The sequence below is a fragment of the Sarcophilus harrisii genome, chromosome 1 (assembly GCF_902635505.1).
Source record: "Sarcophilus harrisii chromosome 1, mSarHar1.11, whole genome shotgun sequence".
Lineage (NCBI taxonomy): Eukaryota > Metazoa > Chordata > Mammalia > Dasyuromorphia > Dasyuridae > Sarcophilus > Sarcophilus harrisii.
In genome coordinates this window covers 606,161,259-606,448,534 of record NC_045426.1, presented here as the reverse complement: position 1 = coordinate 606,448,534, position 287,276 = coordinate 606,161,259, and the positions used below count along the sequence as shown (strand labels likewise).

General features: G+C 35.8%; 2 protein-coding genes across 2 annotated transcripts; one reads left to right on the top strand and one right to left on the bottom strand.

The window, feature by feature from the left end:
• Nucleotides 1-71,571: 71,571 nt before the first annotated feature.
• DEPTOR (DEP domain containing MTOR interacting protein) lies at nucleotides 71,572-240,757 on the bottom strand. The gene is made up of 9 exons (XM_003760351.4): nucleotides 240,476-240,757; nucleotides 171,254-171,432; nucleotides 170,068-170,191; nucleotides 151,162-151,340; nucleotides 121,283-121,468; nucleotides 119,822-119,956; nucleotides 109,682-109,752; nucleotides 106,362-106,466; nucleotides 71,572-72,028 (listed from the first exon to the last, which is right to left on the bottom strand). The coding sequence occupies exons 1-9, from the start codon at nucleotides 240,634-240,636 to the stop codon at nucleotides 71,900-71,902; spliced, it is 1,269 nt and encodes a 422-aa protein (XP_003760399.1). The 5' UTR covers nucleotides 240,637-240,757; the 3' UTR covers nucleotides 71,572-71,899.
• A 21,028-nt stretch (nucleotides 240,758-261,785) lies between these two features.
• DSCC1 (DNA replication and sister chromatid cohesion 1) lies at nucleotides 261,786-283,384 on the top strand. Its single transcript, XM_012541792.3, has 9 exons — nucleotides 261,786-262,056; nucleotides 265,157-265,325; nucleotides 269,909-270,043; nucleotides 270,529-270,619; nucleotides 274,881-275,019; nucleotides 275,475-275,527; nucleotides 275,730-275,884; nucleotides 281,323-281,471; nucleotides 282,225-283,384. The coding sequence occupies exons 1-9, from the start codon at nucleotides 261,878-261,880 to the stop codon at nucleotides 282,331-282,333; spliced, it is 1,179 nt and encodes a 392-aa protein (XP_012397246.1). The 5' UTR covers nucleotides 261,786-261,877; the 3' UTR covers nucleotides 282,334-283,384.
• The last annotated feature ends 3,892 nt before the right edge of the window (nucleotides 283,385-287,276 follow it).

Genomic DNA, 287,276 nt, shown 5'->3' with positions numbered 1-287,276 from the left:
GGTACATTATCATACAATATTACTATTGCACAATGTTCTCCTAGGTCTGTTCATTTCACTGTGCATTAGCTCATGTAAGGTTTTCCATGTTTTTTTCTGAGAGCATTCCTACTTTTTTCTTAAGTACTATAGTATTCCATCACAATCATATACAACAGCTATTTCAGGCATTCTCCAATTGATGGATATCTCCTCAATTCCCAATTCCTTGCCACCATGAAAAGACCTACTATAACTATTCTTGCATACATAACTCCTTTCCCTTTTTGCTTTCTATACCTTTTGGATACAGACTTAATAGTGATATTGCTTGGTGAAAGGGTATGGATGTTTTTTACCCCTTTGGGCATAATTTCCAATTACTCTCAGGAATGATTAAATTAGTGTACAACTTTACCAATAGTATATTATTGTTTTAATTTTCCCACATCCCCTCCAACATTTGTTACTTTCTTTTTCTACCATATCCACCAATCTGGCAGGTGTGAGGGAGTAGATCAGAGTTGTTTTAATTTGCATTTCTCTCATCAATAGTGATTTAGAGCATTTTGTTTCATATGATTCTAAAAACTTTGATTACTTTGTCTAAAAACTGCCTATTCCTATCCTTTGAGCATTTACCAATTGAGAAATACTTCTTATTTCTATCAATTTCATTCTATTATCTCTGAGAAAAGAAGTCTTTATCAGAAAAACTAACAAACTTTTTTTTCACATGAATGATGATTAACTATGTTTTTTTATTTCCTTCTATTATGTTTTCTCTTGTTTATCCTACTCTCTCTCTCTCTCTTTTTACCCTGTCCATTCCCAAAAGTGTTTTGCTTCTATCTGACCTAGTGTGCTCAGTTTAAGGCCATCACCAGAATTGTCATTGGAGGTATGAATTACACACACACACACACACACATACAACTACCGACTTATATAGCCTCTTCTTGTGTGGTTACTATGGATGCTATCCTCCATCACTCTCCATTCCTACCCCCACTGATGGGAGTCTTCTTCTGGGAGAATATGCTCAATTCTTCTTATGAGGGAATGTTCTATTGCAAATCTTCCTCTGCCATATCATTAAATGTCTTTGTTTTGAAAAAAGAAACACACACACACAAAATAAAAAAAACTAATAAAACAAACACACACACATGCAAAATTGTGGAATCACAGAGACTTTCACCTCTCTGACTGTTTGTGGAATTATGATCCGGATCCTAGAAAACTGAGGGAACTTCGGCTAGGAATGCCAGGCCCAGCTGTGCTGCAGAGATACTGCCTTTGGTGAGAAGGAACTACCTCTATGTGAGTGGGGGTGGGTGGGTCAGGGGGAGTACACTGTTGGTTTGGGCACTTGCTAGAGGGTGGAATTTTTGGTTTGGGATTCCTGATCAGAGGAGACAGATGAAGTGAAGCCAGAGGTACCATCCCCCCCACCCCAGGATTAGAGGTGCTTACACTAATACCTCTTATTTAAAAAAAAAAAAAAAAAAAAAAAAGAACCTGTAAAGAAGAAAGAACCATAGAAACATACTATGGGTACAGCAGAGAAGACTGGGATTTGTTTTCAGAGGAGGACACTGAAGTAAAAAAAAAAAAAAGCTTCTACTCCAAAAAGTAATGTGAAATGGTTCCCTGCCCTGAGAGAATTTATAGACAAAATCAGGAAAGAACTTAAAAATCAAATGAGAGACATTGAGGTAAAATGAAAAAACAAACAAACAAACATAAAAAAACCATAAAAAACCCATCCAAGAAAAACAAGATTATGAAAAACAAGTAAACCAACTAGAAAATTCAAAATAAATTTGTTGTTATATATTTTGAATCCTTTCTGATATTCTGCTGGGCACATGACAATGTTTTGTTTCATTTTGTTTTCTATTTCTTTTCTGATTTTTTTTCTTATTCTGTTTTTTAAATAAAATAAAATTCTAAAAATGGAGGTTATGGGAGCAGCTAGATGGCACAGTGGATAGAGCACCAACCCTGAAGTCTGGAAGACCAGAGTTCAAATCTGATCTCAGAAAATACTTCCTAGCTATGTGACCTTGGGCAAGTCACTTAACCCCAACTGCCTCAAAAAAAAAAAAAAAAAAAGACGTTATATATGATGATAGCTCTAACGTCCCTCTAAATCTTTAATGCTATGACCTATCACAGTATCTCTCACTTTTTGATTCCATAATGTACTAAAGTAAAATTTCTGTGGAATCCAAGATATACTCTCCCCTCTTGCCAAATCTTTTTTTTCATTTGCATTCTTCCACAGCTGCAAAATATAACATGCTTTGTCATGGTAGCATTTTCTTGCTCATTTACACACACACACACACACACACACACACACACACATATTTTGGTGTTTTCATAGTTCTTAGTTGTTTCTGTACCACATTACTTCATTTGTTTCCCTGTTGAGTTTTAGAAAGATGTGTCTCCAAGATGAATTCTAAAGGAGTTGAAAGTTCCAAATTTCTTCATTTGGAGTTGCTGGATTTCCAGTGATGAGATAATGGAAAAAAAAATTAGGAAGAAAATCCATCTAAGGGATAAAACTTCAAAATGATAAAATCATTTCTTGGACAAGGCTTGACTTTTAACAGGATTATCTAATTTGGTTCCCTTCCCTCCAGGCAAGACCTCATTCCAAATCAACAGAACTATCTTGTTTTTGGAAAGCACCAAGGAATGAAAGTCATGACTTCCCATTATTACTCCATTTCAGTGTTTCACAGCTTCTAAAATCAGTTATTTCATCTCTCTCATTCAAACCCTTCTGTAGAAAAAAAAAATCACATTATTATTTAGTGTAAAGGAGGAAATTTTTGTGTTACTTTTAAATCGCCATTAATGAAATATGATAGCACTTAAATGACACTCAAAGAATTTGATACAATGCTTTTTGTTTACATTCAAAAAATTTACTTTCAGGGTATTTTTAAAATTTAAAATTTATCTTTATAAATCACCTATTAAAAAATGTTGAAATATTTCTTTGATGCCACATAGTGGGAAAAACACATTGAACCTGGATTCAAAGGACTGGCTTCAAAGTCATTTTGAGCAAGTAATTTTATCTTATCCAGTGTGCATTTTCTCATTATGCAGAAAGAAATAACAAATCACTCTAGTATCTTTCAAGAAAGCCCCAAATGGGGTCACAAAGAATCAGACATGATAGAAATGACTGAGCAACAATAACAACATTTCCTCATATAAGAAATGGGGATAACAATACCTGTAGAACCTACCTCATAGAATTATTAGGAGAATCAAATGTGAAACAATATGTAAAGTACTTTATAAATCTTTAGCCATTGTATATTCAATATTCAACCACCTGGTGGTGCCATTGCTATTAACTTGATCCTATTTACCCATAAGAACGAAGTATGGGAAATCCCACCAAATAGAACTATGGGAAAATATCAAGTTTTCTATGGTTCCATAAAAATGGTGATCTCTATCCCCTATCTCTTTCTATATGGGAACTCTTGTATTTGTGTAAGGAGTATAATCAATTTGGATTTATCCTATCAGAATAGCTCTCAGATTCCATTCCATTTAAGACAAAGAAGAAGACAAGCTGGGAGAGATTGGGCCTGGGTTCGAGACTCCGAGCTGCTGGTTGTGTGGCTGCTGGTCGAGCTAGCTTCTTGACTCAGCTGCACACATTGCTATCGCCGATTCTCTTCCACCTCCGATCCTGCTTCACTGAGAATAAAGACTGACGATTTTCCCCTAACCTGAATTCCTGTCTCGTGCTGATCTTAAAATACACGATCTTAACATTTGGCGCCCAACGGTGGGAACCAAGGACTGAAGAAGTCTCCGGTGACCAGGAACTTGGGTGAGTATTGTTAATAGACAAATAAGGAACTTATTTTCTTAAAAACTAAACCAGTAATCTTTTTTTTTTTGGCTAAAATGGGACAAATGCTAGCTAAAGACTCTCCATCCCCGCCCCCAACCCCACCCAAGAGTGGTGCTATGGAAAGCATGATTAAGCTGACAGAAATACATGGGTTACTTATAACTTGGGAACAGATAGCGAGATTTGTGGGTATATTAAACTGCATCTCCCCTTGGATCGTAGAGGAGGAGCAGATCTCTCGAGATAACTGGTCCCGGGTTGGACAAGAGATGTTCATACATTTCAGAGAATATGGTCCTCATTCAATTTCCATGGAGGCATTTTATTTATACAATGTATTTCAGTTAGCACTAAGAATCCCTAGAAGAAAGAAAAAACCCTTGGCTCCTTCCACTCCTCCTCAAATTAGCCATGATATTAAGGAGGAAGACAATGAAGAGATTAATGACCATATCCCCACAGGGCATGGAGACTTAAGTGAGCAAGGGTGTGGTGACCTTTCCCCTCAGGAGGCGGCTTCAGCCCCACCCCAGGAGCAAGTGATTGACTCTCCTCCACCAACTCCACCCTCGGGGATGGAGGGAGGAGGGGCAGTGGGGGGGGCAGTGAGGGGACCAACCTTGAGCAGGCTTCAAGAGGGCTTAATGAAGGCCAAAGAAAAGGGTGTGGACATCCGGGAGCTTCAACCACTTATGTTTCCTGTAATTTCCCAGTCTAATGCCTCAGGTCAACAAAGTCGAAGATATGCTCCTTTTAACGTAGAAATCATTAAAGATCTTAAAAAGGCCTGCACTAATTATGGGGCTACATCAGCTTATGTTAAGATGCTGTTACAGAATTTGGCTTTAAGTCTTGACTCTGATGACTGGAAATCTATAGCAAGGGTATGCCTAGAACCTGGACAAAATTACATGTGGCTTTCTGAATATAGTGAGCTCTGTAGGATACAAGCCCAACAAAATAGTCAAATGCTGTTCATGCTATGATCACCTATGACCTACTACAAGGTATAGGTCCATATGCAGACGCACAGCACAGGTTAATTATTCAGTAGCAGCATATGAGCAAATTGCTGCTAATGCTATCAAAGCGTGGATTCGATTCACAATAAAAATGATAAAGGTGAGGCCTTCACAAAAATAATGCAAGGGCCAGATGAGCCCTTTGCTGACTTTGTGGGACGTTTGCAGACTGCTATCACAAGAACTAATGGGGAAAATCCAACAACAGATGTTTTAATAAGGCAACTTGCTAAGGAAAATGCTAATGAGGTGTGCAGAAGGATTATACTAGGACTGCCCAAGGATGCTCCTTTAGAGGAATTCATAAGACGCTGTGCCACAGTGGGTACAAATGCCTTTTATAGCCAGACTATGATGCAGACTTCCCAAGATCCCAACATGGGTAGACAGGGTCCCTTCCAGCAAGGGACTTCTAGAGAGACACGTCAATGCTTTCAGTGTGGTAAAGTAGGGCATCTGAAAGCTCAATGTTGGTATAGAGGCAGAGTGAGAAAGCAGGGTGGGAGAACAAGACCCAGTATCCCATGTCCAAAATGCAACAGAGGCTTCCATTGGGCCTCAGAATGTAGACAGGTTCAGGGAACGGATGAGGGCCCAGCCCCAGGGCCCCAGGCAAAAAACACTTGGGGCATGATGGCAGCCAATGGTGCACCCAGAGAGTGCCTAGACGGCCAATACCCCAATATGACCAATCAGCCAGGAAGCCATATGATGGCAGAAAGGGATTAACAAGGTTCATCTCCCTGAATCTCCTATACTTCAATACACCTTAATCATGAAAACATAACAAAAATGGGTTCAGTTCCAAATAACCAGAAAAAGAATGATAGTTGTATATAGTTTATGATGTCAACAAAGATTACATCAATTTATAATAGAACTGCCACAAAGCCATGCATATGCTTCTTGCTTAGATGTACACAATCCTTTAAATAGCCTATAGATATGCCCCAACCCAAAAGTTTAGGAAAGAAACAGTTCAGTTGCTTATCCTTCATTAGACATTGCCACAACTGCTATGGGAGCAAATACAACTGTTCAAGCAATAATAAACACTCCCCCATACTGTTCTACTCCCAGATTCAAGCAAAATCAGAATCAAGAATCAATTAGATGCTCTTTGTGGTGTAGGAAAATAATTTTTAGAATTGCCATCTAGGGGAGAGTGTGGGGGAAGGGAGGGAAAATTTGAACACAGGGTTTTGCAAGGGATAATATTGAAGAATTGTCCATGAATATGTTTTGAAAAATAAAAAGCTTTAAAAAAAATAAAGAAACTCAGAAAGAAAGAAAGGAAAGTTAGCTGAGTACTAGGTAAAGGAGACAGACTTCACTAGGTGAAGGAGACAAAAAAGACTTTTGGACTTTATCCCTGGCTATTCTCCTGGTGATTATTCTGCTGAAAACAAGGCTGGTCCGGAGACCTCTAGAAAGCTAACCAGAACATTACACAAATGCATACAAGGTGAAAGGAAGGAAGGTCTGGGCAGCCAGGCTCAGAGCTCTTGGCTAGTCACCTGACTCAGGTAGGGTTCCAGAAACTACTTTTTATTTCGTTTATTTTTCTCAATGGTATTTTATTTTCCCAAGTTCACATAAAGATAGTTTTCAACATTAATTTTTCTAAGATTTTGTGTTCCAAATGCTTTCTCTTTCTCTCCCTTACCTTCCCCCTCCCTAAGACAGCAACCAACCTGATCTAGGTTATACAGGTACAATACTTTTAAACATTTTTCCATATTTGTCATGTTATGCAAGACAAATCAGACCAAAAAGGGAAAGAGTACAAGAAAGCAAAAGCAAGCAAACAAACAAAAACATGAAAAAACTATGCTTTGGTCCACATTCAGTCTCCATAGTTCTCTCTCTGGATGAGGGTGGCATTTTCCATACCAAGTCTATTAGAATTGTCTTGGATCACTGCTTGCTTATAAGAGCCAAGTCCATCACAGTTGACCATCACATAATCTTGCTCATATTGTACACAGTGTTTTCCTGATTCTATCTCAGCATCAGTTCGTGTAAGTCTCTCCAGACTTTTCTGAAATCAACCCAGCAGATCTTCTATTTCCAAAGCAAAAATCTTTTTTTTTCTTTTTATTCTTTATAAATTCATTTTATCAAGCATGAACCCAAGATTTATTTAATTTTTTACAATTCTGATACTCAAAATGAAAAATTCAATTTGCAAGAATTTGTCTTTCCCCATCCACACCCTCAATGGAAAAAGAAAAGAAACTGTACCTAATCAATGTGGATAATCAAGGCTAAAGATGCCCCCATGAACTCTTTATGAAAGTGGGTATGTGTTCTTCCTGTTGCATTGTTAATCTATCACCACAATGTCAGGATATAGGTAATGTTGAGGTCAGGAACCGAATGTTGAGGTGTAGACCACATGTGTTGAGGTCTACATTTGGGATACCTAAATGAAATTAGGATTTAGTTAGGTCTAGTGGCAGGTTTGGGGTACAGGGAGTCAAACAGAGTTCCCCTGCAACCCCCTTAGATTCGGCACAAGGATACGGCGGTACATGAGGTCTAGAAGCGGCACGGATTCCCAATAAAAGCATTTATTAGCCCAGAGAGCTAGATTAATAAAAGAGGTTTATTATTGAGTTTAGAAGTAGGAGATAGGTGAAGGTAGAGATAAAGAGGGCACTGGACAGAGGGTCCAGTGGACAGAGGGTCCTCACATGGCGACGATGTTTGGAATCTCTGCAAAGAGGGGTTCCCAGTGTGGTCCTTTTAAGTCGGAGACTTAGCTCGAGGGGCTTTGGGGTGTAGCCCCAAAGTTGGCTCAGATCCGGGTGGGGCTGGGATAGGTCCGGACCTTCTATTGGAATTCAAAGGGACCAGGATTTGTGAGTCAAAGGGTAATTTACATTAGCTAGGGGAGTTGGGAATCAAAGATTGGAATCTTTCCCGCATCAGTAACAAGGTTTGTCATCAACGTTTTCTTCAGGGTGGCCTCTTGCTGTCCCTTCAAAGGGTGGCTGGGGACCTGTGACGCAGCACTATGATTTGGACTTTGGGGTAGATTGCAGATGTGTCCCTAGTCTCTCTAGCCATTCTGTGGGATACAGTGGTGGTAGGCTATCTGGGGGACTATATGGGTACTCCACGAGGTCTCTCTGGGGAAGTGGATAATGGAGCACCCTGACAGGTGAGGCTGGGATCTGGGGATAGGAATGATCTGGGGGGGGGACAGACTGGTTGTTTCCGGAGGGCTGCCCTCTGACTCTGACCCCAGCCTTTCTTTACCTGGGCTTCTAGCATCTGGTGCAAGGTTTGAGTGTATTTATATAAAGCATTCATGGCACTGGTCATGAGATCTAGCCTGGTATGCAATGTGTTGACTTTATGACGCAGCATGGCCAGCTCCGAAGATTCCTGGTGGGAGCTTGAAGCAGCACTAAGTCTGCCCTCTGGACATGGTCTCTTGGTGCTGGATGAGGTGTTTGGTGAATCCAGAGGAAGCTGCCTCTTGTGACTGGAGCTGTGTACTTCCTGGGAATCCTCCAGATGGATGATGTTCTCAGTGACGAGGCTGGGATGCAAATCACCTTCTTCCTCACTATAGCAGGCATCTTCCTCTTCTTCCCTTGTTTGATATCTGGAGCCACTGGGGCAACAAACTTCAGCCAGGGGTAATGGACTATCTGCCTCCACGTTGACCTTGAACTCCTGATCCCCAATGTCTTGCTCATTTTCCCTGGAGTTGCTCAGTGGGTCCTTGAAAAGGCTGGCTCCCAGCTCTACAGACACTTCCCAGGCAGGCTCACTGCATTGAGGGTGCAATTGAATTTTGCCAGTTACTGGGAACTTCTTTCCAGCTCTCCTGCTCTTGCTGGCCCACCTGGGAACATTGCACTGTCTGGGTCTCATGGCAGACAGGGAGATTTCTACAGGTAGCAGGATGTAATGGACTCTGGCTGTATCTCCAGGCTCTAAAACCTGTGCTTCTGGTGGGCCTATAGAACAGGACAAGAGAAGATAAGATTAGATGGGATTGGATTGAATGAAAAGGACTGTGGCCCTCTAGGGAGGATTACAAGTCTAAAGGATTTAGGCTGCTTCTTCCAGTATTTATAGTGGGAAGAAGGCCCTCCCCTTCCTTTGAGTTATCACCTAGCTCTAGGGAGGGAGTTCTCAGGTTCTGGAGATTTGAACTCCTGGAAGTGTGAACTCTTCTTTCAAGGTATAGGTCTGGTGTAGGAGGGAAGAAGAGTTGGTTGAAAGGTGGCTTGCTGACAACTCAAAACTAAGGAAACTAAGTCACAGGGAGATCCTACCTGCTGGAGGTGTGAACTCTGAATACTTCCAGTGACCTGCATTGTTGGGGGAAGGCATTTTGAAGGATTTAGAAGTCAATTTGTTCACTGATCTGGAAAAGGAGTTTGGAGTCCTGACTTCAGGGACCTACAGAAACTAAATCTACAAGTGTTGAACTGCATCATGTTTTGTTGTTAGCTCCAAATCTTGGCTGCATCGGTTTTGTTTGTACCAAGGCTTTTTATTTTAATAAAATCAAAATTATTTAATTTGCATTTTATAATGTTCTCTAGTTCTTTTTTGGCCATAAATTCCTTCTCTACAGCTCTGAGAGACAGACTATCCTTTGTTCTCTTGATTTGTTTATAGTATTACCCTTTACATCTAAATCATGAACCCATTTCTACCTTATCTGTAAACTTTCTGGAGGGCCTTGGGACCAGCCTTGGTCTCAGCAGAATAATCACCACGAAAATAGTCAGGAATAAAATCCAAAGTCTATATTGTCCCCTTTATAGTCTGTGTCTGTCATAGTCTGACCCAGTCTCCTCGGCCAGTCTGCCTGCAGTCTGACTTCCTGTCCCCAGTTCTTATATACCCTATTACAATTACATCATTACAGCATACTGAATATGTGTGAACTAGAGAACTCTTACATCACTATGCTAAGTACTAAGTATATGTAAATTAGATTACCATTATCTCATCAATTCCTCTGAGTTAACACCTTGTTTCAAGTATACTTCTTTCAAGTATACTTCTCCAGAGTTCTAGCTCTTTACACTTATCTAGGTAAATAGTGGTATTGATCAACACCTAGTTTCTTCCATACTATTTTGCATTTTTCCCAGCAATTTTTATCAAATAGTGAATTCTTATTCCAAAAACTGAGCATCTTTGGGTTTACCAAACACTAGATTACTATAATCACTGACTATTATGTCTTATGTACCTAACCTATTCCACTGATCCATCACTCTATTTCTTAGCCAGTACTAGAGGGTTTTTAATGACCATTGTGAATTCTTCACATGACTGAACCCCAACTTTTGGGGCCTACTATCATTTGGTATCAAACTCCATATCACAGATCATATTATTTACCAATCTCAGTGTCTATTTTATTTCGTCATTTTGTCTGTAATCTCTTCACTAAATAAATCTACCTTTTGTCAAAGAGAATGACCATTGTGAATGGTCATGACCAAACCCCAACTTTTGATGTCAACCATCATCTGGTGCCTACATTACCTACAGCATTTTGTACTCCAATACTCCAATAATACTCCAAGGTTGGGAGGACCTCCCCAATGCTGTCTCCACTAGAAGCTATACTACTTCATTTCCCCTCTCAAGCTGTTTGAACTCCCAAATTTATTTGGGACAAAGGGACAGAGATCTCATCTTCTGGAGGGTGAGAGCTGTCTCTGCCTGGGGGAATCTAAACTGAGTAGGGGAGGGACACAACTTGAAGATGGCAGCAGCGGCATCCAGAGGGGTGCCGAGTGTCCAAATCAGTTAGCCAATGGTACTGAGGTTGAGCAAATAGTTAGAAATTCTTAGCTTGTAATCTGGAGATACAAATCTACCAAGAGGAATATTAGTTCTCATAAGGTTATGAAGAAGCTTCAAAGAAGGTGGTGCAGAAGCATTATGAGTAAGTTCACCAGAACAATGTTGTAATGGTTATCTTACAATTATTTCTAGGGATGGCCCATAGTCATAGGTACAATGAGCCCTTGACCCACCTGCACAGCTAGAACAGGCTGTTGAGGTGAAATTGTGGCAGGTGTGGAGGGGTTGCACTTACTTACTCCAACAGTATTAGTGGTGCAAATCAATGTCCTAACATCTGGGATGTAAACATGGCCATTATGGGTCACAGTGATAGCTTCTATACCTGTGATATAGGTGTTGAGATATGTAGGTAAGAGAACTTTTCCAGCAAGGAAACAGGGAATAGTCAGGTTAAAGTTATTTCCCTGGAGAGGTAGTTAGTAGTTAGTACAAATGCGTTGGCATACAGAATGGAGATGGGGACATTTGGGAATGGGGCCTTTGCAAATAATACATCAGGTCAGATATATGGGCTGCCTTGAGGATGCTGATGGGACATCCAACAATCCTGAATGCCTTCATTGCTCACAGAGTTCCCTAGCCTGACTAAAGACTAAGGAGTTATCTCCCCCCTGGCAGGGGCCTACGGAGTGACACCAAAAGAGGGGAGAGAAAATACTAAGAGCAAAGCTCTCATCTTCTGAGTGTTGTTAAAGGAAAAAAGTGGAAAATAGCAAGGAAGAAAGAAAAGTAAAGTGAGGGAAAGAAGGACACAGACAATTTCACCCTTTTTTATTCAGTGTGATTTCAGTGTTTCCAGGAGCAGGAGTCCTGCAGAAGAGTAGTTTCAGGTCCTCTATGGGACTTTTACTTCTACAAACATGAGTCCAACTGGGGAAACCTTTGAGTTTGACTGAAGTTGGAGTAGTCAGAACGAACTTATATGGTCCTTCCTAATGGGAGATTCTCCACCCAATTTTCTTGACTCTCCAGACATAGTTTAGTAAGGATTCTCTTGAGAATGTGATTCATTTTTTCTACCTTTCCAAAAGACTGAGGCCTCCAGATAGAGTGGAACTGATACTTAATCTTTTTTTTTTATTATTTTTATTTATTTATTTTTAAATAATTATAACTTTTTATTGACAGAACCCATGCCTGGGTAATTTTTTACAACATTATCCCTTGCACTTACTTCTGTTTGGACTTTTCCCCTCCCTTCCTCCATCTCCTCCCCCAGATGGCAAGCAGTCCTATACATGTTAAATATGTCACAGCATATCCTAGGTACAATATATGTGTGCAGAACCGAACAGGTCTCTTGTTGCACAGGGAGAATTGGATTCAGAAGGTAAAAATAACCCTGGAAGAAAAATAAAAATGCAAATAGTTTACATTCATTTCCCAGTGTTCTTTCTTTGGGTGTAGCTGCTTCTGTCCATCATTGATCAATTGAGACTGAGTTAGACCTTCTTTGTCAAAGAAATCCACTTCCATCAGAATATATCCTCATTCAGCTGATACTTAATCTTAAATAGGTTTGATCTCCTTTAGCTTAAAAGCCTCTGAAAAGCCTCAGTCTTACAAGGGGAAGTTTTTACCCAATTAGTAAAAGTGTCAACAAAAACCAAAAGCAATTTGAAGCCCCTGAGAAGGAGCCTATGTGTAAAATCTACCTACCAGTTCTTCCTTAGATAGGTACTTCCTCCTCCAGATAGGCTCCAGTATGGAAGGTTTAACAGACCTTTCAGAATTCACTTGGGCACAAACTGGGCAGATCTGACAGATTTGTTTGTTTCTCCTAGCTTGTGACCAGTTAAAATAGATTTCACAAGGGACTGGAGAGCATTTTTTTTTCAAATGAGTAGTTTGGTTTAGGCCAAAGAGAAGTTTCAATTGGCTATTTTCTGGGATTAGAAGTTGGTCTGAAAGTGTTCGAAACCACCCAGAAGAGAAAAGAGTGCAACCCATTTCTCTAGCAAGGGCTTATTCCTGAGAGCTATATAAGTGAGTATAGGAGTTGGGGAGTTGGGGGATTAAAGTTGCCATGGTCAGTACATGACAAACATGAGTAGCTGAATCTATTAGCCTGTTTCCCTTGACCTGAAGTGAATCTCACTTCTGGTGTCCTTTCCCCAATTCTAAAACTCTGTGAGGGCAAAAATACTCTGAGCTTGGTGGAGGGCTAGAACCTCCAGTGTTTGGCCTATGATGAGCTTACAGGCTTCTTCACTTAGAAGGACTGTGGCTGCTAGCTCTAAGGCAGGAAGGTCACTCCAAAACACGAACTTGACACCTTTACTAATTGGGTAAGAACTTCCCCTTGTAAGACTGAAGAAGTTCAGAGGCTTTTAAGCTAAAGAAGATCAAACCTATTTAAGATTAAGTATCAACTGAATGAGGATATATTCTGATGGAAGTGGATTTCTTTGACAAAGAAGGTTTAACTCAGTCTCAATTGATCAATGATGGACAGAAGCAGCTACACCCAAAGAAAGAACACTGGGAAATGAATGTAAACTGTTTGCATTTTTATTTTTCTTCCAGGGTTATTTTTACCTTCTGAATCCAATTCTCCCTGTGCAACAAGAGACCTGTTCAGTTCTGCACATATATATTGTACCTAGGATATGCTGTGACATATTTAACATGTATAGGACTGCTTGCCATCTTGGGGAGGGGATGGAGGGAGGGAGGGAGGGGAAAAGTCCAAACAGAAGTAAGTGCAAGGGATAATGTTGTAAAAAATTACCCAGGCATGGGTTCTGTCAATAAAAAAGTTATAATTATTTAAAAATAAATAAATAAAATTTTAAAAAAAGATTAAGTATCAGTTCCACTCTATCTGGAGGCCTCAGTCTTTTAGAAAGGTAGAGAGCAAGGTTTAGAGTTTAGAGTTAGAAAGTTTAGAAAGGTAGTGAGCAAGAGGTCTGGGATAGGGTCCCAGAGACCCTGGTCAAATCAAGACCTATAGAATCTGGCCCCACCTTTCATCAATGTCCATATAAAAGGCAGAAGGACTAAGGCTGGGGCAAGAGATTAGTTTAGCTGTCAGGGTCTTAAAACTTTGACCTAATCAGGACCCTCATTCAAGGGGAATTGTGCCAGGGCCTTGAATGGAATCATAGAGGGGCTTGGCAATAATTAAAGTTAGGCATAAAATCCAGCCATGCTCAGGAAGGTACACAATGGCTCAGGGAGTGATTAACACATTAACAGGCTATGTGAGTCTTTAGATAAAAAAAAAAAAATTCATAGCAGGGGGGTAGAAGTCAAGGGTTTGTATGCCTGCAGCTAGAGAAGCCTCTCAGGTGGAGCTGCAGATCAAGATATCATTTATATACTGGATAGCCAGTTTCTGTCCAAATATGTGGAGGCTGTCATGGAAGCTCTGAGCTACCTTCATGTTATAGATACGACTATACATGTTAATTAGTGGGGGTTATGTTTCCCTAGATTTGCCCCTTCAAGGGAAAAAAGAAATTGTAAATCTTTATACAATGGTACACAAAAGAAAACATCTTTACCATTGTGTCCCCTAGGATGCTCATGCCTTCTATTGACCATTTGCTCTGATGATAGAAATTTTCTATAAGAGGGAAAAACAGAGATTTGATTATAATAGCATCAAAACAGATCCTTCAGGTTTCAGCTGGAAGAGCACATAAATGACAGCATAAAGTATCCTTAGTTCTGTTTAACAGCCATTCAACATCATTCACTAACAACTCCATCTTATAGTCAGGCTCAAGAATAATCAGGTGGAAAAAAAAGAAACAGAACTGGAAAACTGAATCAGAAGGATGATCCATCTTAAGCAGAGGCTAAGGTTGTCCTCCCAACTCTTGCCCAGATAAAATGTCCACCTGTGACAGTTCAGGAAGGCATTCCTCTGAGTAATATGTAACTTATGGCATTTCTCTCCAATGGTGGGTTACTGATTTAATGATCAGGCAATCAAATTCAAAACTCAAAAGAATATCAGTTACAGTCCCAAGAGATTTTATCTCTTGAGCAAATTCTACAAATCACAGCTTAGGGCTAGATACATTATTTTAAAAGTTTACCAGGACTTATACACATAGGAGATTTTTGTTTAAACTTATCCTGGTGCAAAGGATCAATTATTACACAAGCTTATAGATTCTTAGTAAACAGATTCCTTGACTGGGAATTACAAATTCTAAACAGGCTCCTTTCTCAGATCTGATGACCTTCCTTACCCTGATGGTTTCAAGAAAACTGGCAAGGTTAAAAATTAAGAGGAGTTGACAGAGACCCCAGGGAAGGGCTGAGCTTGCTGTTGCTCACCCCAACTATTCTTAGTGTTTTCATGGGATGTGCTGTTTGATACCTCCCTCCACTCTGTGAAGGGGGAAAAGGTGTTGCACACCTCATACTTGGAGATGAACTGATAAGGCTTTTAACCTCATCCCTCTTGTTCCACATGCAGTAATTACCAATTTTAGGTTTAACACAATGACAATAACTCCAAATAACTTAGTTTAAAACAATTTTAGAATTTCCCTAAGTAATAGCCAACTATTCTTAGCTGTAATTCCTGTTCTCTTATATGTTTCCCTTTTGCTTTAGGGAGAAAACAAGATAATTTTTAAAATTGATATAGAACAGATTTTTAAAATTGACTTAACTTTAGTTAATAAGATTCCCTAAATTCTTATTAAATATTCTAGACAAACTGAATTGCCATTTGGTTATTTTACAACTCACACAAATCATTTCTCTTTTGTGAGTCAGGAAAAGGGTTAAGGTGCCAGTTTTTATTGACAGAGTTCTCAGAAGTCTGACTCTAGATAACTTAAAAGCAGGCTGTTTGTTTCCAGAGACTGTAAAGTAGTGGCAAACTGATTTTCTATTTTCCTAAAGTTTCTAAACTCTTAAATTTTCAGGTAACACTATCAGTGCAGTAGATTACAATTTATATGTCCCTTTAGTGGGCTTTAATTAGATCTCCTTTAAAGATTGCTTTTATTATCATAGCTCAAATAACAAATTTCCAAATTACTTTACACACACATATAGAAATCATTTATCTGTTGGTCACATCTAAAAACCCATAAAGTTATCAAATATGAAGCAATTATATCCAATAAAACAATTAACATTCATATAGCATGTTTGTAATCATGTGATTTTCACAACAACAATCATTATTATGTCTCTTTACAAATCAGAAAACTAGGTAGAGATAAAATTATTTGCCATAAATTACATAGCTAATACATATCCACAACTGAAACAGAGAATGGTGGGCTTACCAAATGCAAAGGCTAATTGGCTTTCTCACCTCACACTGCCACAGTGAGTAGTGCCAGGAGTACCCAGATCCTTCCCAGGCAGTTGCTAGACAGAACTTTCTGAAGGCTGGGGTGAGTGGTGCCAGGATCTCCCTTTGGCAATAGTTTCAGGTGCCAAGGCTCAGGGAATACTGACCAGAGAGCCTGACCTCCACTCCATCCCCATTCCACAAAACTGGGTTGGGAGGTGTTTGGGCAAGGTTGTGTGGGATCCCCCCAGCTGTTTCCCCTATTTCTACAAGTGAGGCAGAATTTGAATATCCCTACAATACTTTAGCATTCTCTTTTCTTAATCTGATCTGAGATCAGAGGAGTTAGTAGAGGGACTTGGGCTATGCTGATCTTGTTAGCAATCCCCACACTGAGAACACTCAGGATCACTCTGGGGACTGGAGGGGAAAAGGTCCCTTAATACCTTCTGGGGTGCTTTCCCAAAGGAGCAGAAGGGAACTCCAGAAAAGATAGGAGTCAAGGAAGGGTTTACCTAGTTTGTTTGTTTTTTTTTTTCTTTTTCTTTTCTTTCAGAATGGGGTAAATTCCTGGAATTATCCCCAATGTTTCAGGAATTTTTTTTCTTATGATCTTAAAATGACTAATTGGCAAACTTATTAATCATTGCTCTCAAAACTTTGATAATCTGCTAAAATGTTTTTTTAATTTTAATTAACTTTTTTTTTTCTGTTATCCCCCAGCCTAGCCAGAGCTGAAATCCATAAGAAAAATTAGGCTTTTAGGAGTCAAGGATGTTAAGAAATCTTCCCAGGCAACAAAATCTAGATCACAGAACAAACATGGCACAGACATTCTGTACAGAGACACAGACACAGACAAAAATGACATGAAAGAAGACTGTCCTATTGTAATACCTGAGAAACTGAGCAAGACAGAGATTAAAGAACAATTTAATAGTTTATTAAATGGAGAGATTTTCTGGGACCAAATGATCCATGTTTGGTCCCAGGGCTGAACGAGACTATCGTCTCAAAGAGTCCAGCGCTGAGTATTGGGACAGCAAGCTTTTTATAGGATAACAAGAACAATGACATAATGGGGAAGGTACCTGGATGGGGATAACCTAATGGTGGGAGGTCCCTAGGATGACACAATAGAGGGAGGTTCCTGATATTCTAATGATGTCTAAAATGGATAGACCTTTATCCTGTCGAACATTAAGAAGGAATGATTATAGCCTAAAGATATAAAACCTTTATCTCATCAAACATTAAGAGGGAAAGGTTATAACCTGAGGCAGAGTAACTAAATAGGACAATGGGGAAACTAGATCAGGACATTACAAGGGAACTGTGGCACAACATTCCACACTCTCTCTCTTCTAACTATTCAAATCTTTGAACTCTCTAGAACTAGAGATCATTACTGATCACAAAATAGAAAATTTTGACTATACCAAACTGAAAAGTTTTTGTACAAACAAAACTAATGCAGACAAGATTAGAAGGGAAGCAATAAACTGGGAAAATATTTTCACAGTCAAAGGTTCTGATAAAGGCCTCATTTCCAAAATATATAGAGAATTTACTCTAATTTATAAAAAAAAAATCAAGCCATTCTCCAATTGATAAATGGTCAAAGGATATGAACAGACAATTCTCAGATGAAGAAATTGAAACTATTTCTAGCCACATGAAAAGATGCTCCAAGTCATTATTAATCAGAGAAATGCAAATTAAGACAACTCTGAGATACCACTACACACCTGTCAGACTGGTTAGAATGACAGGGAAAGATAATGCGGAATATTGGAAGGGACACTAATACATTGCTGGTGGAACTTTGAATACATCCAACCATTCTGGAGAGCAATTTGGAACTATGCTCAAAAAGTTATCAAACTGTGCATACCCTTTGATCCAGCAATGTTACTACTGGGCTTCTATCCCAAAGAGATCATAAAGAAGGGAAAGGGACATGTATGTGCACGAATGTTTGTGGCAGCCCTCTTTGTAGTGACCAGAAACTGGAAACTGAGTGGATGCCCATTAATTGGAGAGTGGCTGAATAAATTGTGATATATGAATATTATGGAATATTATTGTTCTGTAAGAAATGACCAACAGGATAATTTCAGAAAGGCCTGGAGAGACTTACATGAACTGATGCTGAGTGAAACAAGCAGGGCCAAGAGATCATTATATATTTCAACAACAATACTATATGATGACCAATTCTGATGGGGAAATAGTTATGCCATCTCCTGTCAGAAATCCCAGTCATGTGTCTGAGGTTAAATTTTTCCTATAAAATCTACTTATGGGCCATCCCATGGCTGCTGCCTTCTTTTGGGTCAGACCACCAAAGCAATGTGCCTTGTAGTGTCTTTCCCCTTTCCCTTCCCCCATATCTCTCCTAATTTTAGTATACTTCCCAACCCCATTTCTCCTTCTTATAGCTAACTAACTCTCTTAAGGTGTTAAGTTCCTATAAGGATTTATCCTGCCAGCTAAGGACATGCCCCAACATTATGGATGCTCCCTGGCATAAGGGACAGCCAGCAGAAATTCCTTATCTGGTTTCCTACATCTTCTGAGACAAGATTATCCCCAATCTTTAAGAAGATTGTTTGATTCCCTCCTCTCACCACCAAACCTCCAGTTAAATTCCTGTTAGCCTCTTACTGCCAGATTTCCTTGAACAACGGTTTTATGCCTTCTGGGACTTTTATTCATTATTGAAAGCCAGACTTTCTGCTAGTGTATTTTACCTGCCTATTAGGACTTCCATCTGTTACCTCAACCAGGCTTCCTGGATACCAACTGTCTGCCTGTCTCGACTTTTTTGAATTGTCTACTACTGATTGCATTTGGACAAAAACAAAACAAAAATGCCATATAATAAATAAAGCAAGGGATTTGAACTAAGCAAAGACCCTGTGTTTTGTTCCTGTCTCCAATATCTACTAATTAACTGGGCAACTATAGACAAGTTACTTAACATAAATTGAGCCTCAATTTCTTCATCTGTAAATGTGAATATTTCAAGAATCATTGTGATTCAGTGATGTGAAACTGATCATGGCTTCCTTATTAATTAGAAGAGTCTAAGGAGCTAAAAACTTTCTTGTGCTCACTTAGCTAGTATATGTCAAAAGAACCCAAGTCTCTAGGTCTTAAAATCCAGTAATCATTGGAGGGCTAATGGGAGACAGATTGTCCTGGCCTATCCTATCCAGGAAAAGTTATTAATCAAAATCTATTATGCAGTCAGATCACAAGTGAGAAGATGGGAAGAGAATAAACTGGAATGGAAGTTGATGTGATAAAAGTTCTTATCATTTGCAACAACATCTCATATTTCTGTAGTATTTTAGATCTACAAAATGCTTTTCTCATAGCAGCCCTGGGTGATAGGCAGAATAAATATTATTATTCCCATTTTGATGAAGAAATTTAAACTCAAAGAGATTAAATGGTTTACTAAGGTTACACAGCTAACAAATGTTCAGGGTAGGACTTAAAATACAAGTCTCCTAATTTTAAATCCAGCACTTTTCCAAATACACTACCCAGACAATACAATACAATACCTAGAGGTACCTGTTAGTGGGAAGGATGGAGAATTAGGATCATTCATTGAAATGTGAAATACAGAAGGAATTTAGAGCTCACAGGTAAATTCAGCAAAGTGTTGCTTTATTTTCCAGCCTTTCCCTATCTCACCCTCACTGATGGCACACCTTTCCAAACTCACTTTGATCTATACCTGCAAACTCATGATTTTCTCAACTAGTGCCATCATAGGGTATATACATGATAATGTATATTAAGTATCTCACAAACCTTAAAATGCCACATAAATTCAGCTACAATTACTGGTATTGTTACCATGCCCCTAATGGAGAGGGGAGGGGAAACTGATGTGATCAAGACTTAAACAAGAAGCTTGTATGGCTCAGAGTGGGGACAGCTGGGAAGTACAATGGATAAAACACCAACCCTGAAGTCGGGAGGAGTTGGGTTCAAATCTAACCTCAAACACGTTACTAGCTGTGTGATTCTGGTTATGTCCCTTAACACTGATTGCCTCAAAATTAAAATTTGAAAAGGCTAAAGGAGCTTGTATGGGTATTGATGTTTAAACATTTGAACTCAGTTGAAAACAAGGAGGTTTCCAGGCCAGGCTTTCATGTAACATCTTTAAATCTATATCCCTTCTAGTCAAGATAAATAGTATCCTTATATCCTCACTGAAAATTCCAATATTTTCTAGACAAGCACTTCTTAAATTTTTTTCTACTCTCCACCCCTTTTTGCTCAAGAAATTTATAAGCAATCCTGGATTTATAGGTATAAAAAATGATACACAAACCAAACATTTAATGTTAATATAATTTATTAAATAACTCATAAAGAAATTTACTTTAAAACAATTCTTCATTATACATATAATTTTACCATTTGTTAAATACAAAAGCAAATTTACATACTAAAAACATGGATGTGCTTGTTTATTTTTACATAAAGAATTAAATCTTGGCAGAATATTTAATACCTTTTATTGTTGCCAAGTTTTTCTGACCTTCACATTCAGTTATGCAATCCCATATAGGGTCTTGACCCACAGTTTAAGAAGCTTTGTCTTTCTTCAACAATGAGATGATTCAAACTAGTTCAAATTGTTCAGTGATGAAGAGAGCTATCTACACCCAGAGAGAGGACAGTGGGAACTGAGTGTGATTCACAACATAACATTTTCACTCTTTTTGTTGTTTGCTTGTATTTTATTTTGTTTCTCTCTCTCTCTTTTTTTACTGGTTTGATTTGATTTTTCTTGTGCAGCATGATAATTTTATAAATATGAATGCATATATTGGATTTAACATATATTTCTATCATGTTTAACATATATTGGACTACTTGCCATCAAGGGGAGGGTCTGGGGGAAGGAGAGGGGAATTTGGAACACAAGATTTTTCAAGGACTAATGTTGAAGAATTGTACATGCATATGTTTTGAAAAATAAAAAGCTTTAATAAAAAAAAGAAGAAGCTTTATCCTAGATCACATTCAAACAAGCGGCATTTATTACATATCATATTTGAGATGCTGTGCTAAAGCACTAGAGATATGCAATAAGGCAAAAAAATAAACACTCTTTCATGTTAAGGAACTCACAGTTTAGTGGGGAGGACAATATGCAAAAAAATTATGTACAAACAAAATAAACCAGTGATAGCACAGAGAAAAGGCACTGAAATTAAGATTAAACTACACATTCTTACACACCTTCAACCATGTGTGATCAAGGTTTGTGTTCTCTAACTTGAATTGAACACTGAGTTCTTATGACCAATGTGGAGCAGGAGCCAGTGAAATATGAGTGTCCTTACTTTCAAATAGGAAATTCTAGTGAAAAGGTGATTTTTGAAGACAAAATTATTTTTTTATTTTTATACTTTTTTCTCTGTGAAGGATAATGACCCTTGGACTGAGAAGGACAAAACAAACATGATTAATAGAGAGTTGAACACTGAGATAAATAAAATTCAAAGAGATCATATAGCTGTCTTCATTGAATTCAAATCAAGCCACCATGCCAAGATGAAAATACTTACAAGTATGATTGCTGATCTTCCATCAATGATCTTGGAGATATCAAAGGAAATGGGAAAGGGGACATAATATTTTCAAAAGAGTAAAATTATTTCAGTTTAAAAAAAAACCAGAGTGAAATCTTTAAGCCACTGACTAGTGAACTTAACTTGGATTCCTAGAAACAAAATTCTAAAGCCTATTATTAAAGCAATAGATTGTTGGTTTTATTTTTTCATTTGCAAGTAAAGATAGTTTTCAACATTTTTATAAGATTTTGAGTTCCAGATATTTTCTCTTTCCCTCCCTCTTATCACTTCTCCCCAAGATAGTAAGCAATTTGATACAGATTATACATATGCAACCATATAAACATAATTCCACATTAATAATATTGTGAAAGAAGAAATAGAAATAAAGGGAAAAGCCATCAAAAAAGTAAAATAGTATATTTTAATCTGCATTCATATTCTGTAGCTCTTTCTCTGGTTGTGGATACTGTTTTTCACCATGAATGTTTTGGAATTGTCTTACATCATTATATTACTGAGAAAAGCTAAGTTAATCATAGCTGATCTTTGTACTTTGTTGCTTTTACTGTATACAATGTTCTCCTGATTCTGCCCACTTCCTACTGCATCAATCCAAGCTCACAATTACCATTTTGCATTTCATAATGTTCTTATCTCTTGTTTTATCTCTTAAATTCTTCCCTTTGCCATAGATATGAGAAGCAAACTTTCCTTTCTCTCCTAATTTGCTTATGGTATCACCCTTTGTATCTAAATCATGTACCCATTTTGACATATCTTGATATACAATATGAAATATTGGTTTATGACTAGTTTTTGCCAATATATTTTCCTTTTTGACAAGATTACAAGACTAATATGTTTATCATCTGAAGCCAGTCTAGTTACAGTGCAACCAACTTTTAAGCCATAGCAATTTAAAGCACAGAAAAAAACCCCACTAAGACAAATGGTTATTGTGATCTACATTAATGAATGGAAAAAAATGAATCAGTAAAATTATGCAAACTTGTACTGAAAAAAAAAAAGAAATACTAACAATTTAGTATTTCTACTAGGAAACCTGGGGAATATTATAAACAAAATATAGTTAGGTTTTGCTACAGCATTACACAAAATCTATCCTGCTATCCTTGTGTTCAAGATGAACAGATGTGGACTAGAGATAATTTGGTCCAGTGAATTTAGAAGTGGTCAGATAATCAGATATAAAGAGTAGTCATTTGATCATATATTCAGTTGAGATTTATTGGAGTTTGTTCTTTAAAATTGATTGAAGCTTCAGAAAAACCAAAGACAATGCTAGTATTCAGGTTTTGAGGTGGGTATCCATCTATCTTAGTTATTTTGGGACATGCTTTTATTTTTTTAGTTTCTTTTTTTTTAAATAATAGCCTTTTATTTTAAGATACATGCAAAGATCATTTTCAGCATTCACCCTTACAAAACCTTGTATTCTAAATTTTTCTCTCTCCCTTCCCCCACCCTCTGCCTTAGACATCAAATAATCCAATATATGTTAAATGTACAATTCTTCTATTCACATTTCCATATTTATCATGCTGCACAAGAAAAATCAGATCAAAAAGGAAAAAAAATGAGAAAGAAAACAAAAAGCAAGCAAACAACAAAAAGGTGAAAATACTATGTTGTGATCCACACTCAATTTCCAAGTCCTCTTTTTGGGTACAGATGGTTTGCTCCATCACAAGTCTATTGGAACTGACCTGAATCTCCTAATTGTTGAAAAGATTCAAGTCCATCAGAGTTGATCATCACATAATCTTGTTGTTATTGTGTACAATATTTTCTTTGTTCTATTCACTTCACTTAGTATCAGTTCATGTAAATTTCTCCAGTTCTTTCTGAATTCATCCTGCTGATTGTTTCTTATAGAACAATAATATTCTATAGCATTCATATACCATCATTTATTCAACCATTCCCCAATTAATGAGCATCCACTCGGTTTCTAGTTCCTTGCCACGACAAAAAGGGCTGCATATGTTTTTGCATATGTTAGTCTTTTCCCCTTTTTAATGATCACTTTAGAATATAGGCCCAGTAGTAGCACTGCTGGATCAAAGTCTTAGCCAATCAGAGAAGTGTATAGTGGTACTTCAAAACTGTCCTAATTTGCATTTCTCTGATCAATAATGATTTAGAGCATTTTTTCATATGATTAGAAATGATTTCAATTTCTTCATCTGAAAATTGTTCATATCCTTTAATCATTTATCAATTAGAGAATGGCTTGTATTCTTATAAATTTGAGTCATTTCTCTATATATTTTAGAAATGAGACCTTTTATAGTGAGCTAATAATAAATAATATTATTATTATTTAATATTATTATATAGATAATATAATAAATAAAAAATAAATAAAATAATAATTTCCCCAATTTTCTGCTTGATTTCTAATCTTGTGTGCATTAGTTTTGTTTGTACAAACCCTTTTTAATTTAATATACTCAAAATTATCCATTTTGTATTTCATATTGTAGTTTAGTTCTTCTTTGACCACAAAATCCTTCCTTCACTATAGACCTGAGAGATAGACTATCCTTTTGTTCTTCTAATTTGTTTAGAGAATCATCCTTTATGTCTAAATGGTGAATCCATTTCTACCTTATCTTGGTATAATGTGTTTGGTATAGGTCAATGCCTAAGTTTCTGCCATACTATTTTCCACTTTTCCCAGTAATTTTTGTCAAGTAGTAAGTTCTTATCCCAGAAGCTGGGGTCTTTGGGTTTATCAAACACTAGATAACTATAATCATTGACTATTGTGAGTGACATCCTTTAATATGTATTAGGAATTGTAAGAGATGCTGGGATTACAAAAATCAAATCCCTAACAATTCTTGTTCTCAAAGTAATTACCTTGTAATGAAAGGACAGAACAATTATACATTGCCCTCCTTTTGTAAAGTAAATTTTTCTTAAAAAAAAACAAACAAACCTTAGGATCTTAAGAAAGGAAATTTGAACAAAGGAGTACAAAGAATGAAGGCTTTACCTAAACCATCATCACCAGAGTTGATTTTTATCTAACTATTGGGTTTAGATGACTGGAAGAGAGAGTGAGTGTAATGACTTTACCCAGCTCTGTTTCACTTAAATCTAATTCACATTCAAGTCAAGACATCATCCTTATAATGACATTGGTCCTCTTTTTCCAGAACAATAACAAAAGAAGATGAAAATGAGAAGGAAGGATGAGGCCAGAGTACTTTTGGAGGATGATTTGCATGAAGGTGAGACAGAATGAACAAATTGGGGAATAACTATCTAATTCTTTCTATTTTTCTTGTAAAAATAAAAGAAAAAGAGAACGACGAAACAAGAATAGAAATGTTAGTAGGAGATACTGTGGAAGGCCTAGAATATTTGGTAGAAAAGTTTGTATTTTATTCTAGAAATAGTAAGTCAGTTAGGATGAACTTGTCACATTTCAGATCCTGGTTTACAAAGGAACTTTGATCTTGATAAAACCAACAGGTAAATTGATGGTGATCCAAGGATCTCCTAGCATGTTCATTTTAGTCAGACAGTAGGGGGCTGTCTATAGTCAGGAATGATATGAAATGTTCTTGGCAAAACCTACTGGTCTGAATATCTGAAACCCCACTTTACCATGGTCTGAAAGAAAGTCCTGCTCCTGATGTTAAGGATTTTTGTCCCACTGGAACCATTCTAGCCCCAATCCCAACTCCACCTCCAAGAATTTTAGCCAATTTGGACTCATCTCCAAAATGTAAATAAGTCAAATGTTCATTTAACCAACTTCATTCAGCTCTTTTTTGGGCAACATTTCCTAAAGCCTTTCAAGTTTTCAGTTTCCAGAAAATTCCAGTTTTATGACAAAGATCAAGTGTATGCAAAAAGACGAAAAGAGAGGAAAAGAATGTCCTTTATAGGCCCTGTACTTATACTCCCTTGATTTAGAGATATGACACGTCTAATCACTAAAGACCACCAGGTTTCTTCAAGTGATCAGTGCAGAAGCAGAATGAAAATTTGTATTACCTAAGGACTCCCGCTTTGTTCCTAACTAACTTAATGGATTTCATTCAGCAACTCACAGCATTTTTCAGCCTCATTTTCTTCATCTATAAAATTAAAGGATTTAACTAGATAATCTCAAAAATCTCTTCCATATCTAATATCCTCAATTTTATTATTTCTGATATTCATGAAGTATAACCCTGGGTCACTAGATCTGAGAATGTCAGAGCCAAAGTGAATTCAAAGTTCTCTAGGGAAGTAAGTCCTTCTAAAATATTCCCAAATGCTTCTATTTGAAGACCTCTGGTGTCAAGGAACTCATTACCTTATGAGAAAAGCAGCCTAGCATAGAACATGAGTTACTTTGCTTGAATACAGGAAAACCTGAGTTCAAATCTTACATCTAACACATACTAGTTGTGTAAATCATGGGCAAGTCAATGTTTTTAAGATCTATAAAATGAGGAGAGTAATATGTATAATAGGTATATTATCTATTTCTCAGAGTTGTAGTAAGGTTTAAGTTAAATAACATGGGCTGAAAGGGGTTTTACAAATTTTGAAGTGTTTATTAAAGCCTGATAGATTTTACTTTCTTGTAGAAAATGAAGTTTTATTTTTCTAATAAAGGGTTTTCCTTTTCACTAGGGTGGAAGATCTATGTTTTCTTTCACAACATGACTTTTATGGAAATGTTTTTTGCATTAAAAAAAAAAAAAGAATATCAAGTTTGACTGCTTTCTCAGTGTTCTTTAAGGCTACAGGCTGACCCATAGAAGCCAGAGCATTACAATTGGTTTGTTGTTCAGGTATTTTTCAGTGTCCAAATCTTTGTGGCTCTATTGGGGTCTTCTTGGCAAAGATATTGAGGTAGTTTGCCATTTCCTTCTTCAATTCACTTTACAGATGAGGATACAGATGAGAGAAACAGGGAAGTGACATGCCCAGGATCACACAGTTAGTGTCTCAGGTCAAATTTGAACTCAGGAAGATGAGTCTTCCTAACTCTAAGCATGACACTCTATCCACTGTGACCCCTACTTGCCTAGTACAGTAAACATTTATTAAGCATCTATTATGTGGCAGACAAGCACAGCACCAAGCACCAAAAAAGAGACAAAATATAATGCTTACCTTCACAGAGTTTATAATCCAATGAGGAAGACAACATGCAAACAAATATATACTGTAAGAAACAAAATCGCTTACCAAGAACTCTACTGAATCACTGATGAATGCAGGAAAGATTTATTTAACATTCTTGCAAGAATGGATGTACCCAATTTTCTAGAGTGGGAACATACCTACAGAGGCCAGATTAAGCCTTAAAGGGTTTAATTAGCCCTATTTCTTCCTTCAGGATCCTGATTGGTCAGGATCCTCCCCTGGTCACCATTCTCCCTTAAAAGGTATATAATATACTTAATTTTAAGCAAAATGTGACTACAGCAGTTCTTCCTTTGGTTTTTGAGATCATGTTATTGGTCACATCTCCACTCTCCCAATCCTTCCTTGTTCAAAAGGCAAATCCCTCCTCTTTATCACATTCCCTGGAGTATTTATCCTTCCTCAAGGACACTTTGGAAGCAAAATGACCAAAACTGCAAAATCCCATTTCTTACATATACATATAGGAAAAATAGGAAATAATCAACAGAGAGAAGGTAGTAGAATTGAGATATTAAGATTAAGATATTGATTGAAATATTAAGAGTGCTTCCTATAAAAAAAAAATAGGATTTTAATTGGGACTTAAAGTGGTTAGAATTTGACTCAGTCTTTACTGACTCCAAGATCAGTATTCCATCTACTACATTGTTGAACTAAATATAAAATGGATAAAAATGACATCAAAGGATATTGCTTCAAAATGGTTAGATCAGATTCACAAATAAGTGTTGTCAAATCCTGCTTCTAACATTCTGATTGCCTGACTTTTAGCAGATCACTTAACTCCTCAATCTTTCTAGTTCTATAAATTAAAAAGATGCCCAGCAGCTTGGGTTCAACTCCGTTGAATAAGGACAAATCAATCACTGGAAATCTCATCATATGTTGCTAACTCAATCTTGGATATTCAGCATTTATCCAGTTCCATCAGTTTCCCCTCTTTTCTGACTGGAGGGCTGGAGGGTAGAGCACTAAACTCTTCCCAAACCCCTTCCTTTATAGAGGGCAAAATATTGGACTTTTAGCTCACTCTTCTCCACTTTCCATCTGCAGTTCTGCCTGGTTTCTATCTCATGGAGCAAGATAACTTTGAGTTGTCTCTTCCCATTATAAGTTTTTTGAGGGCTGTGAGGTGGTGCAACAGATAAGATGTGGAGTCAGGAAAATCTGAGTTCAAATTCCATTTCAGATACTTTCTAGCTGTCTGACTCTAGGCAAATCACTTAACCTCTGTTTTTCTCAGTTTCCTCATCTGTAAAATGAGGGTAATAATATCACAACTCTCAGGCTCATTGTAAGATGATTTTCAAGTGCTTAGCCCAATTCCTGATACATCCTAAGTTCTATATAAATGATCGCAATTATCACTATCATTATTATTATTTGTATCCCACTGTCTAGGGATAGCACAATATCTGGCACATAGTAGACCCTTGATAAATGTTTATTTAATTGAATAGAAGCAGTTCATTCCACTTTGGCATAGACATAATTCATAGAATCATAGATTTAGAGGTAGAAGAGAATAGCACCATTTAGTCTGAACTTTACATTTTATTGATAAGAAACCTGAGACACAGGAATTATGTACCTTGCCCAGCATCATGCAACATGTGTCTGAGGCAAGATTTAAACCTAATTTCTGATTCCTAACCAATAGCCCAACTAGTAAACCATGCATTTTTTATTTTAATACTAAAACCGACCTTTCTGAAAACTTCTATGCATTGTTTCTAATTGTCTTCCTGGACCAACAAAAACAACTTAATCCTTGTCTCATATCAACAGGTCTTCAGATACTTGTTCTCATAAATACTTACAATTTTTCTTCTTAAGGGTAGTCAGTTTTTTCAACTGGTTTTTCTATGGCATTGATTCAAGTGCTGCTAATCATCCTAGGGACCCTTCTGTGAACATATATCAATGTGTCAATGTCTTTCCTAAAATTTGCTGTCTAAAACTAAACAGTACTGCATCTGAGGTCAGAGCAGGAAGCAGATTACCAGATAGGAGCATCACCTCCTATGTCCTGGATGGCACTTTGGAATTCATGTTACTCTGTTGTCTTATATTGATACTAATGTCTACTGAAATCTCTCTGTGTTTTTGATGAGCTATTGTTTAATCACATTTGCCTAATACTTTACCAGTGTCAATGACTGGTGTAATATAGCATTACACTTAGTCCTATTAAATTTTATTTTATTAGATTTGTTCCTTAATTTCAGCTTGTTGAGATCACTTAGGGTTTCAATACTATCATTTGATGTATTAATCATCTCCCTCAACTTTACATTATTCTTCACAATTTGAAAAATGGACATTTGATTTCTCCATGATTGGTCTTTGCATTTACATTATTGTAGTCAGTTTATACTGTAAAGGGGAAAACAACATCCAAAAGGAAGGTGATGGTCAGCAAAGGGAAGCAAAATAGGGTAAAATCAGAGATTTCATATAGGAAAAATGATAGTTAATTTTATCATATTTTATCATATTAGAATTCAGTTCCCTTTTAACAATTTTTGCACAGTACTTTCCAGTCTGGAGAACATTCTCTTTTTCCAAAAACAATGAAACAAATGAATGGTTAAATAGTTCTTCTCTTTGTTGGTCATTTGTTATTATTCCATTCATTGTTTTTTCTCCTTTATTTCTTTTCTTTTCTTTTTTTATTAAAGCTTTTTTTTTTTTTTTTAACAAAATGTATGCATGGGTAATTTTTCTACACTGACCTTTGCAAAGTTTTCTGTTCCAAATTATCCCCTCCTTCCCCCCACCCCATTCCTTAGATGGCAAGTAATCCAATACATGTTAAATAAGTTAAAATATATGTTAAATCCAATATATGTAAACATATTTATACAGTTATCTTGCTGCACAAGAAAAATTGGATCAAGAAGGAAGGAAGTTCCAAGAAGGAAGTTTTTAAAAAACTGAGAAAGAAAACAAAATGCAAGTATACAATAACAGAAACAGTGAGGATGCTATGTTGTGTTCCACATTCAGTTCCCATGGTTTTCTCTCTGGGTGTAGATGGCTCTCTTCATCACCGAACAATTGGAACTGGTTTGAATCATCTCATTGTTGAAGAGAGCCACATTCATTAGGACTGATTGTCATATAGTCTTTTTGTTGCCATATTTTATTCATTGTGAGTAGTTATCCTGTTTCTCCCTCCAATCTTTATCCATGTCTTTCTTTAGTTAATGAATTTATTTTTTGATATTTTTCTGATATATAACACCCTTTAGAAGAAGAAATACTCTTCTGTTATCACACAATAGATAAAAGATATCTTCTACTAAGTCTCAGGTTCAAATATAACATCAAATTTACTCCCTTCTATTATGATCTCATTAGTTTTGTTTATTACTCATATTCTCTGAATTGTGAATAGACATCTGAAACCATGAGTATTAAGATCAAAGAATTACAAGTTCAATGCTTAAAGGAATCTTAGAGGTCATTTAGGTCAATACTTATTTTACAGATGAGAAAACTGAGGACCAGGAAAATAGGTCACTAATGTAAGTAACAATTATGAGATTTGAACCCAGTTCCTTGGACTCCAAATCCAGTCCTCTTTACAGTATACCACACTCACTACCCCATGAATACCACCCTTTTTTTTCGGATATCATCTCTTCTGAATTACTGGTCTTCACCATCGACAATCTTATGTAGGTTTTAAATAGAAATATTTGCTAAGCAAATATAATAAGGAAAATTGTCACAACATCTCTCCAAGAGTCTGGGCACACTTTTTTCATATGCACATGAAGTCCCTTGAGAGAATGGGATCTACCTTGAGAACTATTATTATTCCCATTTTACAGATTAAAAAAAAACGGAGGCAGACAGGGGTTATGTGATTTCACAGGTTCACATAGCCAGTAAGTATCTAAGATTAGATTTAAACTCATTTTCTAACTCGATCCAGCTTCATGATTCTCTCTATCCAGATTGTCACCTAATTGCCTTAAGTTTACAGGGAGGTTGGTGGTAAGTGGAGAACAGCCTATATCTAATAACAAAAGAGAACATGGTGGTTAATGTCAGCTAGGGAGGGAATAAATTATCAGAGTAGGGCATGTGGTAGGAAGAATCAGAAGCAATAAATTGGAGCTACAAAGAGGCTATTTTGACTTGATGTCAGGAAAAAAAAACCCTCTTCCTAACGCTTTTGTTGTTGTTGTTTTCAGTTGCTTTTATTCATGACAACTCTTTGTGACCCTATTTAGGGTTTTCTTGGCAAAGATAGTAGAGTGGTTTGCCATTCCCTTCTCCAGTTTATCCTACAGATGAGGAAACAGAGGCAAAAAAGAGTTAAGTGCCTTGCCTAGGGTTATACAGGTAGTGTCTTGAGACCAAATTTGAACTCAGAAAGATGTCTACTTGACTCCAAACCTGACATTCTATCTACTGTACCACCTAGCTTCCCTTCCTAACAGATCTTTCCAAAAGTAGAACAAATGGTCCAAGAACAGAACGGACTATCCCTCACAAGAGATCTTCAAAGATATGCTGGAAAGCCCTGATAGCTTGCATGATAGGTAGAGGAACAGGGCAGGGACTCCTTCTGGACTAGATAGAGGCTCAAACAACTCTAAAAGTCTGTGACTCTGTTTGATCTTTCCCTTCCCTGTGTTCTGTGGTATGCCAGGACATTCACAGATGTGTGTTGGTCAAAGTTTATGGTACCTAATATTTCAATGCCTACATACAGCCATAAGCCACTAAGGGGGGAGCAAGTAATGAGAGATCTAGGCTATCTGATTTTGAATAGCTGAGCTTGCTTGTGGTTTTCTGTCCCCATAGAAGTAGGCCTTGGGTGTGCTAATGGGAGCTCATATAACTCAAAATATCATAAACAACAGAGATCCAGACTTAAGCAGGTCATGAAAATACTGCTTCCCTTCAGCATGGTATGATTATACCACGCCTAAGATCACTTCGTTATCTTAAAAGGTCATTTTCTTGGGGAAGTTCTGAAATGAGCAGCTGTCCAAGGAGACCCAGAAAAATATTACCCATATGGATAAAAAAGTGTATTTGAATGAATGAAGTAGGGACTGAAGCAGAAGCTATGTGGGCATGGATTAAATGTTCTAAAAATACCTTGCTTAACTTAGCATGAGAGAGGTGCACCTCAAGAGTTTTGCCAAAATTGAATTGAATTTCAATCATTATAGAGCAGCTCAATTCTTCATAAAGAGTTGTCCATAATTTATGAGGAAATGTTTTACATGAATTGTACATATATAACCATGTCAAGTGGTTTATAATCTTAAGGAGGTGGAAAGTAGGAGAGGAAGGGGAAAAATTTGAAACTCAAAAGTATTTTTAAAAAGCCAATGTTAAAAATTGTCTTTATATATAATTGAAAAAAATTAATATTTACACCAACCAAATAAACCAAATAACCATATAACCAAATATGTCAATATTTGTCAACCAAATAAAAATATATATTGAAAACCTAGTGTGTGCCAGGCCCTGATCTAGGCACTATGGAGGATATAAGATAAAAAAAAAAAAATTCTGTACCTATCCTAATCTAGTCATATTGTATTCCCTATTCAATCTCCTGCTTTATCTGGCACCTCCATCATTAAGTAGAAAGTCTTCTTTTGCAGTTAAAGTTATTTCCAATCTGGCTTCTTCCTTTCTTTCCAGGATTATACTGTTTCTTTCAATTATAGTGACTTCCAGTTCTTTCTCAAACACAGTGAAACAGTGGACAGAATATTGAATTTGGAATCAATAAGACCTGAGTTAAAATCCTACCTTAGTAACCTAGCAGCTGTTTAACCTTGGATAAGTAATTTAATCTGAATGTCTCAGATGGCTCATCTTTTTTCCCCCATTCTAATTTTCAGGGAGTTTATTGCACACAATCAAGGTTTTGTCCCTCTTTTTCTTTTAACAAAAGAAAAGATTTATTATCAATTATCTTTATTTTTAATAGCTTTTTAGTTTTTCCAAATACATGCAAAGATAGTTTTCACCTTTGCAAAATCTTATGTTCCAATTTTTTTCCCCTCTCTTTACTCCCTCCCTCCAGATGCCACATCTTTAAAACTTTGGGTGATTAAGTCATTTTGACTATTATTAAAGCCAAATTAATTACAAAGGCCTATGAAGAAAGACCTATCTGTGTCCAGAGAAAGAACTGATAAATAAAAGTACATATAAAATAATTTTACACATATACATACATATTTGTATCTAATAGTAGCCATTTCTCTAGAGCAAAGGTGGGGAAGGGGAGTAGAGAGAAGAAAAAATAAATTTATATAACTTTGTATATATGGAGGGAATAGTAAGTAGTGCATGGAAGATTTGCAGTTTCATGTACAATCATCTTTATTAGATTTTTGGAAATAATTTTGTTGTATGAATTGAAAATAAAATAAATTACAAATAAAATAAAATAAGAGGGTTGGGCTTGATGGTTTCTAAGCCCCTTCCAGTTCTAAATATATGATTTCATAATCTTATAGTTCTTTACTGGTACTGTCTCTTATTCTTGAATGTTCTACCCTATTAAGTTGCATCTTGAAAAATGGGGAAGAATTAATAGTAAAAAGAAATAATAAGAATCTTTACAAGGGCAGGGAACAGTATGAAAAAAGGCATGAAAGCAGGAAAGCACAAGGTAGGTTTAATGGACCACAAGGAGACTATTTTAACTGGAGAGGAAGGTTCCTAGAGAAGAATATTGAAATAAAAGTTTTGATAGGGTAAGAGCTAAATCCTAATAGATTTAGATTCAAAAGGTATCTTAGATAATGTCTCATCCAACTTCCTCATTTTACATATGAGGAAACTGGGTCTTATAGAACTGAATTAACTTGCCCAAGGTCATACAGGTAGTAAGTGGCAAAGACAATATTTAGACTAAGGACTTCATGTTGTAGGCAATGGGAAGCCATTTGAGATTTTGAGGAGGTAAATAACATGGGGAAAAAAAACATCTAGTTACCACCAAACATATATTTTTAAGATCTCATAGACCTAAGGATGGATGGAATCTTGGAGGCCCCACATTTTATAATTGAGGAAACTGAGGCCCAGAAAGTTCTTGGCACAAAGTAGATGCTTAAACATTTTTTATTTGTCTTATGCTTAAAGAAAAAGCAAGTATGTGGCAGAGGTAGGATTTTAATTCAGGTTCCGGGCTTCCAAGTCCAGTGGCTTTTTTTTTTTTTATCCTGTACCACACTGTTTCTCATAAAGTTTGGACTTTGGTACATTATTTTCTTGAAACAAAGTTCACCTGGAACATCAAATAAAGCAAGGATAAATATAGATTTAGATTAAAAATGTTTTTCAGCACAGGCTGTAAAGGAATAGGGCATCTGTGTGAATGCTGGTTAGCTCATTTTTATATATTTTTATTTGAACTCAGGTTAGTCATGGAAAACAAATATCAGGAGGTTGGGATTCTGTAGGTCTGGTTTCCCTTCCCCACTTTATACTAAAAGGAATAACAAGATGTATCCAGGTATTAATGGCCATTCCCAATGGGTTTATTACTCAAGTTATAACAATAGGCTCAAAATCTTTTTTTTTTAATCCAAGATGCTAAAAAAGAGCACTTGATTCATCATAGCCCTCTGAGTTTTGGAAAGAATTATCATTCAAGTGGTAGTGACCAGGAAGAAAAGACCAGAATCTGAAGATCTGAATCCAAATGGCTGATGCACATTAACTAAGCTTGCTCTGAATCCTTAGATTTGCTAAAAATTGGGCAGATCTTGTAAATTTGAGAAGCAATGCTTATAATGGATCACATTCATTGTTCACTGTGGGGAATATGTACATGAAAAGGATCATGGATGCAGTTAACTTTCAGAGTATTAAGAAATATCCAATTAGACACGGATAAATTTCCTCTGGAAAACACAGTTTCTGATATTTATATTTGTACGTATATATATATATATATATATATATATATATACACACATATGTATGTGCATGCATATATATGTATGTATTATGTGTGTTTCTGTATGTATTTATATACTTAGATTATTTGAATTTAAATGCAAATGTTTTTAATTTTACTCCTTCCTTGTAAATAGATCAAAATTTACTTTGGCTCAGGTATGTGGAAGGGAAGTTGGGAGGCAACAGGTTCTCAGAATAAGGGCATTTAGATGGTGACAGAAGTCTCCCTATAAGGGCAAGAATATAGGAGAGGACTTTGAGACTGAAGATAATCAAGATGTTGACAAGCTGTATATACTAGACTTGAGGTGGCTTTGACTACAGGTTTGGGAAGGCCATTCCTTTAGTGGGATGCAAACTCCATGAGGGCAGGTATCATTCTGTTTTTTGCCTTTTCATGCTCAGCAACTAGTAATGTTCCTGATACAAACTAAATGCTTAACAAATGTTTGTGTAATTAAATTGAACAAAAAATGTATTAAGCTGGATTTGGAGTTAGAGGCCTTGGATTCAAATGCTGACTTACTACTTCTGGGTCCTTGAGCAGGACACTTAATTATTCTGGACCTCAGTTTTCTCATCTGTGTAATGGATATGTTGGACTAAACTGGGGTGTGCCAGAGGCAGCTCTAAGATTGTTGAATTTTCATTTATACCTCTAAATGCAGCAATTACTCCAAATAAGGACTTGATTTATTGGCGGGGGGGGGGGGGTGTTATTATATAGATTTAAAATTAAATGCAGATTAAATTTAAAAGACTGTATATACATTTTTTCAAATTTTCTAAATTTTCTTCTATCTTAAAAAGTATTAATTTTAGTGCCTACTATGCCTCGAACACAGTACTCCATTCCTCTAAAAGAAAAAAAATGAAATGATCTCTGTTTCTAAGAAATAAAAATAGATAAATCAACAAAAATGTAGTATATAAAAATAAATACAAAGTAACTGGGAGGGGGCATAGCTCTAACAGTCTGTTGGGAATCTGGAAAAACCTCCAGTATGAGTTGACCTTTGACTCTGAAATGAATTGGTCATCTCTGAGCACTAAAGGCTTTCTCACAGAAGCCCTAACATGTTAAAAATAAAGAAAACTTTCAAAACCAGACTGAGGATGTTCAGCAATAAGGAGGCAGAGCTACAAATAGCAACAGACTCAACAAAATGACCACAGATTGGTTGGGGTTAACTTGAGCTCAGATTACATATGTTCTCTGTGAAGAAAGTACTGCATGTCAGTCGTTTCTCCTTTCATACTATGCCCAGCCTCCATTGGTTCCATGTTCACACAACTAAAATCCTTGCTTTCTCCAAAAGTGATTGCTTTCTCCACTTCCCACTTCCTCCCACAGCAATGAGCTGAGGCACCAACTTGCATTGAGGAACTAGGAAAAGGAGATTTTCTTCATCTTTTCCGTGCTTTAAGAGGGATTTCAAAGAACTTGATTTTTTTAATGGTCAATAAAGACTGACTTTATATAAGCTTAAAGCACCATGATTGGCAAATCCAAACCTCAGGTTGTTTTCAGGAAGGAAAGGAAGGAGGAAGGAAAGGAGGAAGAGATGAAGGAAGGGAGGAAGGAAGAGAGGGAAAGAGGGAAAGAAGGAAGGGAGAGAGAAGAAATGGAATGGAATCCTCACACCATGAAGTCCTTTCCTTTCTGTAAAACCCAACTCGTGTTCCTTAGTTCATTAAGCCTGGTCTCTTCTCCCCCTCATTCTCTCTTTTTCCCCTTCAATTTCTCCCTCTCCTTTCCTGTGTTTCTCCTTCCCTCTCTCTCTCTTCTTTTCTCCCCTTCGCTCTTTCTTTCCTTCATTCTCCTAGTCCACAGATTAAAAAGAGTTATGTTTCCTGTAGAATTTTCTATGGTACTTTGACATCCCTTTCCAGTGACTTATCTTTCTTTCTTTTGCTATTTATGGATAACGCTCCTGTATTTTATCCATATCCACTCCTCTCTAACTCTCACTTAGCATGTTGAATTCCCTGGTTCACACCATTCTGTAGGTGTACAATCCTAAAACTATATCACTCAGGAGCTGGGAACAGTGTGTATGTCTTGTCTCTAGAGAACACAATTAGCTCAGAGGAAAAACATTTACTGAAAACTTCTCTTCCATAGATCTGGAGCCCACTCTTTTATGAATACAGCAACAGTGGAAAGGATAGACAGACATGGTAAGTTAAGATATTTTAAATTAAGAGACAAATAGGTAGAGAATGCATGAGGTCAAAGTATTTTGGAGGAGGGGCAAGTCATAGCTCCAATAAGACAAAGGCATTGATACCATTGTATTTCCTGCTATATTTGGTTTTGAAAAATCCACTGGATGCTGCCCCACTAGGTACTATTAGATACACTCCATTAGATACTTTTATTATCTGGCTATAGTCACCATAATCTCCAACTTCAGGCTCAGCTGATGGCCTGACTCAGGGTCCCACTATAAGCTTTTGAAAAAAAACTGCAGAGTACACTCTCATACCAGATGTAATCTCAGCCCCATTCAGGATCCTATTATTAGAAAGCAAATTCTCTATTCTTCTTATGATTCCTTTCCCTAGTTGGACTCCACTGTCCATCTTTTTCCTTTGCTTTTAAACTTTCATGAACTTGTCCCCTTGAATGGACAGATGGAAAACATATCAAACAACAATGACAAGGCCATCCTACTGTTTTTTTTCAATCACCAGCTTCTTTCTACCCTATGCACATGCAAATAAATGCTCAAAGTGTATAATCATTTATTATTGTGAACAGGCTTCCTAAAAGCTCAATAGAGCAAAGTATGGAAGGGACTTTCCCCCCCGACACAGTACATGTCACATTCTTTATACTAAATTTTAAACTAATTGGGATCATAGTCTATTTTTATCTTTGCTACCTTTCCCTACCCCACTGTGCTTAGGAACTTAGTAAACATTTGTTGAATTGTATTGGAATCCTATAATATGTTACAGAAACCCATTGTAATATCATATAGCTGATTTCCCATTTCTAAGGTTCCTAGAGAGCCAACTGCTCCCTGTGATGTTTTTTCCCTTAATAGCAGAAACAATTAACAGTTAGGCAGGGTACGCCTATATCATAGAACTCAATTATTACACAGTTCACTAGCTAGTTCATGACTCAAGAAACAGCCCAGACATATGGCTATTCCTCCCTTGCAACTCCTACTGCCAGACGCCATAGGGAGCAGCTGTATACAATCTTGGAACTGTTGGAGAATCTGTGGGTTAAGAGAGAGGCAGAGAGGAATCTGTGAAAAGGAGGAAAAACTTAGAGGAGTTCACCCCAAGGGCACACTCCCATGCAATACGGGTCTACCTACTAGTTAATCTCTTTGCACTAAAATATCTTCCAACACTGAGGTTTGTTTTTTTTTCTACTTCACTTTGTAGTATTGTCTGCAATCATAACAAAAAGAAACTGACAGCTATTTTTAAAATATCCAAATACTTCTGGGGAAATAAGGAGGCTATTGAATCTTTATATGTAAGTATTAATTGGAAGGATAGAGGAATAAACATTTTAAAGTGCCTAATATGTGCAAAGCACTTTACTAAGCATTTTATAAATATCTCATTTTATCATCACAACAATTCTGGGTGACAGATGCCATTACTATCCCCATTTGCAATTGAGGAAACTGAGACAGAGATAAACTGATTTGCCCACAATCATACAGGTACTTTCTGATTCTAAATTTGAACAAGTTTTCTTAACTCTAGCCCAAGGCGCTAGTATTGAGTCACTTCACAGCCTATTTGAATTAGTTCAACTAAGTTTCTTTTCTCCTAATAACCTGAGATTATATATCAGGGCCTGATGAAGTAGCAGAAGATTCATAAAGGGAGGTAGAAGTCTGCTAAAGAAAATCTTGCTTATTTTTAATCTTTTTTGTCTCTCTGTTCTTCTTGCTTTCTCCTGTGTTATATGTCTCACTGATTCCAGGACTCTGACACCAAGCTATTATTCTCAGTACCATAGTTCAGCTGCATTGGCTTTTGTGAGTAAAAATCTTCCCAAATACCCTTTACCAAACAGAGAATTTGACAGTTTCCTGAGGAATTTGAAAGATTAAGTGACTTGCACATAGTTGAACAATCAATATGTGTCAGAAGAAGACCATAGTCTCCCTGGCTCCAAGATTGGCAGTTCTAGTTATTGAACAACACTTTTGCTCTTCCAAAGACTTGTCTTATAGTCTTGTTTCTATATAAAAATACATTTGAAGCTTCAAGTATCTAATTGACAAATGAAGTTTTGAAACACAATCCATTTGAGAGTTTATGATTGCTTCTCTTATGCAAAGGACAAATCACGTCCTTTGAAACAGAAATTTGTAAATAGAAAATGGTTAATTTTCTTCCATCACCTGTTATTAAGATAATTTCCCAAATTAAAACTCATAAAACCCCAAATATAGACATTGATAAAGGAGCATGAATTTTTCCTCTTCTGTTGAAATTTTGTTGACATCACAAGATCATGGATTTGGAGTTGGAAAGGGTCCTGGGGCTTCTAATACTCATCCCTATTTCACAGATGAAGAAACTAAGCCCAGAAATTCCAAATGATTTGTCCAAGTTTATGCAGCAGAGGGTGACAGAATATAGTTCTTGATTCCAAATCCAACACTTTCCATGGAGACACATAGTCTCTTGTAATATTAAGCATGACAATAACAAGCACAGTATTTTGATTCAGTTGAGGAAGTATTGAACTAGGAATCAGAAAACCTGGGATTTTAGCCCCAGATCTGTGATATCAGGCAATTAACTTCTCTAAGCCTTATTTTCCTTATTTGGAAAATGGCAATAAAACCAACTGACATTGAAAAGGATTGTTGGGAGACCTCAAAGTGATAAAACAAGAAAGGACCACATAAATATTTTATTATCATTATTATTATGAGCATAGAACTCAGCAAAAAGCTAGCATTATAGAAGGTCTGTTTTAAAAGGCAGAGAGAAACTTGAAAAAAAAACTTTAATTTAAAAATGTAAAATCTTTCTTGATAGCTTGTTTTTATATAATTTTTATATAACTTTCAATTCCAAATAAACCTTGCCATCTCCTCCCCCAGTATCATCCCTTGTAACAAAGAAAAAAAAATAAGAGAGGAAAAACAAGTCAGCAAAACTAACCAAGACAGTATTTACAGTGATCTACCTACATGATTCCCAACCCGTGCAGAAGAAGGATAGAGGTATATTTTCATCCCTTCTTTGGGGATTAAGCTTAGGAAAGAAGGGAACAATAAGGAAGAATTTAAACAAGGAAAAAGTCTGTATCATTTAAGAAGTCAGGAGTAAATGTACCTCCCACTATCTCATAAGCACTAAAATTATTGCTTTAACTAAATTGATTTATTTCTCCCAAATTACAATCAACATTCATTCAACAAACATTTGTTAAGCAATTGTAAGTAAACTGCTATGATAGATGCTATGAAAGATATAAAGATGAATAAGGCATAGGGAGCTGTCTTCACGAAATTTACAATTTACTAGGAAGTTAAGGTATCCACACATGTAATTATGACACTAGAAATAAGTGCTACAGAGAAGGAACAAATAAAGGGCTATGACAGATCCAGGGTAGGGTTGGGAATCAAGGAAGGCTTCTAATAGGAAGTGGCATTGCTTATTAAACACATATCTTGGAGTCTGGGCACTTGATTTCATTGATAGGAAGGAAACATTTGATTAGGGAACTCCTACCAATGCTGATAGGGACTTTCTCTGTAATGCATATAATTAGAGAGTTGTTATGCATAAAGGGTTAAGTGATTTGCCTAGGATCATACAAACACTATAAGTCAAAGGTAAGACTTGAATCCAGATCTTCCTGGCTAAAAGATAATCTGTCTAGATGGCAAGGTAGCTTTTTTAATATTGGAGATAGGAATGTAAAAACGAGGACCTTAAGAAAGTAGAGAAATAAGGAGCAATTTTAGTTGGGCAACTAGGTGGCTGTTGGGTAAGGTGCTAGGCATGGAGTCAGGAAGGCTGACCTTCTTGAATTCAAATCTGGCCTCAGACACTTACTAGCTATGTGATCCTGGTGAAGTCACTTCACTGTGTGTGCCTCAATTTCCTTGTTTGTAAAATGAACTGGAGAAGCATTTCCTGGCAAACTGCTCCAGTATCTTTGCTAAGAAAACCCCAAATGGGGTCACAAAAAAGTGATCAGGATGGAACAATCATTTTAATGGAGAATACTAATTGGGATGAGAGGCAAAGGTTTGATGTGGAGGTGACAAGTAAATAAACCTTGAGGAGAGTTAGAAAAGTTGAAGAAAGGTTAAGATTGCAGCAGGCAGACATGGGGGAAAAGAAGTAGAAGAAATGCAAAGGGAGGAATTCCAGGTGAAGGAAATTGAAACGTGTAAGGGATAGTTGGATCCAGCAGGGGCTCGGAATACAGGAGGACAGTACTGGGAAATCAGACTGGGAAATTCGGCTGCAACCCTAAGCTGCTTTCTGTAGAATCCCTTCATTTATGCTGCTGATCTCTAAAGAAAAAAGGAGAAGAGCAAAATCTGACGCTTTCAGCCCTGACTTGGCTGCCTGAGTCGGGCTTCCAGCCACATTCCTGGCGCTCAGTCCGGTGGCGAGAAGGGTGATGGGAGTGCCAGGGACTCTTGAAGGAAGTGAGTATGGTTATTGCTGCAGCTCGACAGACCGACCACTCTGCGGTTGCAGAAACCTCTCTCACATAAACAGCGTGTTCCCCGTAATGAGGGGAGTCCGTTGAGAAACTCCTCCTCATTCCTTTGGGTCTCCACATCCTCCCCAGATGCTCTGCTGAGAGCATCCCCGGAGAGGCACCAAATGGGGCTGGGAAGGAACCTCTCTCAGATTTAACCACTGCAAGGATTCTTAGCAAAAAGCCGGCAGAGCCTGGCCACAGACAGACAAGAGAAGCCTTTGGTTCTTCGTTGTAAAGGGCTCCGAAGGGGTTTTTTTTTTGTTTGTTTTTTCCTTTTTCCAGGAGCCCATGTGTGTCATACATCATCAGTGTCCTACAGCGGTGAAATTAAAAGGAGCTGTTGTCTCTCTTCGTTTTTGAAGAGGACCAGTGAAGTATGCATGAATTGGGTTTAAAGACAGGCAGAACTGCACAGTCATCACCCTCACTCCCAGTCATTGAAATAAAAGTAAAGGCACTTGCCCAGAGACATACATTTAGTGTCTGAAGCAGGATTTGAACGCTGATCTTTCTGACTCCAGTTTAGGTACTCCACATAGGCATGAGTTCTAGCTGCCCAAATGCTACCGCCACAATACCTTGTATTACATCTATTACCTTTTCTCAGTCATCATTCTGTTTCAGGTCCTCATCACTGATAGTCCACCTATATCACTGATCTCCCTAGTTACAGATCTTTGTACTTCTCTAATAATTCTGATCATGTCACTCTCCTGCTCAAGTGACCCTTATTGCTTCTAGGAGAAAATAAATAGTCCTCATTTAAAGTCCTTCACGGTCTGACTTCAATATACCTTTCAGTCTTATTGTGTCTTATTCCCCTTCCAGAATTTTTCATACTAGTCAAACCTGGACACTCCCTATTCCTTGGAGACAAAATTCTACACCCCCCACCCCAATCTTCGTTCCTTTACAAAATATGTGCCCCATACTTAGAATTCTATTCCTCCTCACCTCTGCCTCATTAAAAAACAAACAAACAAACAAACAACAAAAAAAAAAAAACTTAAGAGCTAAGGGTGAGGAAATACAAAAATGAAACAGTCTTTGATCTCCAGAAGCAATTTTTCACAAAAGAGATAGCATGCATACACACACACACACACACACACACATGTAAATGTAAGGATGAAGGTCTGTATCCTCATGCCAATGAAAATAAACACAGAAATCGAGAGTGCTTGTTGAAACAATCAAGCAAGCAAATCAATAAACTAAGTGAAAAGAAGTCCTTAATCAATGAGACAAATGAAGTACTTGGGTCTTTGGGTTACAGAGATGATGTCACAGCAGGTAAGTGTTGCAGGGTATGGAGCATTAGGTCTGGGGTCAGATTAATTTTCTTGAGTTCAAATCTGGCCTCATACCCTTCCTAACTGTGACCCTGGGCAAGTCATTACTTAATCCTATTTGCCTCAGTTTTCTCTTTTGTAAAAAGAGCTGGAGAAGGAAATGGCAAACCACTCCAGTATTCCCCCCCCCCCCCCGACAATTGGGGTTAAGTGACTCGCCCAGGGTCACACAGCTAGCAAGTCTTAAGTGTCTGAGACCAGATTTGAACTCAAGTCCTGACTTCAGGGCTGGTGCTCTATCTACTGCTCCACCTAGCTGCTCCTACCACTCCAATATCTTTGCTAAGAAAATCCCAAGTTGGGTTCACAAAGAATGGGGTGTAACTCAACAACAACAAAGATGATATCACACAGGAAATATTTTATGATTGACTGAAAGAATCAGATACAGTTCTAGATCTAGAATATAGCAAGGGAATTTAGAAGCACACTGGATAGCAATGAAACAATTAAGCTTTGGGATCTTCCAGGCTCAGGAATGCTTTGAAAAAATAGACCATTTTGTCTGTAAGAATGGGCAGTAGGGAGAAGGGGAGGGATCCCAGAGGGAATTTCACACTTTTTAAAAAAGTATGTACAGTTTGCATATTCCTTTTTTTTTAATTAAAGCTTTTTATTTTCAAAATATATACCTGGATAATTTTCATCATTCACCCTAATGAAACCTTGTGTTCTAATTTTTCCCTCCCTACTCTCTATCCTCTCCCCTAGATGGCAAGTGATCCAATATATGTTAAACATGTGCAGTTCTTCTATACACATTTCCACAAATGAGAAAGAAAATAAAATGTAAGCAAACAATAACAAAAAGAGTGAAAATATTATGTTGTAGTCCACATTCAGTTCCCACTGTCTTCTCTGGGAAACACTCCTTTCTTATCACGATGTTGTTGAAAAGACTGAACCAGTAGTAGACAGGCATGGAGCATAGAGACACCCAGTAAGGACAAACATGCATAGACAGACAAGATGCTAGAAATCCAAACGTCAAGGCATGTGACTTTTTTTTTTTTTATTAAAGCTTTTTATTTACAAAACATATGCATGGACAACTTTCAACATTCACCCTTATAAAATCATGTGTTCCCAATTTTTTCCCCTCTCTTTCCCCGCCTCCTCCCCTAGATGGTAAGTAATCTAATATATGTTAAACATGTGCAATTCTTCTATATATATTTCCACAATTATCATGCTGCACAGGAAATATCAGATCAAAAAGGAAAAAAAAAAAGCAAGAAAGAAAACAACGACAAAAAAGTAAAAATACTATTTTATGTTGTGATCCACATTCAGTTCCCACAGTCCTCTCTCTGAAAGTAGATGGCTTTCTTTCTCATAAAATCATTGCCTGAATTATCTCATTATTGAGAAGAGCCTTGTCAGTCAGAATTGATCATCGTATAATATTGATATTGTCATGTACAATGATCTCCTGGTTCTGCTCATTTCACTTAGCATCAGTTCCTGTAAGTCTCTCCAGGCCTCTCTGAAATTATCCTGCTGATCATTTCTTATACAACAATAATATTCCATAACTTTCATATACCATTACTTATTCAGCCATTCTCCAATTGATGGGCATCCCCTCAGTTTCCCGTTTTCTTGCCACTACAAAAGGGCTGCCACAAACATTTTTGCCATGTGATTTTTTGCACAATAAAAGAAAACCAATTATGGATTTGAGAAAGGACTTCCAATACCCAGAAGTCCTGGGTTTTCTTTTAGTCACATGTATATACCTCAGTACATCTTACTACATTCAACTCCACATTTGCCTTGTGCATATGGGAGACTGTACCAGAGTTTTAAGGAGAAAATCTTTGAACCAACTGTTTCTACTCTACTACTTTAGTAAATGTCCTTTTATAAAGGCTAACAGACTACTGGATGATAATCAATGGAAAGCAAAATGGTGGTGACTCATGTGTGACAGCAGCCCCTCAGAATTATCACTGGAAGGGAGGAGAACCAGCTGCTTCCTGGGAACCTGATCTACCTATGCAGTAAGAGTAAATGATTTAGCCCAGAGGGGACTACAAAAATGCTAAAATAAATACAAGATAATTGTGGGGAAGAAAGAGAAAAAGACAATATGATGTAGTGGGTAGAGTTGGCTTCAGAACCAGTAAAACCTAGGTTCAGGTCCAGCCTTTGACACAGACAGGGGGTATAGCCAATGGCAAGTTTTTAAAATTCTTGGCCCTCCAAGTAACTCTTAAGACTAAAAGTTCCAGAAAAGGTTCAAATGTGCATTGGCAGAAATGGTTCATTCCATTTGAAGTTCCCTACACTAATGAAATCAGAGGCTTTGTTCCTATCCCAGTCCTTAAGGGGAAGGTATTAATAGCTTGGGGGAATTAAAAACCCTCAAGTACATGATGGCAATGAGCCAGGCTTTGAAGGAATCTAGGAATTCTAAGAGGCCTAGAAGAGCAGTTTTATTGTAAATATATAGGATAGCCAGGGCAAAGTCATTGAGCCATGAAGTGTTGCATTTGAGAAATAAGAAAGCCAATTTGACTGAACTGTGGAGTTTATAAAGGGGAATAATGTAAGTTTAAAAAATCTGAAAAGGTAGATTTAGGTAAGGCTAGAAAGTGCTTTAAATACTGAAGACAATTTTGCCTTTAATCCAAAATGGGACTTGTTTCTTCCCCTCTTCCTGATTCCCTTTTTCTCTTGAGGGTACCACAATTCTCCCAGTCTTTTAAGGATCATCCTGGTCTCCTCCTTGTCTCTCATCCTCCCCCATTCAATCTCTTGTCTGTCAATGGTACTTTCATAGCATATCTTGTATATATCCCCTTTCTCTTCTCTGACATTGCCATTACCCTAGTACAAGCCCTCATCACTTCATATAGACTATCTCAGTAGTCTACTATCTACCACCATAGCCTTTTGGTTGGTCTTCCTGCCCCAAGAATATCTCCATTCTGGCCCATTTTCCAATCAGCTGTCAGTGATTTTTCTAAACTGCAAGTTTGACTATATAATTTCCCTATTCAATCAATTCCACAACAATAGGGACTCCCTATTGCCTGAAGGGAAAACAAATTATATATATATATATATATATATATAATTTATATATATAATTCTCTGACATATATATTATATATATATAATATATATATATAATTCTCTGACTTTTAAAGCCTTTCATAACTTTACTCCTCCTTACACTTTCTTGTTTTACACTTTACATTCCAATATATACTGTGGATCCAGTGATAGCAGCCTCTTTGATGCTCCTCAAATTGGAGACTTCATCTCCCAACTCTGGGAATCTTCACTTGTCTTTTATTTTTTCCCCTTCTTCATCTCTGCGTCTTAGCTCCCTCTGGCTTCCTTCAGGTCCCAAGCCCAACAACTCCAAAAAACATACCAGGAGCAGGAGAGTTCTTTATACAATATTTGTAGATCTGACTAAATCCTTTGATAGCATCAGTTGCAAGTTGTTATGGGAAAATTATGTCAAAATTCAGTTGCCCAGAGAAGTTCATCAGTTTCATGCTAGCATGCTTACCTTGGTTCTGGGACAATCAACAATGCTTTCAAGCTTCTCAGTCACCAATGCAGGGAAACAATACCATGTGTTTGCTTCCATGCTTTTTAGCATTGTCAGCCATGTTGTCAAATGCCTTTAATAAGAATAAACATGGCACTACTGCAATGATACCAATATCCTACTTCTGAAAGAAGCTTTTCCTGGTCCTCCTTAGTTCTAGTGCCGTGTTTCTGTTGATTATCTCCAACTTATTTTATATAGAATTTATTTGTACATAGCTATTTGCATGTTGCTTCCCTAGAAGACTGTGAGCTTCTTGAGAGTTAGGACTGTTATTTACCTTTTTTTGTTTCTTCATTGCTTAACTCAACACATGGCAGATGCTTAATAAATGCTCGTTGATTTAACATGATCGTACATGTAGAACCTATATCAGATTGTTTGCTGTCTTGGAGAAGACGGAGGGAAGAGAGGTAGAGAGAAAAATTTGGAATGCAAAATCTTATGGAAATGAATGTTGGAAACTATCTTTGCATATGATTGGGATAAATACTATTAAGTGAAAAAATTAAAGAAATTTTTTAAATCCTTGTTGATTGACTGGGCCTAGAGACAACAAAGAGACACTGGAATTTATCAAGCAGCAGAATGACATAGTCAAATCAATGCTTTAGGCATATTGATTTGTTTATTGGGTAGAACAATTGGGTCAGACTCAAATAGAAATGGATCCCTCCAGGTTAAATATTGACTTGTTGTTATTCATTCATTTCAGTCACATCTAACTCATTTAGGGTTTTCTTGGCAAAATACTGGAAGTGGTTTGACATTTCCTTCTTCAAATCATTTTACAGATGAGGAAACTAAGGCAAGCAGGATTAAGTGACTCAGCCCAAGTTGACACAACTAGTATGTATCTGAGACAGATTTGAACTCAGAAAGGTGTTTTCTTTTCTTTTTTTTTTTTAATTTTAATAGCTTTTTATTTACAAGTTATATGCATGAGTAATTTTACAGCATTGACAATTGCCAACCTTTTGTTGCAATTTTTCCCCTCCTTTCCCTCACCCCCTCCCCTAGATGGCAGGATGACCAATACATGTTAAATATATTAAAGTATAAATTAAATACAAATAAGTATACATGTCCAAACCGTTATTTTGCTGAACAAAAAGAATCAGACTCTGAAATATTGTACAATTAGCTTGTGAAGGAAATCAAAAAATGCAGGCAGGCAAAAATATAGGGATTGGGAATTCAATGTAGAAAGGTGTTTTATTGATGCTGGGCTTGGGCACTCTATTAACTCTGCCACCTAGCTGCTCTTAAATATTGACTTAAAAAATCACAAATTAACATTATGTATGTTGTATATAGATACATACATATATCTATGTGTGGCTAGGTGGCTCAACAGATGAACTCCGGAAGCCCTGAGTTCAAATCCATCCTTTAGCAGGGAAAGTCTTGACCTCTCTTTGCTTTAATCCACAGGAGAAAGAAATAGCAAACCACTCCAGTGTCTTTGGCAACAAAACCCCATGGACAGTATTGTCCACAAAGAATCAGACAGGGCTGAATAACAATAAATATTTGAACTTGATATCTCTGGGTTAGTAGACTGGATTATCAACTTTACTGATACTTTTATCAACACAAAGATCTCAAATTTCATCACATTTGCTGATCACCAATTTAGTTTATAAATAAACCTAGGCAGAGAAAGAATGTGGTCTAAATTAGGGAGTGAAAACTTAGCAGTTTTGACTCTCTCAAAATCTACTCATTCCATGGGAGAGCTGTGTGCATTAATCATTGCAGTCATTTCTGCTTGTCAAGAACTCTGAAAAGGAGTCTTACTCTTGGGAAGCTTCAGTAGTTTTGTAATACTTTATGCCAGTCATTCAGCACCTGGGCATGAAGCAGTAAGTGGTTGATTGGGCAAAGGGAAGGGCAGGCTTTATGTCAACATGTGACTGGAAGCTTTGTAAGCCAGGGGATGACAAAGAATTTGATTAGTGATCACACACCTCCCAATTGAGCAGTAAATATTAAAACAAGAAGTAAATATTACAAGCTTATATGTCTACTGCATGTCTAGGCTTCATGTCTGACTTATAAATTTGGCAGCTGTGCAGTATTTTATTTTAAAATTTGGGGCTTAAGTTTATAAAGTGTACTTTAAATTTGGCAGAATATTTACATGTTATTTCTTCTGAAACAAAACCCCATAAAGTGGGTGCTACTATTATCATTTTACAAATGTGGAAATTGAGGCTAATTGCCCAAATTAAAATAGTTGAGGTGGGATTTGAAGACTGAATTTTTTTGGTTCAAATTTCAACACATTAACCTTAATGCTTTTCTACCTTTCAATTTTTTTTTCAGGGATGGTGAGGGGCTTTCTGGTAGTATTACTAATATTGTTCCCTGACTTTTCCCTTTTAGGATACATTCCTCATTTGGGACATTCCTTTTGCATTCATCTATAAAAGTCATATGACTTTTTAAGTTTTGTAATAGCAATGGGTTGGTGCTGACCCTCTCTTCACTTTCATACTTCCCATGATCCCAGGACTTCTATTTGTAAAATGTTCATTGAGGTTTAGGTTTAATCTCTGGTTAGGGAATAGTGAAACTAACAAACCCATAAGAAGGATCAGACCTTCCCAGCTTAACCTCAAGAATATCATGTTCAAATCAAATGCTCAGCCAGCAAAATAAAAGACCTTTCTTTGCATTTCCTTGAGAAGATTGTGGGCCAGCTAACAGCAAAATGTGTGGGCAGCTGGGTGGTACAGTGGATAAAGTGCTGGGCCTGGAATCAAGAAGACATCATCCAGAGTTCAAATTTGGCTTCAGACACCAGTTGTATGAGCCTAGTCACTTAATCCAGTTGCCTCAATTTCCCCATCTGTAAAATGAGCTGGAGAAGAAATGTCAACCCATTCTGGTATCTTTGCCAAGAAAATCCCAGATGGAGTTACAAAGAATTGGAACTTACTGATAACAATAACAAAGTATATGACGAATTTAGAAACTGGAAAAAAAAAAAAAAAAGACTAAATTGAAAACAGCCCGAGGTTAGAGACAGTTTCATTTTTGTTTCTCAAGCACTTCAACTTGCACATCCCAGTTACTCAATAAATGACTGTTAGAACTGAACTGAACTGAATTTAAAGTTGTATACTTCATTTAGTGTATTAAACACTAGAGACAAATCTGCCCCGCATGGGAGTACAGGTCTATCTCTGTCAATACTGGAAAATTTCTTGGAAGCGAAAAAAGCCTTGACTTTTTATTTTATTTTATTTTTAGTCAAGATAATTGACATTCCTAGTAGCAGCTCCCACTGCTCCTTGCTGGGAAGAGATCCCTACTGGGTGCCTTTATCTCATGTATATAATGTTGATACACAGCTATGGTCTCTCCTATATTCAGCTCAGTTGAAATTCTGGCTTAGGTACAGCTACTTTTCTTTTTCTGGGAGGAGAAAAAAAAAAGAAATGGAATTCATGCCCTAGAAGCAGCAGAAGTCTTGGCTCTGGTGCCAAGCAGGCCCTTGGCCTGCCATCTCTAGAGCAAGATCCCAGCTCCAGACTCTTGGATTCTGACTCAACTGGACGCTTCAGTTGGCTCCTTGCTTCACTAAATGCTATCATGTGCTTCTGCTTTGAGAAATCCATTGCCAAGGGCTGGGGGAGGAAAGAGAGAAGTCCCCTCCTCCCCATTGCTATGCTCTCCAAGAAGCCCAAGAACTGAAAAAAAGCAAACTTTCTTCAGAACTCACTTAGAATCGTACTGCCCTGCTTTTTGTCTCAGACACAATGGGAATAAGCCTCCTTAAAGTGTCCCATCTGTCACCTTCCTCTTGTGGCCAATGCCCCATAATTCCATCAGATTGATTTAAGGAACTATATTGTTGGGTTGTTTGAGGAAACTCCCAAATATCCTCTTTACACATATATTATGTCTAATTTCCTATATTCATATTCTTTACTCCACCCCTCTTCCTCCAATAGAATGTAAACTCCCTCGGGGACTGGACAATGTTGTGTTATTCTTTGCATCCCCAGCACCATACCCAATGCCTGACACATAATAGGCACTAAATAAATTCATATTGTTATTGCCAGAGTTGGTCTCTAAATCAGCAATTCTTTTTTTTTTCTTTATTAAAGCTTTTTATTTTTCAAAACATTGTCTGTGGAAAATTCTTCAACATTAACTCTTGCAAAACCCTGTGTTCCAATTTCCTCCTCCTTTCCCCCACTCCCTCCCCTGGATAGCAAGTAATCCAATATATATTGAACATGGTAGAAATATATGTTAAATCCAATATATGCATATATGTTTTTACAATTATCGTGCCCCACACACATACACAAAAATCAAATCAAACCATTAAAAAAAAAGAAAGAAGCAAAATAAAATGCAAGCAAACAACAACAAAAAGAGTGAGAATGCTATGTTGTGAACCAGATTCAGTTCCCACAGTCCTCTCTCTGGGTGTAAATGGCTTTCTTCATCACTAAACAATTGTAACTGATTTGAATCATCTCACTATTGAAGAGAGCCACGTCCATCAGAATTGATCATTGTATAATCTTGCTGTTGCCTGGTATAATGATCTCCTGGTCCTGCTCATTTCACTCAGCATCAGTTTGTGTAAGTCTCTCCAGGCCTCTCTGAAATCATCCTGCTGGTCATTTCTTATAGAATGATAGTATTGCATAACATTCATATACCACAATTTATTCAGCCATTCTCCAATTGATGGAGAATTTCAGTTTCTGGCCACTACAAAAAGGGCTACCAAAAACATTTTTGCACATACAGTTCCCTTTCCCTCCTTTAAGATCTCTTTGGGATGAAGTGCCCAGGCAAGAGAAAAACAGGGCAGCCAAAATAATGAAGTTTTAAGAGCGTTTATTGCTAGCTATCAACTGAACCCCAACCCCAACACTGGAGGGGTCAGTAATGAGGGCCTCAGGGCCATATATTTATAGGAATAAGAGACATCAAAATGTTTCTTGATACATTTGTCATAATAAAGGAATTTCTATTCTAAACAGGAGGCAAAAAAAAGTTATCACTCTAAGGGGGTCATTCTCAGGCAAATGCAAGCAGCATTTCTTTAAGCTTATCAGGTTGTCAAGGTCTCAGGACTCTCAGGACAGTACCTCTGGGTTGTTAAAAATGCCATCTGCATTGGGGAGTGAAGAACTAGTAATAAACTTCTAACTACAAAGATTCAAGATTATGTTTCTCATGGTCCCATTTGGGGGTGCTTTTCCACTTCAGGGATATCAATCAGCCCAGTAGAAAAACTGCTGGATCAAAGAGCATGCACAGTTTGATAACTTTTTGAGCATAGTTCCACATTGCTCTCCAGAATGGTTGGATCCGCTCACAGCTCCACCAACAATATATCAGTGTCTCAGTTTTCCTCCCTCCCCTCCAACATTCATCATTATTTTTTCCTGTCATCCTAGCCAATCTAAGAGTATGGAGTTGTATCTCAGAGTTGTCTTAAACTGATCAATAGTGTAAAACAGCAATTCTCAAAGTGAGATCCTAAGCCCCTTAAAGGTCCTTGAGACTTTCATCAGGGTTAAATTATTCCTATACTAATATTAAAATATTATTTGCCCATTAAAACATTCTCCCCTTTTCCAATTACATTTCTGTGTTAGGCTAGCTTTTCTTGACATATTTCAATCAGACAGTGAAACAATAAACATTTATTAAGCACCTACTATGTGACAGGAACCATTCTAAACACTAGGGATTCAAAGAAAGGAAAAAACAGTCTTTACTTTCAAGGAGCTCACAACTAACAGAGTGACAACATTCAACTAGCTACGTACAACAAGATATAGATAGAATAAACTTGGAATAATCCACAGAATCAAGGCACTAAAATAAAGTGAGATTTGGAAAGACTTCCTATAGAAGGTGGTGGTCTTTTTTCTTTGCTCTTGAAGGTCACCTTCTCTTTGAACTTCAATTTCTTCATCTATAAAATGGAGATAATAAAATATTCTGGATTTACTTCAGAAGGTTGTTGTGAAAAATGTATGTCAATGCACAGTATTTATTAAGTGCTTTTTATGGATCAAGTATTTAGTAGCTTGGGGATGCAAAGAAAAGAAATGAAACAATCTCCCACCTCAAGAAATTTAGATCATATCTGGGGGAGACAAGTATAAACATGAATGAGGATTACTTAATTTGAAAGGAATAAGGGCTGGATTTGTAATTTCATTGGCATAAGAAGCTACTGGATGTATGTGAGCACTTTCTCAGAAACTCAGAGTCTTAGCGAGTTGCTTAGGGCACTAAGAAGCAAAAAGACTTGTCCAGGACTTTATAAAATCTCAGAGTGGTATCTCACAAGTGCCCTAACATTTTGGGGATACCATCTATGTCAGGCTTTAATAGCTTAAAATAGCACTAAGATTTTTGGGATGCTCTATATTTATAATTATATGTTATATCTTCATCTTAAAACTGTCCTAAGGCTTTGGGGACATTATATTACACTTGAGGCTTTAACAACTTAAAATTGCCTTAAGACTTTTGGGACACCATGTACATGTTAGGCTTTCATAGCTTAAAGTGGCCCTAAGATTTTTGGAACTTTCAACATATATTAGCAGTGGGATTTGAACCCAGGTCGTCCTGGTTCTGAGACCAATTTTTAAAAATTCTACTCTGTGATGTGTGTTATAATATCTTTTCAGAGAAGGCTTTAATGCATTAATGAATAAAAGTCAGGAGATTCCCAACAAAAAAAGCACATTGTGTAAAGTGCCCATGAATAGGCTTCCTCCATTTAGCTCCTTTATTTTAAGCACTGAAAAGTCTTGGATTGTTACCAATACTTTCCTACCCTGAAAACAGTGCTTACGTCAATGGGCTTATCCAGGATTCCTGAGTGTACTCCAACTTCCAAGATAGTCATAGGTGAAGGATGTGGTCAAATTCTAAAATGAAAACATCAGCAGACTCTCCTTGGCTTTTGATTCAGGCTAGATAAACTCAAGGAAAAGAGGTGGGGGAAGCAATTTGAGCTATTGGTATCTCTCAGATTTTGCATGAGGACAGTAGAGTCCACCTGCTCCAGCAAATCATCTTCTGTTGGCCCAGTGTGCCGTGGATAATCTTTATTTTGGGTCACAGCTGAAGAGATCAAGTGGAAAGGGGTGGGGAATCAACCCCAGAATATCCGAGTTGGAAGGAATCTACCTCAACACTACTGAGTTGAAGATTGATCCGCAGAGAGAATCTCATATGCAATGTTGCTGATAAAAGGTCACTCAGTCTTTGTTTGAAGACTGTCAGTGAGGGATGACCTACTTCCTATACTCCTACAGGTATTACTTCTGGATAACTATTTCCAATCCAGTCAATATTTATTAAGCACCCACTTAGTCAGATACTAAGTGCTGGGAATGCAATTGATAAAAAGAAAGAACTTTCTACGCTCCTGGATCTTTCAACCTTATGGGATGAGGGGTGGGAAGAGGAGATGGAAAAGCAAAAGGTGGAGGGAGACCAAGGGATACCTGATGTGGGGCATCCTGTTGCTTGAGGTCAAAATCAGGCAGAGGAGCAGACCCACAATAGAGTGAGCTGAAAACTCTAGTTTCTGCCCTCTATAAAGGAAAACATTGGGAAGAGTTTGGTAGTTCTTTAGTCAGAGGGGAGAAGAGGCTGAATGAGGTGTTATCAATCAAGGCTTGAGGGATTAGACATTAGAGGATGAATTTAAACCTGGGAGTAGCAGCTATGCTAGTTTGTTTTTATCTCTAAATTAACCTCTTTATAATTCTCTCTGCTCCTCCCACTACCCCCAAGTTGTTCCTTGTTCTGAACTTTGGGGTCAAAGAAAACAAATTTAATTGTGTCCAGATATTTGATCTCACTGTAAAATGGTGATAATAACAGTGGTACACTGGTGATGTGTGTACCACACATACAAATGTGTGGTATGGAGAACTCCCAGTGAGGAAACTCCCTCTACCAGTATATATTGGCAACTGTTCAACTTAAACCATAAATAGTTGCCTGGAGTGCTGACAAGTTGTGGCATGAAGGGGTTGCATTAGAGATTGAACTTGAAGCTGGATTTTCCTGACTTCAAGGGCAGCTCCCTATCCATAATATTGTCCTTTTCTTCCACTTCATTATCGTTGCTGTTTGGTCATTTCCCTCATGGCCAATGCTTTGTGACAGCACTCAGGGTTTTCTTGGCAAAGATATGAGAGTGGTTTGCCATTTCTTTCTCCAACTCATTTTACAGTTGAGGAACTGAGGCAAAATACAGTTTTGACTTGCCCAGAGTTACATAGCTAGTAAGTGTCTGAGACTGGATTTGAACTCAGGAAGATGAGCTCTATCCACTGTGCCACATAGCTTCCACTTCAAGTCCATTCAAATAGTTCAAAATAGCAGTTCTGTTCCATGAGGCCTTTTCTTCTTCAAGCTAAACACCCCCTTTCCTTCAATAAATGATCTTATGGCATGAATAGGAGGTATTTTATCAGAGGGAATGGGGACCAAAAGATAGTCTTCATTTCTTCATTGCTTTGTCTAGTAATTGACATTAAAATATCTGAATAAACTGCTTTCTGTGGAGCTAGTCGAACTGATTTTGTTTCCTCTGAAAAGATAGATTTCCCTCCTTTTCATGGATGCTATGAACACAACTTCCCAGCCCCTCCCCTTGGTAGATCCCAGGTATATTGTGCAAATCCACTGGAGTTTATTCCAGCTTTTCTGTTCTGGAATCCCATCTTCAACATCATGTGTTCTATGGCAGCAATAACACAGAAATAAATCAGGCCCTGACTAGCTGAAGCATTGGGTAAGTCATTTAATAACTGAACAAATAAAAACCTACTTTAAGGTCTTACCAGGCATGAAAGTGAGTTGGGTCCTCCAGATCTCAAAGGCTATACTAGTCTCCACTTGTAATCCTAGCAAGTTCTATAACACTAGGAAGGTTTTGTGTATAGGTCCAGCAACAGACTGCTATCCAAAGGTTCTTCTATGAACAGGGAATCCTCACCAGGAGATTGGTTGATGGTAATTTTTTTTTTTCCTTTGGCTATGGTAACTTAACATGGTGCTTGCTATATCATAGTTTCTCAATAAATGCTTATTTGGAATATTATAGAAAAGATTCTTTCTTCAGCTTGAATTAGATGATCTTTGAGATTGCTTCCAAATCTGAGATTCTGAGCTCTTGGACTCAGAACTGAGCAAGAAAAAGAGATCAGTTTGAAAAGTATATGGAAATTACACAATACTTTTTTTTTTGATGTCAAGTAACTTGTTGCTACAGAAACCCATCTTTTTAATAACCCAGCATTCCTCCAGTCATCCTCAAATACTACAACTTCAGAAGAATCAAATTTGCAGATGACTCAAAGGAAAATATATCTCTTGGGTGTAAGTAGCTGTAATATGGAATGTCAACAATGTGAAAGTGGTACAAAAGACATAATTGATAAGATGGATGACTGGAAAGGCAGTCAGGCTGATTATGTAGCAAGAATGAAAGACAACTGCTCGATGTGGATCCACATCACAATTCAAAGCTGTTCCCTCCTTTCACTTACCCAGCTAGCTCCTAATTCAGGCCCTTATTACCTCTCACCTGAACTAGTGCAAAAGTCTCTCATTGGCTTCTCCTCAAGTCTCTCTCTATTCCAATCCATTGTCCATAAACCTGCTAAAGGGATATTCCTAAAACATGCAAATAACCATGTCGCCGCCTTGATCAAGAGACACCAGTGGCCCCCAGGCACCTCTATAATAATTCCTCTGCTGAACTTTTAAAGACACTCTCAACCTAGTTCAAATCTCCATTAAGATTTTTTTGCCCATTACGTATCTAGACTACTACTGGATATAGAGTTAAGAAGACCTGTATTTGAATCCAGCCTTTAACATTTACTAACTGAGGAACCCAAAGCAAATCAATTAGCCTCAGTTGTAAAATGGTGATAATAACAGCACCTCTTGTGAGACAAACATTTGCAGCAGCGCTTATCACAGCATCTAGCACATTTTGTTCAGTAGTTTTACTCACGTCCAACTCTTTGTCATCCCATTTGGGGTTTTTTTTGGCAAAGATGCTGGAGCAGTTTGCCATTTACTTCCCAAGTTCATTTTGCAAATGAGAAAACTGAGGCAAAGGGTTAACTGACAGTATCACATATTTAGTAAGGGTCTGAGGCCATATTTGAACTCAAGTCTCCCCAACTCCAGGCCCTGCATTTTCTCTACTGCATCTTGGCAGAAGACCCAGGTTTTGCCCCGGGAAGTATGTTTTTAAAAAAAAAAAAAAAAGGCAGCATCAAGATTTCTAAAAACAAAACAAATAGTGGGTGCTTAATAAATGCTTGCTCCCTTCCCTTCCCCCATTCCATTTTTGTAATCTCGTGTTCCAGCCAGAATGACCTTTTTCCCGTTCCCTACACTTGACATTTCATCCCTTGTCTCTTGTGTCCCTTCCTGGATCACCCTGTTCTCACTTTTGCCTCTTAGATTCCCTAGCATTATAAGCAACTCAGATTAAGTGCCAGCTCCTACACAAGACCTATCTTGACTCCTGCAGATGCTAGTGCCCATTTTCTACCCCAATTACTTTGCATTTGTTGTTTTTATTTCCTGTGGATATATTTTTGTTTATTTATCCATATACTGTTTCTTATTATAAAACATAAATTCTATGAGGGCAAGAACTGATTCATTTTTATCTGTCTCCTCAGTGCCTCGTGTGATGCCTGGAACATAGCTGGCACTTAATAAATCCTTGTTGGTGTATGAATGATCTTTGATCTCTGTTAAATTTCCTTAATGAAAACAACTCTAATTTCTTTTGGAAATCTTTTATTTTAAATATTAGTATTTAAACACTCCTGTCATTTAAAAACAAGTCACGTAGAAGTATTTTGACTTTGGTTATATTCTTTTAACAACTGAACCTCATTTGAAACACACTGCCAACTCACCATCAAACATTAAATATGATATGTTGTTTTAACTGCTATTCACAAAGAAGTAATTATGGCAGGTTATTAATGAGGAAATGATACAAGGGAGAGGGAAGAGGAAAGGGCAATGAGAAGCTTTAATGAATTATGCAAATTGAATTTTGAATTCTTTGCAACCACATTGATAATTTTTTGTGCTTGTCTTTCTGAACTTTCTGCCTTTCAGGAGATGTGGAGTTAAAACATTAGAATTATGAAAGATAGAGACTGGAAAATTTGTGCCAAGAGTCTCTGCATTAATCCTCCCCATGGCATTTTTAATAATGTCAACACATAGGGCATAGTTGGCAAGGCATATTTCATTTCCCCTGTGTTCTATAGAGGTTTTCCCCTCACTGTTCTTCGAGCGAGAACTTTGTTTCTCTCAGGCAGCCCATACTTTATCCTGTCAAAGCTTAAAATGATGATTTTTGCTTTGCTGAAGTTCAGCAGTGTAGTCAGGCCTTTAGAGGAAGTAATAGAAGACCCAGTCTTTGCCCCAGGGAGTATGTTTTTAGGAAAAAAAATAATAGTGCAGAATCAAATTCTACTGGTTGAATGAATACCTCCCTTTGATTATGGAATTTTAAACACTGCAATGTGGATAGATTCATCAAAGTGTCATATCAGCTAGCATGTAAAAAAGTCTAGAAATGAAAATATGGAAAATAACTTTTCTTCATGGAGTTTAGGATCTTTTATTGGTAGGGGAAGGATCTGGGCATAAAATATTGAGGTAGCTAGATGTTGCGGGAATCATTAAGACTTAAGTTCAAATTCCAGCCTCAGAGACTTACTTTCTGGGCAAGTCACTTAGCCTCTGTCTGCTTCAGTTTCCACATCTATAAAATGGGGATAATAATAGCACTTACCTCCCTGGAGTGTTGTGAGAAGTCAAAGGAGATAATATTTGTAAAGTATTTTGCAAATCATAAGGTTCTATATAAATGTTATATCACCATCATATTATTAGTTATCATCTTATGTACATAAATAAATGTAGCTTCTTTGAGTCTTTGTTTCCTCATTTGTAAAATGAAATGGTTGGTGATCTACAAAGTTATTTCCAAATCTAATATTCTTTGATTTCCTACCCTCTTCTTTTAATTTCTATTTCTGAGAATAAGCGGCATGTAGGCAAATGTCTTAGATATATTTACTTAGGGTTCAATCTTTAAGCAAGAAAAAAAAATACACACACACACACATATAATTGAAGGCTGGATGGTTCTTAAAATGAAGTAAAAAAGTAGAGGGATAATTTGGTGGTCTCCTGAAATGAAGGTAGTAGCCTATCTTCACCAAACTCTGTCATAAGAGTATAAATGATACTCAGTATACTCAATATAAATTAAGTATATTTATTTTTGTTTTTACCCCATTTTGAAGAAACCCAGGATGAAATGATGCCTAAAAGTATATTGAATTTTAATAAAGCACTTAACTTAGTGGTCTAGATTACTCCAACACTACTTACTATACCTTAGATCTCTGAATTCTGTTCTCTTTTTTTTTTTTTTATCATATTTAGTAGTGGACCTAAGGAACTCATAGTTTATGATCTAATTATTCATAGACTACTATGAACTGCAGTAAGAGAAGGTTTTTAGTTTCTTTGCCACCTGCTGGGGCAAAAATAACCACCTCTTTCTATACGGTATTGTTTCTTTACAGAGTTGCCTCATTTAGAAGCAAGTTTCAAAAAGGGAAGAAACAGCCTCTCTCCCCTATCTTAAAGTTAACCCATTCTCATAATTTGAAACCTAATAATAGCTTTCTTTTCCATTCTGCTTATGGTAGGTTTGTGATCAGCAAATAAAACAGTTGACTACATCTAATTTTGGAGGACATTCATTATGACGTGAGCTTTAATAATCAAGGTAAATTTCAAGCCTTTTAAGTATCAGAGTCTCCCTTAATAGATAAGAAAAATGATGGAATGACTAGACAAACAAATATAATAAATAATGGACAGCTGGTTTAGTCCAATGGATAGAACTCCAGATCTGGTTTAAGAAGCCTCATCTTCCTGAGTTAAAATCTGGTCTCATACACTTACTAGCTTAGTGACCTTAGTCACTTCATCCTGTTTGCCTCAGTTTCCTCATCTGTAAAATGACTTGGAGAAGGAATTGGCAAACCCTCCAGTATCTTTTCCCAAGAAAACCCCAAATGGGGTCACAGAGAGTCAGACATGACTGAAAGGAGTGAACAACAACAAAATATTCATAGCTGCATTCTTTGCAAGAGGGGAATAAGAGGGGTCAAAACAGAGATCTCTTTATTTTTAAAGGCTAGATTATGGACAGAAATGGGAAAATCATGCAATACAAAAAATGCAAAGAAAAAAGTAAGATCTCTTTCATCTACCATATTAAATATAGTGCTTCCAGCTTTGTGCCATCTGCAAATTTAATGAATATGTTACATGTCTTAAGCCAAATCACTGACAAAAATGTGGATGAACACAGGGCCAAGGACAAGTCCCTGGGGCCCTCCAGAATGTAAGAGCCCTGGCAAGTCTTGCCAATGTCTTCCTAGCTCACACCTTTATTTTGTTTGGTGTCTTCACTTCATACACAGCGGAGGGAACACAGCCTGTTCTTCAACTTTCTTGGTCACAGAAAGCCCGTTTGTAGCCACGGTACAGGGCGGAGGTTTTTCTTTCCACATTCCTCGTATCTGTCTCCAGAAACTCTGCAGAAGGCAACCACAAGCCTGTCTAAACAGCCATAACTGAATTAACATTTCTTCTGGGCACACAGGCTGCTTTATAAAGGAACGATCGTCTCTAAAAACAAATACCACGGGAAAACACCTCCTTTCTAAATCGCCGCCCAGTGTGGTATTGGCAGTGTTCTCTGTGGGCCAGGAGTGCACTAATTGCTGTTTGCAACTTTATTTGAAGAAACATATTGGAAAAACTGCTGGGAACCTGCTACGGAATTAAATAAAGTTCCACCAGCTAGGTGGTGGAGTGGCTAGATTGCTGGCCCCGAATTCAGACCCATCAGTCTGGGAAAGTCATTTCCTCTGTTTGCCTCAGTTTCCTCAAAGACCTCAAAGATCGTTATATCACCTATCTCCCGGGATTGTTACGAAGAGCAAATGAGAGTATAATTGTCAAGCGTTTAGCACAGAATCTAACCTCTTCTAGGGGTTCTCAAAATACGGCCCACGGCCAGATGCGGCAGTTCAGGATGTTTATCCCCCTCACCCAGGGCTAGGAAGTTTCTTTCTTTATTTAAAGGCCCCAAACCAAAGGTTTTGTTTTTACTATAGTCCGGCCCTCCAACAGTCTGAGGGACAGTGAACTGGCCCCTTATTTAAAAAGTTTGAGGACCCTTCTCATAGTCATCTGATGAAACGCTTACTCATTCCTTGTACAGAGAAGATAGCAACATAAAACGTTAGGGGCAGCGAGGTGACAGCATAGAGCACCGGTCTGGAGTTCAAATCCAGTTTCAGACATTTGACTTGGACTAGATGTGTAATCCTGGGCAGGTCACTAAAATCTGATTTATGCACATAGATATAGACAAACGCATGTATGTTTGTATGTTCTCATACACACATGCACATAGCTAAAGGTACACATGTATATGTATACAGGTACACACTGCATATCTATATCTACACATATACATACACGGATATCACTATACACATATCTATACATACATGTGCATGAATAATTTATATCTGCATGTGCACACGTGTCTATATCTACACATATGTGCATGTGGATAGCTATATGTGCACATGCATTGTATGTCTATATACATATGCACACATCGATATCTATGTACACATATTTCTATACATGCATGTGCATAAATGCATACACACATGTGCATGTCTATGTGTGCAGATGCAGTGTATATCTACATGTACATATACACAGTGTATATCTAGATCTGTATACATGTACACTGTGTGCATTCATATATCTACATGTAGATATCTATATTTACTGATATACATGTGTATCTATATTTATACATATACATACATGCATATCTATATATACACATGTATATCTATTTTTCATACAAATACACACATGTACAGTGTATGTCTAAATTAAAATGCAAATGTATATCTATGCATGCTGTGTTTATATGTGCACATGCACATGTGCATATATGTACACTTGTGTGTCTATGTCTACACACAGTGTATGTCTATACACACATATACAAATACACATAGTGTATATATCTATATGCACATGTGTGTATGTATACTTATACACAATGTATATTTCTGTATATACACATGTGAATACCTATATATATGCACATGTGTGTATATATTTACATATATATATACACATATAGAGAGCAAGTTCTAATCTATTCATTGGGAATTCTGCATACTAATTCACTAGTTTCCCTATAATCTTAAGTAACAACGGTCTGTGGAAAAGTCATGACAGGTAGAGAGGAACAAAGTTTGAGGTTCCCCTGACTGAAACATAAGTGATATAATCAAAAGACACAAGACAGAGATAGTAAGAAAGCATCCAGCTGCCTTTAATTAGTTCAAGTCACTGAATCTGGATAAGCTACTAATAGGCTACAAGAATTGGGGGGTATGATTGTGAAACCAGTGGGAGTGATCCTGGAAACAGTGTGGAGAGAGGAAGTCATGACATGGGGTTTGAGGAAAATAAGCATTATCACCATTTCCACCAAAGGGAACAAAATGAAACTTATAAATTTTGTTTGCTAGCAAAATTCTAGAATGTAATGGAGAAGAAGTGACCACAAAACCTCTCAAGTATATGCAGCTTTCTTTAAAAATAGGTCAGGTCAAATTAGCCCAATTTTCTCTTAACAGTTATTATGCTGGTAGATCTGGGAGATATTTTCATGTAGTATATTTGAATTTTAACAAGGCAGTCAGTCTCACATCCTAGCCTGATGGATAAAATAGAGAAGTTTAAGCTAAATGATAATAAATGGAATGGTTCAGAGGGGCAGCTGGTTGGCTTAGTAGGTAAGAGTGCTGGGTTTGAAATCAGAAATTCAAGTCTAGCCTTAGACCCCTTATTGTGTGAAACTGTGCAACTCATTCTCTGGAAGTAAATAGGTGGCTCTGCCAATAGAGTCCTGGGCTTGAGTTATTACTAGTTGTGTGCAAAGCATTTAACTTTTGTTTGCCTAGGAGGCAGCTAGCCGACTCATTGGAGAGTTAAGAAGACCTGAGTTCAAGTTTGTGCTAGATATGTGACTTACTGTGCACTCAGTGCAACCCCTGAAGCTGAGATGCAGCAAAATATGGATTGATTCTCTGCAGCTTGTGCTAATTTGGGCTTAGCAACTAACACCAAGAAAATACAGGTAGTCCATCAGCTGGCACCACATAGCATCTACCTGTGGAACCATTGGTTGCAATAAATGGGCAAGTTCTGACTGCTATGGATGAGTTCATTCACTTACCTTGGCAGTGTACTTTTTAGAGAGGTCCACCTTGATAATGAGGTTGACACATGCATTGCCAGATAACTCAGTATTTGGGTTCCAAGGGAAAGTGTGGGAAAGGTAAGATATTAGACTGCCTACCAAACTGAAGTTCAACAGAGCCATTGTGCTGACCTCATTGTTGTATATCTGTGAAACCTGGCCAATATACCAGCTCCATGCCAGGAAACTGAATCACTTCCATTTAAATTGTTTTAGGAAGATTCTGAAGATCTCCTGGAAGGACAAGATACCAGACGCTGAGACCCTTTCTCGAGTTAAACTGCCAAGCGTTCAAACTCTAGTGCATAGTCCTTTGGGCTGCCCATGTTCAAATGACAGATTTTTTCTTGCCTAAAAAACTATTTTATGAAGAAGTCACACAGGGCAAGCACTCACATGGTGATCAGGAAAAAAATGATACAAGAACACTTTCAAGATCTCTCAAAAGCTTTGGAATTAATTGCATGACATGGCATGATGTATCCTCATCAGAGGTGTTGTGCTCCATAAACAAAGCAGAATTGAATTAGCCCAGAAGAAATGTGATGACTTTTATAGCTTTCCATATAGTAAACTCTGAGTGATATATTTTAGGAAGGATACAGAGAAACTTAATTATTTCCAGAAGAGAATGACTAAGATGGTGGAGATTAAAGAACATATCATGAATGTGCTGAAGAATTAGGGATGTTTATTGTGGAGAAGAGAAGGTCTTGAGATAGAAGAAGGATGGCCATGACAAACATCTGTGAGTATTTGAAAGTATATGGAAGAGGGGCTGGATTTGTTCTCCTTGGACTACCAATTAGTCGCAAAGACAGATTTTGACTTGATATAAAGGAAAATCTCCCCAAGAATTAGAGCTGCTCAGAGGTGGAATGGTCTATATCAGGATGTAACAAATCCTGGATGTCTTAAATGTTTGGTGGTGGATCCTGATTGAATGTTTTAAAGTGGGCACAGTAGGGTATAATGATTAGGGTGTTGAACTTGGAGTCAGAAGCCATCCTTCCTCCTCTTGTTCCATATAATTCTTGCCTATATCTTTCATAATTACTCCAAGAAAGATCTATTCATCATGATGGATTTCTCTGGAAATTCAGGAAGCTTTAGATTCAAATACCACCTCAGCCACTCTAAATGTATGCCCCTTGATAAACCATTTACTCTTTGAATCTAAGATTCTTCCTCTGTAAAATGAGGGCATTGGGATTTGATGACTTCTATGGTCTCAGGGGTCCTCAAACTACAGCCCGCGGGCCAGATGAGGCAGCTGAGGACGATTATCCCTCCTCACCCAGGGCTATTAAGTTTCTTTATTTAAAGGCCCACAAAACAGAGTTTTTGTTTTTAACTATAGTCCGGCCCTTCAATAGTCTGAGGGACAGTGAATTGGCCCCCTATTTAAAAAGTTTGAGGACTCCTAAGATTTAAAATCTTTTGACTCTATCTCTGATCTGATGGTATGACAGCTAGATGACTACTTATTGGGGATGTGGTAGAGAGAGATTCCTATTGAATTAGCTAACTTATGGCATCCCTTGACTCTCTGAGAGCCTGTCATTGATCAGTTTTCCCCTGCTCCTATTTCTGTCAATATGAAGGAGCTTGTCCATCGTTAATGGTACAATTCTAATGCATTTATTTATCTAAAGAAGATCTATCTACTTTTAAGTTCATTCCCTCATTCATTCATTTTTATATCTATTGCAAGTTGTTCTACCATTTATTTATTTATTTATCCATTTGTTTCTTTTTAAACTTTTTTGTTTATATTATTTGCTGGTAAGATTTTCTTTCAAATTTCAGGTGTTGAAATACTTTATTAATAATTAGATTAGTTCCTGCATATTTGATTTTTAGTTAGTGCATTCCCTTTTTAAAAGTCCTTTCTGGCATTTTATTGTGGCATGAAGCTTATCCTGAGTTCTTGAAGATTGTTGCTAGAATACAAGTTCTCGTAGATCCTATTAAGTTGAAAAGGCTTCCAGGATGAGCTTCACAATGAGCTGTATGTGTGCCATAAAGGATCAGCCCAATTATATAGCTATATTCTTAGATTCATCACTATCTTTGGCCTTACAAAGATGAAAACAATGGTTGTATTATTTATATCATGGATTGTTGTGATGATAAAAATGAGATAATATGGGAAGGTATGCAAACCAAAAAGGACCGTATAAAATGTCTGCTATTTTTACTGCTTGTACTACTTTCCCAAGAGCCGCATAACAAGTTGGTGATATAACTGGGACTAGAATACTAATCTTTCGACTCCCATACCCAACATTCTTTTCACTCCATTACAATAATCTTTTGTGAGAACTCTGACATGTCACTTAGGCTATCTGACCCCCATTTCTTCTTCTGTTAAATGATATTTACCTCGTTCATCTTGTGGCACTATTATAAAGATAAAATGAGGTAATGTATCTGAAAATGCTTTGAAATTATTTTGGTTTTTGGATAATATTAAGATTACCCCCCAAAAAAGTATATTTGGATAGTGAAATCCCAAAACAGGATTATTACATCTGATTTTTGAAATGGATACATAAATGTAGAGAATTCACCCAAATGTTCATATGGACTATTTGTGCCCAATATGTGGCAAGGGATTCTAAGCTCATATTAGTCTGATCAGTCACATTCAGACACACTGTAACTTGATTCTAATACAGTGATGTCATTTTTGATCCTCTTCAAAAACAAAGGACAACAACTAATCAACCAACCAAACCATGAAACAATAGAACTAATATTCTGCCCTAGAAAGATATGCTGAGTGATTATGGATATTAAAAGAAACAGAGAAATTTTTCCATCATATTCTTCCATAGATCAATTATGAAAGATATGGTCAAGAATTGTCCGAGACAAAAAAAAGGATGTGTAAGTTACAATTTGCAAGAAAAGGATGGAGAACTGGGTATTCCCATTAATCCAGTGAAATATTATACCATATATGGAAAGACTAAACATGGTATTCAGTAATACTTGATACTTAAATACAGAAGCATCTTTTTAATGCATATTTTCCCAGCAAAATAATTTCATAAAGCAAACCTCATTGCACAGTTTTACAAACCAGACTTTTGGTGACATTCTTTGTTGGAGTATATATTAATTGATGTTTCAGAGTCCCTTGAGTTTTACCTGATATAATTAGTAGAAAATCAATTTCATACTTTTTAAAAGATAAAATAGTTAATATATTCTAAAATACCATGAAAGCTGAAACAAAAAATAATCTGTTTTGGAATTAAATTTTTTGTTACTTTGTGTATATTTTATTTTTCAAATCATAATTTTCAGTATTATGCAGCAAGTTTAAAAAAAAAAAACAAGGACCCAAATAAGCCTTAATGAATTTTGAAATCAACATTTTCTATTTTAAGTACATATATTAATACATTTGACAATACATATATATCAATACCTGATAATCATAGTCATTTTGGTGCTTTGTGGGTTTGTCTTTCAAGATATCTCAAGGAGGAAAAACATTTTGTTGCCCAAAGTCTGCTTTATAGCAGTTGCACCCGGGATGATAGCACCAGGATGACATTATGATCAATTCTGTTAAATTAGAACGTTCTGTGGTTACAAAAATCAGCACTGACTTGGGAGTGACAGTGCTTCAATGCTGACTGAGTTCACAGCATCAGCTAAAAATAGGTATTGGCAAAAGACTTTCCACACCAAAATTTGAAAGGGAAAATTATACAGGTAAGGAAAGGTAAAATTATACAGTTTGAACAACAACCAAAAAGAGATGTGGACATCAATTTCCTTTTGTGCCAACTTTGCAACACTGAGAAACTTGGATGTGAGTCCCAGATCAGATTTGTAGGACCTTGGACAAATTCCTACTCTTCTCAAGCCCTCAGTTCTCTGATCTATAAAATGACCAAGTTGGTTTAGATGGTCTCATTTTAGGATTAAGACTCTATGATTTTGAGATTCCATTTCTAAATTCATCCTTTCCAAATGTTTCCCTCCACTCATTGAATCTTCACCCCATACATTTACACCTGTTTTTCCTGGGATTAACACAAAAATGTCAAACAGTAGGATCTACACAAATCATTTATTCTTGCTGCTTTTCATTGTCTATAATAGAACTGAGTTCATAAACAAAGAGCTGAAATGTGCGTTGACAGCAGATATTATGCTAATGTAGATTTCAAAAAAATCATATTACTTCCAACTTCTATTTTCAAAAAGAAAAATATCGTTTAAGAAAGCAGAGAAAGCAATTGTAAAAATTCACAGAGAGTGCCAGGTATATATACATGTAATATTTTTGTAGAAGTATCACAGAATCATGAGAGGCAGCATAAAATAGTGAGGAGAGAACTGGCCTTGCCATTGGAAAGACCATGACTGAATTCTCACCTCTAACCTCTAACACATATTAACTGTATAACCCTGAGTAAATCACTTACTCTCACCATGTCCCAGGCAACTCTCTAAGACCTTGAGCAGAAAAGAAAACTCTGATTTGAATTAGGAGAAGGAATTCCTCATCTGGAGTTCCACACTGGAAATCCAGTAAAAAATTATATATCTCTATATATTTTTATATATACATATGTATATATATATATGTAACAGAATATTATAGCAGGAAGGAACTTCAGAGATCAAATAATCCCTTGATTTTATAGCTATGGACACTGAGATCCAGAGAGATCAAGTAATTTATTAAGATCACACAACTAGTTGACAGCACGGAAGATGCTGTGTCCATTACTCTATACTAGGTGTGAGATTTTAAAAAGGAATTTCAAGTTTAAAATTTGGAGAAATATCAAAGGGCACATAAAATGGCTAATTTTTCACATGATATGAAATAAGAGAAAGTCTGTTCAATGATGATCCTACTTCACTGCTAACAAACTACATGATATGCCTTTTTACTTATTTATATAATATTATTATGTTATTAATTTCATCATAATAATATTATGTGTATTCACTTAAGTAAAAAAGTATTAACCATACTTTCTATTTTTCACCACAAACATAAAGTAATTTGCTATGGTTGAAGCACCATATAGTAGAATGAGTACTGGACTGGTATTTAGAAGACCTGGATTTCCATCCTGATTCCTCCATTCCACACCAGTTTTATGATCTTGAGCAAGTTACATCACTCTCTATTCAGTTTCCTCCTTTGTAAAGGGAGGTGTTGGGACTGGGTGATTTCTAGATTTCCTTTCAACACTTCCCCAAAGTAATAATGCTCTATGATAATATGATTTATGGGCTTTAATTAGGCTTAAAGCTTCATTCATAATTAAAAATTACAGTCACAGCAGAGACTAATTGGCTAATTATAGTCATTAGCCTGGAAATTAAGTTTGAATGATTGTTTATGTATAAAACCTTTCTAAAATCAGATTTTCTCTCTCTCCCTCACTTTGATTTTGACTGTGAGGGTGTAGTGAAAAGATTCTAACAGGAGTCAGCAGAGAAGTGAATTTGAATCCTGCCTGTAACACCAACCATGTGACCAAAAGCAAGTCCTTGAATTCCATTAGTCAAATGGATATTATAACTGGACTGCTTAAAAGGCCAGGCTCTCTTGAGGTTCAAATGAGATGTTTATAAAGCACTTTCAGATACTTTAAACACAACATATCTGCTGTTGCTATTGCCATTACAATAAAGAGTGAAAGGAGAAAAACCTTCAGATGTCAGTGAATGTACAATGACCTTGGATTCCTGTGTCTTGTCCATTTCCTGGCAAACAGCTGCACTTGCTGACTTGAATGGAAAGGAGATAAAGTATACTCTGGCTGCCCCCAAGGAAAGTGCAGAACAGAGCTGTTCTTTACAAGAGAGTCATCACATAATTGCCTTTTCTAATCCAACTTTCTGACATTAATTATCAACTTTTTCAATTAATGAAGCAAATTAAAGCTTTCTGAATTGGTGTATTGACCCTTGTAATGGAAGGTCAGTATGGAGTCATGGCTAAAATATGCTCAAAGAGAATTTCATTGAGCCTTCTCAAGTTCTCAGAAATATCATTTTGTATTGAAATTCACTTGCCTGGCATGCCGGCAAAATACTTTACTCCCTGAGGGGAGGTAAATGTTTTACACAAGTATCATCAAAAGAAAAGATTGTATTTATACCTGAAGGTTGCCAAAACTTGTTTTTAACACCTATGCTACAAATTGGATAAGTTTAGACACCCATAGATTGAACAAATACATAAACTCTATATCTGAAACCCTTCATGACCGTGTTTCTAAAATTGTGGCACTGGATTCATTAATAGTACTGACTTCCAAGGGAAGATTAAGGGAGATACCACCCAGTGTCATGATATGGCAAAGAAAGCCCTGGATTAGCAGGCAGAAGATCCCAGTTCACATCTTTATCATGAATCCTGGCTCTGCTACTTACTGCAAGTGAATTAGGCTAAGTCATTTTCCTTCACTATACCTCAATTTCCTAACCAACAAAATGAAGAAATTGGACTTAGACCAACCCTACTTTCCATTTGGCTTTTATAAATATCTGTGTGTGTGTGTGTGTGTGTGTGTGTGTGTGTCTAGATGTCTTGTCTAGCTCATTCCTTAAGGAAAAAATTTGTTTCACTTTTATCTTATAATCTCAGCATGCACAGCAGTTTTTGGCACATAGCAGGTGGTTGAGAAATACTTGTTGACTAGGGTGATTGAGTAATTTCTAAAAGATCTCTACTGCCCATTCTAGTTCTAAATCTAACATCCTGTAAGTTCCATTCATGTATCAAGGAACTAGATAAAAAACAGCATTCTAGTTAATTATAATTCAATTCTTTGCTTAAAGTTTTTTCTTTTGATATCAGTTTTCACTTGCATAAAGGGAATTAAAGCATCTGGAGTTCAAATAGACATCACAGTAAGGCAAGGAGAGCAGGAGATGACCTAAAGATTGTAGAGATTAGGGCATCATAGCATGAAAAGAAGATGGAGAATATTTTTTGATTGGGATTCTTATGTTGAAAAATCCTTAAATCTGATAATAGAAAAGATTTGCCTCATTTTTTAAAAGATATTAAAAGAAATTTAAAGGGTAATTTTCCCTCAAGCATGGTAGAAGCTTAGCTTCAGAGCCAAAAATGCCTAGCTTCAAACCCTGACTTTTACATATTCTGGCTTTGTGACCTCAGAGAAGTCACTTAACTTTTTTATAATTCAAGCAACTCTATAAGATATAAGTTGCAGAAAAGGGGTTGATCACCAATGGCTGAGGGGTTCCCTATACTTCCTGTAACATCATAAGTCTAGATCCTATCTTTTCCCTTTAGGAGTTCAATTTAAAGGATGCTAAGAAAAATAACCCCCTAAAAATGCTATCTGGGAGTTCCAAAGAAACATCAGTGTTAAAGATTCTATTCTTGTTCAACATTCTTGATAAGCATTAGTCTACAAAGCACTGCATTTGCTTATATTCTACCAGTGAGGAGAGTTACAATACATTACTTACCAAGAAATGAAGGGTCAGCTATCCTAAGACTTTCTGAAATGGGGTTAATAAATGCACATCCAATACTACATGTACCAATCTAGTTACATTTAGAATTCCTTTACACAGAATTAAGATGTATCTAGCAAATCCTGGATATCCTAAACACAGGCCATTAATCATTTCCTTTGGGATTCATCTCCTTCCTGGAGATCCCAAGTAAACTCTTTCTCATGACAAAATAAGAAAATACACCATTCACACACAAGCTCAAAAGACACAACAAGCTCAGATTTCAGCGGAAGACAATCCTGAACAAACAAGCACAAAGACATAGAACATGTTACACAAGAAAGCTAATGCTAAGGGGGAAAACATGTCCCCAAATAGGAAGGTGACTGTTTTTCTCACATTGTAGGTCAAACTGTAGTTCATTGTTGTTTTTCTCACTGTAAAAAGATATTCTAATTAAATGGACCAGACATGTTAGAACATCAGCTGACCATTTACCAAGTATATACATTCAATTGTTTTCAGTCATGTCCAAATCTCTGTGATCCCATTTGGGGTTTTGTTGACAAAGATACTGGAGTATTTGCCCTTTCCTTCTCCAGCTCATTTTACATATGAGGAAACTGAGGCAAATAGGGTTAAGTGACTTGCCCAGGGTCACATAGCTAGTAAGTATCTGAAGGTAGGTTTAAACTCAGATCTTCCTGACTCCAGACTATACACTGTGCCTCCTAGCTGCCCCAGGTATGTACATACATACATACATATATACATACATAAATGACAATCTATATACATTCAATGGATTTAGGATTAATTCCAAAAAGTGACTGTAGTTTCTTATAGCCCACAATCACTTGGCCCCTGAAGGGTAATGTACCTTCTGAGAGTTGTAAAACATTTTAAGAAATGCTTTAAAAAAATTATAAAAGTTTATATTCCATATCATATTGGAAAGCATGGTATAAATAAAAAGTTTGTTGCCAATGGCAGAGGGGCCAAGTGGGGATTAGAGGTGAGGGGGAAAGGGATTCATACATGTCAATGCTTTTGCTCTATTTCTTTAAAAAGTTGGCACATAGTTTATTGAGGACCCTTCAGATATCACTTTGATATGAGGTTCATTAAATTTTATCAAAGTTAATGCACAGATTTATACTGATTTTACTAAGATTTTGAAATAAGAACCTATATAAGTACATTCTATGATTCATGGGATTTTTTGGCATCCTAAAGTTTGGAGAGAAAAGGACTTCAGTTTTTTTCTAAAAATGAAAAGAAATAAATGTAAAAGAATACAACTATGATCAACACTGAAAGAACATTGAGTAGGTGGCACTGTATAATGAGAAAAAGAATGGATTTCTTAAAGGGCACTTGCACATTTAAATCACATATGAAAGTAAATTAAAGGGGGGTAAGGGATATATCAATGGTCACTGCCATCCATTTAAATGAGGAAGGCAGCTTTTCTCTTGCATTGTTTTGTGTTACTCCTTGCAGGTAGTTAAGATTATATTTGTCTGATACAGTGATGAAAGGGGGAAGTCTCCTCCTTAGTATTCCAGCTCCTCCATGACTTCCATGACGATAGTCCTTGGGCCAGTCAGAATCAGATTGCTCACGGTCCTATAGTCAACGTGCAGAACGTTGAGACCATTCACAGAAACAACGAACTGACAAACCTGAGAAGACAAAGATAAAAAGTACTTGAGATCAAAGGTCTTCACAAAAATTTATTGAACTTTTAAAAGAAAAAAATACATTTTTCTCTTTATCTTTTTTTTATCACTGACTTTTTTTACACACACACACACACACACACACACACACACACACACACTTTTAATAAAATTCTTATGAGATCTTAGGATAAGATATGCAGATCTGGAAGGAGCTTGAGAAGCCATTCAGTACAACTCCTTTTTTTGATGGATATGGAAACTGAGGTTCAGGAGCCTTAAGTGATTTGTCCAAGGAAAGGACGATTTAGACCCAACCTTTCTGGCTCTAAAGCCAGTGCTCTTTCCATTGGACCAATTGTATGAAGTTGTAGCATAGTAGATATAATATGTAACACAAGATGTAAGCGGTAAGACTCAATGCCATCTTAGGCAAGTAAGACTGTGGGAAAATCATTTATCTGCTCTTAGCTTCATTTCTACATCTATAAAATGGGAATAATTATAGCAGCTACCTCACAGAGTTGTTTTGAAGTTCCAATGAGGTAGTATGTACAAAGTGAACTAGAAATCTTATTTTGTCACTTATTTCATTATTATATTACATATAAATATTATCAAATATATATGTATATATATAATGTCACATATTTATATATAATAAATGTAGCATATATAACGAGTATTTATACAAATATGATATAATATTATATTATCACTTGTTTTATTATTTGTTGATAATTCTTGTTTAATAATTAGTAATAAACAACAATCCATCAATTTTTGAGGAGTTCAATGGATAGGAATGGTTATCTAAGATTTTCTGATTTCTCACACTTAACTCCACACAAATGCTTCAAATTAATAAAGCTTATTCTTGCTTTCTCAATGGGTAGGGGAAGGGGCAGAAGAGGGAGGGAGAAGATTTGGAACTGAAAATAAATTGAAAAAACCTTTAAGTCAATAAAGGGTAGCTTCTTTAACTTTTATCAACAGGAGTTCATGCAAAACGACTAGAGTTTTAGTTGATCTATAAACTCAGTGAGTAAAGAAGAAGGATACTTTCAACTTGTCAGCATTAATGAAGTATATCATTCATTACAAGAATTTCTGCAGTGATAGTGTACCCTGCATTAACCAGACAACATCTGAAATCCTACTAACAGCACTGGGTACCACATTTTACAAGGGAAAAGCAGAGTGATGTATGTGTTTCCAGAGAACAATGACAAGGATAGTTAAAGGGATTTAAAACTATGACAAATGAGGCATAAGTGAAGAGATTGGGAGTATTTAGCCTCAGAAAAAATAAGATTTAGGAGGGGCATACTTCTGCTACCTTAAAATACTTGACAGGTTGATGGGGAAAAGATATTGGATAATTTGTGTGGTTTTAAAGAACAGAAGGGAGACCAATGAGAAGAGGTTAAATTGAAGCAGATTTCAGTTGCACATAAAAGGGGATTTTTAACAACTAGAACTGCCTGAAAATGAAAACAGATTGTTTGATAAGAGACTAAGTGACCTGTTACTAGACATGTCAGCAGAGGCTAGAGACTACTTTTCAGGACTAGCTCAGAAAGAATTCTGGAGAGGGTGGAACACAGATGACTTATAATGTCTCATTTATAATATAATGTGACTGCTTCACAGAATCAATCAAGGAGCATTTATTAAACCCCTGTCAAAAGTAAGAATCAAAGTTAACATTTATATAGCTATTTATGTTTGGCAAAATTCTTTACACTCATTTGATCATCACAACAATTTCGGGAGATAGGTGTTATCTCCATTTTACAGATGAGGTTCTTGCAGGGGAAAGAGTTTAAATAATTTGTCTAGGATTCCATAGCTATCTGAGTCAGGATTTGAACTTTTTTGACTCGAAGTACAATGTCTATCTACTACTCTATCTAGCTGCCTAGTACTAAGTACCAAATCCAAAAATTAAACAGTCTCCATTTATAAGAAACTTGCATAACGGGAAGATTACATAAATACTTTGTGTATACATATACCTATATTTATTTCAAAAACGCAAAATAAGTATGTAAAAATCAAAATCAGGAAAGGCCTTTTGTAGGTTGCAATATTTGAATAAATCTTTGAGGAAAACTAGAGATTCTAAGAAGAAAAAACAAGTAGAGGCAGCTAAATTTGAGTTCAAAACCAGCCTCTGACACTTGCTACCTATGTCACCCTGCACAAATCAGGTTACCTCTGTTTGCCTCAATTCCCTCATCTGTGAAATGGGCGTTATAATAGCACTTACCTCCTAATGGTTGTTTTGAGGATCAAATAAGATAACAATTATAAATTCCTGGCACATATTAAGTGCTATGTAAATGTTAGCTATTATCATTAAAGTATTTAAGGAACACATCCTAGGACTAGAAAAAAGCTTATTAAATAGCAAAAGGATGAAAGATGGGGTATCATGTATGCTGAATACATGAAAGGGAACAACATAACACAATTCTGGGAAGGTACATTGATGCAAGATCATCAGAGGCTTTAGCTGACAAACAAGATTTTAATTTGATTTTAAAAGCAATGGGGAGCCACTGACGTTTATTAAATTTCTGTGACAGTTGTTACTCAGTTATGTCTAACTCTTCATGATCCTATCCGAGGTTTTTTGGTGAAGACATTGCAGTGGTTTGCCATTTCTTTCTCTAGCTCATTTTATAGATAAGGAAACTGAGGCAAACGGGGTTAAGTGACTTGTTTATATAACTAGGAAGAATCTGAGCTCAGAAAATGAGTTTTCTTCACTCCAGGCTCAGCACTCTATCCACTCACCTATCTACTTGCCCCAAGCTCCTATAACCACTCAATATATTGGTATTAAAAGCTGAGTAAGTTTAAACAAGAAATGTCACTGGATAATGGCCATTCGGATTAATCTTCACGACTAAAGCACTAGGAGCAGCCACTGAAAAGAGTCTCTCTGCTGTTATTAGTGGCAGTAATCTGGTTTCTAAATTTCCGAAGTCAAAGGTAATTTGTTTCTTTTCTTTTCTTTGAGGATTCACACATTAGTTCCTGTTTGAGATCCCTTCAACTTCTCAAATCTACAGTTGTCATTAGCCAAAATTCTGCTAATTAGCAGACAGTATTTTACCACAATACTAGACTATCTTGTCTGCAAGTGATTTCTACCCTTATTACATGATAAAGGCAACCAAGTCAAAAAAAAAAAATTAATTTCCAGGAACTAGGATGCCCATTTAGCAACACACACACACACATATATACAAACAGACACACACACACACATACACACACCATACACACACACACACATCTGATATTTAATCACAGAATGTCAAACCTGGAGAGATCACCTAGTCTAATTTAATTCTGTTTTATAATAGGATAATTGACTTAGAGCTTGAAAAGGCCTAAAAGTCCAGCTCTCTCATTTTAAAACTGAAGAATATAAAGCAATTTGCCCAATGCAGGTATTAAGTAAGTCGACATTGACAAGATTCAATCCCTGATCTGACTATAAATCCAGCAATCTTTCCCTTCGATCATACTCTTCTCCACACTATCTCCTAGCTTAAATAAACAAGCCAGATAAGTCATAAGAACACCACAGTCCTGATAGTATGTGATGTTCAAAACTTATGACTTCACATGTGGATAAGCCCTCAATCAAAATTAGATGACCTCCTTTGTGATTTAAAATTTTTCATCATTTTAGAACTAAAAAAAAAAAAATGAAAGAGAAATTGTGTTTTAGAGAAAAGGAAAGAAGCTGGGGAAAGGGAAGAAAGGAAACAAGAAATTATTAAATAGCTATTATGTGCTAGGTTCTTTATAAATATTATCTCATATGATCCTTACAACTCTAGGATCCTTACAACACTACTTTTATTATCCCCACTTTCCAGTTGAAGAAACTGTGATTTACAGAAAGATTAAGTAATTAGACCAGAGTCACATAGTAAGTGTTTGAGGCAGGATTTGAACTCATCCTGATGTAGGGCCAGCACCTTTCCACTATGTAAAGTTGCTTTAGTACTGCACTGACAAAAGTCACACTGAATTCATGGTATTCTTAGATTGTGATTCCAGACAATTCTCTTAATATCTCCCCTCATTCTCCACCCTATTTCCCACTCCTCTGGCCCAAGCCCTAGATAATAATCTAAGGCTGCACATTGCAGGTGAAGTGCTGATCTGCATTGATAGAAAGAGTTTGGAGGAATTTCCAATACCAAGAAAATTATATATAAATCTGAATTGAAAAATCTAAGTTAACATATATCCCATATATTAACATATCATAATTTCTTTTGTTATTATTCAATTAAGGGACCTCTAAAAGTCACTTCTAACTTTTTACTATTACAAACAGATTAGCTGTGAATAATTTTATATAAATTGATAGTTTTTTCTCTTTTTATATTGCTTTTAGGTTTTTAGAGGTAATAGGTTTACATCCACTGATCTGCTTGATTTTAGCTCTAAGGAAACAAGATATCTTCTGGTGTCCCTCTCCTCCAGTTTTTCTACCTTCTTTTGTGTGTAATGTCTTCCTATTTAGATTATAAGTTCCTTGAGGGCAGGAGCCCTGAATAATTAAAATTGTATTCTCAACATTTAGCACAGTGTCTGGCACACAGTAGGAACTTAATAAATGTTTAATGGATTGGATTGGATAATGCTAAGACATATACTATATGTACATCAAACAACGCATTCATCAGAATTTTCATATTTATATTCTAAATAATTAGTATTATCAGTATTATGGTAATAAGAAATATGTCATTTACTTCTCTTGATTTAATTCTACCCACAGTCTGCTGATTTCTAAAATAGCAAAATGTTCTGCAAACAGAAACAGGCAGAATTAGTTAGAAACCATGGGTACTGCCAGGAAATCCATTTAATTATAGTGGACTTAAAGTTAATAGCCAACAGTACATTCTGTATTGCAAATCATGTATATATTATATATATAGACACAGGAAAAAGAACTGTGCCTCTGTTCTATAAAGGAGATATGAATCATAGAATCTAAGAATTGGAAGATATCTCAGAGGCTAATTTGTAAAGCCCAACTTGTAACTGAATGATAATTTTATAGATCAATCAACAAGTGGTTATGTTAGCTACCATTGAACAGCGTTGGGGATGGGGAAATAACTGAAAAACTGTTTTCATGTTAGGGAACTTATCCCCTCATATATACCTAAAATCTGTGTCTCTATATTTTCCACCTATGACAACTGGTTCTGCACTCTTGTGTCCAAGCACTCAGTCAAATTGTTCTATTTCATGACAGCCCTTCAAATACTTCACTATTGATAGCAATAATAATTATAACAATACCTATAATTTGCATAGCATTTTGTTTACTAAGTGCTTTATAAATATTATCTCATTGATCCCCATAATAACCCTAGAAAATAGGTGCTATTATTATCCCCATTTTACAGATGGCACATAATAAATGACTTGTTTAAGACCACATAGCCAATGAATGTCTGAGATTGGATTTGAACTTGGCTCTGACCTCAGATATGGTACTTTTACCCACTGTGCTACTTGGCTGTTAGTGTTAGCTTCTTAAAGTATTCAGGTGAGCCTGGAGTGGAACACCAGAGTTCAAATCCAGCCTCATACACTTTAGTTGTGTAATCCCATTTGCTTCAGTTTCCTCATTGGCAAAATGAGCTGGAGAAGGCAATGGCAAACTACTACAATATCTTTGCCAAGAAAACCCAATGGGGTCACAAAGAATCAGGTGTGACTGAAACAAATGAATAACCACAAAAAATAATGTAGTGTCTTTTTTATGAGAATTGTTGTCTAGCCCCAATTCCTCCATCTTGGATAAGATAAGACAATTTATTCTCAACAAATGTCATCTTATTAGATTCCAGTTTGTTAGAATCTTTTACATATTATCTCTAATTCAACATGTTATATATTTCTACAAATGTTGTGTTATCTGCAAGTTTGTAGGCATGCTACTAATTCTGCCATCTTAGTGACTGATAAATATGATAATTCATATTGAGAAAAGCGCAGATCCCTAGGATTCTCCATTAAAACATATCTCTCCAAGCTGATACTGCTCAGTAACTATTCTTTTGGTGTAGCTATTCATACCTTTCCAAAAGTACCTAATTAGCTTATATGTCTATGTATTCACAAGAATACTATGAGAGATTTTGCTTAAAATGCTGCTAAAATCTAAGCAAAATATAACTTTTTCATCCTCTCATTTGCCATTCTTATCTATAAAAGAATTAGACTAGTCTTCTAGGACCTAGTCTTGATAATGTCATGTTGGCTTTCAGTGAGAATTACTTCCTTTTCTTGTTAACAAACAATTATTTAATAATACATTCTAAAATTTTTCTAGAAATCAAAATCAGCATCACTAGCCTATATTTTTAGACTCTACCCTTATTTTTGAAGTTTGAAAAATAGTATATTTGTCCTTCTGTCCAGAAACTTTTAAAGATCCACTGATTTGAACTCATGAGCATAGATAGATACTATCTGACTACCTCTTTACTTATCTTGGGTTTGTATTTCCTGCAAATCATTTTTGTTTTCTCCTTCACAATCTGAAAATTATTTCTGCATTAGTACTTTCAGTATTCATTATCTTCCAAATATATCTCTTTAAATCTCTACCCCTGTGAGTAGTAAAGATAGGAGAGCATTCCTTTTCCCCATACATATTTAAAATTATTTTTAAAAGAATCCTATCTCTTATATCCAGTGACTTATCGTCTTTTTGTCATTTCTCATTTAAAAAGGACTATCAGTGTTTTGTTTTTAAATGTATTTCATTCTGAATGTTATTTCCATAACATAATAGAATAGGAAAAAAAGATGCTTGTATATGAAATTACAAATCTATTATGTATAACTTGTTATTCCTTTTAAATATACAATAAAGTTATCATGTAACTTTTTTCTCCCAAGACTCTGTATTCCTACTTTCTTCTCCCACTGTAATTATATTCATTCCAATAGCTTAGATAAATAGATAGATGAATAGACAGATAGACATGTAGGTAGATTCATTCAACATATATACATCATACATACATAGATAGGTGATAGATATATTTGTTCTGCATCCAATCTCTGCCCTTCACCTGTGCTAGCATCAATAAAACAGGATAGCAATTGCCAAATTGCCAATTGCAATTTCAAGTACCTGTAGAGATAATCTTAGAAATAATTATAGGGTTTACTATACTAGGCAATGAATTAAGTATTAGGAATATAAAAACAAGAATATTCTAGCTCTTAGGAAGCTTTAATTCTAAAAGGGGGAACTGGAAATGGGGTACAGGAAGAAAGAAGACTATTTATAATGAGAGAAATGATCATTAATAACCAATATTTTGGGAAGATCCAAAGTTCTCCCCCTTTTTCTAAAGCCCTCATTTTAAGGTTTAGCAGGATAGGAAGAAGAGGATAAGATTAACATTCTCCTCCAACTAGGTTTTACTACTCCATTCAACCTTATCAAGAATTTAATCTAAGGTAAAACTCTGGACCATTATGTTCTGCTCAAGTTTAGTAGGGGTTTAAAAATTCTTTGAGACTATCAATGTTTTACTCAGGCACACCTGTTACTGCTTAGCAACTAATCTTTTCCTGAGTAAATGTTGTTAATTTTCAAAAAGGACACTTGTGATACTCTTGCTGAGAAAAAGAATTCTTCTGGGAAAAGCAGGGGCAGCTGACTTCCACATATATGGGAAATAGAAAAAAAAATCCTAAGAACCAGCATTCTAAGTGTTAACAATATGAGTGCAACAAGGCAACAGGACCTCAGTATACGATCAAGTTGGGATAACACCATGGTTGGGCCCCAGTCTCCCATCTGATAGGAAGCCAGACTAACAGAAAATAATCTTTCTTCCAACCTCCTCCTGTATTAGTTCTGGCAGCTGTGATCGCCCTGCAGTATGACTGAGAGCCAGCAGGGATTGTGTAATTACACATTTGTTCTTGCATGGTAGGAGCCTAAGAAAAACCATCCAATTGTGTAACCCCAAAGGGGGGAAAAAAACTACACCTACTTTGCAAACATCTCACCACAATACCAATCAATAATAAGGAATTGTTTGTTCAAAAAGAGCTGTAGACTCATGTAGAATATTCTCCTACTTTTCACCCTCCTCTCCCCCTTTTTTTTAAATCTGGAAGAAGAAGGAGATAATATAGGAAAAGACAGCTTAGTATTCCCTATGATTAGCAGGAAGCAGTTATCTATCTTGCAGAGAGAATAATTGGTAAGTACGGAGGAGCTGGAAGAGGCCACTGGGGAGGAAGTATCAAAGGACTTTCCTACTGACATTGGGAGAATAACAGAGTTGCAAATTGGCAAATAACATTTAAGCAGTTGGAAGATATGAATGTGGCCTTATGATTTTTGCCAAAATAAGTAAGAGAATTCAAAACTCCTCTTTAAAGAAGAAAGAAAACTGGAGTTAAATGAAGCAATGTTTGAAAATACATATTTCGTGGAAAGGGGTATTACATGTATACCTATATGTTTGTATTTATTTAAACCTTGCTCTAAATTGAATATTATGATATTGCTAAATAGAAATTAAAGATTTAAAAGAGCATAAATATTGACTAAAGACATCTTTTTCAAAGTCACCTACATCATGTAGTTTCTCTTATTCTCTCTGTTATCCACGAGAAACACTAATCAGTTGTCCTATACAATCAGACTCTAAGGTACCATTTTAGTGATAACTGCTGTTCAACTTACAGAAATAATGTGTAGGAAGAAGCAATAGAGTTTCTATAAAGGTTGCATTTGAAAAGCTAATCCTATAAAGTGATGACAATCATAGATAAATATTCCTGCTTTGTATCTAGCAGGTAGCACCTAACATAATGTTTACCACCACTGATATATAAACCAATGAAAATTCAATGTTCAGGTTTTTAGACATGAAAATTTCATTACATCATTGAAAACAATGATATTCAGAGAAATGTAAGAAATAAAAAGGCAATAAGATTAAGTAATGTAATGTGCTTTGGCAGCAACAGATTATTACCCTTAACTTCTATTCAAATAACTGTGTTGTTTTTATAATTGCTCTGAATGTAAGAATGGGAATGAGGTGACAATTAAAGATGGGGTTAAAAGGTACCAAGTTTCTCACTGTTAGTAACTCCTTTATTTCTAAAAATGCAATATGATATACTATAATGAGGCAAGGCTTAATGAAGCCTGGAAAAGAGGATTACAGAATTCCTGTATGGTGGATAGGTAATATGGTGGATAGAAAGCCAGATGTAGAATCAGGAAAGGCTGAATTTGAATCCTGCCTAGGATACTTATTAGTTATGTGATTCTGAGCAAGTCACTTAACGTTTCTCTGTCTCAATTTCCTCCTCTCTAAAATAGGCATAACACTAGCACTCCTCACTAAGTTGTGAGAATCAAATGAGATAATAACAGCTAGGTCTCAATTCGTGTGAATAATGAATCTGATGAAGTAATGGAGTGAATTCAGATTTAAACTATCTAAAGTAATAATTATGTAAAATATGATAACAGATTCCAACTCAATGGAAAGCTACAATGTGAATTTGAATAATGTAACCACTTCACAGGATTCATTATCTACACTAATCAGGACCTCTTGTTATTATTCAGTATTTCAGTCAAGTCCAAACTCTTTGTAAAGATTCTGTAATGGTTTGCCATTTCCTTCTCTAGGACAGTAAGGCTAACAGAAGTTAAATAAATTGCCCATATTTATATAAGTTAGTAAGTGTCTGAGGCCACATTCAGCTGCTCTATCCACAAGCCCCCTATTTACCTCCAATCAGGACCCAGCTTTATGAATAAAGTGATTTATAAATCTTAAAGTGCCACAATGCAGGGGTCCTCAAACTTTTTAAATAGGGGGCCAGTTCACTGTCCCTCAGACTATTGGAGGGCGGAAAAAACAAAAACTTTGTTTTGTGGGCCTTTAAATAAAGAAACTTCATAGCCCTGGGTGAGGGGGATAGCTGTCCTCAGTTGCCACATCTGGCCCGCAGGCCGTAGTTTAAGGACCCCTGTAACTAAGCATTATTATTATGTGACTACAAAGTATATAATTATAATTTATGCACTACCTACTTTAGGCTGCCAGTCACCATGACCTTCACAATCAGCTACAGAGATTGCCCTAGTTATTCTCTATCTTTAACCAGCTTTCCCAATTCCATGTCATTATAAAAAGGTCTTTGCTTCCTAATAGAAATGGGGCTATAACTATGCGGTGTTCATGATATTAGAGTGTCAGGTTTAAATCTCATAAGGTTTGATTCTCTTTTCAACAAAAGAAGTCTCTGGATGGTTGCTTAACCTTGAGTATTCATAATAAGAGAGTACCAAAATGGTTGTTAATTTGAGAACCAGACTGTTTTCAGAAGGGTGTTTTTCTCCCCTTCACATTTTTTAAAAACCATATCTTCTGTCCCCAATGAAAAAAAGTCAGTGATGCAGTTATGTTGTATAGAGAGTTAGAGAGTTAACAAACATTAAGTTTGTACTGTGTGGCAGGTACTATACTAAGTATATACATACAATACAAGTACAAATACAAAAGAAAAAATATCAATCTTTGTCCTCAAGGAGCAAATATTCTAATGAGGGAAGAAGCTGGGCATGGAGCAATCTGGAAGAGGGATGAAGGATGGTGCATCTGGGACACTCCCCCAAACAAAAAGCCCAAGGAAGAACTCATCTATGGGAAGGAGAAGGGGACTGTAGGGTAATCCAGGGTGAGAAGGAAGAGTATGTAATGAGAATGGTGATTTCAGCAGAACTCTATAATGCAGATGCTATTGTTTTTATTTGCTATTCAATGATATCACCCCATGAGGTCTTGACTTAAGGAAGGCAGAGCTGTGCAAAGTCCTCAGCCTTACTCCCTACTCCAGTCTTGGGAGACCAGTGGCAAAACTACCAATGATATCCCTGGGTATAGGGGGTAATCTTGGCCTTTCTAAATTAAGCTCTTTCTGAGCTGTCAGTTTGAGGCAACATCGATTAATGTAGGTATAATGGCATTTTCCTAAAATTTGTCTTATCACCAACACTTATATGTTATATTTCATATAAAAAGTCCTATATCTCTTCCTAAGGCAAAAAAAATTACAGATTTTTCTTTCCTGACAGAGGAAATAGCACATTTATGAACAAGTCAATCAATAAATATTTATTAAACTTAGCACAGTGCCTGGCACATAGTAGGTGTTTAGTAAATATTAGTTAATTATGTACCAAAAACAGTGCAAACTTCTGAGGATACAAAAACAAAAGAAAAGTTTCTCTCCTCAAGGAATTTGCATTCTATGGGAAGAGATAATATATATACATAAAACAAAATAAATACAAGGTCATTTAACAAGAGAGTCTCTTGTTTGTTGGGTTTCTTGAGGAGGCAGAAGGGGAAGGGAATAAGTATTTTTAAAGTATGCTGAGAGGTATGCTATTTATAGTTGGGGAAACTGAGGCAGATAGAAGTTACTGACCCGAGGTCAAGCAGCTACTAAGTGTCTAAAGGCAGATAGAAAGTCCAGGTTTTTCTGATTCCAAATCCAGCATTCTACTCACTTTATTCAGAAAAGCCTCCTTTCAGGCTGGGAAGAAAGAATAAAGGATACAGCTAAATTCTAAGGTAGAAATAAGACTGTTGGGGGGCCACTAGGTAATATAGAGTGTCAGATCTGTAGTCAGGAAGATTCATCTTCTTCAGTTCAATCCAGTCTCAGACATTTACTAATGGTGTGATCCTGGGAAAGTCACTTAAAACTGTCTCAGTTTCTTCATCTGAAAAATGAGCTGGAAAAGGAAATGGCAAATTACTCCAATATTTTTGCCAAGAAAAACCCAAACAAGGTCACAAAGAGTTGCGTACAACTAAAAAAGTGACTAAAATAACAAACAAGATTGTTGAAGGAGTTGGTAATAGATGGCCTTAATCTGCTCATCATGGAGCCATGTTTAGCCACTAAGAATGAGAAAAGCAAGAAAGTGGAAAATTCAATGGGACCTGAGGGAGAAGAGAAAACATCTGGGATATCTCTTCTGGGCAGTCAACTAGAGAAGAAGAGCAACAAGAACAAGAACAAGAATAACGACAAGAACAACAAAATCCAACAAAAACTTCTAAGTAACCATGAGGTTACATAGTGCAAGTTATAGGATTACATACTGTCTGAATTGGGCAGCTGGGATATAGGCTCAGTGGATACAGTGTTGGGCCTGGAGTCAGGGAGACCAGAGTTCAAATCCAACTAGCTTTATCATCCTGGGCAAATCCCTTAATTTTTGCCTCAATTTCCTCATTTGTAAATTGAGAATGACAATCACTCCTACCCCCTGAGGTACTTATAAAGATAAAATAGGTAATTTGTTAAATGTTATACAAAATCTTTAGCTACTACATAAATGTTATTATAGCTAAAAAGATAGTTTCCTCCTACCCTCTAGGAAGACTTAAACTTTAAGGTGATGGGGAGCCACTGAAGGCTTTAAGCAGAAGTGTGACATGATGGAAGTGATGTTTTGGAACAATCAGAAAGAATTCACTGCTCCACAAAGGCTTCACTAAACCAGGCTGCTCTGGCACCAAACCCTTTCCCACAAAGATCTAATTCAAGCAGTGACCAACAAGGGTCTCTCTGTTTGTGCATCTGGACCAAACTTGAGTCTGGCTGCTTTGGTATTTATAATTGAGAGACTGGTGCATTAAGAACAATGATAATCCTCTGGCTGTGGTCAGGGACAAAAGAGGTCAGCTCATCCAGCCTCTCGATTTACAGATATGGAAACTGAGACCCAGCAGGGAGAAGTGACTGAGTGGGGATTTGAACCCTGATTGTTTTGATTTAACTAACTCAGCAAAAATTTATGAGGCCAGATACAGTCAGCCACTTGGTGCAGTCTAGTGCTAAACCTGGAGCTGGGAAGATCTGAATTCAAACCCAATAGCTTTGTGATACTGAGCAAGTTACTTAATTTTTGCCTCAGTTTCTCTGGTCAGGTGCTGTGCCAGGTGAAAAGAATAAAAAAATAAATAAAAAGTCGTTGGACCAAGTTACTAGTTTACCCCTAAATGGTATAGCCACTGTTGTGCTGATAAATGTTTAACAAATGGCTCTTGAAAGGATAACACTTTAAAATTTAATCTGCAGTATTAACATTTTCTCCTTCACTTTCTTGGGTCAGAATAATCAACAGAACAATAAATCAAACCCTTATTTATAGCATTTGCTGATTTCTAAGGTATAAATACTCACATTGACAATTTAATAATCTGCCAGCTGGCTCTAGCACACCCCTGGGTATGATAATTCTAAAAATGTACCCTAACCCCATTAATCCTGAAATTTATTCCTGTGGCATTTGATTACAATTATGTCTACACATTTCTTCTCTCTCTCTCTCTCTCTCTCTCTCTCTCTCTGTCTCTCTCTCTCTCTCTCTCACACACACACACACACACACACACGAATTCACAAGCTTCTTGTTTATCAGTTTATTATTAGGGTTTTACCATATCTTGTTTATAGCACTGTGTGGTTTTCATTCCTTAAAAAGCTATCATCTTTTTAGAATTTGTATATTTAATTCCCCCCCATATTTTAATTTAATATATGACGACTGGTGAGAAACTAAACAAGATAAAATACATACACAAAATTTTAAAATTTGTTTTAATTAACATAACCCAGAGAAAGCAGATGAGTGAAATGGAGGCAAACAATGCAGCCCCCTCTGACCAAAGAAAAGTCACTCAGGCAGAGAGTCTCTTACTTTCTCTAAAGCACAGCCCCCAGTGCAGGTACCAGGCAAGTGGCCTTCTCTGATGGCCCCCAGTTATGATTTCTCTGTCTCTCTGGAGATTACTTTGCTATCATTCTACTTACTTTTCATATACATTTGGTATATTTTAATTTCTCCCCTCTCCACCCTCCAGAACATAAATTCCTGGAGGGTGGAGACTTTATTTTCTTGTTAGCTTTAAAACCTTTCACAAAGTAGATACTTAATGCAGGTTAAATTGAACCAAATTGGGAGGAGCCCAATATTGGATCTGGATTAGGAAGTAAGCCAGATGCTTTACCTTCAGTTTAAGAGATTCCTAGAAGCTTGGCTCACTTTAGGAAGCATTATAGATACAAGTTTAGGCTCATCAGTTAGAACTGGGAGGTGTGACTTAATTAGAATCCACTGCAGTGGCAAATGAATGGAGCATTTGACCTCAAGTCAAAAAAACCTAAATTCAAATCCAGCCTCAGAAACTAGTTTACTAGGTGAGTGACTCTAGGCAGGTCATTTAACTGCCTCCTGCCTCAGTTAACTCATTTATAAATGAGGCTATTAACACCACCTACTCCTCAGGAATATTATAGCATCATATGAGAGAATACTTATCAAATATCCTGCAAACTTTAAAGAACTATAGAAACATATAACTATTATTAATTAAGAGGCCTTGCTGTTTCCCAGAGTGGCCTAGAAAAAGTTTCACACCCCTGAGGCTATCCCAGAATTGAACCAGCCTCCAGGGCTTTTGGGGTTACTGGATAGGATTTCACTTCAGCAAAATGTGGGCCTACCCCATGGCAAGAATTATGAGCTCATGCAAGATCTGTGGTTACTAGTAGTAAAGCAAGGCTACCTACAAATCTGAGGTTTCAGATGATGTTGTGGTAACATAAGTATTCTTTTTGAAAATGCATAACAACCCTCTAAGCAGCTGAATGTTCTTTTTTTTTTCAAAAAGTGGGAAAATCTGCAGCTGTGTGTTCAGCTCCATTAATCTCTCTACCAAATATGCAACTGCCTGGATAATGGGTGGTGTGGGAGTAGGCAAGAAGCCAGTTCTTGGACAAACACAGGATTATCTCTCTAGAGAACTGCAGCCTCTTTTCAATCTTTATACAATATTTGAGCATGCTGCATAGCTATATGATTTTTAAAACACATACACACACATATACACACACAGGGCAGTTATCAGCTGAGGAAAACCATTAGCACTTAAAAATGGATGTAAGATTTCTCTCTGCATGATTTTTAAAAACTGCTCTATAGGCGTGAAATCGTATGTCTATGAGTCATGAAACTATTATGGTCTGTAAAGAATATGAAGAAGTGGATGGTGGGTGTGAGTGATCAGGCTTCAACACATAACAATAACAAAGAATTACAAAAAAGAAGAGAGAAAAAAGTGTAACCAAAAAAAAAAAAAAAATGGAAATTACGCCAGTGTCACAGCAAAAGTGAGAAATAAATAATAGGCAACTTGTGTACTACACTGATACTCTCTTTCTATCAAGAGAAAATACAACAGGTCCCAAGTATTCTGGGGGGATCTACCAAACTTTAAGGAAAGACATAAGCAAGAGTTATATAGAATAGGTAAGTACCTTGCATTGCAATCTAGGTCACTAGGAGAGGATTTTTCCATATTAGTGGGACCACAGATCCACAAGTATAAATAATCAAAAGTGTCCAACTGTATCCCACGGAATTAAGAACACATTGGGTGGGCCTATCTGAAGTTCTCTGTCCAACTGGTTCCACTTCATTTTGTTTGGGGATATGAGATTAAGAAGCCTAATTTAGTACAAATTTCCTAAAATCCTAACCAAATTAAAATGTTTGGAAAATTTCAGAATTGATTTGTCCATTATGTTCAGGCTATAGGAGATACAATTCCTAGATTATTTCCAATAGATTGTAAGCTTCTTGAGGGCTGGGGCTATCTTTTGCCTCTTTTTGTATCCCTACTGCTTAGCACAATGCTTAGTACAAAAAAGGCATTTAAGAAATACTGATTGATTGATTAAGAATGGATTATCCAAACTAGAATGCTAGACCTGAAGTCAGATATCCTTGAATTCAAATGTGATCTCACATCCTTAGTACCTGTTGTGATCCTGGTCAAGCCATCACTTAACCTCTACTTGCCTCAGTTTCCTCAACTGTAAAATGAAAATAATAATAGCATCTACCTTTTAGGGTTGTTGTGAAGAGCAAATCAGATATTTGTAAAGCACTTTTTTTTTTTTTAGCCCAATGCCTGACATAATAGGAATTTAATAAATTCTTGTTTCCTTCCCTCTCCCTTTCTCCACAGTTCTCAGAGCTAGCCTGAGGTATGAAACAGGGTTTCCCCAAGATCATTGTGCATCAAAGCTGAACAGTTTTTCTGCCTTCAGATGTTTTTGATATATCTGGAATGGGCCCCACGGTGGACAGGACTGCTATATATAACATTATTATTGTAAAATCCAACTGACCAATCATTTTACTAGTGAAGCAAAAATGGTAGCAGTAAAAGGTAGGGGTAAAAAAAAAAGCAGGAAAGGTAAAAAAGGAAATATTGGGTTTTAGATCATACGTCTTTTGTATAGTCACAATCCAATTAACTGGTTATAGCAGAAGTGAAATTTGTTATCATGTGGGTCCCAAAAAGTATTTCTATCAGCTTCATTATTTAGGATTTAAGAAGGCCACAATACATCCCACAAACACACACACACATATATATGCACATTAAATCTATGGATATCTCCCTCTTGAGTATAAGGCTAAAGGGAAATAGAATTCTTTAAAAGAAGCCAGAATCCTTAGCTGACCACAAATTCCTTCCCTTCAACATAAATTTTAACCCATTTAGTTTTCTGGGCAGAAAAATATTTTACAATTAACTACTTCATACCCAAGGAACACACTATTATTTTTTTTTCTGGTTCTTGAGGAAATGCAAAATTAAAACATGAAAGAAAATGATTAAAAGAAGGATTAACAAAGATTGTTCATAGAAGCAATCTTTTAAAACCCTGCACCTCAGAGCAGTACTTTCATCCACATTAAATTTAATCTGCATATGATTAATTACATTATTAACTTGCATTCATATGCTGTCTTTGGTTTTTTTTTGGGGGGGGGAGCTGAAATTGCTTCCTATATATATTATTTTATTGCCAGGATGAGGTACATAATATTCTCATTTCAGTTTCCCAGATGAAATAATTCAAGGCAGGAGAAGTCAAATCCTTAGCTCCTGATCATCTAGGCAATGTAATGATAGCCTGCAGCTTTTTCTCTAGAAGACTGCTGAATTTTGCTTGTGTGTACTTGCTTATGACTATAAATCACTCTGTCCTCCTCTGGGCCCTAAATCCTTTGGCCAGGTGATTTGACACACTATACCTTTGGGGGCACACCTTATTTAGTGGAAATGTGCCCCCTATCATTGCTCTAAAGGAGCTGAGGAAACTCCATCATTGGGTCCTTTTGGGACTTCATAGAGCACTTGCCCATCATAATAGTGTCAACAAAAGTATCCCACTCATGAAGCCGCTCTCCTAGAAGCATCCCCGTGTCCCAAAGCTCTGGCAACAAGGCATCTATTTAGAGTGCCAACAGAAGAGTCCTACCTATTGTGATAAATGATTAATTGGATCACTATTTTATTTCAGTCAGTTTGATTTGATTCCACAGGGTTGGTGATTATAGGTTCTGCATAATAGGCCAAAAATTATGAACTGCAGATTGTAAGTTCACTTACTTCACTAGAGAAACTCCACCTTTGTTTCAAAGAGTAGAGAACAAATCCAGTATGATGAAGATGACTCAATTACATGAAAAGACCCCCAGCTATTTTTGTTACACCTCTATCCCTTGTCATTCTTTCAAATACACAGCCTGTTTAAGTCATCATTCTTTTCACCAACAGGGACAATCTTTTGCAAATGTTACAGGTCTGAGCCCTGGATTAAAGGCAATGAAATTTTTTTGCTAGGATTTGCTAAGATCCATGGACCACAGACCTGGTGAATATAGATGAATTATCCTTACCCCTCAAGAAGCTAGAGTCCTACCAGACTCATTTGAAACTAAGGGGTGAAATAACTACCTCCAAATAAATTTGTCCAATATATCTTGAGTTTCTTAAAGAGTAGAGTTCTACTCTGGGTACTGTTTTGTTTTGCAGATTTTTAAAAATAGTATTTTATTTTTCTAAATACATGCAAAGATAGTTTTCAACATTTATCTTTGCAAAATCTTGTGTTCCAAATGTTTCTCTCTCTCTCCCTCTCCACTTCCCCAAGATGTTTTTAAGGATTCAACATTCCTGTATGGTGATCCAGAAATAGCAGAACTAAAGGGTCTAAAGTCAGGAAGGAACCTTAGCTCCCAGAGGCTCTCTTGAGAGGCAATGATGTGATACCTGGAGCTAAGAGGGAAGCAAAAGAGGACAGAGGGAATAGGAATCAGTCATAGTCATGGGACCCAACAGGATGCTTAATTGGGAAACTGGCTAAAAAGTGCTATATTTGATTCCCAAGAAAGTTTTCAAGATGAGAATGTACAATCTCTCTAGCAGCAGTGCTTAACTACAAAAGCAAACTATAGCACATGTTTAAAAAATATTCTGGTAACTCTATTTCAACATACCTGGTTTCCCTTGTAATCCTATGTGTTTTATTTTATATATTTAAAACCATGATTTTGAGAAGAAATTCACAGGCTTCACCAGACAGCCAAAGGATCTATGACCCACAAAAATATTAAGGACCCCTGTTTCTCAGATATAAGAAGGCCTTGTTTGTACATGAGGGCACTGGCTGTCACTGTACCCAGTGAGTGAGAACATTTCTAACTTCCACAGCTGGCCTTGCAAGGCCATGACAAAGGAAGCCTTTCTATTGGCACCTGAAGTGTGTCTGTGTGGATCCACTTATGAAATTGGCACAGTACCTCCACTCTATTCTCTCCCAGGGAGGGGACCTCTGGCCCTATAAACTTTTGATGCTTCTGTAAATTTGTCTGCCAAATTCAGGTAGAATCTTTTCTAGGAAAAAAGGGTAACAGGAGGGGGATGCTTACAGGACATCTCCTTTTAAAACACATGCAATGATTACACATATATAATCTGTATCAAATTGCTTACTGTCTCAGGATGGGTGAAAGGGACAGAGGGGAGGAAGGAGGGAATTAGAACTCAAAATTTAAAAAAATGAATATTAAAAGTTGTTTTTACATGCAATTGGAAAAATATTAAAAATAATCATTTTAAAAAGAGAGAAAGACACAAGCAAGCATTTTTCTTTCAAGAACAAGGCACCCAAGTGTCATCTAAGGAACATGGCCCTCTAAAAGTAGCATTAGTTAAATTCTTCTGGACATTGCCTCAATCTCTTATTCAGACTTGAAAATATTTCCTTTTCAGTAAAAAGTCTCTACTGTATAGATCTGAAGGAAGCACTGGATGAAACCACAGCAGGGCACAAGAGCACAGCTGTTCTCCTGGCAGGCACTAACGCTCACCATGAAATGGGGCAGAGCCCTTAGACTGGAATCCCAGCCACTCTAAACACATAAGCACAGCAGTGTTTTATAGTGGCAGCTCCAATGAGGGCTGGTTCCTTTCACACAACATGACACAGCTGTAATGACTTAAAACAATCAAGAAAACAGGATGTGCAATACAGGCTAGAAAGACATTGGAGCCAAATAAGAACAAAACTTTTTATTAAGGATTGGGGGCTTTTTTGTTTGTTTGTTTTCATCCTTGATCATTTTATAACCAACTGAGCTCTGAGCTTTCCAAAGGTGCTTGGAACTAATAACTGAACAAGGGAAATACCTCAGTGCAAAAAGGGCAACATGACAACCATTTGACTTTTATGGATTACTTTACAATTTGCAAAAAACAAAAAACTTTTATATATATTATCTCAGGTGATATTTTCATCCCAGCTAAAGAGAAAAGTTTCAGAAGAGAATGACAAGTTTGGTTAAAACATAAGAGTTTCAGTTTCAATTGATCAAGGATGGGCAGAAGCAGCTACACCCAAAGAAAGAACACTGGGAAATGAATGTAAACTGTTTGCATTTTGGTTTTTCTACCCGGGTTATTTACCTTCTGAGTCTAATTCTTCCTGTGCAACAAGAGAACTGTTCGGTTCTACACACATATATTGTATCTAGGATACACTGTGACATATTTAACATGTATAGGACTGCTTGCCATCTGGGGAAGGAGGTGGAGGGAGGGAGGGGAAAAATTGGAACAGAAGTCAGTGCAAGGGATAATGTTGTAAAAAATTATCCAGGCATGGGCTCTGTCAATAAAAAGTTATAACTATTAAAAAAAAAAAAAAAAAGCATAAGAGTTTAAAGTTTTAGTACTAGAAAACAATACATAGCAAGAAAAAGATGGGATTTAAATCCAATCCATGACTGATTACAAGACCAGCATTCTATCTGCTATCCTCCTCCCTACTCCTAAAGTGGATGGATTAGATTTGGATTTGTTCCCAAAAGGAAAAAAAAAAAAAAACACACACACACACCACAAAACAAGACAAATTTCAGCTCAATAATAAGAAAAAATTTCCTGGTAATGAGGATTATCCAAAAGTGGAATGCGCTACTTTGAAAATTCAATGAGTTCCATCACCAAAGTATTTAGTTACAGATCGTATTAAACACTCTCCCAGGATGCTTTACTGATGTTTTGCTGTCAGATATGGGCTGCTCTGGATAACCTCAGGTCATGTTCCAACTTCATTTGTAAGACAGGATGGCCTATTTGCCTCTGACAATTACACAATTAGGTAGGTGGGGAGGATGTTTCATCTTACTTTTATAGATGAAGAAACAATCTAAGAGACAATATTGGTAAGTGATTTGTCTGAATTCAATACAATAAATGAAAAAGGTGAAACGAATTCAAATTTGAGAAACTGGGTTTTTCCACTACATCAGGTAGCAATAAGCAAATGATTCCCTATTTTATTTTGAAAAATGTGGGTGAGTAGTGAGGATTAAGGTTCAAATCAACTTTTAAGACACGAAAATCTATACAATCTTTTTTTGACTTTGACTAAGAATTTATATAGCATTATTATAACTTTATAAAAATCATATATTTAAATGAAACAAGTTATACATAATAGATTTGCAGTTTTATGTGCAATTGTCTTTTTTATTATACTATGTTATGGAAATACTTATTTTATTCCATAAATTAAAATAAAAATAAAATAAAACAATTTTTAAAAAACTAAATTAAATCTGATTTTATTTTCAGATCCACATTCTTAATACAGCTTTTTGGGTAAAAACTGGGGTGGCCTCCAGTACCCTATATCCTTCACTGTGCTATTTTTAAAAGGAGGACGCTGAGTCAAGAATTCTATTACAGTCTATTGAAACAGGATGCTGGATTTAGAGCTAGAAAGACCCGAGTTAAAATCCAGCTTCTGTCTATTAGCTGTGAGATCCTGAGCTAGTCATTTAATTTCTGCCTAAAGCAGTTTTCTCAACTGTAAAACAATGTATTATTGTGAGGATAAAGTGAATTGATAATTATAAAGCACTTTGCAAAGATTGAAGTACTATATAAGTGCTAGCTTTTTAGCTTATGATGTATTTGAAAGCTACAAATGATCAACTTTCTCCAAAGCTCCAACAGTCCTAAAGCTGGCTCTGAATGATAATATTACTCTAAAAGCTTAAAAGACATAGAAACAATAGGTGGAATTTAAAACAAACCACAGAATTTTTGATGAAAGTTATCTCTGACACCAATATATTTTTAGTCACAAGGGCACTAGGATGTAAAAGATTAAATGACCTGCCCACAGTTATTGGGATTTAAACTCATATTTTCTTAACTCCAGATCCACTATTCTCACCTCTGTGCCATCTAATTGTCTCTAGGAAAAATGGTACATAGTCAAAATGGAATCATAGAATCACAGGGAGAAGTATGTCTAAGGTTATCAAGTCTACTCCTTGCCCAAAATGTGGAATCCAAATGACTGTCCACTCTGCATTGAATTATTTCCAATGATAGGGAGCTCTCTCCTGAGATTTGAAGACATATTTGGAAGATGGAAGCAAAGACAGGTTACTAGGGATGAACATAAAATTGTAGCTCAGTGCTGTAACAACAGCATCTAAGAATGCTCTGGTCAGAAAGACCCAGGGTTTCTAGTCACTGGCAAAGTCAAAAAAAGGGCTTTTACTTGTCAGGAAGCAAAAGGAACATTAGAGGCAGGTAGGGTTTTTGCTTACATTTCATGGGATATGGATTACAAGCTAAGAGAAGAGTGAATTTTGCTTTCAGTTGTATCCAACTTTTTGTGACCTTATGTGGGATTTTCTTGGCAGAGATACTGGAAAGGTTTGCCATTTCCTTTTCTAGCTCATTTTACCAATGAGGAAACTGGGGCAAACAGGTACAAGTGACCTGCCCAAGGTCCCACACTCAATAAGTATGTGAGGCTGGATTTTTACTCAGGTAAATGAATCTTCCTGACTCCAGGGTCAGTACTCTATCTAAGTACCACTTAGCTGCCCTAAATTATAACCCAATGTACTAAAACATGCTGAGAAATTTAATTGCTGTTATTACTGATCTTTAATTTTGGATCACCTAAAAAGAAACACAGGATTCGAAGAGGTAAATGATCCAATTTAGAAAAAAAAAAATAGGAAGAACATGAAGTTTTCAATAAAAACGAACAAGCAAGTTTGATTTTAATTTCTAATAAAATTATAGAAGACATTAATGAACCAGCAGTCACTAGAAGCCAGCATGATGGGACGGAGCAATGGCAAGAGCCCTGGCTCTGAAATCAGAGGTCCTGGTTTCAATTTGCCTCTGACACAGACTGCCTATGTAATATTAGGCAGGTCTCTTGACTCATTGGGCTTCAGTTGTAAAATGAGTGGACTGGACTAACTGGTCTAAATAATCTCTGAGATCCCTTCCAGCACTAGATGTACAATCTTATTCTTGATCTAGAATGGAGTGGAATAGGCTAAATGCTAGTACCAGGTAGAATTGGAAATGGTTGAATGATCAGGCCCAAGATGGCTGATTGTTAAATTTTCAGTGGGAGCATTTATATATTGGAAATCAGCAAACAACATCCAGCAGGACTTCACTTATTATTTTTATTGACTGTTTAGACTTAATAAAGTGATGGGGAAATCATTAAGATGTAGATTAAATTTAAAAGTGTGACATCCCTCCAGCCAGGGTTTGGCAGGTTGTTAAAATTTTGCATCCTTGGATTTGTTCTTGTTCCAGGGCTTGTTAGCATTTATTACTGATGACTTGATTATATATTTATAACTTCTGCAAGGGATGTAAAGTTGAGCATATTTTGATAATAGCATGGATGACACAGTCAGGGTCTAGGAAGAACTTTATAGGTTAGAATGATGAACTGAGTCCAATGAAATGAAATTTAATCAGAAGACATTAATGGCTACATTTGGGCTCAAAAAGCCAATTTCTCAAGTATAGCATGTTGGAGGCATGGCTATTAAATGGTTCCCATATAAAGAATTTAGGGCTTTTTTATAGATTATATTAGAAGCTTTCCTCCGATGGCAATCTTGGTAATAGGATAATTAACAGCTGAAATTCTACCTTCTAACTAATGTGGAGCACTTGACTTCAGTGAGAAAAAACACTCTGGCCTCTAGGAGCCACATTTACTATATTTAGGAAGTAACTTTAGGAATAAGAAGAGTGTAGCAAGCTAAAGGTTTAAAGTTGACTCTCTTCTTGGAAAGAAGGAGGGAGGGAAGGGACCAGCACTGACCTTCTGATTTGCCACAATTTAAAAATATACAAGAACACAATATGGCTTTCAATTAGGGGTGTGATGGTAAATGTTTAACAACTGGCCTTCCAGAAAAAAAAAATATGCATGACATATTTTTAAGTTTAATTATTAACATTTTCTTCCTTACTTTTTTAAGTCTAGATAATCAGCAAAACAACAAAATACCTGATTTGGAGCATTTGTCATGTTCTCATTGAAAACTTAATAAGCTGCCATTACAAGTTGGTTAAGAGCTAGCTTGAAGATACCCCTACGCTCACCCTCATGAAGGAATTGCTGAGCAGGCCTAGATCCTAACATGGCTAAGCCCTGACTGACAGAAATAACAGTCAGTGCTTTATGACACAGGTTTTTACTTGATCTTGTGTTCTTTCTCCTTCGTTTTGCACTCAGGAGATTTGCTCTGGATAGTTCAGGTCACAATTTTCTCTTTCCAGATAAACAAGAGAATAGACCTTCCTTTGCCTCTCTTCTTCTGGAAGACATCATAGCTCTTCTTCTTGAAAAAGATGGTTCTTTCACTCTTTCTGGCAAAGATACAATTCTCTTTTTTCTGAGTGTCTGCCTGTCTTTTAGTCTGCTTCTCTCTCTCTTTCTCCATCTGTCTTTGTCTGCTTATCTGTCTCTCTCCTCCTCTGTCTGCCTGTCTCTTACTGTCTATCTCTGACTGTCTCTGTCTGTCTCTTTCTCTCTCTCTCTTTCTCTGCTAGACCTTGGGAAATCCATGTAGCTATATGTCAAGATATGTCTGACCAGACCTTAATAAGGTTTTAACTGTCATTTTCCTTTTAGATATACTGGTGCAGGTGCATCTCTAAATTTTAAGATTATTATTAAGAATTCTAGTTTCATTACTTGACTTTTTATGCACTTCATAGTTTTCCTGTACTGGGAATTGCTCTTGATATTCCCCATTACATTTCATCTCTTGAGTAAAACTGGATGTTCATTTAATGGAGTATAGGTTCATATATGTTCTGTTTTCCAAAAGCTAGGAAAATTTTGAGAGGATTGGCTCTCAGCAAATATGAAGTGTGTCAATCTCAGTGAGAATAAGCTTCATATGAGTCAGTAAGTGTTCATGTCAGCCAAAAAAAAAGCTAATGTGATCCTAGGTTGAATTAAAAAGGCCATAGTATCAGAATGATGTAGTTGCTAGTTCAACTTTACTTTGTCCTTGTTAGACCACAATTAGAGTGTTGTTCAATCTTTTAGTTACATTTGATTTTTCATGACTCTAGCTAGGGTTTTCTTGGCAAAGATACTGGAGTAGCTTGCCATTTCCTTCTCCAGCTTACTTTACAAATGAGGAACACAAGAGTTACACAGCTAGTAAGGATCTGAGGCTAGATTTGAACTTAGGAAGAGGAAATTTCCTGATTCCAAGTCCAGTGCTCTATCTGTTGGGTTATCTACCCAACATTTTGAGTACTGTGTTGAAATGTGAATGACACATTTTAAGGGCAGAGATAAATGGTGTCTGGAGGAGAACAATTAGGCTAGTAGGAAGATCAGGGATCATGTTAGATGTGGATAAGTTGAAATTGAGAAAGTTTAGCTTAGGAAAGAGAAAACCTAGGGAAATGTCTTTATGTATTTGAAAGGCTGATATGTGCAAGAAAGATAAACAGTGTTTGTTCTTCTTGGTCCAGAGGCCAAAAGTCTTGGTTGAATTACAGAGGCACATTCCAGCTTGATGGCTGGGAAAACTTTCTAATCATTCAGGCAGTCACAAAACAGAACAGGTTTCTTCAAGTTTTCCATTCCTGACATTTAAGCAGTGACTGGAGGCCCACTTGGCATTAAAAATGGAAGGGATATGAGTCAGGTAGATTAGATGAAGGAATTCCATGTTGTGCAAATGAATTCATCAAGGTTTTGAAGGTTTTAACTTTATACAGTTCCTAGTTTGTTTCTTACCATCTCCTCCCTTACCTTTGGATTTTAGAGAGAAAAATTTTAGAGAGAAAAGTTTTTAGGTAGTGTTCCTTTGGCCCTTTATAAGATACATATCATTTACCCTGACAGAGAACAACTAAATGAATGGGGACTTAAGTGCTTATTATGTGCTATGTTCTCGGGATACAGAATGGGAGGTGGTGTCAAATAAATTCACTTTCTTTTTAATCTGTTATTAGCATTGTCCTGACTGTCTCAAGCAACTAACAAATTATCCTTAAGAATTTAGGAAAGGTAGAACTAAGATGAAGAAGTAGCAGAAAGAAATAGTGAGCTCTAGCCCAAAACTCCTCCAAAAAGATCTAGAAAATACACTAAACTCCATCTTGATGAGGAAATCTAAGAAAAAAATCACAGTGAGCCTTTTGTCCAATCCAGGTAAGCATAGAGAGACAGACAAGGTGATGTAGGGACCCTAGAAAAAGGGCTGGTCAGAAACACAGTGCCAGAATATTCCAGATTCCAGAGACTATGCCTAAGGGAAACCTTAGGAATTATATTGGGGCATTGTGCAAGGTGCTGACAACAGGTGACATCTGGCAACTTTGTCACTCATTGATAGTAAGGATAATAGTGTTAATAATGAAAGTAGTTATCATTTATACAGTGGGGAAGCTAGGTGGCAAAGGGAATACTGGAGTCCAGAGTCCTGGCCCTGGAGTCAGGAAGAGATACTTTAAATTCTGACCTCTGATACTTACTAGCTGTGCGATCCTGGGCAAGTAACTTAACCTGTTTGCCTCAGTTTCCTCATCTGTTAAATGAGCTGAAGAAGGAAATGGCAAACCACTTCCACACTGTTGCCAAGAAAACCCCAAATGGGATTACAAAGAGTTATATATAACTGAAAAATAACAAATACAGTGCCTTCAGTGCCAGGCACTGTGCCAAGTACTCTATAGATATCTCATATGATCTTCACAACAAAACTGGAAAGGAGGCACAATTATCATTCCCTTTTTACAATTGGAGAAAATGAAGCAAACAGATCTTAAGTGGCTCACCCAAGGTTATGCAGCTAGTAAATATTTGGATTTGAAATCAAGGGTTCATAATTCCAAGCCCATCATCTACCTCCTTTCCCAACTTGCTGCCTTATTCAGAAGATGAAGTTAAGAAGCAAGAAATAACTGTGTGATTTTTATCTAGGAGCAGAATGGGGTCTTAGTATCATTTTCTATCCCAGAGTGAACACTGAAGAGGAATAACCAGGGCAGGAATCCCATATGAAAGGAAAGTTTAAGTTCCTCTACTCTGAAGTTAACAGCAGCCTTTCATTGTTCCAAAACCAAACCCAGAGTAGGAATTTGCAGAGCTTAAACCAGAAGAGTAATCAGATTTTGCCCAAGATCAAACCACTTTGGAAGTAACAAAATTTGTAAGTGTGCAACTTGAGTTGTTAGCCTAGAATAACATAATACTCACTACTCCTAAGAAAGCATCAGCCTGATCAAACTATATATTATGGAAGAATAAGAAAACAGGGGAAAAAAAAACAATGTTACTTCCCCAAAAGCCATTATGGTAACAGGGTTGTTCAAAACATAAACCCTGAAGAAAAAATGATTCTAAAACACCCACAAGCAAAATCTTAGAGAAAAATTTAACATGCACAAATTCAACTAGAATTCTTACAAGAAATGAAGTAAGAGTTTTGTTAAGAGTTAAATAAGTTTAATTAAAATTTAATAAATGAAATGAGAGCATTAGAGGAAAAAATTGGAAAACAAATGAGGGCTATAGAAGAAAGAATTGAAGACGACATTATGAACTTAGCACAAAGAGATATAAAACTTTGCCTGGAAAATCATCTTCCCTGAAAATTAGAAACAACTAAATAGAATCAATAACTTCATTGTTGTTATGCAATATTAGAAAACTAGGAGTATTTTTTTAAATTCAAAAGACTGAAAAAAGAAAGAAACTGTTAAGGTATCTTATAGCAAAAACGCCTATGAAACAGATTAAGAAAAATAAATTTAAGAATCATGAGATTCTCTGGACATCATAAACAACAAAGAATCCAAGCATTTTATTTCAGGAAATCTTAAGAGAAAATTGTCCAAAATGCTTAGAACCAGAAGACAAAGTAGAAATAAAGGACTCACTAGTTGCCTTCTGAAAGAACCCCCAAAATAAAAACTTCCTGGTACTATGAGCAATCAGAAAGAAAAAATTCAATATAAAGAAGTCATGATTAGAATTACATACTATTTAGCAGCCACCCCTATAAAGGAGTGGGAGAGTTAAATAGATATTTCAGAAAGCAAAGGATATAGCAAAGGATAAAGCAAAGAATAATTCACCTAGCTAAAACTGAGTATAGTTTCATAGGGGGAAAATAGGATTTTAACATACAGAGGACTCCTAAGCATTCCTAATGAAAAGACAAGTTACAGTATATAGTTGTGATGGAAGCGTATTGTAAATTATAAAGGGGTGGTTCAGAGAAATTTGAGACTTGTATGAACTGATGGAGAGTCTTGTAAAGACAAAACACTTTGAAAGGCTTAGGAATTCCGATCAATGTACTAACAGAATGAGATATATACAAATATATTGTATATGTATGTATATGTAATATAATACATACATACACATATATGCATATATATGTACTGTATATAAGTTTCTTTTAGACCTGGTCATTGCAGAAATTTGTTTTGCTTGATCATACATTTATACCAGGGGTTTTCTTTTCTTTCTTGGGGGAGATAAAAAGATTGGATTTTTTGTCAATTAAAAAAAAAATAAAATTCAACTTAAAAATTTTTATAATATCCTTATTTAAAGGTAGATTCAGGAATCTACATTTTACTTTGAGACAGAGTGTATGAGAACACTGGAAAAGCCATTCTTTACTGGGCAAAGTAATTTATAAAAGCTTCTCACACTAGATATAAAACATACATATACTCCCAAATTGTTACACACTTGATTTGGCTGCACTTGGTAAGAAAATTGCAATGAAGAAAACAAAGAAAAAACTCCAAAAATTATCATGCATTTTCCCCCAATCGATATGATTTTTAGAAAATATCATAATTATATTAGTGACTCTAATATTTCAAAAAAAATCAAGAATTTCTGTGGGTAAGTTTTACCAGCCTTACTTCTTGTTATGAAAAGAACAATAATGTAAAACATGGAGGTTTTTTGCAGTGAGAAATGAAGAGTCAAGATGTGAGATTTTATTTCTATTACTCTTTTTAAATGAGGTACAAATATGGTGTCAAGGAGGAAGCAGGAAAAAATTGGGAAGGAGCAGCTTGTTTCCTAACCTAATTAAAATATTTTCGGCAAAACATAAAATTGACATTTAAACAATTAAGAAAATGGAGAAAAGAAACCCAGTGGGCCAACATCCATCCATTCATTACAACAGGAAACAAGAGAGGGGCAGGAGTTTTGAAATACCTCTATGATTTTGTAGAACTGCTGGCACAGAATTACTCTGGAATAATTTAAATGTTGTTCTTTTTCAGAATTGTATTATTCTTCCTAAGAAAAATAAACCTTTCCGAGAACAGCACTGATGTCTTTTGTACTGAATTTATGACCAGGAGTCAAATTCCATGAATACACAAAAGCTAAATCGTGCCTCCTCAGCTTGCTCAGGCAAGTACAAGAATACAAAATGACTTTACATCTCTCACCTTGAAGCCCCAAGAGCAAATCCCTACCAGGTAGAACAGGGCCAAAAATCACAGTTGTCACTTTCTTTAATTGATCTTAAACAAGTAAGGTCCAGCAGAACATATGACCTTGACCTTATCAACCATGATGTATTTTAAATGAATACCCATTCAGAAGAAATATATCAGCCGGACACCAGCTAGGGTACTACCTGCTATAGTGTTATGTTTCCTCATTTAAAAAGAAGTTATATTAATTATTTTTATTTTTATCCTCCCCCTCTTTAAAAAATTTAGATAAGAGGAGTGTAATTGGAAGATGCATGGAGAATGGGGGGAAGGTTTGAAATGAGGCCAAAATGAGCATTCCAAAAATCTCAAGCTATTTGAAATATAAAACTGAATCAAGAGTTTTGGAACACCTTGTATAAGCAGGACAGTAGAGAAACAACTCTGGAGAGAAGAAAGGTGACAGAAAATTAAGTGGTAATAAGGAAGGACTAGATCATGAAAAGGTTTGAGTTGTATTTTGATTCAGAAGGCAAGAAGGAACTACTAAAGGTTATTGAGGGCTTTATTATTAACTATTTTGTTAGAGGAATTAGAAGACTGGAAGAAAGTTTTTCATGATAGACATGGAATTTCTGGCAGTAAGGATGAATTGGTAAGGGATCCTCTCCGGTACTGTCTCCAAAAGGAGCAGATAAAAATATCTACCGTTGCTGAGTTGCCCTCAATCTTATCTCACAGGTTACTGCTATTTAAGTAACTTGATTACACCTCCATCTTGTCTTAAGCCACCAATATAACCATTAGAATCAGTTAAATATTAAAGATTTGGGAGCAATGGGAAGACAGCTTAATGTGCTAGGAAATAGCCAATTCCAAGTTTAAATCTATGAGTAATTTGCATGGACTACATTAGTGATCAGACATAATGCTGCGGCTGTGATAGTTAATCATTGGAATATGGTACTGACTGACTTTAGAATCACAAAAAAACTGCTTTGAGACTGGGGCATCCAAGATTTTATTTTATTTTTAAAATTATGGCTTTTTATTATCAAACATATGCATGAGTAACTTTTTAACATTGACCCTTGCAAAAACTTCGGTTCCAACTATTCCCCTTCTTCCCTCCATCCCCTCCCCTAGATGGCAGATAGTCCATACATGTTAAATATGTTAAAGTATAAGTTAAATACAATATATGTATACATATTTATACAGTTATCTTGCTGAACAAGAAAAATCGGATTTAGAAAAAAGGTAAAAATAACTTGGGAAGAAAAACAAAAAGGCAAGCAAACAATAACAGAAAGAGTATAAATACTATGTTGTAGGCCACACTCATTTCCCAGTGTTCTTTCACTGGGTGTAGCTCATTGGAAAAGAGCAGCTTGTTTCCTAACCTTATTAAAATATTTTTGGCAAAACATAAAATTGACATTTAAACAATTAAGAAAATGGAGAAAAAAAACCCAGTGGGCCAACATCCATCCATTCATTACAATAGGAAACAAGAGAGGGGCTGGAATTTTGAAATATTAGAACTGCTGGCACAGAATTACTCTGGAATAATTTAATTGGACCTGATTTGGATCCTCTCATTGCTGAAGATAGCCACTTCTGTCAGAATTGGGTATCCAAGCTTTTTGAAGTTATCAAACTTTTATGCCCAAGAATGAAGGGAAGGCTAGGTTTCTATCTAGTGGATAAAGCACTGACTCTGGAGTCAGGAGGATCTGAATCCAAATTTGGCCTCATATATGTATTAGCTATGTGATCTTGAGCAAGTCACTTAATCCCATTTACCTCCCTTTCCTCATCTGCACAATGAGCTGGAGAAGGAAATGATAGACTTGAGTATCTTTGTCAAGAAAATCTCTGGTAGAGTCACAAAGAGTCAAACATGACTGAAATGACTGAGTAACAACATAACTTATGGAGCTCCAATGGTGTGTTTCTCCCAATGTTTATCACTCAATATCAATTGCTTGGTAAATTGTAATTAGGCTGTTAATTTTAAAGGTATTTACTAAGTTGACAATAGTAAAAACAATTTGTATGAAACTCAGTTCATTTTCTATAAATCCATAGAAAGCCCAGAAGAAAGTAGGCTCTAACTTAAAGAGCTCAATATAGATTACCAGCTCCAGGAAGTCCTTTTGATGAAGTTCTCAAGATGCTTCTCTGAGGGAAGGTACAACTTTTCTATAGGGCTTCCTGAAATTCCTTGAATGTACCTTCTCACAGTATCCAGTCTATTCTTAGTTCCAGATTCAGACACTAACACCAGCTGTCCCCATCCTAGGGATACTGCTAGGACATTTAAATTCACAAGGTTTTCCTTTAGTCAAGCAACGGCAGGCATTTGTGTGGAGCTCAAGTCTCTTTTACTCCCCACAAGGGGGGCATTCAACCTAAAATTCCAGATGCTTGAATTTTTTGTTTTTGAAATGGCTTCAGTATTTTACAGATGGCTTATAGAACATCTTCTCAACTAATCTGAACCAAAATTTCTTTGTACAGGGTCTAGCATTTGGCATTTACTTTATGGATGATGAGTTAACTTGATTGAGTTAATTGACCTTTACTTTTATGCCAATAATGAATGTTTTGATAAAAAATTAAAATAATTCAAAAATACAGTAATTAAAAAAAACACCAAAATTTAGTCTAACTCTAAAGTATAGAAAATTATATGTAATAGTAATAGCTAGCACTTATATATTACTTGAAGGATGGCAAAGCAATTTATATATATTATTTTACTTGATCCTCACAACAATCCTTTGAGGTAGATGCTATTATTATCCCCATTTTACAAATGAGGAAATTGAGGCAAAGTAATCAAGCGACTAATTTAAAGTTGGTATGCGTTTGAGGCAGGACACATACTGGGCATTGGAATCTATGGTGAATTGGGCCCCTTTTTAAACCATTCTGCTAGAGTTTTTCAATACCAACACATTCTATTAGAGGGTTAATTCAATAATTTCTCAATTGACAATTCTAGCATCTCTTCATCAGTCACTCGATAAGTATTACTCAAAATGAATTGAATTAACCAAGCATTTAATTAAGTGAAAAGACCCATTTAACTGAGAAATAAATCCTTGCTTTTCCAACTCAGTGGAAAGGAAAAGAAATATACTTAAAGTAAAAGAAATGAGCAACTATAAGTTTCATAAACAAAGAACCTGTACAGTACAAACCAAAGCAATCTTCCAAAAGTAAACTCTGCTAGGTACATCTCAGTGGAAATAAAATAGAAAATCCTTCCTGTGACCAAGAGTTCCATTACAAATTGAAATGTTCAGCCTTGGCACATGTACAAATTCTCGCCCTTTATTTATTCTAGCCAATTTTCTTCCTTCAAGACTCTTTGGTGTCGTGCCCATCACCACAATGCCGCAGGGAAAGGGTCGGCATGAATTGTAAGACAAGCCTACACTGCCAATAATCCTTCTGCCTGCCTCTCCCTTCCCCCCACAATGCGACTCCCCCCCATCTAGTGAGATGAATTCCCCAGAGGACTCCACAGCCCTTCAAGAGGAAAAGAAAGACTGAGCTTCTAGAAAAGACTGGCCCACTCTTCTGAGGCTGGGACATCAACCATGTTTTTTGCTGCTTTTAATTCTTAGCTACTTGCAATCTTTTTACTTCCTGGTGTGCTGGTGTGTACACAGGAGGTTAAGCAAAGCAAAGAAATTGATAAGTCCTTCTCTTTCTTTACCTCTCCGCAGCATGTGACAAAGCTGAAAAACCTCCCTTCTAGATACTTTCTTACTGGGATTTTGTAATGCCCCTCTGTCCTGAGTAGGGCCATCATACATGTCTATATGGGAGAGTGTGTCCCAGGACTTGCTCATCAGTTTTTTCCTCTCTCTATATGCTTTCTTCTTGGTAATCTCATCATAGTTTGGAAATGCTAATGTGGACATTTAATTTCCTATTTCCTTGTCTTTGAATAAATTGTAACCCCCCTGTCTGAAACATTTATTTCCTTACCTCTGCTCTTTGGAAACTCAAGTTTCCCTCAAGGCTCAGTTGTTTTCTTCTTCCTATAAGGACGTTTCCCCCCCCCCCCCCCCCCCCCCTTATTCAACAAGTGATAATACTGACCTTGAAAGCACTTACTTTGAATTTTTGATGTATATATTACATGCTTACTCATTAGTATACTCGGGCTTCCCCTGTTGAATGTAAACTCTCTGGGATTATGTTTTTTTTTGTCTTTTGATCTCTAGCAGCTAGCCTAGTATCTAGAATAGTAAGCAATTAATGTGTTAGTTGAATTTAATTTAATTCTGTGTTCTATCTGTGATAAGCCCATTCAAAGTTCAAAACAAAGTATTAGTTAAAGTTTTCTTAACTTTGAAAGCACCACATACCTTATGTGACAATAATATGTTTCATTTATAACTAAGCAGTTTGCAAAGCATGGAAGCATTGTGGCAATGATTCAGACTGAATGAAAAATAATGAGGGCAGCTAGGTGATGCAATGGATAAAGCACTAGTCCTGTAGTCAGGAGCACCTGAGTTCAAATGTGACTTCAGGCACTTGACACTTACTAGCTGTGTGATCCTGGACAAGTCACTTAATGCTTATTAAAAAAAAAAAAAAAAAAAAAAAAAAAAGAAGGAAGGAAGAAAAATAATAGCAAAAATGGAATCCATTGAGAAGGATAGGAGGGAAAATGGATATTAAAGTCTCTTCCTTTAGAATGCGAAAAGGAAATGATGTGAAAGAGGCTGGTAAATCATAGGAAAGAATTAGCCCCTAGGATCGAAATTTAACCCAACCCAAGCATCATTTAGAGGCACTTCTACCAAAAGAAAAACAATGACATCAAAGAAAGGCTGAAGCATGAGTGTAGGAACAAAGTTAAGGGAACACTGAGGATGGCTACACTATAGAATACAAGCATGTCTATATAAGGACACGTGATAAAGCCACAGAAACTTGAGATCCCACTGAGCAACACAAAATAGAGTCATGGCAACAACATGTATTCATAAAAGACTTATTGGAAAGAGACAAGATGGACATACCTTCATTCCAGCTGCAGCTGCTGGGCCACTGGGATCCACAGCTTGTATATGACATGGCTTGCTTCCTCTTACAACAAAGCCCCATCCCACTGCATCACCAACAATCTAGTACCCACGGGAGAAGAAAAAAAATCAATTAGGAATTTTTGGAAAACATCTTGTAATCTACCTTTCATTTCTAGGGAGAATAAAAATCAACCCATCAATAAACATTTATTAAGTACCCACTATGTGCCAGGCACTGTGCTAAGTACTGGGGTGGGGGTGAGGTTAGAAAATAAATAATTATTACTCTCATTTATTCAGGTTCAGTTTAGGTTTTTTCAGCATAATCCTATGAGGCAGCTAGTACATTTTGTAGTAACTCCATTTTATAGACGAGAAAAGTGAGAATCAGAGAGGATGAATGGATTACTCACAGAAATACCGCTAAGAAATGGCAAAGCTGAAACTTAAACAAATGTCTCCTTATTCTGGATTTTATACTTTTCCCCATTATAATGAGCTGCCTTTTTCAAGCAGAATATGACAAATCTTGTCTCTGCTCCAGGTTTAACTAAACTGATCATATTATCAAAATAACCTAGCATACTAATAATCTTCCTAATGGCTGATATTTGTTGCCTGTTGTTCAATCACTTTTTTCATGTCTATTTGTGACTTCATGTGGGGTTTTCTTGGCAAAGATACTAGAGTAATTTGTCATTTCCTTCTCCAGTTTATTTTACAGGTGAGAAAACTGAGGCAAACAGATTTGCCCAGGATCACATGTGAAACCAGATTTGAATTTAGTCTTCCTGATTCTAGGCCCAGCATTCTATTCATTGCACCACCTAGCTTAAATGGCTGATACTTATACAAAACGAAAGGCTGGTGTTTAAATCCTAGTTCTGACATATATTGCTTATATGTTACTAGGCAAGCCACCAGACCTTTAAGTGCCTCCCAGGGAACTCTGTAAGACTCTCAGTTATAGCTGAAGGATCAGCCTAATGTAGACTTATAAATAAAATCACAGTTCCAGACAAGGGAAACTAATAATTGGCTCTGCTAAAAGTTTTCTTTGTGGAGAAGGCATGTGAATGACCACAATAATCTAAAGAAAAACAATAATGAAAAACATTAGAATTCTGATTAACACAGTGACTAATCCTGATTTTTAGAGGACTGGAAACAAAACATATCTTTTAGGGGAAAAGTGGTGGACTATAGTTGCAGAATGAAGCATACATTATCAAACATGGCTATTATTTTGTTTTGCTTTCCTTAATTCTATTTCTTTATTACAAGGGAATGTTCTATTTGAGAAAAAAGGCAGATTTAAGATATAAAAGCTATTTCTAAAAGATATAGTGGATAAAATAAAATTTTAAAACCCTTAGAGGGAAGTACTTGACTTGCTTGTAGATCATATTCTAAAGGTTTGAAAGTTGGCTGTTGCAAACACATTTCCTCATAAAAGTGATGTTTTATTTATAATGGCTAAGTTTCCATGCTAGTCTATAAGCATTTAACCCATAACATAACTAAGATAGTGTACATTGTAATAAAAAAAAATAATATCACAGGCCAAAACTATGATAGTAGTTACATAAAATAGAAACACCAATAAAATTATTTAATGTTATTTTGATTATTAGTGCTTAAGAAGTAAGTTTAACTAAAGGAGGATATAAAGGTAGATTGAAAGGTGTGAGGATTCAGAAGAAAATTTTCAAGGATGAGAGGTTTTATTATGTCTAATTCCATTTAAAAATATGTAGCTTTTCCTTTGCATAGGTACATCACACCTTGTCCTTACACTTAGCCATTACTTTTTTTTTCTTGCTGAGGCAATTGGGGTTAAGTGACTTGCCTAGGGTCACACAGCTAGGAAGTATTAAGTGACTGAGATCTGATTTGAACTCAGGTCCTCCTGACCAGGACTGGTGCTCTATCCACTGTGCCGCCTAGCTGCCCCTTAGTCCTTAAAAAAGTATCAGGTGGAGTAGGGAAGAAAAAGAAGTATGAAGAGAAGACTTTCCTCTGGGTCGCTAGGGAAATTTTCAAAAGAAGAAAGAGGAAGGGGGTTAAAGAGAATATGGATGTGCCCTAGAAAAATTGATCATGTCAATTGAAATTGATTGTACTCCAAGGTAGGAAAGAAGAAAATGAGAAAGTTTGGTGTGTGTGTGCACAGTCTTTCTGAGGGAGGAGAAAAGAGGCAGCAAGGAAGAGATTTTTGGATCAGATCTTATTATTCATCAAGACAACTATCAAGAATCATTATTCACCTGGGATATTTTTGTTTTCTTCTGGTTAGAGCTGAAGTGATAGTGGTAAAAATATCCTATAGGATCATGGAATCTCAGAGTTGAAAAAGAACATAGTGGCAACTTAATACAACTCATATAAGAAAGGAATCCCTACTAAGCCCTACTCAACAAATGGTAGTTGTTCAGCATTTACTTGAAGACCTTCACTGAGAAAGAATTCCTAAAGCAATCCATTCCATTTGGGGATGTTTCTATTTGTTAGGAAATGTTTCTTAACATCTGTGGTTGCTTGTCTTCAGAGTGAGCACAAATACCAAGAGTCTGGTGGATATAACTAAGGTAAAACTACGTTATTAAAAACACTGTTTTGCTTCATAGACTCATGACATCATCACTTGAGAAAGTTCTTAAGAGGTCTAGTTATAAACTTCCTCATTTATAGCTGAGGAAAATGAGGAACAAAAAATTAAGTGATTTAAGGTCACATAAGCAGTAAGTAGAAAACTGAAGATTCAGACCAGTATGTTCTAATTCTAAGCTTCCCTGGTGCCATGCTTTTATAAATACAATATAATCAATCTTTTCTTATACTGATCCCTCTATTTTCTCTAGATTTTTCTCACAATTTAACTTGAATTTAGGAGGATTGTATTATTTGTATTTCAAAGTATAATTATATTTGGACAATGCATTTTCTTTTAAGATTAAAAGCACACATTGAACAGAACAACATGGAAACATGGAACAATGCCAGTATAACTGCAACATATTGAGTTCCTTTTTCCATGAGCAATTTTATGATTTAAACGCCTGAAGACCAGGAAACTTTTTTATAACTAATTGTTAATAATTATATTAGTAACTATAATAATTACTACAAATGCTATGATATAATTAATAATAATAATACAAGCACTTTAGGGTTTAATGAATTCTTTACATGTTAACCCATTTATATATACATGTGCATATACATATATATACAACGCAAAATCAGAAAGTCATGTTCACAGCAGTTTATACTCCATATACTAAATTACACAGGAAAATAACCAAAGGACCTACAGTAAAAGTCTTTCTTGCATAAGGAGCTCCAGGTGTCAGGAGTTCTTCAGAAGTGACTGGTCTCTTTAATACTGTGAAAACAGACATAGATTATTTAATATAAACTTCAGGAAGCAAATATTTCACAAAGCTCATACAAAATATACTGTTATTTTCTGCAGATCTCACACTCTATAGATTTCTTAATTTGAATTTTCATGAATATTCTATAATGACCCAAGAAATAAAGGCCTTCCTTATTCAAAGGATGGACCAATGATCCAAGTATTATATGTAGCTGGATGAAGACACAGTGTACTGCTATATTCTTCATCATTAACCACCTAGGAATGGATTTTCCCTTCTTTCCTCAATATATTGAAAAATTCAGCTACTCTAAAAGTTAGATAACTCTTACCATCCAAGTAGTTAGCTATTACTCTTTCCCCTTTTCATAGCTTTTGGAATGACCTATCATTCAGTCACAACTTGATTATTTTTTTCTTCAGCTCCATGAAAATATTGAGTACCCCCCAAAAAAGTCCTTAATGATTTTTACCATATGATATCATAAGACAATGCCACTTATTATAGAATCATGAACAATTTTTAAGAGCTGGAAGGAATCCTAAAAATGACCCAGTGTCCCTCAATATACACACAAAGAAAATGAAGTCCAGAAAGAGATGAAATTACTTATCTAAATCCACAAATATTTCTAAATGCTATATGGCAAAGTTCAGTTCTTTGGAAATGTCTCATCATCCTTACTGCCTTTCTTGCTCATAAGCGACAGAGGTAAATCTGGGGATTCCTCAGAACTACAATAAATTCTAAGAATTTTGAGCTTCATGTCAACTCTGATAATTTCTTAAGAGAGCAGGAGATAGGAAAACAGCCTTGTTGCTTCTAATTTTGGCATCTTTTTTTGAAAGTAAAAAAATAAAATCAGTCCCTCCACTTTAGCTCAGGCCCTGATCACTTTTTACTTGAATTTTTTCAATAGTTTTCTAGTTGGTCTCCCTGCTTCTAGTTCCTTCCGTTCCCTTTTTTTCAGGGGGTAAGTTGTTCAGTTTTGAAATGTATCTGACTCTTTGTGACTCCATCTGGGATGTTCTTGGCAAAGATCTTGAAATGATTTGTCTTTTCCTTCTCCAGCTTATTTTTACAGATGAGGAAACTTGAGGCAAATTGGACAAAGTGACTTGTCCAGGGTCACATAGCCATTAGTGTCTGAGACCAGATCTGAATTTAGGGAGATGAGTCTTCCTGACTCCAAGCTTGGCACTGTACCCACTATCCCTTTTTTCAATACATTTGCTAAATTAATATTCCCAGTATGAAGATATGATCATGTTACTTTCCTTCTCAAAATAATCATTAATCTTATATTTAAACACTTCATGATTTGGATCCCAAATAACTTTTTTATCTTACTTTCTTTCTCATACTCTCTAGTCTAGCCAAGCTGGTCAGTTAGTGGTTTCTATATGTAGCCTTTCATTTTCCACTTAACTGTGCCACATATCTGCCAATTTTACTTCCTAGAATTTCTAGCTTCCTTTTAAAGTTCAGCTCAGGTGCCACCTCCTATATGAGGCCTTTCCAAATATTCAGTTTATAGAATACCCTCCCTATTAAGGTTATTTTGTATTTATTTGTTGTATTTTATTTTTACTAAAATTTATTAATGACTTACTTTAACATATGATATCCACATTCCTCATTAGAATGTAAGCTCTGGAAGAGCAGGGACTTTAAGAATATTTATATATATATATATTTTATATTTTTTGTCTTTGTATTCCTATTTCCTTGCCAAGTCAAATCAATCCACATTTAATACCTATTATGAATCAGACACTGTGCTATGTTCTGTGCCTGGAATATAGTAGATATTTAATAAATTCTTGTGGAATTAAACTGAATTAGTCCACCTCAGAAGAGGACTGATGACTATATTCATTAATAAAATACCTGCTTGCATAAACAATAATTTTAAAATACCAACTGTTATCCTCTTGCTCAATACTTAAGGCAATCAGAAAGATTCAAAATAAACTTCAGCTCATTGAATTTTTCCTAAAGTTTTTCCTTTTAAATGGTAAAATATTCAGCACATTTTTATCTGGCCCCAAATCCCTTCCACTTCTTCCTTCCTGATCCTAACTTATTAGTAACAATCTGCTGATTAAGAAACCAGATATTGCCGAGGGATGCTCAGTGACTTTTGTAGTGAAAATCTATTGGCAACGTTCTCTTTTTGTAGTTAGATCAGCTTTACTTTTAATATATAATATTATGTTATTGATAATAAGATAGATAACAAGAATATTATTATAATAAGAAGATACCAACAAGAAAACTCTAAAACATTCCTCCTAGTAGAAAAAGTCCATTGGACTCTTCCCTCACTAAAAGCTATTGAATAAAATTTGCATAACTAAAAGAACAAATTAAATGAAAATCTAGATTTCTTGAAATTATTGACTCTGAAAATTTGAATTATTTCCAAATCATATTAAATGAATAAGGAATTAAGTCAGTTTAGTTTGTGATTAATTAGGTTGGCAAATACATCTTCTGTTGTAACTTTATTATTTTCATAACTATAGGAAAATTACTTAGAATTAAAACCAGCAGCTTATTTTATAGCCCACTGTCAGAACAGTAAAATATTTGGCCATCTGAACAAAATGTCAGGTGTTTTTTTTTTTTTTTTCTTAATCTGGTGATTAAGTTTATTTTTATTCATTTTTCAAGGCACAAAAGACATAAATCTATAAAACAGGGCTAATAAGAGTATCTACTTTACAGGGCTGCTGTGTGAGTCAAATAAGATTAAGTGCCATAAAATGTTAACTATTAACATTTTTAATATGATTAAAAAACATAAGCTTCTGATCTGATGGATATATATATATATAGAGAGAGAGGATTATACACATTTTGGGGGCCACTTCCCCACTGCTAAGTAGCTCATCACAGAATCATTACATTTTAAATCCATAAAAAAGATTAAAGATCTATTTCTTCCAACCCCATCATTTTATAGACTACAATCCTGAAACCCAAAGAGGTTAAAGGTTCCTGATTGAGGTAATAATCAAAAGAATCTGTGATCTTATCAATTTTGGATAAGTAGCTACTTTTCTCCTAGACATGGAAATTTAGAGGGTGCTGGCAACATTTCTGCTTCAGTTGGTATAAATGACTGGATTTGTCACCAACTGACACTTAAAATGCTCAAGTGAATTTGTAGTCTCATTGATTCATGAAGTCACTCTAAAGATCCAAATCACAGCTTGTTCAAATCTGTGTGATCTTTATCTATGTCACTCTGAAACAAAGAAATCTATGATTAACTGAATGAGTAAAGCCCTGGATTTGGAATTAGGATGCATTACTAGTTCAATGATCTTACACAAAACATTAATTTCCCAGATGCAGTTTCCTTATGTGTAAAATTAGCACAATAAGAGCATCTTATGTTATATGTTATAAGGATAAGAAAATGAAGTGCTACATAAATGTTAACTATTGCTAATGTTAATAATAATAAATTTATCCCAAGAAGTCCACCCAACATGCCAGAAGTCTTTCTTGCTTTCTCCCCAAGGATAATAATGCTCTGGCTACTCATATAACATCCTCTCAAACGTGCTACAGTGATCTATCTGTCCATCTTCTTTTCTTCCCATACAATTCCTTGAAGACATTTTGTACTCATGTTCTTCCTCTCTAGTTGAATGTCGCAGCCTACTCCCACCCACTCTGTGCCTATTCTTTACATGAGATTCATTTTAAAATCTTTGCAGATACTTAATGGTCATATCACAAGACCATATCTCAACATCGCAAAATGTTGAGATTTGCAAAATGGGCCATTGCTTTTAAGGGAATGGCAAGGGAAGGGAACAAATATTTATTAAGCACTTATGAAATGCCAAGCATTGTGCTCACTTGATCTCATTTGATCCTTATAATAATTCTGGGAGGTAGCACTAATATTATTGCCACTTGTTGAAACTGAAGCAAACACAGGTAAAATTATTTGTTTAGGCAAGTAAGAAAGTATCCAAGAAAGATACTTAGAAAGCATCCAAGGCCAGACTTTAATTCAGGTCTCTCTGACTCCAAGCCCAGACTCTATCTCTGCCTCCTAGATGCTGCTAGGTTTCATGGAAAGCTAGGGTTTATTAAGGAAGGGAGTCTTGCAATATTCCCAAAGCCAATTCTCCCCCTGCTCCTTTTCAAATCTGGAGCCCAATTCATCATCCACATGTACTGTCTGTTCCAGACACATATACTGATGGCCAAGGTCCATTGGGTGTCCATCCAAATGCATGTTGTATTCTGGGCAATAGATATTCTTTATCCCTTTGATCTTTCTTTCCCACATGGATAAGCAAGCCAAGATCTTTTGAGTGATGACAGATCTCTTCCAGGAGACCCCTCATTGTTTCTGGGCTTAATGGGTCAATATAATATCTTGTAAAATCAGGAACATCTGGAGGATCTCTGCATGCACAGGGAATGCCTCTTCAACTTGGAATTCTGCGCTGGAGCTTTCTAATCATGATGGTGACAACTTTGGTTGGCACACATCTTCCTGGTTTATATCTCATCAGATGTTATGATCAAAAAATCATTGAACAGGATTATCCATTATGATATCTAAGTATGTATCAATAAGAATCAGATGATGATAGAACAAAGTTCTATATTGTTATATCATTCAAGAAATCTTGAATGCTTTTAATGCATGTATGAGATGTCTCTTGTTGAAAAAGCCTATATGACATCATATTGCTCTATCGAATCATATGCTTTTGAAAAATCAACAACCAATAAGCACAATAAAATCTTATAGACATGCAATGTTTCAGTCAATTGTGAAATGGTCAAGATGTGGTTCTTGGTATTACCTACAAAAGCCTGAAAATTCTTCATTAACATACTCATCAAAGATGCCCTCTGTTTGTATATAGATAACTTTCATAAAAATTTTATATGTATGGGAGAATAGTCATATAAGTCAATAGTTAACAATGTTCTTTTGGTTGTCTTTTTTTTTTTTTTTTTTTTAGTATCAATAAGGCTAGAGTTTTTTTTAACCTCTCTATCATGCTCTTCAGAAACTTACATATTGATCCTTTACCACCTTTATAATTCCAACATGAATCTCCTTTATATGCACTTGGTCCATTTCCACCTCCAAAAAAGGTCAATGAATAACTTTACATTTTGAGTGGTCATATATGCACACAGAGAATACATTAGAAATAGGCAATATGAGCCGGCCCTTCAAAATCAGACAATGACCCATTATGATAAGTGGCTTGAAGATTTCCTAAAACACATACTGCTTTTAGCTCTAAAAGTGAAGGCTGTTGCTATCTTGGAGTGGGAAGGAAAGGATAAGGCATTAAGCCATTATCAGCCATTAATATCTTAATAGAAATAAGTTGATCAAACCATTAATCACCTGGCAGGGCCCTGAGGCAGTAATAGAAAAGTTTTCATCAATTAACCAACATTTAAGTAAGGCCTTCCAAGTGCAAAATTTTGCTTTTGAGATTTAGAGACAGGAAAGGTCTACAGCTGGAGTTCTTAATCTCTTTTGGGTCATGGATCCCCTTTGGCAGTCTAGTAAAACCAACAAACTTCTTTTAAGATGGATTTTTTTTAATATTAATTTTTTTTAATTAAAGCTTTTTAGTTTTCAAAACATATGCATGGACAATTCTTCAACATTAGCCTTTGCAAAATCTTGTATTCCAATTTTACTCCCTTCCCTACGCCCTCCCCTAGATGGCAAGTAGTTTAATATAAGTTAAACATGGTAGAAATATATGTTAAATCCAATATATACATACATATTTATACAGTCATCATGCCACACAAGAAAAATCAAATCAAATCAGTTAAAAAAAAGAGAGAAGCAAAATAAAATGCAAGCAAACAACAACAAAAAGAGTGAAAATACTAAATACTATGTTGTGAACCACACTCATTTCCCACAATCCTCTCTCTGGGTGTATATGGCTCTCTTCATCGCTGAACAATTGGAACTGGTTTGAAGCATCTCATTGTTGCAGAGAGCAACATCCATCAGTATTGATCATTGTATAGTCTTGTTGCTGTACACAGTGATCTCCTGGTCCTGCTCATCTCACTCAGCATCAGTTCATGTAAGATTCTCCAGGCTTCTCTGAAATCATCCTGTTGATCATTTCTTACAGAACAATAATATTCCACAACATTCATAGACCATAACTTATTCAGCCATTCCCCAACTGATGGGCATCCACTCAGTTTCTAGTTTCTTACCACTTCCAAAAGGGCTGCCACAAACACTTTTGCATATGTGGGTCCCTTTCCCTCCTTTAAGATCTCTTTGGGCTATAAGGATATGTACAGTTTAATAACTTTTTGAGCATAGTTCCAAATTGCTTTCCAGAATGGTTGGATTTGTTCACAATTCCACCAATGTATTTATTAGTGTCAAAGTTTTCCCACATCCCCTCTAACATTTGTCAATATCTTTTCCTGTCATCTTAGCCAGTCTGAGAAATGTGTAGTGGTATTGTCTTAATTGCATTTCTTTGATCAATAGTGATTTAGAGCACCTTTAGAAAGATGCTTTAAAAGATTATGTGATGATCAATTGTAATGGACTTGGTTCTTCTTAAAACTTCAGTGATTCAAGGTAATTCCAAAGCTTGGAATGGAAAATGTCATCCCCATCCAGAGAGGGAACTAAATAGACTGAATGTGGATCAAAACATAGTATTTTCATTTTTGTTTATTTCTTTCTTTCACCTGTTTTGTTTCCCCTTAAACACAGTCTGATTTTTCTTGCACAACATGACAAATATGCAAATATGTTCAAAAGGATTGCACACATATTAACTTATATCAGATTGCTTGCAGTCTTGGGGCGGGAGGAGGGGGAGGTAAGGGAGGGAGTTTGAAAACTATCTTTGTGCGTATTTGGAAAAATAAAATATTATTGAAAAAAAGAAAATGTTTTAAATAAATAAAATACATAAGTTTACAAAATTCTATTGAATACAATTATCAATTAAAAAAAAAAAAAACTAAGTTCGTGGACTCCCAGTTAAAAATCTCAGATCTACTGCAAAGGATTGGGGATTCAGGGTAGTAAGACAGGAAGAATGCCAAAAATCTAATTGGGTGGGGGTCACGCAGAAACAAAGAGTGAAGGGCAACAAGTCTGACTTCATAATTCCACCAAGGATTGTATTGCTTTGCTGTTTTCCTATCTTGTCTAGATGCCCTGGACAGGCTTCTACTTTGAAACGGCTTTCTTTAATTTCTTTCAGTAGCCTTATAAAGCCTTCTTTATTTGTTTCACTACTCTTCTTTTAGCCCCAAATAATATGGCTGTTAGCCAGCTATGGGCATGAAGAACATTCCTCAAAATTCTCTGATGTCCTTTAAAATAATTCAATTGCTGGCTTTTTCCTCTATCATTTTATGAACAAACCATTTATTTCCCATGAAAGGAATCATGTTTCTCTTTTTAGAAATTTCATTATTGCCTACATAGGTCACACTGAGAATTTAAGAGGGTCTGACATTTTGTGAAGACAAAAATCCAAGGAATTGAAGATCACTTGAACTTTCTGCCTTTTTTTTTCTTCTTCTCTGAGACCACTAGATAGATGTTTCATTCCTACTAATAATGTCCTTATTGAATCTTCAACCTGAATGGGATTTTAAAAATAATCTAATCCACCTACTTTGTTTTATAGCTGCAGAAACTGAGGCTTTTTTATTAAATTATTAAAGTGATTGACTCAAGATCATGTGGCTAGAAAGTGACAGATGCAGAATTCAAACCCAGCTCTTCCAAATCCAGATCCAGAGCTCTTTCAATTGTACTAAAAGCCCCCAAATGCTTTGTGGGGAAGGATCATGTTTTATTCATAGCTGCACTTCTACCACTCACCTAGAGAGGACGAGAGCACAATGTACTATTCATAATCATAACTTAATATCTGTTGAACTAAATTAGCAGAAATAACTGGGGCCTATATACTTATTAGTATTTTTAATACTAAATAATATTAATATTATTAGTACTTATTAGTATCCTTCATCTCTTTCAAAACTTATCAACTGCTTCCTTCAACATAAAGCCTTAGCTGTTAGGACCTTGAGCTTACAAAATATGCTTTGTATTTATTTTGTGCATGTTTCCTCCATAGGATATAAACCTCTGTGGACAGGAATAGCTTCACTTTTGTCTTCATAAACAGCACCAAGAACAGGGTTAGCCACATAGAATGAGCTTAATAAATGATTATTGATTAATTAATGACTTTGTTTTTCTGAATATCACAGGATTAAGAAATGTATTTAATTATCCTGTGTTGTTAAGAATTTGCAGATGGATCCACATGTGTATGCCTGGTTTAGTTGTGTTGGATTCTTCATGACCCCATTTTGGATTTTCTTGTCAGAGATACTGGAGTAGCTTGCCATTTCTTTCTCTAGCTCATTTTACAGATGGGGAAATTGTAGCAAACAGGATTAAGTGACTTGCTTGGGGTCACATAGCTTAGGAAGTATATGAGGCAGAATTTTTACTCAGGAAGGTGAGTCTTCCTGATTCCAGGTCTGGCCATATATTGTTATGCCCTGAATAAAATTATTGTAGTGCATGTGCGCACGTGCGCACACACACACACACACACACACTTTTCCTTGCCATTAGAACTGGGAGAATTGAGTCAGGAAAAACCTTAAAGCTCTCACCACTTTACATTCCATTTTATCATAAAATCCAGATGCATTAAGTCAATCCTTGCTAAGATAATTCCCCCTCTGTCTAGGTATTGCCCTTCACCTAGCTGTCTCTTGCCCTCGACCTTCTTATCTTGATCCTTATCATGTCAGGACTAAGGTATGATCCTTTCCTGGAATTATGGCTTGTCCATTCACCCAGTGTCCTCATCCCCCCTTATCTTTCCCTTGTTTGGAAACCCTAGTTAGCTATAAAGGTTCCCTGCTTTAGTCACTCAGGGCCAGAATGATTTTTGGACATAAGTCCCCTGTTTGTTTCACCTGTTTGCAAACCCTAGTTAGCTATAAAGATTCCCTGCTTCAGTCACTCAGGGCCAGAATGATTTTTGGACATAAGTCCCCTGTTTGTTTCACCTGTTTGAAAACCCTAGTTAGCTATAAAGATTCCCTGCTTCAGTCACTCAGGGACAGAATGATTTTTGGACATAAGTCCCATCCCAGTCAGCTAGCCTAAACTCTCCACAATTAAAAAATTAAAAACCAATCTCTGTCTTACCTCAGTTTCTCTGGCATTACAATATGAGTATAAGGAACATTATCCTGAAGCAACTTCTGAAAATTCCCTCTAAATAATAAAATTTATTTTTGCAAAATAATAAAAGGTATTATATATATATATATATTACTATATCTATACTATAACACAATTATATATATAATATACATATATATATAATATGTATATATATGTATATTATATATATAATTGTGTTATAGTATAGATATAGTAATATAGATGCTAATAGTAGTAGTAGTATAGATAGTAATAGTGGTATAGATAATAATATTATAAATTTAGAGCTAGAAGGGATCCAACAGGCAATTTAAGCCAACTCCCTCATTTTACAGAGGAGGATATCAGACCAAAAAAAGGCTGCATGTGGGATTTGAACCCAAGTCCTATGATTCCCAAACTAGTAAATTTTTTCATTATACCACTATGCTTCTCTCCTATTCTCCTCTGTTTCTCCACTTATCTGTTTCTCAAAGACTACAATTAACTTGCAAATGGATTCTGCAATCTAGAAGGATTATTCAGGAATTAATTCCAGGGCAATCCACTCTAGGCTAGAATCAATTCCCTCTCTATTTTAATCAATTAATACACATTTACTATATTAAGTTCCAGGTTTGGGGCTAAATTCTGGGGATCCCAAAATCAGCAAAAGAAAATCCCTGCCCTCCAAAAGTTTACAATCTATTATGTGGATTAGCAAGGAGCTCCCTCATTTATTTATAGTCAGGAGAGGTCAAGTTCAAGGGCATTCTTATAAAATCTAAGTGGAGGTGGGATTGCAGAGAGGGCTGGAAAACGGGAATATTTACCTGACTTGGGATTGCAGAGGACTGGGGGGCTGCTGCTGAGGGTTGGACTGCTGCTGAAATAACCGCTGCTGCCACAGCTGCTCATGCTACTCCTCCTCACCGCAGACACGATCTTGATCTCCTTGCTTGGGCTCACTGTGAAAAATCAGAAAACAAAGAGAGACAGTCAGCCCCTGGTACCCTTAGTAAGTTGGTCAGGAAAGCTGGAAGTCAACAGACACTTGCTACCATTTCCCAGGCCACAAACTCTAGTAAGACTGAGAAGGAGGTTCCCTAAAAAATGGAAATAAGCTAGAGATGCAGTAACTATGTGATGGCCACAGTGCTGGCTTCAATATTAATGAGCTAATAATGATAACAAATGCACAGCTGCAAAACCAACTCACTGAATATTCAATGATCATCCATCCACTTCCACAGAGAAGAAGTTTGCAATGCAAAATATGGCAAAGCTTTTCAAATTAAATCTTTGATGACTTCATTAGTTTTCTGTTCCTGTTTCTGATCTCCACCATGGAACAGAATTAATTTCAATCACGAAAAGACAATCAACTGTTTGAAACCACTTAGGAAATCAATTTACCATTGCACTAAGATGAAGTGTATGGTGATTAAGAAGATAAGATTTTATAATTAGATCAAAACTGCAATCTTATGGGGGGAAATTAGATGTATGAGCTTCTAAGACTTGTCATCATTGATTTTGGGGGCAGAATAGTTGCATTTGAACATCAATAATAATATAGAATTATAAAAATGCAGTATGGTCTTGTAGATAAATGGTTGGTTGTATAGTCATAAAGACTTGGGTTCCAGTCTTATCTCTAATATATATTTTCCATATGACCATGAGCAAACTATACTCAGTGTTTCAGGAGACTTTCTGAGTCTGAACAATACAGATATAGAGTAGAGGGAGATTGCACATTGGGAGGCCAACCCAAATATGAAATCACAGGATTGGACCAATAGATGAATATAGCAATGCCCTCGGGGACTACATCAGTATGTTGAGGATATTTGCTCATATACTAAAAGACCTTAGATAACTGCTGCTTTATAGAAAAATATCAGGACTCTTGGTCTACTCTTTAATATTCAGCCAACATATCTCATCACTGTCTTGGTACCTAGATAGAATAGCTTCCTTTGTTATAGGTTAAAAACCAGATAGTCAAACTTATTAATCAAATTGTGTAAAGTAAAAATAAATGGGAATATCTGGGGCCACATGAGTAAATATAATAATTTATAATTAAGTAAATAAGTAAAATATATGAACTTCATAACATTTATTCTGGCTGCTGGGAACTTTTTTACTTGCTTTTTAGTTTTTCGCTGTCCCCGAGTTAGGTGAAGTCATTGGAATCTGAGTGCCAATAGGTGAGATGTTCTCATAGGTTTCTTTTTTTTTTTCCTTCTAAGACAAATAAATGACATGATTCAGTGGAACTAAATTACCTGACATAAAACTAGTAGGTTTTCGGTTATCACTGTTCTGTTTCCTCAAGCAAAAGGGGCTATCGTGGGTTTCCTGGGAGGAGGGAGATCGTTCATTGAGCAGTTCCATTAGTCGTCTTCTTCGACGGAAATTCATTCTAAACTGGTAGAGAAGGTTACTATCCACAAAAGTGTGCTTATTAGACACTGTGGGGGGAAAAGGAAAAAGGAAAATAATGTAATGTATTATAAGTCATTGATCTCACTTCATAGAGGTTGACCCCCAATTAGAGTTTGCAGAAGTGTTGCAAAGATCCCAATTAAATTAGAAACTAATTTACCAACTATATACAAAGTAACACATAAGATACCGGGGATACAAGGACAAAACAAAACAATCCTTGATCTCAAGGAGCTTACATTCTAGTAGAGGATACAACATATGCAGAAGTACATATCAGGTAATAGTTGGTGACAGAAGGGATCACTAACAGTAGAGGAATATGGAAAGGCTTTACAACTAAGCTGATCTCGTTAATAAAAAGTTATCTAAATAAAAAAAAAAAACAAACTAAGCTGATCTTGAAAAACTGTAGGAATTCTAAGATGCAGAGGCAGAGAGAATGTTTTCCAATGATTGGGGAATAAAGGTATGGAAAGAGGAAATCATATATTGAATTCAAGTCCAAGTAGTCAACCAGTTTGAAGGAAACGCTATCATGAGCAAAAGACAGTAACATCAAATAAAGATAGAAAAGACTGGACAAGATTAGAGAGAGTTTGAATATAATGAAGTTATTATGCTGTAAGAAATCAGGAAATAGATGATTTCAGGAAGATATGGCAAGACTTAAATGAACAAATAAAGAACCAGTACAATGCATATGATGTTATAACATTAATATAGTAAAAATACCCAATTTAGAGGATTTTTATAAACCACAGAAGAAAGAAATGAGCAGATTAAGCACTGTAAAAACAAATAATTTGGAAAGCTGTAACAACTATTATCTATTCAATGACCATTTATCATTCCAGAAGAACAATGATGAAACATGCTATCCATGACAAATAAGTGATGGATGATAAACCTTATTCTGTGTTTAGGGTAAACAATGAGATTTACATATATGTGTGTGTACAATATGCACATATATGGAGTGAGAAGAGAGACATTCACAGAAACATACATACATGCACACACAGAGAGGGGGAGGAAAGCAGAGAGAGAGAGACAGAGACAGAAACACAGAGAGAGACAAAGAGACAGAGAGACAGAGAGATGAATCAATGAGAGAATTTGTTTTCCTTGACTATTATGCATAGTTATCACAAGAAAATTGTCTCTTTTTTTCTTTTTTAAAAGATATGGGATGGGAATAGGAGGCAAAGAAAATAAATTTTGATTGCCTACAGATGGAATCCCAGTATTATTAATTTTTCTTAATAGTTTTACTTAATTACAAGAGAGCTCTCATAAAGCAGAAATAATCTGTAATTGTAATCTTAAAATATATCAAAAATAACCTTTTTTAAAAATAATAGGTAGAGGTGTTTGTATTTTATCCTAGAATTAACAAGGAATTGCTAAAGACAACTGATTTCAAAGATTACATGAAGCTCTCCTTTATTAGTTCTCATTTCTTTAATTTTTAAGGAATATTTTTCATACATGCTTAAAAGCGAATTAATAATTGACCAACTTGATCTACAATTTGATTCTGACATCTACAGCTTTATCTTTCTCTGTTCTCTTGAAGGAAACATACCTGTGCAGGATCAAAAGTGGACAATGGATACTTGCTTTCCCAGAATGTACTCTATTCTTCTCCCAGCACTTCTTATGCTCTCTCATGCTCATGACCTGTTTGTGTTAACTCCCCTTCTGGAATTCACTTGCTTCAATCTCTTCTCCATTCCTCCCATTCATACACATTTTTCAAAGGCCAACTAAAATACTGCCTCTTCAATAAAACTGAAATTTCAACTATGAATTTTCTCTCCCTCCTCTGATCAATGATAGCAATAATTCACAGTTATTTAGCATTTTAAGGCTCATAGAGAAGTTCCCTCACAACTCTGTGAGACAGGTAATACAATTCATATTATCTTCATTTTATAGATGAGAAAAGGCAAGAGGTCACCTAGTTAATAAATCTTGGCAGTGATTCAAACTCAAGTGTCTCCTGATCCTAAATCCTCTGCTTTCACTCTACTCTGTTGCCTTATACTGTACCTTAATTAACACTCATTTGTATTTTACCTTATATCACAGAGAAATAAGAGCATTTAATTATGTATGCACATTACAATGATATACAGTAACAAATAAACAAAGTTTAAAAATTGCCTGGCTTACTATGTGCTATAGATACAAAAGTGAGGCAGCAAGACAATCCCTACCCTCAAGTAGCTTACATTCTAATTGAGTAAAGCAACATATAAAGGGGAGCTGAAAAGTAGATGGGGAGAATACAAGTGCTATCAGATGATAGAGAGGTGGCGAGATATAGTGTGAAAGCCTAATTCTATGTTCACCTAAAGACCTGGCAACATTATTGAATATTTAACAAATGAAAAGATATCCTACAATAATCCATACTCTTGGGAAGCTCATCTGTTCTTTTCTGAAATAGACCTATAGGAATCATTACAAATGGCACTTTCCACCACCCTCTCTTATCGTAGCAATCAAATTTCAAGAAATTAATTTAATATCAAAAATGAAGCTATTAAAATACAAAAGGTCATCTAACTTTTCTTCTCTTTTACTCTCTCAATTATACTGTTTATGCCAAAAATATTCCTAGCTACCACCTTCATAAATCTTTGTTATTATAGAAAATTCACTGATTAAAGAATAAAGGGGGAAAAAAATTTGGAAATGAATGTGATGTCATAACAAAAAGTAGCAATACAAATAGATCTTTTTAAAAGAATTAAAAAGTCTTATTCAATTCTAAATGCTAGGTATATATCTTATTCTCCATTAGTAAACTATACAGTCCCATAAGGGTAGGAACTGTATGTGTGTGTGTGTGTGTGTGTGTGTGTGTGTGTTTTATAGTGCCTGGTAGTTACCGAGAAACTAAATTTGATAAAATACTGAAGGAATAAATCATTTTCTTGTGATACCCTAGAGAAGCCCCAAAAGAGCATTCCTGGGCAAAGCATTTCTGTGACAAACGTAGGTCAAAATCTTGCTTTAAAGAGTTCACTAGCTGACTAATACTGAGCAAGCATCATTTCTTTGTGTCTTTGACTAATGGGGATAATATTTGTAATTCTAACTTACATGGCAGTTGTGAGGAAGGGCTTGTAAACTGTAAAGTAATCAATCAATAAACATTTATTAATCACTTATTATTTAGGCACTAATACAGAAAGAAGCAAAAGACAGTTCCAGCTCTCAAAGAGATTAACAATCTAATGGAGGATCTTACAATTTCAGAGTTGGAAGAAACTTCAGGGGCCATTTAACACAAATATTACCTGAAACTATATAACCTACAAGTAATTATGCAGGCTCTGCTACAAGACTTCTAACATGGGGAGAGAATTGACTCATTTTCAAGGTAGCTTTTTCTACTTCTGGATTGTCCTATTTTTTAGGAAGATTTTCCCCAACATCAAATCAAAATTTACTTTTTTGGCATTTTCCCCAAAGTTTCTAGCTCTACTTTCTCAGGCCAAGCAGGACTTGTCTAAACCTTCTTTCAAATATTTAAAATATAGCCAAAAAGATGACTATAGAGTCCTTGGAGTCTGCTCTTTTTCAGACTCAGCATACCAATCTTCTTTCCATTACTTCTTGTATGGCAAGAAGCTGAAGCCCTTCACTGCCATGGATGTCCTCCTCTGGGAACTCTCTCCAGTTTATCAATACTTTCCTTTAAATGTGGCAACCAAAACTGAATACAATATTTTAGATGCTGTCAGAGCAGGACAACAGGTACAATCAGCTCCTTATTACTAAAGATGCTACTGGTGGTTGCTACATCATTAGACATCAAGCTTCTTGTATTGGGAAAACATTTATTTCAAACAAAACTATATTAGAATATTTGCAGCAAAATCTTTTAAAATTGTATTTTTAAAAGGTGTTGCAATAATGCTATCTAATTAGACAAGGCTGATTTTTTAAAAACTCAGATCTTTTTAGATCAACTTTATTAAAAATCTAACCATATTACAAACAACTTATTTGAGTGACAGGAACATGACTGCCTGCTCTCATGAGATGATTTCTACTGTGGTTTAATACTGGACAGCTTGTGTTGAGTTCTGTATTGAGCTTACAAAAATGTCATTGTTTCATGGCCACACACATCCAGAAAAAGGCCAGTTTTTACAAATAACTCAGATGCAAATTTCTACAGTTTACAAACTGTCAGGAAACTCTTCTTTGGGAGTAGGGCAAAAGTTAAAGTCACAACATTTGTTAAGGTGACTTTTAAAGTCATGTCAAGAGTTTTGATTGCTCACTTTATTATTTTTTTTTTTATTGATCCAGAATAGAGATTGTAAGGACTTGATATAATCATTTGAGGATTTCTCCTGTGAGTGGGCTTTTGGTGATGACTTGCAGCTCATAAATGATTTTATTAAAAGTGAGAAATGGAAAGGATTCTGGGAAAATGGAGAAATAGGTCAGAAAACTTTCAGTTTTCCAAATTTCCTTTACACAAAAAAAGACAACATTCCCTCAGAGGAGCAGATATAAACTTGGGGTAAAGTAGTTGATCCCCTAAAACAATTTGAGAAGATCCTAGGAAAAGACCTGACCTTCTAGGGTAGAGGTTGTCCTGGAAAAAAAGTACAAACTCTACAGAATCAACAAATAATAAGCCCCAAGGCAGAGGAGTTGAGTGGCTGCCTCAGTCTTAGAAACTTTCCTTTTGCAGGTAGTGTGGGGGGTCTGATGACTGGGTAGGAAAAGACTGAAGGATCTTTACTGGCTAGGGGTGCCAAGCACAGCTGTGCTGATCAGACACATCTGTAGTTTCAAGGAGAAGAAACTAGCACACACCTGATGAGTGCAGTAGCGAGGGGCAGAGATCAGATTGGCTGTGGGCACTTGCAAGAGAACAGAGTCCTTGTTTTCACTTTCAGGGCAGAGAGAATAGGTGAAGTTTGCAGCATTGGGGGGACTGCAGGGAGCAAGATCATCTGTCCAACTGCTTGGCGGAGGGCTCTACCTTTGACTAGAGTCAGTCAAAGTGAAAAGTAGAGCCCAAAGTTGGGCTTCAGAAAATAACTGTAAGAAGGATCTGAGATTTGAGACATCATTCTCCATAACTGGGAACTACAACTTGATTACACTAATAGCTGCTAAAAATAAAATAAAACAAAAAATAAATAAAAATGAGTAAGCAAAGGAGAAAGAACTCAATCATATTATAGATACTATGAGGAGATGATCTTAGTTCATGCTCAGAGGAAAATAATGAAGTTTAAAAAGCCACTCCTTTTTTCAATAAGAATTGTCAACTTGTCCCAAGCACAAAAAGAGTTCTTGGAAGAACTTAAAAAGGACTTTAAAAATTAAATAACAGAGGTTGAGGAAAAATCGAGGGGAAGGGGGAAGAAGAAAGTCAACTTTTGAAATAATCAAAAACATAAGGAAAAATTGCTTGAAAACTAGAATTGGGCAAGGAGAAACTAATAAACATTCTAAGAAACAATAAAAACAAAATCAAAAGAATAAAAAAAAAAACAGAAGGAAAATGAAACATCCCATCAGAAAAACAACTGATCTGGAGAATGGATTAAGGAGAAATAATATAAAAATAGCTGGACACCCTAAAAATTACAATAAAGAAAAGAATCTTGACATAACATGATATTTTTAAAGGAAAGTTGCCCTTAAATTCTAGAACAAGAAGGCAAAGCAGTAATAGAAAAAAAAATCTATCAATTACCACCTGAAAGAGATTTCAGGAGGAAAACTTACAGAAAATTTTAAAGCTCCCAGATTAAGGAGAAAATATTGGAAGCAACAAGAGGAAAAAAAAAACAATTTAAGTAATATGAGGCTACAATAAAGATTACACAAGATCTAACAGCTACTTCATTTAAGGATGTGGGTTTTGGAATACTATATTCCATAGAGCAAAAAAACTGGGTTTATGACCAAAGGTAACTTACTCAGGAATTTTAAGTATAAACCTAAATGAAAAAAAAAAGTACCTTTAACTAACTGAAAGACTTTCAAGTTTTTGTGACAAAACCCCTAGACTTTAAGGGAAAATTCAACATTCAGGAGAAATATGAGGCAAACATTGAAGACCAATTATGAAGAAATCAATAGTCACATTGTTTACTTCATATATGTGAAAATATTAACAGTATTCTTATGATTGTCATCATTATTTGGGTAGTTTGAATGAAAGACTTGGGCTGAGTTAATGGAGAGATAAAAAGGAGTAAAAGGAAAAATTGATACAAAAGAAGCTAGTAGGGTGGAGAGGGGGTAGTGTTGGAAACTTATTTTCATCAGGACTGATTAAAGGATATAGGTTAAGAGGAAACTATGTATGTATGGATATATTTCAACATATCCCTAAACTAGGATAGAGAAAAAACAAAACAAAACAAAAAAAAGCAAAAACCCAGTATATATAATTTCTAATCGCTATTTATCACTTCCTTAAATTGAGAATGTAATAAAAAAATATTCTAAGAAGTAGTCTATGGGTTTCACCAGACTGCCAGAGGGTTTATGACACAAAATAAAAAGCCTTTTATAAGTGTTAAATTATTAATAATCTTTATAAAATATCATTAAGATTTTCAGCTAAATGGTAGCTAAATGCAGCTAAAAATGGTCAGAAAGATGCTGGAAAGATAGGTTGGAGTTAGATTGCAAAGAGACTGAAAAGTCACCAGAGGACTGTGTATTTTATCCTATAGGCAATAGAAAATTTTTGAAGCATATTAGGCAAAGGGTTCAAAAGGGGAAAGGCTGGAGTAGTTAGACCAATTAGGAAGCTACTGGTCCATAGTAAATCCAAGAGGTGATAATTGTTGGAATCTTTACTAAAGTGTTAAGACATTTCTTTACAAAGTGTTAAAGACATTGGAGTTAATTTAATCTTAGAGTTATTTTGGGCCAGAACTTGAAACAAGATACTAAGTGGAACTGATTGAACAATGCTTGTGTTCACACCTTTAAAGAGCTCATAAGTATCTAAGTACTCAATGGAGTTCACACCTTTGGGAGAGTTCAGGGCTAGTATGAGATCTGAATTCACACCTTCCTTAGGACCAGAGAGCACTCTGGGAGATAACCCATAAGCCCTGCCTCGAGAAGGAGGAGTTAACCTTTGGGAGATGATATATATGGAGGAAGCTCTTAGAACTTGGAAGAATTTCTCCGGAACATCAACAGGACTCTGAGACAGAACACTCTGGAAGAAAAGACTACTTGCCACAGACTGGAGATTGAGAAGCCACGATTCGGAGCTGGCTGGAGGCTGAAGAAAGCAGAGGCAGAAGCCAAGGACAAAGCTGCAAGATCTCTTGGAGCCAGGCAGAGAGATAGGCATCAACTAACCAGGCTAATTTGTAAGGAGAAATAAACGTTTGCCTTTTTAGCAGCTGGCTGCGATTTTGGATTAATTATTGATTGTAACTGAGACTAAGGCTGCTTTCCAAGAAAAACCACCACAGATAATGGTATAAACTCAGATGGCTCCTTATTCTTGGATGTCATTCCTCTCTTACTATGACTTTCTGGGCTGACTCTCAGTTTCAGTATATTTGATGCAAACCAATGTTCTAGCCTCCTGAGATCTTTGATACTGACTTTTCCTTATCTACTATATTAGTGGCCTCTCCCTGACCTGTCTTTGAAGCATCTGTGTATCTGATAAATGTGCCATTTATACCTTTGGCCAAATTCTTGATTAAAAAAAATATTAAACATCCCAAGGCCACGTACAAAATCTTAGGCTGCGCCACCATTAACTCAACCAATGCAAGGACTCTCTGTTGAATCATGGATTGGTTGCATATGTTTTACTAAAGGAGTTTTTTTTTTAACATCATGAGTTACCACATGACATAATCACAGATCCTTCCAGGTTTCACCAACATTAAACTGCTAATCCATTGCTAACAGAGAGCATTTTTATTCAAATATATGCTATCTTATATTTTAATGGCTCTAGTGAGGCAAATTATGTGCTTTGGTTTCAAAATGCTTAATTCTGACTCAATTTAAATCTATGTAATTCAATTTAGCAAACATTTATCAAGTACCTTATGCATTGGGAATACTGTGTTAGGGACTAGGTGAAATCCAAAAATAAATACCATATGATCCTGCCTTCAAGGAGCTTATCTTCTAGCTGGAGGGTACAGCAAATACAAAAGTAAGCCTGGCGTTTCCTCTTTTATAAGCAATCCAGATCCATGATTCTCTGATCAGAGGCTTACAGCTCTGAAAAAATAAGATCCCAAGAATTTGAGCACATAAGTCAGGTTGGTAGGAAAAGGAGCAGCCAATTAGCTCCATTGTGCCTGCCTCCAGTTTATACAATGCTGAATTTCATTCACGTCTAACTATTCCCTTTCAACTGTCTCATTATTAAGACTCTCTTTATTGTTGTTCACTGCAAAATGTTTTGATAATTGAAAGCAGCCACAATTCCTGAAAGTTTGAAAGAAACCAAGAGGCATTTTTTTTTTTTTTTTTGCTTCAGACATCAAGTTAAAACTATGGAATATTTACTGGCTTTGAAACAATATGATTTTATTTGCAGTGTCTAGGTAAAGTTTACACTAATAGTGCATATTATGACTAGTACTATACACAAACATGAGAAAAGGCAGTCCAAGAACACATACTGTGTGACACAATATTGACCCTTCAGAAGAAATATATCTTTGTAAAATGTAAACCATCATTCCACTAAAGAAAGGCAGTGTGGTATGATGGAAAGTAAGTCAGGCTAGGAATAAGGAGACCTGGATATTATTCCTGCCTTTTCAAAGAACTATTTATGTGACATCATTTTCCAAAGGAGATGGTTGAGTTCATTTACCTCTATATAAGGTCCTTTTTCTAAGTTTGAATGTTTAATTATTATGCAAAACTAATAAATATCTTTATATAGTCTATCTATAGGTTACCTCAGGTTATCAGACTATCAGTTGGACTCAGGCTATCTATTTAAAAGAATCACCTATAAAAATGACCAAGAAGGTCAAAAAGGGAACAGAAATAAGGAGAGATGTTTCTCAATGTCTTTGATACAAAACTTTTTAAAAAATGGAAATGAAGAAGAACTGAAGTCTTCCTCCAATGTCCTCATTATGGGTATTAAGGTAACAATGGGTTCTCCAAGTCTAGGTCATCAGTGTCCTACCAGTGGAAAACCTAAAAGTATAGGACTAATGATGAAATATATAACTTTCATCTAAATTCATCAGTCTATCTATAACCCCTGGTTTTTTTTTTTTTAATGACTCAGTTCAGATATTATCTGACCATGATAGTATATAGCTAAAATAGATTAGAGAAGAAAGTCATTGGCACTATGGAAGTTGAAGAACATGTGGTTAAAGTGTTGGAGGATGATCAGAGTAATAAATAAAGAACAAGATTATGGCCTGGGCACTCAAATCACTGAGGAAGTTGGGAAAGTGAAATGAAGGAAAGTAACATTGGGTAATAATGTAGGGGACAAAGATTAATACATTTCAGAACTGGAAGATATGCATTACCACCTTAGATTTGCAGTAGAGCCTAATTACCTAAACTGACAGAGTAAAAGAGAGAAAGCTACTTTGACAGTAACTAGAAGCAAAAGTATCCCCAAATCTCCCAAATTCAGAGATAATCATCATAAAGTCCTTTTTAATAAAAGTGGGAATCTGAAAGCAACTTAATCATTCATCTCATTAGCACACTTAAAAAGACTAGGGTTTACAAGGACCTTGCCAACTCCAAAATCCCAGTCCTCATCCCTAGCAATCTGCTTTTTGTTGATTTTCTGTAAACGGCTATGCAAATCTCCCAAGATTTCAGAAAAGGTTCCAGGTTAAACAGTCCTTTCTTGTGTACTGTATTTGAAGTTGCCAAAGCAGAGGGAAAAAGATATCACTTTAGTACACCAATTACATCAGAAAGTTTTAGTCAAATCTTAGGAGAATATATTGGATAAGAAGACTATCATAGGAGGTATTTAAAGATGGGCAAACAAACATAAGTAGGTATAGAGGTAAACAATTTAAGAAAACTACTTTATACCTCTAAGAAGTACGCAAAAGAAATAAGGTAAAAGAGCAAAAACAACAACAACAAAAAAAAGATTTTTAAAAAACTAGACAAACTAAAAAAAATAATAATAATTTAAAAAGCCTTAACTTTTTTTTTCCCAAGAGAAAAGATCGTATATTTCTTTCTAGAGGCAAAAGTAAAAAGTTTTGGAAAAGTTTTAATTCTATGTTTAAAGAAGGTAAGCAAATTAATTCATCAAAAGATACACATTAAATATCCACAAATACACAGTACTAGACTTGATAGTGCAGAAACATCTGGATGTAAATACAAGCCACCTCTAATAATAGAACATTGATGCTGTTCAAATGTCTTCAGTCATGTCTAACTCTATGATTCTAGTTGGGTTTTCTCGGGGAAGATACTGCAGTGGTTTGCTTTTGAACCCAGGAATACAAGTTTTCCTGATTCTAAGATTAATATTCTATTCACTGATCCATTTAGTTGCCCCCATGGTTGTAGAATTGCATATCTTCTAGACTCAATAGACAGTAGGGTTTGCTTCTTTGTTTATTTATTTATTTATTTTTTGTTTGGTTTTTTTTTTTTTTTTTTTTTTATTTAATAGCCTTTTATTTACAGGATATATACATGGGTAACTTTACAGGACTAACAATTGCCAAACCTCTTGTTCCAATTTTTCACCTCTTACCCCCCCACACCCCCTCCCCTAGATGGCAGGATGACCAGTAGATGTTAAATATATTAAAATATAACTTAGATACACAATGCTTCTTTGTTTAAATGAGAGAATACAATTCTGTTTAAAAGTTTTCTTCAATTCAACTGGAGGAGCAGACATTGGGAAGTTACTGTGATATAAAATCAAAGATATCCATAAAAAAAACAAACAAAAATTTAATTCCATTCCCATTCCTTCTAACTCCCAAGAAGAAGGGAAGAAATAAGAAAAGAAGACTTCCAAGCAAATGAAAATCAGTGTTCTGGGTGACTGTTTTAAACCATCTCCCTCATCCAACTAAGAAACAAAGACGGAATTCAACAAGGAAAGCTAGAACAGGATGCAGAAAGTGTGACTATTTGACCTGAGGGTGAAATGATAGCTATAACTCAGAACTGAAAATCCCATTAGTTGAGCTACCACTTAGCTCCTGGGAATTTTAATGATTAACTTCTTTCAGACTTTGTTCAACTAAAGTTCCATCCAAGGACCTATTAATTAGCAGTTTTCTACCCTGTTGTCAAAGCTTACTTATGAACTCACTGCTCCTTTTTCTAAGGAATTTAATGCAGTTCATTGTGTATAGTTGTCAAATTCCAGAAAGGTATGGCCTCCCACCCATTATCCTATGGGGAAGGAAGGAGGATGCATATAGCAGATAGCCAATGGAAATCAACACAGATGTTAAAAGAACTAAATTCTGTGTCAGGAAGTTTAGAAATATGAAATCCAGGGATTTGTCCACATCCATAAAATTACTTGTAGCATTAATAACAACTTATAAAGCAATTTAAGGTTTTCAGGGCAGTTATATAAACTTTGTTTTAACTCATCTTAACAATAATGTTATAAATTAGGTGATGTAAGGGGTGGGAAAAGGGCTGGTCTTGTGATTTTATTGGTACCAGGAATTCAAGGATATAAGAAAGCTCCCTCTACCTATAGACAAGTCCATTCCTTTTCTGAAATTTATATCCTGAGAACACAGCCTAAAGCACTAAAAGGATAAGATAAATGATTTGTCTAAGATCATACAACCTTGTATAACTATACAAGAGAGAGGATCTTGATGATGATAATAATAAAAATCACAATTAATATTTAATGCTTGCAAAGAATTTTACATAAATTATTTCTTTTGATCCTCAGAACAACCTTGGGAAGTAGGTGTTATTATCTCTTTTACACAGATGAGAAAAATTGAGGCTGAAACAGGCTTAATATTATGATCAGGGTTATAGTCAGATGAGTCTGTATGAGTCATATGATGTGGACTTGGGTCTTCCTGTTACCAGGTACAGCATTCTATCTATTACATCATCTAGATCTTCCTGATTCTGAAACCAGCTCTCTTTCTACCACTCCAGAAGGTAGTTACTACAGGTATTGGGACATAAATTTTGCAGATGAGGAAAGTGAAATTCCTAGAGAGAATTTAACCTAGACCATTTGCTCATAGTCAAAGAATATGTAAAAGAGATTATAACCCAGATTCCAAATCTACTGCTCTTTCTCCCATCACTCAATTGCTCCCTGCCCTAGTTCAAAATAGTAAATAAATAAATAAAATAGTAAATAAAATGATAGACTATGTGATCAAGAAGCAAAATTGCTTGTATTTTCTTCCTTAAAATTTAATTTAAAAATTTCCCCCTTTAGATTTACTTTTTTTTTACATCATTCAATGCAAATCATTATTATAGTAATCATAATCTTAAAGTTGGAAGGATCCTTAGAGATGGCCTAAACTGTCTAAGACCAAAACAAATGAAATCACTCACTTATCCAAGGTCATAGAATAAATAGCAGAGCCAGGATTTGAAACCAGGTTCTGACTTCTAAACCCTCCATAAATTTCACAAGTAGCTTAATTACAAACGTCATAAAAACATTCTGTCTGATTTGATAAATGAAGAAAATAGCATCTTTCTCAGACACATTATTAAATATCTTGCATACTACACTAGAGTAATAATGGCCATTTTTATAAATATCACGGAATCACAGTGCTATATGAAAGGTAGGCATTGAAATGCTTTTTGGACAGTTAGGTAGTAGAGTGGATAGAGTGCCAGACCTGGAATCAGGAAGATCAGAATTTAAATCTGGCCTCGGATACTTCTCAGCCGTGTGATCCTGGGCATGTCATATAACCCTGCTTATCTCATTTTCCTTATCTGTTAAATGAATTGGAGAAGGAAATAGTGAACCACTCCAGTAACTTGGTCAAGAAAATCCCCCAAATATGATCATAGAGCTGAACTTAACTAAAATGACCAAACAACAGCAAAGAAATTTTTTGAATTGAACCAAATGTCACAGAAATTTCAGCATTAGAGGAGACCTGTGAAATCATAGAATCATAGAATGTTAGATTCTGAAGAGGTACCCTCACTCCCATAAATAATATAAATAGAAGGGTTGACTGATGAGCTTAAGGAGGCTTCAATTTACAATCTACAAACTACAACTGGGTGATCCTTTGACCAAACTCCCTCATTTTGCAGATGAGGAAGGTAGGGTATAGAGTAAAGATATTTTTGTGTTCAAACTCAAACAGCTAGCTAAATAGAGGCTGTTGTGAGACAAGAGCCCGGAGCTCCCATATCCCAATCAAATGTTCTATTGATCACTACACCATGCTGGCTCATTTGAAAATGTTCTTAAAAATCACAAAAGTTAAAATGAAAACTAAGCAGAAAGTATCTCGTTTACTTTCAATATTTTAAAACTTCACACACTATTTTTTAAAATCAGATAGCAAATAATAAGGACAATATTTTTTCACTCACTTAATTTATGACTTCTGGGAGTCATTCCAATTTGTTTTGTATTATGGTTTAGTGGAACATTACCCAAATGCTATTCAAGCAGCTGTAGCAAGGCCCAAGCAAAGGAATATAGGTACTTGGGAAAGAAAAGGAGACTCATATGAAGTACAGTGCAGTAGCTGGTGAAAACAAGTCTGAACATAGTAGTGTTGGGAGCCTTAAATATGGGAAGAATATGCTCAGATATCATGGGAAAAGAAAAAGTCCATGTTCACAGGAAAATCAGCCAAAGAAATAAAATCTCATGACAAATGCAGTAAATACTGAGGTTTATTCTTTCATATGCAACCTGACAACTATAAAACATATTTACATATGTATATATATATATATATAAATATGTGTATATATACATTATATATTTGTATATTTTTCCCCTTTTATTAAATCCCTGAGCTAAATATCTTCAGTGCACATATCTTAGATAGATAATGAAATAGGACAATGGCTTTCTCCAAAATAGATTATGAGAAGAGCAGGCTAGATTGCATTTGTAAATTGCATTTTTTATTACTGACTCCAAGTTCTATGTGGAAAAAAAGGTCATTTTTTAAAATACCAATATTATTCTGGTGATGGGATATGATACATCATACTTTTTGAAGTATTAAGGTTGGAGATCACCCAGTGACCACAGAGACACACAGGGCATAAGTAATCTATAGCAAATTACCAGTGAAAAATTGCCTATATGAAGTGACCTAAAACAGTAGAGTTAAATTCAAATAGAAATAGGGCCCCTATATTATACAAAAGGACTCCTGTGGACTGCATATGACTTATAAAACTACACATTAATATTATCTATGTTATATTATGGGGTAGCTAGGTAGTGTGGTGAATAGAATGCTAGGCACCTGGAATCAAAAAGACCTAAGTTCAAATGTGGCTTCAAACATTAGTATGTATATCTCTGGAGGGATCACTTAACTGTGTTTGCCTTAGTTTCATCATCAGAGCCATTAATGAACATCAACAGGGGGAGCGAGGAATTCTGCAGAATTCATGGATTTACAAGGAAATTCTACCCAACATTTGAAAAACAACTATATCTAATACTATATAAACTGTTTGGAAAAAAAATAGGTAAAAAGGGAATCCTATTAAATTCTTTCTAAGGAACAAATATGGCTTTTATACCTAAACCAGGGAAAGATAGATCAATTTCTCTAATGAATATCAGGGGCAAAAAAATTATAACAAGGAGACTCTATCAATATATTACTAAAATCATACATTATGGCCAGGCTGGATTTATGCCAGGAATGTAGGGATGGCTAATATTAGAAACAAAGAAAAAATGACCATGTTAATGACAAACCCAACAAAAATAATGTTATTCATTCAACAAATGTACAAAAAGCTTTTGACAAAAAATACAATACCTATTCATAATAAAAAAATGCTACAAAGCATGGGAATAAAAGGATTTTCCTTAAAACAGTAAGAAGTATCTATCTAAAGTCAAGAACAAATACTATCTATAATAGGAATAAACTAGAAAGTTTTCCAATAAGATCACAGGTGAAACAAGGATCCATCACCATTACCATTCAATTATACTAGAAATGCTCACTATAACACCAAGAAAAGAAACAAAAAGTTAGGAATAAGCATCAGCAAAACAAATCCCTTTCGTAGATATGATGATTTACTTAGAGAATTGTGAAAAGTGACTAAAAAAATTAATTGGAACAATAATTTCAGCAAAACTACAGGATATAAAGTAAACTGACACAAACCATCAGCATTTCTATATATTACCAATAATGTCCCAAAGGAAGAAATAGAAACTGAAATTCATTTAAAATAATTATGAGTGGTATGAAATACTTGGGAATCTACCTACCAAGATACACACAAGAATTATAGTAACACAATCACAAAACACTCTTCACACAAATAAAAATATCTAAATAACTGGAGGAATGTTAATTGGTTATGTGTATGCTGAGACAATATAATAAAAAATGACAATATTATATAACTTGATTTTCTCATTCAATGCCATACCAAATTACCAAAAATTTACTTTCTAAAGCTAGAAAAACTCATAATAATATAAATCAGGTGTAACAAAAAATCAAGAATATCATCAATGAAAAAATTTAAAAGGTTACCAGTAGCAGATCTGTACAACACTATAGTCATCAAAACAATTTCATACTAAGTTAAAAAAAAGAGCAGGTAGGTGGTACAATAGATAAAGTATGGGCTTGGAGTCAGGAAGACTCATCTTCCTGAGTTTAAATCTAATCTTAGAGGTTTACTAGTTTTATATACCCCTGGTCAAGTAACTTAGCCCTATTTGCTTTCTTGTCCTCATCTGTAAGATGAGTTAGAGAAGGAAATGGCAAACCCTCCAATATCTTTGCCAAGAAAACCTCAAATGGGCTCACAAAGAGTTGGACACAACTAAAATGAGTGAACAGCAATAACAAAAGAAATAAGTGATTGATCAGTGAAACAAATTAGCTACACAATATACAGTATAAATGAGCACAGCAACCTAGTCTTTGATTAACCAGAGGATCTCTGCTATTGAGTCAAGAACTCATTATTCAATAAACACTTCTGGGAAAATTAGAAAAAAGTCTTACAGAAACTAGATATTAATCAACACCTCATATTATACAGTCAAGTTTACAATAAAAGAGCTATTTTTCAATTGGTAAGTGGTCAAATGATATGAATAGGCATCTAAGCTATTATTAGTCATAAAAATCATGAAACATTAGAAAAATGCAAATAGAATAAAACTTTTGAGGTACCACATTGTATTCATCAGATTGACTAAGATGACAAGGAAAAAAGGCAAAATAACAAATATTAGAGGGGCTTTGGAAAATAGATACTAATGCACAGTTGGAAGAACTATGAACTAGAAGAACCATTCTGGAAAACTATTTGGAACTATACCCCAAAATCTATTAAACCATGCATATGCTTTGACCCAACAATACCACTACTAATTCCATACCTCACAGATCTAAAAGAGGAAAATGATACATATAAAAATATATATGGCAAAGAAGTAACAACTGAGGGAAAGTTCATTGACTGGGAAATAGCTGAATAAGTCATAGTTTATTGAATAGAATACTATTATCTTATAATAAATTATGTTATATTATATTATGTTATAATAAATAACGAAGAGGATGATAACAGAAAAACCTGGGAAGATTCATATGAACTGATACAAAGTAAATTCAACAGAATCAGGGGATTAATTTATATAACAGCAATATTATAAAGATAATCAATTGTAAAAGATAACGAATCTAAATAAAGAATGATGAATGAAGCGCTTCTAGATGGGAAAGTCAAAGAATGCAGAGGATAAACTGAAGCATATTTTCTTTTCTTCCTTTGAGTTTTCTGATCTGTGACGCCATGGCCAGTGCAAGAATTTGTTTTGTCTGACTATATCCATCCATCTATTTTTCTTTCTATCTATCTTTTTATCTCTCTCTTTCCCCTCCTTCCCCGTCTCTCCTTCCTTTCCTCCTTCTCTCTCTCTTTCTCTCTCTCTCTCTACTCTTTCTCATTTTTGTATGTATATATACACATTTATCTGAATGTGTATGTATATATATTTGTGTGTGTATAAACACACACATACTTACAGTGTTTTTTTTTTTTTACTATCTCATTTTAGAAAAGGGAAGTGAGAAAAATTCATAATTGAAAATAAAATTGAACTTTAAAAAATAGCACAAATCTTATTATATTATTCCCATGTCCAAGAAAGTTTTCTGTTGCTTTGAGGATAAAATATAAATTTATCCTTTGGGGATTTAAAACCCTTCGCAATTTGGCTTCAACCTATCTTTCCACACCAATTTCACATTACTTCCTCTCATTCATTTTCCATTCTTACTAATTATGGTCTACTGTTTGCTTCTAACACATAATTTCTATTGTCCATCTCCATGCCCTCAAGCAAACGATTTTCCATCCCTCAACTGTCCTTCCTTCTCAGATTTACCTTTCTAAATCTTTAGCTCCCTTGAAGGCTTATTTCAAGAGTCATTTACTACAACAGACCATTTCTCCATAACTCTATTAATTAGTGTCCAACACTGCAAATCCCCCAAATTACTTTGTGTATATTTTGCATTTACTTATGTGTACATGTTGTCTTTTCTTATCAGCTCCTTGAGTACAAAAATTATTTCATTGTTGTCTTTCATTCTACAGTGTCTAGCCCAGTACTGGCATGGAGTAGGTATTAATAAATGCCTTATAAATTTAAAAAGAATTCTGGAATGTGATACAGTGTTTTGGGAATGATAAACAATGTGTCTACCTAATCTATTTGAAGCTGCTCCTATTATTCTACTGTAGGAAGAGTATGTGCATGTGAGTTCTTTTAGAAATAAGAATGAATTAACTCACTATTGCTGAAAGATGAAAGCCGCTTTCTTAGAATAACTGAAGCATAATTTTTGATCTACAGACATTGCTGTCCATTTCTAACAGCCCTATAAGGTTTCATAGTTTAAAAATAGTCAAGTTCCTGCAGCATTAAAAATTGTTCAGTCTCTAGAAAATAGCAGTTCCTAAACAACAGAGCATTTCAAAAATGCTATTGGAATGAATAAAACTAAAGGTGAATTAAAAACTCATTTCAGTTCTCTAATCTTAATTTCCTCATCTGTAAAAGATTAGTAAGGCTCAAAGGAGACAATGGCTACAAAGTGTTTTTTGCAAACCAAAAACACAATAGCAATATGAACTACTATTATTAGAAGGATTGAATATTTATTATCCCATCTAATTATCAGTAATTATTTTTGTTAAGGAAAGACTTTTTGATTGAATCAGAGAAGCTAGTATATATTTCGTTAGAGAATGGATTATATCTTAAAGAATTTATGTAAAAGAAGGGAATTATTTCCAAATCAGAGATAAAAATTCTGAATTCAAATCCAACCTCAGATACTTCCTAGCCGTGTGACCCTGGTCAAGTCACTTAATCCTGTTTGCCTCAGTTTTCTCATCTATAAAATGAACTGAATAGAAATGGCAAATTACTCTAGTATCTTTGCCAAGAAAACCTCAAATAATGTCACAGTCAGGGCTGACCCTATGACCTTAGGCAAGTCATTTATCTCTGTTTGCTTCTGTTTCCTCATCTAGAAAATGAATAGAAGACCAGCTAGTAACCACTCTAATATCATGTCCAAGAAAACTCCAAATGGAGTTACAAAGAATCAGGAAACAACTGAAAAAAAGATTCCAAATGAACATGCAAAACTGAAGTTAGTGAAGTCTGATTAGAAAGAGTCTATTATGAGGAATGCCTGGTAAGCAAAATTTCTCTAAAAAGCAGGACAGCACTTTCTCTTCAATTTGTAACTTGCCCAGACTTGCTCAGAACATGGAGAGTTTAAGTGATTTGAACCAGGTTCATACATAACCAGGTTCGGTTATGTTCTGAGATAAACCCAGATTTCCCTAATTCCAGTGTTGGTTTGTGAGCAGAAGATAGGTAGAGAAAGAGAGGGAAAAAAGAACAATTAGCTTTATGAGAAAATAGATTTAAAAAAAAAAAAAAGACAGCAAAAAGAGGTCATTGTAACAGCCATGGGTTTGAGCTGTTTCTGTTTTACTGCCAGAAATTTACAGCCAGCAGTAGAGTTAATAAACAGATGGAAGGTCACATTTTATTTTACTCTTCCTTACTGCACCAACAATAATAGCTGGATGTGTTCCAAAATTAGAGTCTTTATTATTGGTAGTGACACTCAAAGAAGAGGGAAATGTACTTTGTTTTCAAGAGCCAGACACTATCTACCTACTGAACAGAGAGTTCCAATTTTAAAAAAAAATACACATCGTTACATAAGATAATCTTGTTCTGACAGTCAGGTATGTTTATTTTATATTTAATTACATGAAAAAAAATCAATATGGAATCTTGCAATGTATGTACTAGCTAATCCCCCTCTTTAAAAAAAAAAAACAAAACACAATTGGGATATTTTAGAAATGTCTGTATAGCTTTGAATATTTCTGTGAATTATCTCTGTACTTGGCTGAATGTAGATGAAGTCTCCATGGCCATACTCAAACCTGAGCACTATAGACAGCCAAAATGGATCAAATCTTAGGGAAGGGATTCCACAGGCCATATAACTTTACCCATACTTCAAAAATCTAACCATGGTCTATAAAATCTGACTTTAGTGAAGAGAAACCTACTAGGTCCCAAAGCAACCCAATGCATTTATGGAGAATTTTAATTACTAGTAAGTTTTCCTTCTTATCAAGACAATGTATCACAATAGTATCTTCATCCAGGGGTCACAGCACATCTGGTAATAGTAGTTAATGGAGGAGGCTAAAACTGATGGATTACTGGAGTTCAGGATTTCTGAGCCACAGAAGAGCTAAAGGGGATCAGATATTCTCACTGGGGCCAGCTTCAGGGTTGCTTTGAGGATCAAATGAGTTAACATATTTAATGTGCTTTGGAAACCTTAAAGTAAAAGGGAGCTATTATTAGCTAACTAAGAATCCATGCTGGTTTTTGTTAATCATTGTTTTTCTTAGTCACAAACTATAAGAATTAACTATCTACATATGTAATAATAGCTGAAATTCACAGTGACCTTTTAAGTTTTACAAGGTATTTAAATATATTATCTCATTTAAGCCTTACAACTGAGAGTTGCTAGTTATTCTTATCTCTATTTTACAGATGAAGAAACTGAGTCTCAGAGAAGCTAAATTATTTGCTTTTTCATGTTCACATAGCTAACATCAGAGGTGAAATTTTAATCCAGGTCTTCCAGTCTTCAAGGTCATTGTTCTAACAACTATGCCATGCTACTGTAAAATATACTATGACCTATCCAAGTGGTCTTGAATGAAAAGGTAACTGTTATCTTGCCAAGGTCCATTCTTATACATATACCCCTGATTCTATCTATTCCCTCTTTTTCTAATGGACTGTCTCTCACTATCAATCCTATTTTCTCATCTTTACTTTATCTATTTCTATTGATTAGTTCTTTCCCTGATGCTAATTTCCTCCATCCTTAATAAATAAATAAAAACCTCTCCTCTCTTCAGTTAAAGTCCTTAAGAAAACTCCCTTTCTCTTCTGAGAATTTTTACTTTCTGAGAAGGTTTACTTCTGCAATCTGGGTCCTAACATAAAATCAACTAAAATTTGTCCCTCCCTTTTACCAATGATCTCTTAATTGCCAAATCTCATGGCCTCTTATCAATTCTCATTCTTGACCTCTCTGCAATATATGACACTATTCATAAACATCTCCTTCTGAGTATTCTCTCTTCCTAGGCTTTTATGGCACCACTCTCTCCTGCTTTTTCCTCCAAGCACCTGTTTCTTCTCAGTCTCCTTTGCAAGGTCATCATCAGTGTTACAAGTACTAACCATGAATATCTCCCAAGGTTCTTCCCTCTGACATTCTCTTTTCCCTTTATGCTATCTCACTTGATGATTTCAGCTCCAGTGGGTTCAATGATTATCTCTATGCAAAGATTCCAACTCCATAAATCTAGCCTTCATCTCTTTCCTGAACTATTACCTTATATCACTAATTGCCTTTTATGCATCTCAAACTGGATTTTCCATGGCTTTCTCAAACTCAGCATATCCAAAATAGAACTTATCTTCCCTCATCCTCACAAAAATAACGAGGGAATGTATAAAAGGATTGGCTAGCAGAAGTGAGGACCCAGTAAGGGTTGTATAACTTAAGTTTGTATTGTACCAAATCAAAGCAGATGCAAAATTTTCTCCATCAAAGACATGTGTGTGTAGGAGTAAAAGTGGTACATAGTGGGAGTGATCCAAGGCTTGGCAGGGGACAATTAGTAATGTGATAAGAAGGGTAGATTCTGAAAAGAGAAGACAATGTGTAGTTGAACTGGTTCTCCAAGTGCAGGAGTGATGACCTGGAAGAAAACTGAGGGAGTTAAGGGATTGGAGGTCACAGTATGGACAGAGTAAAGTTATATAAGAGAAGGAAAAGGAGGTAGTGGAAAAGCAATAGATTATGGTTAGATAAGTGGATTTCATAATTCTCAGAGATGTGGTGCATTTGTAAGTGATGGCAAGATCAAGGTTATAGCCATCCTTCTACATAGCTGAAGTGGAGTGGAGGAATAGGTCATGGAAAGTGAATAGACTGAGAAACTGATTGGTCAAGGTGCTTGAAGGAGAGTCAATATTTTGTTTGAAGTTCCTGGGTAGGAGTTGAAGAGAGGAAGAATCCAGGCCCTGAATTCATTGAACAAAGAAGAAGAATGATCTAGAGTTTAGTAGATAATAGCTACCAGGATTTTGATTATATGGTAGATATGAATCACATGAACTTCAAAGGAGGAGAGGTTATTGGGTAATGGAAGTAGGAAATGAGGAGGAGCAAACAATATTCCAACTTCTCTGTCTCTACCAGTAAATAGTGAAGAATAAATGAAAATGAAGCCAGTAGTCCCACTGACTAGCATAGTACATTTAATAAATGTTATACAACTTGAAGTGAATAAAGATACCAATTTGGACATGACCTAGTTGAAGTCATATAAACTTTTATGTTTTTAACTGTGCAATAAATCTTTTTTTAAAATCACCTCTATTACAAACTTAGAAGTAGAAATAGGAAGGAAACACAACAAAATAATTAAAACCAAATGATGCGAAATTATAAATTTTAGGTTTGATCTCAAGTAAGAGATATTAGAAGATAACTCTTCCTGATTCTTTGCAGAGGTTGGAAATCATGGATGTAGGACACTGCATATAAATCAGGCCTTATCAGTATGTGGATTAGTTTACTGAACATTTTTTTCCTTTTGTTCTTTTTTCTTTAGTATAAGTATGGACTCTCTGTGAAGAGGCAGAGGAGAAATACAATGGGAGTTGTAGCTGATCTGAAGACAAAAGATATCAATAAACTTTATTTTTAATAAAAGAAAGAATGGGGAAATCAGTTACTTTCTGTCTAATGTAAAAAATCATATGAAATCACTGTTGTTATGTAAAGGTGCCTTGTAAACACTAATGGAATATATACAAATGTAAGTAATTGTTCCTATGAAAAGAAGGAAGAATGATTTATTTTCTATCATTAACGTGTCTGGCATTGAAAGTTTACCTAAAGTATATAAAATTGGCACTAGAAAAGTTGGCTCCCACTCTTCCTGTTTATGAATAAGTACCATGATCTTACTGGAATCACAGTGATAGGTAGGAATCACAGCAGAGATCATGTAGAAAGTTACCAACAAGCGGTAGATTAAGGAGACCAGGATGATATCTCTATAGTTTACTGATTTCAAAAAGTGTGGAAAAGATAGAACAACTATGAAAATCTGTTTCAGAGAAGGAAAATCTCAGCTTCTTCAAGGTAATTTTTGCTCAAATGTTTAAGATGCCTTTCTTTAAGTCAGATGGCTATCAGCCTTACCAGTACTCAAATATTTCCTACCTTACGAAGGGCAAATGTTTCCCATAAGCACTCACAACATTTTCTGCCTTTCTGGGCTCTGCAGAGTTGTAACTAGAAATTTTTGCCTCTGGGCAATGACATTGATCTGTATCAACCAATAAATATTTTTAAGTATCTACTATGTCTTGGGCACTGTGCTAAGTGCTAGGGATATAAAAAGAGGTAAAAGGTAGTCTCTGTCTTCAAGGGGCTTACAATCTAACGGGGGAGACAATATGCAAATGATGGTATGAACTTTACCTTCCAAAAAAATTAGACTGAATAGAGGAAAGTGATGGGTAGTAGAGTGACTCTGAGATACCATCCCATTAGTAAACATGGGGTGTAAAGACCCTGGAACATCAGCAATTGAGGGTGGGGTTCACAGAGATATTCCAAGCTGCTGCTAGTGATATTCTTACCCAAGGCATCAGTTCAAGGAATAGCTAATCTATGGTTTGGCCATAAAGGGAAGAAGCATCCTTTCTGGTAGCTTCTTTTAATTCAGTTAGTCAGAAAGCATTCATTAAATACTGACTAAGTACCAGGCAAAACTAGTTTTGCTAACTAGTTGCTAATGGCAATTATTTCTCTGTTGCTAATGGCAGCCATGTTGTCTCTATATTTTGGCATGCTGGAACAAAGCCCCGATCTCTCCACTTTAGTTATGGCTCTACCATTTTGGTAATATTAACTCAGTAGTAGCCAACTAGTGGGAGTCAAAAGTGATCCAATAGGATAAAAACAAAATACTGTTACAAAATATACACTGTTACAAATATACACAGATACAGGGAAGGAGGAAGGGAAAGAATGAGAAAGAAAGAAGGGAGGGGAGAAAAGAGAGAGAGAGAAAGAGAGAGAGAGAGAGAGAGAGAGAGAGTAGAAAAGAGGGAGAGGGAGGGAGGAAGAAGAAGAATAGAGACAGAAAGACAGACAGAGGCAGAGACAGAAAGAGACAGAGAGACAGAAAGAGATTGTATATTCACTGTGAGAGCATAATGAAAATACAGATGACCTATTGTTATTGAGAGCTCACTCTAGGTCTAGAGTTGGAAGGGAATGCACCAATGTTAAAAGACACTAACACCAAGAATCCAGAGAGGACCCTCTACCTATAAGAGTAATAAAAACAAATGGCTGAAACTATTTAATGCCACCAGTCTCTGCCAAACTAACAGAATCACAAGAGACCAGATGCTTAGAGTTTGTACATGCAGAATTTATCACACTGTAGTAAAGATGAGTTATCCCTCCAAGGGCCTCTTGGATGTGTGATGCTGAGATTGGGGGAAGTGTTTTGCCTGAGAATTTAGGAAGACGCTGCAATCTCAGGGGAATGAAACTGGAAGAACTCCACCCCACTCCATCTAATCCTACTCCACCCTTGAATCTCGGCTGCTGATCTTGATTACAGGAGCAGAACTTCCTTTAAGATGCCCTCAAAGGGGCTGCCTTGAAAGGGGGTGGGGGCATTTTGTCACACTCTCTTAGGTAAGACTTTTTTTTAAGGTAGTTATATCACTTAGTTGCTCTAATCAAGTCTAAAAAAGGCGTTATTATGCTTCTGACTACAGAGGCTATAGACCCTAAGTTAGCCTGTCAGCAACTGCAGCTGAGCACAATTTACTCAAGTAATTATTCTTCTCTGTCATTCCCTCCTTTTATGGATAAGAAATTGAGGAGAAGGAGGGGAATATTGATATACGAGTAAATAGATAGCTAGTTGGCACAAATTTGCCCCTGGTGAGATGAAGTAATAAGGATGACAGATATTCTCATTCATTCTGAGGCAAAGATAACCTTGCTAAAAAAAAAAAAATTATGGTCTGTCATTTTTGCATTTTTTAGGTGAAGGGAGTTAAGGCCATAAAAGCTAAAGATTCCTTTATTATTTTTCTTTTTTCTGACATATGAGTTACATTTAGCACCAATTTTCACTTTATACTTAACCAAATACATGTTTTATATGTCTGTGTCTGGTTAAATTGTTTATATTTCAAATAAGTTAATTGTTTGCTTATCTTATAAGTGCATCCATAAAATTATAGGCATCCATAAAATTATATAATAAAATTATATTCATTATTAATGAATAAAACTGGTGAAGATTTCACAAGGTATGGATTTTCCACTCCCAACATACTTTGGAGCCATAAGGAAACACCTTTGATCAAGGCATAAGGCTAAATGTAAGCTAACATTTGCCTTTAAAACTGAAATACAAATAGAACAATTAAATAATTTCTTAATTCTTCTTCCTTACTAAGGATATAAAATGATATTTGCTTTCTTTAGCCTTGATATGTGTAATATATTTGTATAATGTTCAATACCATGGAAAATGTCTTGCACAGAGTGCCACAAAAGAAGAGTTCCATTTGATGTTTTTCTTCCCCCAGATGTTCCCGTTTCATGATGACATTGTGCTAATTGGCAAGAAAAAGGATGGAGAATGGGAATAGGGAGAGGGAGAGAAAAAGAGACAAATACAGAGAGACACATGGAGAGGAAAGAAGGGAAAGAAGGAGGGAAGGGGGAAAAGAGAGATAGAGAGAGAGGAGGGAGAGGAAGAGAGAGAAAAAGAGAGAGACAGAGAGACAGAGATTGGATATGTACTGGGATCAAAATTGAATAGGATGAAAAAAAATTGATCTAGATCCCATGTGGAACTTTCTGTTGTACTTCCAATGATGTATTATACAACCTAGTTTGGCCTGGCATTAGGATCAAAGTCCATGATGCAGACAGAAACCTCTACTGTCACAAGAATAAAGAGGAAGAAATATGAGAGAAATTTCCTCACAGAAAAGGCTTAGGTGTCTAGAAGAACACGACACTCTCTGCGGTTAGTTAGGCAAATTGATCAGCTGGCCGGGTCTAGAAATGGAAGGTAATAACTGAGACAAAGCAGCATTCAAACCAGTGATGTCCATGATAAGACCCAAGAGGGTACTGACGAAAGACAAAATTCTGTTTTCACACTTTAATTGTTAGAAGAAAGAAAAGAACAAGAAATGTAAATGAATATAATAACTCATTACATACAAAGGATGTAGGAAATTTAAACCTAGCTGAGAGCCAGCTGGTTGGTATAATCCAACTAATCCCAAATCCCCATCAGTTGGAATATTCTTTCCATCACTAATGTCTTAATTAGCCTCCATAGAAAGTATGGAATGGAAAGACAGCTTAGTTGGAGTGCTATCTAAATCCCTCCACCTTCATGAACTTCTGTTAAAGAGCAAGTCAATTCTCTGAGAACCTCCACAGCTGTGGACCATAACATCTGAAGGAGTTGCAAGACAGCCTTTACTGACACAAGTATTGGGGACTGGGAATGAGACAAACTGGAGTCAAAGGGAAGAGGAGGGAGGTCAGACAATGCAACAGCCTCTCAGTCAGAGAGGTCAAAGAACAACAACTGCCTCTTAGTTTCCTTGTATCATCCTCTCATAAGAGGGGATCTCTATTCTGGGTTGGAACTGCAGCAGCCACTCACTGTCAGGTGGCTCCCGTGTATTTCCAATAGTTGCCATGTATTCCAACAAGCCTCCACTGAATGCATGAGGCAGTAGATACATCCTAAATTTCTCTGTATTGAAAAAAAAAAATTGTGAATATTTTCCCACATTATCATTTTAGAACATCACAATTTCAGAAAAATCTGACCCAAAAAGCAATAATAGTAAAATGCATGGGGAAGGGCAAGAGAATGCAAATTGCCAACAAGATCTTATAAACAAGAAGTAACATATAAGACCTCATCAAGGACATGGATGAGCAGAAAAATAGATGGGGCAATCATGGAACTAGAGAGATGGCAACAGAGGGCAGAGCCATGACTAGGATACACTAGGGGTCAATTTAGTTGAAAATGGGATTCAGATGGCATAGGAAATACACCGAGGACAATATGGAGGAAAGAGAAAGGAGCAATGACAAATAGGATGGCCTTATGGTATCAGGTTTGCCCTCTTTTCCCCCACTGGGTTATGGTGAAGATGGGCCTTGGCAGAGAGGTACCACGGAAACAGATAGTTAACCCATGTAGCAGCATAGACTAATGGAGGAAGCACAATCTGATTCTTGGCATGGGCTTTGCCACCAACCTATAGTTTAGTTTGGTAGAAATTTCTGAATGTCTTTGAATCTTGGAAGCTAATTGGTTCAGAAGATCAAGTGGTGGATTGGGAATTTGGGAAGAGCAGGATTCAAATCCTCACTAGCTGTATGACTAGGCAAATCATTTAACCTCTCTCAGCCTTATTTGCAAAAGAGGGAGACTGATTGAAAAGCCTTAAAGGTCTCTTCCAGCTCTTAATCCATGAGTTGGTTCTTCATCTGTAAAATGAGAAGATTATAGTATTTAAGATGACTTTTCTCTTTTCCCTAAACTTGTATGTCACTTGATATTTCCTGTATAATCTACCTAGTATTAGATAATTAATGCTTTCAAAGCTCATTTCGAGCCTCACATTCTTTCATGATTACTCCTAACTCACCTCAACTTCAAAATCACCTTGTATGTGGTTTTTTGGGTCAGGTCTGTGATTTCACTGGTATAGGGAATTTCCAATAAAAAAATAAGGAGACTCCCTCTATCAGTGAAGCTCAGAAATGTATAATCCTAGAAGGTTGCCTAAGGTATTGGGAGATAAAGTCACTTTGCCAGGGTAACATAGCCAATAGGTGTTAAAGGCAAGACTGGAAACCAGATTTTCCTGAATTTTAGACTGGCTCTCCATCTATTAAGTCACATTAGTTTTCCCATATTGTATTGTATAGGTATATTAGGTAGCTGGGTGGCATAGTGAATAGGATGTTGGGCCTGGAGGCAAGAAAACTCTTCTTAAGTTCAAATCCAGCCTCAGATACTTACCAGTTGTGTAACCCTGACAAATCATTTAACCTTGTTTGCCTCAGTTTCTTCATCTGTAAATTGAACTGGAGAAGGAAATGGCAAACCGTGCTAGTATTTTTGTCAAGAAAACCCCAAATGTGGTCACAAAGACTTAGATGCAACTGAAAAAATGACTCAACAATAATAAAATGTATATGTAGGTATATGTATGTATATAAATTCAAATACAGAGATAATACACAGAGATAATACCTAATATATAAATACACAGCCATATACAAATATATGTACATATACCTACATATACATGGATGTATGTGTATAAATACAAATACATGCATATATACATATAAACTTACATATACATATATGTATGTGTATAAATACAAATACACGCATATATACATATATACTTGTGTATACATATGTATGCATAAATACAAATATACAATACATATACACAATTACAAATATACGTACATATACAAATATATGTACATATACCTGCGTGGGCATATATTTGCATATATATAAAAACACATATGCACCTATACATACATATATACTTGCCTATATGTATAAGTATAAATAGAAATACACATATACAAATCAATACACATATGTACCTGCATATACATATATGTATGTGTATGAATAGATACATAAATGCATATGCACATATACAAATAGACATACATATACAAATATATACACAAATATCTGCATATGAATATATAGTGTGTATATAAATATAAACATATACATACATTTGCACTATACAAATATACATACATATACTATATATAGTATATATGTCTAAATACAAATACATACATGCACACATACATCATACACACATTGCATATATACCTACATGAATGTATTATACAAATACACATATAAATATATACACACATACCTGTACATTTACATGTGTGTATTGTATAAATACAAATACATACATACACATATATAGGAATAAAAGTGGACATACGCCTGCATATCCATATGTATTGTATAAATGCAAATTCACATATATACAAATATATATATATACACACATATACATCCATATACAGATAAGTATGTATACACACAGTTTTCCCCTATGGAATGTAAGTTTCTAAGGGACTATTCATTTTTGTCTTTGTAGAGTGACCACCTAGCAGAATGCCTGGCACATAGTGGGTGCCTAATAAATGTTGATTTAGAACTATTTAGCTAGCTTTCTAGCTCTACCCCATGCTTTTCTCATCTCTTTTCTTTATATTTTGTACAAACTTATATTTGTACATATTGTCTTCCCTCTTAGCATGTAAGCTTTTTGATAGCAGAGACTATATTATCTGATATGGCTTAATCAATGCATGTTACATCCTCTTTTGTTAAAAGTCTGAAATGTTTCCTTAATTTCTCTTTACACACTCATGCCTTGATTAGCTTGCCTTGATAACAATGACTACCTTGCACAAAATAGCTTCTCAATAGGTATTGATTGAATGAACAATCTGTTTCCTTCTATCTCCTTTTAAAAAATAATAATATTTTAGAACTCTAAAATAAGATGGAAATCGTAAATTACAGTGGGATTCACAGCAGCAATAGGCACAGGGATTATATATAGTCAGTTTTGGAACTTCTACTGATTTAGCAATCTGCCTTTCCCGATTTGTTTTCTCTTTTCTCTCAGGCCCCCAGACACCACTCACAGGGCTTCAGGGGTACCTGCTAAGAATGAGCCTTTGTAAATTCACAAGGAATTGCTCACCATGCTGGATGATACCGTGCTCCAAAAGCCTATGGCAAAGTTGCTCAGCTTCATTCCTTGTGGTGGCCTCTCCTTCCTGAACCAGCCAATCAAGGAGCTCAGAGGCCATGAATGTCCGCTCATACTTGATACCTTCCTCCTCTCTTGGCTGCAAGAGTGTGTTTTCAGAACTCATCAGCCTGTTGGGAGAAGTGGGGGACAAGGAGAGAGGACAAGAAAATAGATGAACACATGCTCAGAATAAGCTTTCCAAGCTTCTATTAAGTGTCATGATCAGGAAGACTGTCCAGAGTCTGCCCCAGATATCAGTCCGAATAGAGGCTTGATGCAGGAATGAACACGATGGATTCTCATATGGCAAGTGATTAAAGTTGGACTGGTATCAGTCCACAGCATTGCCATTAGCAGACATTAGCCTTAGCCATATTTAGAAAGGATTATGAACCACATCCCCTTGCCCTTAAGAGAAGAAATTAGCCCATTGTTTCCCACAGGCTTTGTTGGAAGTATTTATTGGCCACCAGGGCATCATGGACTTCCTTGAATGGCTGTGCTAATTAAGAAACCCAAAAAAATCACCACTTTGCAGTCCTCTTCTTAGATATCCTGTTTCTCACACCTCTTAAAAAGCCAAGACCAGCTTAGCTTCTTTCTCCTTTCACAATCATTATTGATGGGGTTTTGCCTTCTATACTAATTTCTGACTTCTCTTTCAAAAAACCTTTTATATTTATCCTCATTTTAACTTTTCTCATTTTCTGCTACAGATTGCAAAACCAAACCAAACCAACCAAAGAAAATAAAATCCTAAATAGTCACAGAATATTAAAGTTAGAAGGGTTTTAGATATAATCACCTAATTCAATTTCATTTTGCAAATGAGGAAATTTGGGTTTCAAAAGCTGGAGTGGCTTCTGCTATGTCCCAGGACAAGTTAGTGGCTAATCTTGATGTAGACCTGAGTTTCCTGACTTCCTATGCTCTTCCTGTAATAGGACGCTATGCATAGATTTTATAAGCATTTCACAGGGTGGTTATTGTTACTTATAGGGTTACCTATGATCTGTCTACATTGTTCACACAGACATTTCTACAAGCTCTTGGAAGATCAAGACCAGCCCTTTTAAAGTGATTTACTCAAGAATAGTATATGATGGGCAGCAAGATGGAAGGCTCATGGCCTCTGAACTCCTGACCTGGAGTCAGGAAAACCTGAGTTGAAATCAGGACCTTAGACATTTAACTAGTTGTATGACTCTAGGCAAGTCACTTCATCCTGTTTGTCCCAGTTTCCTCATTTGTAAAATGGATGCCAAGAAAATTCCAAAAGGCTCATGAAGAACTGGACATACTGATAATGCCTAAACCACAAGTATATGAAGAATTTAGGAACTGATTATCTTTGGTGATAAGGAGGACCTCTTCTCACAGTCATGTGAATTCTTTCACTTTGTTGAACTAAAACTTTAATATTCTACTATTTTGGATGGTCTAGTGGAAAGAACTCAAGTGTGAAAATCAGGAAACATCATTCTAAGACACAGATGAGCAACCATAGGGAGGTCACTTAACCTGTCTGTTTCAATTTCTTTATATACAAATTTTGGGTTATTTTTTGTTTTTTGGAAGGCAAAGTTTTTCCCTCCCTTTTTTTCATCTGAATGTGATAAAGCAAAACTAAGATTAGAGGCCTATTAACAGTTTGAAAAGTTAAAAACACAAATGTAGGGTGTGATTACTAATATAATAATGTGCTGATAAATATTTTAAAACACTAGATATTATGCAAAACTTATTGAAGCCCTTATGTCCATACATTTAAAAAATATTATCATTAGTATTTCAATCATTTTTCCAAGTTAATCCCGTTTTAAACAGAGAGTTGGCTGCTACCCCTTAGTAATGGGGTTAGGTAATCTTATTTGTTATATTTGGGCATTTCTCTTCACACTCTTCTCAGTCTTATTTCATCTATACTCCCCTTCCCCAGGAATAGGAAGAATAGGAAAGGGTTCTGGATTTGTGGTCAGAAGTTTTAACCTTGTCTCTGTCACTCACTATCTTTCCTTTCTTTTGTAAAATAGAGATTAGATTAGCTAGACTTTAAGATCCCTTCCTGCATTAAATCTAGAATTGAGTAAATGGAAGCAAAAGCATTTATTAAATATCTATAACTTCACAGATCCCAGATGTGGAACCTCAGGGTAAAAGAAAGAGGTCTGGATTATAATTGACACAGAGCAAAATTCAAATCCTGCCTCTGACACCTACCAGCTGTATAGCAATAGACAAATCACTTAATCTCAGTTTTCCCATTTGTTAAACCATTAAACCTACTTCACCAACCTGTTCCAAGGATGAAATGAGATAATCCAACAATAAATGTAAGACACTTCAACAATTTTAAAATTGCGATTTATTTTTATTAGTGTCCATTGTTGCTCCAGGAAAAAAAATTATACTACACTGACCTTCTTCTACTTCTGGGCACAGGCATCCTTCCTACCTTCCTTTTGCTTCCTCAGCTCCATCTCTACTTACTGAAATCCTTTTCTTCTTCCAAAGCCAAGCTCAGTTATCACTCCCTCCAGAAAGCCTCTCCCAATTCCCTATTCCTTGAAAGTTGAATGTGATTTTCATTTTCTTCTCCCTTAGAATTTTTCATTTCATTAGTGTGTCCTGATTTCCTAATTTGTATCTATGTCTCATTCTCCTTACTTTATTATAAGCTCTGTTAGGGCAAGAATTATGCAACCTTTTCCCACTTTTGTGTCCCCAATACTTGACAAAATCTCTTACAGATGGTAGTCTCTTAAAAACATTTGTTGAAATGAATAATCATACATGACTTTATATAATCTGAGCAGTTTGGCTGCCTTTGGAATAGAAATCAATCATTAATAGTATGATCTTAATCTTCCTTATTTCATTTCCTCTTCTTAGTGAACCAGCTCACTTCCCTAGACTAGAAAATTCATTTACTGGAGTAGCCTTAGGGTTAATCTACATTAACTGTTCCATGATATTAAGTCAACTTCCTCCTTTGTTTAAAAATAAAAATTGAAGGGCAATTTCATTATGCTCTTGTGTCAAAGATTTTGTGTCCCCTATTGACTGAACAAATCACTTTTCCTTTTTACAAAATTAAATATAGAGGTATTGTAGGTGAACCAGAGAATAATTAGCCTGTTCTTAAATTCGATTTCTGTTCATACTTCACAGAACACATTCTCTCTGAGTTGGAAAGGAAGCCATCCAGTACAAACCTTACCTAAACAAGAATCCCTTCTTTAATTCATCTGACAATCACCAGGCCTTTGCTTGAAAATCCCAATAATGGTGAACCCAACACTTCCTGCTAAGGCAACCCTTCCCACTTTGAAAGTACTCTAATTGTTAGGGAGTTTTTCTTTATGTTAAGTCAAAATCTGGATTCTCTAGGATTCTCCTCACTCTTTCTCACTGTGCTCTCTAGGTTATAGGATCATAGATCTCAGATTGGAAGTGGTCTTGGTGGCCACTAAGTCCAATTCCTTAGTCTGGGCAGCTAAGTGATACAAGAAGACTGATCTTCCTGATCTCCACTATGGTCTCAGACATTTATTAACTGTGTGATCCTGGACAAGTCACTTACCCCTGTTTGCCTCAATTTCATCATTGATAAAATGAGGTGGAGAAGGAAAGGGCAAACCACTCCCAGTATTTTTGCCAAGAAAATCCCAAATGGAGTCGTGAAGAGTCAGACAAAACTGAACATTTTGTAGATGAAGAAACAAATGCCCAGAGGGGTAAAGTAAGTTCACACAGGTTGAGTCACAAAAGTAAAATTTAAACCCATGTCTTTTGACTCAAAATCTAGTGTTCTTGCCTCAAGTGTACTACTTCTTCTTCCACATAGTTTTTTCAATTCTTGAAGAAAACTATTACATGCTCCCTGGCCCTTTCCTAGGCTGAATATACCCAATTCTTTCAGGTGATGTTCATAGAGCAGATCTTCAAAATTCTAAAAGATGTGGAATGAAAACCCTAGATCAGTGCAGGTACTCTTCATGACCTCATTTGGGGTTTTCTTAATAAAGGTACTGGAATGGTTTGCTACTTCCTTCTCCAATTCATTTTACAGATGAGGAAACTGAAGCAGAGTGAAATGACTTGTCCATAGTCACACAGCTAGTAAATGTCTGAGACCAGATGTGAACTCAGGAAAATGAGTCTTTCTGACTCCAGGCCCGACACTCTACTTCCTGTACCAATAAGCTACCCCATTGTTGGAGGCTAAACTTCTCTAATTCAGTGCAAAAATTCCATGGATGCTATTGCATAATGCTGATTTGTATTGATCTTATGGCCCACTAACACTCCTCAATCTTTTTTCAGACAGACTGCTCTCAAACCATCCTTTGTTATTTTATCCATGGATTAAACAAACAAATAAAAACTGACTTCATTGACATAAAGCTTTATATTTATCCCCGTTAAATTTTTTAATAGCTTTTTTATTTATAAGTTATATGGATGGGTAATTTTACAGCACTGACAATTTCCAAACATTTTGTTCCAATTTTTCCCTCCTTCCCCCCACCCTCTCCCCTAGATGTCAGGATAATCAATATATGTTAAATATGTTAAAGTATAAATTAAATACAAAAAAAGTATACATGTCCAAACTGTTGTTTTGCTGTACAAAAAGAATTGGACTCTGAAATAGTGTACAATTAGCCTGTGAAGGGAATAAAAAATGCAGGTGGACAAAAATATAGGGATTATCCCCATTAATTTTTAAAAATTAAGTTTAGATCACTATTCTAACCCAAGGATCAAGCAAAGTCTGCTTGGTTTTGTATGTACATTTTAAAAAGACAGAAAATCCTGTATTTTAAAATATCAAAACCATTTTATTGTATAAAAACCATCAGTGGATACTGGCCAATCCTTGCCAACTTCCCTATCATGATCTCTCTGCATTCTGAATTTGTCATTCAGTGACAGCCTTTCCTCCCAATTTTGTGTCATCTCCAAGTTTAATAAGCATGTCATCTATGGTTTTATCCAAATTACTAACCAAAAAATGTCAATAATGCTAAAGGAACAATAACAGATCTTTGAGGCGTCCTACTGGAGATTGTCTTTAATTCTGACAAGCAATCATTTGGGTCTTGCTTGCAACCAATTCCAAATCCACTTAATTATATTTGTATCTGGATTACATCTCCCTCTTTTATACACGGATAGCAAGATGGACTTTATCAAATGCTTTTCTTTTTTTTTAATTAAAGCTTTTCATTTTCAAAACATATGCACAGATAATTTTTTAGCATTGACCCTTGCATAGCCTTGTGTTCCAAATTTTCCTCTCTTTCCTCCCACCCATTCCCCTAGATGACAAGCAATCCAATATGTGACAAATAAAAGCAAAAACATCCCTTGTCTTTTAATGTGGGAGAGAACATGTGTAAAACTAGGTATGACAAGATAGAGATAGGGTCAATGAAAGTTAATTTCAGAGGGGAAGGCTAGGTAGCAAGGCAGTTTTGGAAAGGTGTCTATTACAGAAGAGGATCTATGAGTGGGAATTATGTCTTGAAGGAAACTAGAGAAACCAAGAGGTAGGGATGAAAAAGAAGAGAATTCCAGCCTTGGAAAGACAACCAAGCCAAAGGTCCACAGGAGCTGAAATATTGTACACAAATAGGCCAATGAAGTTGGATTTAGAATTCAGGAAATATGGCATAAGGAGATTAGAAAAGTAGGAAGAGACCATCTTGTGAAGAGCTTTAAATGGCAGAGGACTCTATTTTTGATCCTGAAAGTAATGCTAAATCACTGGAGTTTACTATTAGGAGAGAGGTAAGGGGAGCTGTATGGATGACATGATCAAGAAAATTACTGACGGAATTTGCAGTCCAACCTTAGCATCCCAAGAGATGATTCATCTAGTTTAGATAACCAGAACTCCTCCAGGTCAACTTGATTATCTTTTACTTATCAACTCAACTATTAGTCATTTTTTCCCCTGTCCTTTCCGTACAAAGTTCATTCTCTTTGACACACAACAGTAGTTTATCTACATATCAACAAGTGATTATTTGGCTTCTGCTTAAAAGATTTCCTGGGGTGGGTTAAGAAGGGAAAGCCCATTACCTACCTAAATAGCCCATTCTAATTTGGGGAAGCTCAAATAATAAGGAATTTTTTTTTTTTGTATTGGGCTAGAGTTTAATTCCCTGAAATCTAAGCTCATTATTCTAGATTCTGCCCTCTGGGGCATATTAGTATCAATAATAGGGAAAGCTATAAGCATTATTATTTATTGTTATATTGTAATTGTTATTGTTATGTTATTGTTAGTTACTCTTATTATGATTGTTAAATAGAAAAATGTTTCTAGTTTCAAACTTCTCCCATTTATTAGGTGAAATCCAGGTTCATGCAAAACTTTCAGGTATTAACATTTATAATAAATGCCTAATAGTTATAGTTAGCATTTTCCATCATTTCTATGGAGCCCACATGCATTCATTTACTTGCTCAGTAAACATTTTTTAAAAATCACTACTTCATGCCTATAGAATATTTCACTTCAATTAAACAATCATTTATTAGGCTCTGATAATACAAAGACAACCATCAAGACAGGTCTAAGTGTCTTTTAGATCATTTCCAAACTATGCAGCCTGCACTTCAGCTACCATTTCCACCAGAAGTTTAGACTCCATTCCTTGAACAAGCCTGGGTTCTGATAGGTGAACCTGTATTGACCAGATCCAGGTCCATACTTCATGTACTGACCATGTCTGAATTATGCTGATTTAGGAAACTCTTCATCTCTTTGCAGATATATATATATATATATATATATATATATATATATATATATGAAGTCTCCCCATACTTGAATGTAAGATCCTTGAAGGCACGGGTCATGTGGCTCACTTACTTGTATTTCTCTAGTGCTTATTGCCTAGATCACACAATGTATTTATTTATGTAACTATATCTATTTAGAGAAATATATACATGCAGATATACACACAGATACATATAGACATACAGTCATTTTTCAGTTATATCCAACTGTGTGATCCTATTTGGTGTTTTCTTAGCAAAGATGCTAGAGTGATTTGACATTTCCTTCTCCAGCTCACTTTATAAGAAGGAAACTGAGGCACTTGGGATTAAAGGACTTGCCTAGGGTCACATAACTAATGTCTAAAGTCAGATCTGAACTCAAGAACGTAAATCTTCTTAAGTCTAGGACATGGACTCTATCCATTTTGCCACCTAGCTGCCCCATATATAAATATAAATAAATAAATGTATATGTGTATGTATCTATCTGTCTATCTTTCAGTTTTCGTAGGAATTTATATTCTACAGGGAGGATATAACATGTACATAGGTTTGTTGTTGGGTTTTTTTGGTAAATACAAAGTTTTTGAAGAAGGGGAGAATAATAAGACATGAAAAGGTTTACTGAGGCTCCTGATCAATGCTTTACAGGAAGCCAGGCATTCCCTTCAATTATTCCTCCCTGTCATAACACAATAACCAGAGTTTGACAATATATATAAGATCTGATACCGATTTCAATTTTCCATGAATGTAGCTGAATCAGATGTCACAAGAAACTCAATTTGAGCCAAAAGGGGAAGATGCTTCATTACAAGGAAGGAAAAGGCAAAAAGAACTATTATGACTGACAGCTTTGGAATGTCTTAGAAGTACATTTGTTATTATTCTGTTAATTTCAGTCATATCCGACTCGGTGATACCATTTGGGGTTTTCTTTTGCAAAGATACTAATTTGTCATTTCCTTCTCAGGTTCACTTTAGAAATGAGGAAACTGAGGCAAATAGGTCAAGTAACTTTTTAAGGGTCACATAGTTTGTAAGAGAACTCAGGTTTTCCTGATTCCAGGCCCAGAGCTTTATGCCTTGTGTTCTTACATTTGGAGGGTGCTTAGTTTGTATGTAGGATCATACTAAAGCTGGAAACAACCTCACAGACTTCCTTTTTCTAGATGAAGGAGGTTAAGGCTCAATGGTCAAATTGTTAAGGAGATCTAGAGACTGGATGTGACTCTAGATATCTGACTCCAGAAGTAATGATTTTTTCTTTCTGTCATATTAGTCAGTGTGTGTACATCATAAAGAAACATCAAAGCATACATGTCTCTGTGTGTAAATATATAATTTTTGATAGAGAATAATATGTAAGGATATCCATAGGTCTCTTTAAGTAAAAATTGAAACAGAAAGAACACTATAGGGAAAGAGAAGGAAAGGAAACCATTATTCTTCCCGGGAAGGATGAAACCCTCCTCTGAGAAGGTTTTGGCCTTTCTGTGCTCTGGAGGGAATAATAATTCTTAGACGTGGCCAATGTGTTAGTTTGTTTTGCTAAAAGATGTACATTTGTTACAAGGAAGGATTTGTACTCAGAGAGGTGGAGGTGGCAAGTTAGTGGGTAGTGATAGATATGAAAAAATAGCATAATTAAAACAATGTTTAAAATTCCGAAGGAAATTAAACATATAGAAGAGAACACAAATAGACCAGCTTTGTTATGACTTTTAGGAAATATAGTTTTTTAATAATTACATATATAAACTTCCTGAGTTTTTGTATGTTGAAATTTTAGTGTTTGTAGGTAATTATGTTCACAATAAATAGGAAGAAAAAAAGAAAGAAGGAAATAAGGAGGGAGGAAAGAAGAAAAGGAGGAAGAAAGGGAATTTAAAAAGTAAAAGCCTTAGTTCTGTCACTTTCTATCTCTATGACTCAGGAAGCATGGTATAGTGGAAAGAGTCCTTGTTAAGATATGAGAAGAGATAGATCCAAATGCCACTTTTGACACTTCACACCTGTATGACTTGAGGCAATCTATGTAGCCTCACTGATTCTTGGTTTCATATAAAATGATGAACACTACTACTTTCACAGCAATAAACAGCTTTAATTACTATCCATGTTCACAACTAAAAATCTGTAGGTATCTCAAAAGTTATATTCAACTGTGCTTTCATTGGATTTTTTAAGGAAAAAAAGTCAAAATATTTAATACAGTCTCAAGGAAATGAAATTTTCATCCAAGGGCAAGGGTGACATCATGACTCTATCTGGTGCTAGTTGGAGTACTGGATTCAGTTTTAGGTAAGTCATAGATACTGACCAGCTAAACTGAATACTAATAAGCATTACCAAAATAATGATGAAACTTAAAATTATACTGTAAGTAAATCACTCAAAGACTCAAAGACATTTGACCAAGAAAAATCAAAGACCTAGACAAGGATTCAAGATCTTTTTGGGTTTTCTCCAAAAAGCCACAAGTTCATCATATGGAAGCTAGGCTTTAGTTGCCTTGGGGGTTGGGGGTGGGGAATGATTAAAAGAATATTGAAAAGAAAAAAACTTAAGTAGGAAGTAAATTTAAAAGTTAACACATATGTATATACACATTTACACATTTGTAAATATCTATATTGTTAGATATACATAAATGATCAACATATATACACATATATATATGCATATGTATTTTTATATATTTAAAGTTAAAGACCCTAAGGTAGAATAGCAAAGGTAACAAGCTAATAATATGTCCAAGTGGTGGAGTTTTGGGGAGTGCAGAGTTAAGGGTTGAATAAAATATAAAGTAACAAGTTATAATCTGCACTGGAATATTTCTTTCTCTTAATGTCTGTACCAACATTAACCATATCAACTAACCTGATTTTTTAAAAAATCTATGATTTCCTTAGTGCTGATATTCACACCACTTAAAAAGATCATCGCTTTACAACCTCTCTGACAATGAATAGAAAATCAATAGTTTTCATGGCCAAAAAAATTCATAATCCAGGAGCCAATCAATTTACGGTATTCTGCAAACTTGATTCTTGGCAGACAATAAATCTATCACTCATTGTTGGTTCTATTTTCAACCTTAAAATCATTATTTACCGTATTTCTGAGCTTAAAGACCTTTTTAAGGGATGATAAGTAAGGGGAAACTCATTTACACAAAGCTTGCTTTTTAAGTTCAACTGATAATTAATCAGGTTGATGATAAAGTACTTTGCTGACACAATTATCTCCAATTTACTTTCACTATTCCTTACGGCTTGATACCCAGCAGGAGAGCTTTAAAAACAAAAGGCTTAATTATCTCTCCAAACTCAGGGAAGGATTAAAAAAACAACAAATACAACAAGCTTGTAGCAATTAGTTTTAGACTGGTGTTTTAGGTTCTCAGACTAATGGCAATATACTTCATAGAGTCCTAGCAAGCAATGGCGCAAACTGGGAAAGATTTTCTACAACTCTGAAGAAATTCCTTATCTTATAGCTTTCTTCACTACTTAGATGTGTGAATTCTCTGAATATCAGCTATATCCATTTGGAAATCCAAAAATAAAAGTTTCAAAAGCAATTTTTTTTTTCAAAAGTAAACTTAACCATAAATTTTCATATCTACAATACTGCGTTCTGCCATTTGTGTATATAATCAAAGCCCCTTATAGGAAATGGTAACTAGTTCCTACAAGTCCAAAGTAAAATTAAGACCATCTCTCATGAGGACATGGGGAATTGATGAAAGCAAATACAAGCAAAGGACAAAGAAGGAATTTCCTTTGATTTAAATTAGTAATTCAAGAAGTTGTCTGGTATAGTGGATACAATTTTAGACTTGGAGGCAGAGTGATATGGATTTAAATGCCACCATCAACACTAGTAACAAGGCAGCAGGTCACTGACCTTCATTCACACTTCAGTTTCCTCATTTGTGAATGGAGAAGGGGTGAGGGGAAAGGCTGTATGTAGTATCTGCCTCTCAACATTGCTGTAATACCTATTTTTAAAAGGATGTGCAGTCTGCTGGACTGATATATGATATATGTAGGAGAGGTTCAGGATATAATACATATAATGAAATTGCCCTACTCTTCAATGCAGAGCCATGTTCAGGCTTGTTTTCAGTCTATCTACCATGTGAAGAAGCCTTTCAATTGGTTGCTGATCCAAAACTGAGAATGAATTCAAAATACACTAATTAGCAAAGCCATTCTTTCTTTCCTACCCGGTTGTTTGAATGAGGAGACAAGGACTGCTATAAAAAATGTCCTATTGGGAAACTAGGTCCCATTAGGGCTACTGCTGCTAAGTGGTCCCTGCGTGCAAGTTCTTCTCTCACTTCCATCTCTGCTGTGTCTATTTTTTCCTGCCTTAGGTGAAGAGATATTGGAGGTAGAATAGACTAAACTCAGGTGTGAACTTAATGCACAGGGCTATATCCTTGTGAACTTCAAAAAATCAGGAGAGTAAGTCGCCAGAGATTGGAGAATCAGAGTCCAGGACTGAACTTGTAATCCCCCAGCAAAGCCTCAAGACTCAGACCAGCTGAACTGATCCCACAGGCAGATCCTATCAATTATATCACATTCAGAAGCAACTTGGTGAAGTTGGTGGAACAGATGCTTTATAGAAACTGCTTTAAGTTTGAGCCCACTCTCCCCAGGAATTGAGGTGGTGGTGGTGGATAACGTTTATACTTCTGTTCCTGCTATAACTTTTCAATACCTATCCCTTTGTTTTTAAAAGCTAACTGATCTTAATTTGTTAACTGAGACTAGAATGCTGATCACTGGCAATTGATTAGAGAAAAATGAATATAGAGTTCATAGCCCTGGAGAATCACTCTTGACCCTTTAAGAATACACCATGTTTCTATTGTGCTTATACCCCAAAAAGATACTAAAGAAGGGAAAGGGACCTGTGTGTGTCAAAATGTTTGTGGCAGCCCTGTTTGTAGTGGCTTGAAGCTGGAAAATGAATGGATGCCCATCAACTGGAGAATGGTTGGATAAATTGTAGTATATGAATGTTATGGAATATTATTGTTCTGTAAGAAATGACCAACAGGATGAATACAGAGAGGTTTGGAGAGACTTACATGAACTGATGCTGAGTGAAATGAGCAGAACCAGGCGATCATTATATACTTCAACAACGATACTGTATGAGGATGTATTCTGATGGAAGTAGATTTCTTCGACAAAGATCTAACTCAGTTTCAATTGATCAAGGATGAACAGAAGCAGCTACACCCAAAGAAAGAACACTGGAAAATGAATGTAAACTGTTTGTATTTTTGTCTTTCTTCCCAGGTTATTTTTACCTTCTGAATCCAATTCTCCCTGTGCAACAAGAGAACTGTTTGGTTCTGCACACATATATTGTATCTAGGATATACTGTGACATATTTAACTTGTATAGGACTGCTTGCCATCTGGGGGAGGGGGTGAAGGAAGGGAGGGGAAAAGTCAGAACAGAAGTGAGTGCAAGGGATAATGTTGTAAAAAATTACCCAGGCATGGGCTCTGTCAATAAAAAGTTATTTAAAAAAAAAAAAAGGAATACACTGTATCATCCTGTGGTGAAAATGTAGCCTTGACAGAGAACCTACTTTGTCTTTGAGGGTAAAAATGGGATCAGGGTCTTCTGAGAATATATGAGTTATAATCAAATAAGAGAATTGCATATAAGCCAGGTAGTACAGTGGATCAAGCAACCCTGAAGTCAGGAGGAGCTGAGTTCGAATTTGACCTCAGTCAAACTTCCTGGCTGGGTGACCCTGGGCAAGTCACTTAAACCCAATTGCCTCAGGGAAAAAACAAGAACCTATCATGTAAAATGTCTGCAAATTTTAAAATGTTATCATTATTCAAGTATATTTGATAACAATATAAATCTTTTTGAGAAGCAACATGGTATAGTGTATTGAAGGCCAGCTTTGGAGTCAGAAAGACCTGGGTATTCAGGTCCTACATCTAACAAACTTTTGACCATTTAGAATATAAGTCGGTTAACAGTAGGTACTAGGTTTGTTTTTGTTTTTGTTCTTTCTATGTATCTCCAGAGCTTGGCATAGAGCCTGGCACTGAAAGTTTATTAATGGATTAATGAATTTCAGATAAATTGTTAATGTTTATCATTGATGGGATTTTTCACATTGAAGACTTCTCATCCATGAATCAAATCAGAGGTCCAGACAAATTAAATAGATCTCTGCAAATGTTTCTGCTGACCCCAAAACAAAATTTATTCAGCATCTAAATTCTTGTTTGAACACAGCATACTCATGTTTTTATTTATCCTTCAAAGCTTCAAAGACACTTTTGAAGAACCAAAATTAACAAGTGCTTGCTTCTTGATAATTTGGTATTTCCTCCCATTTAGTAAACAATGAATCTGTACTCCCTCCACATCTCATTTTGTACAAGGCTTTAATTAACCAAGTATGTTTTCATCTTGCAACTAGAGCAGCAAAGCTAGACTTACCTCAGCACCATCTTGGGTAAATGGATTTACTCACAATCCAGTTAATAACAGGGAGTCCCTATACTAATAGCACTCCCTTATGTTCTGTTTAATCTAGCCTGAGCATTAAATGAGGAACAACCATCTCCAAGCCTTCTCTAAACTTCTGCTTTTTTCCTGTGCTTCAAATAATTCTCTCAAGTGTCTTTTTCAATTCTATGACTTCTTATTGTTCCAGACATCTGTGATTGTCTCACATTTTCCCTCTTTCAACAACTCCAGAAACTCCTTCAAGTTCTGCATCAAACTAATGTTGCACAACTTTAAAAAAGCAAAAACAAAAAACAAAAAAAAACACCTTTTGGGGTCATCTTGTCCTTCTCGCAGAAGAACCAAATTAACGTTATAAAGGAATGAGTGCTCAGATTCAGACTATGCTTCAAATGATATCCAATTTCAAAAGAAGCACTGGAAGATACTTAATGTCTTTTCTCTGCCAAGTGTGGCAAAGTGAACAGTGTATCACCTCTGGTTAAGGACAAGTTTTAGAAATCAGAGTCTGTAAAGTGTTACACATACTTAGGGATACCAAAAACAATTTTCTCCAGATTAGCTCAGGAGGCTTAAAGAAGTTTATCGTGAAGACCCAATTTTATAACAACAACCACATGTATATAATAGCATTTTAAAGTTTGCAAAGAACTTTATAAAGATCTCATTTTATCCTTGCAACAATAAGGCAAATTGAGAGGAAGTGATTTGCTCAGGATTATGCTATTATAAAGTATCTGAGGCAGGGCTTGAACTGAAGTCTGCCTGACTCCAGGTCCAACAATATCCCCTGAGCCAAAGCTATAGAGAGGTAAAGAAAAGAGATTGAGGGGACAGGAAAAAAAAACACACATACACATCCATCAGATTAGTAGTCAAAAAATGGACACTAACTTGAATTGAGCTGTTTTAGGTCATTGGTGAAACCAGAAGCTAGACAGCCAGGGATTGAGAAGTAAATGGGAGGTGAGAATTGGCAATGAATAGAAACAAGATTTCCTAGGAATTTGGAAGCAATGGGAAGATAGAAGGTAATTGTTTAAGGGAAAGGCAGAACAAAGTGAAAGTCTTTAAAGATGACACAGACCTGAGCTTGTTTTTAGGCAATGATTGATACTTAGTGGAAGGGGAGAAACTAAAAATAAGAGGAAAGAATCAAATGGACAAAGTACTGGAGGACATGGGATTGATCACATGTAGTCATGTAGGACTGGCCTCTATCCTTCCTCAGCAACAGGAATAAAAAGAAATGATCAGTGAAAAAGTAAAGCTTTCTGCCTTCTTTGAGTTTGGGCTGGGAGAGCTTGCTCTTTCTAGTCCCTCACCCAAATGGATAAGAGAACCAGCAAGAGGACCCAACTTTTGAGCTAGGAAACCAAACTCTTGAGCAAAGCTTCTTAAACTGTAGTTCATGACCCCATATATAGTCACATAACAATGTGGGGATTGCAAAATTATGGTTTATTATCAGTAAATGTTTGATTTGCACACCAACTTTACATTCCTATATGCCCAGGATTGCATAAAAATTTCTTGGGTGAAAAGGGGTCACAAGTAGAAAAAGTTTAAGAAGCCCTGTTCTAGAGTACAGAGAGGTAACAACAACCTCCAAACTTTTCTAAACCACCATATTTGCCCTACTTGCTACTAAATGGAAGGTAGACAGGGGATATACTAATTAATATCTTATCACACTTCTTAGTTGCCTCTATATTTGTAACCACAGCCTTAGCACAATGTCTAACTATAGTCAGTGATTAATAAATGTCTAAGGACTTTAAAATTAAAAATGTTCTTTTCTTCCAATAGGTATGCTCAAGACTAAGAAAAGTGACCTCAGAATCAGAACACCTAGATCATAGTCTTGGCCTGGAAGCTTACTAGTTCTGTGACCCAATCTATTAAATTTCATGTAATTTTAGTTTTTCTTCGAAAATCAAAAGTTACTTAGAATCAAATCTGATGAATAGAAAATAATCTGGAAGTATTGGGGTCTGGAAGCTCTAGAACAACCAGTGGTCTATCAAGCTGTAGCTATATGTCTTAACTGATTATCTAGGAATATCAGCAGTGTTTCTGCCACATAGGGAAATTAGAAGCCTTAAAAGCAAATGAGAACTATTTTCATTATTAAAAACTCGGTAAGGAAGATAGCCAAAGAATTATTATTCCTGTTTTAGAGATGCAGAAAGAGACTCGGAGAAATCATACTTCCTTTCAATAAAGCTCATTGCAGTCTCTGCAAAGTTTTCTTTATGTTTTTGGCCAAGAGCTACTCTGCTGTTTCTTACAGTTGCCAAGATCGTAACAAAAATTAGATCCTGTATGATTGACCTGTCTGTCCTTCAATTTCCTCATCTATAAAATGAAAGGATTGGTGAGATATCTCTAAAGCATTTTTTAGCTTAAAATCTTCTGTCTGTGATGCATAAATGAAAGCTAACCCACAGAGTTATCTGAAATGAAATGCTTTTGAATCCAAATTGATAAGGATGGCCTGTGGAATGAAAAATTAAAATTAGCCTTTTTATGAATTTGGATAAAGGAATTCTCATACATTCCTCAAAATATGAATCTCAGAGATCAGAAAAACACAGATCTAGAGTTGAAGTCCAGAGCTGGAAAGTACTTTAGAGGCCACTTAGTCCCAACCCTCCTTTTTATTGTTGAGGATACTAAATGTCTAAATACTAGATGTCTAAATCTCCAAACTTAGCGATTCAAGAAGCTAGCCCTCTCTATAACTGCTAGGTAGGATATCTATAACAGGAATAGGAGTAAGAGGAATAAACTGGCTCATCATGCTCTTTATCCTATAAATCATATTCCATAGAGTTCCTCATTTTTAAAAACTGGGATTCTTATTTCTTTTTTATGTAGAAATTACCCAGAAATTAGGGTGATCAGCTCCACACATAGACTAAAGAGGAAGGAAAAAGACACAAAATTATGGCTCTGTTCTGAGTCACTTTCTCCCCCACAAACAAGCTCCAAGAGACAATATAAAGAAAAGGCAATGTAAACAACATGAACAAAAACTCAGCAAGTTTCGGAAAAACCTCAGCCAGAAACTAGTTTCACAAAGAACTATTAATAACACAAAGCAAATGACAACAAAAAAGGACCAAAACAAAAACAGAGAACAAGGCAAATACATTAGAGAAAATATAGTTCTGTGTAATGTGGAGTTAAACCAGGTGTCAGAAGGACTGGGTGCAAGTTTTGATTCTGATAGATACTTGTTCTGGGTCATGTGGTATCTCTCCATCTCATTTTCATCATCAATGAAGTTGAGGTAATCATCTTGTCCTGCCTATCTCACATCTTAGTAGGTTGTACTGTGGGGTAATGATTACAGTGACCAGAGCAGTTTGAGGAATTAAGGAGAACCAGAAGAACCAGGAGAGAGACAGAGAGACATAAAGAGAGAGAGAAAGAAACAGAGATAGAGACAGACAGAAAGACAGAGACACAGAGAGGGACAGAGACAGAGAGAGAGAGAGAGAATAAGAGAGAGACAGAGACAGAGAGAAGGAAGGGAGAGAACGAGCAAGGAAGAGAGAGAGTAAGGGAAGAAGAGAGATGGGAGGGAGATACAAAGAGGGAGAGGAAGAGGAAGATACAAAGAGGGAGAGGGGAAAGGAGTGACACAGACAGAGAGGGAAAGAGGAATGGAGAGAGAGAAAGAGAGGGGACTTGGAGAGGGAGAGGTAAGAGACAGAGAGAGAGGAAGGGTAGGAGAGACAGAGAGAAAAAAAGAATCAGAACCCAAGATGAGTGAAGCCAACTGAGTGGGGTTGATATCTCATTTATATCCATTTTGTGAGAAAGGTGTAGAGATTCTCAATGAAATAAGGTATCAATCTTCACTTAGCTAACTTCACCCAGCTAGGGTCTCTCTCTGCCTCTGTCTCTCTCTCTTTCTCTCATTGACTCTATGGAACATCATGCCCTGCTAACAGGTTCCTCCTCCACCTCCTTCTCCCATTAAACCCTCTAAAACCACTCCCCCTTTTAGATCTCTTTTGGAAATTATCTTCTTCGTTAGATTGCAAGGTCTTTGACGGCAGGGACTTTTCCCAATTTCTATCCCTAGCACAAAGTCCCTAGCACTTAGCTGACACACAGTAGGCATTTGATAAATCTTTGTTGACTTGAATCTAATTGTAGCATGCTGCTTTTTGATCTCTTTCAAGCTTTTTGACACACTTTTGACCACTCTCTTATCCTAGGTGCTTTGATACTGTTCACCATTCCCTCCTCCTGGATGCTCTCCTCTCCTGGGGTTTTCCTGACACTAGGCTATTTTGCTTCTTCACTTTGTTATCTTATCATACCTTTGCAGGACCAATACCATGCTCACCTCCTTCCTTCCAAGTCTCCTTTTCTTGATCAATAGCCAGATCCCACTTACTTTATGTATCTGAATTGTATAGCTCTGTTCTAGGCTCTCTCCTTTATTTCCTCATCAGCTCCCATGACTCAATTATTTCTAAACAGGTATTGCTATATCTATCTAATCTACCTGGCTCTCTATCCTGAACTCTAATCCTGTCTCACCAATTGCCTCATGGATAATTCTCCCTGGATGCACAGCCACAGACGAGGGGCAAAATTGAGATGCAATTCCAAAGGACAATGCAAGAAATCAGCTAATAAGTCATGGAACTGAGGATTATAGGCGGGAGGTACTAGCCTGGGTAGAAACAAGATCAAAACCAGAAAAAATAATTATGGCTGAGCTGGAACTAACAAGTTTTAGGTTGTTTGCTGGCTAAATAGTTTAGTACCATGTAAATAAAATGGAGTTGAGCTAGGTAAAGGGTATATTTTGATTGGTGGCAATACTCGTTCCTAGACATGTGCATATTTCTATATCCAGCTCAATATATCTCCCCCTGCTTTCCACATTGAACAATTCAAGTACTTTCTGCACTTACTAATTTGTAAAGTCCATAGAATCCATGTGGTGGCATTCACACATTTAGATTCAATTTTTTTTTCATTAAGAAGAGATATTTTTCATTTTTGACAAGCCTTTAGATCATTGATTGAACATTAACAAAAAGACATCACTGAAGGAGTAGAATATGGAAGGGAGGAGCTCTGCTATCTTAATTTGTTGTTCAGTTGTTCATGATCCTTGATAAAGGTCTATATTGCTTATATTAAAAATACAGTTAAGTATCAATTCCATAGAAAACATGAGGAATGCTTTGAACACTTCTCACTGAACATTGATCACCCTTGGATGTCATTGTTATTGACCCAATTTGGGGTTTTCTTGGCAAAGATTGCAAAATGGTTTGCCATTTCCTTCTTGGGTTCCTTTTACTGGATGAGGAAACTGAAGTTAACTATCTGAGATCTCATTTGAATTCATGAAAGTGAATCTTTCTTAGTTCAGGCCCAGCACTCTATTGATTGCACCACTTAGCTACCTCCAAAATCACCCCATCAGTTTTTTTAAAAAAGGCTTTCTGGCCAACTGTATCATCAAGAATGGAGTAGAAGATTTCTGATACAACCTACTTTTCATACAATCTCTGTCCTCTCATGAATACTTTGACTTCATTATCCAAAGGGAAAGTTCCATCATCTTTCCTGAAGCGGTAGAAGAGTTTGACATCCTTGAATTCCTTATGCTCATCACACACTGAAAGACAATATACATGCAAAGTAAATTCAATGGAGAAGGCTAGTATACTTCTGTTAAGAAATAATAATTATTTTATGTATGGAATGAACAAATTCCACTCCCCATAATTATGAGTGAATTGTACATATATTAAAATCTTAAGGTTATCCTTAGATGAGAATCTATATATGCTGGCTGCTATTTAGTAGCTATGTGACAATGAGAAAATTATGTAACCTTTCTCTGTTGCTCAGTTTTTTTTTTAACTTACCTGTCATAGTTCAATTGTCTAGACTTAATACAAAGCAGAAAACTGAGCAATTATACAGTTGTCTGGACAGCATTCAGCATGAAACTGAATAATTAAGGCAAAAAATGAATTGTCTAGGGAGAAAAACAAAGACTAATAAAATTAATACTTGAAAAAAAGACCTGTTTAATTCAGAGCTGTATGTGTATATTTGGTGTAATTATGTTCAATTCGATGTACATTTATGAAGTGATAACTACAGATATGTCTAAGATATCACAGTTGTTGAATAATTTTTGTTGTAGTTGTTGTTGTTGAATAATCCAAATCTTTTTGACTCTATTTAGAGTTTCTTGGCAGAGATACTAGAATGGTTTGCTATTTTCCTTCTTCAGCTCATTTTACAAATGAGGAACTGAGGCAGAGTTAAGTTACTTGCCCAAAGTCATATAGCTAGCAAATTTCTGGAGCCAAATTCAAACTCAGAATAGGAGACTTTCTGATTGTCTCCAAGCCTGGTGCTCTATCTCTTTCTCCAATTAACTGCCCCAAGGTATTTGTGCATTTATAATAATCTCTGGAATAAATAATGGCACATTGTATAAGCTTTTAAAACAGGAAATCTAAAAAGTTAGAGAGAACAACAAATCACTTCCCTTATTTTTATTTCCTCTGTAAGGAGAATTAAGGAGACTCAAAAACTGAAAAGCCATGTCAAGGGAATAGTCTGAAAGAGAAGCTTCTAACACATTATCTTCTAAACGTATCTCCACTCAAAACAATCTGATGATTTAAAATTTCTTCAACTAAAATATTAAAATCTGACTCACCATGATGAATAATACCCCGATCTGCCAATTTTTGCATTAGTTTAATAGCTGTCTCTCTATCAGAAGCTTCTTTTCGATCAATCAGCCAGTCAATTAGCTCTTTGGCCACAAAGCAATTTGGATACGTCTTGAGGTGATGTCTTCGATCTTTAATCACTTTTTCTTCATGTAGCCTGAGTCTGTGAAAAAAAAATATCATTTCATAATTGAATTTTGGAGATAAACAGTAATATTTTTTAAATTGTTCAATTAATCCAAATATGAGATTGGGATGATACTCCCATCTCTGGGAAGGTGACACCCATACGTCCATAGTCAAATCTCATTTCTCTATTGAGATTCAATCCTCCACCAGCAACTGTCTTCTAGGTGATGACTTTTAGATATTTCAAAAACAATATATCTGTAAGTGAAATTATTATTTTTTCTTTTAAACCTGCCTCCCCTTTGTGGTCTTCTTCTTCTTCCAATTTACCTCCTTCTGTGATATGTACCACATCTTTGTGGTTTGCCCAGATTTACAACCCCAAAGTTGTCAACTCTTGATTCTCCCTTACCCTCATGTGAAATATTTGCCAAGTTTTTAATACACCCTTTATATTCAGGTCCTTCTCCATTCTCAGAGCACCACCCTGGTTCAAGGTCACATTACCTCTCAAATGATTATTACAATAGTCTCCTGACTGATCTCCCTTCTCTAATCTATATTCCACACAGATCTCAAATGATATTCTTTAAAATACAGATCTGACTATGTCACTCTACTGTTCAAGTAACTTTAGTGGCTTCCTAGTGATTTTAGGATAAAATAAAAAACTACTTATTTCTGTATTTAAAGTTTTCTTAAGAAATTGAAACCATTTCTAGTCCCATGAAAAGGTGTTCTAAATCATTATTGATCATAGAAATGCAAATTAAGACAACTCTTAGATACTACTATACACCTCTCAGATTGGCTAAGATGACAGGAAAAAATAATGAATGTTGGAAGAGATTTGGGAAAAGTGGGACACTGATATATTGTTGGTGGAATTGTAAACAGATCCAACCATTCTGGAAAGCAATTTGGAACTATGCTCAAAAGGTTATCAAACTATGCATACCCTTTGATGCAGCAGTGTTTCTATTGGCCTTATATCGCAAAGAGATCTTAAAGGAGGGAAAGGGACTCACATGTGCAAACGTTTGTGGCAGCCCTTTTTTGTAATGGCCAAGAAACTGGAAACTGAGTGGATGCCCATCATTTGAAGAATGGCTGAATAAGTTATGGTATATAAATATTATGGAATATTATTGTTCTGTAGGAAATGATCAGCAGGATGATTTCAGAGAGGGCTTGAAGAAACTTACATGAACTGATGCTAAGTGAAATGAGCAGAACCAGGAGATCATTGTACTTGGCAACAAGAAGCCTATATGACAATCAATTCTGGTGGACATGGCTCTCTTCAACAATGAGATGATTCAGACCAGTTTCAATGCTCTTGTGATGAAGAGAGCCATCTACATTCAGAGAGAGAACGGTGGGAACCAATTGTGGTTCACTATGTAACATTTTCACTTTTTTTGTTGTTGTTTGGTTGCATTTTATTTTCTTCCTTTTTTTTTTTTCTGTATGAGTCGATTTTTCTTGTGTAGCAAGATAATTGTATAAATATGTATTTAACATATATTTCTGCCATGTCTAACATATATTGACTACTTGCCATCTAGGGAAGGGGAGGGGGGGGCAGAATTTGGAACACAAGGTTTTGCAAGAGCCAATGTTGAAAAATTATTCATGCTTATGTCTTGAAAAAAAAAAGCTTTAATAAAAAAAAAGTTTTCTTAATCTAGATCCAACCCACATTTCAAGGGTCAATACTGACTCTTGCAAAACCTTGTATTCCAAATTTCTCCTTTTCCCCCACCTCCTCCCCTAAATGGCAAGTAATCCAATATATGTTAAACATATTAAAATATATGTTAAATCGAATATATGTATATTTATACAATTATCTTGCTGCACAAGAAAAAACAGATAAAAAAGGAAAATAAATGAGGAAGAAAATAAAATGCAAGCAAACAATAACAAAAAGAATGAAAATGCTATGTAGTGATCCACATTCAGTTCCCACAGTCCTCCCTCTGGTATAGATGGCTCTCTTCTTCACAAGATTTTTGGAACTGGCCTTAATTCTCTCATTGTTGAAAAGTTCCTATCTATCTATCTATCTTTTGAATAGATCTTTTGATCTATGCTATCTTTTGATAGATGATTTCACATCACTCTCTTTGTTCACTATGCTTCTGCCAAGATGAACTATTTGCTATTCTCAATATATATCATTCCATTGCCAATATGCATGTCATTGCACAGGCTGCCTCCTGAGCCAAAAATGTCCTCCTCACCTGCAATCCCATGTTCTTAAGCCTCCGCTCAAGTACCACCTCTTACAAGAGAGGCCTTTCCTGATTTTTTTTTAGTTGACATTACTCTGTCTACCAGCCACCAAAACCAATTTATATTTATTAGTAAATACTTCTTCAGTTGAATTGAATTGAAAGGGAGGGATATGTCCTGGAAACCCTAAAGTCATATCTTTCTAGGGATGGCATTGATAGGGTTCATAACTCCATAGCTAGTCAGTCATGTCTGACTTTTTCATTTTACAGATGAGGAAACTGAACTCTAGGGAAGTTAAAGTTCAAGGTTCCATGGACAACAAATATCAAAGACAGGATTTGAACCTAGGTCCTCTTTGGATAGAGTGCTGGATATGAAATCAGGAAAACTCATCTTTCTGAGTTCAAATCTAGCCTCAGAAACTTACAGCTGTGTGACCCTGGACAAACAGGGTCATAGAAAATTGGGTGTATTGAAAATGATTGGAAAACAAAAATAACAAAAGCCTTCTGTTTCTACAGTCATCCCCCCACCCCCCACCATTGCACCAGCCATTCAGATTTAAAACTTCAGGCATCTTTGATTAATAATAACAATAATAATACATGCTAGCATTTATATAGTATTCATTGGCATCTATTACGTGCCAAGCACTTTACAAATATTATTTCAATTAATTTACACAGCAAACCAACTTAGTAGGCATTATTATTATCATCCTAATTTTATAGTTAAGGAAACTGAGGTAAAGAGATTAAGTGATTTGCCTACAGTCACAATAAGCGAGTAAATGAGGTTGCAGTCTACCTCAGGTCTTCCTGACTCCAAGACCCAGAGTTCTTTCAATTGTACCACCTAATTGTCTCTCCAGTTCAATGTAACCCTAAGGAATAATACAACCAGCCTTGAAGTTATTGAGATTTTGGACTTTATTAAAAGAGGCAAAGCTTAAAGGGGAAAGGAAACTGTCATCCCTCTATTCTCTAAACTGGTCAGACTATGTTTGGACAACTGTGCTTATTTATGGACACTAGAGTTCAAGAAGAACCTTCACAGGAAGGCAATGAGGGTATAGTGAAGAGTACTAAGTCCATATTACATAGGAACAATGTGAAGGAACTGGGTATAGTTAGTCTCCAGAAGAGAAGAACTGGGAGGACACAATAAGTTGGAAGGGCTGATATGTGGAGAACAGATGTAATTTGTCCAGTTGGGCCTCTGAGAACAAAACCAGCAGCAATGAATAGAAGCTAAAAGAGTCAAATGTGGGCTTGATATCAGGAACAACAGTCCAATAACTAGAACTAGAACTAGAACAGTGAAATGGACTCCTCTAGAAGGTGATTCTCCTGGAGAGGCTCCTTCTCCTGGAGGGCTGCAACCATAGGTAATAAAATTGATGGTATATAATCTTCAGCAAGGAGCAAACTGGGCAGTTAGGTGGCACAGAGGACAGAGGATTGGACCTGGACTCAGCAAGACCTGAGGTCAAATCCAACCTCAGACACTTATTAGATATATGATCTTTGATAAGTTACTTAACCTCTGCTTGCCGCAGTTTCCATAAATGCAAAACAGGGGAAATAACAGCACCTACTTGGCAGGATTGTTATAAATTTCAAATGAAATAATATTTGTAAAGCACAACAGTGCCTTGAAATATTATTTAATGGCCCCATATAAATGTTTATTCCTTCCCCTCTCCCCACCAAAGTGCTTTGCAAACTTTGATGAGTTATATAAATGTCATCTATAATCATTTTTATCCTCTCATTTACTTCTCTTTCTTACATCACTAGTCTATAGTATTATTGTTTAACCCATTTTCTATATTTAGGACTTTGGAGCTCTTTTGGATCCCTCCTTCTCTCTCACCTCTCATATCCATTTGTTATCAAACTCCATCAGTTCTATCTTTGCTACAGCTCTCTCAAATATCCCATCTTCTTGACTGTCACTGCTACTATTCTAACATAGGCCATCATTCTAACCCACCTGCATTATTCCTGAAGACTCCTAAAAGGTTTTCTCATCACTGCTCTCTGTCCCTCTCCCCTCCTCCTCCTTTCTTCTTCCTTTTTCCCTTCCCTTTTTCCTCTCTCTCTCTCTCTCTCTCTTTCTGTCTTTGTCTCCCCCCTTTTCTCTCCATTTCTCTCCCTGTTTCTCTGTCTCCAATCTCTCCTTAAATATTATTGGTAGAATAATCTTTCTTTGCATAAAAATGATCATAATTCATGCCTCTGCTCAAAAACTTTCTCTAGCTGCTCAATGCCTACCAAATAAAGTTCAAACATTACTTCCTTGCATTTGAAGCCCTTTGAAATCTGGAACTACCTGGCCAGAAACTGGAAACTGAGTGGATGCCCATCAATTGGAGAATGGTTGAATAAATCGTGATATATGAATATTATGGAATATTATTGTTCGGTAAGAAATGAGCAACAGGAGGATTTCAGAAAGGCCTGGAAAGACTTACACGAATTGATGCTGAGTGAAATGAGCAGGACCAGAAGATCATTATATACTTCAAGAACAAAACTATATGATGATCAATTCTGATAAAAGTGGCCATCTTCAGTAATGAGATGAACCAAATCAGTTTCAATAGAGCAGTAATGAACTGAACCAGACACCCAGTGAAAGAGCTCTGGGAGATGACTATGAACCATTACATAGAATTCCCAATCCCTCTATTTTTGTCCGCCTGCATTTTTTGATTTCCTTCACAGGCTAATAGTACACTATTTCAAACTCCGATTCTTTTTGTACAGCAAAATAACTCTTAGGACATATATGCTTTAACATACTTAACATGTATTGGTCAACCTGCCATAGGGGGGAGAGGATGGGGGAAGGAGGGGAAAAATTAGAACAAAAGGTTTGGCATTTGTCAATGCTGTAAAATTACCTATGCATATAACTTGTAAATAAAAAGCTATAATAAAAAAATTTAAAAAACAAAAAACAAACAAAAACAGAAATCTGGAACTACCAATAACTTAACATCCTTGCTTCATATTATTCTCTTATATGCATCCCACACTTTAGCCATCATGTGCAGGTTTTTCTCTCCATACTTTTGTTTACAATGTTTACAATGCATGAGAATTCTGTATCCATATCTTCACTTCTCAAATCCCTAACTATTTTTACATATCAACTTAACTGCCATCTCTTTTATAAAGACTTCCTTGATTTTCCCAGTCATTATTGATCTTTCCCCTCAGACACCACATACCACTTTGTTTTACAAACCTCTAAAGTCGTTCAACAAGAATATATAAAGTAGTAATTTCATTTAGTGCCTAATATTAGGTAGCCTCATTCTCTGCATGTATTTATCCCCCTAGTAGAATGTAAACTCCATCAGGCCAGTGACCTTATCTACTTGGTACCACCCTTTCCTCCCCTCAGCAGACTGTCTATGTATCCAGTAGGGAATTAACATTTGCTGGAAGATGGTCATATACTCAATCCTTGAATCTCCTTCAGTGCCTAACATATCCCTTTGCACACAACAAAAACTTAGTGAATGTTAATTGAATTTAATTTTTATATTCAGGGATATGCAAACTGGCAAGAACAAAGGATCCTGTCTATCCTTGACCCTTCACATCTAAAGCCGCCCCGAAGATTTTGTTTTAAGTGCTCTGGAGATAACACAATAAAGCACATTCAACTCAACAATTTTTAAAGCATCTTTTTAATTCAGCAAGAAAGCAAGGAAGAGTGCAATTCAAGTCTGAAAGACTAGAATTAAAATCCTGCCTCCAATACACGTTAGCTGAGTGATCTTGGATAAGTCATTTAATCTGTATTGCCTCAAGCAACTCCCAAGGATTTAGCTAAAATATTCAAAGCACTAGGGAATAGGGAGTTACCTCACAAGTAGTTCACTACACTGAAAGATGCCAGAGGGGATGGAGAATTCATTAGCAATGCAGAGGTATGAGAATTAAGTGGAACACTGCCTCTTGAACTAGAGATCCAAATTCCTACATTACCTATGTGACTTTAGTCAAGTAACTACATATTCCTAAAATTCAGTTTCCTCATCTGTAAACTGAGAGAAGTGGAAGATTGAATTAGATGGTCCCTTTTAGCTCTAGATATATGATCCTCAAAGGCCTCCCCACTCTACTGCATCCCTACCGCTGGCATCTCAGCATTGTACTCCAGTAAAAGATAAAAATTCATAAAAGTCACCTGCATACTTCCATATCTTTATATCTCTAAGAAGGAGAGGGGAGAGGAGGGAAAGAAGAGGAGGAAAGAAGAGAGGGGAGGGTAGAGTAGGAGAGGAGACAAAAAAGAAAAGAACTATGTTGTCAAATTGGCCATTTCTAGTTGGATCCTCATTGGGACAACTCCTATTCCTCACAAAGATTGTTTTTTGTCCTTCGTTCTTAAAGATGACCATGACATCAGGGAGAGGGTGCCATGACATACAAATAACTTGGATTTCAGTGAGAGAGGACTGTGCACCTGTCTCACATTCCTGTCAGAGCCATCTAGTTCCAGTGGCTAGACACAGATCAGACAACTGGTGATGGTCTTAGATACAATGGGAGACCTTGGTCTTTATATGTTAAAGTCTTTAAAAGGCCTCTCAGTTTGACTGAGGCAATGTGTGATTAAGGCTAGGTAAGAAATAGGGAATAGAACGACCTCTTTTACCTAGTTAAGAAAAAATCCAATTTGGGAAGTTAAGATCCTTGGGATTTCTAGCCAAAACAGAAACAATTGGCATTTACATTTACTCTGAGCTAATCAGGGCCCCGCAAAAAATGATCATGTGGGACTGGGTCTAGGCCCTATTTAGTACTTTTAGGAAGGAAGGGTTCATCCTAGGAAATCATCTTTGAAACAAGTAAAAGGATAAACTGCCTATGCTTTTAGTTTTTCAGGGAAATTCATTCCTGTAAATATAAATCTGAAACAAGAATAAACAGACATGCAATAGAAATAAGAATAATTAGATTGCTGCTAAATCAGTCCTAAAGCTCTTTTTTAATTAATACAGTGACAGGAACACTGCCTAATTGATTGAAAAAATATTCAGGCTGGCAGACGGTTATGCATTAATTCTTAGACATAATGTCTGTCAGGGATCCATGACACATGAATTCTAATTTGTTAACAAATTAGAAATGTATAATTATCTACTTAGAATGTGTGAGGAATAAAGAGGATAAATAAGGATACAATGGGGGTCTCAGGACTTGGGTTCAAATCCTATCTTTGTTCCCTAATATCTGTGTGACCTTGGTCATTTAACCCCCTTGGGCCTCAGTTTTCTCATCTATACAATAAGAATGTATAGAGTCTTTCTGGCTCCTTCTAGATCTATCCTCTGCTCCTATGGTCTCTTGTATAAATTTTTGAATGGGAAACTAATAAATATGATATTTGGAAATTAACTGTGAGATATTAGACCAACTTTAAAAAAAACAAGTTCTAGGATTTTAAAAATCCTGAATTTCTTTTAATATTATACTGCATACTAATCTCCACTATAGGGAAATTTGGGAATTCTTCTCATCACAAGATCCTGGCATATTTCCAAGTTTCAGAATGTAAGTGCTAGAACTCCAAGCAGGGAGAAAAAAAACAGTAAGTGATGACAACACCAACAAATGTTTAATAAACATTTATTAAGCACCTAGACTTATAAGGAAGCTGAGAGTTAGAGTGCTGGGCCTAAAGTCAGGAAGCCCTGGATTCAAATTTGACCCCAAATATGTATTAACTGTGTATCACAAGGCAAGTCACTTAATTTCTATTTACTATGGAGATATGTAATGAAAGTCAACAGCAATCAGGAAATATTTTAAAAAAAAAGGTGATTCTGGTGATAACTACAGTTATAAGAGAAGACTTGGATTGAACCAACAAAATCCATACTGTATATTTTTAGATATACTTTTTTTAGATAGCTCATGATCAAAAATCACCATGATTTTTAATTCTATCTGGACAGAGAAATCAAAAAAATTAGACCATCTGGGGAAAAGGTAAGGAAAAAATAAACCCTGCCATTCTGTGTTCCTCCAAACCTAGGATCTATTTCTGAGAGTGGCCTCAAAGGGTATTTTGTAAGAAGGTATAAGTTACCCTCCAAAAGATCATCCTCATAGGTTAGCTATGGCTCCAAACACTCAATGAATAATAGGTAGCATTTCTATATAGCACCAAAATGTTTTATATATTTTCTTATTTGATCTTTACAATCATCTTAGAAGGGAAAATATTATTATTACCTCCATTTTGTACATGAGGAAGCTGAGGTTGAGAAAAGTCAAGTGATTTAATTTGTCGAAAGCTATTCTCAAAAAAAAAAAAAAATCAACAATAACAAGACTATTTAGATTTTGAGTATGACAAAGTTGATAGAATGTAGAGCATGTATCAAGAAAACTCTCTGATACTAAGTAAAGGTCTTAGGAAACTCTTTAAAAATTAGCAACTAAATTAGAGATAAATTGCAATTTGTGCTTCTAGGAGTTCTCTCACAGATCCTTCCCAAAATGTAGCACCTATAATTGAATACTCTGGATTCAATTCGAACAGGGGAAAGTGAAGCAAAGTTCCTCATTCTCAATAGGATGATTCTATTTATATTGTAGCTTGGGAAGCTATTAGGTTTTTTGTCTGTCATGTTACACCTTTGAATTCTTATGAATTTGCTGTTCGCCAAGATCCTCTGATTTTTTTTCAAAGGAACTCTTGTTGTCTAGTCATATGTCTGCTGTCTTTATATTTTTCAAGTTGACAAATCAAAAATGTATAACTATTTACTCAGAATGTATGAGGAATGAATAAAAAAGAAGAAAATGGAAAGAGTACTGGTTCTGGGGTTAATTTTCTGAGCCCTATTGAAGAATTTTATATTGAAGTTGAAGTTTATATTTGAAAAGAAGTGTTAGGTAGAGTACTAATTACAATACAGGCCCATATTAATAACAATAATCATTTAATAAGCAGCTGGGTGGTATAGTAGATAAAGTGCTGGACCTAGAGTCAGGAAGTCCTGAGTACAAATCTAGCTTTGATAAATGACTACATGTATGACCTCCCTTTGAGTCAATACCTTAATTTGGAAAATGGGTATAATAATTCCTCTTGTCTCCTTGTGATGTTGTGAGGATAAAATAAAATAATAATTATAAAGCATTTTGTGAACCTTATAGCAATGCTATAAATGCTAGCTATTGTTATTATTAAGTATTTACTAATTATTTGACCAAAAAAAATGTTCCACATTGTGTTAAAAGCTTTCAAGGTTACAAAAGGAACATAAGACAAAGGCCAATCAATGAAAAGCTCAGGCACAAGCATTTCTATTATTATCCCATTTTTTATTCCAGTGATTAAGACATTTAAATATGAAATACATATGGAGTCTTCTCTTTTTTATTCTCAGGCAGCTAGTCAAAATGCTCCAGACAAAAGGTAATTCTTCATTTCCCAAAGAAATTTAACCAATGGAAAAAATAGGAATCTAGAAATCACCCTCACCATAAAAAAAAAATCTCTTGGATACGATGACACTAGATAGTCAAGGACAACTCCAATTTAGAGTAAAAACTTACTTTTCAAACAGGGAGAAATGAAGAAAAGCAATTGAACAGAAAATAGAGTGAGATCCAACTAAAGTTGATCATCATGACATCATTGGTTAAAAGAAAAAGAAAAAGGCCAGAAATATCACATATGTGTTGTTGTGGTTTCTATAATAATCTATGCTCATCAACCACAATGGCAGAGGTACCTCTTTTGGAATCTTCTAACTATCCACATATAAGAAGATGATAGTGGTCTAGGAAAAAGGACATAAAAAAGGAAACCATGCTGGCAGCAAAACATTCTAAAGGTATTCAATGACAGATATGGGGGATATTTCAAAGAAAGGAATATTCCAAAAAAAAATGAAAAACATCACAGACAGAACTCTGAATTAAAAAATCTTCATGAAAAATAATGATAACTAATAACTCTTATACCTATTTTCTCATCTCTATAAAATCTGTATAAGACCCTGTTAACGTATGTTAACACATTAAAGGCATTCTTAATGAAGATATGAAAAGGAAACAATCTTTTACAAGTCTTTTTCTTAAAGGAGATCACATTTTCAAAGTCATACAACTGACAGATATAAAGAATAAAAGATCCCACTATGTCTTTATTTTTCATTTAAAAGCATCTGACTCAGTGGAACAGATGTAACCTTAAAACATTCTTGAAAACAATGTCTCCCTCATATATGTTAAAATCTTACAAGATGCTATGGAGGGTGTGATCATATAGATACTTTGTTCAGTTTCAGTATCAATCAAGATATAAAATAGTAATATTCTTATCTAGTATGTCCAGATACTATGTGACTCTGGACAAGTCACTTAATCCTGTTTGCCTCAGCTCCTCATCTGTAAAATGAGTTGAAGGAAATGGCAAATCACTGCAGTGTCTATGCCAAGAAAAGCCCAAATGGAGTCATAAAGAGTTGGATGTGGCTGAAACATTTGAAAACAACTACAGCAATGAGCATGTTCACCAGTGACATGAAGGATATTCTATTTAGTAGGATTCTTGATTAATTATAAGATATTCCAAATGCTTCTATGGGAAAACAATATGATGACTACATCAAACCCTGAAAAATTACTAATTCTCCTTCATAAAATCATATTCATTTAAAAGAAATCAGGCAAGCCATTTACAAAGTGGATAAAAACTACACATTGGCTAGATCATAATGTGAAATTTAATGAACATCTCATGAGATATCCATTGTCCACTTGTGCTTGGCTAAGAATTGAACAGGAGAGGAACTGGCTGAGTTGCATTTGTAAACCAAGTAGTGCTTTTAATGCCAAGATACATGTATCTTTAACTCTAGTATTCTTTCAAAGTACTAGAATTACAAAAGAATCAGATTTATAGTAGGCCCAAAGAACAATGGAAGGACATATTATGGTTTTAAGTACCCTAAAGCGTTATCAACAATAAGTTAAGCAAAAGAAAGGAAATGACAGGTATAGTCATAAAAGCAAGTGGTTTTTTCACATTGCAAGAATAAGGAATAGAAGAAAAACACTAGACAGTATGAAGAATTCTGCCTTTGAAATATTAAAAAAAAAAAAATCCAGGGGAAAGCTTCTGCTACATTAGGTGAAATCTTAGGTAGTATCAAGAAAAAAATATTGGTAAAGATCATTAAAAGGCACTGATGGATATGATTTCTACCACTGGAAAGAATATCCATACTAATACCAAAGATATAAAAGTTTTCAAATTCATAATATCTACTATAAATTCATATAATTAAAAAAATAGAAATAATTACTGTCCCCCAATTACTACAGATTGTAGCTGGCAGAAATGAGGACGCAAAAGGGGAGTGAAAGAATATGTTCTTTTTTTTAAAGCATCATAAATCTCAACCAAAGTGAATACGATAATTAAAAAATAACGCCCAATAACAGGTTCAAAGTGTGATCTGTAGGATTTGTATGGTATTGCTTGGATTGGATAAGAACACTTTAACTTACAGCTGTTGTTGACTTCATATGTAGTTTAACAGCTCACATCTATATCTTCTGAATTAGAAAACCTGGACATTGCAGTTTCCTGAGGTCATTTGGAAAAACCAAGCCATGACAATAAGCACTAAGCCATGAGTCTGGTGTCTCAGTTATGTGACTCCTGGTATACTAGTATATACAACAGATATCCAAATAAAATCTTTACCAATAATAAATCACAATTTCACGATCCCCACATTCAATGACCCCATCTGGGCTTGTGACTCAGTTTTAGAAGTAGAGCTCTAGACAGCTCTTTATGACTACAAGTTTCAGAGAAAATGAAGATCTCACTCAGTCAAGGAAGTTTACTTACCCAAGATATGCTAAATATCAATAAAAACTTGGGCCCAGTCTCTTTGCCCAAGGTTTTATGCAACATCTACTGTATTCCTCATCAAGAACTATTTCCAGGAATAATATTTTGTATCTGTGTTAAATGAAAGTAGAACCTGTTCTTCTGCTTTAGGCTTTAGCTGATTAAAGAGTAGAAAACATTTTATGAATACCAACTCTCTCTAATGAAGCTAAGAAGTTAGGAAATATCAGGAACCAAACAGGTATTTCACATAATACACATAATTAAAGCAGTTTGAAGGAATACTGTCAGTAGAGTGTAAGCCACATGGAGGCAGGATCTGTTTCATTTTGGTGTTGTATTCCTAGTGTCCAGCACAGTGTGTAGCACCTAATTAGTAGGAGGTCAATAAATGCTGAATTTATTTCAAAATGAATTGAATTCTACATTTATCTAAGCCAATGCTTACTTTCAATAAAATTTCTAGGAGACAAGAAATGTGTCTATTTAAAACTATACCAGGACAATCAGTGTTCAGTGTAATATACATAGATGTGTGTGTGTGTGTATATATATATATATATATATATATATATATATATATACACATGAAAGCAAAGGTGTGTGTTCATACATACATTTATAGATAATATGCATATATATCTATATGCAGGTGGTATCTTTAAAAGACACATTATTAATATGCACAGTTGGTACTTTTTAATCTTTAGAGATAAGCACAGGGTCCAATTAGGGAGATCCCAAAGTCATCATCACTTCCTTTCATTTCACACTATTTATAATTATACTAATTTTTGCTTCCATCCCATCTCTTTCCTAAGGGGTTTTCTTTTCTAACTAAACAAAGAACAGTTAGTGCCTGAGGCCTCAAACTACATACTCATCAATAAGAAGATTGATATCTTTTCTACATACACAGCACTTTTCCAAGAAGTTCATGTCATTAATTCTGTTTAAATATCACACCTGTGAAGGAGTCAAATGATAAATCTTCTTTTCCCCATCTAACAGCTAAAGAAACTGGCACTGAGAGATTAAAAAACACTTACCCAAGAGAAACAGTGTCATAGAGGCAGTTCCACTTAAAGAGCCCAGACTTTCCAGACTTGGGCTCTATCAAGGGGGCCTTTCTTCTTTGAGTAAGGTAGGAGATTTTCTACTTCAAAGTTCTGAAAGCTCTACCGTATGGGGAACCTGCCTAATGACTGAAAATCTAATCTTATGAAAGAGAAGTCTCTATGGTCTGGAATGCATGATGATTAGGCTCTTCCCTTTGGGTTATGTGATACTTTGCAGTCAGCAAAATGAGGGTTGTACAAGTCAACAGGTGAGATGGTGAGATGCAGATAGTACCTGCAGATGTGAAAAGAACAGAAGTTCACAGATATCATACAATTTCCCATCCACCCAACCTAGGCAAGGCCGAGGATGGCTGTCTGGTAATAATGTCCTATTCAGGCCTTCCCCACAGGTTGGTCAGGCCATCTATTTTTCATTTATGGCATTCTTTCCTTTTATCACCCCATGATATTTACATTGACCAGCTCCCTTGTCTTGTGGCTTTTCACACATTGGATAACCCAGATGTAGGATGTTTCAATTGACCAGCTCCCTTGTCTTGTGGCTTTTCACATATTGGAACACCCAAATCTGGGTTATCCACCTATCTAAATTCTCTTTAGAACAGTCTGTAGGAAGTTATACAGCTCTTTTGATGGTGTCCTCTACAAATTCATATTATTTGATCTCAAGCTGGCTCTCACTGCTGCTGGGCAATTTTTTAATGCTTCTTTGATTATCCATCACCCAAAAACTATACAAAAACTCCTAGGTAAGGTTACAATGCCACTCTCATCCACTATTATTTCAGCAAAAGAACTCAATTTCTGCTTTTGGGGGGGGAAAAGAGCTGTCTGTTTCAAGTTCCCTCATCTCCCTATTCCATAAATCAAAACTTCTCTATAACAGCACTGATCCTCTCCTTTACTCTAGCCTCTGAGGAAAAGGTGGCTCTTTTTGCTAAGGCCAATTCCATGTTTCTCTCTCTCTCTCTCTCTCTCTCTCTCTCTCTCTCTCTCCTCCCCTATCCCCCCTTCTCTCTTTCTCTCTCTGACTCTGTCTGTCTGTTTTCCTTTCTCTCTCTTACACACAATCTTTAATCTTTCCTTTTTATCTCCCATTTCCAAACCTGGCATTTTCTCAAGCTATTATTTTCTATCTCTATTCCCTTTCACTGCAGTCTTCAAGAATGTGTCATCTACTTTCACTGCTTCTGCTTCTTCTCTACCCCCTCATTTCTCAACCCTTCGCAATTTCAGTTAAAAAAAAAATGCTTACTTAGTGGTAACCAACCATCTCTTAATTCCTAAATCTGATGGTTTTTTTCTCCATCCTTAATCTTTCAGAAGTTTTCTGCAATTTTTTTACACAGTTGACTGAATCCTAAATTTTGGTGCCATCTAAAACACTGTCCTGCACCTGGAATCCAAAGAATTTTCACCAATATCACAAAGAAAGCTCCATATTCTACAAGTAGTGATTGGGAATCCACCACTTCTGAAGGAAACCTATTTCATTTTTTTAAAGCTCTAATTATTGGGAAATTTTTCCTAAAATTAAGTCTAAATTGGCTTCTTTTATCTATTGCTATTGATTCTGTTTTCTGAATGCTTGCAAAATAAACTGCTCCACATAGACAGGTATCATGTTTCTTTCTCTACCCCTATACCTATCCCAGAATTCTTTTTCAAGATAAAGATGTACAGTGCCTTCAATTAATCCTTATATACTAAAGGCTCTTCTCTATTCTTGTTTATTTTTGCTGAACATTCTCTACTTTGTCAATGTCCTTCTTGACTGTGGAAATCATGTACCCAGTTCAATGAGAGTAAAGTTCAATAGGACTATCACTTTCCTATTTGTGCTATGTCTTAATGCAGTCCAAGACTGAATGTGTTTTTTGCCTGCTGAATCACAATGCTGAATCATATTGAGCTTGCATTTCACTAAAACCTTTAAATTGTTTTCAGAATTATCCTTTTATCATGTTTCTTCCATCTTTTCTTGTGGAATTGATTTTTTTGGTACCCATGTGCCAGTCATTAACATTTACACCTAAATGAATTTCATCTTATTAGATTTAGCTTAAGGCTCAGATCTGTCCATATTTTTTTGGTATCCTGACTCTGTCATCTAGTATGTCAGCTATCCATCCAGTATCAATGCTAAACTAAAATCAATGCTAAACTAGATTTAACCACTGTCTCCTCAATTCCACTTTGTACCTTGTTTCAAGTTCTGGCCCATAACATCTCCTTATAGGATTAAATCAATCACACTGAACCATGCTAAATTAGGTAACTATTGTCTTATCAATAGTATCTTCTAAGAATCCTTTGTTTCAAGTTCTGACTCATAACAACAACTACTCTTTAAAACTGGCCATCCAACCAGTTTCTATTGCTTTGATTGTATTATAGACTATTCCACATTTCTTCATTTCCCCCACAAGAAATGTATGAAAAGTTTTAATAAAATCTCTATTAAAATCTATGTAAAAAATAAAAATCCCATGTAAAATCTATGTAAATTTCCATTAGCTATAATTTAGCTATTTTGCTACAAAAGGAAATGAGATTAGTCTAGCATGTCCTATTCTTGGTGAAACCCTTCTTATTCTCTGTAATTGAGAGGGTAATCTTTGTCATCTTTGTAATCATGCTAGATGATCGCCAATGAATTTCATGTTCTAGAATTTTCCTGGGATTAAAATTAAATACATCAATCTATAGTTTTTAGATTCTGTTCTCTTCCCATTTTTAAACATCTGGGCATTTGATCTTCTCTATTCTTGTTGTGAGGGATGTAGAAGATCCTTACCCAAAATGACTAGGTGATTTTCGGGGAAACAGAAAATCAGGCCTTCAGGCTTCAGATAGACAGTGGTCAAGCTAATAGACTAAATATCGATAAATGTCAAATACTGATAAATGTCATCAGCTCAGGTTAAGTAAATATGTTTATAGCTGGCCAAGGCTTAAGTAAATATGGGCCTGCACATATTATACAGGTCATAGGGGAAACACAGAAATAATGAAAATAAAATACAGAAAAAGAATTCATACATTCCTGTAAGTTCTTCACCTTATCTCTCTATTCCACACATTGTGGTACCCCTCCCATTTGTCATGAGCTTTGAAATATGCCTAATAGTATCTTAGCATGACATCTGTCTTTTTTTTTTTCCAGGACTCAAAGATATAGTTCATTTAGACTAAATCACTTGGGATTAATCAAGAGCAAGTTACTACTCTCTCATTATCTCCTTACTTAGTTTGGTTATCATTCCTTATTATTCATTTTTGCTTTCTCATTTTCAACGTAAAGGTCATTTTCATTTGCAGAGAGAACAGAAACAAAATGAGAATTGTATTGCTTTATCTTCTCTGTTCAGTTAACAATGTGTCAACTACACACCAAAAAATGGCCTGTGTCTATTTTGATTTTTTTTCTCCCAATATTACTAAAATAAAAACCAAAAATCTTTTTTGTTATACTTAGATTTAACAGAGGAAAATATGTTGCTCAATTTGCATAATGTGTCCCAATACCTGGAAACTGAAGAACTTTTGGGAAAGTTTATATCTATACTCTTCACCAGTTTCAGCTCATCCTGAGCTTTCATATTTGTGACCATATTTTACAGAATTGTCCCACCTTTATATTGCTTACATCTTCTGCAAATTTCTTTTAGAGATCCAAGCTGATGAGTGAGTTCCTTGTGCATCCACATTGATCTCTTAGGACAAATTCCATTTTTCTTTCTCACTGGATCAGTTTCCCTTTCTGTTTTCAGAATTTCATTCTTGGGTATCTTTCATACCTCATGAGCTGATTTTCCCTGAAGCATTTTGCTCCATGGTATTTTATCTAGCTTTCATCTCATCAGTCTCAGGTCATCCTGAGCTTTCATATTTTACAGAATTGTGCCAACCTTATATTGCTTTCATCATCTGCAAATTTCTTTTTAGAGATATAAATTGTTTGAGGAGTTCCTTGTGCATCCACATTGGTCTATTCAGACAAATTCTATTTTTCTTTCTTATTGCATTTGTTTCCCTTTCTGTCTTCAGAATTTCATTGTCAGCTATTTCTCATACTTTATGAGCTGATATTCCCAGAAGCATTTTGTTCCATGGTATTTTATCTAGTTTTCTTCTAAATTCTTTGAAATCTGCTTTCCCAAACCCTAGAGTATATGTCAAACAATGCTCAGTTTTCCTCTCCTTTATCACAAACTTTAGGATGAAGTGGTCATTATACCTCAAGATTCCTCTCATTTTAAAAAAATTAAATTGTTTTAATGTCATCTCTCTCACATATCCCCATTGAAAATGAAAGTAAAACAAAGACTGTCAAAAATATGTAGTCAATAAAAACAAATTTCTGCATACACCATGGCATGTGTGTGTGTGTGTGTGTGTAGCCCTACTCAGAAATTTGTGAATTTGGTTCCCAAGTACTCTAATAAGGTGAATCATGTGAACTTTTTGGTTTTCTAGGGCATATAAAAATTATGTTTAACTATAACGTAATCTATTAAGTATGTAATAGTATTATGTCTAAAATGTATATACCTTAATTAAAAATATATTTTATTGCCTAAATGCTAACCATCATCTGAGCCTTCAAGGAATCATCATCTTTTTGCTTGTGGAGAGTCTTGCCTAGATGTTGATAGCTGCTGACTGATCAGGACAGTGATTAGTGAAGGTTGGGGTGGCTGTGACATATTCTTTAAACAATAATGAAGTCTGCCAAATCAACTGATTCTTTCTTTTACTTGAACACTTAGAGGCCATTGTAGAATTATTAATTGGCCTAATTTCAATATTGTTGTGTCTTAGGGAATAGCAAGGCCTAAGGAGATGAAAAGAGACTAGGGATGGTTGATGGGTAGTGAAGTCAGAGCATACACAACATTTATCAATTTAGTTCGACATCTGAACAATAGTAATATTAAAGACCACTGCTCAAAGATCACCATAACAAATATAAAAATAATGAAAAAGTTTGAAATAGTGTGCAAATTGTCAAAATGTGACAAGGGGTCACAAAGTGTGCATATGCTGTAAGAAAAATGACACCGACAAATTTGCTTGATGCAAGGTTGCTATAAATCTTCAGTCAGTACAAAAGCACAGTATCTGTGAAGCACAATAATGAAACACAACAAAACAAGATATGCCTCTCTCTGTGTCTCCCCCCATACATATGCACAAGTATATATGAATACATATTATATATGTGTATATATGAATATATATATATACTCACATGTATACATACATATATATTTGCAGGTACATGACTTATTCTACACTCTGAGTCTTTTACCTCTCTGTCATCATTATTCTTCTAGAATTATGTTTGGTTAATATGCTGATCAGGTACTAAGTCTTTTAAAATTGTTTGCCTTTGTCATATTGTTATCATTGTATAACTTTCTCTCCAGGTTCTGTTTTCTTCACTCCCCATCAGTTCATACATGTATTCCCAGGTTACTCTGAAATTATCCCCTTCATGGCAAAATACTATTCCATCACATTGATATATCATAATTTGTTCAGGCATCTTCTAATTGATGGGTACTTCCTCAGATTCCCATTCTTTGACACCTCAGTTAGAAATATTCTTGAATATAGTAAGAGTTTGTTTTGCTTAGGACTAACCCTTCCCTTATTCTATTTCTAATCCCTACTTCTCCTTCCTCCACTTTCCCTCCTATTTCCCTTTCAAGTGAAGGTATATTTCTATATCTGTTTGTGTTTGTAGCCTTCCCTCCTTTGATCATTTTAGATGAGAATGAGGTTCAAGTGTCAGCAGCATCTCCCACTCCCTCTTCTTTGTTTATATAGTCTTTATGTGATTATGTGAGATAATTTTCCCTAGTACTCCTTGCACATCACATAGTTCTAGGTCACAGATCCAAGACAGACTAAGGAAAACACCTATACTCAGGAGTGGCATTTGGGGGTGAAGAATATAATGGGCCCTTAATAAAAGTTTCTTGTATTTAATTGATCAGATTTCATCCATGTTAATGCTCCAGGAGAAGGAGTCAACTGATCTCCAAACATACTTTGCAAAGGCAAAAGATAAACTTTTGGTAGCACGAAGAAACTGGATAGAGCTTTAATTAACACACCACTACAGAGACCACTGACTATTTTGGTTATCTGTAAGGGCATGTCTCTTCCTCATCTCACTTTCATGTCTTATAAAAAGTACTGGCAAGAGGTCAGAAAAGGAAATCATTTAGCTTTTTAATACAATTGCATTTCTTAATTCTTGATCAGTACTTTATTAACTTATCGACATTAGCATGATGACTTATACATAGTAACAGAACGTTTGGTAATTGTTAAATTGCATTGAATTTGAAATTTTAATGAAAGAAGGCAGTATAACGTTATAGTTATTGAGTTTTATAAATATGTGTTATCTAGATAAGTTATCTAGAAATATGTTGCTTAATTTGCCAATGTGTCCCAATACCTGGAAACTGAGGAACTTTTGGGAAAATGTAGCAAGCCTTAGAGAGATATGTTCTTTTGGGCAAATCTATTCTCTTTTAAAGAAGTTTGGAAAGACACTATGGGCTAAGCTGAGACATAGGTCACTCACTCTTAAGAAAGGGGACAATGACAAGGATTTCCCCACTCAATGCTACAACAGTAAGAAAATTTAGAACAAAAGTTCCCAAGTTTTTGAATATGAGAACCCCTTTATCAAAATGTTTTGCAGACTCTAACATAATAATAGTTGAACTATTAGTAACCATTGATTAGGAAAATAAACAAGTAATATTTTGACACACATATGGATTCATAGATCCCTAACAAGAATTTCAGGAATTTATGGTTCATAGGTTGTTGGTAAGGGCTTCTCTAGAGATGAAGATGTTACTTTGGGGAAAACACTAAAGGCTCACTTCCATCATCCTGTGTGTTCTGGATAGTTGTCCTTATACTTACAAAGAAAAAACAAATTGGTAACTGGAATACAATCCAGTAAGGTAATCTTTCAAGGAAGATCCTCTGGTTTAGGTGTATTAAAGCAAAGACGTCAAACACTACTAAAATGATTTGAACTGGATAGGTCTTGAGGGAATTTCTAAGCTCTTTGCTGGAAAACAGAGTAACTGAGAAAACATGAAAAAAGCAACTGTACAAAATAGCCCATGAAGGATGGACCTTAATCAGCTAAGAACAGCACAGTTTTCATAGATCACAGATTTAGAGCCGATAAGGGCCTTGAAGGTCATTTCTTTTCTTTTTTTTTAATTATAGCTTTTTATTTACAAGACATATGCATGGGTAATTTTTCAGTATTGACCCTTGCAAAACCTTCTGTTCCAACTTTTCCCCTCCTTCCCTCCACTCCCTCCCCTAGATGGCAGTTAGACCAATACATGTTAAATATGTTAAAGTATATGTTAAATGCAATACATGTATGCATATTTATATAGTCATCTTGCTGCATAAGAAGTCGGATTTAGAAATAAGGTAAAAATAATCTGAGAAAGAAAAATGCACTTGAAGGTCATCTTGTCAAAACTTCTCCTTTTACATATGAGAAAACTGAGACCCAGAGAGGTAAATGCCTTCTCTAAAGTCATATGGCCAGAACTTAATAGCAGTTCTGCAATTCAAACCTCAATCTTCAAATTCAGCATAACTTCTGGAATGACCATAATCAGAAAATTTTAGAACTAGGACCTTGGATTCTTGAGTCTTACTTTACAGATGAGGATTCTGAAGTCAGAGAGATTTAAAATGACATGCCATATGTCACACAGATAAATAGTTGAGATATGGAATTAGAATTCGGATTGCTTCAATATTGAGTGGTTTTATATGATACTTGAAAGAGGTAGAATAACTAGAAATCATTTTCAGTCTGGAACTCTAAGTAACTTCTGCTATGTCAGAAGGTCAAAGGATAAATTGTACTTTGTTATTGTTGATAGGAGACTTAATCCTGTTTGCTGGAGTTTTTAATTTAAGTTTTCATCTCATGAATAAAATGTTACAAATAATAAAGTGCTGGATTTTTTCTGGTAATATTTCTGAAGTTTCTAAGGGGAGACTACAGCCAAGAAAAAGATGATGTCATCCTTCTCCATTGGATGCTTCCCTCCACAAAAGCCCTTTTTACAAAGACTACATTGGTATGGTTACAATCTGGATTTTGCATGGCCTCTAGTCTCTGTGGCTCTAGAATGTTTTTTTTTTTTCATTTCTCTTAACCAGTATCATAGAGTTCTTGCAGACCTGTTAATATTGGCCATTAAACTGAATGAAAGAGATAATATTACAGCACAGAAGGAACAAAACAGCTTAAGAATACACTTCATTAGCCAAAAAAAAATATGTTACAAAAAAGCACTCAAATATCTAACACTTCATTGCAAGAAGTAGAAATGATATGAGGATATGCTCTGGACATCAAAAAAAGTGTGAATGTCATAGCATGAAAATATGATTAAAGATTAACTGAAAACATAAAAAATATGCTGAAAGAAACTAAAAATATGATGAATACAGAGAAGCATGGAAAGGCTTATGTGAATTGGTACAAAGAAAAATAAACAAACAGAATTAGGAAAGTAAAATATACAATGAGTATAAGAGTGAAAATAAAAAGAGTAATCACAACAAGAGTTGAAAGTGAATGCTGCAAAATTAGAAAGTAAAAGCTTAGCTCAAAAGAAACAGAAAAGGGCTCTGGTTCTCTATTGCAGAGGTAGAAGGTGTAGAAATATATAGCATTTTCCATATAATGCCAGAATTTTTCTGATCAATTTTATTGGGTTTTCTTCCCATATCAATTATTATTTTTTCTTTCTTTTTAAAAAAACAACAACAATTTTTTGTTATACAAGATGGCTCCCTGAGAGGAATGAAGAGGTCTATAAGGAAAAATATAAGTGACATAAAAGTGAAATATTAATAAAAAAATTATTAAAATATTAGCTGAAGTGTAAATTATACTGGAAAACATGATCTAGTAGGATGTAAATTCCTTGAAGGAAGGAACTGTTATGTTTTTGTTTTCGAATTCCAACTTCCCACAATCACAACACAGTAGCTGACATGGAGCAGGTGTTTAATAAAGACATGTTGAATTGAATTGAATCTTAGTCATAGCAAAGGAAGAGGAGTTAAATTTCAAAGAAGTGAGTCATAGAAATCAATTTATATTCAGGTAAGAAAAGGACAGAGTGTCAAGTGGTAAAAGGGAGACTGTGATCCTGAAGGGTTGGGGAGGAATGTTTATACTTTCATTATTGCTACACCAAGTATTCCTTTGAAAAAACTAAAATAAATAAGTAAATAAAATTAAATAAATGAAAAGGGAAATCAGGGCTTGGAGGAAGGGAAAGTATCAAAGGAAGAAAGCTCATTAGAACCATGATAAGACAAGGCAGCTCTTTCAGCTGCTGAGGTTGGGTCAGTCTATAGTGCCTTCTCTCCAAACTGCATCCAGGATCTATTTCATTGGATGCCATTATGATTCTGAAGGCTAGCCTAGGGAAGCTGCATGTTGTATAATCTGAAGAAAATGTCACTCCTAATTTACTGAGAGACTCCTGAGACCAAGATGTTTCAAGGGGATGAAGAGATTTCAGAAAAAGAAAAAGAAAAATAGAATTCAAAAAAGATGGAGGGGAAGCATGAACTTTTTTTAGATAACATAAGATAGTTCATCAATTCAGTTAGCCAATGACTAAAATCCATTCACAATAAAGCATAATTAGATCAATTCAATTCAAAAAATGTATATTAAGTACTCTCTAGAAGACATTGTTTTAGAAATACAAAGGTAAAATAATAAAATTCTTGCCTTAAAAAACTTTTTTTAATAATAACAAATGATTAACCATATTCTTTCCTATTCTGATAGTGAAAATGGATATACTTATAAGTGACTGACTATTCAAAGTCTGGATATGGTAATAGACTGATGTTAGGCTAGAATCCTGTCTAGAGTAGTGGATCACAGAGCTTTCTATCCTTGTCCTTGTTTCTTTTGACATTTGAATAAAGACAAAGAAGGCATACTTATCAAAATTGTAGAGAAACAGTATTGAGAAGGATTAATAACCCCTCAGATGATAGACTCAGAATTCAAAAAGATTGATAGGATGGAATGATGAGCAAAAACTAATAGGATAAAAATCAATAGGGATTAATGTAAAAGCTAATAGACAAACATCTGCATAAGAATAGGATGGAGATTATATAGCTTAGCAATAGCTCATGTGAAAAAAAAACAGGCTTATTTTAGTTGGCTGTAAGTTGCAAATTGATGTGACAGTCAAATAAGTTTAATCACTTGGACTACATTAATAGATGCATCATAATCGTAACAGAGGAAATAGTCCTACTGAACTGCGCACTAGTCATACCTCATCTGAGTTCTGTGTCCTAGTTCTGAATGCTACAAAGGGATTTTAGGAAAGAATGACCACACTGGGAATAAGAGTCTGAAGACAGTATTATATAAGGAATGGTTAAAGGAAGTAAAGAAATAAGCATGAACTGTATTAAAACCTGGTTTTGGTCCTTAGTAGCTCTGTGATTATAGCATGTTTTTTTCTGGATATGTTTGTTTACTTTGTTCCCTGAAGAAGTCAATGCAGGATTCTTCCTTCTAGCTCTAACAATCTGTAAATCACATCCTGAGAGAAAGCTTCCTAATCATCAACAGTCCAAAAAGGGAATGTGCTATCTCTGGAGGGAATTATCTCACTGTTGAAGCAGGGACCGAATGGCTAAATGCCAGGGATATTGTTGGAATGTACACTGCAGTGATTGGGAAGATGGACAAGACTAGGTGAGTAGTGAGGGAGGCACAGGGGAAAGAGTAGTGAATGGATTTGAAGCTAAAGCAACCTGTACCTCAATTTCCTTATCTGTAAAATGGGGATAATAATAGCATCCACCTCAAAAGCTATGGGGACCAAATGAGATAACAAATGCAATGTCTTCTTTGTCTTTCTTTGTAAACCTTAAAATGCTCAACTATGCTCATCTCTGACCTTTGTTCTTCTCATCCTTAAAATGAGGGAGTTAGCCTGGGTTGCCTTTAAGATCCTTTCCAGCTCTGATTTTATGAATACACTGATTAACCCAGAGAACAAGTCCTCATTCTAAAGACCAAAATAGAACAACTTCCTGCACATTTTGTACTAAAAAACTCCACCACAAAAACCATGGGGCTAAGGCAGCCTCAAAGAAGCTTGCCTTCCTTCAACCTAGCAAACAAAAATGATATTAAATCAAAGCTTGTTCCAAATATGCCATCCAGGCATCATATAGGGTTACTGCCATCTATTTTCAGGGCACAGAACAGATGTTCAGGCTCTGGAAGCCTGTCACTGTCAAGCCTGTGCCATAAGAAGAGAGTCAAGGTTTCTCTGGATGTAAAAATAAATCCCTCAAGAGACATTTGGAGAGTCATTTGTCTTTTACTCATCCAAGTCTTCTCAATGACATCTATAACCTGCTTGGAACTGCTTTTCAGTTCAGCAGCTTGTAAATGATCAATAAATCAACATGTTGATGGAAACCCCTCCTCAGCAATATAGGCCAGCTGTAGCCACAATCATCTTTCTGGGAAACTCATGCTCTGTAACTCAATGACAGTGGAAAATAAAAGAAAGTGGGGTCATTCCCTCAGATGAAAATGCAACAGAAGTGTTTTTACTATACATGGTTAGGACTCTGTCAACTCTGATAATCAGGGACATCCATAACCCAGCCCCACCCATCCTATCCTAAACACACACACACCTCTCTTTCTAGCCAGATCAGTTTCCTGAAGCATTTCATTCCTCCCTCTATATCTGAGCTTACTAAGCTCAGGGCTCCTCAAACTTTTAAAATAGGGGGTCAGTTCACTGTCCCTCAGACTGCTGGAGGGCTGGACTATTATGGGCCTTTAAATAAAGAAACTTCATAGCCCTGGGTGAGGGGGATAAATGTCCTCAGCTGCCACATCTGGCCCATGGGCCCTAGTTTGAAGACCCCTGATGCTGTTCCTACCAGTTTCTCTACTTTTCCAGTCTCCTTTGAAATCTCATTTATTCTTCAACATCTGGTCTGGTCTTACCCCCATTTCTTATCTTCTAAGATGCTTTCTATAAACCCCATCTTTGTAATCCCTTCCCAGAATTTCTGACAGCACTTATCTAAAAAGTGTTGTCCTGTCACTTATTTATGTGCTGCTTTAAATAGGTATTTCCTGCTTTCAATGTGTGTGTGTTTTAGCCTATAAGAGTAAAAGTGATAATATATGTGTAGGTACATTTACAGTATCCCAGCCATTTTAAAATTTAATATAGTTCTACATCAAAAAAGGCAGAATGGTTTGGTAGAAAGAGAGCTGGCCTAGGGGACTAGGAAGCCCTGAGTGCAAATCCAACCAATAACTTGTTAGCTTTATGCTCCCAGACATATCCTTCCATATAATCAACAGACATTTCTTAAACATTTACTTCTGCCGAGTACTACTAGACTAAATAAAGGGGAAAACATTTCTTGCCTTGAAGTAGCTCACATTTGAATGGGGAAGATAACATGTAAATAAGTAAGCACATAAAAGATACATACAGTACAATTGGGAGGTAACGTCCAAGGGGAAGGTCTTACCAGGTGACCAATTTGGGAAAAGCCGTCTGCAGAGGAAGGCATTTGAGCTAGATCTTAAATGAATGTAGGCATCCAGGAAAACTAAAAAAAGAGATTAGGAACAGAAGCATTTGCAGGCATGGGGACAGTCAGTGCAAAGACTTGGAGAGAGGATTAAGTTGTGTGAATAATAGAGAGCAGGCCAGTGCAACTGGATCATAGCATTTGTAAAGGAGAATAAATCAAAAGAAGACAGAAAAGATAGCGAGGAAACAAGGTATGAAGAGCTTTAAAAGCCAAAAAGAAGATTTTTATATTGTATCACAGAGATAACAGAGAGCCACTGGATTTTAGGCAGGAAGGGTGGGGGTAGGGGGTTGGGTTTATATTACTTGGATAGTAAAGTGGATAGACTGAAGTGGAGATAGACTTAAAGAAGGAAGGACAATTAGGATGGTATTACAATATTCCAGATGAGAGGTAATGAGGACTTGAACCAAGTGGTGAATCTATGACTATATAGAAGGGGATATATATATATATATATATAGAGAGAGAGAGAGAGAGAGAGAGAAAAGGGGACACATATACATACATATATACATATATATACACATATACATACATATATACATATATACACATATACATACATATATGTGTGTGTGTGTATATATATATATATATGTGTCTCCTTTTCTCTCTCTATATATAAAAGAAATACTGGAAAGGTAGAAATGACCAGTTGTCATTATGCAGTAGCATATACTGTGGAGGAAGTAAAAGTGAGCAGCAGTTGAAGATGACATTGCAAGTTGCAAACCTGGGTGTCTGGGAAACTGGTTGTGTACTTTCAAGAATAAAAGGGAGGTCTGGAAGAGGGCAAGTTTTAGGGGAAAGATACTGAGCTCTCTTTTAGACATGTTGAGTTCAAGGTGTCTTCAGGATACTTGGCTGGAGATTTCCAGTAATGTGAGTCTAAAGCTCAAGAGAAAGGCCAGGACTAGATCTATAGATCTGGGAATCATCTGACAAGAGATGGTCACTGAATACGAGAAGAGAAGAAGACCCAGGACAGAGCCTTGTGTCAACAGTCAAAAAAGAAAATCAGCAGCACAGTATGTAATCAAAAGGCAATCAGAGGCCCCTTAGAAAAATTCAAAAGCACTTTAAAGACTTCTAAAAATTAGATCAATTGCCTCTTGTTTCATAGGTGTCTTGAGGTTTTACATATGCCTGTTTTCCTAGAAATCAAAAACACTTGATAGTATAAACTTTTTGAAAAACAATGGAATATCAATGAAACATTCCCCAATGCATGGACACCTCAATTTTGAATTCTTTGCTACTACAAAAAAGCTGCTAAAATATTTTGTTCATATAGGTCCTTTTCCTTTTTTTTTTTTAGGCATAGTTCCAAATTGCTTTTCAGAATGATTAGATCAGTTCACAACTCCAACTGTAATGCCAATTATTATTACAGACTCCTTTAGGCTTTCTATTGACTCTATGATAACTTCCTTATACAAAATAGGAGATTAAATAAATCTCATTGAATGACAATGAGTCAAAGACTCTATGAAGACACTGTATTCTTGGCTAAGTGAGAGGATGGATGGAGTGTTGGCCTTGGAATTAGGAAGAATTAACTTCATACCTTGACTCTTATACATACTTGCTGTGTTATCCTGGACAAATCATTTAATCTCTCTGTGCCTCAAAATTTTAAATAATAAAAACAGTGGAGTAGAGGACATGTAAGGAGTCCTCCAGTTCTAATGATCCTGATACCTAGAGCTTACGTAATTCCCAGTAACATTTCAAACACCCATAGACTTTCACAGAAAGCAACAGTGATTAAAAAAATCTATTTCCTAAAGGTCTTGTCAGCTTTTAGCAATAATCTCTTGACAGCTGTCACTTGTATCTGTTACACTCGATTGAGACTGAGTAATACTTGATAGTAGTGACAGCAATCAGGCACATACTATTAAATGTTCTAATTAAGGTAATAAGGGGATACGCACTAGTAATATTCAATGGGAAATCTGGAGATGATAAGAATTACAGAATGCCTTTTAAAAGATGGCTCCAACTTTTACTGCACATGAAACTCCACCTGTCTCCAATCTCTGTATAGTCTACATATGTTCTTTTATATCTAGTCAATTCTGTATAGCACTAGCAAAGAAAAGATGCTTATCTCTGAAGAACTCGAGGATAATGGTTTCTGGTTTGTAAACTGGCCACTGGCAGCTGCTTAGGACCCACTGCCTCATGTGGAAACTGACTCCTGGAAAAGAAATTCTCCTAAGTGCCAGAAAGATCATTATCCATTTGTAAGACTTCTCTGTATGTTCAAACCAAGCCACAGTGTATAGGAAGAAAAAAGTCTCCAATGAATCTACCATGAAGCAGAGTGAAAAAACAGAAGCTGTCTCAAGTTGGAGACAGCTACAAATTCCTGAAATCTTTCTGTAAGGGAGGAGTTGTAGATAGCAAGTTGGTCTTACCCAGAATTAGAGGCACTCAGGCAGAAATCTGATAACCAAGCAAACATCTTAATATAGTGACATAAAATTAGCTGTGGGGAAGTTAAACATTAACAAAAAGAACACAGGCTTTAATGCTAGGCTGGAGGACAGGTGAACTGATTTGCAGGTGCTTAATGACTAATTCTGCAGCCATGACACAAAGCATACAATATCAAATATATATATATATGCATTACACAACTATTCCTCCTCCTTACTTCATTGTCAGGAATTCTATTTTGGTGGTTTCTTAATTATTAGAATACCCTCTCCCTCATCTCTCTGCTTCCAGCCTTTCCCTGTTTGGATTTCTGCCAGCAGTATCATTATCAGTTTCTGTTCTCTGTCATCTCTGTCATCTAATTCCCCAATCTTCTCCCCAAATTTTCCACCATGATTTAACATTCATCCTGGGAGACAATACTTCCCTCCTAGTTTGCAGCTCTTCTGCTTTTATATGTACTTCTCCCATTCACCACCACACCTATCCCCGATCTTCATGCTATAATCAGGTTACTTTGCTCATATTTGTTCCCACTTATTTCATGCTAGTCCATCTTGATCCTTGACCTAGCCATTCTCTAACCCTAGACAGATTACTAGATATCAAAGTATAACTCAAAATTTAGCTACTCTAAGAATAAAAAGTTGTGACATCATACTATGAGTCAACTCTTCCAACTGAAGGGGGACTAGCATAGTACAAAAATTGAAAATTACTTCATTTATATGGTAAATTTTATTACCCATGATAACTAGCTCCTCCATTCAAGTGTACTCCTATTATGGCATGGAATTAACCAGAGGCCGCAAAGTACTTAAAGATTTGCCTAGGATGACACAATATGTACACACACACACACACACACACACACCCATGCAAGTCTTCTTAAGCTTATTGTAGAGATCTGTATAACTCTCTCAATCTACCCCATTCTCTATAAAGCAACATAATACTAGGCTAAAACCACTTCTTACAAAACTTGACTTATCCATACACATCACCTTTCCATTGTTATGCAAACTAAAATTGAACAGATGTTTATTGAACACTTCCCAAGTAAGACATTTTATATTGCATTTTATTTGACTCATTATTTCTATTGCAACATCATACACACTCTCTGGACTCAGTAAAACCAGAAAGTGCATTTTAAATGCTCTCATTAAAAATAAGAATCAGGGTATGAGCAACAAAGTAGATCATTTTCTCTTCCTGGTTACACAAGAGCTATTTTCCATTTATATTGTACTTTGTTTTGTGTCAAGCCATTTTACATCACCACTTTTATTAATTTTACAGTATCACTTTTATTAGCTATTTATCACAGCTATCATGTGATTAATCTTTTTAAACAACAGCATTATCCTAATAACACAGATAAATTATTAAAGTGACTTATCTTGGGAAACAAATTAAGGGCCAGAATTGGAAGTCAAAGTTTCATGAGCCTTTTGACTTAATCTGACCTTTGGGAAAAAGGCTTGACCTCACTTTGTGCAGCACAGGTCCTTTCATGTCTAGGATGTAAGCATGGACTTAGGACAAAGATTTCTTCTTCATGCCAGTCTTTGCAAAGGTAGACCTTCTTTTAAGGGGGACCAACCTCTCTACTTATGCCCTTGATCCCATCCGATCTTATCTCCTATGGCAAATCACCCCCAGAATCAACACTTGGTTATCGTATTGACTCCTGCCTTGATGCCTATAAGTATACCCGAGTCTCCCCCATTTAAAAAAAAACTTCTTGCTTTTCCCTCCTATCTCCCTTCCTAAGACTTTATATGTATGTTTGTGTGTTTATATATAGAGAAAGAAGAGATAGAGAGCTAAAGAAAGACAGAGACAGAGATATAAATAATGAGAGAAAGACTGAGAGGGGAAAAAACAGAGACACAGAGACAAACAGAGAAAGAAAGAGACAGAGACAGAGAGAGAGGGACAGAAAGAGATAGAGACAGAGATCGAGAGAAACAGAAATATACAGATTGATAGATAGATAGATAAATTAATCTATATCCCTTCCTGCTTCCGCGGGCAAATATGCAAAAGAATCTGTCTATTCTCATTGTTTCTACTTCTAGACAGATTGTTTTCACAATCTGACTTCCCACTTAACCCTACTATTAAATTGCTTTCTCCAAAGTTAGTGGTGATCTCTTAATTGCCAAACCCAAAGGTCTTTCCTCAATATTCACTGTCATTGACCTCTCTGAAGCATTTGACACCAACTTCCTTCTAGGATACTTTTACCTTTCTGGGAGTCTCTAATACTGCTTTCTTTTGATGCTCCTCTGTCTTATTGCTCTGTCTCAGTCTTCTTTTCTAGATTACCATTCATATGCAATGAATGACTTGTTGAATTAAGACATCACCTGTGATGTCACTGGTCCTCTTTGAAAACTAAGAATGAAAAATAACACCAATACTGACACTATCCATATCTCATCTAATAACTGTGATTGTATATTAAATCTCTGTCGTTGGCCATCTTCTTTTTTCTTCTATTTTCTTGGTGATGTCCTCAGTTCCTCCGGGTTTAGTTATCATTTCTATACATAGGATTTCCATAGCTATATATTTAGCCCGTTCTCTATTCTGGATTCTCATCCCACATTACCAACTACGGATGAGACATTTTTAAATATATGTCCTACAGGCATTTCAAAATCAAGATGTCTAAAATGGAACCCATTATGCTTTCCCTCCTTTACTCCCACTAAAAAAATCTATCACTACTCCAAAGTTTTCTATTTCCATCAAAGACACGATCACCCTTCCAGTTTCCTGGGTTTACCATCTATGAGTTATCCTTGATTCCTCATTCTTCCTCACCCCACAAAGCCAATCAGTTACTCTTTCACCTCACAAAGTCATTCAGTTAAGCTTTTATCATTTTCACTTCCATGACTGCTGCCCATCCATCCCTTTCCTTTCAGTCACATAGCTACCCATCACTCTGTTCAGGTGTTCACCCCCTCTTGTTTAGACTACTTCTCTAGCCTCTTCAGTGGAATTCCCTGTCTCAAGCCAAGCCTTTCTCTCTAATCTGTCCTTGATATGGCACCTGTTAAAGTGATATTCCTAAAGCACAAGTACATAGAGAGGGCAGGTCATACCCCTCCTTAATAAAATGGTCTACCTTATGTTTTTACCATACCTCATTCCATTTCCCCCCTCCATGCCTTTGCAAAGGCTATATCTCATGCCTGAAATGCACTCCTTTTTCCTCGGTCTCTTAGTGTCAATCCCTAGTTTCTTTCTAAACTCAGTTCAAGCACTAATTTATATATGAAGGTTTTTTTCCTGATGTCTCTAGTTATAAGTACTACACCCTTCCAAAAACATATATATGTTTTTGTCCTTGTCATTTCCTCCCCCCATAAAAATGCAACTTTTTGAATATGAGATATATTTCATTTTTCTATTAATATTCTCCCAGTGGCAAGCACAGTGATTGCTAGTGAACCTTTAATGTATAATCCATGTAAGTATTAAACTTTCATTCAATATTATTGTTCTGTAAGAAATGACCAGCAGGATGAATACAGAGAGGCTTGGAGAGACTTACATGAACTGATGCTAAGTGAAATGAGCAGAACCAGGAGATCATTATATACTTCAACAATGATACTGTATGAGGATGTATTCTGATGGAAGTGGATTTCCTCGACAAAGAGAAGATCTAACTGAAGTTCCAGTTGATCAATGATGGACAGAAGCAGCTACATCCAAAGAAAGAACACTGGGAAATGAATTTAAACTGCTTGCATTTTTGTTTTTCTTCCCGGGTTATTTATACCTTCTGAATCCAATTCTCCCTGTGCAACAAGAGAACTGTTTGGTTCTGCACACATACATTGTATCTAGGATATACTGTGACCTATTTAACATGTATAGGACTGCTTGCCATCTGGGGTAGGGGTGGAGGGAGGGAGGAGAAAAATCAGAACAGAAGTCAGTGCAAGGGATAATGTTGTAAAAAATTATCCTGGCATAGGTTCTGTCAATAAAAAGTTATTAATTTTTTTTAAAAGTATTAAAAAAAACACTTTCATTCAACTCTTTATCCCATGCCTGATCAGAATATGTCAGTGATGCTCATGTGGTTAATCGAGAGATTATTCCAGAGGAGAAAAGATGTCCTACATGTTTTACAAACTAGAAAGGCTTTAATTATAGGCCTAGATATGGACTAGGTGTGTCTGTCATTTGAGGAACAATCTAGTTAAATTTGAAGAGTTTTATTACTTATTTTATTATTTTTTTGAACCACAGCTACTCAAAAAAGACATCTACTATTGTGTGAAAAGGTTGCAATCTGCATAAGAGAAAGAAGTCCCCATACATATGATATTTTAGATACATTAACATATGGAGACAAGTGTTCAAACAAAATGGCATTCCTTTATCTGGAGCACATGTTATAACAATAATAATATGGCTAACATTTATGTTGTACTTATTATATGCCAGGCACTGTGCTAATAATTTATGGTTATTATTTGATTTGATCCTCCCAATAATCCTGAGAGGTTGATGCTGTTATTATCCCCATTTTACAGATGGGTTTTATAAACTGAGAGAAATAAGGGTTAACATGAAGTTACAGGTCTTCCTGACCTGAGTTCCAGTACTTTCTTCTATTGAACCTCTTAAAATGCCTCATATCCTATGATATCTTTCTTGCCTAAGAGTCCCTATTTGTTATTTCTCCTCCTCAATTTTCAATCCTTTCAGTTGTTTGGGAGAAGAATTCTTGATTATTCTTTCAACTACTTTTCCTTCTCTGGTGTTACTGACCTTAAAGCTAGCCGTCTCTCAATTATGATGGCCACTCTTTGAGCATAATATGGAAAAGTCATAATGCAGTAGAAAGTTCATAGTGGAGAAGGATGGAAATCTCCCTGTCCAATGACTAGCTAATTATACTTATAACTCAAAGATTCTGTGATTTTGCATTTCAGAGTTTGGACTCCAATACAGCAGGATAGTGAAGGACTGAAATGAACTCTTCTAATGAAAACAGCCTTCCATTCATTTGCATTTAACTATAAAACTGGGCCTTGATTACAGCCAAAAGTTCAACTGGGTACCTTTTTTTTGGATTTGTCACATATTTATTTTCAACATGGTATTGCTATCTTAACCCTATTACTACAATTCCCTTAATGCATCATATAATTTTTAAAAAACAAACTTGTAAAAATTAAAACTTTTTCTATTATTAATATTTTTTATTTACAAGTTATATGCATGGGTAATTTTACAGCATTGACAATTGCCAAACCTTTTGTTCCAATTTTTCCTCTCCTTTCCCCCACCCCCTCCCCTAGATAGCAGGATGACCAATACATGTTAAATATGTTAAAGTATAAATTAAATACAAAATAAGTATACATGTCCAAACCGTTATTTTGCTGTACAAAAAAAATCAGACTCTGAAATAGTGTACAATTAGCCTGTGAAGGAAATCAAAAATGCAGGTGGCCAAAAATATAGGGATTGGGAATTCTATGTAATGGTTCTTAGTCACCTCCCAGAGTTCTTTCCCTGGGTGTAGTTGGTTCAGTTTATTACTGTTCCATTGGAACCGATTTGGTTCATCTCATTCCTGAAGATATCCACGTCCATCAGAATTGATCATCATATAGTATTATGAAGTATATAATGATGTCCTGGTCCTGCTCATTTCACTCAGCATTAGTTCATGCAAGTCTCTCCAGGCCTTTCTGAAATCATCCTGTTGGTCATTTCTTACTGAACAATAATATTCCATAATATTCATATACCACAATTTATTCAGCCATTCTCTAATTGATGGGCATCCATTCAGTTTCCAGTTTCTGGCCACTACAAAGAGGGCTGCCACAAACATTTTTGCACATACAGGTCCCTTTCCCTTCTTTAAGATCCCTTGGGATATAAGCCCAGTAGTAAGTAACACTGCTGGATCAAAGGGTATGCACAGTTTGATAACTTTTTGAGCATAGTTCCAAATTGCTCTCCAGAATGGCTGGATGTATTCACAATTTTCCCAACAATGTATTAGTGTCCCTGTTTTCCCACATCCCCTCCAACATTCCACATTACCTTTCCCTGTCATTCTAGCCAGTCTGACAGGTGTGTAGTGATATCTCAGAGTTGTCTTAATTTGCATTTCTCTGATTAATAATGACTTGGAGCATCTTTTCATATGGCTAGAAAGTTACAATTTCTTCGTCTGAGAATTGTCTGTTCATATCCTTTGACCATTTATCAATTGGAGAATAGCTTGATTTCTTATAAATTAGAGTCAATTCTCTATATATTTTGGAAATGGGGCCTTTATCAGAACCTTTGATGGTAAAAATGTTTTCCAACTGGGTACTTTTACTTGACTTCAATAAGAACTATTTTTACAGTCCTATTTGAGCTATAAATCATAGACTCCTCAAATGCTTTAACCACAGAACTAGGTTGCCAGTATCTTCTTTGTCCAACTCTGGACCCAGATTATTTGTCCATCTGCAATGTCTATCCAAGATATTTGTAACAGTAGATCATATCAATATCCTGTCTGTCAAACTGTATAACATAATCTGGACAATAAGTTTCTATCTATTTTTTTTTTTTATCACCAGACCAAACTATTTTAACCCTCAGGAGTTTATACAATGCTCCAGGGAATTATGCAAACAACCCCAACAGCTCCTGTAAACAATTATCTGATGGCCTTCACTTTCTAGAAAGAATTGCTTTTCCATTTGGACATAATCCATGATAGTAGTGAATAGCTCTTTGATGAGCATATGATTCCCTATTTTCACCTCCTTTGATATGGATAATCAAAGTTGTTTCTCACTACATCTATCAAGGAATCTTGTACAATCTTAACCAATTCATGGGGAAAAAATGTTATTGAAGGATAGCCTTAATTTGCTCCACCAAGTTAAATGCTCATTTTTTAATCAAGAAATAAAGTGTTGCTCTTATATCCTCTGTACTGTTTAGTCCATTGCATGACTGTGGTTGCAGTCTGCTTTAGAATATTATTTATGAAATCCCTGCCTCTTCCTTTCCATTCATATTTTTGAGAGTATACTCTTAAAAATCTCCAGAGAGATGATGGTAGTTATTGATGTCATCCTAATAGACTTAAAAAAAAAAAAAAAACAAAACTTTTTTACATCAGAATAATTTCTGGACATATTACCCTCTCCCCAGAACTGAATCCTACTTTATAATAAAAAAAAAAATTGAGCAAAAACTTACAGTTAAATGATTAGTCAATAAGCATTATTAAGCACCTTCTATATAACAGGTACCATGCTATACATCACTATTTCAATATCTGATAACATAGGCAGTATTTCATTCTGGTATTCGTCCACCTCTTTGCTGAGAGAGAGGAGGAACATCATTCTTGCAAATGTGCATTAAAAGTTGAGCAACTGACATATTTCATAGCCATTGTCTTTGCTGTATAGATGATTAGACCAAGTTCTTTTTAGTATTTACAATTTTCTTCCAGGAGGTTCTGTAATGTTCTGGGACTTAATGCAGTCAGAACAATCTCTCACATAGGGAACAGAGAGACCTATTAAGGATCTTTACTTTAAAAGACCTGGGTCTTCCACTGTATCCAGGGCCATCTTTCATCTCAGATGAAAGTAAGGCAGGTCATCCTGCACAGCTCTACTTCACTTAAATCCAATTCACTTGCATTTCAAGGCACCACCTTCCTGATATCATGGTTCTCCCCAAGAACAAAGAACAATGTCCCCACAGGCAAGTCTTCTTCAATCTGGATTTCATATTAGATTCCCTTCATCTCAGCAGCAAACATTTTTGACAAGCATAGATCTCCCTAGTTTTATGACTCAATGCTTATGGTCAGAGGGTCATTGAACAGGATTATTTTTGTTGTTCAATAATCTAAAGAATCCCAAATGATCTTGTTGTGTGTTATAGAAAAGATCTACTTGTAAAGATCCTGAAAATTGTGTGTTGTTCTAACAAATCAAATGCTCTTTCATAATCTATGTGAAGCTATGGATAGAGTGTTAGGATCTTGAGTCAGAAATACCCGAGTTAAAGTCTTTCCTCAAACATGTAAAAGTTCTTTTGCAAACCTTACAGTATTATACAAGGGCTACGTGTGTGTGTATTAGCTTTTAGCAAATAAGAAACATGGTAATATCTATTTCCTGACTTTCAGCTAAGTGTTAAATGGTAAAGGTGCTGTTCATTGTAAATGCCTTTTGAGAGTCTATCCTAATACCTTCATTAAACATATCCTTGATTTATACAAAAATAATTCTCAAATATGTAGGCATTTAAGTTGATAATTACTGGCATCTCTTTTGATCTTTTTCATAGCAATAAACTCAAAGTTTTTCCCCACGTTTTTGCTATTTTCCTCTTTTTTCAGAGGTCCCTTTCAATATCCTCATATCTTTGTTACCCGCAACATAGATCTCGTCTGTCTACTCTTGATCCCATCTGGTTACTTTTCTTACCTTTTTCCTTTTTGGTATAATTTCTACTTCCTCTCCAAGCACATTCAGGACTGTGTTGATGGGTCTATGTGTGGTGATTCTATTGAATTTGATGAAGAAAACAATCTGGCAATAATGATTTTTTTTTTTTTTTGCAAATCTTTCCCATTTTTCTTTCTTTTTTTGTAGTCTTTCCATTTTTATCTTTAACTTTCCTTGGGAAAATTTAACTCAGTTGGAAATCTTGCCAACCAAACTGGTTTTATACTCTAATGCTTCTCTCAATTTTATGAGATGATACAGCTCATAATCATCTATTAAACTTCTTTGTAAGGTTTTTACAAATGTTGTTTGTAGTCTAACCCGCTGTTGCTTTTGGCAAGCATCTCTATTTTTGATAAGCAAGCCAGATGTTTGGTGATTAAGACATATTCTGGGCTTTTGAGGTTTTTTCTTGTTATAATAATTAATTTACATTGGCTGATTTTCCACACAAAATTATTGTACCAAGTATTTATGTCTTTTCTACTATCCATTTCCCATTTTCATTTAGTTATTTAAATAGTTCAATTGTACTACATATCTTTTTTTTCTCATCTCCATTCTGAGAGGAAAAATTTCTTCTTTCTCCTTTTCCTCCTTCTTCTACTCCTGTTCCTCCCCCCTCCTGCTTTTCTCCTCTCCTCTCCCCTTTTATTCCTCTTATCTCTAAGGTGTTAGTGATATATTTTCCTATCTATTAAAATATAATCTATTGAAATTTATACGCAAGTTCAAAAAGCAAAGTTGCTACAAATGTTAAAGGGGCTGCAGAAAAACAGACATGCCAGTATATTGCTAGTGGGTGAACTGATTTAACCACTCTGGAAAACAATTTCAAACCTCACCCAAACACCCTTATTACAGCTATATTACAAAGAGATTTTTTAAAAAGAGGTAAAAACACAAAAATATTTTAGTGACTCTTTTTGCAGTAGTTAAAAATTGGAAACTAAAAGGCTGTACTCCTGTTAAAGAATGAATAAACAAATTATGCTATATAAATATAATGGAAGATTATTGGGCCATAAGAAGTGAAGAAATGGACAATTTCAGAAGAAACTAGAAAGGCATCTGTGAACTGATACTGATCAAAATAACAATTCATACAGTGACATATTACATTATAAAGAAAAACAACTTTGAAAGACTTTAATGCAATGACAAAACAAAAGTCCAAAAGAGAGAGATAATGAATTTAAAACACAGAGTTTTATACATATATATATATATTATTAGGCATTACCAATTTGGAGATTTCTTTGCTGAACTATGTATCTTTATGGGGAAAGTTTTTTATTCAACTTTTTTTTGGTTTGAGTTTTTTGGGTTTCAATGGGAAGGGCAGAATGGAGAGGGACAGATCATAAATGCCCACAAAGTTTTATTTGTTTTTTTTTTTTTTAAGGTAAAAATCCTACATCTGAAGATGCCTTATATTATCCAAGATCTTACACTGAGAGATTACTTGAGCAGCATAACAGCTGCCTAGAAATCTTCCCTGGCCTCTCCCATAATAACAATATTAACTAAGATCTCAGGGAAGGCCCAGAATTCTGATCCTGAAGTTAGGAAAAGAGCATTAGGAGATAATGGAGAAGCAGCAGAATTTGTTTACCTATTTCTCTAATCTTGGAATGGAATGAAAAATCTAAAGTGAAGGGAGGAAGCATAAAGGAGTCCAAAAAGACAAAATCACAAAGGGAAAAGGATCATGAGAGACAGGTGGAAAGAACTGGGTACAGGAAGAAATAAAATCCAATGAAGAATTTTAATAGTAAGAATGAATAGCAAGGACAAAGGAGAAGACAAATAGCTAACAGTATTCTCAGAATTAGCTAAGAGCAGCTTAAAACAAATAGTACTATGAACTATGAAAATGTCTTATAGGCACTCCACTAAAAAAATTTTTTTTTAAAAAGATAAATGAGTTTAAGTTCCAAATGACAGAACTGAAAGTAGTAAAATTGCAAAGTAGTTTTGTATATTTAGGGGACTTTTTTACTTTTATGTCCCCCTAACTAGGACATTTCAGAATTGTTCTATGGTATGGTTTTTTTCCTCTTCCCTTTGCAATTGATTTTTTTTTCAAATCTAGTATGTTTTATTGTTATTGTTTAGTCATTTTCAGTCATGTCTAAATCTTTGTGACTCTTTTTGGGCATTTTTGGCAAAGATAATGAGTATTTTGCCATTTTCTCCTCAAGTACACTTTACAGATGAGGAAACAGAGTTAAGTTTAAATTAGTCATTTAACTTTAAGGGGTCACTCAATCAGGGTTAAATGATTTGCCCAGGATCCCACAAGCCTGAGCTGAATTTGAACTCAGATCTTCCTGATTCTAGATCTAGCATTCTATCTACTACAATACCACTTAGCTGTACCTGAACTTACACTCGAACCTTACAGTTTGTTGGTGTGTGTATATGTGTGTGTATGTGTAAAAAATATTTTTTAACAATAGCTTTTTATTTTTCCAAATACATGCCAAGATAGTTTTCAGCATTCACCTTTGCAAAACCTTGTATTCCAATTTTTTCTCCCTTCTTTTCCCCCTCCAATAGATAGCAAGCAATCTAATATAGGTTAAACATTTGCAATTCTTCTAATCATATTTTCATATTTGCCATGCTGTGCAAGAAAAAACATCAAAATGGAAAAAAAACAGGAGAAAGAAAAAAAGTCAAATGACACAGGCATGCATGCGAGCATGCGCACACACACATGCACAGTGAAAGTACTATATTTTGATCCACATTCAGTCCCCACTCTGGATGGGTGTGGCATTTTCCATTACAAATCTATTGGAACTGCCTTGCCTATTGTTGAAAAGAACCAAGTCCATCACACTTGATCATCACATAATATTGTTGTTACTATGTACAACGTCCTCTTAGTTCTACTCATTTCACTTAGCATCAGTTCACTTACATCTTATCTCTATTAAAACTCCATTTTTTAACTAGACCCAAAGCAGGCACTTATCAATTGGTCTGAAAAAAATATTATGGTATGTGAATGTAATAAAAGATTAGCAAGTCATAAGAAATTATAAAAGGGATGAATTCAGAGAAACCTGATATATATTAATACAGAGTGAGGTAAACAAAACTGAGAGAATCATTTGTACAGTGCCTATAACAGTAAAAAGGAAAACAATTTTGAAAGTCTTTTCTCCTCTTGACCAAAAAGGGGATAACTAAAGATGTACAAGGATACACACTTACACACACACACACACAAACACACATACATATTCAGACATTGTATGTGTTTTGCTTAACTATATTTGTTATAAGGAAGGGTTTTAGTTGAAGTGGGGAGAATAGGGGTATAGGAAGGCCAAAAAAAAAAAGAATCAATGGAATGTTTTTAAAAATACAGAAAAATTCAGAACATAGAAAAGCATGGTACTATTATGGTAAATTTAAGACAATCTTTTTTTTTTAAGTGGTATATAAAATAAGATTCACATTTTGATATCCACATCTGGAAATGTTTGCTTATTGATGTTTGTCCAACTCAAAATTTACATTTTTAAAATTTCATCTATCCCTTTACGATCCTATTTGCATTGTTCAATGTGAGAAGCCTCTCCCAGATTCATGCCATCTATAATTCTGATCAATGCGCTTCCTGTGCCTTCATGTTGAACATGATAAGGCCAATGACAGATCCCTGGAGCACTAGAAATGTATGATGAGACATACATTCTCAGACACAGTGTGTGACTTTGTTTTGATTGATTGTATTTACATTTGATTTCACTAGACACTTTACTCCAGGTTGATGTGGATCCATTAACCACCATTTGTATGTTCAGTTGTTTTCAACTGTGTCCAACTCTTCATGTCCCTGTTTTGGGGTTTTCTTGGCAAAGACACTAGAGTGGTTTGCTTTTTCCCTCTCCAGCTTAATTTATTTATGAGAAACTGAGGCAAAGAGGATAAAGTGATATGCTCAGGATCTGAACTCAGGAAGAGAAGTCTTTCTAGTTCTAGGCCCAGTGCCCAGTCCAATGTGCTACCTAGCAATTCTTTAACTCCCATCTTTAAACTAATTTCAATTACACCTAGCTGCAAAGCCTTTAATTCATGTTACTCCATTTTGTCTACAAGTTTAATGAGAAATTTTTATTAACTGCTCTGTTAAAAAATCTGTTGTGTTCCATCAACTCTTGACTGTCACAGGAGCATAAATAAAGTCAGAAAGATGAGTTCATATCTGATCCAACCCCTTCATGTAGTACATGTTATCAACAGAGTTAATATTAGAGCTTAGTTTCTTCAATTCCAAATCCAGAATACTACTAAATCATTGATATATTGCTTTTCCATAGCAAAACTGTAATTTCCAGGCTAGTTTCTCTTTGTCACTCTACTTATTTCTGGGACTACTTTTGGTCTCCACAAATTGATGAGGTACCCTATATACAATAAGTGTTTAATAAATGATTGTTAATTGGTTGTTGTTCAAGCACCTATTATGTGGCAGGCATTGATTTAGTTGTTGGGAATAAAAATACAAAGAATGAAACAAGTCCTACTCATAAGTAATTTATATTTCTATAGAATTTTAACAGACACTTGAATAAATCTCTGCTTCTTTTAAAAAACTATGATTATTTAAACTGGCTGTATCATTAATTTGGAGTATAGCAAACTTTTTTGTTTTTTAATAAATACATATCAATTTGTAATTTTAAAAAAATTCAGTTAACCTTATGCTCTGATAATATACCTGACCTCTTAAATTAAAGTCTATTTTTTTTAGGTTTTTGTATGTCAAATTAAGAATTATTGTTGGGTTAGATAATGATGATAAGATATAATCTCATTCCAAGTGGTTTAAAATTTGAGTCTTTACTATATTAAACAATACAATAAAAAATAATCTTATTTTTAATGGTTCATAGTTTGATGTTGTATAAATGTTACATTTTAACACATATGATGGTCAGTGATTAACCAAATGCTTTCTTGATATATTAGTTATCAAATTTCTCAAACCTTTAAGGAGGCCTTCAAATAGGCCATTCAAGTATTCTTTTAGTTATGTACTATCTTACAATCTCTTACAATTACATATTAATGTATTTTATATAATGTAATTGTCCCCCCCCCACTTAATGACAATAATGTAAAAAAAAAAGAAAGCTAAGATAAAATTTTTTTAAAGTACAATTAGTAAAAATTCAAGGGCAGCAAGGGGGAAAGGATGTATATGATGAATCTGTGGTTGTAAAGTTCAGGAAGACAAGACCCACAGACTGATGATTCTCTGCTGAAGGGTGTAGAAAATTATTTTTAAAAATCTATTGCATCACAATTTCTCAGTGTTACCCTGAGACTCAGGACATTAACAATATCCTTTGCTATCTTGTTCACTGTGGTAGAACTGATTTCTTTCATATTGTCCAAATGAAAGATTTGCTTTGGAGGACATCTAATCCAACCACCTCACTTCACAGAAAAAGAAAACTAAAGCCTTGAAAGTTTTGAGTAATTTTTTCTTCAAAGTCACAAAAGAAGTGACTGTCTGATTTGAGATTCAAACCCAAATCTTCTAAATATAAATCCAGCACTCTTAAAACAGTCTTTAAGTAGACTATAAAAGTAAGAGTTTGATGTATGTTGCGCCTAAAGAAACATTTATTAAGCACCTACTAAGTTCCAGATACTATGCTAAGCATGCTGAGAATTTTAAAATATTTTTTGACAACTGAACAAATGGATATATAAAACCAAAGAGAGTGCCACGTTCATTTTGTATGTTTATGCCTATAGTGAGTGCTGATTTAATTATCCCAGCTTTAGCATATTTATATATACTTATCCATGACAGGAATATTTCAGACTCTGTACTATCTTGAATTTTAGATCAAGTTTGAATTTTCCAAAAGGATATGTAATGTTGAAATGGCAGAATTTGTTCAACTGACATACTTTCAGCCAAAAGTTCTATCAGAATTTTGGCTGAAGTAGTATTTTGGTAACAGTTTACAGGTGGATAATCATAAAATTCTTTGACCTTTCATAGGTTGGGGAATATGGCAACAATAGGCTACTACCTCTTCAGTATAACATAGTGCCATGAATACTGGAGTTCACTTGTATCCTGGATTCAAATCCTGGCTCCGATTACTAACTCTATCCTCTTTCTTAGATTCAGTATCCTCATCAGTCAAATAAAGATAATGATAGTTTCATGGCTTACCTCAAAGAACAGTTGTAGGGATAATTCTCTGGGAACCCTAAGGTTCCATGAGAATTAATTATTACTTCTTAACAACCCTTCTAAGTGCACTTGTGCACATATTCTCCATTAGATCTCAATTATTTGGGAGTTCAAGCATAGTTAGAGGCAATGGCTTGACAGTAGACATATGGGTTAAGCTAAAATTCTCTAATATGAATGCTCAAAGGATCTGTGATTCTAATGTATACTGCCATCACCCATCTATAACTTGTTAGAGAAGTCCCAGGAAATTGACTGAGGCTCACAGAGGTTAAGTGGTTTGCCCTTTGTCCTATAGCTAGTGTCAGAATGGACATTCAAAATTAGGTTCCTGACTCTTTTGCCACTATGGAATATTTAACACCCTAATCATCATTCACCCTCTGACTTTCTGATTCTCCCACTGAGTTAACTTAGAATTTGGTGATTCTGAGCCAAGAAAAAAGTATGGCTGCTCTGATGGCCACCATCCATACAGTACTTCAAATTTTTTATGCCTCAGGATTTAATCTTAACATTCTCTATCAAGTGGCCAAATTAGCTGTTTTTTTTCATATATGCTTTCAGAAGGTGAAGCTAATAAGCAACAAAGTGATCAAAAATAGAACAATGAGGAAGCAGGAAGAGTTTAGATAATTCATAAATCAGATCAATGTCCTCTGGGCAAATCTTGGTTTCTTTTAACTAAAATGAATGAAATGACTCAGCACCTGCATGCTGACCCACTTCATTCATTAGGGAGTAAATATTTTATTGGCAGTTATTTTCATGAATCACTAGCCTTGGAGGGAAATAAGATTCGGAACTCCTATTTAGCCTTTCTTGCAGCCTTCCCTTTTCTCCAACCACAAAGGCCCCTATCCTTAGCTGTTGTTTTCATTTGGAATTTCCTTACACTTATACCCCAGTACTTGTTAGTGCTATACATACCTTCTCCTCCAACCTCCTTTCTTCCATACCTTCTCTGCAATCCTGTATCTCATGGTCATATTCTCCCAGACTTCCAAAGTAACAATTAATTAATTTTATAATCTCACTGTACTAATGTGCTAATAACTCTTCTCCCATAATGGCAAACTTGCTGCATCCAGAACTAGAATATCAAGCATTTAAATAATCAAGAGTGTATTATACACTATATACAAATGGCTGAGCAGATCTGCAAGATTTGGAAATTGTGGTTTCAAGGAATTCTGGCTTTAATGACTTTAAATACTTAATTGTAAGTTATAATGAAGTCCTGAGTAATCAGAATCCACATTTATTTGGCTCACAGCCCTTTTTCTTACAGTGAAGTCAGCAGTAAAGGAAATATGTAGACAAATGCTTTTGGCTTTGAAGCCAACCTCTTAGATTTCATCAAAGCCTTCTCAAAGATTTGAATTCACAATGCATTAATTGTAGCCTTTTTTCTCTATAATCACAGGCATAACAAAAGACCATAGGATTCCTTAGCTAGTAATTTATGGTTATCTAAGAGCCTCAGGTTTGCCACTTTTGTACACGTGCAGCCTATTTAAAAGGCTAAGTAAGCTAAATAAATATAGCATTGTGACTGGTTTAAGATATCACTGGTTAAAATGATTTTATTAGTCTTACAATGTTTATGCTAAAAGAAGTACTGGAAACAATGCCAACATCCCAAAGGTAAAGCTACTACTTTAGAATTTAGATATTTTCTTTCATCTTACTAAGCATACTACATATAATCTGTGGCCATGAAATTATGGACAGCTCCCAATTGCTTACATCAGATGCAAATCAAATGTAAGAATCTTAAACTACTATTACTATTTGATATATATTAAGTCTTCTTTTTTGTTTAAAATTTTTATTGGTTATATAACCAGTCATTTCTCTCTTTTTTTTTTTTTTTTTTTTTTTTAATTTAATAGCCTTTTATTTACAGGATATATACATAGGTAACTTTACAGCATTAACAATTGCCAAACCTCTTGTTCCAATTTTTCACCTCTTACCCCCCCACCCCCTCCCCTAAATGTCAGGATGACCAGTAGATGTTAATATATTAAAATATAAATTAGATACACAATAAGTATACATGACCAAAACATTATTTTGCTGTACAAAAAGAATCAGACTCTGAATTATGGTACAATTAGCTTGTGAAGGAAATCAAAAATGCAGGTGTGCATAACTATAGGGATTGGGAATTCAATGTAATGGTTTTTAGTCATCTCCCAGAGTTCTTTTTCTGGGTATAGCTAGTTCAGTTCATTACTGCTCCATTAGAAATGATTTGGTTGATCTCGTTGCTGAGGATGGCCTGATCCATCAGAACTGGTCATCATCTAGTATTGTTGTAGAAGTATATAATGATCTCCTGGTCCTGCTCATTTCACCAGTCATTTCTCTAGGTCAAAGGGTATAAACCGTTTATTCTGCATTCTAGGCTTTATTCTAAATTGATTTCCAGAATGAATATACAAACTTCAAGTTCTATCAACAATGCATTTGCCTTTGACTTCTCACAATTTCTACAATAACGATTGCTTGCTGTGTGTAAAGTAAAATCTGAGAACTGTTTCAGTTTTCATTTCTCTTATTAGTGATAATTTAAAGCATATGATCATATGATTGCTAATAATTTGCAATTCTTTTGAAAACTGTTTGCTCATGTTCTTTGAATGATTTGTAAATAAATTTTCTAATTTTTACATTTCTTCAATCATCTGCCAAATTCATCTTCCTAAAATATCATTTGAATTATTCCTCCTCCCCTCAAAATCTATTGCTTCTTCTCTTTCATAGCCAAATTCCTTAAAGTAGTGGTTTACTACTAGCTTCACATTCCTAGCTCCATTTCCTCCCCTTCCACTTACTTATCCTTTGCTATCTAATCCCATTTGAATGGAATTTCTTTTTCTTCATTTGTATAGCCTTCTACTTGTATTCATGATAGCAAGTTGTCCCCACAGTTCCTTCCTCTTTCTTGTCTGATGTATTTCTCTTTAGAGTATAAAAACACAACAAAACTACCTCCAGACTCTCTGTCTTATCAAACTTCCTATATGTCTTTTGATGACAGAAGAGTTCTAAAGGAACTTCTCCCCATGTTAGATTGTAAACATTTAATCCTTACGTAGTCCCTTTTGCTTACTCAAGTATATTTTTATTTACTTTTTAAAATTTCTCTTAATCCTTGTGTTTACATTCCAAAGTTACTACTTAGCTCTGTTCTTTTCAGTAGAAATTCTTGAGTCCTCTATTTCAATAAAAACAATTTTTCTCTTGTAGAATTTTTTTGTTTGGGGTATATTAATCTTAATTATAAACCTGTATTTTTTGCTTCTTGGAATATTGTATTTCATGCTTGCCTCTTTTTTTATGATGTTAGCTACCAAATCTTGTGTGATCCTATGGGACCCTACCTTCAAGAACCATTGTTATCATTTGTTCCTCATTCTATCTTGCCATCAGAGAGGTGATGCCAGAGAGGTCACTGGACATGCAAGTGAATTGGATTTAAGTGAAGAAGGACTGTGCAAAGTCACCTGACTCATTTGCTTCTCCAGAGCCATTTGGCATGGGCCCCAGATGCACTGGGAGACTTTGGCCTTTTTTAAGCTAAGTTCTTTAACAGATATAAGTTTGACTAATCAGGATTAAGACTAGATAAGAAAAGAAGCAGGGAATAGCCTTTTTTACCTAGTTAAGAAAAAAATCAATCTGGGATGGGAAGATCTTCTGGGATTCTGGCCAAAACAGACACTTGCTATTTACATTCACTCTGAGCCCATCAGGGCACAAACAATGACCAGTTCTGGTCCTGGTATGGGGGCCTGTGGTAGTTCAATAAATGAAAGTCAGAGTGATTTGGTTTTAAGGCATGGTCCTGGTATAAAATATTATCACTGAAACTTCAAGAAGTATGTGATGTAATGGAACATAAGTACAAGATCATCAGACCCAACACATATCAAACCCAACTGTTCCAGGGATGTGTAGGAGACCTATTTAGCACAATCTCAGCAAAATAGGGAGCAAACCAGGCATACTTACAAAAATTATTTGTGTACTGAATAAATAAAACCCAGCCACCTGTGCAACCTGTTTTAAGAAAAGAAAGGAAAAAAGCTGAATACTTAAAAACAAGTTGAATAATCCATTACCAGATGCCAGGTTCTGCCATTGCACTTATATTATCACTTCCTCACCTCAAATAAATGAGTTGATCTTTCACTTTTTATCTACAATTAATCAATCAATTAATATTTCTTAAGCACCTGCTCTGTGTCAGCCATTGTGCTAAGAACTGAGGGATATAGAAAGAAGCCAAAATCAAAATAGTCTCTGCTCTCAAGGAGTTTACAAATTAATAGGGGACACAACACATAAATAAACATAGACAAAGAAAGCTTTTTACAGGATAAATAGGAAATGATTAATAGAGGAAAGGCACTAGAATTAAGGGGGGTTGGGGAAAGCTTCCTATAAAAATAGAATTTAAAGAAAGTTAGGGAAATTAGTAGATAGAGGTGGAGGTGAAAATTCCAGGAGTCTAAAGATGGAGAGTCTTGTTCATGGATCAGCCAGTAGGCCAATCAGTACCACTGAATCAAAAAAGTGGTGGAGAGTAAAGTATAGGAAGATTGGAAAGGTAGAAAGGAATTAAGTTGTGAAGGGTCTTGAATGCCAAACAGATCATTTTGCATTTGATCCTAGAGGTGATAGGGAGCCCATTGGACTTGAATGAGTAGGGAGAGGACATGGTCAGAACTGTACTTTAGGAAAATCATTTTGGTGCTTAACAGAGGATGGATTATAGTAGAGAATGACAGACAGGCAGATCCACCAGCAACTACTACAGTAGTCTAAGGTTGAGGTAATAAGAGTCTGGACTAGAGGGATGGCAGTGTCAGAGGAAAGAAAGGGGCTTGTTTGAGAGATGTATTGGAGGTGAAATTAGCAGTCCTTTCTAGATTGGATATGAGAGCAATGGAGGAAAGTTCCTGCAAGCCTGGGGGACTGGGAGGATGCTATTGCCCTCTACAGTAATGAGGAAGGTAAGAGGGAAGAGATTTTAGGAAGAAAGAGAGTTCTTTTTTGAACATGTTTAAACTATCTAGTGGACCTCTAATATGAGATGTCTGAAAGGTAATCAGAGAGGAAGAAATGGAGGTCACCAGAGAGGATGAAGCAGGAAAGATAGATTGAGAATCATTAGATTGAAATCACCAAGTGAAATAGGTCTACGTCTCAGTTTCCTTATCTGTAAAATGAAAGAATTGGATTCAATGAATTCCTTCTAGTTCCAATTTTCTGGCCTTCAACCAAAAGCTACTATAAATTTAATTTTGTATTCCATCATAAGTTACTTTGTAAGTTGTCTAGTCTCTAACCACATATTCCCCATGGGACTAGATGCTCTCTAACAATTCCTTACAACTTGGATTCTTTACAATTCCTTACAACTGTGGTACTAAGTTCTGAGAATAGGTACCCTTGCATTGATCCTTTTATAGAGAATGCCATGTCCTACAAAAACTGACAGTTTTTATAGGGAATCCAGGAGGGCAGTAGAAGGATGTTTGCAAGCATGAAAAACCTAATAGTATTTTTAACTCATAAGTGGAGACAAAAGGGGAAAAGGATTTGGACATTGGAAACTTCAAATTAATCCATGCCTATTTTCTGCATAAAATGGAAGCTAAATACATTTTAAAGTGTTTTTTTTTTGTTTGTTTGTTTCATTAGTAATTCTTCTGATCTAAGGATTAAGGCAGATTGAATTTTGTTCTATGAATTTTATGTATTAAATTAATACGGAAAGGAAAGTATATTTAGAAACCATTAGAAATGTGTTTTTATGTATTAAATTATTTTAGTAAATCAAGACAGGAAAAGTATATTGAAAACTATTAGGAATGTGTGACTACCAGATAATTTAAAATGGATGAGAATAAGATTGAATAAGGACATGTAAAAACATTTGGAACTATTCTGCCCTTGATGCTTTAGCAAGATTAAAAGTAAAAATTATCCCCTTTAAAAATGTTCATCTTTAATGTGCTTTGAGCCCAAGTTCCTCATCTTGGACCCTTTATCATCACTAGACCTCCTCCAGAAGAAATTTTCAGAAATAAAAAGAAATCTACCAGCAGAGGAAATGGGATGTAGTGGGAAGGACACTGTCTGGAAGTCAAGAAACCTGGGTTTGTCCCTTCTTTGCCAGTCACCAAGTGATCTTGGATCACTCAACCTCTCAGAAGCTATCTCATCTATAAAAAGAGCAAGTTGGATTAGGTGTCCCTAATACACCTTCTTTGTTCTTAGATATGGGATCTAGCCTACAGTCTTATTTGGAGGTGTTGACAAAGCTTTCATAAGAGTTTGAGAACAGTATTTGCTCATTATCTTGTTATATAAATCCAAAGACATGTTTAAAATCTGGGAAAAATAAGAGTATATTCTGTCAGGGGAGATAATGTCTTCTCAGAGGGGCTAATGTGACCTTTATTGGTTAGTCCTCTCTCAGTCCTAGCAAAGTTCTTTGGTCCCAATGAAAACAGGTGTAGAACTCTTTATGTTATGTTTGCTTGCATTTTTGTTTTTCTTCCCAGGTTATTTTTACCTTCTTTCTAAATCCGATTTTTCTTGTGCAGCAAGACAACTGTATAAATATGTATACATATATTGTATTTAACATATACTTTAACATATTTAACATGTATAGGACTACCTGCCATCTAGGGGAGGGGGTGGAGGGAAGGAGGGGAAAAGTTGGAACATTAGTTTTTGCAAAGGTCAATGTTGAAAACTTACCTATGCATGTTTTGTCAATAAAAAGCTCTAATAAAATTTTTTTTAAAAAAGAATTTGGACAACTAATGAGTTGTCCAAGATGGTCTAAGGGTTGACATGTCTTGTCCAGAAACCAGAGCTTAGTTTTAATTCCTGTGTACTTGACGTTTTGATATTGCGAGCTTTCAGCATAATAATGATTGCAAATAAAGCATTGGGAAGAAAGGGAGAAAGTGGAGGCTGGCAAGCCTCACATTAAATTCCTGGCTTACTACTGGAGACTGTCACTTCATTTGCTCTTTTGATCTTTTCCAATTGGAGAAAGTTAATTGGCTACAGTTTTAGGAGCTATTCAAGGGAAAATAAAAGAAACTAGGAATTCTTTCTCCCATTGTGTAAATTAGCCAATTTCCATCAGATTATCTAATTTTCTTCCTTATTAGTCCCAGACTGTCATAAATTGGCCTGGAATCTACAAGCATTTCAAGTGTGTATATATACAAATGCAGTTTTTAAAGATCATAGGATATATATTAAAAGCTGTAAGAGAGGCCTTAGAGGTCACTAAATCCAATTAATTCATTTTACAGAAGAGGAAACTGAGTCACTGAGTGGTTAAATGATTTTTTCCAGGGTTGTATAATTAAGTATCTGAAGCATGCTCCAAATTGTTGGTTTAACACTAATAACTATTTGAAGAAAACACACCCCCAATCTTGTAGTTGTGAGAGATAATCCACTTTACCTGAGTGTAAACTTTCAATTTCAATTTTCCTGGTTGGTTTACCAGGTCAGCACAATTGTTTTTGGAGAAGACCTAATTCCTCTTGATTGCTATTTCTATTAAGGGCTTCATCTATTTACCTTAGTAATGACAATGACAAGTCCATTTTCCAAGGCCTGGTCTGTGTACAACCCATGAAGCATTAGATTTAGAAGTATCAAGATTTATTGTGGTTACAAGGTCATTTTCTTTGCTTCTTTTTCTTCTTTTATTTCCCATTTATTTAAACCTTGTGTCTGATTAGCAGAAACCCTGCATTTGGTTTCCTTGTAAAAAGCTACAGCATCCTTGTAAGCTATTGAAAGGATAGAAATACCTGTACTAACAGCAGTTCACATTTCTCTGGTGCTTGAAGATTGATTTTCTCCTTACAGTAACCCTGCTATATAGTATTATTCTTTTTTTAATGGACTTGACCAAGATCACTGGGAAAGGAAATGTTGGAGTCAGATTTGAGAGTAGGGCCCCTGTTTCTCCATCTGGACCTACTGTTTGCCACACAGTTCTGTCTCTCATACAGCTTTCTCCTTTCTCGCATCCTCCTTGTGAATAATCTGGGCACGCTCTTGATGGAGATAGAACTTACCTTCACTGAGATGTAACTGGTAAAGTATCATAGGGTCACTTAGAATATATGTTTTGCCTAGACTTATTAGTTAAAATATAGCATATTATTTGCCTAGAGTAAATAAACTTTTTAAATAGGGGGCCAGTTCACTGTCCCTCAGACTGTTGGAGGGCTGGACTATAGTAAAAACAAAAACTTTTTTTGTGGGCCTTTAAATAAAGAAACTTCATAGCCCTGGGTGAGGAGGATAATCGTCCTCAGCTGCCCCATCTGGTCCGCGGGCCATAGTTTGAGGACCCCTGCGAGACATTTAAAAATGCATTGAATATCTTTTCTTTGTATATCTGCTTCATTTCTAAATATATGCCTCATCTGTCCACTGTAGAGAAGTCTTTATGACAATTAATAAAAATAGAGAGGAAGGGGAGAAATTGTTTAGGAAAATTAACCAGTGCATCAAGCATGCTAATGTACACCCATATCCATCATCCCCTACCATAAGAGAGGACAAAATGGGTTTAGATTTAAAGAATCCCTATGTCTTACTTCTGGACCCAGATGGCACTAGAGGAGAATATAAGAATAGTAACTTTACGTAGCCCACCCTCACTTTAATCCAATTCCCTTGCATCTTATGGCATCACCAATCTAATTTCATGGTCCTCTGAGAACAAAGGACAAATGACTAATCTAAATTCTGGCATTTTATTCCTTGAATCACCTTGAGATAAACTCTCTGGGTCGATATTCTTATCTGTAAAAATGAAGAAGTTGGACTAGAAAGGTTTTATGATCTCTTCCACAGCTAAATCTTTTAAATTCTATGATCCTATGACCTCAGCAAAAATGGAAAGAAGCACTTTTTGGTAGATTTCCAACTTCTTCAGGCCCAGAACAAGTCTACTATTTCTCCTCTGCCACCAAAAGCATCAAGCACACAGCAGACACTCATTAAATACTTGGTGACTGAAGTTAATAACAAAGTGCTAAATTTCTTCCCTTCAAGCTCTTAGCATTGACAATTAGTGGAAGCAACTGAGATAATTGCTGTAATTGGACCATACATGACTATTGGTCAAGAAGCAAGATCTTGCAAGTGAAAGACTGGGTTTGTAGTCAGAGACCCTGAGTTCACAAGCTGGTTCTGCTGTGAACTACCTGTATAGTCTTTGGCTAATCACTGAACCTCATTCTCTTTATCTAAAAACGAATGGTCTTGGCTAAAGGACCTGTAAGGGTTTTTCCTGTTTTAGATCCTATGAGTTTGGCCCTGTTTGAGTGAGGGATGGTGGTTCCATCAACAAATATGAAGAGGTGCATAGGAGGAGTGTGTTTAGGGGAGAAATTAAGTTTAGTTTTGAACAAGTTGTGTTTGATGTTCCATTAAGACTGTTAGACTTAGTTTGAAGTTTAAACAACAGGCAGTGATATAGAAATCATGTGCACAGAAGTGATAAATTGAATCCATGGAAGTAAAAAAAAAAAAATCATTAAGAGAACAGAGAGAAAAAAAAGACCTAGGAAAATTTCTCAGGGTATTTTAAAACTTAGAGAGGGTTGAGGATAATGAAATTATGTAGAATAAAAGTATGTCCAGATAGATGGCATGAGATTGAGAAGAGAGAAGTATCATAGAAATGAAGGGAACAGAAAGTACTCAAAAGAAGAATGTCAATATCATCATATATACCACACTTTTAAGTTTTCTAAACTTTTACAACAGCTGGGAGTGGTGGGTCGATTGTGAGTTCCTAGAAAACAGGGACAATTTTTGTCTTTGCATCCCCAGCCCTTAGCACAGGATCTACCACATAATAAAGCATTTAATAAATGCTTGTTGCTGCTGCTGTGGCAGTGGCAGCCACTGTTGTTACTAAGTATTTTATTGTTTCTATTTTATAGATGGGGAAACAAAACTTCTAAGTAAATTCTCCAAGGTCACAGAGTTTATATGTCTCTGAGTCAAGATTTGAATTCTATTCAAGTTCAAGTTTACACTAAATCACTATGCCTTTTGATGTTGAATGCTGAAGGTAAAGTCAAGAAGGATGAGAATTTTTTTAAAGGTCATTGGATTTAGCCTTTTAAATGATCATTAATGATCTTTTAGAGAGATTTCTTTAAAACCATATATATATATGTATGTTTATTTGTGTCTAATGGTAGCCATCTCTAGGGTGGGGAGGTGAGGTAAGAAATGTACTTAATAAATTTGTTATATATTTAAAAAGAAAAGCAAGTTGTGCACAATAGATTTGCAGTTTTACATGTAATCATCTTTTTTATTATTCTACTGTTATGGAAATTGTTTTATTTCATAAATTAAAAATAAGATAAATTTTTTAAAATTTTAAAATAATATATTTCATTGTTCTAAACAATTTTTAAAAACCTGTTTTGGGCAGAAGCCACTTTGCTAGGGTAGTATGGTAAAGGAAGAAAAGCAGAAATAGTACTATCTCTGGAGTCAGCAAACTTGGGGTCAAATCCCACAGTCCTCTCTCTGAATATCGATGGCTCTCTTCATCATAAGATCATTGGAACTAACCTCAATTATCTCATTGTTTAAAAGAGTCATGTCCATAGAATGACCATATTATAATCTTGTTGCCATGTACAATGATCTCCTGGTCCTGCTCATTTCACTCAACATCAGTTCATACAACTCTCTCCAGGACTCTCTGAAATCATGCTGCTGATAGTTTCTTATAGAAAAATAATATTACACAATATTCATACACCATAACTTAATTAGCCATTCTCCAACTGATGGGCATCCATTTAGTTTCCAGTTTCTTGCCACTACAAACAGGGCTGCCACAAACATTTTTGCACATATAGGTCCCTTTTCCTCCTTTATGATCTCTTTGGGGTATAAACCCAGTAGAAACACTGATGGATAACTCTTTTTGTTGTGGTTTGCACCTTTTCTTTTTTTCCTTTTTGATCTGATTTTTCTCATGCAGCAAGATAATTGTACAAATATGTATACATATATTGGATTTAGCACATATTTTTAACATGTTTGACATTATTGGGTTACTTGCCATTTAGGGGAGAGGGAAGGTGGGGAGGAGGGAAATTTGGAACACTAGGTTTTATAAGGGTCAATGCTGAAAAATTATCTACGCATGTTTTGAAAATAAAAAGCTTTAATAAAAAAAGATAGTACAATTTTGAAATTTGGAGGAGAGATGAAAAATATATAACTGAACTCAGTCTTTCTGAGAGATTTAGTCAGTCTTAGAGAAGAAAGATTCTGATGAACTATTGTGGGGATATTAAATATTAATTTATATCATATATAAATTATATAATATATAATAAATGTTATATTTATTATATTTTATTATACTATATACATTATGTAATATAATATTATGTTAATTATAATAAATATTAATATCTAATAAAATTATATAATGTAAATAAATTATATAAATATATTAAATGCAGGAGTTGGGGGCCCAAATGAGGTTTGATAACATGAACTTCAGTGGACCTCACTGGCATGATTGCATTTTTATCACTATCTTGTGTTCAGTGATTTGAATATTGATATAGAAAATGAGGGGTGAGCCATAGTCAAGTGAAAGGACAAAGGAGCAAGAGAATCATAGGATATCCATGATGGCAAAGTAAACAGAAAAATGATGACTTGGGTCTATAGCCTTAGATATGAAGTGTGGTCTAAATTATCTGGGCTGGACTGGCTAGATACAATGAACTATGTGAATCTGGGCTCACTTATGTACCAGTTAATACAGTGAGATTAATGCAATAAATCTCCCAGAATATCCCATGGTATCTAGAAATGTTTCAATCTAGAGGATATATCAGCAGATTGGATGACAAGAAGATCACTGGGTAGATAGCTGAATGGAATGTAAGACATGGTCTGAATGGTCTAGTCTGAGAATGGATAGATATACACAGTGGTGGGCTTTGTGAGTCAGTGTCCACTCACTCACTAATCAAGCAAACAGCCCAATATAACAAACAACTTCATCTTTAATCATGGTGGAATCACCACCTTTGAATTTTAGCATCTAAGAATCCAGTGTGCTGCATGAAATAAAAATGTCACTAAAGAAAACAAAAATATGAAAAGTTGCTAAACGAGATCAAATAGACACACAACAGACTTATGCGGAAGTAGACAACTTTGAGAGTACTAAAGGGTCGATTCTTAAAAGAGGTGAAAGATTGGAACGAAACAAACATTTTGGAGAGGTGTAGGGAGGAGAAGAATCACAGCCCTTATAATCAAAGAGGGACAAAGGACATTTGAAAGAAAATTAATATCACGTAATATACCTACTTTTCCATCTCATTATAATCTTTATGTAAATAATCTATACATACATGGAGATAATCCTTAATAAAAGTATGAAAAGGGAAATAATGGACTTTGGAAAATAATTTTCTTCATCAGACCAAATATTTGTAAAGACAAAAATGACTAAAAGATGGAGAACATAAAAGATCCTATTATTTTGTTTGTTAAGTATGAACTCGCATTTGATTTATCAGCACAAATTGCTATCTTAAAGTGAATTTGCTTATATCTCAGTCATATGTCAAAGTCATATGAGATTTTCCTGAAAGATATAACAATAGTGATAACTTTATTCTATGACCCTCTGCTAATTAAGATAAAGAGAAGCAGAAATCAGGGAGTTATATGCCTGTTAAAGATATTTGCCATAGCTAATGGAGGATGCCCACTTCAGAGATCAAATGGAAGAGAAATTCCCTGTAAATGTTAAGGTCCTTCAAATGTGTGTTTCTAGATGATATTGTAGTGATTGAATCAATCCTTGGAAGACAGTTGAAAATTTAACCATTTTCAGGCATGTCTGACTCCTAATGATCCCATTTACAGTTTTCTTGGCAAAGACAATGAAGTGTTTCCTTCTCCAGCCATTTTACAGATAAAATAGAGAGAGGCAAATAGAGGTTAAGTGGTCAGTTTGGTAACACAGGTAGGAAGTGTTTGAGGCTAGAAAATGTTACAGCCTCCTAAATGATAACTTTTAAAATTCAGCTTAACTCTATAGGAAAAAACTAAGTGAGAGCTATGCAATACTTTTAATTCAGGGAGACAAGAGTCTCCCTGAAGCATATGCCTATCCTTTTAACATTACTATTTTGTGAGAAGTAGCACAGGTAGTAATTCTCTCCAAACTAAGATGACCTGGCTTCAGATCCTACCTCTTATATCCTGACTATGTGATCTTGGAGAAATCATTTGGACTCTCAATGTTTTAGGTAATTCTTTGAGAAGATACACTGCAGAAAAGGGTCCCACTTGCATCAATAGGAAGAGTTTCCTTATCTGGTAGTTCTTTATACCAGTGAAATCACAAAGACAATCTAGATTACTCAGTCCTTCAATTCTGGGCCCAGAACATTGTCCATTTTCAATGTCCACATAAGCAATATATACTAAGTTGAATGAGATGTATAAATTGAGATCTATCATTGACTGAAAGTTATCATTTGTAATTCACTTGTTTTTTTCTTATATAGTCAAGCTGAACTTTGAAAGTTATTTAAGAGGCTGTATCATTTTCTGGCCTCAGATACTAATTGTGTGACTCTGGCCAGGTCCCAACCTCTATTTGCTTCTAAATCAGAACCTGTCAATGGTACCTGTCAATGGTGTTTGTTCATAGCCATTCTGCTTGCTACCTATCCATATTCACAGGACTAACCTGTCTGAGAACCATTGCCAAGATTTGGGCAGCATCCTCCCCAGCTCTCTCCAGGTCGTATTGACTCTAGTGTCAAGACATTATGTTAATGAATTTTTCCTATCTAATACACATTTGGCAAATATCAGAAAAATGTCTCAGGGTAGAAAGAAAAAACAAAACTTAGCAGCATTACAGTCAGAGCAGATGTAATGAAGTAAAAAAAAAAAATGCTATTCCTATCCAGTATGCCATGCTGCTTTAATTTACAGGATATATAATTATATAGCCTTAAAATTCTGGCACATTGGTCTTGTGGCAAAAACTAAAATGGGAACAGATAAATGTGTTCAAATCTGCTTTCATGACAATTATTATAATGGTGACAGGGATTGGTATAAACTTCTAACTGTTCTCATTATTCTAAGATTGCAGTCTTTTCATTCCATGCTCCACTACCCTGAAACTCTCTATGTAGGTCATAGTCAGATTTACCTAATTCCAAGAGAGTGAAAATATAGGAAGTCACTGAAGAATCTTTGATCTCTTCACTGAGACTAATTCTTGAGTTAAGACTTTCATAGACATATTAATCTATCCTCACACATACTATTATTGACCATCTTGTGAATTTGATTTCAAAGCAATGATATGGAATTTACTATTTTCTAGGGAAAATTCTGATCTACTTACCCTTATATTGTATGCTTATCAGGAACAAAACCAAAGTCTACTCACCTTTTGAAACAAACTTTTTGAATAATTTTGGAAGGAGTCATCATTCTTTTTCATTTACTCTATGGTCCTATTATCATGTAATAGGAAACCCTAAATTTAGTTTTCCTTTAAAAAAAAAAAGGCAAAAATGGCTCAAAATTTCTTTCATTCCTTCACTTATCATTAAGTAAATAATTAAGGAGTACCTGTAGACCATCTCCAGTCATCTTGATCTATATTTTGCATTTGACGTAAATGGTTCTAGAGGCTGGACTGAGGCTGGTGAGGCTGGTAAACAATTTACCCTCATTTAAATTTAATTCAGTTGCAGTTACCTTCTTAACATTATGGTCCTTTCTGAGAATGAAGGACAAACAACCTGTGAATAGGAGCCAACTGGCTAGTTCTAACTATGCAATCCAAATTTCTTCCTTCTTTTTTTCCTCTCCTCTTCCTTCCCTTTCTCCTTTCTTTTCCTCCCTTTGTCCATCTGAGGAATCATACCCTTGCCTGTGAGTATTCAATGAAACCTCATAAAATATCTTGAGGTTTATAGGTGACATTTTTTAAAAGAACTATGTTTTAATTCCAAAAGATTTGTGGTAGAAAGTGCCAAATGCATCCACAGAGATCTTTAGGAACTGAGTGTGGATCAAAGCACAGTATTTTCACCTTTTTTGTCCTGTTTGCTTGGTTTCTTTTTTCTTTCTCATATTTTTTTCCCCTTTTGATCTGACTTTTCTTACATAGCATGATTAATATGGAAATATATTTAGGAGAATTACACTTATATAATCTATATCAGATTCCTTACTGTATCAGAGAGAGGGAGGAATAGAGAGGGAGAAAAAATCTGGAACACAAAGGTTTTGCAAAGGTGAAGATTGAAAACTATCTTTGCATGTATTTGGAAAAATAAAATACTATAAAAAAAAAAAAACACCATGTTTTAAACCCAAATCATTATGGCTCTCTTGATTGGCCAATAGGTTCCAATTCAAGCCTTACTTGGTCTTTGGTCCCTGACTGATACAGAGAGAATGTAAATAACAATTGTTTCTGTTTGGGGCAGGAACTCGGAGTCTTCCTCTCCCATCACATCCAGGGCCATCTCCAGTTATCCTGATCTGTATCTGGTAGATGGCTCTGGAGGGGAAAGGAAGGCAGGTGATTTTGCACAAACCTCCCTCACTTAAATCCAATTTACTTGGATAGTCCTAACATCATATTCCCCCATTCAGAGTCCTCTAGAAGATCAACAAGTACTCTAAAAAGACTTGCTTGAGGCACCAATAAAGCAAATGACTATTAGGACACACCTAAGTGTCAGAGAGAAATTGATCAGTCTTTCTGATTGAGGATAATTTTCTATTCCCTTCATTATGCTGCCTCTGCTAAATTAGGGACATTCAGGATGTCAAATGCAAATGGATAGAAAATGTGTTTAATTGGCATTTTTGATGTTTAAAGTTCATAATAAATTATGCATCTGTGTATCAATTAATAACATTTATTAAGTACCTACTGTGTGTCAGTTATTGTGCTAAATGTGTGTGTGTGTGTCTGTGTGTGAGAGAGAGAGAGAGAGTGACAGAGACAGAGACAGAGAGACAGAGACAGAGAGATGGAGGCAGTGTTTGGGAGGGCAGCATATAATTAAATTAAGGCAGTCAAGTCAATCAACTAGATTGACAGGTTGACAGACACTGTGCTAAATTAAACTCGGGACTGCAAAAAATGATAAAAACATTGTCTCTGTTCCCAAAGAGTTAATCTAATGAGATATGTCAATATACCCTATGAACAGAAAAAAAGAAATGTTGAATTGATGTAATGTAATCTCAGATGGAAGGCACCCTGGAGAGAGAAAGGCCTCCTGTAGAAGTGGGATTTGAATGGAATCTTAGAGGAAACCAGGGAAATGAAGAGGCTCAGATAAGGAGAAAAAGCATTATAGGCACAAAATATAAACATTACAAAGATATGGGGTCAAGATGTAAGCTAATGTAGCTGAATCATAGAAAATGTGGAATGGAGTAAAGTATAAGAAGGAAATGAATGTTTATGAAATGCTAAGTGCTTTACAAATAATATCTCATCTGATTTTCACAATAGCTTTAGGAAGAAAGAATTATTATCCCCAGTTTGCAGATGAGAAAAATGAAGCAGGGGGTGGTCAGGTGTTTTATCCAGGATAGTCACACAGCTAGTAATTGAGGCTGCATTTGAACTCAAGTCTTTCTGATATCAGGCCTACCATTTTATCAATTATGATGTGTATCTTCCTTTAAGAAGACGAATAATTGGAGGGGGCAAGCCTTTAAATATCAGAGTAGTTTATATCTGATCCAAAAGGTTATAGGGAAACATTAGAATTTATTAAGTAGGGCAGGACATGGTCAGACATAAGTTTTAGGAAAAATCTGCTTGTCCCCTGAGTGAAAGCAGGATTTGGAATAGGGAGATGGCTGAGGCACAGGTACCAATTAGCCTATTGCATAGTCTGGGTGAGAAGTGATGAAAGTCTATATATACCAGAATAGTGTCTGTCTAGATGACTGGAAAGAAAGAGATAGGAGAGGTGTTATAAGGGTGAAAATGATTTAATATTAGATTTGTTATGTGGGGTGAGAGAAAGTGAGGAACTGAGGATGACACATAAGTTGTGAGCCTGGCTGACTGGGAGGGAGATAAAACCTTCTACAATAATGAGAAAGTCACACAAAGATGCTACCTCAATAGTCTGGAAGATCTAGATGCAAGTTCTTGCTTGAATATACACTGGATTTGTGATCCTGGGGTCAAATCAATGTTTCAGTGTTCATTAATTCTCTAAGATTAGAAATTGCAAAGAGGTGCTAACCTGCATTGATAGAGGGCATTTCCTCCAATGAAATGACAGATCCAGCTCATAACATATGTGTGTATACACATGTTTGTATGGAATGTATATGTGTGCTCTGAATCTGAGTTCAGCAGTTATAAGGAACCCTAAATAAATTCATAATCAGTAGAAATCAGAAAGTGTTCTGCAATACTTTCCCAATCCCTCTTCTTCCTTATACCTTCCCTCTGTGGATTAATTCCAATTTATTCTGTATATAACTTGCCTGCACATAGTTTTTTACATGGTCTCCATTGGTTTGTGAGCTCCTTGAGGGCAGATTGTTTTTATATCACCAGCCCATATTAGACATCACACTTAGCTTAATAAATGCTTACTAACTACTTGTGTGTGCTTGTATGCATATATACATATAATGTACATACACACATTTACACATGCAAATATGCACATAAACACAGCTCACACAAGAACAATGTCACAACAATAGCTCCTTTAAATCATTTTCATTGGTATATTGTTTTTTTCTGACCTGGTACGCAATAGCAAGAAATAATTTTTATCCCTGTTCCATATAATAATCATGACTTCACATCCCACAAAAGGGAAATTAAGACTTCTTTGAAATTTATATTGAAGCAGGATAAACAAAAGATTCTACCATTTGAGTAGGTCCTAGTATTCTAGGATGTAAAGCGTTCTTGCTCGTCTTTGTGTGTGTGTGTGTGTGTGTGTGTGTGTGTGGTTTGAGCATCATGAACCATAAAGTGAATTATCGAAATGTTTTCCCAGTGTTTCCAAGCCAAGATTAGCCCTCTATGTTACATAATATAGGAGATCAGAATAGAAAGCCTAGAAAGTTTCAATTTCACTCCTCTTTATTCTCAGAAGGCACTGAAAACCACCTATTCTTTTGCATCATTCCAGGAATGGAATCCCATCGACCCTGTGTTTTCAATAGACATGAGTATTACTCATAGCTCTTTGTCAGTTGGATAAAGAATGGTCCCTGCCCACTCTCTGTTCAAGTCCTGATGTGTTGTATAGGAAATGACGGTTTTGGTGGGTGGAGGCAGAGAGAGAGATAAGAAGAGAAGCTGGGAGAGATTGGGCCTGGGTTCCATGGACTCCTAGCTGCTGGTCGTGTGGCTGCTGGTCTAGCTAGCTTCTTGACTCAGCTGCACACATTGCTATCGCCGATTCCCTTCCACCTCCGATCTTTCTTCACTGAGAATAAAGACTGACAATTTTCCCCTAACCTGAATTCCTGACTCCGGCTGATTTTAAAATACCCGCTCTTCACAGATCTTGAACTGAAAGAGAACTGAAATGTCATGTAGTCTAACCCCCCATTTTATAGATGGGACAGGTTAAGTGACTCACCCAAGTTCTAGAGGTTGAAATTAGAATACAGGACCTTAGATTCCAAAGCCAGTGAAAGACCATTGTGTAACACTGACTTCTACGCAGAAATTCTTTAAGTGTGTCTCTTACAGTGAATTCTGTAGATAAATAGTTAAGTCATGAGAATCTGTTTCCATTCCTTGGGAACACAAGTATCATTGTTCTTCTGTTTTGTTGGGGTCCCGTGCTTTTACTCAGTTTTTTAAAAAGTGACAACTAAATCTAACTTGGAAAAAAAAATTCAGTTTTTACATATACATCCCAAAGAAATGTTATTGAAAAAAAGTGTCCATTTCTCATTAGTGTCTCATTTTTCTGTTCATGACAAAACATAATGTTTATATACTATACAGATTTGTTGTTGATATTCAGTTTTTTTTTTTTTTTTCCATTTGCATCTGATTCTTTGTTGGCCCCATTTGAGGTTTTCTTGGCAGAGATACTAGAATAGTTTCCCATTTCCTTCTCCAGCTCATTTTAAGGATGGAACTACAGAGATTTAGGATTTCTAATTTCTGGCTCTCTATCAGTACATGCCAGTCTCTGAAGCATTCTACTACCAAAGTTAATGGAACAATTTTAAAGGCACTTAAAATCCAAATTTATAAAACAGATAATAGATTATTCATATTGCAAAAGTGTTTGCCACAGAATTCCTTTAAATATCAAATAGCTTTAGCAGTAAAAATGCAATTCCTTTCACAAAGACTTGATGTTTCAAGAAGCTTTCTAGGAACATACTCTGTTTAAAGTGAGGACCCAGTTTAGTGGATGGCAAGGTTTCTATATAGCTGGTAGGGTGAGTTCCATTACACTTTACCATGAAAATGTAGCTTAAAATGGGTACATGGAACATGTTTTCAGCTGCTACATGCTTCTATTAATTCCTATGACCTCAAATAAATCTTGATTGTTAATATTTTATCTTAAGACTGTGAGAAAGGATAAGCTCTTCTTTTTAAAGTGGGATTATAAAATAAAAGAATAATATTCTAAATAACTCAGCCAAAGATGGGCACTTCTGTGGAACAAAATGTATTATTTAAAAATATATGCCAGCAGTATTCTGTATGAATCTGCACTTGGTACATACACACATATTTATTTCCTGTCTCCAGCTCCTCCCCTGCCTTTTCTCAGAAATAGACCACCCAGGTGTCGCAATTTGTTAAGAGATATCCAGAATTTAACATGTAAAGTAATGAAGTTGCTGACCTCGCATGAGCTATGAAATGATTTAAAAGGGATGTTCCCATTTAACAATTTTTTAAAAGATATTAATTAGTTCCATATGTTTTTCTCAACTTCAAGTCATGATCTGGATTACTGCTGAGTTGTTTGTGATTAAATGAAAAGGTTTTCTTGCTCCCTTTGCAAAAAAGCCAATTCTCTGCAGCTGTTGCTTGTACTCAGCACTCATGGAATTGAACAGGGCTTTTCAGAGCTGGTATGATCAAGACAATCTATAAAGCAGGAACTCTAACTGGGTTGTAGGGCCTCAACATTCCATACACATGATAATAATGACGATAGTTAATATTTATATAATACTAGTGCTAGGTATTGTGCTAAATGCTTTACAATTATCTCATTTGATCCTCACAATTACCTTGGGAAGGAATAATATTATCCCCATTTTATAGATGAAGAAACAGAGAGGTTAAGTGACTTGCCCAAAGATAGTCACACACTTGCTAAGTGTCTAAGGCTGGATTTTAACTCAAATCTTCCTGACTCTAGATCCAATGCTTTAACCATCATATCACCTAGACCAGTCCCTTATGATGCATCTTTGATTCCCCCCACTTGTCATTGTCACTACTTCACAAAATTGTTTTGTGTCAATATACAATTTTTTGCGTGTATTTTACTAAATCCCCAGAATACACAGTAAGTAGTAGTACACAGAAACAAATAGGTAAATACTGAGACTTGTCATGAAGTCCAATTGCTAGAGCTATATGCTGGAGAAATCTAAGACCCTTTTCTGATCAAAAAGTTTATATGAGAACGCTTGACTGAGATCTTTCATGAACCAATTCTGGTCACCCAAAGGGAGAAGATCTATTTACTAGGATCAAATTTTTTTTCTATGTGCCTGTGATAGGTCTTCATTACAAAGGAGGGAGGTGTGATTCAAGTCATTAGATTATCTAATCATGTTTTACTTATTAAAAACTGAATTCCAATAACCTAGACTTTGTAGAATTAAAAATAATGTCACAATGTGTATATTATTGCTTATTAATGACAATTCATATCTTATTCTTCTCTAGTTCTTAGAAGTATGTTTGAATTAAGTGTCTCCCTCTCCTTTCCAATCCTAAAATATTTCTCAGCCATTAGTCAGTCACACTTTTAATAAATCACTATTCATTTCAATTCAAATTGGAAGTATTAACATACATCTTAGGACTTCTTAGGCTGCAAATGTTGGAAGAGAAAATGAGGCAAAATTTTATTACTTTAATTAGAATGATGGAATTAATAAAGATTTCAAAACAAAGTTTTTTTCAAAGATTATTTGTAATATGTGATATGAAAACAAATGTTCTTTCCTCTACCATGCCCCCCAAAGAAAGTATACAGCAATAATGGATTCTTAATTGGTTAAGTTACACTTTTCTTTGCCTATATTTGATCATATATCTATTTGATATATATGCATTTAAATATATAAATATACACTTTTCACAAGTATACAGAAATTAGTTGTAGTTATTGAATTAAAATTATAGTTACACTGAATCAGCAAAAGATCTCCAAACAAAAAGAAAATCAATTTAAAAAGTTAAAATGCTTTCTTGTCATTCACCATTCACATTCAAAAACTTTTTTAATATTTAAAAATACATGTTTACACAAGATGCATATATGTTTCATATAAACTCTGTAAGAATTCATATCTTTTCAGGGACAGAGGGTGAAATGGGGAGGGGGGTGGAAAGAGTAGTGGAAGAACCTGCACTGAAAGAGATAAGATAATGAGCAGTACCATGTTCTTTCATTGTCTATTGTGGGTCCTTCCTCTCCCTTCCGACCCCCCCTCCCCCCCGCCCCATGCCCCTGCCCCAGTCAATTCCTCTCCTGACCTTCAATCCATAAATATTTCTTATGTGCCTGCTATGTGCCAGGAATTGTGTTATGTGCTTCATCTACAAGTCTAACTGCCCACCTTCTGTGATCAGGAAGAGACCCAGTGGTCCCAAAGCCTACTATAGAGGGCCAGAGCGCTGAAAAGGTATACTTAAGATACTGACAGCAGGGTACTCATAGTTAAACACCTACTTAGTGTGACTGATCAGATAATGATTCTCTAGTTAAGCACATACTTAATGTAATATGGTGATGTAATCATACTGAGGTATTCAAGGGCTGAGGGACACAGAAAAGATTTGGGACTCCCATCTCTGACCAGCCTTCATTACTTCTCCATCTAAAGACCAAGGTCCAACCATGAGAAATTTGTAATGTCCGGGCTAACTCTCTGGAGGTCTCAGGAGGGGTTTTGGTCTTTAGGTAGAGAGGTGATGAAGGCAGGAGAGCCATCACAAGGCTGGTCAAAGATGGAGTCCCAAATCTTCTCTGTGTCTCCTCTTGTGTCTGTGGCTGAGAGGCTCAGTTTCCAGCCATTGAATACTTCAGTAAAATTACATCACTACAGCAACTGAGCATATGCAACCACTATATCACATTAAGCATATGTGCAAACACACTGAGTAGGTGTTTAACCTTGCTGTACTTGATTCAAGTACACCTTTTGTGGCCCTCTACACCTGCCTCCTCAGATTCTCATTTCTTTGTTCACCAATGAACCAATAAGCATTAATTAAGTACCTATAGTTGTGTCGGGTGGTATGCCAGGCAGAAAAGATACTAAACTAAAAAAAAAAAAAAAAAAAAAAAAGGAAAAAAAACCTAGTCCTTCAGAGGGAGACTGTGCACATTAGAACATAAAATGTGCATAAATATATACAAGATAAATGCAAAATACTAGGTGAGGCACTAACACTTGGTAGAACATGAAAGGATTCATATAGAAGATGGCACTTGAGATGAGCTTTGAAAGAAATCAAAGCTGAGAAAAGTCAAGTCCTTGGAAACAGATGCCTAAGAGGAACTGGAAGAATTAGCCAAGAACCACATTTAGCAATTGTTCCAAATGGCTTCTGTCTGTGCAGATCCAAGCTAAAGAGACGCCTTTAGATGATGTTGGTAGTGGTGGTGATGATGTAACTGCAATAATAACATTCTCATTCTTTCCAGACTCTTCTGTTAATCAAGAAGTTGAAGAATATCATCAACCAGATTCCTAAATTAAGTATAGCAAAACAACAGGGAGATATAAAAATTTTGATATGGCCTCTCTTTATTCTAACTCCTTTTACATATATCATTCACAAAGGCTATTCAACTTTGCTATGCAAATTGCCAATCATCAACTTAAAAGCAACTTTTTTTATGGTATATATGAGGCACACACCCTACATAGGTTTGCATTCCCTACCTGTACCACCAATCTCAATATATATTACCCTGTGTATACCAATAGATACTGAAAAATGCTTTTAAGTATTTATATTGCACTAAGATAGTGCTGTTCAAATTTGCCCCATTTAATGCTCTTACTATGGTAGAAACTGAGAGAGAATGAAGCACTGTTCTAATGAAGCACTTTGTATTTCTCTCCCAATGTCAGCTAACCAACCAAGGACCATTTTATATTCCTTTGACTTATTTTTTCTAAAGAACAACATTGTTTCTAGTTATTCAGAATTAGAGGAGCATTTAGTCTAAAAGCTATAGAAATTAACATACCATATTTCAGTACTTAAACTTTAAAATAAAGGTGAAGAAATAAATCTAGTGTAATTACTTGTCTTACAGAACACTATAGTAAATGACAGAAAGGGACATATTCTGCAGCAAGCAGAAAACAGATAAAACTGGACACTTGTTGAGATTCATTTAAAAGACTTTTAGAAGTGCCGTATTTTATTATTCTATAAGTCTTAGCATAAGTTTACCTTATTAAAGCTTGAAAGTCAAAAAACCTGTATTAAGGATCTACTTTGTGTCATGCATTGTGCTAACAGTTATATACAAAGAAAGGTCTGCTCTCAAGGAGCTCACAGTCTAATGGAGATATGAAAATAACTGCATAAAATAAATTATAAACAGAATAAATTGGATATAATTGACTGAGGGGGGGCACTAGAATTAAGGTGAACAGGGAAAGACTTCCAACATCTCTGCCATGTGTTCCAGCACCCTTTGCTTCCAAGAGAAGATGGAATTTTAGCTGGCACTTAAAGACATTACAGGGAAGCCAAGAAAACTGGAAATGAAGAGGGAGAGAATGCAAGGCAAGGGGGACAGGCAGTGAATGTGCCATGACTGTTAAGATAGAGAACCTTCTTGTAGGAACAGCAAGGAGAGCAGTATCACTATTCCCATTGTATTAGTGTGGGGGGGAGATATATGGTATAAGAAAACTAGAAAATGCATGGGGCCAGGAGGCAAGTTATGAAGGGTTTTGTTCCCCAAGTTGCAATAAAACTTTTGCGACAGTATATTAAAATTGTTCTGTCATTTGTTAACTTTTTTCCTTGGATAAGTCACTTAACTTTACTTTCCTCATGTGGAAAGCAATAAAGAATAAAGTAGATGACCTTTAAGGTCTCCTCCATCTCTAAATGATCTATTTCTTTAGATGAAGGTGAACAAACTTGTTCTCTTAACAATTCAACAAGTATTTGTTAAGCCCCACTATGTGCAAAGCACTGTGTAAATTCACTGGGAGAACAAAAACAAAATATAAACCATTCTGATCTGGAGAAAGAATCACATAAAACTATGACAGAAGAGAAATGTGCAAATTATTTTTCAGTTCTAAAGCAAATCAAGACTTTTCTTTAAAAATTCAATTAGCTCTAATGCCAACTTATAGTATCCTTCTCTCACTTCGGCAATCAAGGTCAATGGCAAGATACTGAATTCTTTGAAATACTCTCTTCGTTCAATCTTAATTAAAAGAATTAAAATTCAGTAGAAACGCCATGTAAGTGTTCGAAAGAGCAGGTGCATACTTTTCCAAGCTGTGTATCTAATCTTATTCCTACTAAAATGATTTCCTAAGGAGATGGCCACCAGAGCTGACACACAATCACTACCACTGCGGAGCTCCATTTTTAAAACTCTCTACAATGAGTAGACCATCCTAAATAAAAACTGTTGTGTCTCTATGAGACTTGGGAGAGAGGCAGAAAGGAAGATTTGATTAGGCAAGATGAAGACAAGGAACAGTGTAATGCCAGTCAGAAAATGTGCGATGTGCATGCTAGTCTCCAGCTATTCAACTAATTAGCTAGGGCACACTTCGTGCCTCTGTTTCCTCATCTGTAAGACCAGATGTCTGGATAAGATGTTCTCTCAGGTTCTTTCCAACGTACGTAATAGGTGAATCTCTAGTGAAGACTCTTTGTATCCCTTCTCATCCGGCAGTTTAGGCCCAGAAAAATCCTATTCTTGCTGCATTGCTGGGGGCGGAATATTGGAAGGAGGCGGGGGACACCAGCTCTGCCCTGCTCACTACGCTCGGGTTTGCAGCGAGAACCCCGGTGCCACTTCTATGCTGCCTGCCATGCTTTCTTCTCCCCAATCTCAACAGCTACGGAAAACCGGGAGGAAACCTCAAAAGGAAAAGCTCGATCAGATCTGCCCCGCCCTGGCACGGAAGCTGCTGGAGAATAAGGGGATAGGGAGAGGATGTGTAGACCTGCACCCTGGCCCTTAAGGAGCTAGCCCTCTTGGCCCCTCGGCCTTAGCCAGCCGCGCGCGAACCTGCAGCAGCTGTCAAATCCTGTCGGGTGAAAAGCAGCCTTGCCGGGTCGGACTGGGAAGGAGGAGCGCAGGGAGCTCTCTGCGCCTCCAGTGCCAGCAGTGCCTCCAGCCTGAGCCGCGGAGAGGAAAACGGGGAATAAACGGCCGCAGCCACCGCCCCGGGAGCCTGCAGCGCGCGGGGCCGGAGCCGGAGTCGCGCGAGCCCAGGCGGAGCCGCCGAGCAAACCGCAGCGCAGCGCAGTGCAGAGCGCAGGGCTTGGGCAGGGAAGCTAGGCGCGGAGCAGAAGCTGCCAGGAGCATTGCAGCCACTGTCCCTTACCGTAGCTGCTCCCCGGTGACCAGGATCTCTGCCATGTGCTCCAGCTCCCTTTGCTGCAAACCTCCGCTGACCATGCCAGTGCCGCCGGCGCCCGTACCCGAGCCCGAGCCGGTGCCGCTGCTGGTGCCGGTGCCGCTGCTGCTGCCGCCTTCCTCCTCCATCCTCGCTAACTGTTCACTCTTCTCTCTGCAGTAGACTCACCCGGGTGTTAAGAATCAGCCAGCCCTTACGGAAGCCCCAGCCGCCATCTCTGTTGGGGGCAGCCTCGGGGCTCGCGTATGATTGGGGAAAGCTCAGTGAATCCCTCCCGCCCGGCGGAGAAAGGGTGGGGCTACAGTCCAGAGGGTGGGCCTATAGGAGTGGTCAGGGCCCCGCGTGGCCCTTATGGGCGGGCCCAGAGGGAAAACATAAACACGAGGCTAGTGTCCAGTAGGGAGTTTGAGGGCAGCTTGTGGCCAAGATCTGGCTACGGACTCCGGGACCCAAGGTTTATCTACAGAGCGCAAGTTGGGTGGCCCCTTGTGTGGGTCATCAGTTGTTTGGATTACTATATAAACGGTTGGACATTAGTGTTATTATTTATTACCCTTATTAGCCTAAATTTGGAGAGGGAAGAATTGTTAAACTGGCTTAATAATAAAGTGGATTGGACGGGAGAAAGAACATTGAATCATACATTTGAAAGTCTTTTGGAAATTAAAAAGAGCAGTCTTCTATAAATATTTCAAAACTCACGTCCTCCAAAAAGTCTTTCTCTATTCCAAGGGTTCTTAAACCTGGAGTCTAAGACCTAATTTTTTTTTCTTTATTATAACTGCATTTCAATAATTTTTTTCCCTTTTAAACACATGTATTATTACACTTTATGCACTTAAGCCATTATTCTGAGGAATCCATAAGTTTCATCAAACTGGGGGAAGGAGGGTCTCTGACACACAAAAAGTTAAGAACCTTTACTGTAATCAAACCACTTTATTTTACAGAAGAGGAAATAGGGTTACATTTATTAAAATCCTAACCTAATTGTCAATCTATTTTGTGTAACTTTTAACCATGTCTTCCTGTAATTCCTACATAAGGGGTCTACCCAAGATGAAGAAAACCTTTCTCTTTTTTTTTTGAAGTTTTTTTCATTTTCAAAACATAAGCAAGGATGATTTTTCAACACTGACCCTTGAAAAACCTTGTGTTTCAATATCCCCCTTCCCTCACCCCCCCCCTTAAATGGCATGTAATCCCAATATATGTTAAACATGGCAAAAATATATGTTAAATCTAATATAGGCATACATATTTATATAATTATCTGGCTGCACAAGAAAAATCAGAAAAATTTTTTTAAATGAGAAAGGAAATAAAATTCAAGCAAACCACAACAAAAAGAGTGAAAATGCTATGTTGTGATCCACTCTCAGTTCTCACAGTGCCCTTTGTAGGTGTAGATGGTTTTCTGAAGATTTTTCTCAATTTTATCTGACATTGTGAGGATACAAGAGGAACACTATAGCTCTCCCTATATCACTTCTCATCCTTATTACATGATCAATCCATGTTCTCTCCCTATTGTACAGTTCCTTGTTTATTCTTTGGAAGTCTTCATTGCTTACATATTGCTCATCCCCACCCTATACTTTTCCATTATCCTCGGTATATCTTCATTTTTAATTCTTTGAAGACCATTGTATTCCAGATTTTGATGCTAGGTATCAATATCAGTAGAATATTAGTATTAAGAAGATGGACTTTCGCTTTCATGAGAAGCTTAAGTTTTGTAAAACAGCTTTACAATTTCCCCCAAGGAAATTCAACCTGTTCTACCCCTCTTCCACCTTTGGGAGCAACTAGTCTTCTGATTGTCCAGGCTTTCCCAGAAAAAGTTTGCCATATGCTTTACATATATTCCTATGCATTTCTAGACTTTTACATAATTTTTATTTTGTACTGTAAACTGTTGGAATTGGAGGCATGAAAATGTGAGTTAACATTCTATCTCTGACATTCTCTTGGACACTGGATGAAGTGCTTACCCTCTCTATGTCTCCTGGTGACTTATCTCCTAAAAATACCATAAATGGAGAAACTTCTCACATTAGAACAGCCATAAATTTTCAAAAGTTCACAAAGTAGGCCCCAGATGAACAGAAAGCATGTCTGTTCTTATTTTGCATCCCCCCAAGTATCTAGCACAGTACTTTAAACACATTGTTGAATATTCATTGATTTGATTTCTACAAGTATGTATTATCTTCAATTAACCACTCAATCAACAAGTATTTATAATACATCTTCTAAGCAACAAGTATGCTAGGTGCCGGGGATTCAAATATAAAGAATAAAACAATCCCTATTTTCAAGGAGTTTATAATTTACCAGGGGAAATAACATGTATGTTACCAAAAAGAAAGCTGCTCTAGAATTATGTCTTGAAGGAAGAGAGGGATTCTATTTACTGTATTTATCTTCTCAATCAATTGCAATAGGGGAGGGATAATATCTTATTTGACTTCGTATCTATGGACTTTCTCATCATGCCTTGCATAGTGCTTTACACACAGCCAGAGCTCAGGGGATCTGGGTTATAGTTGAAGCTTTGACAGAGAGATTAGACAAATTGCTTCATCCTGAAAATTGCCTGTCTCTTTCAAATGTATACAAATGTACATTTTGAATATACAAACAATATTATGTATTGTATTTATGTACACAAAATGTACATATTTGTACACCTGTCTAAGACAGGGAATTGATGAATTCTTGAGGCTCGTTTTAGCTCAAAGCTCTGTGATTCTGTAAAACCATTCTTTGCATGCTAGATACTACAACAAAAGTATTTCTGACTTTCTGCTTGGTTCAAGAACTATGTCTTATCAATGGTCCTTAGTAAGACATAACAAGCTTTTGGAATTGGATTACATTAATATAATAGACTGGAATTTTCACTTAAGAATGAATGACTTCTGTACATCTCAGATATCTTTATCTGAGGTATCTCAGGTATCTCAGATAACTTTAAAGTTTAAATTGTTACTCCTAATGAGGAAGGTGTGATTCTCTTAAATTCTCTACACAGCTATTATTTTTCTGATTACTCAATGTTCATATTGGAAGTATGACCTATCAAACAATTACTATATACCTAAGTTCTGGGAATACAAATAGAAAAAACTGCTTTCAAGAAATTTGCCTTCAAATGGGGGATGCAACATACATAGATGTCACCTACAAATCAGATAAAAAGATCCCATGGTCCTGAGGGTACAAGGGCAAAGCAAATGGCAAAGCATCTTTTTAATTTTCATTTCCACTGATAAAATCACATCTGTTTCTGACACTGAATCATTTGTTAATGCCAAAGACTTCAGTATTAGCCACTTCTCTCTCCCCCACCCCCACTCCCACTCCTCCAGTCTTCAGTAGTTGTGGCTGTTAAAAAGACAGCACTTGAAAAATCATCTGCCAGGTTACTTCCCCACAGCTTCCTGACCTAATAGCCCAGTTTGGATACAGGATCACGGATCTGGAGGATCCTACATTCTCTGATCTTTTGGTTTTCAACTCCATTGGTGGCAAATGGTTACCAATTGGTGATGGTGGTAGTATGGAAGGTGAACCCCTACAAGAGTTGATCTCCACAGTGACAGCTGGAGGGGTACAACAGAAGGAGGCCTGGTAGTTTCCCCGGTAGGTTCAGAGTCTTGGTTTGTCTCCATCAGTGTTTGAGTACAAGTAGTTAAAGTCTTGGAAATGCTATGACTTACTGGACATTACTGCCTCCTATCTTTTCTCATTCATGGTGTTATGCTGCTTTGGAAGAGAAGGAAACTAGATATCCAGGAAAAAAGGTGAGAAGAATATTATCAGTTTTCAGAAATTTTCTAGACATTGTTTTATTTTGGAACCCAATTAGAAATATTTACCTAAAGCATACAATACAAATAGCTATAGAACCATGTCTTTAAAATATCTAGGTAGGACTCTATGTTGGGATTTCATATCAGATGAAATCAGAAATAAAATAAGTTAATTAATTAGAGCATAAGTAAATATAGGCTAGGAGAAGAGAAAGATAATGCATACTACTCTCATATTCTGACAAATCATAAATATAAATAGAATGTATGAACCTAGAGAATAGGGATACTTGTATGTCTTTGTATTCTGAGTGTCTGATATATTACAGGTACTTAATAAATGCTTATTAATTGGTCAACTGAATCATAGCCATAAGGGACCTTAAAACAAAAACAACAACAAAAGAAACATCTGGCTTAATCCCTTAATTTTACATATGAGGAAAGTGAGATTCAAAGTTATCAAATCACTTGTCCAAGGTCACACAGGTTGTAGCAGAATCAGGAGTTAATGCAGTTCTAGGATTTGCCTAAATCTGCATTTAGCTCTGCCATCTCACAGTCTTTTTTTAAAGGTCATGGGCTTTTGTTATTTCACTTCCCCTCTGTTCTTTTCTTTTAATAAACCTTCAGTTTCCTTCCAGTGTTCTACTGAACTATCAGGAAGGAGGCAGTTCCATATTCTTAGATTACCTTCCCTAAATCTTTTATTTGGTTATATCTTTAGATTAGAGAATAATTGGTTGATTCCTCCTTGGCACTGACTTTTCACAGATCATAAGACAATCAATTAAGCTATTTCTTCAACAATAAAAATAACCTAGTCTCTTAAATGTTTTTTGTAGTTAGGAATAGAAATTAAGGCCAAGGCAAAACATAGCCCTTAAAATCCATTGATTGTACTATTTTGCAAATCATTCATCAGACCATTGAACCATTGAACAGTCAGAGGTTCCTGAATAAATCATTTCTAAAGAGCTTAATATTTCTATGTTTCTAACCTATAGCCATGTGGGCTACAGTTCTCTAAATGTTTTCCATTGTCTCTTTTTTCTCTTATGTCTTACAGCTCCAATCTAAGAGCCTTGTTTGTATATAATTCTATTGTAAAATATATATTTTTTTAATTATGAAGACTGTCAGTGTAATGTCAAAGAAACTGAGCAAGACAGAGGTTAGAGACCAATTCAATAGTTTATTAAATGGAGAGAAATACTGGGACCAGATGGATCTTGGTCCCAGGACTGGAAGAGAGTATCATCTCAAAGAGTCCAGCCCTGAATACTGGGACAGCAAGCTTTTTTATAGGATAACAAGAACAGTGACATAATGGGGGAGATATCTAGGTGGGGATAAGGGTTAGGGGAGATATCTAGGTGGGGGAGGCCCCTAGGATGACACAATGGAGGGAGGTTACTGATATTCTAATGACATCTAAAATGGATAAACTTTTATCCTGTCAAACATTAAGAAGGAATGTCTATAATCTAAAGATATAAAACCTTCATCTCATCAACTATTTAAGAGGGAATGATTATAGCCTGGGGTTTTGGGGCAGAGAAACTGAGGTAGACCTTTATTTCATCAAACATTAAGAGGAAAAGGTTATAACCTGAAGCAGAATAACTAAATAGGACAATTGGAGAAACTGGGTCACAACATTAAAAGGGAACTTTGGCACAATATCAGGTCTAAGTAAAATGAATAAAGCTTTATTGTCTCTTGAGATATATATTTTTTTAAGTGCTTAGTGTAGTGCCTAACAAATGGTAGGCACATGGTTAGCACATAAATATTTCCTTCTCCCTTCCCTTCATATTAAAGTATCTTTAGAAGTGAGATTGAGAAAAATAATAGCTTACATTTATATAGGCCTTTAAAATTTGCAAAGTGCTTTGCATATGTCATCTCATTTTATCATTACAACAACCCTTGAAAGGAGATGCTATTATTATCCCCATTTTACATATCAGGAAACTGAGAAAATTAAGTGATTTGTCCACTTCAACTCAAATCTTCCTGAGTTTAAGTCCTGACACTGCACCCCATGTGCCATACCTGTCTGTATAGAACAGATTAGACCATATCTCTTCTTTATGTTTCATTTAAAAAAATTAATGCTTAGAAAGCAGTCTCATATTATTAAATTTTAGGAAATAATTTAAATTGCAACACAATTATGAGTTTTCCAGTTTACAACCACATTTAAGTCTTTTAAAATACTTTATCCCACATTCAACAAACTGCCCTCATCCCATTCACCAAAATAATATAATAATTATATAGATTTATGGTTTCTTTCAGAGGCCATATTTTTAATTTATTCAATATGTTTTATTTTCTTAGCAGAAAGCCCTTTTCCAGGAAGGGACTGTACATCTAGTACAAGGAATCCCTTGAGGCCTGAGGGTTCAGATAAATAATTATTTAACTGAAAATACACTCAATGACTCCCAAGAATATCACCTCCTGGTTCACTCCTTCTTCCTTTGACTTACTTGAAAATCATATCAACTTATTTTTTTTTTCATTTGGGCCTTTGATTTCATTGACACAGCTCTATTGATATATTCTAATTTTAAAGAGTTGCCTGGGACCTTGAGATCTTAAGTAAATCATCCATGATCATAGAATTAATAATATGTGTCAAAGATACAACCCACATTATGCCAGACCTCCACCTAATACACCCAATGCTTGTTGAGACAAAAACTTAACATTACATCAATGATGATGGAATGAAGTATATGGTTGTCAAAGGCCCTTTCAGTTTGACTATTCTGTGATTCTATAATGATGGAATCCAAAAGGCATCATGCTATGATACAGAGAACACTGGACTTGAGTCAAATACATGGATATATATGTTTTGATTTGAATACTTAATAGTTGTCATTTATCAAAAAGGAGATAAATGTCAAAAATGTATGCAGCCTAGTGAGATATGTGAGATCATATCCAATTCATTCAATTCCAGTACAGTTGACCCCAGAATAAATAATTATCTTTGGGGGTTACTCTTATATATCCTCAATTACTGAATTACTGAGCCTCCCAAAGATTGAGGGATTATTCTCCAGTGTGCAAATTTGCCAGGCTCTATCTTGCTTAATGATTTTTTCAGTGACCTGGTTTTTTGTTCTGTGAGTTGAATTGTTTCAATCATGCCCAACTCTTTGTGACTACATTTGGGGTTTTCTTGGCAAAGATATTGGAGTTGTTTTCCATTTCTCTCACCAGCTCATTTTTACAGATGAGAAACTGAGGCAAACAGGATTAAGTGATTTGCCCCTGCCAAGGGCCATACAGGTAACTAGTAAGTATCTGAAGCCAGAGCTGAACTCAGGTCCTCCTGATTCCTGACCCAGCACTTTATCCATTGTGTTACTCAGTTGCCCCAATGTGACTAAGCATATTTGTTGTTTGTCCTTTGTTCTTGAAGAGGACCATGATATCAAGGAAGTGATGCCATGACATGTATGTGAATTGGATTTAAGTGAAGGATTTTGTGAAGGGATCTAGTTCTCTTGACCTATAAAAAGAAATAAACATACTTTTATCTCCCTCCCAGGTCCCTATGATGAAAGCACTTGGTAATTTATAAAGCAAAATATAAGTGGGAGCGAACCTTGTTTTATTTTTTAAAGTTTATGATAATAAGCATTAATTAGATCTTACTTCAGAAATAAAGGAGTCTTAACACACTATTCCCTCATCAGACTACATCTGGAATATTATATTCAGTTCTTGCACCTCAGTTTCAAAAAGATAGTGATAAATTGGGGAGTTTCCACAGAAGAGGAACCAAAATGGTCAAGGAGCTTTAAGCCCATGCCAGGTGATGATGAATTGGAGCAATTAGAATTGTTCAGCCTGAATTTAGAAAGCCTAGAAGAGGACTAAAGGGAGAATAAGACAAAAAAAAAAAAAAAAAAAAAAAAAAAAAAAAATCAAATAATGGATAAGATAACGATCTTTCAATATCTTAAATACTGTTATGAAGAAGAAGGATTAGACTTGTGTTTGTGGTTCCAAAGAGCAGTAAATAGAAGTTACAAAGAAGCAAAGTTAGGCTAGATACCAAGAAAAACTTCTTAACAATTAGAACTATCCAAAAAGTGTAATAGGCAATGCCAGGAAATAAATAGGTTCCCTTTCATTGAAAATCTTTTAGTAGAGACTGGATGATTACTTACCAGATATGGAATGGGGATATTTTTTCCATATGGTTTGGACAAGATGGTCACTAAAGTCCCTTCCAACTATAAAATTCTATTTCTGTGAATTCTTGATTCTTTGGTTTCCATCACCTTAGTATTTTCTTTGGGAGAGAGTGATATTATCAACATTCTGTCCAAATATTTCATCTAACATCTTTTTATGGGGACATTTAGGTTTCCCCTATTTCTTGTTAGATTAATTATGCATTAGTGGACAATTAATATTTAGGTTAGTGCTGCCACCTTTTGGCTTTAATGGAAATAACATTTCCATTGAAGATGTAAACATAAAAGAAAGAGAATAAAAATTAGAAGTGAAAACTTTTAGTACTAAGAGCTGTTCCAATTTGAAAAAAAAAGACTTAGAAAAGGAAGATAGGTATATATGTAAATTAAGTAGAACTGAGTTCAAATCTAGCCTCAGACATTTAATACTTACTAGCTGTGCAAGTCACTTGACCTCAAATGCAAAAAAAAAAAAAAAAAAAAAAAAAAGGAAGAAAGAAATAAAGAAAATAGTCCTGAGATTTAGACATGGGGCTCTCCCAAAAACTTGTTTTTATCTTTGGGCATGTTGCTCATGATATGACATGTCATTTCTTTATTCAAGAAGCTATAGTGGCTTCTTCTTACATCTAGAATCAAATATGAATTTCTCATTCTGGCATTTAAGTATCTTCACAATTTAGCATAACCCTTCCTAACTTAAAGTGCACATGAAGAAGAAGAAAATGCAGTTTCCTTCTTGGAGTGAGTAATGGATAAAACAGAAGGCTAGAAGCTTCATATAAAGAAAATGGGGGATAACTAGATGGTGCAGTGGATAGAGCACCAGCCCAGAAGTCAAGTAGAACATGAGTTCAAATCTAGCTTCAAACATTTAACACTGTGCAAGTCACTTGACCCCAAATACAAGAAAAAAATGAAAGTTTAAGAAACAAAATTTAAACAATGAAATATAAACAAACTAGTAAGAAACAGACTTTCCCCATCTCTAAGGGCAAAGACATTGACTGTAGTCTAAGAGGAAAAGAGAAATGAAGGATTATCCAAGTATATGTATATATATATATATATGTGTGAAGTGGTGGCTCATTGCCATACTTCAGGCCATACGTATTGCTGTCTTATAACTTCCAAAACTCTTCTGGGTCCTCTGTGTTAGTTTTACATAGAATATTAGGCCTGGATTTAGGAAGACCTGAGTTCAAATCCAAGCTCAGAAACATATTAGCAAGTCACTTAACTGGATCAGTTTAAGTTTCCTCATTTAGAAAATGATATGGAGAAGGAAATGGCAAAATACTCTAGGATACTTTGCCTTGAAAATCCTGTGGACAGTATAAGGTCATGAAGAGTCAGACACAACTGAACAATAACAACAAATACACATATTATCTCATTTGAGTTTCACAACAACCCTGTGAGATTATAATCCCCATTTTGCAGACCAGGAAACTGAGGCTGACTTTTCCAGCATCACATAGTAGGATTTAAACTCAGGATTTTCTGACTGGAGGGCTCTTTCTTTTTTTTTTTTTTTTGCCACCTAGCTGCCCAGTGTTCTTCAAGTTCATCTCCTCTTCTCTCCAGCTTCTCACCACAATCCCTTAAGATACATTTGTCAAATTCAGGTTCCCACCACTGATACAATCATAGCAGAACTTGGGACCGGTGGGGAACAACGTAAGTTTTTCAGGCCTTAAAGAATGTTGTAGCACTAAGATTTCTACTCTGCCATGGGCAGATCTCCTTAGACAGTGATATACATAAAAACATCAAAACAAGATGCAGAGGCAGATGGCATCCAGCATTAACAGTGAGAAGCATTGAGGTCTTCTCAGTCATTAAAGTAGACTTTTCATTCTAGCAGGAGAAAGCTCTTGATGTTTTAAGAGATAAACAATAGTCTTTTTTAACGGATAAATACAGTAGCTGGTTTGAAATAATTCAAGCTAATCACATGCTTCATCTTTATTTCTGAGTCCTCCATTCTCAGTCCTCCATTCAATGAACGGTAGTTATAGGATCCCTTGTAAAAATGAAATAAAATAGAAAAGAAAATTTCTCAACATATAATAGAACTGGACAGCTTGTGCAACATTTCACAATCAAAATCCTCCATGTCTTCAAAGGAAGGAGGCAGATGTATTTTGTCTTCTTTAAACTATGTTGTATAATTATGCAGCTTTCAATTTTGAAAAGCAAACTTTAAAAAACCATCTGTGACATCAAAAGAATTGTTTGCCTTGTCTAAGATTGCTTAGAGAATTGCTAAGTTTAAGAGGAGAAACAATAGTGCTGCCAGTGACAGTTTATATGATCAAAAAGATACTTTGCAACTCACATGCAAGGCAATTTTCATTGGTTCTACTTGCAGATAATAGAATGGAAAGGATTATCCATATCTGAGGACCTTTGCTATCAGTTGAGAAACTAAAATCTTCCTATTTTGCATTGCAAGTGAATGAGACAAGATGTTCATTTAATTATACACACAAATGTATCTGCATAAATGTGATTTGTTTTTTGGAACTGATGTAGGAAGGTGTTTTTTTTTTTTTCTTTTAACTTTGCAACCCCATTGGTAAGAATGTTCTATCAAGAGAAAGTTTCCATATGATTGATAGATTTTTAAATGAAAATGACATAAAATGAAACAACTGTTAGGACTCTACCGATATCAGGATAAAGTGCTAGTTAAAATGTGGGCTATCATGAAATTTGGACTTATTATACATGTAATAGAGATTTGAAAATAAACTGGCAGGCTGCGTCTAGAATATAGAAAGACTAAAATTCTTTGAAGATCTGAGAACAATTTGGACTATTATGATTTTTGAGTTGAAAATGGGACATAAGTTATACCAATGAGTTTTACAGAGCTATAAGTAGCATTTGAGAGAGTAGACTGAGAGGAAGAAGAGAGAAACAGCACCCCCAATTTGCCTGGAACTTAAGGAGGAACAATAGAAAATATTAGCAAGTTAGGGCGTCAATGTACAGAAGAAACTGAGAGGAGAATAGGGCTGCATTAGAGAAGGGAGATATTGAAGCCATTTAGGAGATACTGGACCACCTGGGATGGTGCAGGTGTTTTAGAATAGAGAATGTAGGCTAAAACTGTACTGATTTTGTACTCACTTTGCCAAGGACTGAGGGAAATCTCCACCATTCTTAAAAGCCTACTTTTTCTTCAATATCCCTTTTCATGTCTGCTATCATATGTTTTGTTCATTTCTTTTTCCTAACATTTCCTATGAACTTTGCCTTAAATGTAGAGTTTAGCAATTAGCTTGAGATAACCCAAAAATTAAAATGAGAGTGGTGAGCCAAATCTCTGAGTGTTAGGAACTTTGCTAACTAGGGTTCTGAGTTACTGTTATTGTACTACTTTTTTTTCGGGGGGGGGGGGAGATTGTTATTGTTGGGTCTTTTTCAATTGTGTCTGACTCTTCATGATCCCTTTTGGAGTTTTCTTAGCAAAGGTACTGGACTGGTTTGCTATTTCCTTCTCCAGCTCATTTTGCAGATGAGGAAACTGAGGTAAACAGATTTAAGTGATTTGCCTGGGAATGCACAGCTGGTAAGTGTCTGAGGCCAGACTCGAACTCAGAAAGATGAGTCTTCCTGCTTCCTGCCCTGGCACTCTGCCTACTTTGACACCTAAGCTGCCTCTTGGTGGGAGGTATACTCCATAAAACTACAGAAAGTACCATGTGAATTTTAGGGTCATCATATGGATCTGAGCTTTTTGAGAGGTAGTAGAACGTGACTAAATACATCCCCAAAAAGAAAGGAGGTATGGGATAGAGGATGGTGACCAAAGAAATAAGTACTTTCTTTTTTTTTTTTTTTATAGTTTAGGCAATTTTTTATTAACATTTATTTTTATAATTATAACTTTTTGTTGACAGTACATATGCATGAGTAATTTTTTACAACATTATCCCTTGCACTCCTGTTTTGATTTTCCCCTTCCCTCCCTCCACCCCTTCCCCTAGATGGCAAGCAGTCTTGTACATGTTAAATATGTTATAGTATATACTAGATACAATATATGTGTGCAGAACCGAACAGTTCTCTTGTTGCTCAGGAAGAATTGGATTCAGAAGATAAAAATAACCTGAGAAAAAAAACAAAAATGCAAACAGTTTACAATCATTTCCTGGTGTTCCTTCTCTGTGTGTAGCTGATTCTGTCCATCATTGATCAGTTGGAACTGAATTAGATCTTCTCTTTATCGAAGATATCCACTTCCATCAGAATATATCCTCATACAGTATTGTTGCTGAAGTGTATAATGATTTCCTGGTTCTGCTCATTTCACTCAGCATCAGTTCATGTAAGTCTCTCCAAGCCTCTCTGTATTCATCCTGCTGGTCATCTCTTACAGAACAATAATATTCCATAACATTCATATACCACAATTTACCCAACCATTCTCCAATTGATGGGCATACATTCATTTTCCAGCTTCTAGCCACTACAAAGAGGCCTGCCACAAACATTTTGGCACATACAGGTCCCTTTCCCTTCTTTAGTATTTCTTTGGGATATAAGCCCAGTAGCAGCACTGCTGGATCAAAGGGCATGCACAGTTTGATAACTTTTTGGGCATAATTCCAGACTACTCTCCAGAATGGTTGGATTCGTTCACAACTCCACCATCCAACATTCATCATTATTTTTTCTTGTCATCTTAGCCAATCTGACAGGTGTATAGTAGTATCTCAGAGCTGTCTTAATTTGCAAGAAATAAGTACTTTCTAAAGAATCTCCCAAGGTGAAGTCTGGGAAGGAGTCAGCTTTGTCCTTCTTAACTGGAAGGTTCCAACCAGTCAACTCTTCATTCTACTCTGATACTCATCAATATACAAATTTGGATGAAAGATGAATCCTTATCTGCCCCCTGATTCTAAGATCATCTAGGAGTCTGACATCTTAAATTGATGATTCTTTCAAAGATGATCACTGACTTTCTAGACCCCACAGGAAGCATTATTTTCTGTCATATGGAGTTTTATTACAGGAAGTTACATAAGCATCTTGCCAATTACATCTTCAGGCACTTCCTCTATCATTGTTCACCATCACTCTGGAACCACTACTTCCAGTCACCCTTGAGATCTCTGAAAGCTTGAGGGATCTCCTCAAGGTGATCTCCTCTGGGGGACTTGGTTAGGTGTCCTTTATCTCCAAATTGGCCTGCTGCCAGAACTGCCCGATTCTGTTGTTTTTATGTAAGTTTAGAGAAGTGCCCATTATTTTCCATCCAATCACAAGGTTTTTCCTATGTAGTATGTTTGCAATGATCAAAATTTTTTATTTCCTTTATATTAAATTTATTCTTTTGATTGAATCAGTTGAGCCTCAAGGCCTTTTGTGACTCCATTAATTGGGGTGCTGCGAATCATGTTCTTATCCTTTCTATTCTCATTTTTCAGTTGTCCTCAAAACAAACAAAAAGAAACAAATACTGTCTTCAACAAATCAACTGAAGTGCTTCTGGCAGAATCCATAAATCTGGGAGCTTTTTAGTGATTTGAGTAGGTTCAAATATTGTCCTTTTCCTGTGCCTTGCACTAAAGAATTTTGGGGAAAAGGCTGTGACACAAGTTATAAACAATTGAGAAATTGACATTTCTTGATATCTTTTTAACATTATTTTACAAAATTCCCATAGGTTACTGTCTGACTTGGTTGTTTGCAAAACTTCTTTTCCACCCTCAAAATAATGAGAGAAAAAAAATCAAATTTTCCTTTCCAGTCATAGTTTCTACAAAGCTCCTAGAACACATGGGGTTTTTCCCACGGGGGTTACAAGCTCTAGGTTCATTGGAAATTACCCTCTCATTTTCTTACAAAGTTATGTTAGGTGAAAATTCTGCCACGATTCCCTTGATAGTGCCAACTTAACCAAACCAGTCTCTAACCTGTGGATGGTTGGAGCCAAACAAAGCAGGCCAGAGATAGCAGAATCAGGAATCAAAGAGAAGTTTAATTTCAAAATGAGGGAAACAGGCAAAGAGGCTGATTAGACACATATGGTGGGGCCCCACCCCTGGTGGAGGGACCCACTTTAGTGTGACTGAACCTTGATTTATATATTTGTGGTTCGCCAAGGAATCAAATAGTGTAGTGTAGCAACAGTACTGAGACATAACTGTCTCAATGTGAGGCAAAACTGTCTAGTGATAAAAAATCCATTCATAGCTGGGCTTCATCTTTGGGCCTCTTGGTGCTTGCCTGAGCTCAGGGATCAAACTCAGGGCACAGCCTGCTTGTTGGACCTTAGCTCTGGAAAATAAGTATCTTGATAATGGAGTGATTCAGTTGGAGGTTTGGAAAAAAGATTTCGAGCAATGAAGCCACATGTTCTTTTCTCAAAGTACTGTGCCCTCTTCATTGTTGTGCAACCTCTCAAGTCATTTCAAAAGTAATCAGGTATATTTAAAGTTTATTAAAATGAAGGTTATTTTAAAAATTGTGTGACAATATGGGAATAGAGGATAGGATATACTTGTATATTATTGCACTAAACACTAGCTTTTTTTCCCCCAAAGTACTTCAAAGAATGAGCTAAAAGAAATTGTCATTTTTCTTTGTGATAACAAAGATGAAGCAAATTAATTTTATAACAAAAATATCCTCTTGTAGCTTGCATGTTTGATAGATCTTACTGGGGGGAAAACTCCTAGCACAATAAATGAGTACAAGAAGCTAAGATTCATGCTCTGATTATCAAAGTACCTGAACTTACAAAAAATACTATTAATAATAAACTTACAAAATAATTTTTTATATTTCCCAAATTACCACCCCCTACAAATGAAATAGAATTGACCTATAGAATTGATCTCATTTAATTTTGAAAACCTAAATATGAACAGATAAAGATTAGACCTTTAATTTTTTTTTAAATAGGATAGTATCAAATAGAAACAGCGATAATTAATCTCTATATAAGGATTCTTGTGGACTGCATAGTAACTTATTTTTTTATTATGGCTTTTTATTGACATATGGTACAAACATTTGCATGGGTAATTTTTCAACAATGACCCTTGCAAAAAATTTCTGTTCCAACTTTTCCCTCCTTCCCTCTACCCCCTCCTCTACATGGCAGGTAGTCCCATACATGTTAAATATGTAACTTAATTTTAAGATGTGATATTTTCTATGTTTTATTGCATTTTTATTTATTTTGTTAAATACTTCTCAATTACATTTTAATCTGGTTTGGGAGTTTTTGAGAGTATTGGGGGTCACATACTAGGTAACTCTGGTATACTGATGGAAGGCAGGGCCTTCTCAACAATTTACAGTTTTACAGACTAGCTGACAAGTTAAATGACTTGCCCAAAGTCTGTGTGTGTCAAAGGAAGAACCTGGATTCAAGGCTTCTTGGCACCAAGGCCAGCTTTCTCTCTGGTTATCCAAGCTGCTTTTTTTAAGAAGCACCTTTGCCAGGAATAAATGTTATTTGGTCTTCCAAGCTTAACTTAAGTCTAGGGCAGGTATATAGTACCATAGTGCATAGAGAACCAGGCCTACAGTCAGAAAGACCTGAGTTCAAATGTGGCTTAGCTGTGTGATCTTAGGCAAGTCACTTGACTCTTTTTGTCTCACTTTCCTAGTCTATAAAATGAGCCAGAAAAAAAAAAATGGCAAACCACTCTGCTAAGAAAACCCCAGATTGAATTACAGAGTCAGGTATAACTAAAAAGTGACAGTAACAGCAACAACAAAACTTAAGTCCATGCAGCAGTGATGGGATCTGAATAGAAGTACATATAATTTAATAAAATAAAATTAACTCAAGATTTTAAAAGGATATAATCACTGATTTATGTGGATCCTACCCCCTGCCTCTGCATGAGTGATAGCAATAGTACCCAAAGAATACTATATATTACATTGCAAGATAGCAGGGTTTCCATCAAACCTCAAGAATTCTGATTCCACATAAGCCAGGCCTTTTATACCTCAGGTAGTTCTGCCAAAATCCAAATGCCAGTTCCCTTAATCAATCAAATCAAAACAGCTTCTTGGCCTCTTGAGAGGTTAACAAAAGCAACCTCTACCAGCCTTACTATTTTTAGATAAAAAATGTCTTTTGATATAGTTTGTTGAAACAAAATTTTAAATTTTGTTTATGGATAAAGAGATCTCAATTTTTATCAGATAGATATTTCATAACATATTTGAGCAAACAAAATGCAGTTGTTAAAAAGTCAGAAATGTTGATTTTGATTAGCAATGAAAAAGAATCATTAGTATCAGTATCATAATACATAATCTTTTGAAATATTTTGCCCTAAAAAACAAGCTTATTTTTCATATTAGTATGGTTATTTTATGAATTATAAATAAGAAAAGTATAAAGATTTTTCAATAAATGTGTTATATTTTTGTTGTATGCTTAAGATTTATTTGTGTTATAAAAGCATCATAAATTGTTAATTTTATTTTAATAAAATATTAGCTAAAAAGACTATTTGAATAGTTTATTTTATGAAGATTGTGTGGGATTTTTTCTATTTCTCTCTTCTCTTCCTCCCTCCCTCCCTCCATTCCTTCTTTCCTCTTTGCCTCCCTCTCTCCTTCTCCTTTCTTCTCTTCCTCCTCCTCCTCCTCTTCCTCCTTCTCCTCTCTCTCTCTCTCTCTCTCTCTCTCTCTTCCTTTCTTTCATTTGGACTACATCCTGCTGCCAAATTTTCCTTAAACATAGATCTACAGGTGTTACTTCTAGGATAAAATATTAGATTTTAAAACCCTACACAAACATGAATGTAATGGAATATTATTGTTGTATAAGAAATGATGAGCAGGCTGATTTCTGAAAAGCCTGGAAAGATTTACATGAACTGATGTTGACTGAAATGAGCAGATTGAAGAGAATATTATACAATGTAACAGCATGATTATGTGATGATCAATTGTGTGTTGATTCAAGAAAGTCCAATAAGCTTGGGATGAAAAAGTCATCCACATCTAGAGAGAGAGAGAGAAAACTATGGAAACTAAAATATTTCCACCTTTTTGTTTTTTGTTTGTTTGCTTTTCCTTTCTCCCTTTTGGTCTGATTTTTCTTGCACAACATGACAAATAGGGAAATATGTTTAAAAGGATTTCACATATTTAACCTATATCAATTGCTTGTTGTTTTGGGGAGGGAGAAGGGAAGGAGAAAAATTTGGAACACAAAAGTCTTACAAAAATCAATGTTGAAGAGTATGTTGACATGTATTTGAAAAAAATAAAACAGTATTGAGGGGAAAAAAAAAAAAAACCTTACACAATCTGCTTCCAAGCTGTCTTGCCAGTCTCCTTACACCTTCATTGTGTTCTGGCCAAACTGGCCTTCTCTCTGTGCCTCACAGAAACTGACATCCCCTATTTCTATTTTTTTGTTCAGTGGCTGAACTGCATGTTTGGAATGCACTCTCTCCTCACTTTCTCATAAAATGCTTTTCTTCAAGATGCAGCTCAAACACCAAATACTACATGAAACCTTTCTTGATCCTCCCAACTGTTAATGCCCACCCTTCTTCCTAAACTACATGGAATTGATCTTTTTTTTTTTTTTAATAGCCTTTTATTTACAGGATATATGCATGGGTAACTTTACAGCATTAACAATTGCCAAACCTCTTGTTCCAATTTTTCACCTCTTACCCCCCACCCCCTCCCCCAGATGGCAGGATGACCAGTAGATGTTAAGTACATTAAAATATAAATTAGATACACAATAAGTATACATGACCAAAACGTTATTTTGCTGTACAAAAAGAATCAGACTCTGAAATATTGTACAATTAGCTTGTGAAGGAAATCAAAAATGCAGGTGGGCATAAATATAGGGATTGGGAATTCAATGTAATGGTTTTTAGTCATCTCCCAGAGTTCTTTCTCTGGGCATAGCTGGTTCAGTGCATTACTGCTCCATTGGAAATGATTTGGTTGATCTCCTTGCTGAGGATGGCCAGGTCCATCAGAACTGGTCATCATATAGTATTGTTGTTGAAGTATATAATGATCTCCTGGTCCTGCTCATGTCACTCAGCAGCAGTTCGTGTAAGTCTCTCCAGGCCTTTCTGAAATCATCCTGTTGGTCATTTCTTACAGAACAGTAATATTCCATAATATTCATATACCACAATTTATTCAGCCATTCTCCAACTGATGGACATCCATTCAGTTTCCAGTTTCTAGCTACTACAAAAAGGGCTGCCACAAACATTCGTGCACATACAGGTCCCTTTCCTTTCTTTATAATCTCTTTGGGATATAATCCCAGTAGTAACACTACAGTTTGATAACTTTTTGAGCATAGTTCATGGAATTGATCTTAAACATATTCTTTTTAATCATTCTGTATATATTTATACATGCATGAAGAAAAATTATGATTTTCATAATTATCAAGATGAGGCATGTAATGAATAAACTAATAATTTAGATTTCTCAGAGCTGTCTCTTCTGGCCTGGGAGTCAGAGTCTTATAATGCAGCTTGAAATGATCAATTATTGACAACATTCTCGTATGTATGTTACAAAAGTTTGTGGAATCTTTTACCACCATAGAACTCTGATTCTGTCTTCCCCCCCAACTCATGACCCCTGTGATTTGAAACATTAATTTATGAACTGTTCCCACAGGACTGGAAAACATCCATATTGCCATGCATTTGTAGGCTTGTCATGGAAAAGCACTAAGACCCTGATACTGATTGTACTATAATCCACCTACCCCTCCCTTTCCAGTTAAGGTTTGTGTATAAAATTCTCTACCTTTTCTGCAATGGAGAAGATCTACTACTCAAGAGAACTTCCAATTTGCAAATTATATTCCTCATTCTGAAAGTTAATTAATCTGCTATTTGTTCTTTAAAACCTGTCTGTGGTGTATATGGGTTTCTAAAAAATCTCTGTGGACATTTCAGTATTTCCAGTCCTGTCCAATTCTCCATGACCCCATTTGGGATTGTCTTGGCAAAGAATGGTTTACCATTTCCTTCCCCAGGTCATTTTAGAGATGAGAAAATTGGGATAAACAGTTAAATGATTTTCCTAGGATTACACAGTTGGAAAGTGTCTGAGGTCATATTTGAACTCATGAAGAGTCTTCATGATTCCAAGCCCAAATTTTATATAAGAATTCTTTTTTTTAAATAATAACTTTTTTATTTTCAAAATACATGCAAAGATAATTTTCAACTTTCACCCTTGCAAAACCTTGTGTTCCATATTTTTCTCCCTCTTCTAGACAACAAATAATCCAATGTATGTTAAACATGTGCAATTCTTCTATACATATTTCCACATTTTTCATGCTACACAAGAAAAATCAGATCAAAAAAGAAAAACATGAGAAAGAAAACAAAATGCAAACGACAATAAAAAAGGGAGAAAATACTATACTGTGATCCACACTCAGTTCCCATGGTCCTCTTTCTAGATGTAAATGGTTCTCCATCACAAGTCTATTAGAACTGGCCTGAATCATCTTGCTGATGAAGAGCCAAGTTCTTCAGTTGATTACCACACAATCTTGCTGTTACTATGTACAATGTTCTCTTGGTTCTATTCATTTCACTATCAGTTCATTTAAGTCTCTCCAGGCCTCTCTGAAATCATCCTGCTGATCATTTCTTATAGAACAATAACATTCCATGACATTCATATAACATACATTCAGCCATTCCCCAACTGTTGGGCATACACTAAATTTCTAGTTCCTCACCACTACAAATCACTTGCACATGTGGTTCCTTTTCTCTTTTTTTATGATCTTTTTGGGATAAATCTAGTAGAGACACTGCTGCATCAAAGGCTATGCACAGTTTGATAGCTCTTTGGGTATAATTCCAAATTGCTCTTCAGAATGGTTGCATCAGTTCACAACTCCAACAATGTATTAGTCCCAGTTTTCCCACATTTGTCATGATCTTTTCCTGTCATCTTGTCCAATCTGAAAAGTATGTAGTGGTACTTTAGAATTGTCTTAATTTGCATTTTTCTCATCAATAATGATTTAGAGCATTTTTTATATGACTAGAAATGGTTTTAATCATCTGACAATTGTTCATATCTTTTGACCATTTATCAGTTGGAGAATCAGTCCACACATTTTTATAAAACAATATATTTAAGTAAATTCTTAGCTCACATTTTATTTAGTAAAATAAAAAACTTACTAAAATTGTACAACACAGAAATCTTAAGCATATAATAATAATGTATATTTATTGAAAAGTCAAATATAATTTTCATATTTATAATTCATAACTATAATAATGCAAGGGGTATTATTTCATTCTTAGTTCTTGTGTCCTGAGCACCTAACATAGAGCTTGGGCTTCATCTACAGCACCTAAATCTATATTTATTTTTATTTTTTTTGCTGAGGCAGTTGGGATTAAGTGACTTGACCAGAGTCACACAGCTAGGCAGTGTTAAGTGGCTGAGGTCAGATTTGAGCTCAGGTCCTCTTGACTTTACAACTGGTGCTCTATCCACTGCCACGTAGCAGTCCCTTAAATCGATATTTATTTATAAATTATCTTAAATATTTATAAATACTTGATTAATTCCGCGCTATTCGGGAGAAGTAATGTCCAATAAGAATGATGGGTTAGGGCAAGACTAAAAGTTTTTTTGCCTAAATGTCCTTAGAGTGCATCAAATTTGTAGCCGGAGTCTAGTTTGCACGGAGCACAGGATGATGGAGTGTTTAAAGGAGAGTGGTATTTCATAAAAGTGGAGATTCTACAATCCACGGTAAACTTAATTTTTTTTTTTAAAAGATGACTATATGTCAATAGAATTGGTTTCCTTTGCAATCTTGCGTGTTTTATCTTGTGCATTTAAAAACATTCGGAGAAGAGGGACACCATTCTTCCAAAGGCGTCGACGATAAAAACGGTTAAATGCTCCTCTAAGTCCAATTCCTTCGTTTTACAAACTAGGAAATTGAGACTCAGAGAGGGCATCCTGGCCTTTCTCTTTATTCCCGGCAGAAAATGAGGGAGGGAAGCACCCAACGAATAATTCCCAGATCCTACAAGCAAGCGGGAGCATGAGGAGGTTTGCCCTTCACAAGAAGTCCTCCCTAATTTTGCCAGGAAACAGCTGCTCAAGCCTCTCTCCGCCCCGGAAGTGCGTCTAGCAGGGGTCTGCGCTACTTTGGCGCGCTTTTGAAAGAGCCCCTTCCTGTTTTGGCCGCAGCTTGCACTTGTTTAGGTACCAATTTGTGTTTTGCGAACGCCTTCTCCTTTAGCCCGTTTGCATCCTTCTTCCCCGGACCCCGGCCACCGGCAGCAGAGATGCGCACCCGCGAGGAGGTGGACGCGACGTTGCAGATCGCGAAGCTGAACCCCTCGGAGCTGCTCCCCGCCGTGCACTGTTTGAGCTTCAGTCCCGGGGCCAGCGGCGCCACGGCCGGAGACTTCTGCCTGATGGAGCTTGAGCCTGCGCTCTGCCAGCAGCTGGAGGCGGGGCACAGGTAGGACTCGCCCACTCTCTGGGTGGAGACTTGGGACCGGTCTTCTTCTCGCCCTTGGTGATGTTTAATTGGACTCAAGGTCTTGGGCGTAAGCTACTATAATTGTCCATTCCTGGCCGAAATAATGCTGTAGCACTTAAAAATACATATAACATTTTTCACTCTCCCTTCCACTGATCTCTCTCCCATTGAATAAGAAAGAAAAAGAGGTGCACTACTCAGCAAAAACAAAGTCCTGCGTGGGCCGTGATGGAGAATATATGTCTATTTCTGCCTTTTAAATTAATCATCTTTCAGCCAGGAGACGAGGGGAAGGACAAAAGGGAAAGGAGCAAACTTGTTTAAGCGTCTGCTCTGTCAGGCACTGCGATAAACCTTTTACGAACTTGTTCACTTTCAATCCTCACCACAAACCTGTGTCGAGTGCCCTCTTCAGTTATTTGGACTCGTGGTTTATACTTGCATTGATCATGTAAAGTTTTTTCTCTACAATGTTCTTTTCATTATTCCCCTAATCCAACATATATTGTTCCATATCAACTCAATTGGGGCTGAGACTCAGTTTTAACTTTTCTGGTAACGCAATGATATTCCAGAACTTTCATGTTTCTCAATTTGTTTAACCATTTCTCAGTAGGAGGCACCTTTTTAGTTTCCGGGTTTTTTTTTGGCTATTACAAAAGTGGTAACACTTGGAGCATTTCTGAGTCTATTTTTATCATTTTAGCCTCAGAACCACCACCTTAAGCGGTATTTGAAGCCCCATAGATGAAATTTAGGCCTGGAGAGATTGTGACTTGACTTAGTATCCAATAAGTACCCAAATCAGGACTCAAACACATATTCATATCCCCAAATTCTCTGTTATTTTCCAGATGATCAAAAGATCAAAGATTTAGAATTAGAAGGGATTTTCGATGCCATCTAGTCTAACCCTTCATTTTAACTACCTGGTACTCTCCCTAATGTCCTATCCTAGAAAGGCATTAAGGCTCCTTTCACATTTCTCTATTCCATTGATACTTTTCTTTTTGTCTTTCACCTTGCCACTTTTTCACATTTCTCATTGGCTTTTTTTTTTTTATTTCCTATATTTTTCATCTTTAACATATTGCTAGCCCATCAAAATGGTAAAATAGTGATCTGGATAATCATAGTAGAAAGTGTCAGAAGACTTATCTTCCTATTCCTAATTATAACTTACTAGCTTGGGCAACCTCTCTTCATCTGTGCAATTCATCTGTGGGCAAGTGAGATTTTACACTTACACACACACAAAGTGATTTGTAACTGGAAATTGTTATATGAGTAAGCTATTATTATAAACTTCATAATAATTAATCAATATGTATTGATTGAATGCCTACTGTTAGCCAGGCTAAGGGGATTAAAAAAACAACAAAAAACGACAGTCTTTGCACTCAAAAAGATTACATTCTAATAAAATTCCTAAGGAGTTTATATTCTTAATAATATTATTAGTATAAAGGCAATATGGAATAGTGAATAGAGAAAGTGTCTGGAAGACATAAGTTTATTATTTATTTATTTATTTATTTTTGCTGAGGCAATTGGGGTTAAGTGATTTGCCCAGGGTCACACAGGCAGTGTTAAGTGGCTAAGGCCAGATTTGAACCAATGCTCTTTCTACTGCACCATCTAGATGCCCCTCTGAAGACACAAGTTTAAAGACAGCCTCTGATTTATAATAGTTGTTACTCTGACAACTATGAGTCTCAGGCAACTCTATCACATTATTTACTACTAGTTCAATTGTGATTTCTGGAATGATACCAAGAGGCTCTCAACCAGCCCCCAACCCCCTAATTAAGGAAACAAATTTTCACAATAATTCATCCTTGTGAAAATAAATTCCACCTGGGAATCTATATAGGCACAGTTGTGTTCCAGAATTTACAGTGTTTCTTCCTTTTTTTTTTTTTTTTTTTAAATGCTGAGGCAATTGGGGTTCAGTGATTTGCCCACAGTCACATAGCTAGGAAGTGTGAAGCCAGATTTGAAGTCAGGTTCTCCTGATTTCAAGGCTGGTGCTCTTATCACCTTAGCTGCCCCTGTTTCTTCCATTTTAAACTAACTAGTAGAATTTTGGTGAAATAAATATTTGAATTGAATTAATTCACCTTTGGCTCCACTGTAAAATAAATGATTACATCTGGGAAACTCAAGTTATAATGGAACTTCTGGAGATGAGGTTCTATATTTGATATGTGGTTAAACTTTTTTTTTTTTCATTTGAATGTTATATGGGTCTAACACAAAAGAAAGCTGTAAAGTGGATGCAGGGGAAATCTTGATAAAGGGACATCTTATTCTGTGGAGCTGACACCAGTAGAGCTGCACATGGAGGTTATAATGTTTAATTCCTGCACTCTATAAAGGAAGATTTGGAAGGAGTTTAGTGTTTCAGCTTTATGAAAGGGGAGAGGAGGATATGGGTGATTGGAAGATGTCTTGAGTATCCAAAGCTGTTGGTAGCATGATAATGAGATTAAAAGAGGGATAGCTAAGTGGTACAATAGAGTACCAGCTCTGAAGTCAGGACCTGAGTTCAAATTTGACCTCAGACACTTAACACTTCCTAGCCGTGTGACTCTGGGCAAGTCATTTAACCCCAATTGCCTCAGCCAAAAAAAAAAAAAATTGAAAAGAAAATTTATAGTGAGATTAAAGGGCAGGTAATTGATATAGGGTATAGAATGCTGGGCCTGGAGTCAGAATCCTTTTAAAATCTGGCCTCAGACACTTACTAGTTGTGTGACCCTGGGCAAGTCATTTAAACCTGTTTGCTTCAGTTTCCTTATCTGTAAAATGAGCTAGAGAAGGAAATGATAAACCCTCCAGTATCTTTGTCAAGAAAACTTCAGATAGAGCCATAAAGAGGTGGACACCACCAAAAAATGACAGTAACAGTGATCAGTTTATTAACAACTTGTTCTTTGGTGAAAACCAAGCAAATTTGTAGATAGAGAATGAATGAATAAATGAACATGTGTCTGTTTATATTTCTATATAAATGGAAATTCTTTCATAGAAATTTTTAGCTGTCTCATGTATGTATTTCTCTGTCTTTTGTTTTTAGTCTTGTGATCCGTGGTGACAAAGATGAACAGGCAGTGATTTGCAGTAAAGAGAAAACCTATGATCTGAAAATAGCAGATACTTCAAATATGTTGCTTTTTATACCAGGGTGCAAAACTCCAGATCAAATAAGATCTGAGGAAATGCCTCCTAATATAATTCACACTGAGGTATGATTGTTTTCTGCCCTTTTTTGGTTTGGTCGATAGGCTAATCCAAAACTTTAGATGTTATATTTTTAATGTAATAGTAGCTGAGCATTAATTAAGCATCTACTATGTGCTGGTACTGTGTTAGGGCCTGAGTAGACAAATGTTACAAATCATACAAATTCTTCTCTCAAAGAAAGTGCTTTATATCCATCTAATTTGATCTTTACAATAACTCTTATGAGGTGGGTAATAAAGGTATTGCAGATTTCTTTTTTTTTTTCACTAATGAGAAAATGAAACTCAGAGAATTTAAGTAAATCACCCATAGTTACTCCACTAGGAACTGTCAGAAATGGAATCTAAACCCAGATTTCTTTTCACATCAAAAACAAGGTTCTTTCTATTATATTATATTTATTCTATACTTATGAAATCTTTGGGGGATTACAATGGTGAGTTTTTTGATTGAGTTCTTTTTCTCCTGTTTATTATCTGAGTGATCTTGAACAAATTATGGAACCTCTCTTAGGCATCAGTCTTCTCATCTGGAAAATGAGGTGATTGTGCTTGGTCTTGTCTACTTTCTGCTGGCCTCCAGTGTTGCATCTCTGGCTGCTTTTCAGATAGCACACTAGATCTCTGGTTGACATATTAAACACAATCTGGCCAATACAAAACTCATTACCTTTTCTTCCTACTCCTTCCCCCTTCCTTATGGCTGTTGGGGACAATACCATCCTCCCTGTCTCTTGGAATCATCCTGGATTCCTTACTCTCTCTCCTCTCCCCCATGCTTCCTTCCAAGCTGTTGCTAAGGTTTGTTGTTTTCATGCTGGTAACATCTCTTCAATGTACCCCCTTCTCTCTTCACGATGGATTATGACAGCAGGGTTCCTGGTGGGTCTGCTTGCTCCAAGTCTCTCCTCATTCCAGTCCATCTTCTGTGCAGCCACTGAAGTGATTTTCCTAAAGGTCAGGTCCAGCTGTATTACTTCGCCATGTCCAGTGGCTTCCTATCACCTTCAGGAACAAATAGAATACTCTGTGTGGCATTCAAAACCCTTTGTAACTCAGCCTTCCTCCTTCCTTTCTTTTTATACTCTTCGATCCTGGACCTCGGCTTCCTGTCTGTACCATGAACAAGACTGTAACTCTTGCTCCAGGCATTTTTTTCTGTCTGTCCGCCACACTTGGAAGGTTCCCCTTTTTTAACTTGCCTATTGACTTCTCTGGCTTCCTTTAAGTTCAACTAAAATCACATCTTTTATGGGAAGCCTTTCCCAGATCTTCATAATTCTAGTATCTACCCTCTGTTCATTATTTCCTATTTATCTTATATATATATATTGCTTACTATATATTTGTTTACGTGTTATCTCCCCCATGTAAGTTACATGAAAACAAGAACTGTCCTTTGTGACTTTTTGTATCCCCAGCTCTTAGTGAAGTGCCTATAGTGCCCAAGATATAATAATAATAATAATAATAATAATAATAATAATAATAATAGCAACAATAATAACTAACATTTATATGGTAATTACTATGTACCAGGCATTGCAATAAGCACTTTACAAATATTATATCATTTAATATTCACATTTACAAATGGGGGGGGAAGTTGGTGCTATTGTTATCCCCATTTTATATATGAGGAAACTGAGACAAATACAGATTAGTGACTTGCTCAGGGTCACACAGCTAGGAATTATCTGTGGCTAGATTTGATCTAAGGCCTTTCTGATTCCAAGACTAGCATTTTATCCATTACTGCCAAGCTGCCTTGCTAAACACTTAGTAAATGTTTATTAATTGATTGATTGATCTATGCTGCCTTCCATCTGTAAATTCAATCTGTAAAATATTAGGAAGATTCTTAGTTTCTTTGAAATTTCCTTGTTTGATGGGATCTCTGCTTTTTAAAGAGTTCAAATTAGAGAAATAAAAAGTGACTTTTTTTCTCTAAAGTGGAAGGCTGGCTTTTAAGTAACTCATTCAGCAAAACAAACAGATCTGATTTTAGTTATTTATCTGTGGAAGTGTTTTGAAGGGAGGTACCTTTATATTGTAGCTACTGCATTTTGGAAAAGCTTGTGAGAGTGGAAAAATATAAAAATTATGCCTTTTTTTTTTTTTTTTTTTTAAAGAGGGCATTGTTTCCTTACTTTAAATGCAAGTGGATTAAATTTTATAGCTAAGCGTGGCTAGTTTTTAATTACTTTGGAACAAAAGGCCCAATGTCACCATTAAACAGAAGTCTCCGGCCTGTCTACATTGGCCACACAGAATATTCTATTGACAAGATTCAGCATTACTCAGATAAATAAGCTCAATATAATTTTGGTTGAGATCCTTAATAGCGTGTAGGAGTCATTATTCGCAATTGAGAACAGATTCTATTAAACGTATTAATGGCCTAGAAAAAAAAGTAGACAATGGAGAAGTTTCAGTGATTCATATGAAATTACTGGAAAAGAGGGACTTTTAAGTCTTATTTCAATTCTCTTAAGGGTAGATCCTTTCAGATCATTCACATTATTTTTCTGAGAACCAGTGTAATGTGGTGGAACTATGACTTAACTTGAGATTTGTTTCTTTCAGTAAAATGTATATGATTGCTACCAATTTGGCTTAAAGAAACTTAGTGAGACTGGTACTCCTTGAAACTCCTTAACTCACAAGATTATAGATATAAACTGGAAGGGACCAAAACCTCACCCTTTCTTGGGGCAGCAAAGGGATCCAGTGAACAGAAAGCTGGGCCTGGAGTCGAGAAGACTTTGCAGATACTATCTGTGTGACACAAGTTACTTAACTTCTGTCTGACTCAGTTCGGCAACTGTAAAATATGAATAAAAATACTGCCTGTCTTCCAGGGTTATAGTAAAGATCAAATGAGATAATATTGGTAAAACACTTAGCATAGTACCTGGTATGTACAGTAGGTACTTAATAAATGCTTGTTATTTTCCCTTGCTCTCTATGTCTTAAAAACTTTCTCTTTGTTCTTTAGTTTTCTTAATAGCTAATCCCTAGCTGCAGTTAAGGTCTCCAATGCATTTTATATATGTTAACTTAATTTGATCATTTTCTTTAGCCTTTCTTCTTTTATTCAAGTCTTCCCAATTTTTCTTCCCCATATTCTACTTCTGGCCTTTGTCATAATTCCTGTGTCCTTTAATTCTCCTTTACAAATATAGCTTTTTCTATAGCTTGTTTTTCATCTGCTCTGTCTTCCAAAGTCATTAAACTTTCATCTTTGTCCAGTAGAGCCTCCGAGCAGCTCTCTGAAAAAGGTAAAAGATCTGAGCTGTGTTTTTTGGCCATTGTGAAAATAAAGAGGGAAATCCAAAGGGTAAAGTCACCATTTTTCACTAGGGTCCTCTCTTCTTACCTCCCTTGTCCCTTCAATTATTCCTCGTGGTTTCTTGAATCCTCATACTTCTGATTACCCTCCTTCAGACAGAATTTAGTTCATCAGCCTCCTTTTTAAAAAACAGTATTTCATTATTTTTTTCAATTACATGAAAGGCAGTTTTTAATATCCATTTTTAATAAAATTTTGAATTCCAAATTTTCTCTCTCCTTTATTCTCTCTTTCTAGGATGATAAGCAATTTCATATAGGTTATATATGTATGATCATGTAAACCAAATTTCCATATTAGTCATGTTGTAAAAGAAAAAACAATAAAAGGAAAAAAAAACATAAAAAATTAAAGTGAAAATAGTATGCTTCAAATTGCATTCAGACTCCATTCAGTTCTTTTTCTGGATATGGATAGAATTTTCTATCATGAGTCTTTTGGAATTTTCTTGAATCATTGATGGCTAAAAAGAGATTAGACTTAGGTCTATCATTGCTCATCATTACACAGCATTGCTATTACTATATACAATGTCATTTTGATTCTGTTCACTTCATTTTGCATCAGTTTATGTACGTCTTTTTTCACCAGCTTCCTCCTTAAGATATAGCACTGAAACAATTGATTTCAACTGTCTTTTTAGCTTCTATAAAAAGTCTGTAAAATCTTCCCTAATAGCATTTATAATTCAGTCCCTAATGAGATAAGACTGTAGTCTAGATATCCTTCTTTTATGCAGGTCATATTTTTAAAATCATTTATCTGATTTAAATTTTTTTTTAAAAGTTTTGTTATTGTCTGTTGTTTTTACATCTTTTTTCTTAGAACCTCCATTCTTCCTTTCTTTTAACAAAAACAACAGCAAAATATGATTTTATAAGACTATAGGATCATAGATAGATCTGGAAAAAACCAGAAGCTATTTAGTCTAACTTTTTCATTTTATAAACGAGGAAATTGAACCTCAGGGAGGCTAAAAAACCCAACCAGGTCATATAGGTAGCAAGCACAATTGAAGACTCTTCATGGTAATTGATGGCCTGTCATACAGAGTAGTTATATGAAACTCAATAAATATATACCTTTCTGTCCCAAATATTAGGAATAATTTAGGTGTCTTCCTTCTTGATTCTCTGGTATTTGTTTATTCATAGATATTTTCTATTTTGATTTTATTTGGTATATTTCATATATTATAGTATAAAAATATTTTTTAATACTTTTTAAATTATAGATCTTTGGTTTTGCTAACAATTATTGGGAATTAAGAAGATGTAGGCCAAAATTAAAGAAACTGAAGAAACTTTTGATGGAAAATCCATATGAAGGGCCTGATGCTCAAAAGGAAAAGGACTCAAATTATTCAAAAGTAAGATTTCTGAAATTGATTTGTTCAGTTGATGTTTTCAGAATATAAATGAAATTTATCTTGCATATTAATACATGAAGTGATAGTTTAATAGGAGCAAAATTAATTTGAGTTTTTAAAAAAGTATCTCTTGGGGAAAAGCATTATGTAAATGACAATCTTATAAATTTGTCAAAATTCATTTAAGGAAATGTGGAATTAAAATTAAATTAGAATGAAACTTTTTGTAAGAAACACTTTTAAAAAATGCAGTTTAAAATTAAAAGCTCTAGTGTCATACTAGAATTTTTTATTAGCAGACTTTCTTCATGATTTTGTATTTTTAGCAGTCTTTACTTATTACCAACAAAGCAAAGTAAGATTGTGTCATTGGTCCAATTAAATAAATCTATTTTTGGCATCCATACCAAAAGTTGCAAAAGCAATTCTGGAAAACAGCATCAGATTGCATGTGTGAGGCTCACTTATCCATTTTTGCTTTGCAGTATACAATGGCAGATTTTCTTGATCAAATTCAAGCAAGCGAGGAGGAAATTGTGGCCCATTTACAAGTCCTACATGCCTGTGAAATTGGAGGTAGTATAATTTGTTTTTATCATGAAAAGCACTAGGAAATGAAGAAGCATTATAAGAGGTAGAGTCCAGGGACTTCTGCATCTTAAATGCCATTTTTGGATTTCAGAGTGACTGTACCAGTGGTAGGGGATGTCTGTGTTTTGGTTGCATCATTTATTCTAATTCATAAAAGGAGTCTTGAGCAGGGATTATTTCTTTTGTTTTCAGTTAAGTGCTTGGCACTTAGTTCTTTAAAAGTGCCTATTGATAGACTGGTATACATAATATTTAGTGGATAAAACTCAGCCTCTGCTCTGTGGCCATGACTGCTTACAGGGTTTGTCATTGTTTAATTGAATAGCTAAATGATTTAGTAGTGATAGAATTTCCAGATTAATTCCTTTCATTTTAGTTTATTTGCACTTCTGTTTACACTAGCTACCTGGTATTTGTAGAATGCACTGTTTCCTCTTGGAGCCCAGGTTCAAGTTTTAGTTTCTTCGTGAAGTTTTTCCTAGTCTTTCAAACTTTTGAGGAACCATTTTCTACCTTGTTATACATTTTTGTATGTTCTTCCCATTAGAATGTAAAATCCTTGGGGGCAAGGACATGTTTTTGTTTTTGTATTCCTAGAGCTTTAGTACAATCCCTCACACTTTAGTAAATACTTTATAGATATGTTTGATTGTTTCAAATACATATATTTTTTAACCACTAATTAGTAAGTACCCCAAAACTGGTTAATGTGTAATAAACTTCTTCTTTGGTGCTATGTAGTTGCTTTGAGAAATGGATTTTTTCTTCGTTAAAAATATTTAATACATTTTTCATATTTTAATTCATTCCTGCCTTTAATAGCACACACTTAAGCAGGGCTTTGCAGCTTAAAAATATTTTCCTCATGTTTCTGAAGTAGATGGTAGGCATATTGTTACCTAGGCATATTGTTACCCCCTCCTTTACTGATAGGAAAACTGAGGCTCAGAGATTAAATACCTTGTTCATGACCACAAGATTAGTAAATATCATTGCTGAATCACAAATCCATGCCTTCTTATTCTTGATTCTAATGTACCAGATATTCTGTGTGAAAAATGACTAGAGCCATTGTTTATGACTGTATTTGTTTGAAAGATAAAATAGCTCAGAGTAGTAGATAGAATATTAGACTTGAATTAGGAAGACGAGTTCAAATACTGCCTTAGATACTTAGTAGCTTTTTTAATCTGGAAAAATTACTTAGCTTCTCAGCTTGTTTGCCTATCTGTAAAATGGACATAATAATAACATTTGCTTTCTAGGGTTGTTATGAGAGTTAAATGAGATAACATATGTAAAGCACTTTGAAAATTGTAAATAATTATATAAATAGTATTATTATTATCATCATTATTATTGAAAAGTATGTAAACAGAAATAGAAGAAACCTAGAGATAATCTAATTTAAACCCTCCCCCCTCCCTCACCACCCCATTTTAGACAGAAGGAAAGGGACCCAAGGAGGTTGTTCAAATTCTTTTAAAAGAATATAAACTTCTTGGGAGTAGGGACAATGTCACGAAAAATGTGTAGCTTCCATTAATTAGCACCTAATGTTAAATGCTTAATATTTTTCAAATGAAAATTTTTGTCCCAGAGTCACTGAGCTGGTATGTAGCACAGCCAAGATATTAACCCAGCTGGTCTGATATCCAAATCCAGTGGCCATGTACACATGGATCATGAGGGCAGGACTTGTTTTGGATAATTGGATTTTATATCTGCTTTGGGGTTTCTGAAAGAGTTCATAAGTTCACAAAGGCCAGTTCCAAAGAATCTGATTAAAACTACTGACACAACATCAAAGTTAATTAGAAACAACTTCTTAACACCTAACCTCTTCTAATGCTAGCTCCTTAAAAACATTAACTTGTCTAAACTCATTTAGTGAGATGGGCAGAAAGGGCTGCATGGTGCTAACCGGCTGAAAACACTGGAGTTCCTTCCAGGATTCTTCACAGTTTTTTAAAATGCAGTGAAAATACATTTATGTAGGATCCTTTTAAATTTAGGGCCTGAAGAATGTCAGGACTTTAGAGAAGGTGGAATTGTATTCTACTTTCCCTACACTCTGATTTTGAATTTATTGAACAAATTTGTTCTGAGACATCTGGGTGGCAATGATAATGTGCTGGGTCTGGAGTCAGGAAGACCTGGGTTCAAATCTAGCCTCAGACTAATGATGATAATGATAACAGTAACATATATGTAGTGCTTACCATGTGCCAGGCACCATACTAAAAATTTTACAGTTATTATCTCATTTGATTCTTACAACAATCCTAAGAAATAAGTGTGATTATTATCTCTATTTTACTTTTGAAGGAACCGAGACAAATGGAGGTTAAATGACTCAGGCAGGGTCATACGGCTAATCTTTTGGTTCATGTGTAATTTGGGTTTGAGGCAGTATTGCATGGAGTTGTCTGCCGCCCTCTGTCTTTCAGAGCCATTGCATTTCAATGGCAGGTAAGAACCAAGATGATTGGTGATGACTTGAGATGCAGTGGATTGCTTTGGTATCTTCCTGCTAATAAGGATCCAATTTGAGCTTGAATTCCTTTCTCCAGGCCTGACTCCCTATTCTGTGCTGCCATCTCACTGCCTGTGTGACTTGCTCAAGGTCGCTTAATTTTTGTCCTAGTTTCCTCAACCTGTAAAATAATGTAAAAATATGTAAAATAATAATACCACCCATCTCCTTGAGGATCAAATGAGATGTTTATAAAGTGCTCTAAACAGTTCCTGCTACAAATGTTACTATTTTTTTTTCTTAGAAATGATTAGGACATTTTTGTTTTTCTAACAGTAGTGATAGGTTTGTATTGCTTCTTGTAATAATCTCTTAAATATGCATGATATTGTGGGTAGAATGCTAGATGTAGATTCAGATGACCTAAATTCAAATCCTTCCTTAGAGACTTACTTAGATGTGTGACTCTGGGCTAAGCCTTTGATCTTTCTAGGCATTAGTTTATTTGTATATTGAGAGAATTGAACTTTGGCTTCTAAAATTTCTTCTAGCTCCAAACAAAAGACTTTTAGAAATTAGACTTGTGTTTTTTTTTTTTTTTTTTTACTTTAAAAAATTCTTTTATATCTATTGTCTGTTCTTTCATTGTGGCATCATTAGAGTAATATTGGACTTGGAATTAAAGGATTGTCATTTGAATCCTGACATTATTTCTGTAATCTTGGGAAGGTCACCTTTTTTGAGTCTCAAGTCTCAGTTTATTCATTAGTAAATGAAGAGAGTTAAATTTTGTTAGGGAGGGAGTTTAATACTCCCATCTCAGTCACTTATTCATCAAAGCAGAATGGTAGGAAGAAGTCCTTAATCAAATTAAAAGGATCATTGGATGAAGACAGATATGATCACAAAGGACACAGGCAAGTCTTATGATTGACTTGCAGACTCAGATGTACCTCCAGTTTATATACAAAAACCAAGCCAGTTTGGAATTCTTGATTCCAGGCACATGCCAGTCTGTTGGTGCAGGAACACCAGTCATACCTGGGAGAGAGTGGAATGCTCTCCCCATGGTAATCTGTGTTCAGGAGATCCATAAGAGGCTCCCTGAGTGACCAGAGGCTGTAGTATTCGCCACTAGAGCAATAATAGCTAGCAACAAAGGAAATGCCTGCGATGGACATGGAGTTCCGATACCCAAGGCCAGTGATAGCTTTAGTAAGACCCTTTCTTCTAGAGAGGTGTCAATAATGAACCAGTCCTCAGAGCACCAGAGAACTATTCCTTACTTCTGGTCCAGACTAAAGTGCAGGAGATCTAGGTTCTAATCTTAGTTCTCCCAGTAAGGGACTAGTTGAGTGACTGTAGGTAAGCTACATTCTTTGTTGGCAGTTATTTATTTATCAAAAAAGGAAAGATGACTTATCTTACCTAATATAGTTATGAGTATTTGATGGATCATTTTTCATTGATGTCAGTACTTCCAGCAAAGTAGGCTTTAACAAAACTTTCTACCAAGCCCCTCTTCAACTGACATATTGTGGGCTAACGGTGACTGTGCTGTTCCAATATAGTGCTGGAACTGCTTTATTGACAGATTCAGAAGCAGACAATGCGGGCATCGTCTCTTATCCCGAGACCAACCTAGCTAACCAGAGAGGAACTTATAAGTATGTGATGAATTTTTGGATGTATAAATATTTGATGTATACCATTAAAATGAGTAGAGGGAATAGTCTTTTTTGATGTAAAATGTATTCCTGATATTAATAGGTTACTGGAGGAGCCTTGAATTTGATTATGAAATGAAACTCTTAAATCACATAACCCAACTTGTGGATTCTGAATCTTGGCCTTTTAATAGAGTTCCTTTAACAACCTGTCTTCAGGAACTTGGACCATTGGAACCAGAGTGAGTAGTATAAATGTTTGATAGCTACAAGATTTCTTCCTAAATGGAAACATAAAAGAAAAGCTATTTTTATTTTCCTAGCCTGATAAGTATTGCAACCAGTCAAGCTATAAAATATTTTGAAAATTTTCAAATTTGGGTAAATTGAATTTTATGTATAATTGAAAGGAATTTTGAATTTTGCAATTTCTTAACTAACTAGGAATTTTGCTATAATTTGTACCAACTATTTCTTTTATGGTAATTAGTATAGCATAAAAAAATTATATATAATTTCTTATGATAGCTTTGATAATTGTATGTGCTTAAAGTTATTATTCAGAATTAACTGCTATTTGTTATTACAAAGCCCAAATTTGCATCTTAGTTTCTGTTTGGGGGTGATAAAGATTCTCATAAAAATGCATAAATAGATTGATGGATACCTTTTCAAATAATATTTCTAATTTTTTCAGGAAAATGATAGAGCACTGTCTTGAATGTTATGGAAAGAGATATGTAGATGAAGGTAAGATTTGGTAAGAAAGATTTGCCTTCAAGTTAAGAAGATAACCTTGATATTTGATAACATTTTGCAAATTCTGTGTAGTATCCATGCAAGAAAGGCAAGTGAGATAAGGAATTAAGTTTGATTTGAGAAAGAACTTTGAATAGAAAGAAAACATAATGAGTTTGAATAAAGTCTAAAGTGAGCTGTTTTTCTTTCTTAGGTGAAGTTTATTTCGAATTAAATACTGATAAAATATGCAGAGCGACAGCACAGATGCTATTACAGAATGCAGTGAGATTCAATCTCTCTGAATTTCAGGAAGTGTGGCAACAAAGTGTTCCTGAAGGAATGACAACTAGAATGGATCAGCTGAAGGTAATGTCATAAACTGATGACTTTTGTAATTTGATTTTGTAATTCTTCAGTTTGATTTTCATAACTTTGTATATATTTATATAAGTATTTTGAATTTAACAAATGCCAACTGTCATTAACATTTCTAAAGTAGAAAAGAAAAAAGGAGGATGTTACTTAAAACTATTATGTGCAGCTTGCTTTCCTTTTTAATTATATAATAAATTAAACATGTAATTTTCAAAGCTGCCCTGCTTGTCTGTGTTTCCTTCTGGTTTTCCTTCTGTTCTCTTCTGTGCATTTAAAAATGTTCCACTGACCCATTTTTCCCTTCCTTCTTTTTTTTTTTTTTTTTTTTTTTTGCTTTCTTTCTCCCTCCCTTCCTCTCTCTTTTGATTGCACTCTTCTAATCTTTCCCTTCTCTCATTGGGAAACAAAGTAAAAAAATAAAACCTGTGTAACAAATATGCATGTCAAGTAAAATAAATTGTGCATTGGCTATATTAAAAAATATGTGTTCAAACCATAAGTCCAAAAGAATAGTTTTATAAAACATAATATCCAAATCTAGATAAAGAGCTAATGGACTCAGAGTGCAGAGTGAAACATTTTCTTTTCTTTTCTTTCTTTCTCCTCTCTTTTTTCTTTCTTCTTTCTTTCTCTTTCAGATGTAGCTAAATGGAAATTTGTTTTGCCTAATTGCCATCTCAGTGAATGGCAGAAGTTGTAGAGGAAGAAGGGAGAGAGAATTTGCAACCAAAAATAAAATAAAATTGACTTCTAAAAAAAAAAAAATGAAAAAAAAGTTAAGCAAAATCTGTGTGTGCACACATCTTAATCTGTACTGAATGCACTACCTCTCTCTGAGGTGAGTAGCATGTATTATCATGATTTCTCTGGACTTTCATACACAATTTAAAGGATTCTGATCCTTACATTTTCTTGGAATTTAATTGGCCATTGCATTGATCACAGTTACTAAAACTTTCAAGATAGTTTTTCTATATAATGAAATTTTATAAAGTATTTTCTTGGTTTTGCTTTCATCTTGTATTATTTCATATAAGTCTTCTTAGGTTTTTTGAAACCATTTTTTCATTGTGTCTTATGGTGAAAGAGTTTAATAATTTGAAAGGTTTTTGTTATCAAATTAAACAAAATGATATGGATACTAAATTTTGAGGAAAAATTTTGGTTTTGTATTGCATATAATTGCCTATAAAAGCCTTTATCATAAAAAATTTTAAGGTGATGTCTACAAGCAATTCACATCAAACAAATAGTTTAATTATTACATTGTCTTAGTGATTATTGTGACACAACATTAAATAAGTGTCTTGAAATTAAGAACTCTTTTCTTTCCTCTTCCTAATAATACCTTTTATGTCTGGTTTTTGTTGTTGTTGTTGTTGTTGTTGTTTTTAATTGACTGTTTAGTGGATGCTGCCTCGTGCATTTCTGGGTTGTTCTACTGAGGTAAAAGTCTGCCTAAGTATACTTCCTCTTCTTTTTTAATTTAAAGCCCTCTAGGCAAATATATTTTTAAAAGTCCTTGTTTAAAGGTGCTTCATTTATGGTCAAGAGCCTGTCAGTCCTGTATTTTGAGCCATAGTCCAGAAACAAAAGGATTCTGAAGCAGAGAACTTAGATTCAAAATTCTAGGTTTGCTACTGACTACTTGTGTGACCTTAGACAAATTATTTACTGAGACCTCTCTGGGTCTTCGTTTTCTAAGGTAGATTCAGTGATATTTAGGGTCTCTCTCCAGTTCCAAATTAATAAGAAAAAAATCCTATTTTAAGAGTCCATTTAATTATATCAGCTTTTCTCTTCTCTTATCTTTCATCTACAGCTGTGAAGAAATCATCATCTATACCCCTAAGGCCTTCAGTTTCTTGCCTTATCCATTATAATCTTTAGCATTTAGTGCTTTCAGAATTCCTTCTAGTAGTGTCATTCCCATGAGTCATTATAAATGGGTGATAATTGTCAGGTTTTAGTAGGTTCTTTTGTCACATCCTGGATGCATACTCTCAGAAGGCAGCAGGATTCTCCTGTTAATGGAGTAGTTGACATTATCACTTCTCCTTTTAAGAAGTTACCTACCACTATTACTGAGTGTGTCTCTTCTGCTGACCTTTAGTAATCATAAGATTAGAGTTGGAAGACACTTTAGAGGCCATCTTATACCGTACCTTTTATTTTTACAGATGAGGCAGTTTAAGTTGAGAAAGGTTAAGTGATGTGTACTTAGTCACACAATTAATGTGTAATTATCAGGGACAGGATACAAAGACCAAAGCTCTTTCCACTTTGCCATCTAATTGTCTCATTTTTTCTCCATAAATCTATGGATCCATTCTTTCAGTTGTAGCCAGAGAAATTGGCCTTCTTTCTCAAGAACTTCATCTGTCTTGCTTAGTTCTACATGTTCAGTGATTTTCTGACTTCAGTCTTGTGTCTTTCTCCTACTTTACCTTCTTGGTCAGGATTTCTTTCTGCCTCTTTATATCCTTTTTCTTAATTGCTTTTATATGGAAATCTTTCTTGCAATTTACAAAAGGACACTTTGGTCTTAAAATTTAGTCTTAGAAAGGCTATTCTGAGCAAAATGTTTGCCTTCCAGTCCCAGCTAAGAAGCATCCATCTATGCTCAGGGCCTAACTTGTTCTTCCTCCTGAAAGAGATCTCATAGATGGCTCTTTAGGCCACAGCTACTGAATTCTCCCTGATGGCAGTTGTCAGGTTTAAGGCAAAGCCTATTCATCCTTTTAATTCATTCAATCCTCACTACAACCCTTAATGAGATAGTTGCTATCCTTCCTACTTCTTGAGCTCCTTTGTCCTTTGTTCCTGTCAATAACTGCTCTGTATAATAGTGTGCCCTGACTAACTACTGGTGTGGCCTTTTAATTTTCACTCTCTTTATGGTTAGCAACTTTTCACCTCATTGGAGCTTTGACTAACACACCCAAGTCATCCTCCTCCTGGCTGAATCCCAAATTTCCTTTAGTTTCTCCCAGCTTTTCATCCTGTAGCCTTATCATTCTCTAGATCCTCATTAAGAGCCTCACTTCATCCATTGAAAGCATACGCTATCATCTCTTTGGCCTCCCTCTCTGATTGTATAGCTTCTCTTAGAATCTCCATTTGAAGACAGTGCCCAGGTCACCTCCTTCCTTTCAAGTCTGCTTTCTGCTCTTCTTGCAATGATAATTTCATGAAACCTATGTGAAAATTAGGTTTATTACAAGAGAAAACTATGGTTATTACAAGAAAAATGAACGTGCATGTGGAACCCAAAGAGTTTACAATCTATATAGAAGTTTTCATATTTATTACAGGAAGACAAAGGAAGGAAGAGATAGAAACTAAAGGGGTATGACATGGAAAGGTGCAGTAAAGGTGAGAAAGAGGCAAAACTCTTCCTGAAGGAGAAGAGCAAGCTGATGGCAAAAGTATTCTTTTCCCTTGGGAACTGCTGGACCTTAAAGATATGTTAGTCTTCTTATTTACAAGGGTCCCAGCTGCACAAACCTAGTGCAGACTGTCTGGTGCCTATCTTGACTTCCAAGGACACACTGGATCCAATTTGGTATGCAAAAAAAAAAAAATGTTATCTGTGGAGATGGGGGCTTTCATCCTTGATATATTCAGGTCCTCCTGTGTTCTCTGGCACCATTGTTTCTATAAAATGTGGCAACCCAAAAGACAAATTCAGGAGACCTTTTAATAGTTTCTAACACTCATCCTCTCTTTTTCAGCTTTCTTTTAAAAGAAACATGTTTTTCCTTACCACAATGTATACCCCTTGAAGATGAAATTATCTATTTGTATATTTTATTCCCAATGCTTGGCACTATAAATAGTATTTAATAAGTGCTAATTGGCAGATTGAATCAATCCTTTTGTCTTATGTTTCTTTCATTTGTGGTTACCTAAGTTTTCCCAAATTTCCTCCCCATATTCAAATGATTCCTTATTCAGCTGTAGTCCTCTAGCTTCTTTTTCTACTAAACTTTTCTCAGCAATTCTGTGAATGGAATCAGTAGATGTAGATATTTTTTCAAAAACTACATTAACTTTCAAGCCATCAAGATAGTATTACAATACTTATTTATCTACAATATATCTGTATCTCCTTTATCCCAGTTATTAGGCTTTTGGTGATAAACCATTCTTGATTTCCGTTCAGGCTATATTCCTCCATTTACTCCTTCTTGAAAGGAGTTATTCTGCCACATTGAACTTTTACTGAGATGAAACTGCCTGTGCTGTCCATTCAACTCATAGGATTTGGCTAAAGCACTTGATGGGCCTGGATACCACTTGTACTAGTTTAAAAGTTACCTGAGAAAAAATTCTGTATCACCAGCTTTTTAATCACTTTGGTTTTTTAGGGATGGTCAATAGAACTGCTAAATCAGAAAAAAAGCTCTTTAGAAAAGTTTTAGCTTGCCTCCTTCTCCATCCCTTCTTAGTTTCTAGTGCTGCTTTTAAGTTCATCTCAGCTGAGAAATAACAAGTCTGATTATTGAGCCCTAAATTCAATTGTTATGTTACTGTTTCCTTAGAAGAAACATATAAGTTACTAGGGTAGTTTTGAGCAAGGACTCAGAGATCAGGAGAATAACAACATTGAGTAGGAATTTCAGGGTTAGTATTATACCTCCTAAAATTTATGAAAAGAAATCAAATCAATGCTATGTCCAGGTTAGTAAGACGAGTATGAAGAATTTTTAATGGGGCATAAACAAGGATATGAATGAGTGCAAGCTACATTGTATCCTAAGCTTATTTAAAAAAAAAATTAATACTGGAAGGAAGAGTTCACATAGTAGTAATCTTGTAGTCTTTTAAGAGTCATCCTAAGCATTGAGAAGCCAAGTGATTTTCTCAAGATATCACAGTCAATATGTGTCAGAGAATTTGGACCCTGATGGATTTTTAGGAACACTGTATGTCCTTTAGACCAAGCTAACTGTTATACACAACTGATATATATTTAAAATTAAAATTGGGAGGAAATAAATATATATACGCTTTCCATATTAGAAGTTTTTAGATTAAAAAACTTGACATTTTTATATTTTTGTGTCCATTGTTGTACAAATATAGTTTATTTCTGAATTCTTTTGCAATCAGTAGATAAAGATATGACTATACAAAATACACATCCAGATCATGTGCAGTTGATGCTAATCCCATTAGAATTTTTTTCTACATTCTTCTATTTACCCAAGATATATTCGTTGCTCATGACACATACTAGGAGGAAGATGAAGAGAAGCAAAAGTCACTTTTTATTACTAGTGCTCTTTAAAAGTTCCATGGAATTACTGATAATTTAGTAGCAAAAAACATCCTAAGTAAATGAGTTAAGTTAAAAATGAAATATAAAACCATTTTTTATATTTAAGATTAAAGCAAATCTTTCATTTTTCCTTTATTATCTATAGGGTTTAGCACTCACAGATAAATATACTCGTCCAGAAACTATATTTTTGCTAAAGGTAGATGATTTACCTGAAGAAAATCAGGAAAGATTCAATAGCTTATTCACTCTAAGGGAGAAGTGGACAGAAGAAGATATTGCACCATATATTCAGTAAGTAATTTATTAAAACTGTGTTTTGAGATGTCTGTATCAGTTCAAGTGACCAGATTTTGGGTAGCTTAATGCAAATACAACTTCAGTGGTCTGTCATGACCATTGGTTTATTCAGCTGAAACATATCAAGTATACTCATTCTGAATTAATTACCCATACCTTTTAAAATGTATTTTTGCCAGATTCCTTCTGTTTGGGATATGGTCTTCCCCTTGCCACAATCTTTTATCTGTAGAAATCTTACTTGCCCTTCAGGGCACAATTCATGTACTGGCCACTTTATGAACTCTGTTGTGATTTGCTTCCAAAACAGAAGGAATTTATTTCTCTAAACTTTTCATAATGTTTTATACCTTTTTCTTATACTTTTCATTTTCTTTGAAATTCCTTATTTATGTACATGCCGTACCTCTTCTAGATTATACACTACTTGGATACTGGTACTCTCTATTATCATCATTTGAGAATATTTTTCAGTGTCTGGCAAATATTAATTATTTGTTGGCTACTGAATCACTGTCTTACATTAGTCAATAGAAATTCTGCTTTTAAACTTTGTGATTAATTGTACATTTCTCACTAGGTTATGAGACTACCATCAAGGTAGATTTGCTAGGGGTAAACAGTATCATATATTCTAAGATCTGGAAGGGGACTGAGGAACTGTGTATTCTATAATCAACAGTTAATAATGAACATTCTATAATCAGTTACATAGAGTATCATGCTAATTTTTTTTTCTTTCCTCAGAGATCTATGTGGAGAGAAGCAAACAATTGGTGCATTGCTCACCAAATATGCTCGTTCATCAATGCAGAATGGTGTTAAATTTTATAATTCCAGAAGACCTGTCTCTTAAAAGCCAAACATCATATACTTTAGGTGTTGGATTAATTTTTTGTATTTGATGTATTGATATTTTGTTGATTTTTTTTTTTTTTTGTAAATGTTTAAGCATTCTGCTTACCTTCATTTTCATTTTAGATTATTTGAACAATTGTAGGTATTTTTAGGTATTAGTAGCAGTACTGCATCTACTGTTTTATATATAACAAAAAGAAAATGACATTTTCCCTATTTAGCATCCCTGTGGTCAGACTCATATGTCACCATTGAACAAGATGATTATCTTTGTGATGATTTTTAAATTTTTTTGGTAAGCCAATCAGAGTTAAGTGACTTGCCTAGGGTGAGATAACTGCTAAGTGTCAAGTATCTGAGGCCAGATAAGAACTCGGGTCTCCCGATTCCAGGTCTAGTGCTTAATCCCCTACACTAACTTACTTGTTCCCCAAAATTTATTTCTTGAATGAGGGTTTGAGAGTTTAAATGTAAATTTTAAAATAACTTTTCAGAGAACTGAATTACAAATAACCATAATTATTTCATTCACAGAGCATTCTCAATAATTTAGAGAAAATAGGGGTTCAATGAAATGTCTAGGAGCTGAAGGTGTAAAAATAAAATGAAAAGTGGTCCTTGCCTTCAAGGAGCTTTCATTTTAAAGGAGGCTACAATATATAATAAGTATGTTAGAAAGCAGTTAATGAAGAGAGAACTAAACCTGGAAGTTGTAGAGGGCCGCAGATAGTGAGGGAACTCTGAGTAGGGTATAACATCCTTCAACCCAGAAGGAACCTGCTGATAATGTCTGGTTCCACTTCCCATCTTCCCTAAGGCTCTCACCTTTCCTGAGAAGTCAAAGAGGGTGTGACCACCTATGTTCTACTTGAAGCAAGGGATACTTATAGTAACATATCAATAGCAGGGTGCTTAAATAGTTAATACTTGCCTCAGTGTGCTTTGGTGATATTGTTGGCACATGCTTAGTGTGCTGTAGTGATATAATCATACTGAAGTATTTAGGGGCTGAGTGTACTGGAAATAAATGGATTCCATCTTTGACCATCCTCGTGGGTCTCCTGCCTTCATCACTACTCCATTAAGACCAAGGACTCAGGCTGGTTCTGAGATCCTCCAAAGAGCTAGTTCAGATGGTATATTTTGGCACCCCAATTTGGGAGCTCTACTACAGGAAGCATACTACAGGAAGTAAACAAGGGATTCTAAGAGGCAAAGATTAGGAGGAGCAGCTCATGCATGAGGGATGGTTATAAAAGGTATAGGGGCAGAAAGAAAGTTGATTAAGGAATGACAGTTTGGCTGAAATAAGGTATGTTTGAAGGGGAATAATGTGCAGTAAGCCTTGGAAAGGTAGTCTGGATACCGGTTGTAAAGGGCTTTAAATGTCAAGCTGATTATTTTTTAATTCAGAAGAAAATTAGGAGCCAATGGAGATGACTTAAGTAGGGGAGAGACATGGTTAGACATGTATATTAGGAAAACTTATTTTGTCAGCTAAGTGGAAGATGGATTTTTAAAGATAAGAGACTGACAGTAGGGAGTCTGATTGGGAGACTATTGTAGTATTCCAAGTGAGAAGATAAAGACCTGAACTAGGATCATAGCTGTGGAAAAAGATGAGATATATCGTGGAGGCAAAATGCACAAATTTGGGCTGTTGCTAAGACCTTAAATTTTTCCTTTGCAACATTTCTGGAATATGGCCCCTTTTGTCTGCTGACACTGCCATCCCTCTAGTGAAGGCCCTCATCTCCTCATGTCTTAGTGTAATAGCCTACTGCTGCATCATCCTGCCTCACATCTCTCTCCTTACTCCAGTTCATCCTCCATTCAACTACTAAAATGATTTTATTTTAGTAAAATCTAAGTTCAAATTTAACCAGCGTCTATATTCCCTACTCAATAAATTCCATTGGCTTCCTATCACCTCCAGCATTAAATACAAAATAATTTGGCATTCAAATCTCTTCATACCTTATCAGTTTTCTTATACCTAACTTCCCAACATATACTGTTTGATTCAGTGACACTGGCCTCCTGTCTATTGTGAGCAAACACTTTCTCTCTTAGTTCCAGGCTTTTTTTTAGGCATTCTCTAATGCCTGGAAGGCTCTCTTGTCCTCAATTCTACCTACTACTTAAAAACTCTCTTAGCTTACTTGACAAATATTGTGTGTGACACAAAAACCCAAGGTGGTGGTGGAGGCAAATTTAGGACACATGCTTCTGCAGTACCTTTTGTCCATTAGAAGAATTCTATAATAAATACATTTGGATCAGTAAGGTTTGAGGCTTTTTGTACCCTGAAATCCAAGACAAGATAGAAAGATAATGGGAGTCCAACCCACTTATTTCCTACATAAGGAAACCGAGCACACAGCAAATTGCTCAGTCATAAAATAATAGGACCAGGAATACAACCCAATCTCTTTTGGTCAGCTTACTTTACTTTGTAACAATTCATTTTTTGTTTCTGTATTCATTTTTTACATGGCAATTATTTAATCATTTAGGGTATGAAAGATATTCTGCTAAACTGGGCATACAAATACAAGCAAAGAGGATAGTACTCGCCCTCAAGGAGTTTACATTCTAATAGAGGAAGACAATACCTGACCTTTAGAAAAGGGAAGTAGGGAAGGTACTGTTTCAAGGTGGCAAAGTCCATACAGTGAAGAAAGTTTGGGACTTTATTTAAAATTAAAGTTCTGGGAAGAACTCAGCAACATTAGGGGGCCACAGTAGCAAAATAAGAAGGCAAAGTCTCAAGAGTATAGTAATATTCGATTATATTTATGTACTGCAATGTGTTCAGTTATTCTTTAGCAGATAGATGTCTACTTTGTTTCCAGTTCTTTGCTACTACAAAGAATACTGTTATAAATACTTAGGTGTATATACTTTTTTTTTTTTTTAACAATGACCTTTTTGGGCTATATACTTAGGAAAAGAAACTGAGGCAAAAGATTTTAGTCACTTTATTTGCAAAATTCCAAACTGCTTTCCATCATGACTGTATTAATTCACAGTTCCATCAATAGTACATCAGCATTCTTGTCTTTTACAACCCCCAAATTTTCTATTCCTAAATCACCTTTCTCTCCTATCGTATTCCCATTAGGAAAAAAAAAATTAAATATTAACACCACACTTGGGCTCAGGCAGCTGTTAAATAAGTTTGGTTGCCTTCAAGCTCCAGAACATTCATTCTTCACATTGGAGTTGTTCTGTGCCATTCTGTGGAATATGGAAAGCAGCAGTATTTTTCCATTGCAGTTATTTTGAGAAAGTATTGAATTCTAATTGGAAGCAGTATAGGATCCTTTTATGCCACCATACAATTATTTTTCTACTAATTCTACAGGATTATGTGAATGTAGTCACATTTCAGAGGCAGTGTGATCTAGTAAATTCAATGGTGGGCTAGGGGTCAGAAAATTAAGGTTTGAGTTTGATCGTGGGCTAGTCATTTCAAGCCTTTTGATCTGTTTCTTCATCTTTAAAATGAAGAAGATATTTTTATTCAGGTTCTTAAACTGGAGTCCATGAATTTGTTTTTTAAAAATCTGGCTATTTTTTTTAACTAATTAATTAATTTATTATAATAACTTTTTATTGACAGAACCCATGCCAGGGTAATTTTTTTTACAACATTATCCCTTGCACTCACTTCTGTTCCGATTTTTCCCTCCCATCTTCCACTCCTTCCCCTAGATGGCAAAGCAGTCCTATATATGTTGAATATGTCATAGTATATCCTAGATACAATGTATATGTGCAGAACCAAACAGTTTTCTTGTTGCACAGGGAGAACTGGATTCAGAAGGTAAAAATAACCCGAAAGAAAAACAAAAGTGCAAACAGTTTACATTCATTTCCCAGGGTTTTTTCTTTGGGTGTAGCTGCTTTTGTCCATCATTGATCAAGTGAAACTGAATTAGGTCTCTTTGTCGAAGAAATCTACTTCCATCAGAACACATCATACAAAAATCTGGCTATTTCAATGTAACTGGTTTTCTTTTTAATCCTTTGTATTAATATATTTAAAAACATTTGGGGAAGGTAAACATATGCTTCACCAGATTGCAAAAGAAGCCCATGACACAAAGTTATTAAGAATCATTGGTGCAGAAATTGATCTTTAATTCCAAATATATAATTTTTTTTAAAGCTGCTCTCTAGCAGAGGTCCATGGCCGGTTTCAGTTAAAAAAAAAAAAAAAAACTACACAAATAACATTTATAGCTACTGTACATAAGGCCCTTACTATGTATCTTAACATTTAAGTCCCGAATATTTTTATTTTTAATTGAACAAGTGCTAGGGGCAGGGGAAATATGAATTTAGGAAGGTTGTCTGACAATCAGTTAACATTTACTAAGTGCTGAGTAATGGAGTAATAGCTAACATTCATATGCCTCTTATTAAATATCAGCAATCGTGCAACATGTTTTAAAATTATCTCATTTGCTCCTCACAGGTAATCTTGGGAGCTAAGAGTTACTGCTATCTTATTTTACAGTTAAAGAATCAGAAGGAAATAGATTGACTGTCCTGGGATAACACCTCTATAAAGTGTTTGAGGCTGGATGTGTACCCAGGTCTTCCTGAGCCAGGACCTTTCCAACTCTCCAGACACTAAAACCCTACAACACATTAGGGAGTTAGGATCACGCAACTCTGGCCTTTGTCTAAAGCGCTGATGGGGCAGTACGGGTCCTTTCCCCTGCCTCCATTATTTCCAGGATCACATATAAAATTCTTATTTGGCATTCGAAGTGCTTCATGACTCGCGTCTCCTCTCTCCCCTCCCCCTCCAAACATTGCAACCCGATCTTTTTCTCCAAGTAGACCCCTCCCCCAACCCCGTGTCTTGTCCCAGGCTGAAATGCTCTCCCACTTCATCGCCTCTGGGCTCCTTCCCGTCAGGCCACAAGC

What these genes read in the sequence shown, in the direction of transcription:
- DEPTOR (XM_003760351.4), bottom strand. Translation starts at nt 240,636, where the DNA reads ATGGAGGAGGAAGGCGGCAGCAGCAGCGGCACCGGCACCAGCAGCGGC. An exon ending in GGACAGAGATTGTATGAAAA is followed by an intron (nt 151,341 to 170,067) that starts GTAGGTTGTATC and finishes TTCTCCCAACAG; the next exon opens with GCTGATGAGTTCTGAAAACA. An exon ending in ATGCAAGAAAGACTTTTACT is followed by an intron (nt 106,467 to 109,681) that starts GTAGGTCCTTTG and finishes CGTGGGTACTAG; the next exon opens with ATTGTTGGTGATGCAGTGGG.
- DSCC1 (XM_012541792.3), top strand. Translation starts at nt 261,878, where the DNA reads ATGCGCACCCGCGAGGAGGTGGACGCGACGTTGCAGATCGCGAAGCTG. An exon ending in CTAGAATGGATCAGCTGAAG is followed by an intron (nt 275,885 to 281,322) that starts GTAATGTCATAA and finishes TATTATCTATAG; the next exon opens with GGTTTAGCACTCACAGATAA. An exon ending in GATATTGCACCATATATTCA is followed by an intron (nt 281,472 to 282,224) that starts GTAAGTAATTTA and finishes TTCTTTCCTCAG; the next exon opens with AGATCTATGTGGAGAGAAGC.